Source organism: Bubalus bubalis, chromosome 11 (genome assembly GCF_019923935.1).
Source record: "Bubalus bubalis isolate 160015118507 breed Murrah chromosome 11, NDDB_SH_1, whole genome shotgun sequence".
Classification (NCBI taxonomy): domain Eukaryota; kingdom Metazoa; phylum Chordata; class Mammalia; order Artiodactyla; family Bovidae; genus Bubalus; species Bubalus bubalis.
Window position 1 is genome coordinate 60,454,476 of NC_059167.1, and position 288,358 is coordinate 60,742,833.

The 288,358-nt window shown below is 39.9% G+C and overlaps 9 protein-coding genes, 1 long non-coding RNA gene and 3 pseudogenes across 19 annotated transcripts; 7 read left to right on the forward strand and 6 right to left on the reverse strand.

Moving 5' to 3' along the window:
- The first annotated feature begins 8,246 nt into the window (after positions 1-8,246).
- On the forward strand, positions 8,247-8,347 carry LOC112577923 (annotated as a pseudogene).
- Positions 8,348-22,448: 14,101 nt separating this feature from the next.
- NEMF (nuclear export mediator factor) lies at positions 22,449-74,459 on the forward strand. 2 transcript variants are annotated; one of them, XM_006063145.4, is made up of 33 exons: positions 22,449-22,621; positions 23,469-23,537; positions 23,650-23,752; positions 26,905-27,030; positions 35,816-35,964; positions 37,211-37,278; positions 38,298-38,384; positions 39,597-39,670; positions 40,533-40,603; positions 40,684-40,759; positions 41,144-41,206; positions 43,097-43,174; positions 43,265-43,473; positions 43,712-43,903; positions 44,336-44,399; positions 47,828-47,916; positions 53,650-53,753; positions 55,113-55,175; positions 58,631-58,743; positions 60,099-60,156; positions 60,619-60,677; positions 60,768-60,888; positions 62,430-62,706; positions 63,434-63,476; positions 63,625-63,674; positions 65,748-65,901; positions 70,843-70,920; positions 71,066-71,263; positions 72,454-72,486; positions 73,319-73,419; positions 73,516-73,559; positions 73,642-73,721; positions 74,001-74,459. In XM_006063145.4, exons 1-33 carry the CDS (start codon positions 22,563-22,565, stop codon positions 74,076-74,078), a joined length of 3,231 nt encoding a protein of 1,076 aa, XP_006063207.2. In that variant the 5' UTR covers positions 22,449-22,562; the 3' UTR covers positions 74,079-74,459. The 2 variants fall into 2 exon arrangements, with proteins under 2 accessions (XP_006063207.2, XP_025151594.2); XM_025295809.3 differs by having other exon boundaries at positions 22,451-22,621; positions 62,427-62,706.
- Positions 66,451-67,012, reverse strand: LOC123328093. The gene is made up of 2 exons (XR_006542857.1): positions 66,692-67,012; positions 66,451-66,562 (listed from the first exon to the last, which is right to left on the reverse strand). It is a non-coding gene; the product is annotated as an uncharacterized LOC123328093 (long non-coding RNA).
- Positions 74,460-75,216: 757 nt separating the features above from the next.
- On the reverse strand, positions 75,217-90,668 carry KLHDC2 (kelch domain containing 2). Its single transcript, XM_006063144.4, has 13 exons — positions 90,153-90,668; positions 87,601-87,680; positions 85,825-85,942; positions 79,616-79,731; positions 79,240-79,321; positions 78,991-79,074; positions 78,373-78,453; positions 78,241-78,299; positions 77,755-77,864; positions 77,278-77,350; positions 75,891-75,978; positions 75,746-75,798; positions 75,217-75,526 (listed from the first exon to the last, which is right to left on the reverse strand). The coding sequence occupies exons 1-13, from the start codon at positions 90,303-90,305 to the stop codon at positions 75,403-75,405; spliced, it is 1,221 nt and encodes a 406-aa protein (XP_006063206.1). The 5' UTR covers positions 90,306-90,668; the 3' UTR covers positions 75,217-75,402.
- Positions 80,499-80,619, forward strand: LOC112577883 (annotated as a pseudogene).
- Positions 90,669-92,432: 1,764 nt separating the features above from the next.
- Positions 92,433-132,408, reverse strand: KLHDC1 (kelch domain containing 1). Of its 3 annotated transcripts, XM_006063142.4 has the most exons (14): positions 132,066-132,408; positions 121,974-122,044; positions 121,407-121,524; positions 120,851-120,969; positions 117,982-118,060; positions 117,600-117,647; positions 116,299-116,382; positions 111,866-111,949; positions 111,337-111,395; positions 105,021-105,133; positions 103,463-103,535; positions 99,386-99,470; positions 97,520-97,572; positions 92,433-95,124 (listed from the first exon to the last, which is right to left on the reverse strand). In XM_006063142.4, exons 1-14 carry the CDS (start codon positions 132,159-132,161, stop codon positions 94,938-94,940), a joined length of 1,269 nt encoding a protein of 422 aa, XP_006063204.1. In that variant the 5' UTR covers positions 132,162-132,408; the 3' UTR covers positions 92,433-94,937. The 3 variants fall into 3 exon arrangements, with proteins under 3 accessions (XP_006063204.1, XP_006063205.1, XP_025151601.2); XM_006063143.4 differs by lacking the exon at positions 117,600-117,647 and having other exon boundaries at positions 132,066-132,386; XM_025295816.3 differs by lacking the exons at positions 121,407-121,524; positions 121,974-122,044; positions 132,066-132,408 and adding an exon at positions 121,167-121,385.
- A 1,843-nt stretch (positions 132,409-134,251) lies between these two features.
- On the forward strand, positions 134,252-166,677 carry POLE2 (DNA polymerase epsilon 2, accessory subunit). Of its 3 annotated transcripts, XM_006063138.4 has the most exons (19): positions 134,252-134,406; positions 137,171-137,271; positions 141,054-141,129; positions 143,329-143,406; positions 143,540-143,633; positions 147,178-147,252; positions 149,708-149,791; positions 150,382-150,438; positions 151,154-151,202; positions 152,820-152,892; positions 155,703-155,875; positions 156,767-156,856; positions 157,030-157,084; positions 157,791-157,850; positions 157,937-158,014; positions 159,531-159,639; positions 160,452-160,628; positions 163,007-163,074; positions 166,476-166,590. In XM_006063138.4, exons 1-19 carry the CDS (start codon positions 134,339-134,341, stop codon positions 166,492-166,494), a joined length of 1,584 nt encoding a protein of 527 aa, XP_006063200.1. In that variant the 5' UTR covers positions 134,252-134,338; the 3' UTR covers positions 166,495-166,590. The 3 variants fall into 3 exon arrangements, with proteins under 3 accessions (XP_006063200.1, XP_025151597.1, XP_025151599.1); XM_025295812.3 differs by lacking the exon at positions 163,007-163,074 and having other exon boundaries at positions 166,476-166,677; XM_025295814.3 differs by lacking the exon at positions 163,007-163,074 and having other exon boundaries at positions 134,338-134,406; positions 137,158-137,271; positions 166,476-166,677.
- Positions 166,678-168,847: 2,170 nt separating this feature from the next.
- Positions 168,848-176,263, forward strand: DNAAF2 (dynein axonemal assembly factor 2). 2 transcript variants are annotated; one of them, XM_006063140.4, is made up of 3 exons: positions 168,848-170,979; positions 174,086-174,229; positions 175,422-176,263. In XM_006063140.4, the coding sequence occupies exons 1-3, from the start codon at positions 169,141-169,143 to the stop codon at positions 175,926-175,928; spliced, it is 2,490 nt and encodes an 829-aa protein (XP_006063202.2). In that variant the 5' UTR covers positions 168,848-169,140; the 3' UTR covers positions 175,929-176,263. The 2 variants fall into 2 exon arrangements, with proteins under 2 accessions (XP_006063202.2, XP_025151596.2); XM_025295811.3 differs by having other exon boundaries at positions 168,848-170,874.
- A 2,169-nt stretch (positions 176,264-178,432) lies between these two features.
- MGAT2 (alpha-1,6-mannosyl-glycoprotein 2-beta-N-acetylglucosaminyltransferase) lies at positions 178,433-181,020 on the reverse strand. Its single transcript, XM_006063137.4, has one exon. The coding sequence runs from the start codon at positions 180,498-180,500 to the stop codon at positions 179,160-179,162; it is 1,341 nt and encodes a 446-aa protein (XP_006063199.2). The 5' UTR covers positions 180,501-181,020; the 3' UTR covers positions 178,433-179,159.
- A 26-nt stretch (positions 181,021-181,046) lies between these two features.
- On the forward strand, positions 181,047-182,826 carry RPL36AL (ribosomal protein L36a like). Its single transcript, XM_006063136.4, has 2 exons — positions 181,047-181,195; positions 182,376-182,826. Exon 2 carries the CDS (start codon positions 182,407-182,409, stop codon positions 182,725-182,727), a length of 321 nt encoding a protein of 106 aa, XP_006063198.1. The 5' UTR covers positions 181,047-181,195; positions 182,376-182,406; the 3' UTR covers positions 182,728-182,826.
- A 2,541-nt stretch (positions 182,827-185,367) lies between these two features.
- LRR1 (leucine rich repeat protein 1) lies at positions 185,368-196,319 on the reverse strand. Of its 4 annotated transcripts, XM_006063134.4 has the most exons (4): positions 195,784-196,077; positions 192,543-192,641; positions 189,232-189,953; positions 185,368-185,805 (listed from the first exon to the last, which is right to left on the reverse strand). In XM_006063134.4, exons 1-4 carry the CDS (start codon positions 195,994-195,996, stop codon positions 185,565-185,567), a joined length of 1,275 nt encoding a protein of 424 aa, XP_006063196.2. In that variant the 5' UTR covers positions 195,997-196,077; the 3' UTR covers positions 185,368-185,564. The 4 variants fall into 4 exon arrangements, with proteins under 4 accessions (XP_006063196.2, XP_044781073.2, XP_006063197.2 ...); XM_044925138.2 differs by lacking the exon at positions 192,543-192,641 and having other exon boundaries at positions 195,784-196,079; XM_006063135.4 differs by lacking the exon at positions 189,232-189,953 and having other exon boundaries at positions 185,647-185,805; positions 195,784-196,290.
- Positions 196,320-210,368: 14,049 nt separating this feature from the next.
- On the forward strand, positions 210,369-212,289 carry RPS29 (ribosomal protein S29). The gene is made up of 3 exons (XM_006063132.3): positions 210,369-210,530; positions 210,759-210,858; positions 212,186-212,289. The coding sequence occupies exons 1-3, from the start codon at positions 210,469-210,471 to the stop codon at positions 212,192-212,194; spliced, it is 171 nt and encodes a 56-aa protein (XP_006063194.1). The 5' UTR covers positions 210,369-210,468; the 3' UTR covers positions 212,195-212,289.
- A 20,342-nt stretch (positions 212,290-232,631) lies between these two features.
- Positions 232,632-248,573, reverse strand: LOC102416139 (annotated as a pseudogene).
- Between the last annotated feature and the right edge of the window lie 39,785 nt (positions 248,574-288,358).

The window sequence follows — 288,358 nt, forward strand, 5'->3', positions numbered from 1 at the left end:
AAGACTTAGATAAAAGCTGGCAAGGATGTGGCGAAAAGGGACACCTTGTGCATCGTTGGTGGGGTTGCAAACGAGTTTAGCTGCTATGGAAAACAGTATGGCTGTGTCTCAAGAAAGAGTAGAACGACCACATGATCCAGCAATTCCACTTCTGGATGTACAATTGAAATTTGCTAAGAAAATAAAACTTAAATGTCGCCCCCACAAAAAAGTAAACACGTGAGGTGATGGATGTGTTAACTTGATGGCAGGAATCCTTTTACAAAGGACACAATTCATTACATTGTACACGACCTTAAATATCTTACAATTTTACTTGAAAATTGTTCCTCAATAAAGCTGGAAGAAAAGTGACTGATGCAAATTTGTGCATAATTAACTTTGTACTGGGTATTATGTATATCACTAATTCATAAAATAATACAGGTGAAACATATAGAATGATGAAATAGTGGTTAGTGTAACTGATAGTGGTTCAATTTAAATCATCATCAATTATACATCAAGTTGAGAGACATACTGCCACTAAAAGTATAGTGACAAATTTGAAAAGCAGAACATAAAAGTTTTACTTATGATCTTAAAAAATGGATATGAGTATAAAAGGGTGATTGTAGAAGGATACAGAACGCAAAATAGAAAATCAGACTCCTTACAGGAGGTCAAGGCTGACTCATCCTTTTGGGGTGCCCTGGAGATGCCTGGAGCTTTTTCACTTCCTGCCCTTTCTGAGTTTTGGTTAGCCAGAGTTTCCTCTGTGAGCTTCCCTAAATTAGAGGACAGAGTATGCTGCAATAATAGACACCCAAAAATATAGTGATTTAAATGAAACAGGCGTGTTACCAAATCAAACTTGAGTCCACTAAACTGTGTGAAGTAAAGTCAATCTAATGACACTTAAGTTGTGGTGAAAGAAAATGCAGCTTTTATTGCAGACACCAAGCAAAGAGTCTAGGCCGCTAATCCTCAAAAGGCCCAGACTCCTCAGTGGCCTTCAGGGAAAGGTTTTTAAAGATAGGATGAGCAAGAAGGTTACAGGGTGTGTGATCAGCTCATGTGCATTCTTCTGATTGATTGGTGGTGAGGTAATTAGAAGTCAACATCATCACCCTTCTGATCCCAGCTGGTCTGCAGCCTACATTCTTGTGGGCAGCATACTGTTAACTTCTTCCACCTAGTGGGAGTTTCAGTATCTGCAAAGCAGCTCAAAGGACATGGCTCAGAACATTATCTATAGCCCTTGATGAGGCCCTAGAAGTCCTTGACTTTACTTAATGGCTAAACTCATTTTTCTTGCTTGACTGTTTTCCTTTGTTTTTACATTTTCTCACTTCTCAGATTAAATTTATTCTTTGGAACTCAGGGAAGGCTGACGATGCTAAAGTTCTTCTACAAAATAAAGACAGGCAGAGGATATGAGTCGCTTGGGAGGGTATGTCTTGGGAAAGCCACATAGGGTTCTGCTTGGTTACAGGAACTTACTTCTCATGTAACAGTCTGGAGGTAGAAGTGGCCCAGGCAAACAGGGTTGTTCAAGTCCAGTAAGTTATCCATGGGCTCTGGTTTCTTTCCTCTTAATGCTGCACCTCACCTCACCAGAGGTGAGGTCCAACTCTGCAACCCTGGGGACTGCAGCACCCCAGACTTCTCTGTCCTTCACCATCTCCCAGAGTTTGCTCAAACTCATGTCCATTGTGTTGATGATACCATCCAACCATCTCATCCTCTGTCGCCCCCTCCTCCTCCTGCCTTCAATCTTCCCCAGTATTATGATCTTTTCCAATGAGCCAGCTCTATATATCAAGTGGCCAAAGTATTGGAGCTTCAGCTTCAGCATCAGTCCTTCCAATGAATATTCAGGGTTGATTTCCTTTAGGATTGACTGGTTTGATCTCCTTGCTGTCCAAGGGACTTTCAAGAATCTTCTCCAGCACTACAATTCAAAAGCATCAGTTAATTCTTTGGCACTCAGCTTTTTTTGTGGTCCAACTCTCACATCCATACATGACTACTGGGAAAAAACCATAGCTTTGACTATATGGACCTTTGTTGGCAAAGATGTCTCTGCTTTTTAATATGCTGTCTAGGTTTTTCATAGCTTTTCTTTCAAGGAGCAAGCATCTTTTAATTTCACAGCTTCAGTCACTGTCTGCAGTGATTTAGAAGCCCAAGAAAATTAAGTCCATCACTGTTTCCACTTTTTCCCCATCTATTTGCCATGAAGTGATGGGACCAGATGCCATGATCTTGGTTTTCTGAATGTTGAGTTTTAAGCCAGCTTTTTCACTCTCCTATTTTATCCTCATAATGGCAACCCACTCCAGTATTCTTGCCTGGAGAATCCCAGGGACCGGGGAGCCTGGTGGGCTGCCAGTCTATGGGGTCGCACAGAGTCGGACACGACTGAAGTGACTTAGCAGCAGCAGCAGCAAGAAGCTTTTCAATTGCTCTTCGTTTTCTGCCATTACAGTGGTATCTTTTTCCTTATTTGCATGATTAAAGCTGGGGCACTGCCAGAGGCTTGCATTGGCGCCATCTAGTGCTGGGGGAGAATTCCCTGGTGGCTCAGCCGGTAAAAGCAGCTGCCTATGATGCGGGAGATCCCGGTTTGATCCCTGGGTTGGGAAGATCCCCCGAAGAAGGAAATGGCAACCCACTCCAGTTTTCTTGCCTGGAAAATCCATGGACAGAGGAGCCTGGCAGGGTACAGTCCATGGGGTCGCAAAGAGTCGGACATGACTGAGCGACTTCACTTAAGTGCTGGGGTAAGGGCAAAAGAGCAGAATTGATTTATTTTTCAGCAAGTGATGCAGAAGTGGCACATATCACTTTTACTCATATTCTGTTGCTGAGAACTTGACCACACTTGGCCTTAAGAGAAACTAGGAAATGTGGTCTCTAGCTGGGGCTTCATGTGCTCAACTGAAAATTTATTAGTTTAGTAAAAGGAAAGAACAGACTTGGGGGGACAGCTATCATTCTGCCACATTTCTTCTGTTGACAAAAAAAATTAGTCAATCTAAGAATTGGAAAATTTTATTCCAGCCAAAGTTGAGGATTATAACTCAGGAAGCTCTGAGAATTATTGTAGAAGTATAGGCACAGTTATAAGTTTTTTTTAAGACATCAAATGACATATATTGACAGATTACATAATCCAGATCTAAACGCCATTGTGGTAGGTCATGTGACCCCTTTCTTACAAGATCAAGAAGAAATGTTATCTTTGAAGGAGTTGCCTTGTTGGTGCTAGGAGAATGTTGCTGTTTAAGGTTGGGGAGATGTTCCTGCTGATGGGGACGGTTTGGTTAATCCATGATGCAGATACACTATGCATGGTGGCAGGAGAGAGGAGGCCAAAAGGCAGAATTTTTTATATTTAAATTTTTCTTATCTTGCAATAAAACATACATTTTTATTTTTTTAATTTTTTTCATAAAATATAAATTTTATTTCACACTCCTCTTTCCTTCCAATTAATCCCTTCTTAAGTGGAGTTTGTTACTTCAGTTTACAGACAGTCCTTACTGCTTGCAATTGAGGTACCCTAACTGATGCCTCATTCTTCAGGTCTCAATTTAAATGACACCTCCTCAAGGAGGCTTATCTAGCTGTTACCCAAATACTCTGTTCTCTTGGTGGGTGTTGATCCAAGCCAAAGATTGAAAGAAGGAAGGATTTATTTCTTGCAGCAGAAAAGGAGAATACCAGGAATCTTTCCCAAGCAGTGAGCTCAGAACTACAAAACTTTAAGCTAAGGGTAGATGCAGAATCATGAAGGGGCTTGGGCAGAGGAGAAGCCAGCACAGAATCGCCACAAAGATAAGCAGAGTCTAAGCTTGGCAAAATGATAGGATACTGAAAGAGAAACTCCCCAGGTCAGTAGGTGCCCAATATGCTGCTGGAGATCAGTGGAGAAATAACTCCAGAAAGAATGAAGGGATGGAGCCAAAGCAAAAAGAATACTCAGCTGTGGATGTGACTGGTGATAGAAGCAAGGTCCGATGTTGTAAAGAGCAATATTGCATAGGAACCTGGAATGTCAGGTCCATGAATCAAGGCAAATTGGAAGCGGTCAAACAAGAGATGGCAAGAGTGAATGTCGACATTCTAAGAATCAGCTAACTCAAATGGACTGGAATGGGTGAATTTAACTCAGATGATCATTATATCTACTACTGCGGACAGGTATCCCTCAGAAGAAATGGAGTAGCCATCATGGTCAACAAAAGAGTCTGTAATGCAGTACTTGGATGCAATCTCAAAAACGACAGAATGATCTCTGTTCATTTCCAAGGAAAACCATTCAATATCACAGTAATCCAAGTCTATGCCCCAACCAGTAATGCTGAAGAAGCTGAAGGTGACCGGTTCTATGAAGACCTACAAGACCTTTTAGAACTAACACCCAAAAAAGATGTCCTTTTCATTATAGGGGACTGGAATGCAAAAGTAGGAAGTCAAGAAACACCTGGAGTAACAGGCAAATTTGGCCTTGGAATATGGAATGAAGCAGGGCAAAGACTAATAAGAGTTTTGCCAAGAAAATCCACTGGTCATAGCAAACACCCTCTTCCAACAACACAAGAGAAGACTCTACACGTGGACATCACCAGATGGTCAACACCAAAATCAGATTGATTATATTCTTAACAGCCAAAGATGGAGAAGCTCTATACAGTCAACAAAAACAAGACCAGGAGCTGACTGTGGCTCAGACCATGAACTCCTTATTGCCAAATTCAGACTGAAATTGAAGAAAGTAGGGAAAATCACTAGACCATTCAGGTATGACCTAAATCAAATCCCTTATGATTATACAGTGGAAGTGAGAAATAGATTTAAGGGCCTAGATCTGATAGATAGAGTGCCTGATGAACTATGGACGGAGGTTCGTGACATTGTACAGGAGACAGGGATCAAGACCATCCCCATGGAAAAAAAATGCAAAAAAGCAAAATGGCTGTCTGGGGAGGCCTTACAAATAGCTGTGAAAAGAAGAGGAGTGAAAAGCAAAGGAGAAAAGGAAAGATATAAACATCTGAAAGCAGAGTTCCAAAGAATAGCAAGAAGAGATGAGAAAGCCTTCCTCAGCAATCAATGCAAAGAAATAGAGGAAAACAACAGAATGGGAAAGACTAGGGATCTCTTCAAGAAAATCAGAGATACCAAAGGAACATTTCATGCAAAGATGGGCTCGATAAAGGACAGAAATGGTATGGACCTAACAGAAGCAGAAGATATTAAGAGGTGGCAAGAATACACAGAAGAACTGTACAAAAAAGATCTTCACGACCCAGAGAATCACGATGGTGTGATCACTGACCTAGAGCCAGACATCCTGGAATGTGAAGTCAAGTGGGCCTTAGAAATCATCACTACGAACAAAGCTAGTGGAGGTGATGGAATTCCAGTTGAGCTATTCCAAATCCTGAAAGATGATGCTGTGAAAGTGCTGCACTCCATATGCCAGCAAATTTGGAAAACTCAGCAGTGGCCACAGGACTGGAAAAGGGCAGTTTTCATTCCAATCCCAAAGAAAGGCAATGCCAAAGAATGCTCAAACTACTGCACAATTGCACTCATCTCACACGCTAGTAAAGTCATGCTCAAAATTCTCCAAGCCAGGTTTCAGCAATATGTGAACCGTGAACTTCCTAATGTTCAAGCTGGATTTAGAAAAGGCAGAAGAACCAGAGATCAAGTTGCCAACATCTGCTGGATCATGGAAAAAGCAAGAGAGTTCCAGAAAAACATGTATTTCTGCTTTATTGACTATGCCAAAGCCTTTGACTGTGTGGATCACCATAAACTGTGGAAAATTCTGAAAGAGATGGGAATACCAGACCACCTGACCTGCCTCTTGAGAAATTTGTATGCAGGTCAGGAAGCAACAGTTAGAACTGGACATGGAACAACAGACTGGTTCCAAATAGGAAAAGGAGTTCATCAAGGCTGTTTATTGTCACCCTGTTTATTTAACTTATATGCAGAGTACATAATGAGAAACGCTGGACTAGAAGAAACACAAGCTGGAATCAAGATTGCCGGGAGAAATATCAATAACCTCAGATATGCAGATGACACCACCCTTATGGCAGAAAGTGAAGAGGAACTAAAAAGCCTCTTGATGAAAGTGCAAGTGGAGAGTGAAAAAGTTGGCTTAGAGCTCAACATTTAGAAAACAAAGATCATGGCATCTGGTCCCATCACTTCATGGGAAATAGGTGGGGAAACAGTGGAAACAGTGTCAGACTTTATTTTTCTGGGCTCCAAAATCACTACAGATGGTGACTGCAGCCATGAAATTAAAAGATGCTTACTCCTTGGAAGGAAAGTTATGACCAACCTAGATAGCATATTCAAAAGCAGAGACATTACTTTGCCAACAAAGGTCCGTCTAGTCAAGGCTATGGTTTTTCCAGTGGTCATGTATGGATGTGAGAGTTGGACTGTGAAGAAGGCTGAGCGCCGAAGAATTGATGCTTTTGAACTGTGGTGTTGGAGAAGACTCTTGAGAGTCCCTTGGACTGCAAGGAGATCCAACCAGTCCATTCTGAATGAGATCAGCCCTGGGATTTCTTTGGAAGGAATGCTGCTAAAGCTGAAACTCCAGTACTTTGGCCACCTCATGCGAAGAGTTGACTCATTGGAAAAGACTCTGATGCTGGGAGGGATTGGGGGCAGGAGGAGAAGACAACAGAGGATGAGATGGCTGGATGGCATCACTGACTCGATGGTCGTGAGTCTGAGTGAACTCCGGGAGTTGGTGATGGACAGGGAGGCCTGGCGTGCTGCAATTGATGGGGTCGAAAAGAGTCGACACGACTGAGCGACTGATCTGATCTGATTTGAATCTTTAGTTGATTAAAGTCATCAGGGTCTGACCAATGGTCAACATCATCATCCCTTAGGTTCCAGTTGATCTGGGAGTTAAGCACTTCAGGCTAATCTTTACTCCTGAAACAGAACTGAAAGTCTTTATAAATGATTTATAATCTTTGCTTTTGTTACTTCTCTTGCCTCATAACAGTCACTTGTTGCTGCATTCTTTTTTTCCCTTAAGATCATTCATTAGAGACTTGTTCAAGGATAAGCATTGTGACGAAGGTTGGATCACAGAATGACTTAGGCTAAAATGCCTTCTCTTATGTCAGGAAAGTTATGCATGGTTCTCTCTTTCCAGAGATATCCTACAGCCCCCCTCCCCCACATCTGCTTACATGATTACTTTCTCTAACCTAGGTCCTCTCCCCTTTTCCTGTCATTATTGTTTTTATCTCAGCACTTTGTTTACTTTATGGCACTTAACACAACTTGTAACTTTTTTTTTGTGCTATGTTCTGTCTCCCCACCGTGTCCCTTTTCTTCACCACTATATTTCCATTACCTAGCACACTGCTCATTATTAGATATACAAAAAATAAATTTTACCTGGTGTTAAATGAATCAAACAGTGGTCAAGAATGACTCAGAGAGTTCTGAAGTGACCAACTAGATATATTGGTAGAAAGTGAGAATATAGGAAGTTAGAAACCGTTTGGAGGAAGGGACCAGAAAGAAGATGATCAGTTTTGTTTGCACATGTTGAATTTGAAGTTTTGAATAATTTCAATATAACACCTAGTAGGCAGCTTGAAATACAGATTTAGAGCTCTGGAAAGACCATCACATTGGAGCTACAGATTTAAGAACCTTGAGAACTGGTGAGATCATGAAGAGCTACAGAGAAGGTTTAGGAGGATCTACAAAGAATAACATTTATACAGTGGGCAGAAAGAGCAGCAAAACTTTAGAGGACCCAGCAGGGGCTGTCAGCAAGAACCAGGGAGAAACCTTCAGGGAGCAGGTAGTGGTCACAAGTAGTTCAGATGGTTGAGCAGGGCGTAAATTATGTCACATAGTCTGAAAGAGTCCCTTAGAACTGCCAATTAGGAGGCTTAGATACGGGAACCTTATAATAATTTCAGTGGGTAGTGGGCTGTGGTCTGAAGACAGAATGTTAGGAAGTGAATGTAGTAACTGTAGAACATGCTTTCAGGAAGGGCAACCATGAAAACAGATTTTATTTGGAAAGAGAGGCAAGGTCAAAGGAGACTTGAAAGAAAGCTTAGAGTCTCTATATAAGAGGGGAGGGGAGAGAGGGAGCGAAGATGGGTGTGGAAATAACTGATGGAAGAATTTGATAGGAGTAATTGACAGGAAGAGACAACAAAGAGTTGCCCTTCTTTGAAAATGTGAAGATAGTGCTCTCTTTAGCAGCACATATACTAAAATTGGATCAATACAAATAGCATGGCCCTTCCACAAGGATGACACGAAAATTCGTGAAGTGTTCCATATTTTTTAATTAAAACTACAATGAGGTATCACCTCACACCAATCAGAATGGCTATCACCAAAAATCTATCAACAGTAAATGCTGGAAAGGGTGTGGAGAAAAGAGAACCCTCTTGCACTGTTAGTGGGAATGTAAATTGATAGAATCACTATGGAGAGCAGTATGGAGATTCCTTTAAAAACTAGGAATAAAACTACCATATGACCCAGCAATCCCACTACTGGGCATATAACCTGAGAAAACAATAATTGAAAGAGATGCATGTACCCCAGTGTTCTTTGCAGCACTGTTTACAATAGCTAGGACATGAAAGCAACCTAGATGCCCATGGACAGATGAAAGAATAAAGAAGCTGTGGTACATATATAAAATCGAATATTATTCATCCATAAAAAAGAACACATCTGAGTCAGTCTTAATGAGGTGGATGAACCTAAAGCCTGTTATAGGAGTGAAGTAAGTCAGAAAGAGAGAAACAAATATCATATATTAATGCATATATATGGAATCTAGAAAGATGGTACTGATGAACCTATCTGCAGGGCAGCAATTGAGATGAAGATGTAGAGAACAGATTTGTGGACACAGAAAGGGAAGAAGAGGGTGGGATGAAAGGAGAGAGTAGCATGGAAACATATACATTACCATCTGTAAAATAGATAGCCAGTGGAAATTTGCTGTATGAAGTAGGGAGCTCAAATCAGGTGCTCTGTGACAACCTAGATGGCTGGGATGGAAAGGGAGGTGGGAGGGAGATTCAAGAGGGAGAGGATGGATATATGTATGTGCTATGCAGTGCTCAGTCACTCAGCCGTGTCCAGCTCTTTGGACACATGCAGACCCCATGGACTGCAGCCCACCAGGCTCCTCTGTCTGTGGGGATTCTCCAGGCAAGAATATTGGAGTGGGTTGCCATGCCCTCCTCCAGGGCTATATGTATATCTATGGCTGATTCATGTTGATATATGGCAGAGACGAATACAATACTGTAAAGCAATTATCCTCCAATTAAAAATAAATTTTAAAAACGCAAAAATAGATAAATTTAAATATGTATATAAAAGAAAATGTAAAGATAAATTTTAGAGGAGAGCGGAGTAACAAGGAGTTGAGATGTTTCTGACGGCCTTTAAATTATCTATGAAGAGGGAGCAAAATAATGTGTTGCAAGGGAGGAAATGGAGGGGGGATTTGGACTAGTTTTTAAGAGAAAAAGATGGTAAAGATTGTATAAAACAGAAAAGGTCTGCTGATTGCAGATCTACCATGGCTGGAAATTCTTTTTTCCTCCTTCCTCTTTATGCTTTCCTGCCTGGAAAATCCCATGGACGGAGGAGCCTGGTAGGCTGCAGTCCATGGGGTCGCTAAGAGTCGGACACGACTGAGCGACTTCACTTTCATTTTCACTTTCATGCATTGGAGAAGGAAATGGCAACCCACTCCGGTGTTCTTGCCTGGAGAATCCCAGGGACTGCGGAGCCTGGTTGGCTGCCGTCTATGGGGTCGCACGGAGTCGGACACGACTGAAGCGACTTAGCAGCAGCAGCAGCAACCTAGTCTTGCTCCTAAAAGACTTCAGGTCGCCAAATACTAATTCTTGCACAGTCTACTCCAATACTAGATTTTTTTCCCCCAACAATAACGGGCAATGAACGGACGGCTCCCCCACCTCCCTTCAACAGTGAACGTTGAGCTGGCCTCCAGCACTTCTGCGGACCCCAACCCCCGCTACTATGGATCATATTCTTTGGTACAGCGAAGGCACCTCCTAAATGCTTGCTGTGGACAATGGTAGATTTAGGGACAGAAGTTCCGGTTCCTTGGTAAATAACTTCTTCACAGAGCGCAGCACATGTTTCAGATCTGCTGAAGAAAGGGAAAGCTGAGGGACAGAGCACTGCATTTCCTTTTGTGCTACCTGCGTGTCCGAACACAACACCTATGAGCATTAAGAGCCAACCGACCAACTTTTCTTAAATGAAAATACAGTTGCTGCTGCTGCTGCTAAGTCGCTTCAGTCGTGTCCGACTCTGTGCGACCCCATAGACGGCAACCCACCAGGCTCCGCCGTCCCTGGGATTCTCCAGGCAAGAACACTGGAATGGGCTGCCATTTCCTTCTCCAGAAAATACAGTAGTCCAAGCAAAACACCAGGAGCCGAAGCTGGAACTGGAAAAGGTGCGAGTTCCAAGCTCGCAAACTGACCGGGGCGAGACGGTATCTCCGCCCCATGACGTCACATGGCCTCAGCCTCCCGGCCCACCCTGCGCCGGGCGTGTCTTATGCCTGGCACCGCCTCTGCTTCGCCCCACCCCCAGATGACGTCACCACACCGCAACCTCTAGTATCTCTCTGCCGAGGTGTTTCGTCGCCGGGCGCGGTGGCGCGCGCCTGTAGTCCCAGCTACTCGGGAGGCTGAGGCTGGAGGATCGCTTGAGCTCAGGAGTTCTGGGCTGCAGTGCGCTATGCCGATCGGGTGTCCGCACTAAGTTCGGCATCAATATGGTGACCTCCCGGGAGCGGGGGACCACCAGGTTGCCTAAGGAGGGGTGAACCGGCCCAGGTCGGAAACGGAGCAGGTCAAAACTCCCGTGCTGATCAGTAGTGGGATCGCGCCTGTGAATAGCCACTGTACTCCAGCCTGGGCAACATAGCGAGACCCCGTCTCTTTTGTTTATTTACATCACCCTGATTTTAAGGGAACCTAAATTTTCTGTACAACTAACGGATTCAAATTTTGTGTAAACAAACAACAAACGTTTACCTTTTTCCAGATACTTTTTACGTGTTCAGTAGTTCACTAATGTGTGCATTAAAAACAGACGAGATATAACTGGACTTTATTACTGGCTCACTCTTTAACACTTGTCTCCTATTTTATGTCTCCTTTACAGTTAAAACGCACTGGGTAACTAGGATATTCGAGGGATTGCATCTACCTCATCACTGACCCCTACTGGAGAATCAGCAGAACGTCTTTCCGAAAAGCTGTTAATCACCCTCGAAACCAACAGGGGTTGCTCGTTTCCTCACAACCTATTGGAGAAAAGGGTTGCTCCGCATTAGTGGAAAAATGCACCTCCGAGGCCAGATTTCCTATATTCTTCCCGTGACGGTTAGGTTTGCTAATTTTTATCGCCGTTTCCCTTACTTAACCGACCTCTCCTCCCCACCCTCCTGCCACTGGATGTCAACTCATTCACCACTAGACTATCAAGGTTTTTGCTTTTAAAGGTTTCTGGCGGAGTATCTATCCCTTTGGCCAAGCCTTACTTAGTGTGGGTTTACAGGTAGGGCTGACCTTCCAAATACTCCCTCCTATTAGGGGAACAAGCAACCTATAAAAGGAACCCAGACGTTCCTGTCATAACCAAGGTAACCGGAACAATGTGGCAAAATGCTGTCAGCCTGTCTCACCTTCTCGGATTGCCCATAGCTAACCTTAGATGGCTTAAAATTCAACATTTAAAAAACGAAGATCATGGCATCCGGTCCCATCGTTTCATGGCAAATAGATGGGGGGGAAATGGAAACAGTGGCAGATTTTATTTTCTTGGGCTCCAAAATCACTGCAGATGGTGACTGCAGCCATGAAATTAAAAGACTCTTGCTCCTTGGAAGAAAAGCTGTGACGAACCTAGACAGCATATTAAAAAGCAGAGACTGTATATAGTCAAAGCAATGGTTTTTCCAAGTAGTCATGTATGGATGTGAGGGTTGAACCATAAAGATGGCTGAGCACTGAAGAACTGAAGCTTTCAAAATGTGCTGCTGGAGAAGACTCTTGAGAGTCCCTTGGACTGCAAGGAGATCAAACCAGTCAATCCTGAAGGAAATCAACCCCGAATATTCATTGGAAGGACTGATGCTGAAACTGAAGCTCCAGTACTTTGGCCACTTGATGTGAAGAGCCTTCTCATTGAAAAAGACCCTGATGCTGGGAAAGATTTGAGGGCAGGAGGAGAAGGGGGCGACAGAGGATGAGTTGATTGGATGGCATCACCAACTCAGTGGACATGAGTTTGAGGAAACTCCTGGAGATAGTGAAGGACAGGGAAGCCTGTGTGCTGCAGTCCATGGGGTCACAAAGAGTCAGACATGACTTAGCAACTGAACAACCACCTTAGAGATAGAATTGAAGTGCAGGGAACTTCGAGCACTATATGGGGATGGATCTGGAACTCAATTGGTTAGAGCAATGCCTCAGAGCCCTCCACTGAGCTATGTAGAACAAGTGTTGTATCTTTGTCTCGTTTTTAAAAGAAGTAAGTGAGTAAGGTATGAAAGAAGAGACTCTTTAAAACTGTCAGAAGTTTTTGGTGGTCTGTAATAGTAATTTTATCTTTATGAAAGAGCTGTCTCAGAGCTTCCCCCTTTAAATTTAGGCATTTTAGGGACAGAACTTCTTAGTTTTGTGGAACTGAGGTGTGGTAGGTAGGATAATGCCCCACAAAAAAGTGAACTTCCTGATGTTATGTTATGAGTTCATAGAGTGAATTTCCTCTATGTTATTTTATGAGGTAAGAGATATTTCACACATGTGAGTAACTTAAAAATTTTGAGATGGAGAGATTATTCTGGATTATACCTTTGGGCCCAATGTAATTACAAGGATTATTACAATTATATAAGGGAGGAAGGAAGATCAGAGTCAGAGAGATGTGAACTGGAAGCAGAGATTGGAGTCATGCAGGGTCACCAACCAAGGAATGTGAACAGCCTCTGGAAACTGCAGCCCTGCTAACCTGTTTGGGACTTCTGACTTTCAGAACTGTCAGATAAAAAAGTTGTGTTGGTTAAGCCACTCAATTTGTGGTAATTTGTTACAGCAGCAATAGAAACCAAATAGAAGGTCAGTTTGTACCTGAAAAAACTTGTGAGGTCAGAAAGGAATCATTCCAGTATCTGTCTTCTTTAAAAGGCTTGTACTTTTTGTTTAAAAAACTTTTCATGTTCAATAAGTTTTCAGGGTTAATCTTTTTCTAAGGTGTGTGTGTGTGTATCTTTCTTTAAAGCATAATATTTTAACAGTCCATCCATTTATTCATCTATCCATTCATCTATCCATCTATCCATTTTTTAAAAGTTTACATGCCAAATATTTACCAGACGCTAGGTAATCAGGTACTAGATACTGATACTAGATAATCAGAAAGAGGAGAGACAAGCCATTGCCTTTGTAGAGCTTCAGGTCTAATGAAAGGTGGGGCAGGGGTCAATGTGCTCAGTCACTCAGTTGTGTACAACTCTTTACAACCTCATGAAATATAGTCCACCATGGTCCTCTGTCCATGGGCTTTTACAAGCGGGGTGGGGAGGGGGGAGGGGCAACAGTCATTTAAAAATAGGCCCTTTTTAAAGTGATTTGGGTTATCATGATCCCTGCCAAAATATCTAATTTATTCAGTTCAGTTCAGATCAGTTGCTCAGTCGTGTCCGACTCTTTTCGACCCCATGAATCGCAGCATGCCAGGCCTCCCTGTCCATCACCAACTCCCGGAGTTCACTCAGACTCACGTCCATCGAGTCAGTGATGCCATCCAGCCATCTCATCCTCTGTCGTCCCCTTCTCCTCCTGCCCCCAATCTCTCCCAGCATCAGAGTCTTTTCCAATGAGTCAGCTCTTCGCATGAGGTGGCCAAAGTACTGGAGTTTCAGCTTTAGCAGCATTCCTTCCAAAGAAATCCCAGGGCTGATCTCCTTCAGAATGGACTGGTTGGATCTCCTTGCAGTCCAAGGGACTCTCAAGAGTCTTCTCCAACACCACAGTTCAAAAGCATCAATTCTTCGGCACTCAGCCTTCTTCACAGTCCAACTCTCACATCCATACATGACCACTGGAAAAACCATAGCCTTGACTAGACAGACCTTTGTTGGCAAAGTAATGTCTCTGCTTTTGAATATGCTATCTAGGTTGGTCATAACTTTCCTTCTAAGGAGTAAGTGTCTTTTAATTTCATGGCTGCAGTCACCATCTGCAGTGATTTTGGAGCCCCCCAAAATAAAGTCTGACACTGTTTCCACTGTTTCCCCATCTATTTCCCATGAAGTGATGGGACCAGATGCCATGATCTTCCTTTTCTGAATGTTGAGTTTTAAGCCAACTTTTTCACTCTCCATTTTCATTTTCATCAAGAGGCTTTTTAGTTCCTCTTCACGTTCTGCCATAAGGGTGGTGTCATCTGCATATCTGAGGTTATTGATATTTCTCCCGGCAATCTTGATTCCAGCTTGTGCTTCTTCCAGCCCAGCCTTTCTCATGATGTGCTCTTCATAAAAGTTAAATAAGCAGGGTGACAATATACAGCCTTGACGTACTCCTTTTCCTATTTGGAACCAGTCTGTTGTTCCATGTCCAGTTCTAACTGTTGCTTCCTGACCTGCATACAGGTTTCTCAAGAGGCAGGTCAGGTGGTCTGGTATTCCCATCTCTTTCAGAATTTTCCACAGTTTATGGTGATCCACACAGTCAAAGGCTTTGGCATAGTCAATAAAGCAGAAATAGATGCTTTTCTGGAACTCTCTTGCTTTTTCCATGATCCAGTGGATGTTGGCAATTTGGTCTCTGGTTCCTCTGCCTTTTCTAAATCCAGCTTGAACATTAGGAAGTTCACGGTTCACATATTGCTGAAGCCTGGCTTGGAGAATTTTGAGCATGACTTTACTCGCGTGTGAGATGAGTGCAATTGTGCGGTAGTTTGAGCATTCTTTGGCATTGCCTTTCTTTGGGATTGGAATTAAAACTGACCTTTTCCAGTCCTGTGGCCACTGCTGAGTTTTCCAAATTTGCTGGCATATGGAGTGCAGCACTTTCACAGCATCATCTTTCAGGATTTGGAATAGCTCAACTGGAATTCCATCACCTCCACTAGCTTTGTTTGTAGTGATGCTTTCTAAGGCCCACTTGACTTCACATTCCAGGATGTCTGGCTCTAGGTCAGTGATCACACCATCGTGATTCTCTGGGTCGTGAAGATCTTTTTTGTACAGTTCTTCTGTGTAATCTTGCTACCTCTTAATATCTTCTGCTTCTGTTAGGTCCATACCATTTCTGTCCTTATCGAGCCCATCTTTGCATGAAATGTTCCCTTGGTATCTCTAATTTTCTTGAAGAGATCTCTAGTCTTTCCCATTCTGTTGTTTTCCTCTATTTCTTTGCATTGATCGCTGAGGAAGGCTTTCTTATCTCTTCTTGCTATTCTTTGGAACTCTGCTTTCAGATGTTTATATCTTTCCTTTTCTCCTTTGCTTTTCACTTCTCTTCTTTTCACAGCTATTTGTAAGGCCTCCCCAGACAGCCATTTTGCTTTTTTGCATCTCTTTTCCATGGGGATGGTCTTGATCCCTGTCTCCTGTACAATGTCACGAACCTCCGTCCATAGTTCATCAGGCACTCTATCTATCAGATCTAGGCCCTTAAATCTATTTCTCACTTCCACTGTATAATCATAAGGGATCTGATTTAGGTCATACCTGAATGGTTTTCCCTACTTTCTTCAATTTCAGTCTGAATTTGGCAATAAGGAGTTCATGGTCTGAGCCACAGTCAGCTCCTGGTCTTGTTTTTGTTGACTGTATAGAGCTTCTCCATCTTTGGCTGTTAAGAATATAATCAATCTGATTTTGGTGTTGACCATCTGGTGATGTCCACGTGTAGAGTCTTCTCTTGTGTTGTTGGAAGAGGGTGTTTGCTATGACCAGTGGATTTTCTTGGCAAAACTCTATTAGTCTTTGCCCTGCTTCATTCCATATTCCAAGGCCAAATTTGCCTGTTACTCCAGGTGTTTCTTGACTTCCTACTTTTGCATTCCAGTCCCCTATAATGAAAAGGACATCTTTTTTTGGGTGTTAGTTCTAAAAGGTCTTGTAGGTCTTCATAGAACCGTTCACCTTCAGCTTCTTCAGCGTTACTGGTTGGGGCATAGACTTGGATTACTGTGATACTAAATGGTTTTCCTTGGAAAGAACAGAGATCATTCTGTCGTTTTTGAGATTGCATCCAAGTACTGCATTTCGAACTTTTTTGTTGACCACGATGGCTACTCCATTTCTTCTGAGGGATTCCTGTCTGCAATAGTAGATATAATGATCATCTGAGTTAAATTCACCCATTCCAGCCCATTTTAGTTCGCTGATTCCTAGAATGTCGACGTTCACTCTTGCCATCTCTTGTTTGACCATTTCCAATTTGCTTTGATTCATGGACCTGACATTCCAGGTTCCTATGCAATATTGCTCTTTACAACATCAGACCTTGCTTCTATCACCAGTCACATCCACATCTGGGTATTCTTTTTGCTTTGGCTCCATCCCTTCATTCTTTCTGGAGTTATTTCTCCACTGATCTCCAGTAGCATATTGGGCACCTATGAACCTGGGGAGTTCCTCTTTCAGTATCCTATCATTTTGCCTTTTCATACTGTTCATGGGGTTGTCAAGGCAAGAATACTGAAGTGGTTTGCCATTCCCTTCTCCAGTGGACCACATTCTGTCAGAACTCTCCACCATGACCGCCAGTTTTGGGTGGCCTCACGGGCGTGGCTTAGTTTCATTGAGTTAGACAAGGCTGTGGTCCTAGTGTGATTAGATTGACTAGTTTTCTGTGAGTATGGTTTCAATGTGTCTGCCCTCTGATGCCCTCTTGCAACACCTACCGTCTTACTTGGGTTTCTCTTACCTTGGACGTGGGGTGTCTCTTCACGGCTGCTCCAGCAAAGCGCAGCCGCTGCTCCTCACCTTGGACGAGTCTGAATGCCTAAAATATCCAATACCAAAAAAACTTTCTGGGTTAAAAATGGTTTTCAGAAGGTCATTGTCACAAATGCACTTTGTTTGGCATTTACTCAACACCATTACTAAATATGTAATTTAACTCTCTATCCAATACTTAGTAATACTCTACAATATCCATCAAAGAAGTTCAGTATATCATGCAGTTTACCATACTTTTTTCTAAGCCTTTAATTTTGTTAACAGAGGAATATTTTAGATATTCAGCAACTTTAAGGTTTTATGTTTTCAAACCTACTAAGCCTTATCCTTTATGGTTTCTGTTTTTGGTGTTTGCTTTGAAGGGTCTCACCATTGCAAGAACATATACATAATGACGTTAATGTTTTAGGACTGTCTTATCTTCAGAGCACACACATACCTGATTAAAAAATAATGTTTTGTCCCTCCAAAACAATGCATTTTGTTCTTAAGCCTGCTTTGCTTTACTATTAATATTAGAACACTTATTTTCTTAAAACATTTTTTGCTTATTTGCCTTGTGTGTGTTATCTATAGGGTATACTGTAGATCGAATGTTTGTGCCCCCTCAAAATTCCATATGTTGAAACCAACCCACAAGGTCATAGTATTTGGACGTGGTGTCTTTGGGAGGTGATTAGGTTATGGAGGTGAAGTCCTCATGAATGGGATTAAGTGCCCTTGTGAAAGAAACCCTAGAGAGCTCCTTTGCTGCTTCCACCACATGAGGGCACAACAAGAAGATGCCTATCTATGAACCAGGAAGCAGTTCTTCACCAGATCTTCTACTTCCCAGTCTTCAGAACTGTGAGAAAAAAAGTAACGGATCCATGTGATATCTGGTGGAAGGGAAAGGTGATCAAGGTCCTGGCAAATTAAATTATGATGTAGGACTGGAGAGCTGATACTCCTGAAGTAGCACAGTAAAGGTGTATTTCTGGCCTTGCCAGCTGAAAGTAAACTGCTTCTTGTGGTCTTTCTAATAGAGACAAAGACATAAGTAGATCTAATAGCTGCATACAAGGTGCTGGGGCTGTGTTAATTTGCTCAAGCAATGAAACCTCATCTGGTATAGCAACTCCAACAGGAGTCCCCACCAGGTTAATCTTACAACATGCACTGTTATTCTGCAGGGTCCATCCATCTTCTGCACAGGCTGGTTAGGTGAGTTAAATGGGATGTCATGGGAATGGCCATCCCAGCATCTTTAGGTCCTGATAGTGGTAGTAATCTCTGCAATCCCTCCAGGAAAGCAGTATTGCTTTTGGTTTACTATTTTCCTACATAGAGACAGTTTTAGTGGCTTCCACTTGGCCTTCTCCCCATAATTGCCCTCACAGGTCAGGAAACCTGTGTGGGGATTCTGCTAGTTGTTGAGAATGTGTATTCCCATCATACTTTCCAGCACTGGAGAAATACCCGCATGGGGCATTTGAGGACACACTGGGCCCACTGTGAGACAGACCTGAGCTGAAACTTCACTGACTACCTGACCTCCATAAACCCCTACTCTGAGTGGACCACAGCCATGTTTTGAGTCTCCTGGAATTACTGTGAGTTCAGAGCTAGTGTCCAGGAATCCCCCACAAAGCCTGACCATTTCCTTTTCCCCAATGCACAGTTACCATGGTAAAAAGATGTAGATCTCTTTGGGGAAGTCTGGGAGAAAGATGAGCAGTATGCATTTTTGGCAGTGTCCTTCCTCAAGGGCACCCAGATTTCCTCTCAAACAAGAGGTTCTGGGTCTGTGAACTGGCTGGAGTCTGAGAATTGACTGAAAGACTATGACTCGGTTTTTATCATTTTTGTTCACTTAAGTTACAACTCTTTTGCTTACAGAGACCAAGTAAGAATTTAGTAAGCTTCCTATACATTTCAGTTCTAGGAATACCATGCTCAAATAGCCAACACCATCAGTCTCCCTAGTCAGACTATTCTGATTGCTGCTTTGACTCTGCTGTTCACTATGATCATCACACCCACCTGGCCTCTGCACATGATTGCTGCCATTGCTCTCTGCCACTCAGGCTGCAGTTACTCCCCTTGCATTCAGGTTTCCTGAATCAGTGGCACCTGCTCCCACTTTAAGTTCTGGCCTACAGAGAAACGTGATCACTGATACCTTCAAGGGTGCGCAGGACCTCCTCAAAAATTTATTTCTCACTGTTGTGGGGCAAGAAGTGTCCTCTGGTCCAGTGTAGGCCACCCCAAATTGTGCCTGAATGGCACATTGACTACTTTGAATTAAAGTTACTTAAGAAATGGCCAACATGAGAGAGACACTCTCATCCTCCTTTCTCTTATTCTGAAAGCAGGAAATAATCTCTCATATGAAAGGTACACTCCTGCCTCCAGAGGTAGGACACCCTTAACCCCAGAGTCAGGGAACTCAGGCTGAGAAGCCTGTATAAATGAACCTCATTACTTCATTACCCAAGTCTATATTCAGTTTAGATTCTTCAGTACTTGAGTGCCTGAAAACCTGTTTTTTTTTGTTCTGTCTGTTCCTTACAAATTTATTAATTTATTTAAAAAGTATAAAGGCTGCCTGCTTTGGCCACTTCGTAGGTCCCATTTCTATGAAACCTCCATGTGCATTAATTAAAATTTATTTTTCTTTCTCCTCTTATGTTGTCTTGCATCACTTTTATTATTAATCTAGCCAGAAGAACTGAAGAGGGATAAAAGTGGAGATTTTTCCCTTGCTGACACTACACATTGACTATTTCTATGAGTTGAATGGAAAGTAAAATTAATAAATTATATAAATATAATTATATGGTAAAAATAAGACAAGATTAAAATAGTTTTGATAATTATATAATAAAATTGGCTTTAATAATTATATGATAAAAGTAAGAAACATTAAAATAAATAGACTTTCTTCCCACATATATATCTCAATAAGAAGTACCATGTTTATATTATTGCAAGACTGATTTCCTGCTGTATCGTGAATCCTCTTTGGTGAGGCAATCTTGTCTTATAAGACTATAAATTATTCTGAAGTGAAACTCTGTTGGTTCTCAATGATTACCACTTCATCTTTCTGAGATCAGTAAACTTCCAAGTACGGGCTACAGGCCCTATTCATCTTGGCAGTTACAAATGCAGATACCTTGAGCCAAAGTTAATTCAAAATCTCTGGTGTCATGTTCAGGAATTTGCTTCGATTATCACCACAGTGATGAGTGAATCACACCAAAGCTTGAGAATCACAGCTCTAGATGATCCTACTGCTGCTGCTAAGTTGCTTCAGTCATCCATAAATAACTACCTCTAAATTTTCAGTTGGGACAAATGCCAATAAAATCTGTTAGTGATTTCAGATATTCACCTTTATCTTCTCTTTGAAAATGGGAAGATTTATCCATTTACTCTTACCTCTAGTTTTTCTCACAAGTCTCTACGTATCCCTGATTCAGAAGTTTTTCAAAATCAAGAAATTATTCCAAAACCCAGAAATGATAGAATTCCATAGTAAATGATAGTTTCTTTATAATTATAACTTATCTTTATCTTCTTTTTCCCCTTATGTGTTTTCTTGTATTTTCCTTCTGTCGCTCATTTTCCTTGATAGACAAAGCATAAGCTATGTATAAGTTAGTAGAGTGGTTGTCTTATGTATAACTTAAATGAGTATCCTGTTCCTATCTCATGAGTCTAGGTCTAAGGGCCCTAAAGTGGGTGTTTTGCCATAACGTATTTCAGTTTTTGTTTGTAAAGAAGATCTGAGTGTTGTCCCTTTCTATGTGGATTGCTTTTATGTAAAATATTTAGGCATTATTCGGGAAATGCCTGAAAGAGCCAACATAAGAACCTTAGTATTATTTATGTCCAGTTAGACCTCTCACTTTTACTGTTTGTACTACAGTTAATGGGGTTCCCCGTCTTTCCTAAAACCTTTAAGTGGCTTATTCCATATTTTGATCTATTTTGCATGATTTACTGTGCCATCTGATGCAGTAATGCTGCGCTGTACGTGCTAAAGCTACCCACTGGGGCATCAATTCCCGGTTTCTTCTGAAATTATCCACCGAGCCGTTTTTTACTTGGAGTCGCCTTCTACTGGTGGGAATTCGGCTTGCCACGACTTGGAGCCGGTAAGCCCTAGAATTCTGGTAGGCCTGGATTCCTCGCCGGGCGCTGTGGCGCGCGCCTGTAATCCTAGCTACTCGGGAGGCTGAGGCAGGAGGATCGCTTGAGCTCAGGAGTTCTGGGCTGCAGTGCGCTATGCCGATCGGGTGTCCGCACTAAGTTCGGCATCAATATGGTGACCTCCCGGGAGCGGGGGACCACCAGGTTGCCTAAGGAGGGGTGAACCGGCCCAGGTCGGAAACGGAGCAGGTCAAAACTCCCGTGCTGATCAGTAGTGGGATCGCGCCTGTGAATAGCCACTGTACTCCAGCCTGGGCAACATAGCGAGACCCCGTCTCTTTTGAGTTCTTACCTTAAAAAAGGCTTTCTTATTTTTTTAATATCTTTTCATTTTTAATCTTACTTCACCATTATCTAGCGAAACAACTGAATATTAAGGTTGCCAAGTATTTATGGAGCCCCTATTGTATATCACGGAGAAGGCGATGGCACCCCACTCCAGTACTCTTGCCTGGAAAATCCCATGGACGGAGGAGCCTGGTAGGCTGCAGTCCATGGGGTCGCGAAGAGTCGGACACGACTGAGCGACTTCACTTTCACTTTTCACTTTCCTGCATTGGAGAAGGAAATGGCAACCCACTCCAGTGTTCTTGCCTGGAGAATCCCGGGGACGGGGGAGCCTGGTTGGCTGCCGTCTATGGGGTCGCACAGAGTCGGACACGACTGAAGCGACTTAGCAGCAGCAGCAGCAGCAGCATTGTGTATCAGGTACTATGCTGAGCCCAGGTTCTCCCAATACCTAGAATGGATAAGAATCTCACAGTAAAACGCAAAATGCTCTTCGGAGAGCAAGACTTATCAGAATAGGAAATTTTTTTTTTTTTTAAGAGTTGGTTTGCCTTGATCATTGAGGGTAATTGTAGGGCGAATGAAATAGTCCACTGCGTTAAATTTCAACAGTGTACGCCCCAGGGAAAGTGGTAGTTCCTCAGGTACACAAAGCGGTACCTGGGTCCTAGTACGTTGCTCATAAATTGTTATGACCAGTAGGGGTCACTATGGGGGCTGGCTTGAATCCCGAGAGGCAAGGGAGCAAAGTAACCGGACAAGTTTGTAAGCTTTCCAGGAAGGAATGCAGTTTCAAGAGAATAATTTGTATCTATTTCGAATTGTTTTGGTACGACGAAAAGCTAATCGACGACGACTTGACTGCCGAACGCTTCACAAAATGTGACGCAAAGACGTTCGCTTCGAGGAGTATTGGATCTTCTGCGCGGCCGTAGATCCGCCTAGTGCGCCTGCGCATAAGAGGAGCGGCGTTGAGTCAGGCCGGCAGTGGAGGAAACTGCGGTAGCGACCCTCGAGGCTCGCCATGAAGACCCGCTTTAGCACCGTTGACCTCCGTGCGGTACTTGCGGAGCTGAATGCCAGGTACCGTATGTCGGGTGACCAAGCTTGTGCGGGGGGTGCAGGAGGCAGAGACCATGGCCCTACCGTAGAAATAAGCAGGGCCTTGTGTTCCCCCCCCCCCCCCACCCCCGGGTGCTGTTCTCCTATAGACCTGGCTAGGCCTGAGTGGGCGAGCGCGTGACATCTTTCCGTGGCCCTGAGGATACCGGGGGACCCTGGCGGCCGCGTGCGCCACCCCCCGGCTCTCGTGGGCTGCTGGTCTCGCCAGGTCTTGCGTCCCACTTTGGCAGGGCTCTCGGCTTGCCGGCCTGAGTCGCCCCGGTCTGGCAGGAAACGTTTACTAAAAGAAGTCAGGTGGACGCCAGGACACCAGTTAAGTCATTAGTTCCAGAGGTTTCCAGACCAGAGGCTTGGTTTGGTAGACTCTCTTCCTCACCCCAAAGAGTTTTAGCTGGAGGTAATAGATTCGGCCGGAGATCTGCATTCTAGTTCGGTTTTTATTAATATTTTATTAATATTATTTAGCTGTGTGAGCTTTGTCATATTTCTCAGGGCTTCGTTTACATTTTTTCTTCTGTAATTAGTTGAGTTAGATTTTAGCTGTATTTCCTAATGTATGTATTGGATCACTTTAAAAAACTCTTTAAAGCATTGTATCATCCTGGAGCTGGTCTATCACTTTTTTTAAAGTTACATTCGAGGTTTAGGCAGAAGGTTGCTGGCCTTCAGCCTCTGCACTCTGGTTGACCCCCTATCTTTAAAGATTCCCTCTTTGGCAGGCTGTGTTTGCGCCTACGCTTTAAATTGTGGGAAGTTTTATGTTTCAAATGGTAGTATGATTTATTATTTGTTTCTTTTCTCTTTGCAGCTTGCTAGGAATGAGAGTAAACAATGTTTACGATGTGGATAATAAAACGTATCTTATTCGTCTTCAAAAGTAAGAGCATTTTATAGGCTTGTTTTATCTTATGTAATTAATTTTTTTTTAAAGCAACCTACTGTTAGTGCTGGTAGGACCCTAAAGACATTTTGACTTTTTTCTTCTACAGACCAGACTTTAAAGCTACACTTTTACTCGAATCTGGCATACGAATTCACACAACAGAATTTGAGTGGCCTAAGAATATGATGCCGTCTAGTTTTGCCATGAAGGTAAACCTTATTATACTTGAAGCTTAATGTTAAGGCCCTGAGAGTGGTTACTAACAATTGAAGTTATAAACTGGTTTTTCTTTGTTGGTATAAATAAAAGAGATAAATACAGAGTAGTTGAGACATACCGGATGAATAAAGGAGATGTTTATTAACTTCTCCCTTTTACCCATCACACCACTTTGTGTTCCAGATCTTTCCTTCCCAAAGTTACCATTCTGATTGAAGCTTTTATAGAGCTGGACATTATAGCCTTCTAACTCTGTGCTTCTCACTATCAAAAAAATTTTGTTTCAGACCAACAGTGATCTTACTACAGCATCATTTTGATTAGTTACCCCACCTTTTACAATTGTCTGATATCTGAGTCTGTATCCTGCACCCCAGCACTCTTGGCTTTCTGTGTTCTGCCCTCCTTCCCTAGCCTTGTCTTCCACGGTTCACTTTTCAGCTGCCAGTATGTATTTTGTTGGAATACTCAATGACATTAGTATGCTACCAGCCATATCTTTTTACTTTTCACTTCTCTCTGTTTTACTGTTAAAACTGAGATCCTGCATCTGTGAATGTATTACCCATTTGCTTATTGACATAACAGGTATACTGAGAGCTCATGGTACAGAGGAAAGACGTTAGACTGAGATATACATAACTTCGAATTAATGGTTTTGCTGCTGAATACTTTTATAACTTGGAAATTTTACTTAACCTCTTGGGACTTGTTTCTTTAAATGTAAAATATAGATAATGCCTCTGTTATGGGGTTATTGGTGAGGATTGATTGAAGTTAAATGTAAAGCACCTAACACAATGCCTGACACATAGTAGGGCTCCATATGTATTAATTTCCTTCTTCCTCTCCTCCTCACTTTCCTTCAGAAATTTATTTGTTTTGGCATTGTGTTATTTCATTAGAGGCTTTACAGAGAAGATCCTTATCCCCAGCAACTTAGAATCTGTTTTGGATTACACGTTAGGTAAGTGTTTCCCAAATCGCAAGGCCTGTCACAAAATTATCAAATTCTTAAAAGTTTCATTTACTTAATAGTAAGCCAAAATGTTTCTTTTGGAAATTGTCCTTAATAATAATGACACTTTATATTTGTATAGCACTCTTCAAGGAATAATACTTCATTTGAGTTGTTTAGCAACTCAGTGGATATGAAGAACAAATATCATTTCAGTTTTACAGATGATATAACAGATAATAAGCTATATGCTTTTGGGATTGTGTAAACATCCCCAAATAAGGCTATATCAATAGGAGATCAGACACTCAAAAAAAAACAAACAAAAAAAAAAACCTTTTATGAGTTAGGTATACATGTCAATCTAAATATGTATACAAATTCCCTCCAGTGGCATAGACAACATTAAGCACTTTATGAAAACCTACAGCTGTTACTGTTGTATGTCAGGCAGGATCATGTTTAGTATGTGGTAAATCAGTGACTTTTCCTGATTCTCACATTTGGGAATGCCAGATACAGCTTTGTGGCACTGACAGAAGCTTGTTTTCACCAAGATGCTAGTAGAAAAAGAGAAAACAGGTTTTACATATGTATTATATGTCTGCCTATACTCATGATAATTTTCCCTTTTTTACCATTCCATGGTGTGGACTTCTATTCCATTCAAAGATGCCTTTTATTTTCATTTTAACTTTATTTTTCTCATAAAAATATTACTGATTTTCACCTGGGGATTTAAAGATAGCCCTGAATGTAGGTCACTGTTTAAATCAAAATTAATGTAGGCCACTTCTAAATGAAAACTGTTAAATTTAGGAGGGGGAGATTATTTATTCTGTGAAGGTTGAAAAGTCTCATATCTGCCTGAATATAATGTGAGTATAAATTTCTGCCTGAATACATAAAATGAGAATTTTAGTCAGTTTAAACTGTAGCTCTGGAGAACTCTTCTTAGTTATGAAAGAATTGGCATTGATTTGAAGAATGACCCTGGATATTTCTTCTTTTTTTCTTTTTTTTAAGATGGTTTTAGATGAACTTACCTGTAAAATTTGTCTTGGAGTTGAGTCTTGAGGAAAAGAAAGCATCCTTTCTTTCTGGTCTTGACTAAGAGGTCTTTCAAATTCAAAAATGAGAAACAATTGTTAAAAATTTTTTAAGGAGCCACAGCGTAGTTTTGTTTTTGGTTGATGTCATACGTAAGATATTTATACTAAAGAGTAGTATGGGTTTCCCTCATAGTTCAGTTGGTAAAGAATCTGCCTGCAATGCAGGAGACTCAGGTTCAATTCCTGGGTTGGGAATATCCCCTGGAGAAGGAAATGGCAACCCACTCCAGTATTCTTGCCTGGAGAATCCCATGGACAGAGGAGCCGGGGGGCTATAGTCCATGGGATTGCAAGAGTCGGACGCGACTGAGTGACTTTCACTTCGAAGGGTAGTACATGTAATATAAAACAGTAGGTATTTACCAAGTAAGTTGCCTTTGGGTTTAATATGTTCATTTTATTTTAATTGCTGATAAGAACAAGAACCTTACGACTAGGGATAGAAATGGGATTTGATAAAAGATAGGAGTTGCTGTATTTGGAGTTGAGCTAAGTTGTTCAAAAACTTGGAGATAGTACCAGAAAAATTCTACCTGGGCTTTATTAATAAAGTTTGTGAGAATAGGTTATTAGTTGTAAGTTGGAGGACTGATTTACAGTATTTCAGTAAGCTCATGGTTCAGAATTTGTATTTGAACTGAAAGATTAGTGGAAGTCATTAATCTTGGACACAAACACACTAAAGGGAATTTGGGATATTTAAAAAAGTGGAGTAGAAAGAGGCTTTAAAAAAAGGTTACAGTTTTGTGTGTGGTCTTCAGGACAAGAACAGGAATTTATTTAGCAGTGTGTAAAGCAAAAAAGTAAATTTCATTATCTGTTATTGTCTACTTAAAAATTGAATATGAAATACTGTTTCAGAGTTAGCAGTCAGAGTGGTCTGAAATAAAATGTATTTCTTCTGATTATCATTCTGTAAGTTTTGATTTTAAGACTATACTGTTTTATCTACTAGTCTTAAGATATTATTCCTAATGAAAATTAGAAGAAGAAACTTACTTATAAACCAATACTGAATGATTAGAAATTCACTTTTACTATTTAAATGCCTTTTTCTTCTCTTTCTTGCTAGTGCCGAAAACATTTGAAGAGTCGGAGATTAGTCAGCGCAAAGCAGCTTGGTGTGGATAGAATTGTAGATTTTCAGTTTGGAAGTGATGAAGCTGCTTATCACTTAATCATTGAGCTCTATGACAGGGTAAGTTAAATTTGGGGGTGGGGTAAGGAGAATTCACTGTATTGTCGATTATTCATGTAATAGTGCCATCAGACATGAGCAGGGAACATTTTTTCTTGTGAAAGGCCATTGATACACTAGGATAATGTAGTGCAATGCAAGTAAAATGTAATCTTCCATTAATCTTCATTTTATCTGGAGGCCAGAATTTAGGCAGACCATAGCCATTTAAAATAGTATTTGAGGGACTTCCTTGGTGGTTTGTGGTTAAGACTGTGCTTCCACTGGGAACTAAGATCCCATATGCCATGTGTGCAGCCAGAAAAACAAAAAATAATAACATTTAAATGTGGTAGATGAAGATCTGAGAATTGAAGATATTATCTGGTACTTTAAATTTCAGGACTAATGTGATAGAGCCAGCAAATTGTCAAATAGTTTTGTCATAAACAGCATTTGAGACCTAGGGACATTGCCACATTTTCAATGTCATCAGTTATAAGAGGAAGACTGCTGATGGCCTCACCATTCTTCTTGCCTCTTAATCCTTCTCTTAGTTACCTGTTCTATCTTGGAAATGTTTTTTCATTAACTGTCAACAGCAAAATAAATTCCATTTGCATGAAAAATTTAAGTATAAGAAGTGAGACCATAGAAATGCTAGGTGAAAATATGGATTAAGATGGATGAATTTGGGATGAAAAAGACTTTTAAGCTTAACAGTGAAAATAATAAGTATTACTACTTAACCTACCAGTAAGACAGTTTAAAAACTGAGTAAAGCAGAAAACACCATGAACTACATATGAAGTGAAAAACTAGGGAGAAGTATTTTTAACTCACAGGATAAATAAAGTGTTCATAACCCTCAATATGTAGTTTTCACAAACCATTCAAGTGGAAAAATGGGTAAAGTACTTGATTACACAATTCAGAAAAGAATAATACAAATGGCTTATGAAAGCATGAAAACGTATAAATTCACAAATTACTGAAAGATAAAAATGAGATATTTTTCTTTCTCCTCTTATTCTTTTTTTTTTCATCAGCATATAAATGATTGGAATGTTTGAGGACAACCAATATTATCAAGAATGTACAGGGAGTTCCCTGGTGGCCTAGTGGTTAGGACTCTGAGCTTTCAGTGCCATGGCCCAGGTTTAATCCATGGCCAGAAAAAAGACGAATTAAAAAGTTGTGCAGGAACAAGGGCAGATTAGAACATTATTTTCGAGGATTATTTGACAGATTATAACATGATTTTTAAAGTTTATGTGCCTAAACCTTTGACCCAGGAATTCCACTTCTAGGAATTTATTAAAAGCGTTTGAGGCAAGTGCTCAGAATGGACCATGTCAGGGATATTCTTATAGTGTTTATAATAGTTAAACTTGGAAAGAACCTGAATGTCTTTGTTTTTTGCTTTTTCTCCTTTTCTCTGTGATTATCATCTCCTGAATGGTGCCATTTATTTCTTGCATGAGTCATTTGGCCTGGACTTAACTACAGCTCTTCGGTGGAAATTGGTCCCTATTTGTTCCTTATATGTGAGATAGAAGAGAATTTTTGTCTTCTTTCTAGACTCCAAGCAACTCCAGTATTCAAAGCTAAATTTCTTCGAATAAGAAATTAGTTAAATAATTAAGGGAGACCCAAATAATAGAATACTGTGTAATTTTTAAAAATAATATTGAGACTTTTTTTCTTATGTTTTCACAAGATACTTTTAAGAATTTTCAAATTTTTGTTAGATAAATGTGCACTTAGTGAATCATCACAAGTGAACTTACCTGTGTTAGTTATTGACCTGAATGTGGGACAGGGATAGCAAGACCAGCTGCTGATCCCTGCACTTTCTCTAACTGTCTGTGCACTTCCCTTTGCCAGTGATCCTTTCCCCTTCTGCCCCCTCCTCCCCTGCAGGCAAGAGCAGCTACAGCTGTAGCCCTCCTGGAATTGATTTTTGTATGTGGTCTCAGGTAGTGGTCCGTTTTTAAAAATTTGTATGATAACTTTTTAAAAACTTTTGTTTTGAAATAATCATAGATTCAGAGGAAGTTGCAAAGATAGAGAGGTCTGGTGTAACTTTCACCCAGTTTCCCTTAGTTGTACATCTTATATAATCGTATTACAGTGTCAACCAGGAAATCAATATTGGTACATAGAGCCCTGTGCATTTTACCATGTTTGTAGATTAATGTAACCACCACTGCAATCAAGATACAGAAGTCTTCCATTACCACAGAGATCTTCCTTGGGATAACCCTTTGTAGTAACACCCACCTCACTCCCTCCCATCCCAGCACCCTGGCAACAATTAATTTGTTTCATCTTCATAATTTTGTCATTATAAATTGAATCTTTAACAAAGAAAGCGGCCTCAAAACCTTGGTTAAAAGGACGTACCGGATACTCTTAAATAGGAGTTGATAAACTATATAACCTATAGCCTCTTTTTGTAAAGGCTGTGTTTAAGAATGGCTTTTACATTTTGAAAGAGCCCTTTAAAATGAAAGAAGAATATGCAACAGAAACCATATGTGGCCCACAAACCCTAAAATATTTATCATCTTGCCTTTTATGGGAAAAGTTTGTTTACCCCTGCTCTTAAATAATAGACTCATATGTCAGCTAATATTGGACAGATACCAGTCTGTATCAAGGATGCCAAGTTAGAATTTTTAAGACTCTTTTTAGTCTAGAAGCAGATGTTTTCATGAAAATAGAGTGTTAACCTATGATCTGGGACAACTAGAATTGATTATATAGGACTGAGTAAATTGGAGAGTAATTGGAGACTGAGTAAATCTGATTGTGGTTATTTTTTTCAGAATATTGTTGATTTTATTTTTGTGATAGTTACATGATAAAGCTCTTTACCTTTCTCTGACCTGTAATTTGGTAGACTATACTAGTGCAAATCTGAGTGATATATTCTTTAAATGGTAGTTTGCTCTCTTTGATCCCTTAGAATTTAGGTGCAGTTGCCTTTTACTGAGATTGTTTTACTGCCCATTGACAATGTGTATATTTACATAGGTTCAGTAAGAATTTTTCCTTTTTACCAGGTTACAATTAGGCAGATTTGAAGATAAATCTCATTTAATTAGATGTGAAAAGCTCACCATTAAGGAATAAACGTAACACTTCGTGAGTGGAGCCTGTGTCCACAAAGTCCTCCTGAGAACCTAACCTTGGACCTCTTGTGTGGCATATAGGATCCTAGCCTGCAGTAAGTGAGGAAGGTCACTTCTTGTAGATCTGCATGACTTCAGGTAGAGAAGAATTTACTTATATTTGTAGGTGTACCACAGATGAAGCCAGTGGTGTTTTGTTTTTTTTTCTTTTTTGGCTTCTGTGGCTTTGAGTTAGAAGCAAATAGTAATTTTTAAGTCTCTGGAGTAATAGAGGCTATTGAAAATAAAATTCCAAATTTCTTGTGAATTCTTCAGGCAGCAGTGATTATTATGGCTTTGTAACTCTTGATACCATGTGGCTCTAGATTTGCTTTCTATAGTACAAGGAGGTTTATGTAGTATATGTTAGTATTAACATTTCTTACTTTACCTGTGTAAATCAGTCCAAGAAGCAGAGTAGCTTGTATATGTGTAATCAAGAATACTTTTAAATGTTGTGATTGTAAGAGGAGACTTAAAAATTATCCAAAATTTGAAGAGACAAAAAAGCATAAAATGTTGTTTGAATATCCTGCCAGGTGTTGTCTGGCCAGTACTCCTGGGGATTCTAGGGATGTATATCTTTGATTTGCTACCCCTTCTGAAAATTTTTATTAGTGTATTTTTTTCGCTATCCTGGGTCTTCGTTGCTGCACTTAGGCTTTCTCTGATTGGCAGCGAGTGGAGGCTACTCTCTAGCTGTGGTGCGTGGCTTCCCGTTGTAGTGGCTTCATTGGTTGTGGAGCATGGGCTCCAGATGTGCAGGCTTCAGTAGCTGTGGTTTGTGGGTCCTAGAGCTCAGGCACAGTAGTTGTGGCACTCGGGCTTAGTTGCCTGGCAGCATGTGGAATCTTCCTGGACAAGGGATCAAACCTGCATTGGCAGGCAGATTCTCAACCTCTGGCCCACCAGAGAAGTCCCTGCTACTTTTGATTAGGCTTTTTTACAGTTTGTTAAACGTGGGCTTTAACTTGTAGAAAACTGACAGTGCAAACAATTCTTGTCTGATGGCAATGAAAATTAATTTCATGTAATAAGATATTCAGATTATTCCTGTCAGGAGAAAAGATATCCCCGGAGGTTGCAGTTTTATTGCCCTCAGTTGGCAGTCTTACACAGCCACTCTTTTCTCAGCCATGCTAAGTACTTTACTAACTTCATTTCTTTTAGTGCCAGTTTTGTCATCTAGTTGTCTCATTAATTAGTTAAATAACTTTTGGCAGTTACTAAAATTGTATTTTGTCTTATGGTGACCACTGTTTCTGTTGTTTTCTGTTTTTGTCTTTGGTTTTCAGTGGTTTTGCTATGATGTGCATAGTTGATTTTCCTTTGTACCTTCTGGGGTTCATAGTGCTTTTTTAGAACCTGTGATTTGGTGTTTTTCATCAGTTTGGAAAGTTCAGTCATATTTTCTTTTGACCTGTCTTCCAATTTACTAATATTATTGCTCTCAGACAAGAATCATTTGGAATTGTTGTGTTACCTGATTCCTCTGATGTCTGTTTTTATAGTCTGTTGTTTTGATTTTAATACTTTGTCTTTTCTCCTTACATGCCTGATTATTTTATTGTGTTCATGCATTGAATAGGAAAAGTAATAGATACGCTATGATACCTGAATGATGTTACCCTCCTTTAGAAAGGGTACTTGCTTTTGACAGGTAGCTAAGGACACAGATAATCCAATCAAGAATTGAATTGATTAGGAGTTGGGCCTGGGAAAGCTGGATAATTTCCAATTCACTCCTTCTTCTGGGATGCAGCCTTTCAGGGTCACTATTCATATCTGAACTTATAAGGGATAACCCCTGCTAGCTCCCACACCTTTTACTTGAACCCTGAACTCAAATTTTTATTCTCCTTAGTTGTCCTGTGACTCTAAATTCATGCTCAGCTTGCCAGCCTGTCAGCTGCTTCTTAACTATTAAATACATGATCCTAAAGTAGCTCCAAGTATGGTGCTCACCTTTCTGAGCTTTCCTCTCCTAGACTTTTATCCTGTAAATGTTTACTACCTACCTTGTTTGCATTTTTTGTTTCTGAAAAGACTTGCTTTGTGTATTTTGTCCAGTTTTTCTCAATAGTTAGAATTATCTAGACTACCATAATAGAATTATCTAATCTACCATTTAAATTTAAAATATTTATACAATTAGTACATGAATACATACTCAGTATATAGAGAAGTTCATAGAATTAAAATTGAAGGTCTTTCTTATCACTCTTGGCCCAACCAGTTCCTCATCCCAGAGTAACCACTATGTTTGATGTCCTATTTATGATCACTTCCCTTCCTCCCCTTCCAATTAAAAAGGAGAAGGGTTTTGTTTTTTTTTTTTTTTTTCATTGAGAGGAAAAATCTCTAGAATTTAAATAACTACAGAGTGCCTTAGGTTTAACTCAATATGAAGTTTAAGCTTATATATCAGACACGGCCTTTTTCTTTTTTTTCCTTTTTTCAGTTTAACTTAGCACTTGACAATGCAAAACTTTTTTCCATAGAATAAATCTTTTTTATCATTTAAAGATCTAAAGAATTTTTCAATTTTATAATAATTTTAGATTTGTAGAAAATTTGCAAAGATAATAAAGAAAATTCCTGTATACCCCTCACTTAGTTTCTCTTAATGTTAACATCTTACATAACCGTGGTACATTTGTCAAAACTTAGAAATTCACATTGGTATATTACTGCTAATTAAACTATAGGTTTTATTTAGGTTTCACCAGTTTTTCTACTCATGTTCTTTTTTTTGTTCCAGGATTCAATCCAAGATACCCCCTTGCATTTAGGGCCTTTTCTGTTTTGAAGTCTCTGTACAATTGACATGTATGCTGTCTAGATTCCAGAGACCCAGTTAGTGATAAGTTTAGAATAGGTAGTCAAGATTTATATATGAGAGTAAGTGCTTAGGAATTTTCACTGTGTTATCTAAGAGAAATATGTTGGTTGATTCTTAGAGTAGATTTTGAAGATTGCTCTCTTGTCTCTTTATAGCAGGATCTGAACGTCTAGTCTTCATGTCTGGAATTTCGATGTATGGTTTATTTAAAATTGATCAGTGTAAAGAGACTATTGCCACTCAAACTGTCAAAGTCAGTTTATTAATTTGTGATATGAAGGTTCCAGTAGGAAAGACTCTGGAGAAAATAAGATTAGGAAGTAGATTTTTTAAGTACATTAGAATCTAGTGCAATGTTTACCCAAATAAGTTCCTTGACACCACTTCTGTAAGATAATAGCTAAGAAAAATGGGTCCCCAATAAGGTAAAGAAAAATTTTTTAACTCTAGGACTTACCACTGCCTTTAATATGATAGTATGATGTGTATGTGCCCTAGGGAAGGGTATGTTACACAGAATTTCCAAAACTTACTACATCACATAATTTTTTTTTTTTTTTTTAATGGGAAGTAGTGGGAGCCATCTTAACAGAAAACTTTTGGGAAACCTTGGTTTAAAGAAGGCCCTTTTGGGGAAGTAACTACCTTACTTGAATCTTCCAGATGCTCTTGATAACTGAACAGTTTGATTCAGCAAACATTTATTGAGGACTTTCTACATGCCAGGCCCTATGGCTAAGTCTGTTTTTCAGGTCACATCTTTATGAACTAATTAGACACTATATGGACTTCTGTCCAAGTCTCCTACTTTCCTTCTGCAGTTAACATTTCTGTTCTTTGAGTTAAATAAATATTTAAATTTCTAAATGCATGGTTTCTTTGAAGTTAGAACCTTTAGCAGTAGGTCCTACTCTTTCAACACCAGAAACTTCAGATTATCTATAGGCATACATCATTTTACTGAGCTTTATTTTATTGTGCTTCTCATATGCTGCATTTTTTTCTTTTCTTTTCTTTCTTTCTTTTTTTTTTTTTTTTACAAATTGAAGGTTTGTGGCAGCCCTGCATCAAGTAACTTTTTGCTTGATGTGCCATTTTTCAACAGCCTTTGCTCACTTTGTATCTCTTTCATTTTGTTAATTCTCACAATATTTCAGACTTTTTCATTACTATTTTTATAGTAATCTGTGGTCAGTGATCTTTAATGTTACTACAGAACAGCTTGGTGAAAGCTCAGATGATGGTTAGGAGTTCCTAGCAATAAAGTATTTTTAAGTTAAGATATGTACATTGTTTTTACAGTATACTATTTATACACTGTTATATGTTTTGTTATATATTATATATCACATATTATTACACAGTATAGTGTAAACATTACTTTTATATGCACCGAGAAATCAAAAAATTAATGTGACTTGCTTTATTGCGATATTTGCTTAATTTCAGTGGTCTGAAACCAAACCTATAATACCTTCAAGGTACACCTGTGTATCTGTGATCAAGGTGAATCATGGCCCCATCTAGTGAAATTGATGTTATTCCTCATCAGGTTGAAGACTATTCCCACCATCTTTGATGACACCTTCTGAGTACTTGCTAAGGCATTTGTGACTGCTTCATGAATGCTTTTTTGTATTTTAATTACACAACAACCTGTAGCTTCACTATCTATAATAAATTTGGAAGGTTGTGTTCTTTGGGCAGTTTATTTTCATTAGGCTTCTCCCCCTCTTTTTTATTAAAAAGATTATGTTAAATTCTAAAAAGATTTTTTAAATCCTCACTTTTTAATGGGAAAAAAAAAAAAAGTTGAAGTGTTAGTCACTCAGTCATGTCCAATTCTTTGCAACCCCATTGACTGTAGCCCACCAGGCTCCTCTGTCCATGGGATTTCCCAGGCAAGAATACTGGAGTGAGTTGCTGTTCCCTTTTCCAGTGGATCTTCCCAACCCAGGGATCGAACCTGGGCTTCCCCATTGCAGGCAGATTCTTTACTTGTCTGAGCAAATAAGTATTTTAATTTTTCCCTGTATTTGCCTTCTGCATGCCGGGATACAGGATTTTTTGTCTTCCAATTTTTTTTTTATTATAAAACATTTTTCTACTTTTTAAACATAGTCTTAACAGGTTTTAAATATCTTGTCATATTGATATAATTTATTTAACACTTTCCCCAATTTTTACATTTAGGCTGTTTGCATTTTTTTTCTGTTTTAAATAAGCTGCAATTTAAGCATGTAGCTTTTGGTTTTATTGAGTTACTACATTAGGCCACATAAATAACCAATTGTGGAATTCCTTGGTCAGAGGGTATTATGACCTTTATTGATTTTGCCACATAACTGCTATTAAAAGACAAATTGCAAGTGAAAATATAAATAAATAGCTTTGTGTTTGGCTTCTGAAATATATGTGGTTTTTCTTAATAAGTCACAGTGTGTGTAGATTTGCCTCAACCAGGTGCAAATTAAGTTCAACCGGTGGTCATCAGGGTGTTAATTGATTACTTTAATAATGCCCTCTGCAGAACCATCAGACAGAGTTTAAAGTTGTTCCAGATCCCTTCATTGTGTTTCAGACTTGGAGTGTTTAGATTTATTTATTTCATAGTCTATGCTGGGTCAGTGTAAGGAGCATTGTTGAGATGTGACTCAAATGCTTTTTGTTTGTAACTTCCTTTCTGTAGCCTTCATTGGGGTTTTAAGAGACATTTCCTTTCTCAATTTTTAAGAAAATTTAAGAATGACTTCGGAAAAACATTAAATTATATTTTATTCTATTACAGGGGAACATTGTTCTTACAGATTATGAGTACCTAATTTTAAATATCCTAAGATTTCGAACTGATGAGTCTGATGATGTTAAATTTGCTGTTCGTGAACGCTATCCAGTTGATCATGCTAGAGCTGCTGAACCGTTGCTTACCTTGGAAAGGTAACATGTTTTGTTTATTAACTCATTTCATACTGTATTAGATAGTAAAATAGATTATACGTCAGGATATGAAAGAACTGTCACATAAGGAAATAATGTGTTTACTTGCATAAAATAAATTTGGACAGCTTGAATTATACAAATGTGCACTTGAATGTAAGCAGTTAAGCCTTATTTGGGAGTAGCAAGTGTATATTTTTTTAATCTTAAGTTTGTTGTTACGTCAGATGTTTATAATTTCTTGGTGAAGTGAGGGGACTTATTAGCTATTCTTTAAGAAGACAGTGGCTATCTTGGCAGAGTGCGAAAGGAGATAGAAATTCTGGTTTAGTTAAAAGAAATAGGAATATGGTGAGATAAGGTTCTGACTGGAAGACTTTGCTGACTAAGAGGCTACAACAGTGGTTTTCAAAGTTTAGCGTGCATCAGGATCAACTAGAGGGCTTGGTAAAATACAGACTCCATGCACCACTCCCCCTCTAGTTTTTGATTAAGTAGTTCTGGTGTAGGTCCTTGGAATTTACATTTCTAAGACGTTTGTAGATGAAGTTGATGCTGATTAGGGGGTTGTAATGGCCCACAGCATCCTTGAGTTCTTTCTAAATGCTTAATTAGGTAAAGCCATTTCAGGTGTTAAGGTATATTACCAGGGAGGGATAAATTGGGAGATTGGAATTGACATGTACACACTACTGTGTACAAAATAGATAACTAGTAACATGCAAAAAGCACAGGGCATTCTACTCTACTGTGTAGTGACCTATATGGGAAAAGAATCTAAGAGAAAGAGTATCCACTGTGTAGGTATAACTGATTCACTTTACACCTGAAACTAACATTATAAATCAACTATACTTCAATACAATTTTTTTAAGAAAGATGGTAACACCAATCTCCACAAACTACGTTTAACAGTTGCATAAAAATGTGTCTTTTCATGTCATATGAGCACACTGATGACAAGCAGTATGACTTAGTTGAAAAAGTATTGGGTTTCTTTGGAAAACTTGGTTTCGAGTCCCAGCCTGCTGATCAGGAACCTAGTAACCTTAGATAAATTACTTTTATGACTCCACCCCTCCCCCCCCAACCTTTTTGTTTTTAACCTATAGAGTAAACTAACTCTTCTTATGTTTTAGGATATTTTGAAGATCAGGTAAATAGATGCATGTCAAAGTATTGTGAAGATTTCTGTAAGATCTGTTAAATATAAGATAGTAAGGGGTGTGTTAATTTTGTTTCACAGATTGACTGAAATACTAGGCGGTGCACCCAAGGGTGAACTATTGAAGAGAGTTCTTAACCCATTACTTCGTGAGTAATCCTACATAGAGCAACAAAGTATTTGTAAAATAATAATGGTTTTCAGGAATATATTTAACACATTCAGATCTAGTTCTAGTAGAAATTTAAATCTAGTAGAAAATTAGAACAACTTGATAAGTGTAGAAAGGAGTTTAAAATGATCTTTAGAATAAATAGAGGTTTATTTTCAAAGAAAGAGAAATTTATAGTACTGTATGAACTTTGACCATTACCTTTTAGATCTTATTTAATAGCAATACAGTTATATAAACTAATAGTATGTTATCTAGTACTTGATTGCTAGCTGTAGTTTTCTAAGAAATCAGTTGGTATTTTTCAGTGTCATAAGCTTTTTGGTTTAATAACCCACTTAGCTTGGTTGGGTTTTCTTTGTTTTTGCTTTTTGATTTTTATTGGTGAGTCTCAGAGGATTCCAGGATCTGCCTGGTACTGTTGATAACCAACATAAAGATTTTCCAATAAACTTTTATACTTGAGAAAAGTCATCACTTATCCCTGTATTAAGGAATCTGAAAAGGACATATGAGAAGACAGGTACCATTGATTACTAAAGGAGTTACTCTTCCTCTCCTGTGAAATTAGAATGCATTAAGAAGTTATCTTTAAAACTTTCCATTAGTTAGTATAACATGTGAAATTTGTAAGTTTGGATTTTTCAATAGAAAAATGTTTATTCTGTTTTTATTCTGTTAATGTGGTATATTACATTAACCAGTTTTTGGACGCTAAACCAACCTTGCATCCCTGGTTTATAATCCTTTTATATATGGCTAAATTACATTAAATTCTTGTAACTTCGCACCGACTTCCACAGGTTTATTGTCTCAAATTTTTATAAGTAATTTCTAGTAACTCATTTCTGATAACAGTTCAAAATAAGTAAACTAATTGTTATTTTTACTGGTTACTGCTATTGAGTAGATGACTTATATTGGGATATACGTATTATATTTTGAATGTGAAATTTTATAGGAAAATACTACAAATAATATCCTTTGCTTTTATAGCGTATGGGCCAGCTCTCATTGAGCACTGTCTCATAGAAAATGGATTCCCTGCCAATGTCAAAGTGGATGAAAAATTTGAAAGTAAAGGTATATGTGCATGTTACAAGTTTTGCACATTTTTATTTATTTCATTTTTTTAAACCTATGAAAATTATTTCTGGGAAAAGTAATCAGTGAATGCATAGTTTCAGACTTAAAAAGAATTTGACCTATGAATATTCTGTCCATATGATATTCCTGACTTTGTACTCTAATGTGACATTTTATCCCTAGTAACATGCAGTTTAATTTTTTGATCTACCCTATTACCTTTCAATTATGAAATATTCTCCCTCCCTCCCCCTAAATTTTGGAAGGGGTTACTGCACTTGAGACAATCTCTGGAGGCTTGAAGGAGTAGAATTATTCACCTTCAGACTCAGCACCTGAGGTGTTTCTAGAAGTAGCATTATTTATGCATTTTAACTCTGTAAGTGTTGTGCTGTGACTACATAATGAATTAGGCTTTTGTAACTACTTAAATTCACTTTCTAGATTAATTAAACCTAAATTAACTTCCAGATTAGGATAATAAAAAATTATAGGAAATATAAGGAAAATGGAAGATTTGGTCTTTGACAAATTTTTATCTGCAGATTATCATGTAAAATGTAAAAAAAATCATTTTTGCTATTTATGTTTTGGGATTATATATTATTTCTTAAGGTTTAGGGATCATTTTTATGCTGTCAAATTTTTTTGTGAGTTTAAAAATACAAACAATGTTTGAAATGAATGATTTAGTTTCTGAAATATATGAACTCAGTGCAGTCCAGTTCAAAATGCTAACAGGTGGTATTGCTAATTTTGGTATTACACTTCCTTTTTAAAATCTATATGTGCAATAAAAAGCATATAAAAATGTTCAGGAAAACTCTGGAAAATAATAGTTATTATGATAGAGAATAATCTTTTCATAGATTAAAATGCATTATGAAACTGTAATAATTAAGTTTTGGGAGAAGGAATACACAGCATAAAGAATTCAGAAACAAGCCCAAATATATGTGAGACTTTAGCATATGAACAGAAGTACCTTTCAGATCATGTGGGGAAAGATGGATTCAATAAAAGCTGTTGGGACAACAAGTGACCAAGATATTTTCTTATTTAATACATTGATTATAAGCATGAAATAACTAATTTTCTTAAATAACTTTATTATTTCATAAGCACTTTCTATTTTTTGCATAGATGTTTAGTAATAGCTAATGGACAGTTGATTGGTACTCATTCTTTCCTTTCTTATTTCCCTATTAGATATTGAAAAAGTACTTGTTTGTCTACAGAAAGCAGAAGAGTACATGAAAACAACATCCAGCTTCAATGGAAAGGTAGTACCACGTAATACTTGCTATATATTGTTGTGGCTTAGATATTAGAATTTTCATTGAAGGATCAGCATATGTAAATTTTTTGTTGTAATTTGGAAATTTAACACCTATAATATGCTTATTCTAGGGTAGTTTTTTTTTTTTTTTTTTAATTGCTGTTGGTTTCTGATTTTTGTTCTGTTTCTTAAATCTTCTACAAAGTACTGGGTCAGTATCAGCACTCCCAGAAATTTGAGGAATTTGAAGATATTTCATCTTAGGTTGATTTTTAGATAGAAAAGCACATTTTAATTTGCCATCGCTTTCTAAAAATTTACTAACATCTTTTTAATTATTAAATATCTGCTGAATTACCTCATATCTTGTTTTTCTTTCCTATTCCACGTATAACTTCACTTTCAAAAAGGTTTAGGAAAAGTTCTGATTAATTATAGCTAAATCAGTCCAAATGTACCCTTCACCCAGTTATTAAAATGAACTAAAATTTCCTACCAGCAGTGTGAACCAAAGACTTTTTCTGCTGGAAGTAAAGTGCTTTTGGCTCTTTAAAATTGCAGAACATCTGAAAAATGGAAGAAAAAAGCAAAATGCACATGTATAATCCTACTACTTTATCAAATCATTAATATTCATTTTCTTTATTCCCTGATTTTCTCTTGTCCATGTGAATTAGTAGGTTCTAATGATTCTTACTGATCTTTAAAAACATCATTTTGAGAAGTGATACAATCAATATAGACAAATCCTACTGATTATTTTTAACTAGAATAATTTTATAAGCTAATAAAGTCAGTATCATTCAAGGAAAGTAAATCTTTGTTAATTATAAAGAGAAATTAGTTTTAATGTTGGATTTTTGTAGGGGTATATCATTCAGAAAAGAGAAATAAAACCAAGCCTGGAAGTAGACAAGCCAACTGAAGACATACTCACGTAAGTATGTAGGCATGGGTCTGTTTGCTTTGGGTGTTCATTAATGTTCTTGAATGTGATATAGTAAATATGTTTTACAGGTATGAGGAATTTCATCCTTTCTTGTTTTCTCAACATTCACAATGTCCATATATAGAATTTGAATCATTTGACAAGGTGGGTTTTCTGATTCTGTTTTTTGACCAGTTAGCATGATATGAATTAGATTAATCCAGCTTCTTTTGAGAAATTGAAAATATTTTTGCTCTACAATCACTATTAATCTGGACATTAAAAATCAGTGAGGTCACAGATACAGACTGTTGGAAAAGTTTGTTGCCACTTTATTTTAAGATGAAGGACCAAAGATCTGAACTTAATTTGATTCTTCACTGTTTAACTGTATAATAACATTTACTGGAAATCTGCTCAAGTTCATCAAGTGGTTTTATGAAACAAAATGGACTCTAAAATTCTGTGTGTGAAAGTTGATGCAGAGACTATATTTTTCGGGGTTTTTTTTCAGCTGGTTGATTGTCTTTTTCTTTTTTTCTTGATAAGGCCGTAGATGAATTTTATTCCAAGATAGAAGGTCAGAAAATAGATTTAAAAGCTTTACAGCAGGTATGGTATTATTAAAAACATTTATATTAAACCTTAAGTGTGGTTTATATAAAACCACACTTTAAATAACATTATATTTAATATAATTTATTATATTAAATTTATTTAATATAAATTGGACTTAAGTGTGGTTTGCTGGGTAGGTGATGCTCTCATACAGGAATGGGTACTTTTTAGAAGTAGTATGAGAATGCCCTGATCTCTTGGGATACTGATAAAGGTCCAGGGGAACCGGTGTTAAACAGACAAAAACCCCACTCATTTGCTCTATCAGAGTATAAGATAACTCTTTAAACCAGAAAATACAGTGACAAGGAGGCTTGTTATTTATTCCCTAGTATGATTTGCTTTATTACAACTACCCAGAGCTTCTCAAACTTTGCTGTAAAAGGAATAGTGTTTCAAGGAGGAGATTTTTAAATGGGCCAAAGGAGTGAAAATGAAGTGAAAGTTGCTCAGTGATGACCAACTCTTTGCGACTCCATGGACTGTAGCCTGCCAGGCTCCTCTGTCCATGGAATTCTCTAGGCAGGAATACTGGAATGGGTTGCCATGCCCTTCTCCAGGGCATCTTCCCAACCCAAAGATCAAACCCAGGTCTCCTGCATTGCAGGCATATTCTTTACCATCTGAACTACCAGGGAAGCCCTGGACCAAAGCAGAGGGAAGTTTTTTCAATACATATGTTAAAGTGGGCTTTTTTTACTAGACCTTTAATATGCTTTGTGTGCATCATGACTCCGCAAGGAAGGTTTAATATGCTGTGTTTTCCCAGCACATCTGACCATGTTTAAGGGGCTTTCACTGCAGAGAAGTTTTAGAAAATGACCACAGTCACTCGAGTTCAAGGAGATTTGATTTTTAAAAATATTCATAAGATCTTAAAATACGTGTGCAAAAACTTTACGTGAATGCCTGTGTCCTCCCCACCCTCAGTTGTTTTTTTAAAAAAATTAGTAAAAATCAGAATTTCAAAGCAGGTGGGTTACCAGTTACATAGTATGATTGCCATATGGTGGCAGCACTTTAGCAAGTAAACATGTTTAAGGGTAACATTGAACCCGTATTTTTATGTGTATCAGAATACACATGGATTATTTTAGCATTTGTTGTGCAAATTCTTTTAATAGTCACCATTCTTACAATTTAAGTATTTTTAATATTATATCCAGCATGCAAATATTCATTAATTGGTGATGCTGTGACTATTGTGTAAAATAAGCTCCCATATCAGTAAGTTGTGTGGAACTTAAAATGTAAGTTCCAGGTGATAAAATGGTACACAGTCATCCCTTACTGCCTGCAGTGGATTGTTCCAGGAGCCTCTGTGGGTACCAAAATCCAAGGATTTTACAAAATGGTATAGTACAATGAATACAGTCGGCCTCCCATATCTGTAGGTTTTATATCTGCAGAAACTGAGTACTGACTATATTAAAGGTCAGATAACTACCATCAACCTTTGTGTAGTAAATTTAGGAAAAAGAATAGATACAAATAAGAGAAATTAAAAACAGCAATAAAATAAAAAGAAGCTATTTTAGGAATTCATGCTAAGGATGCATTCCCCCAAATTTTACATTTATGTCATAGGGAAAAATATCTTGAATTCTGCCTTGAATAACGCAAGGACATTAGGGACATATCTTAAATATACATTCCTATATAGCGAATGGGAGGTAGATGGTCAGGAGAGGTAATTTTGGAGCATGAAACACTTTGCAGTAGGATAGACCTGGGGAGGTGGACTACAGGGAGCTCCAGTTGGCTGGTAACAACATTGAGGAGGCAGAAGTAGGGGTGGGAGAGTGAGTCTCAGGAGGTAAGAGAGAGAAGGTACAGATGGCAGAAGAAATCTGATTTTTAAAAATTCTGTTTTGTCAACAAAAGGAAAAACAAGCATTGAAGAAATTAGATAATGTGCGAAAGGATCACGAAAACAGATTAGAAGCTCTTCAGCAGGCACAGGTACCTTGTTTAGCTTTCTTTCAGATACTTTTTAAAAAATGGGAACCTTAACTGGCATTGAAACAAATTTTTTTTGGCTTATTTCTTAAGGAAATAGACAAACTTAAAGGAGAACTTATAGAAATGAACTTACAAATAGTTGACAGAGCCATTCAGGTTGTTCGAAGTGCTTTAGCCAACCAGATAGATTGGACGGAAATCGGGTTAATTGTGAAAGAAGCCCAGGCTCAAGGAGACCCTGTTGCAAATGCAATCAAAGAATTAAAACTACAAACCAACCATGTAACAATGCTGCTAAGGTGAGTTTGATTCTTAGTTAAGCAGTTAATGTTTATTTTGCTATTTAATTTTTCACTGTATTCATTAAAAATTTATTTGAAAAATTTCCTTTGAAAATACTGGGAAACATTAATTTACATTAAAATAATGCAACTTTTTAAGTACTGTAGACCATTTATAATTTCATTGAGAAAAAAACTGAAAATAAGAAAGTGATGTCATTGACGTTAGTGAAATACTATTGAATATTTTTAATAGAAATCCATACTTGTTATCAGAGGAGGAAGATGACGATGTTGATGGTGACATCAGTACTGAGAAAAATGAAACTGAACCACCAAAAGGAAAAAAGAAAAAGCAAAAGAATAAGCAACTGCAGAAGCCTCAGAAAAACAGGCCATTGCTTGTTGATGTTGATCTCAGCTTGTCAGCATATGCCAATGCCAAAAAGTAAGTCACAAATTTAAGTATAAATTAAATTTATTTTTTGGCTGTGTTGTAAGGCATGTGAAAGTCTAGTTCCCTGACCATCAGGGATCAAACCTGTGTCCCCTGCAGTGAAAACATGGATTCCTAACCACTGGACTGCCAGGGAATTCCCATAAGTTTTAGGTACAATATTATCTGCAATAAATCTATTAGGATATTAAGGATAAGAAGTATTATTTTGACTATATATACTCTGGGGAGAAATACTTTTCAGAAAATATTGTAAAACCTTGTGCATTATTTAACTTTTTCATATACAGCATACAAAACAAAGTTAACATAATGTGCAAAACGTGTTCTTAATTGTTTGAGAGTCTGTAAAATTAAGAATAATGTAAATGGAAAACTAAAGTGTAAAGATTTTATCTAAAATTAAGAGATCTATTTTTCTAGGTATTATGATCACAAGAGATATGCTGCTAAGAAAACGCAGAAGACTGTTGAAGCTGCTGAGAAGGTACTTAATATGTCTTAGAGTAAACGTTCATTGTTTTTCTCTGCCTTATTAATTTAATGGACTTAATTATTTTTTGGCAATCTCAAAAATGACAGAATGATCTCTGTCAAATCCCTTATGACTATACAGTGGAAGTAAGAAATAGATTTAAGGGACTAGATCTGATAGAGTGCCTGATGAACTGTGGATGGAGGTTCGTGACATTGTACAGGAGATAGGGAGCAAGACCATCCCCAAGAAAAAGAAATGCAAAAAAGGAAAGTGGCTGTCTGAGGAGGACTTACAAATAACTGTGAAAAGAAGAGAGGCAAAAGATATGCCCATCTGAATGCAGAGTTCCAAAGAATAGCAAGGAGAGAGAAAAAAAAGCCTGCCTCAGCGATCAATGCAAAGAAATAGAGGAAAACAATAGAATGGGAAAGACTAGAGATCTCTTCAAGAAAATTAAGAGATACCAAGGGAGCATTTCCTGCAAAGATGGGCATATTAAAGGACAGAAATGGTATGGACCTAACAGAAGCAGAAGATATTAAGAAGAGGTGGCAAGAATACACAGAAGAACTATACAAAAAAGATCTTCAGGACCCAGATAATCACGAGAGCTGGACATCCTGGAATGTGAAGTCAGGTGGGCCTTAGGAAGCATCACTATGAACAAAGCTAGTGGAGGTGATGGAATTCCAGTTGAGCTATTTCAAATCCTAACAGATGATGCTGTGAAAGTACTGCACTCAATGTGTCAGCAAATCTGGAAAACTCAGCAGTGGCCACAGGGCTGGAAAAAGTCAGTTTTCATTCCAATCCCAAAGAAAGGCAATGCCAAAGAATGCTCAAACTACTGCACAATTGCACTCATCTCACACGCTAGTAAAGTCATGCTCAAAATTCTCCAAGCCAGGCTTTAACAGTACGTGAACCGTGAACTTCCAGATGTTCAAGCTGGTTTTAGAAAAGGCAGAGGAACCAGAGATCAAATTGCCAACATCTTCTGGATCATGGAAAAAGCAAGAGAGTTCCAGAAAAACATGTATTTCTGCTTTATTGACTATGCCAAAGCCTTTGACTGTGTGGATCACAACAAACTGTGGAAAATTCTGAAAGAGATGGGAATACCAGACCACCTGACCTGCCTCTTGAGAAACCTGTATGCAGATCAGGAAGCAACAGTTAGAACTGGACATGGAACAACAGACTGGTTCCAAATAGGAAAAGGAGTACATCAAGGCTGTAAATTGTCACCCTGCTTATTTAACTTCTATGCAGAGTACATCATGAGAAATGCTGGGTGGAAGAAGCAGAAGCTGGAATCAAGATTGCCGGGAGAAATATCAATAACTTCAGATATGCAGATGACAGACACCACCCTTATGGCAGAAAGTGAAGAACTAAAGAGCCTCTTGATGAAAGTGAAAGTGGAGAGTGAAAAAGTTGGCTTAAATTAAGCTCAACATTTCAGAAAAACTAAGATCATGGCATCCAGTCCCATCACTTCATGGGAAATAGATGGGGAAACTGTGGAAACAGTGGCTGACTATTTTTCTGGGCTCCAAAATCACTACAGATGGAGATTGAAGCCATGAAATTAAAAGACGCTTGCTCCTTGGAATGAAAGTTATGGCCAACCTAGACAGCATATTAAAAAGCAGAGACATTACTTTGCCAACAAAGATCCGTCTGGTCAAGGCTATGGTTTTTCCTGTGGTCATGTATGGATGTGAGAGTTGGACCATGAAGAAAGCTGAGTGCCGAAGAATTGATGCTTTTGAACTGTGGTGTTGGAGAAGACTCTTGAGAGTCCCTTGGACTGCAAGGAGATCCAACCAGTCCATTCTGAAGGAGATCAGCCCTGGGATTTCTTTGGAAGGAATGTTGCTAAAGCTGAAACTCGAGTATACTTTGGCCACCTCATGGGAAGAGTTGACTCATTGGAAAAGACTCTGATGCTGGGAGGGATTAGGGGCAGGAGGAAAAGGGGACGACAGAGGATGAGACGGCTGGATGGCATCACTGACTTGATAGATGTGAGTCTGAGTGAACTCTGGGAGTTGGTGATGGACAGGGATGCCTGGCCTGCTGTGATTCATGGGGTTGCGAAGAGTCGGACACGACTGAGTGAGTGAACTGAACTGAACTGAAAGCCCTTCTGGCCCATCAGGTCCTACACGATCTACTTCCCTTTGATCACATCACCTATCCTGTTACAATGGGGCTTCCCTGGTGGCTCAGTCAGTGAAGACTCCACCTGCAGTGCTCGAGACTGGAGTTTGATCCCTGGTTGGAAAGATCCCCTGGAGAAAGAAATGGCAGCACACTTCAGTATTCTCGCCTGAAGAATCGCATAGACAAAAGAGCCTCGTGGTCTGTAGTCCATGGGGTCTATAAGAGTTGGACATGATTTGGTAACTACAGCACACAGTTACATACTCTTTCCAACTACAGTGGGATCTTAAGGTGTTCCTACAACAGTGGCCCATACTACTTTCTCAGGGCCTTTGCACTTGATACTCTTTGTGCCAAGAACGTTCTTCCCTCAGATTTTTCGTGGTTGGATCCCCCTCTTCATTCATATGTACTTAAATAAGCCTTTATCAGAAAGGCCTTTTTGGACCACTCTCAGTAAAAATACGACTGCCCTCAATTTCTCTTTGCTCTTTGTTTTTCTTGTTTAAAAACATACACCCCAACATATGATTATCTATCTTCCCTCTAGAATAGAGATTGCATGAACGTGGAATCTTGATCTGTTTTCCTCATTGCTGTGTCCCAGTCCCTAGAATATTGCCTGGAACCTAGTCACACTAAAATCTGTTAAACGAATGGCCTTCATGACTTAGTTCTATCTTCCTCTCCAAGCTCATTTTTTGACATTTTCCCCTGTGATCATACTTTTCTGATCAAGCTGCCCTTTTCCTTATCTTTTTATTCTTTGCGTTGGTAATTCCATTAATCCTTCAGGCTTTAGCCTAAGTGCCATTTCCTCAGAAATACCTTTGACCATAATCAATTATAAATCGAGATTCCCTTGTTACACTCTTGTAGCATCCTTTGTAGCATTTACCATGTTTATTTGAATAATTATGTATTTATATATCTCTTCTCCTAGACACCAGTGACTTATTAATTGTTGTGTCTCTGACATCTAGCCCCAAACCTCCTGTATGGTTGCACTGATTATCTGGCAAACAAATGAACTGATTGAACCCCGCCCCCCTCCTTTTTTTTGTAGGTCTTGAGCAGATATTTGTTGAAAATCATTTTAATATTTAAGGCAGAGTTTTTTTCATTACTTTTATGTGCTTGTTGTGTGTGTTAATATATAGATTGTGTCATTTTGTGACGTTTAAACTACTACTTGCCCTATCATTTACTTGGTATTATTTAAATAAAATTTTCAGCAAACTACTTAACAACTCTTTTCTTATAAATAGGCATTCAAATCAGCAGAAAAGAAAACAAAGCAAACCTTAAAAGAAGTCCAAACAGTTACCTCTATTCAGAAAGCAAGAAAAGTATATTGGTAAGTGTTCGTTTTTAAAATATATTTTGTTTTTATCAAACTTCTACATGGACATTGTTTAGAAAATCAAGCAGTTCTACAAAGCTTGTTAAAAACCACTAACCCTGCAAACTTTTGTAGCTAGCAGTCTGAGTTGTGGCATGTGGGCTCCCGAGAGGGCAGGCTCTAATAGTGTGGCATATGGCCTCTCGAGTCGTCACCCGTGGACTTAGTTGCTCTGTGGCTTGTGGGATCTTAGTTCCCTGACCAGTGATTAAAACCATGTCACCGACATTGCAAGGTGGATTCTTTATTGCTGGACCACCAGGGACTTCTCTGCCTGCTCCTGTTGCCTCCTCTCCCAAGGAAACTTTTAGTTCTTTTAGCTGATTCTTTTGCTATGTACTTCCATTTCTCTTAGTAATATATTGCTGCCTAATTTTTCTGCTTTACACTCTATTAATAACTTCCCATTATGGAAAGATGAAGATTTTATTCTTTTCATTTGTGTTCCATTACATACACACACATCACCTAGCTTCTCAATATAGTTACAGCATAATTTTGTCAAGATTGATATTTTGCATTAAGAGTATTATGGGTATTTAAATTGTAGTCACAGCTGGATCATACAGTATTCTGCTTTCTTTTCCTTTCCTGCTCAGCATTTTATCTTCCCTGAAGTTAATAATTGTCTTGTTTCATTTACTTTCTTTTTCTTTTGTTCTTATTAGTAATCATGTTCAAATTCTCTTCCAAGTATGTTCAAACAATTGGAATCTTATCAGTATCATCTCCTTGCAGAAGTCTTCACTGGAGCTTTTTGATCTACTTTGTTATAGATGGTTTCTCTAAGCATTTTAAATTCTCCTTTTATTATTATTCTGCAAGTTCTCTTTAACCTCTCTCTCCTGAATCTCAAACTTCCATTTTCTTTTTTGATGGATTGTGTGGTCTGGAAACTTCATGAAAACGGGTATGTAAGAGGTAAAGTTTTGAGGTCTCTAATGTATAAAAAAATTATTTTACTCTTAACAGTGTCTGTGGGTAAAATTCTGATTTGAAAATGTTTTCCTCAGAGTTTTGAAAAGGCATTTTCCATTGTATTAACTTCCAGATTTGATCTTGAAGTTTGATGTCATTTGACAGTTGAATTTTAATAGGAAACTTGTTTTTGCCTCTCTGTAAGCTTCTGGATCTTTTTTTTTTTTTTCCTCTTAATTTTCCAAAATTTCACAAGAATATAGGTTGGTAAGGATGTTTTTATCCTTATGATGGATAATTTGTGAGCCTTTTTCGTTTGGAAACTGAGAATTCTTGAACTGTTTCTTAGAAAATCGCCTGCCCTCTGTTTGTTTTTTGTTTTGTGTTCTTTTCCTTTCTAAAAGTCTTATTTTGTACATATGGGACCCCCTCAACAGTTCTCCAGTTTCATTGCATTTTTTTTTTTTCATTCTCTCTCTTTTTGTTCTGTATTCTGAGATTTTTTTTCAACTTTATCTTCAATCCTTCCATTGAATTTTTTGATCTTCTATTTCTTCCTATCATGTTTAAATTTTGAGCTATTTTTGGTTATTTCAATGTTACTTAAAAAACTTACTGTTTTTTAACAGTATATTTCTTTATAACTGAGAATAGTTTTGCTGTATTACATTTTATGTAGTACTCTTTTCTTAATAGGTCTGTCTTCTCCAAGTTTCTTTTTTCTATTTTTTGGTTTTGTCTCCAGTGTTCACTTGTGTTAATGTCTGGTGATCCTTGACTGTCTGCTCATGTTTTCTAGTAGAACTGTAAAATGCTGATTGGAAGTTCTTTGTGGTTTGTTGGACTTGTAAAATAATATGTGTGGTCTGTTTTCTGTGCAACTCAATGTCTTTTTGCCACTTCTTTTTGCCTCTTCAGCTGGTCTCATTTCCTAGAAAAGCTTCTTTTGCTTATGCTTGTAAAGTGAAGACTTGGCTGTCTCTGTTTTAGGAGCCCCGTAGAAATAATAAGCCAAAGAGTCTTAGTATTCAGTATTTCATACATTTACTTAATTGCCCTATTTTTACGTATTCATGTATGTAATCTGTGATTTATTTCCCCTAGTCCAGTGATCCTCTTTGTACCCTTTTTATAGATTTAATTTCTGGCTTTTCTGTTAGAATGTTGAAGGGGTAGTTACCACCATGTTCAAAGCTGGAAAGATCTAGGGAAGTTGTTACTTCTTAATCAGATTTTTAGCCAGCCTTTCTGTTTTAAACTTCATCTTAAACCTATTTCTAGCAGTACCTTGTGCTTTTTATGGGTCACACAAGTATAAGTTGATTTGTTTCTTGACTTTTTTGCACCATCATCTTAGGATCCAGCTTCTTGAGTTAGCTCACTTGTCCATTTATTTTCCACATTTCAAAATTTTTTTTCTTTTTACTTTTCTAATATCTCTTGAATATCATTGACCTGTAATTTTCATTTCTCATAATGCTTTTATTAGCTATTGATACAAGATTATATTATCTCATAAAATAACTGAGAAGTGTTCCTTTGTCAACTGTCCTTGATGGAAGTCATCTGAGATTTTCTTTATGGGAAAGTTTTTTATTACAGATTCAAATTCTTTAGTAAATAATAGGACCACTCTGATTTTCTAGTTTTGGTTAGCAGTGCTTTTCTAAGATGTTGTCTGTTTTGTCCAAAGTTTGAAATTTATTCGCAAAAAGTTTATAATATCCAACTTAACTTTCTTTTCTTTTTTTGGCTGTACCATGTGGCATGTGGGATCTTAGTTCTCTGGCCAGGGATCAAACCTGTGCCCCCTCTAGTGGAAGCGTGGAGTTTTAACCACTAGTTCATCAGGGGAGTCCCTCCACTTAACTTTTTAACATCCCTAGAATCTTTAATTACTTCTCTGCTTTCATTCAAGAATTATTTGTGCCTTCTCTTTTTCTTAATTAATCTGACCAGAGGATTTTCGGTAGTATTAGGATCCTTAAAAAACTAGTTTTTAACTATTGATCTCCATATTGTGTATGTGCTATTTTAATAATTATTTTCATCTTTGTGCTTTTCTTTGGGTTTTGTTTTTGCATTTCCCTTTCTGATTTCTGGAAACAGAAGCTTAGTTCATTGATTTTTTTTCCCCCCTTCCTCAGCTTCTTTTCTAATAAATTTAAGCAATAAATTTATATCAGCGTGGCTTTATCTGCATCTAAAGCATTTTGTTGTTTAGTATTTTCATTATCTTTCATGTCAAGATATATTCTCATTTCCAGTGTGATTTCTCCACCCGTGCATTATTTAGAAGTATATGTCTTACTTTCTGAACATATTGAGAGGGGGATTGGTTATATTTTTGTTACTGATTTTTAGCTTAATTTGTATAATAGAGATGATATTCTGTATCTCAGATATTTGATGTTCATTGAAACGTTCTTTCTGGTCCAGTCTATTTATAGACAGCTTTATTTATAAATGTTTCATGTATAATTGAAAAGAATGTCTTTTTTATTGAGTACCTTTCTTTAAATACCAAGTCAGGTTTATTAATCATGTTCAAATTTTTGGCACCTTTGATTCTTTTTAATGATTGTTTTTCTAATTACTGAGAGAGATGTGTTGAATATCATATGATTATGGATTGTCGCTCCTTTTGCATTTTTGCTTCATATATGTTAAGGCTAAAATACCAATATAGAACTGTTTTTATCTTTTCAGTGAATTGAGCCTTTTATTAATTTTAATGAAATGTCCTTTTAACTTACATCTATTTTATATGCGAGATGTTCAGACTGTTTCAACTGGTTTTGGTTAGTGTTTGCATGGTATTATCTTTTGCCATCATTGTATTTCAACATTTTTATATCCTTATGTTTTAAAGGATATATATATATCGTTTTTTTCCCAGTCTGACAGTCTTTGCATTTTACCTGGAAAAATGACTGTGTGTGTGTGTGTTAGTCACTCAGTCGTGTCCAACTCTTTGTGACCACATGGACTGTAGCCCACCAGGCTCTTCTGTCCATGAATTCTACAGGCAAGAATACTGGAGTGGATTGCCATTCCTTTCTCCAGGGGATCTTCCCAACCTGGGGATCGAACCCAGGTCTCTCTCATTGAAGGCAGATTCTTGACCATCTGAGCCACCAGGGAAGCTCCAAGAGAATTGACTATGTTTATATTTAATACAGTTTCTGATATATTTTGGTTTAAATCTACTGTCTTACTGTTTGCTTTCTATGTGTCCCATTCTATGTTCTTTTTTGTCTTCCTTGTTGCTTTCTTTTGATTAGTTGACTTTTTTTTTGGGCCTGTTAGTTATGTATTCCTTTGTTAGGATGATTACAAAATACATCCTTAATTTACCTTTCTCATTCTTTTTGTCCTTATTGGGTATATGTCATTTTTATTGTCAGTAGGGAAGTGGTTAAATCCATAGTACATCCATTCAGCAATGAGGAAAATATATTTTTAAGTAAAAAGAGAAAAAAAGATGCAGAACAGTGTGTTGTGTCTAAAAAAAGAAAAGGATATAGTCTTAAATTTGAACCATGTATATGTATTACTTAATAAAAAATCATTTTAGAAAATAAGAATAGAATCCTTCTGCTGTTATATTTGATATAAGAGAGTTTCATTTAATGCCTGTGCTCAACCTGTCATTTTTTTTTTTTTTTTTTTTAATATTTATTTGGCTATGCCAAGTCCCTTAGTTGCAGCATGAGGGGTCTAGTTCCTTGACCAGGGATCGAACCCGGTCCCCCTGCATTGGGAGTACAAAGTCTTAGCCACTGGACCACCAGGGAAGTCTCCAATCTATCATATTTAGCCAGAAATTTTAAAATTGTAGATTAAATCATAAAAAGATTATCTTACTAGTCATAGGTAGCATAGAAATATTTATGTTCATCTAAAATTCTAAATATCATACAAATATACACTCTTCACTTTAAAAAAAATAAACAAACCTTGTTTTGTATAGGGGTGTATAGCCGGTTGACAGTGTTGTGGGAGTTTCAGGTGAATAGGGAAAGGGCTCAGCCATACATATGCATGTATCCGTTCTCCCCCAATCCCGCCTCCCATCCAGACTGGCATGTAACATTGAGCTGAGTTCCATGTGCTACACAATAGATCTTTGTTGGTTATCCATTTTAAATATAACAGTTACACTCTTTTTATCAGTGGTGGTGTGTATTAACCATGAAAACCCAAGTTAATTTGCTTCTTCAGAAAAGTAATTTTATACTTCTGATGACAGTTTTTGCTTTTACGTATTTTAAGTGTAAAGAATGTCGTGTATGTAAACATTAAGTTGATTGATTGAGGACAAAGAATGTCATATATGTAAACATTGAGTTGATTGAGGACAGAATGGGAAAACAATTTTTCTTTCTTACCTGCAGTCCCAAAGAATATCCAGTGCCCCACTGAAAGAGAGCTAAACCTAGGGACCAGGTGACATTTTATGTTTTTTGTAATTCATTATTACAACTTCAATCTAAGACTGTCTATATGGGAAGGAGATAAAGAGAGAACATTTTTTTAAACATAATATTAAATTGCTTTCTATTAAGACTGTCTTAAGAATATCCTAAGGCAATTTATTACAAGTTTTCAGTAAAATTCAGCTTGATATCTTAAAAGAAATTAAGCCATCAAGTTGTCTTAACCTACACGTAGGAGAGCCTTCTGGTTCATTTTGTTGATTAAAAGGATCTGAATTCAGGCAACTATGAAGGGGAAAAAATGTTAACTTTTTTCTTTAAAATTTGGTAGGTTTGAGAAATTCCTCTGGTTCATTAGCTCAGAGAACTATCTAATTATTGGTGGACGAGATCAGCAACAGAATGAAATAATTGTGAAAAGATACTTGACACCAGGTAAGTAAGATTAAAATTCTGAAGAATTTTCTCTTAAGTAATTGGATTGGTTATCTCAATATTAAGTGTAGATTTTCATCTTGTACTCCTTTGTTTGACAGATTTAATTGGTAGAGTTTCATGTTTTATGGTTGAATATGTGCTTTGATACTTCTCATTTTAAGTGAATATTCCTAAAGGATTAATGCTGAGCTAATCTGTAGTATTAGATGTCTGATTTTCTGCTACATTAACAAAATAGCTTTTAATTCTCCAAAGTGGCTGGACATCAAATTTTTTAAAGCTTAATTTTTAAATGCTGAAGTTTGTAAACATTTTACGCATTTAGAAACAGGGCTTCACCCCTGTGTTGTAAGGCCTCCCATTTGTTTTTGTTTGCTGATAACCATCACTTCACTGTGGCTGAACCCTCAGTATGGGTATCAGAAATCAATAATCAATATCAGAGCTAATCTTATGTCCTTTGAGGATCCAGAGGCAGGAAAGAAAACAGGGTTCAGGTTACATGGTGCCCAGGGCTTGCTCTCTGTCTTCTCTAACTTTCTTCATTGTGAGCTGAGCCTTTCATGGAACTGTATGGGCTTTGCTCTTCTTTGAGTTTCAAATCTCAGATGAACTATCCATGGCAAACAGTGGCTGCTCATTTTTTCTGTTAGAAACCAGGCACTTTACTTTTCCCTAGTTGACCATCATCCATGCATTCATCTATTTTCTCATTTATTTATTTGTCATCACACATTTCAGAATAAAACCAGAAGTCCTTATTGTGGCTTACAAGGTTCCTGGCTTCTTCTCTAGTCTCATTTCTTACTTATCTTCAGTCTGGCTTCATGATTGTTTGTCACATTTGTCAACCATCTGTGGTCCTCAGGACCTTTGTTTGCATTTGCTAGGATGACTCATTCATCACCAGGTGTCTCTCACCAATCAGCAGGCTAGCCTGGGCTCGCTTATATGGTAACTCAGCAAATTTCTGAGAGGAAAAAGAGGAAGCATACAAGGCCTGTCTAGGCCTAGACTGGGAACTGGCATTTGGTCATGTCTGCCACATTCTCTTCGTCAAGGGGTAGACCCATATTTGAGTGACAGGGAAGTGGACTCCACCTCTTGATGCAGCTTCAGGCTCATAGAGCAGAGAGGTGTGGATAGAGGGAGGGAGAAGAACTATGACCATTTTATCTGTCTTATTAGCATGGCTTTCCTCTGAGGAGGCCTATGAGAAATCCTCCCACGGTGGGAGACGGTCTTTTCTTTATTTATTTTCTTATACTTTTTGGGTTTTGAACCCTTTAAACAATAAATAAACAATTTCAACTTAAACAGAAATAAGACTTACAGTAGTATTTATTTGTTTTAAAGGGGACATTTATGTCCATGCTGACCTTCATGGAGCAACTAGCTGTGTAATTAAGAATCCAACAGGTAATGTAATTCATTCTGTTATTCAGAACTTTAATTCTTTTGTTTAAACTACTTTTAATATAAGAGAAAAAACACTAATAGAGATAAGGGACACTTTATAATGATGTTTTAGTCCATCAATAAGATATAGAGTAGAAATAAAACAGAAAGACTGTAGAGAAAATCAATAAAACCAAAGTTCTTTGAAAAGATCAATAAAATTGATAAACCTTTAACTATACTAACTAAAAAAATAAGATTCAAATTCCTAAAATCTATAGGACTTTTAAAGAAGACTGAACATCAATCCTTCATAAACTCTTCCAAAAGACAGAAGAGGCAGGAACTTTCTAACTCATTCTATGGGACTAGTATTACCCTAAAAAACCAGACAAAGACGTCACAGTGAAGGAAACCACTGACCAATATCATTTATGAATAGAGACACAAAAATCCTCAACAGACTATTAGGAAATTGAATCTAGCAGTATATTATAAGGATTATACATATGATAAAGTGGGATTTATTCCCAGGAATGCAAGGTTAATTTAACATATGAAAATTAATCAGTGTAATACAGTATATTAGTAGAATAGATGACAAAAACCACATGATAATCTCAACTAATGCAAAAAAGCCTTAAAGCCTTTGGTGGTAATCTAGTACTCATTTGTGATAAAAATACTCAACAAACTAAGAATAGATGGACATGTCCTCAAGTTGGTAAATAACATCTATAAAAAATCCACAGCTAAAAATCATGCTTAATTGGGAAAGACTGAGAGCTTTTCCCCCAAGATCAGGAGTAAGATGAGCACATCTGTTCTTGCCACACTTCTACTCAACATCGTATGGAGGCTCTGAGTAGGCCATTAGGCAGTGAAAAGTTTAAAATATCCAAATTGGTAAGGAATAGATAAAAGAGTCTGTTTGCAAATGGCATAATCTTATATATTTAAAACCTTAAGGAATCCACCAAAAGTTATTAGTTAACAAGTTCAGCAGTATCTAGGATATAAGGTCAATATATAAAATGTCAGTTATGTTTTTATATACTAGTAATGAGCAATATTAAGAGGAAATTAATAAAACATCCACTTATAACAGCATTGAAGAAGAATAAAATATTTAGTAACAAACTTACCAAAAAGTAAGATATACGCCAAACTACAAAACATCATTGAAAGAAATTAAGGAAGATCTAAATAAATGGGAAGATTTCCAATGTTTATAAATTGGAAGTCTTAATATTGTTCTCATGGCAGTATTTCCCACACTAATCAACAAATGTGGTGCCGTCTCTCTCACCACTGCCTGTTTGTGCAGAGATAGACAAAATTCATCCTAAAATTCATGTGGAAATGCAGAGAAACCAGATTAGCCAAATCATTCTTGAAAATGGAGAACAAAATTGGAGTCCTCACAATTCCTCAAAACCTCCTACAAAACAGCTATCAGTGTGGTATCAAGACAGTGTGGTATTGGTATGAGAATGAACTGATAGATTAATAAAGAGAATGGAGATTCCTTGTTTACGGTCAGTTGATTTTTAGCAAGGGTGCCAAGGCCATTCAGTAAGGATAGAATAATCTTTTCAGCAAATAGGGCTGGGGCAATGTGCCAAAGAATGAAGTTAGAAATAGGAACTTCCTACCACTTATAAAAATGAACTCAAATACATCATAGACCTAAATTTAAGAGCTAAAACTCTAAGACTGTTAGAAGAAAATGAGGTGTAAATCTTCATAATGTTGGCTCTGTAAGTCATTGGCTTTGGTGTCATTTTAGACACCAAAAGCATAAGCACCCAAAGAAAAAAACGTAAATTAGAGTTATGCAAAAACAAACTTAAATTCAAAGGACTCGATCAAGAAAATTAAAAGACACTCCACAGAAATGGGAGAAAATATTTGCAAATCATTTATCTGATAAAGGACCAATATCCAAAAAACTCGAGAACTGTTTTGACTCAACAGTAGAAAGGCAATTTTAAAATGAACAGTTTTTAAAATGTCAAATAGATGTTTCTCTAAAGATATACAAGTAGCCCACAAGCACATGATAAGATGCTCAGCATCATTCATCCATTAAGGAAATGCAAATCAAAACCACGGTGAAATGCCACTTAACACCCACAAGAAGAGTTGAAAAACACAGTGGAAATTCCTAGCGGTCCAGTTATTAGAACTCCAAGCTGTCGTGCTGAGGGCTTGGGTTCGGTCACTGGTTAGGGAAGAAAATTCCACAAGCCACATAGGGTGGGGAAAAATCCAAATAAAAAAGCCAAAAACAGTAATGAGTTGGTGAGGTTGTGGAGAGACTGGACTCTTTATACACTGCTGGTGGGAATGGACAATGATCTAGCTGCAATAGGAAATAGTTTGATAGTTTCTGAAAAAGTTAAACATAGAATTTACCACGTGACCCACTCCTAGATATATACCCAAGATAATTAAAAATGTGTCCAAACTTGTTTGCAAATATTTATGATAGCCAAGAAATGGAAATACCCTGTATCTCTGTTGTTATTGTTGTTTAGTCACTAAGTTGTGTCCCATTCATTGTGACCCCATAGCCCACCAGGTTCCTCTGTCCGTGGGATTTCCCAAGCAAGAATATTGGAGTGGGTTGCCATTTCCTTCTCCAGGAGATTTTCCAATACAGGGATCAGATCTGAGTCTTCTGCATTGGCAAGTGGTTTCTTGACCACTGAGCAACCAGGGAATCTCCAACCTGTATCTCTGTCAATTGATTAATAGATACAATGTGGTATATCCATAAAATACAATATTAGTCTTAAAAGGAAATGAAGTATTGACAAATGCTCTAACATGAACGAACCTTGAAAACAAGTGAAAGAAGCCAGGTATATATGATTCCATTTATATGAAATTCCAAAATAGGAAAATCCATAGAGACAGAAAGTAGATTAGTGATTGCCAGTGGCTGGTAAAAATGAAAAGTGACTGTTAATAGATACAGAATTTCTTTTGCAGATGATGAAAATGTTCTGGAATTAATGATTGTATAGCTTTATGAATATATCAAAACTCAGAATTGTATACTTTAAAAGTGAATTTTATAGTATGTGAATATATCCCAGTTTTAAAATATTTGAATTCCTAGGGATCTGTTAATATGCTCTTGATTTTTACTTTTTAGGCAATATAGTAATTCTGGCAGTCTTTAACCTTTAAATAGGTTTTTCTAAATTATCCTTTCTAGAATGAGGTTAGAATTACTGATAAAAGTGAAAGGATATTTTCTGAACTTATTTACTTAGACCATTTAAAAACCTGCTGTATAAATACATTTTTAAAATAAAAATAGTAGCTTCATACACTACTGAAGTTAAAGTGTGATATTGTTATTTAAATACAAGAGAAATTAACCTGTCATCCTGTATATGGTTTTCATGTCTTGCTCTAGAGAGTCCATACTTTGGTACTGATACATTGTAGTGTCATTATTACAGGAGAACCGATTCCCCCTCGGACCTTGACTGAAGCTGGCACAATGGCTCTTTGCTACAGTGCTGCTTGGGACGCTCGAGTTATCACTAGTGCTTGGTGGGTGTACCATCATCAGGTAATAAGGGCTGTGGTCCTGTTTCTTAATTTAGTGAGAAGGGTAACTGTTCCAAATTTTGAGGGTATGGAATTGAACAAGGCAGACAAAGTACCTTGTGAAAGAGTTGACATTTTGATATTGAAGAATAATATATAGTGGCAGGTAACAAAGTGTTTTTAAAGCATAGTAAGGGGATAGAGAGTGATACAGGGTACCATTTTGAATATAGTGTCAGGGAAAGCCTTTCTGGAAGGGTAAGATTTGAGCAAAGACTTAGAGTGATCCATGCAGTTATATGGGATAGACTGTTCCAGTTATGACTGGCACACTGACCTAAAAGGTCTTTCACCTGTTCACCTTTGTTGAAATTTTCTGAATTCTCTTTGGCTTTTCCGGTAAAGTGGATTATCAGTGGTGGTGGTGGTGGGTTTTTTTTTTTATTATACCCTTGGTTTTAGTAATTGCCATTTTTTTGTGGTTAATGCTATTTTCTTGATGGTACTTCATTCCATATATGATTTCACATTGCTTTTCAAAGTCTTAAAGTTATACAGCAAGATTAAAAAAGTTCAATACTATTATCCTCCTTTAGATTTAGTTTCATTTTATATTTGTTTATATTTGTTTTCTGTTGTGCTGTAATACTGTGTTCTTAGGAAATTAATATCACTTCTGGGGTTATTTTTTATGCCTTGTTGCAGTGTAATAAAAATGGTTTTGATTCTTTTATGAATAGGTTTTTTTAGTGTGCTTAAATTTACTCCCTTGCATACCTATTACTAGTAAAGATACTCTCAGATTTGGGTGTTTCACAGATGTGTAAAATTTTTTTAAATTGTGGAATTATATTGCTCACTTCCTATTTTGCCAAGTTAGAATATATTTTTAAAAATAAGCTATTATCCTTATTTACTAAAATGAAAGGTTATTTCATTAACCACCCCACCCCCCCAAATAAATAAGATGAAAGATTATTTCTTCCTCCCCCACCCAGGCCAGGAAAAATATCTCAGAAAAGGATTTAATGTAATAAATAGCGTTAATATAGTTTTATACCTTTATGTTAAGCTTTTTAAACCATCCTTATTTTTCTTGTTTTATCTCACATGAGAGGCAATGTGGGTCAGTTGTGGCTCTGGTCCACGGCATTTGAAAATGATTGATGTAGTATATCCTTGGTTATTTCTTCTGTTACTGACAAAGTTACACCTATCTTTGAAGAGATATTTATCCTTTCAGTGTTAAGAATTTTTGCTAAATTATAAACTTTTCAGGACATACTGCTGTTTACTTTAATATGGCTTTACTTTCTCAGGTGAAAATCTTAGAAATGTGTTTAAGACAAGAGTATAATGTATCATTGTGTTTCTCAGGTATCTAAAACAGCACCAACTGGGGAGTATTTGACCACAGGAAGCTTCATGATAAGAGGTAATGACTTGTCAGTGGATTGTGGAGACAGGTTTGAAGACCATCTGCTAACATTCTCAGAACAGAAACTATTCTGATTTCATATATGAAGTATGTTATTAAATAAGATTTTACTGTGGTTTGGCAAATTTAGCATTTGACATGCTCATGCCATATATATTTTTTATTAATGACAGTGTTCTTTCACATAGTTTACGTTTATAAGGGTAAGAAAGTAAATAGCGTGACCTTTTTCTAAAAATAGATTATTCAGGATCTGACTAACCCAGAAGATGAGAGCAAGCATTCATAATTTTTCTTTCTTAATTCTTATTCCTATACATAATGCCAAAGTCTGTTAATGGAAAATGTTGCTTGATGACAGCAAAAAAAAAAAAAAAACAGATTTGACTACTATGTCAGATATCTTAAAATCATAAAATGCAGAAAATGGAATTTTAAAAATGTACACTATCTTTGCAGGAAAAAAGAATTTCCTTCCTCCTTCACATCTAATGATGGGGTTTAGCTTCCTATTTAAGGTATTCTTCAGCTTCTTCTTTTTTTTTTTTCCCCCTGATTTTCACTAGTCTTACCTAAAGTTCCACCAATGAAAAGAACTGTTTCTGTAGGTAGATGAGTCTTGTGTTTGGAGACATCGGGGTGAACGAAAAGTCAGAGTGCAGGATGAAGACATGGAGACACTGGCAAGTTGTACAAGTGAACTCATATCAGAAGAAATGGAACAGCTAGGTAGTATACAGATTTTAATAAAGTAGCTTATAATGTTTTCCATTGTCTAGTTTTGCTTGTGAATTTTTAGAAGATCGTTTCTTTGGGGATAATTAAAATTTCAAAAATACCCAACTTGTTATCAACTTTATTGAATTTTCATTTTTTGAAATGTTCAGTATACCTACTCCAGTGAATTATAAGTGTTTAATTGAATCCATAACCAATACTTGAATGTATGTTTATATTATAAAACTTCAATATTTAATGCATGCATGTATGGTAGGTCGCTTCAGTTGTGTCCAACTCTTTGCAGCCCTGTAAACTGTAGCCTGCCATGATCTCCTGTCCATGGGATTCTCCAGGCAGGAATACTGGAGTGGGTTGCTGTGCTCCCAGAGGATCTTCCCAACCCAGGGTTTGAACCCGGGTCTCTTAGGTCTCCTGCATTGACAGGAGAGTTCTTCACCACTAGTGCCACCTGGGAAACCCAGTATTAATGAGTAATACAAAAATGTGTTCATTAGAGATAGACTCAGGTGTATATAAATTAGTATTTACTTTTGGATTTAGGATTTGGAAGCAATACAAAGATGAGTTATTATACATGCAGTTTCTTATGAGAATTTACCTTGATTTAATAATATATTTGCTTCAAGTAGAGAGCAGCTATGGTTGCTGGAATAAATTAACCTGCCTACCTAAAGGAACTAGGGAATATATGCCCTCGAAGTTATTTTTACATATTCTGCAGTCATTGCTTCTTAAGAATAAAATCTCATTGTTTCACTTAACAACTACTGTTGTACATGATTCTGTTTTATTGAATTTTCACCATGTTCCTGACATGAATACTTTATTTACATTATTTTTTATTGAATTCTCACAACCATCCTTGGTTGGTGGCATCTCATTTTTATAGGTGAGGTAACTGGAGAAGATGCGGGAAACACGAGTTTGATCCTTGGTTCAGGAAGATCCCCTGGAGGAGGGCATGGCAACCCACTCCAGTATTCTTGTCTGGAGAATCCATGGACAGAGGAGCCTGGTGGGCCTCAGTCCATAGGGTTGCAGAGAATTGGACGTGACTGAAGCAACTGAGCACGCACACACGCACAACTGAACCATATTATTACCACTAGATGGTGTTCCTTTTGCAAAAGTGTGAACACTTTCTGTGTGCCAGTTACATAACTTGTTTTATTTCATTTCAGTTCTCATGTGCAAATTATGATAAAATTGGCAGAATTTCTATACCTGCTTCTATTTTTCTTGTTTCGGAAATAACAAAGACAAGATACAGTTTTCATTGCAGAAATGATTGTAATGTCTACGAAATTTATTGTGGTATAGGATCTTGGAGATCATTTATTCCAGTCAGTTCCTGATACCGAGTTTCCTTTTATCTAAGTCAGAGTAACCTTTGGGGATGATCCAGTATTTTTCTGGTGATGTTTTGGAGAACGAGGGAGTGAATAGAATATTTTTATGAAGTTTTCAAGGAAATCATCTAACTTGGTTGTGATGATAGCATTCTGACTTTCCTCATTGTAATTTAGCAGATGGGGGTGAAAGTAGCAGTGAAGAAGATAAAGACGAATTACATGAAACTCCTGTGGAAGTGGAGCTCGTGACTCAGGTTGACCAAGAGGATGTTACTATTCAGAGTGGTGGCAATGAACTAAATGAACTAATTCAGGAAGAAAGCTCTGAAGATGAAGGGGAATCTGAGGGGGTGGTAAAAGATCAGGAACCTGTTGGTGAAATGAAGGATGAAGGAGAAGAGACATTAAATTATCCTGATACTTCCATTGACTTGTCCCACCTTCAGTCCCAAAGGTAATTTCAAAGCCATAATTTTCAGTCTTATTTTGTAAGCTGGGAGTGATGACCTTATAAAAATAATGCTAAGATTGACTTCAGTGCTTTTATCCTCCATTGTCCTACAATCTTACTGTCCACCATTTGATAAGGGGGTAGAACTCTCTCAAAATCTCAGGACCCAGGGTAGAAAAATACAGTAAATATGAAAGTTGCCAAACTAGATGAAAATAGAAACAAGTTAATGTTTATAAATTCTAATAATAAAAAGGCAATTACACTTTTTTTTAAAAGGGTGTCTTAGTCTTTAATGTCTCACAGATCACTAGGTAAACACCATAGCTATAAAAAGTTTATTATTTGAGTAGTTAGGAAAGGCTTAGAAGTCAGACCAGTATTGAGTCTTAAAGTGGGTCCTTGGGCAAGTGACTGAGTCTAAGCTTCAGTTTCGTTCTTCGTGAAAAGAGAATGGTACCACCTTTCATAGGGTTTTTGTGAAGGTTATATGCATGTAAAGCATCTCGCAGTGTCCAATACATGTCAGCTATTTAAGAATATAAAGTGAGACTAAGCAGGTTTTTTTTTAGGATTAGCAATTTGATTATACTTTTTCTAATTTTACCAAATTTGAAAATGTATAGCATTGCCAATAATTAATTAGGAGAGTGATATGGGAATGTTTGGGGACTTTGTAACTGAATGCCTGTAAAGACTTGTGGACTCCTCTTTCTGTTTGTTTCCATAGGTCCCTTCAGAAATTGTCTACAAAAGAGGAATCTTCTAATATGGTAACATTTTTCTTCAAAGTGTTTTGAAGAACATCATGTCATTCTCAATAAATAATAATTTTCTACTTTTTAATTTTGGCTTTTGAAAAATTAACATTAGTGATGTTATTGTTTGTATTTGCTTGTGTTTTTCTTTTAATTTTAATAGAGTGACAGTAAATTGCAGAGCCGAAGGCATTTGTCAGCCAAGGAAAGAAGGTAAATATACTTGTGTTATTTAACTGAAAAGCATCTATTTTTTATAATTGACAGTTCGGTTATGACAGATCACTTGGCTGTTATAAAGATCTCATTAAAATTACCAAGATTTAGCATAAATTTTGTTTTGTTTTTTACATTCAGCTCTAACAGGTTTTTGTTTTTTAAGGGCCCAGTCTGCCACTGTAATCAGATAGGTCAAGTAACACAAAACAGACCTTTTATTACATAAATGTGTACGGTAATAATTGCAGTATATTAAATAGGCTGATTCTATGATACTATGGACAAAAGTGAAGAGGAATACAGGCATACCACATTTTATTGTGCTTTGCAGATTTTTAATTTTAACAAATTGAAGGTTTATGGTAACCCTGTATGGAGCAAATCTATTGCCATCATTTTCCAACATCATTTTTTTACTTCATGTCTCTGGATCATATTTTGAAAATTCTTGCAATGTTTAAGCTTTTTATTATTAATTGTTCAGGTGATCTGTGATCAGTGAACTTTGTTTCTATTGTAAAGCGATTATGAGCCACTGAAAGCTTAGGTGGTGGTATTTTTTTTTAGCAATAAAGTATTGATTAAGGTATATACAATTGCTTTTTAAAGACATAATGCTTTGCACACTTGATAGACTACAGGGTAGTATAAGCATAAATTTATATGCACTGGGAAACCAAAAAAGTCATGACTTGCTTTACTGCAATATTCACTTTATTGCAATGGTCTGGAACAGAAATTGTAATATTTCTGAGGCATGCCTGTACTGAAATTAGGCAATTTTTATGTAAGAGGAAGACTTGGGGGTTTTTTCCCCTTTTTTTTTTTCCCTTTAACATAATAGGGCTTAGAAGGCAAACAGAAAAAGATAAAGAGTGAAAGGGATAACTGGGACAACTACTGGAGGGTGAAAAGACTACAACCGGTAAAGCACTCCAGAAAGAGGCCCTAGATTGGAATGGATAATAAACCCTTTTGTTTGATCATCTTTATAAATTACAGAAAACTGAGTGCTGGTATTTATGAGTATGGTATTATGCTAGATACTATGGTAGTATACAAAGAGGGAAAATATAAAGTTTGTGCCTTCAAGAAGCTTTTGAGTCCTGGATCCAATAAATAGCCATAAGTCTGTAAATAGTGTTATCTGAAAGTGATACAGCATTTCAGGAATAAGAATTTTTTGTGCACTGAAGTGTTTTGGGAAATACCATCAGAAGTTTTTACCTTGAAGATAATAGTTGCATCTTAGATAATGCAAGTTAAGGTCAGAAACTTCAAGGAGAATAAGTATGATCAAAGACAGGGAGGTGATAGGTATTTGGAAGTAATGTTGAGAGTGCTTTGGGGAAATGGACAAGTAGATTGAGGCGGAAGGAACAAAATGTTCATGTTTGTGAATTGATGATAAAATTGGCAACGTGAAATTGAATCAAAAGTGGAGAACCTAGAATAACAAGCTAAGTGTTCTAGACTTACCTTAAAAGTGATGTGAGGAGGACTTTTGGAAGATTTTGAAGGGGAATGTGACATAGGTAAACAATAATGGAAAATTAATGTGAAAGTTCATGTAGAACAGATTATGGGGGAAATATGGAGGAAGTCTGGGTGGTAAGTGATAAGGACTTGGACTAGAGCAGAGGCATTGGGAATGTGATTGCACAGTAATAGGATTTTCCTTTCCTCTTTATTTTCTAAGATCCATTTATTCCACTGACAGACCCACAAATGTTTTACTGAATATTTAACATCTGCCAAGGACAAAGACTACAAATCCCTTTGCCTGGCCATCAAGGTGTTGAGGGACTGAATGTGGCTACTGAATCAGGATAAGTCAAGGATGACTGTGTTGAGTCTGGATTCCAGGAAGAATCATAAATGCATGAGAGGAAATTTTTTAGCTTTTCTAGTGTGATGACTTGCATTCCTTTTATACTGTAGCCTGGTGATGACAAGTTAAGCAGAAGGCACGATCTCATACACGTTCCCTTCCACGTGTCATTTTTTTAGGGTATTAAGAATTTGAAATTCTAAGATTAAGATATTTTCCATTTCATTTATATTTAGGGAAATGAAGAAAAAGAAGCTTCCAAATGACTCAGGGGATTTAGAAGTGACAGAAGCAAAGGACAAAGAAAAAGAAAATGCTCTACACATTGAAACTCATCAGAATACAAGCAAAAATGTCCCGGTTGTTCAGCCAATGAAACGAGGACAAAAGGTAATATTTAGCACTATATGATTCACAAGTGAAGTTGTGAGGTTCCTTTTTTAAGGTTTAAGTGAAACAGAAGAATAATCTTGTGTGACTTCTTTTGAAAATTAGTTGAAAAGATAGTGTTAGGGAGCATAGAGATCACTTTCTGTTCTTTTAAGATCATCTATACAGAAACTCTCAAGTTATGTAGAAGAGGAGTAGGAGATTGATTTATTTGCCAGAGACGCTCAGCTAAAAACTGGCAGTGCTGATCTGATAATTTAACTTAGTCGTTTCTTTTTCAATTATTAATGCAATTTTGGTTACAGTTCTTACATATTTTATAAAGGTAGGAGATGAAGAAAGAGGAGGTAGTGGATATTGACTATACTTTAAAAAATGTAGCTGTGTAGAGATTGTGAACTGATGTATAGGTGTATCTTTAAGAAAATTAAAGTCCTTTGAAAAAAAATTTTTTTTAATTTAGTTTTCTTCAGCTATGGAGTTTTTTATTTTTGGTTGTGCTGGGACTTCACTGCTGCTTGGGCTTTTCTCTAGTTGAGGAAGCAGGGGCTGCTCTCTAGTTGCAGTGCACAGACTTCTCATTTCAGTGGCTTCTCTTGTAGAGTGCAGGCTCCAGGCATGCAGGCTTCACAGGTTGTGGTGCATGGACTCAGTTCAATTCCTGGACCAGGGATGAAAGGGGGGAAAATCAATTCTCCCTGTATTACTATGCAAATTCAACATGAAATCATTCAAAAAAGAATTGAGATTTTTAATTAACATTTGAAAGTTCATTTGAGAGAATACATACCAGAGAATAGTTAAGGCAGTCTTGAAAAAGAAGATGAAGGATGGATCTCCCTACTAGGTAGTAAAACATTTACTGTTAAGACTTTCTAAAACAGAATGGTATTAATGAACAGCCAGGTAGAAAAGTGAAGCAGAATAAAATCTAGACACAGAATGATAAATTGTGTTTTAAAGGGTATGAAGCATTCAAAATTAGTGGCTAGTAATGTTTTAAAAAATACTAAAGTAAATATCTGGGGAAACAGTGTCAGACTTTATTTTTTTGGGCTCCAAAATCACTGCAGATCGTGACTGCAGCCATGAAATTAAAAGATGCCTACTCCTTGGAAGGAAAGTTATTTCCAACCTAGATAGCATATTCAAAAGCAGAGACATTACTTTGCCAACTAAGGTCCGTCTAGTCAAGGCTATGGTTTTTCCTGTGGTCATGTATGGATGTGAGAGTTGGACTGTGAAGAAGGCTGAGCACAGAAGAATTGATGCTTTTGACCTGTGGTGTTGGAGAAGACTCTTGAGAGTCCCTTGGACTGCAAGGAGATCCAACCAGTCCATTCTGAAGGAGATCAGCCCTGGGATTTCTTTGGAAGGAATGATGCTGAAGCTGAAACTCCAGTACTTTGGCCACCTCATGCGAAGAGTTGACTCATTGGAAAAGACTCTGATGCTGGGAGGGATTGGGGGCAGAAGGAGAAAGGGACAACAGAGGATGAGATGGCTGGATGGCATCACTGACTCGATGGACATGAGTCTGGGTGAACTCCGGGAGTTGGTGATGCACAGGGAGGCCTGGCGTGCTGCGATTCATGGGGTCGCAAAGAGTCGGACACGACTGACCGACTGAACGGAACTGAAAGTAAATATCTGGTGGAGAAAAGAACCGTCAATATAATTCAATATAATTGATAGGGCAAATTGCAGGGTAGGGGGTAGATCAGAGAAATGTTTATGTAAACAAGGGGAATTTTTTCACCCATCAAATTAATAGATAATGTGTATTCAGTCATTCAGTACAAGTTTGAATATATACCATGGGAATTCTAATCAAGAGTCCTAACAGTGCATTTACCCTCTGACTCAGCAATTCTTATTTTTAGTCATTATCTTAAAAAAAGTCATATGTATGCGCTAAGGGTATTTGTCCAGTTGATAGTATTAAGCAGTCTTACTGAGTATTTAACATTTCATCTACAGATGAAGGAGAAGGCAATGGCAACCCACTCCAGTACTCTTGCCTGAAAAATCCCATGGACGGAGGAGCCTGGTGGGCTGCAGTCCATGGGGTCGCAAAGAGTCGGACACGACTGAGCGACTTCACTTTCACTTTTCACCTTCATTCATTGGAGAAGGAAATGGCAGTCCACTCCAGTGTTCTTGTGTGGAGAATCCCAAGCACGGTGGAGCCTGGTGGGCTGCTATGGGGTCACACAGAGTCGGACACGACTGAAGTGACTTAGCAGCAGCAGCAGCAGCAGCAGCTACAGATGAAATTTAGGCAGTCTGCAAATGATGGCTTTGCTTTTCTTTCTCATGTTTCTTGTACTGACTCAAACATCAGTACAGTGTGGCATAAAAGTAAGAATAGCATGCCTCTTTGTTATAGTAATACATTAAAGGGACTAATTCTAAGATTATTAACATTGTAGTATGTTTCTTGTGGGTTGTTGGTAGATATCCTTTACAAAGGGCTAGTTTTAATAATCATGAGTTAAATTTTATTGAATGCTTTTTCTGCATCTATTTTTCTTCCTCAATGAGTTCATGTGGTATAAATTACATAATAAAACCCCCTAATATTGTCCTTGCCTTGTTTGGGTATCTAGGTGATACCAGCTTCATAAAGTGAATTTGGTACTTTTCCTTTTTTATGCTCTCTAGTACTTTGTATTGGAGAAGGCGATGGCACCCCACTCCAGTACTCTCGCCTGGAAAATCCCATGGACGGGGGAGCCTGGTGGGCTGTGGTCTATGGGGTGACTGAAGTGACTTAGCAGCAGCAGTACTTTGTATAAAATGGAGATCATTTGTTCCTTGAAATTTTTTTTTAGCAATTGGGCCTGATGTTTAGGGATATCTGGCTTCCCTGGTGGCTTAGGTGGTAAAGAATCTGCGTATAATGCAGGAGACCCAGGTTCCATCCCTGGGTTGGGAAGATCCCCTGGAGAAGGAAATGGCAATCCACTCCAGTATTCTTGCCTGGAGAACTCCATGGACAAAAGAGCCTGGCTGGCTACAGTCCATGGGGTCACAAAAAGTTGGACACAATTGAGCAAGTAACACTTTCAGGGTAGGTTTTTAAGTACTTAATTTCTTTAGCAATCATAATTCCATTCAGGTTTTTTTTTTTTTTTTCCCAAAGTTGGTTTTCCTAAGTTATATTTTGCTAAGAAACTATTCTTTTTGTTGAGTTTTCCATTTCTTGGTTCAGTTTATTGGTAATACTGTTCATTTTATTCTCAAGGTTTTTTGTTTTTTTTGTGGTGTAATGTACATATAGTGGGCTTCCCAGGTGGCACAGTGGTAAAGAATCTGCCTGCCTGTGCAGGAGACGCGGTGGACCCAGGTTTGATCCCTGGGTTGGGAAGAGTCCCTGGAGGAAATGGCAACCTACTCCAGTATTCTTGCCTGGAAAAATTCCATGGACAGAGAAGTCTGGCAGGCTGCAGTCCATGGGGTCTCCAAGAGTCAGACATGATTCAGTACACATGCTACATATGTATAGTAATATGCAGATATTTTGCTTTTAGCTTAGTTTTTATATCCACATATATCTGTGAAACCAACACCCAGAACAAGACCCTTGAATGTTTATATTACTCCAGAAAGCTCACTCTTGCCCCTTTCTAAATAGTATTCCCACCAGAGAAAAACATGTCTTAATCACAGTAGATTATTTTGCCTGTTTTTGAGCTTTATGTAAAAAAGCAATCATCCTTTATATATTCCTGTCTTACATCTTTCACTCAACCTTGTGAATCATCCATGTTGTTCTAACAGTTCATTTGCATTGCTCAATAGCATCTGCCACTTTCTGTCTACTATATTGTTCATTATTGAAGACCTGTATCTTTTAGATTCACAAATATGCATTTCTGTCCTGTATAGCTATGAGTGGAAATGCTGGGTTATAGTGCACATGTTGTGTTTGGCTTAGTAGGTATTATCAGTTTTTCGGAGTACTTGTACCAATTTCCCACCAAGCTGTGTATCTGAGTTCCAGTTGCTTTACATTGTCACTTTCATTTGGTATTGTTGGGATTTTTCAAGTCATTCAAATGTGTACATACTGAAATCTTAATTTAGCTTTTAAAAGTTGGGTTGTCCAACTTTCTCACTGATTTATAGGAGTTCTTTGAAATCCTAAATACATGTCTTTTCTTGGTTATCTGTACTAAAATTTTTTTCAAGTTTTGAGACTTGCTTTTTCACTTCTGTAGTATTTTGATGAGCAGCATTTGTCAGTTTTAATTAAGTCTGATTTGTCAATCTTGTATAGTGTTTTTTGTGTGTCTTATTAAATCTTTACGATTTTATAAATTTGTTATTTGGGTCCTAGCTAAGACTAGTCAAGATGAAAGCCTTTGGAGGTGAAGCTTGTATGTCTGTGGTTTTAAAAACTGGTTGAGTGATTTGGATGTGTACCCAGAATAAAGAATCAGTAGTTTAATTGATGAAATACAAGGTATTAAGAGTCTCTGCAATAAATACCCAGCTAAACTTTGCTGCCCCGTTTCCTGTTCTTATGTGTATCCTGATGGCAACCATGTGTGATGACTTAGCTGTTACTACTCTGTTCTGTCTTTACGTTATAATCTTGCCTTTCCTGTATTCCCAGATGCAATGAATCTTTCAGTTCTTGCTCAAGCTAAAAAAAAGTCTCCTTTCTCTAAATTATCTTAGATATAAACTTGTTTGCATTTAGAATATTTTGCATTAATTTACTCTTATTCTGTGTATCTTTTTTCCACAAGATGATCAGTTGTTTGAGGGTGAGGACTATGGTTTTATCCATCTTCAAAGACTCCATATTGTTTGTTAAAGTGGTGCCTTACTGAATAAGCATTTTGACAGAATTAAAGAAGTGGCTTTTCTTTATATATATGTCTTAACATTTTCTTACTGCTAAATTTTTCCAAAATGTTTTTTATTTTGTAGAGTAAAATGAAAAAAATGAAGGAAAAATACAAGGACCAAGATGAAGAAGAACGTGAGCTCATCATGAAATTGCTGGGAGTAAGTAACATTTAATAATATTTTCATTTGTTTTTCAAGGGGCATCCAGACCACTGCCTATCATACGCTGTGCATTTAGTACTTTGTTAAAGAACTGACAACACTGAAAATACTGTCAACATTAACTGTTTTTCCCTCTATGAAGTCTGCAGGTTCGAACAAAGAAGAAAAAGGGAAAAAGGGAAAGAAAGGCAAAATAAAGGATGAACCAGTGAAGAAACAGCCCCAGAAACCTAGAGGTGGACCAAGAGTTTCAGACAGCATAAAGAAAGAAACTCCATCCCTTGAAGTTACCACTCATGAGTTACAAGACTTGGCTGTAGATGAACCACATGATGACAAGGTAAGGCTGCCACACACATGGGCTTTTGCTCCTTAATTAGGGTGACCAATGATCTCAAGGTTCCCCGGACATGGGATTTACAGTGCTAAAATAAAACCAGGGTGAGTGGTAACCCTCTTCTTAATGGGGAAGTTACCTTAGAAATATAGCCTAAAAGACCTAAATTTTAATTGCTGTATATAAAAATGGCAGTGTTGGTTAGCTCCTAAAAAGTTTATCATAAGCCATTAGAAAATTTTATGGAGAAACTAGATTCTGGTGGAAACTTAGTTAAAACAGATAATTAGGATTATGTTGACCATGAATGAGAAATGAATGTGCAGTCTTCTAGTTTTTTCTATAAGAATATATACTGTGTTACATGATGTCAAATGTGACTACAGTGTGAAATGTTGACATTTTTCCAGTTAAGATAGTTGCCTAGTTGTTCCATCAGCTGAGTACGAAAGTCTGGCCTTAATGTATATCTTCTTGCATGAATATATCTTTTTGAAATTCTGAACAAAGGATTTATTGTTTTATAAATTGGTAAAAAAAATTTTTGTTTCACCTTTGTATTTTTATTCATAGCAGTTAAACTTTGGTTGTATTGTATGCTCCATTCAGTGCAGGTAGTGCTTACAGGGATCCTAAATGTATTACTGTTTTCTTGGTTCCCCGAACAGTGTTATTTAGTAATATTAAAACTCACTTTGTCTTCAGATTTTTATATTACTTACTCTGTAAACCTTACACTCAAATATTCATAACTGTTAGAATATTCATAATTATTATTGGGCTTCCCTGGCAGCTGAGATGGTAAAGAATCTGCCTGCAGTGCAAGGAGACCTGGGTTCAACCCCTGTGTGGGGAAGATCCCCTGGAGAAGGAATGGCAAGCCCTCTCCAGTATTCTTGACTGGAGAATCCCATGGACAGAGGAGCCTGGTGAGCTGTACAGTCCATGGGGTTGCAAAGAGTTGGACCCAACTGAGTGACTAACACTTTCATTAGCATATATTCTGTGGAAGTCTTTTTTTTAACTTTAGGGCACATCCTTTTTCTCTTTGGATGGCATTGCTTTCTCATGTATTAGACACATGTATTAACTTAGTCTATCTATTTATCAGTTTTTCTCTTCATAGATTTCAATGGTATAGAGTTTCAATGTAAGTTACAACTGACTTTTAAAATTTTATATATTTGAAACAGGAAGAACAAGATCTAGACCAGCAGGGAAATGAGGTATGATTTTCTGATGGGGTTCATACTACAACATTGACTGCAATCCAGGTCCCACAATATCTGGCACACAACTTCTAGTTAGAACTTAAAAGGGTTAAAAAAAAAAGACTACAAGCTCTGGAGTAACACATTCTTGGGTTTGAATCCTAACTCTATTACATATAACTACAACCTTGGAAACATTTTTCTTTGTGCCTCAGTTTCCTCATCTGAAAAACAGGGATATAATTGCCTCTACCGGGAGAGTTGTGTGAGAACTAAGATAGTATACATAAAGCATTTAGAAAAGTTCATGGCATATAGTAAGCACTACGTGTACCAAGTGTTTTGTCCTAAATCTGAATTTACTCAAGTTGTTAGATAAATACAGGCAATCTTCTAGGCAGCCGACAAAATGGCAATCTTCTAGGCAGCCGACAAAATGGGAACTCTAAGCAGCCCTAGAATTTCTCCTTAAGAACAGGCACGAGAGATGACTGTTCTAATCCAGTTTCCCGACTTTGACATCTTTAACATTTGGGGATGGATAACTCTTTTTTTGTGGGGAGTTGTCCCATCCCTGGCATCTACCCACTAATAGATGTCAATAATATTGTTTCTGCTCCCAATACTGCTTCAGTTATGACAACCAAAAATGCCTCCCTTTTTCTTAAATATATCTAAGTGTCATTTTGAAAATTGTCATTAAGCTCTGCTTTATATATAGCCCCAAAGGGTAAAAGATTATATATCTATCAGAAAATGATAAAATGTATTGATTGTTTTATTAGAATTTTCCTAGTTTAGGGCTGGTATAAATAGCTTTTTAATTGTTTTTGTTTTCCCTTTTTAGGAAAATCTGTTTGACTCTTTGACAGGGCAGCCACATTCTGAAGATGTACTGCTGTTTGCCATTCCAATATGTGCCCCATATACCACCATGACAAACTATAAGTAAGTCATTATGAGTTTACTCAAACAGCTGCCACAGTATTGACTTAGGAATCATTTTGTAATCTGTTTAGTAACACATGCAATTCCTTTTTAAAGATACAAAGTGAAACTTACTCCTGGAGTTCAGAAAAAGGGAAAAGGTATTTAAAATCTTTTTGTGAATTATGATTTTAAATATTTCTTGGCTGAACAGAAGTAGATTCTTCTATTTTCTGCTTACAGCTGCGAAAACAGCCTTGAATAGTTTCATGCATTCCAAAGAAGCAACAGCAAGAGAAAAAGACTTATTCCGCAGTGTAAAGGTAAAGTATTCCTGTAGAAAATCTCTAGAGATTGGTGGTACAATTAAATGTGAGCAGTTATAATTCTTTTATTTTTGTTTTTGCATTGTTAGCAGATGGAAGCTGCAGCTATCATTTTGGTAGAAACTGCTGTCTTGCTAGAAGCAATATAAAATAAGTAAAATAATTTCAGATGAAAATTTTAGAAATGCCATTCTTTTGGCAGCAGAGGACATAATAAAGATCATAAAAATATGATTGTGAAAATATTCAGCCCCCCCCCCCCCCTTTTTTTTTTAGGACACGGATTTATCAAGAAACATTCCTGGCAAAGTTAAAGTGTCTGCACCCAATCTTCTGAATGTAAAAAGAAAATAGCTGAAATGAAATCCTAAAATATTTGAGAAGAGTCTGTTTTATAGTCTTTTGGAAGTTCAGAGATGAAAACATCATGTAACAAGACTTCCGCATTTAAAAAGTGAACTAAGATTGCCTTGCTGTATTCCCCAAAACGACTTGGTTTTTTTCCAGTTTTATAGAGAGGAAACACTATGATAGGATTTCCTAAAATATTTGTGAACAGCAAATGCTAATTGTAAACAACTGCAATTATTCTACATTTTCTTGAAATTTGGAAGGTTAATAGTAAGTATTCATTTCATGTTGTAAAGAAATGGAATAGTGAAGTGGCTCAACTGGTTAGACTATTGACTTGGTAGTCTACTGTACATAACATCTAATATATCTATTACAGGCCAATCACAAGTTTTGTTTTTCCTGGTGGGGGTTGGGGTGGTTATACATTTAAGTCTTGAGGAAGTAGACTTCTTCTGCCTTTACTCATATTAGACCAGATTTTAAATACAAATCAATCCCATGACTTGGCTTAAGATAACACCTAGAAGAAATTGGTGTTGATAATTTCCATGCATTTATATAATACCTTTACTTTTCATCTTAATTTCTTTCTTGCAATCTCATTCAGCTCTGTGCCATTTTATTTTCCACCTCTAGTAATTATCAGTAGCATGTTACAGAGTATATTAACCTATAATATTATAAGTGCACTTTGAGGTTTACCACTAAAGACTCCTGACCCAGCTTTTTTCTGTCTCCTAACAATGGAGAATAAAGTCATACATTATTTCCATTCTTTTATGAGCTGTAAAAGCTGTTAACTTTAAAACAAGTGAACAGGCTGCCTAGAGTCAACATGAGCAACTCCACTTGCCCCGACCCTTACACCAAAGCACTGGGGTCGAGGACTGGACGGCCGTTGGTCCTTCCAAGGTTTCTTTTACCAGCTTAGTCCTATCAACAACCACTTTATGTAGCCTAATGTTTTAAATTCAACATAACAGACTACTCAAGAAACAGCTAAAATATTAATGTCTTTAAAAAGTAACTTCACCATTTTGATACTGGTAGGAATAATACAGTGTTTCTACAGATATAGACCCTGTTGTTACCAAATAGGAAATAATCATTCCTTTGGGTAAAAAGCCCAAGTATTAACTTCTGCTGTTAAATACATTTATTGTAAACTTTAGACACAAAAATAGGTTCTCTAGGCCATTCACATGCACATTAAAACTAAAAAGCTGCAAACTACAACAGTGTATATAATTATACAAATGATTTCACTCTGATGTTTACAGAATTGATGTCCATGCAAGTGATCAGAGGCATTATCTATGAAGCCTTAAGATCCAGAAGTGTTGTTACTACCAAACCTCTGATTAACACTGTGAAGTAAGTGTTTTGGAAGGCAGTTCCATGAGTTGGCTAACATTTCTTTAAAGCAGATGACAGCTTCTAAACTTAGCCTGAAAGTGGACAAAGAAAAATAATTTCACTTTAGAAGTATATTAAAACTACCAAAAAAGAAAAAGCACTTTAAAGATTTTCATAGGAACTGGATAGTTTTATCAGTGAAAGCTTATTATTGCCCTTAAATTATCCACAAACCTATTTTTTTTTTCAAGAACACTAATTCAAAGTGTTTAAGAAACAATTTAAAATAAGTACCAAGTAAAGTTACTTACCTTACAAGAGATTTTGGTTGAACTGAAAATATAAGTATTTCATTACTGTGTGCCTGAAAAATAGACAAGAATACATTAAAAGTACTTCACAAGAAAGTTTTAGCAATAATATGAAGTGTCCTTTAATAAAGGGTGGTGTACTTACAGCTCTGTGATGGACAAGAAGGTTATTGGCACACCCTCCAAACACAATAACTTCTCCTTCATCACTGGCACAAGCTGTATGCCATAATCTACATTTAAAACAAGAACTTGTTTGAAGTCAACCCAAACACCAAATTGGTAATTTATACTAGAGAATAGAGATGATGAAATAAAGACTAAAGGTCTTTAGCACAGACCAAAACATAAAGTTGAGACACAGTTATCTCAAGGAAAAGAACAAAAAGCTAGAAAAATCAGTGTCTTTTATCTAGATATCATCCATTCCTAATTTATGCAATGAGGAGTCTGAAATGAACGATCTGTTCTCTAGGTTTTTATGAGTTTTTATAAGTCTTTGGGAGATGAGTGGTATATGCCCTCTCCTTTTCATAGGCAGGGTCAGCTATCCTTACACAAAACATCTGAGGAATGTTTTACTCTGCCTGAGTGAAACAGAGCATCTTCAGGCCTGACTCTCTGGAAAGAGTATTTGTGCTGAAAGGCATCTTAATGGCATGACTGTACTACTAAGGTTAGAGGCGTGGATAAAAATGCAAGCTGCTGCTGCTGCTAAGTCACTTCAATCATGTCTGACTCTCTGCGACCCCATAGATAGCAGCCCAACAGGCTCCCCCGTCCCTGGGATTCTCCAGGCAAGAACACTGGAGTGGGTTGCCATTTCCTTCTCCAGTGCATGAAAGTGAAAAGTGAAAGTGAAGTCGCTCAGTTGTGTCCGACCCTCAGCGACCCCATGGACTGCAGCCTTCCAGGCTCCTCCATCCATGGGATTTTCCAGGCAAGAGTACTGGAGTGGGGTGCCATTGCCTTCTCCAAAATGCAAGCTAACATTAAACAAATGTGCTTTGAACAACAATTCTGACTACATCATTTCCTTTTAGCAGTCTCTGTAACAATTCTGAGATAAGAAAAGTAGCAGTGTTCTAACAGGCTCTTTTTGGACAATTCAACTTCCTAGTGTTTGTTATATAGCATAACTGTAAATTTGATTGAAAGTTCTTGATTCCCTCACCCTCAAACATTGTTTAGGGTTTTGAATTCTCTCCTAGAAGAGAACTAGAATTTCCTTTTTCAGATGACAAATCTAGAAGCAGTTCTACTCTGGTAAAGAGCTTTAGTATAAATTTTAACGATGTCATTATTCTAATGAAGCAAAAAGCAAAATCCAGCCCTGTTTTTCATGCACAGATGATGAAAAAGAAAGCACTAATACTAAGAACCTTGGTTTTCTTTCAAATTAAACCTTAGTGAATGCTAGGGTTTTTATGAGGAAGTGAATGCAGCCAACTGAATTTTCTCATTCATTACCAGTCTTATACATCTCTAAGGACCTCACTCAACATAAGAACTACCTTTTAAATAGTTCATACCTTGGTTTTTCAGTATGGGGATGATTAAACTTTATCCATTCATTTTTACTGATGCAGTATGTCCAGGCATCACCTGATTAAAGCAAAGAAAAAAGCATTAAGTATGTTATTCTGTCAATGTGACACTGATACTTAAAGAGTGCAGCTTTAGTAAAAGCAGTAATAAATCAGATTTTGAGTAGATACAGAAAGTGTATTTCCTTTTTTTCCCTGCAGTTAGGCATGTAAGCCCTTTTCATGTTACAGCCATTTATTCAGCAGGGCAAAGAGCTCTAGGTAATTTTCTTTTTTTACTGGACAGATTGATGTGTCATATGAAAACAATTGTATGTATATTATAGGATCAAAATTAATACCAAACCTTCTAACCATCCCTATAGCCCTCTGATACACCTAAAATACTGATTTTTTTCCAGCTATTTATATTACTTACGAATGATGTATAATAACTTATAAAAATATTTTAAAAGTACTTACTTAGTGGCTGTTTATCAGTGGTAAATCCTCCAAAGAGAAAGAGATGATCTGAAGAAACTGGTGTTAGTGAGTGCCAAGATCGGCCAACTGGGCATATGCCTTGTGGAATTCTGAAAATGATAGCTAAGTTAAAATATCTGCATTTAAAAGCTGCTACTGTATTTAAAGCAGAGAAATACTAAAATTTTATATGGAATTTTGAAGAGATTTTAAAAAAGGCTTCTAGATATTAACAACTACATGCTTTTCAGTGAACTGTTTCCTTGGAAGGAAGGTCAACTTTAGATCTTTTCAACAAACACTGAGCACATGCTATGTGCTAGACATAGTTATGGGCACTGAAAATTTAAAGATTCCTTAAGGATTTAGTGATCATGTTTACTTAAGATTCACTGTTACAGAAAAGGAAAGAATAGAGAGTAAGGGGAAAATCCATTGGAATTTTTTTGAAAAACTTTCCTAAATAATCATCTAGATGATACCTACAGTTCATTCCACTCCCATGTATCCAGATTAAGATAGTGAAGGTCATTCATTCTAGCATCCTAAAAAAGGATAAATTAGTTATCATTCTGAGTAACTGAAAAGCACATCTTTGAAACTATTTTATATACTCACGCGGTATCTGCCTCCAAACACAAAGCCTTTGTTTCCAACAGTCGCACAGGCATGGGCAGCACGAGGTGAAGGTGGTTTACCCTAGTTAAGTCGTAAAAACAATTTAATGAATAAGTGCACGTTTTATAAATACCAGAAAGAAGTCTTTTCTGGAAGTGGGATAGAATGTGCAGAACACTTGAGCTCTTAAGCTTAAGTGCAAACTTGTAGTAAACAGCAGTACTGAAGGCTGACTACCAAAACTGGGAGCTTTTGAGAAACATTACTGAATGGGCTAGTTAATAGAATGCTTACTTGCTTTACTTTTCTTTAAAAATAAAAGCTAGAACATTATATGACACTGTGTCAGAGGAAAAAGACATCTAACATTTGAGTAATTTAAATCCCAATCCAGCACTAGGTCATTTATTTAATTACAAACTATACCACTTTTAACAGCTATTAGATGATAGATACTGGGCTAGCCTATACATTCATTAACTTTTTAGTTTTAGACTCCTTGGAGAATAATGAACTGTCAATTTTACACCACTTGCCAACTGCCCTTCTCGTTGAAGGGCAACTAGTTGGCAACTGCCCTTGCTTTAATAATTCATTCATTATTCTTCAGTAACTCACAGTAGTTATAGGCTGGCTCCAGATAAACGTTTCAGTGTCTAAAATATGTACATGATCGTTCCATCCTCTTGGATGACTTGAATTCTACAGAAAATAAGTAAGAATCTGAGTTAGTTTTTACAAATAATGTTTGTAAAACAACCTTTGGTTTATTAACAGGGCAAAATGAACAAAGCTAATAGCAAACGAAGTATATATTGTATCAATAGACTAAGTAGGCCACATAGGCAAATATGAAACTTCATTTACCCAGAAAGATGTTTCATCAAATTCAAAAGTTCCCAATACTTTGTCTTCAGGTAAATATCCATACCCTCCAAAAAATATTAACCTGTTTGATAAAAAACCAAGAAATGAATAATTCAAACATCCACAGGATACAAGAGATTTTTTTTTTTGTTTTGTAATATTTCATGAGCTGAGAAGGCACACTGGAGTATATAAAAATACTTAAATAATAATGGCTAATATGGCTAACAATGATGTCTTAGGTGCTTTGCCACTAATTAATCTTTATGGGCCTTCATAGGCATGTTACATGATTACAATGGTTATTAGCAAAGGATACGTGAATGGTAAAGTACTTTCCACATAAAAACCCAAACCTACAGTGCAGCTCACTCACTTGTTTTTATATACCCAGACACCGAGTTTGTCCTTTGATGATGGAGGAACTCCTTGGCAGTCAATTCTTTCCCAGTGTAATACTCGGTCCGTAGACCTTGAATCCAGCATGTAGAACTGCCAGAAGCAATGTTAGATTTTGTTACATGAAGGAAATTCAACCTTGGTGTTTAATGTTATTGCATTTATGCCGATAAGAATGTCATCTAATTCAGTACTACTAAAAGTATAATTGCAAACTGGTTGCCATTCTGTAAAATGTTACCTAGTCTGAGTCTAGGGAAGAAATTTCTGCCAGAATGTAAATTACCTAAGTCACTGTGCACCTTGTTTGTGTTCAGCCTATTTTTTTTCCCCCATACCACTTTTTGGCTGAAGGACTAGAAAGCGTGTTAATTTACTACGTTCTTTGCCTGAGATAGGCACTTTAAATTGTACCGATCTAATTTATGTATTGTGGGATGGTATTACAAAAAAAAACAAACTTAGCAATTCATCTTCAATTTAACAAACATGTCTTAAGTGCCCACTTAACTCTAGGAGCTAAGGATAAATCTTAAAAGATTAAATATTCATTTGTCTTTCAGAGGGTTCACATCCAGGTACTTACATTTAAATAGTCAATAAGTTAACTTCTTTTTTTTAGGCTCCTAAGGCTTCTTTTCCTCAACCGTACTGATTTAACTATTAACCATTTCTCTGACCACTCCCCTTTACTAAAGCCACAACTAGTCTTTTCCCCAAGTTTCCTCATGTTGTGTCAAAGTTAGTTTTCTCCCCCTTGACCCTGAAAAATAGATGGCTCAACAACAGCCTACAGCAGTACCTCACAAAACCTTTTAGGCACAAAACCCTTTCTTCCAACAAAATCTTAAGCAAACGCCTAAATATAAAAATAAGCCGAAGAAATGGCTTCTCTGTTTACAACATACCCAACAGAAATCTGGGTTCACTGTGACAAGGGGCAAGACTTGTGGCCTTCCTATGAAGAAACAGAAAACACAGACTCCCCTGCACCTCCACATGCTGCTGGGCAGGACCAGTGTGACAGGGCTCAACACGGAAAGAAAAGGTACAGCATTTAGTGGGGAAGTTTGCCACTGACAGCATGTCAGGTCCATGCATGGGTGAGCCATGAGTGATGTTATAAAGGCTTTTCTTTGGATGGCAAAGAAAAGAAAAATAGATTCCAACTATATGCCATCTGGAAAAGGCAAAACTATGGAGACAATAAAAAGACTGATAGTTAGCAGGAGTTTAGGGGGAGAGAGGAGATGTATACACAAGTTCAGAAGTTTTTAAGAACAATGAAATACTGTGTGTGACATTATAATAATGGATATATGTCATTATCAGATCAGTCGCTCAGTCGTGTCCGACTCTCTGCGACCCCATGAATCGCAGCACGCCAGGCTTCCCTGTCCATCACCAACTCCCAGAGTTCACTCAGACTCACGTCCATCGAGTCAGTGATGCCATCCAGCCATCTCATCCTCTGTCGTCCTCTTCTCCTTCTGCCCCCAATCCCTCCCAGCATCAGAGTCTTTTCCAATGAGTCAACTCTTTGCATGAGGTGGCCAAAGGACTGGCGTTTCAGCCTTAGCATCATTCCCTCCAAAGAAATCCCAGGGCTGATCTCCTTCAGAATGGACTGGTTGGATCTCCTTGCAGTCCAAGGGACTCTCAAGAGTCTTCTCCAACACCACAGTTCAAAAGCATCAATTCTTCGGCGCTCAGCCTTCTTCACAGTCCAACTCTCACAACCATACATGACCACAGGAAAAATCATAGCCTTGACTAGATGAACCTTTGTTGGCAAAGTAATGTCTCTGCTTTTGAATATGCTATCTAGGTTGGTCATAACTTTCCTTCCAAGGAGTAAGCATCTTTTAATTTCATGGCTGCAGTCACCATCTGTAGTGATTTTGGAGCCCAGAAAAATAAAGTCTGACACTGTTTCCACTGTTTCCCCATCTATTTCCTATGAAGTGGTGGGACCAGATGCCATGATCTTCCTTTTCTGAATGTTGAGCTTCAAGCCAACTTTTTCACTCTCCACTTTCACTTTCATCAAGAGGCTTTTGAGTTCCTCTTCACTTTCTGCCATAAGGGTGGTGTCATCTGCATATCTGAGGTTATTGATATTTCTCCCGGCAATCTTGATTCCAACTTGTGTATCTCCCAGTCCAGCAGCGTTTCTCATGATGTACTCTGCATATAAATTAAATAAACAGGGTGACAATATACAGCCTTGACGAACTCCTTTTCCTATTTGGAACCAGTCTGTTGTTCCAGGTCCAGTTCTAACTGTTGCTTCCTGACCTGCATACAAATTTCTCAAGAGGCAGATTAGGTGGTCTGGTATTCCCATCTCTTTCAGAATTTTCCACAATTTATTGTGATCCACACAGTCAAAGGCTTTGGCATAGTCAATAAAGCAGAAATAGATGTTTTTCTGGAACTCTCTTGCTTTTTCCATGATCCAGCGGATGTTGGCAATTTGATCTCTGGTTCCTCTGCCTTTTCTAAAACCAGCTTGAACATCAGGAAGTTCACGGTTCACATATTGCTGAAGCCTGGCTTGGAGAATTTTGAGCATGACTTGACTAGCGTGTGAGATGAGTGCAACTGTGCGGTAGTTTGAGCATTCTTTGGCATTGCCTTTCTTTAGGATTGGAATGAAAACTGACCTTTTCCAGTCCTGTGGCCAGTGCTGAGTTTTCCAAATTTGCTGGCATATTGAGTGCAGCACTTTCACAGCATCATCTTTCAGGATTTGGAATAGCTCTTTTGTCCAAACCCAAAGAGCATGCAACACTATTCACTTAATTAAAGTGAACTGTGATTTACCTTAGGGTGAACTGTGAATAAATAAATAGGTGGAGCTACAATTGTTAAAAGGAAGGAAGAAAAGGGTGGTGTGGAGCCTGTCTAACCCCATATACTTCTCTCACAGGTGTCCCAAAGCATCCCCCCCCCAAATCCCTAGAGTTCCTAGGAGCACAGTTTGAAATCTGAAACCAGTTCAACCCACATGCTTCGTCTTCACCAAGTCACTTGGCATTTCCATAAACCAGACATATCTGCGTGTAACTCTGCATCTTGGTACCTATATATCTTGCATAATACTCCTTCCAACTATACTATGTGATTCCACTCAAGCATCACCTCTTGGGTTAACAGTTTTTGTTTTCTGTTCCTCTGTCCTGCCAAACACAATGGTAAGGAAGTCAAGAAACACCTGGAGTACCAGGCAAATTTGGCCTTGGAGTACAGAAAGAAGCAAGGCAAAGGCTAACAGAGTTTTGCCAAGAGAACGCATTGGTCATAGCAAATACCCTTTGCCAACAATACAAGAGACGACTACACATAGACAGCACCAGATGGTCAACACCGAAATCAGACTGATTATATTCTTTGCAACCAAAGATGGAGAAACTCTATACAATCAGCAAAAACAAGACTGTGGCTCAGATAATGAACTCCTTATTGCCAAATTCAGACTTAAATTGAAGAAAGTAGGGAAAACCACAAGACCGTTCAGGTATAACCAAAATCAAATCCTTTACGATTATACAGTGGAAGTGACAAATAGATTCAAGGGATTAGATCTGATACGAGTGCCTGAAGAACTATGGACGGAGGTTCATGGCACTGTACGGGAGTCAGTGATCAAGACAATCCCCAAGAAAAAGAAATGTAAAAAGGCAAACTGGTTGTCTAAGGAGGCCTTACAAATAGCTGTAAAAAGAAGAGATGTGAAAGACAAAGGAGAAAAGGAAAGATATATCCATTTGAATGCAGAGTTCCAAAGATTAGCAAGGAGATCTAAGAAAGCCTTCCTCAGTGATCAATGCAAAGAAATAGAGGAAAACAATAGAATGGGACAGTAGAACAACAGAGATCTATACAAGAAAATTAGAGATACCAAGGGAACAGTTCATGCCAAGGATGGGCTTGATAAAGGACAGAAACGGTATGGACCTAACAGAACCAGAAGATACTAAGAAGAGGTGGCAAGAATACACAGAAAAACTGTACAAAAAAGGTCTTCACGACCCAGATAATCACAATGGTGTGATATCCTGGAAATGTGAAGTCAGGTGGGCCTTAGGAAGCATCACTTCGAACAAAGCTAGTGGAGGTGATGGAATTCCAGTTGAGCTATTCCAAATCCTGGAAGATGATGCTGTGAAAGTGCTGCACTCCATATGCCAGCAAATTTGGAAAACTCAACAGTGGCCACAGGACTGGAAAAGGTCAGTTTTCATTCCAATCCTAAAGAAAGGCAATGCCAAAGAATGCTCAAACTACTGCACAATTGCACTCATCTCACATGCTAGAAAAGTAATGTTCAAAATTCTCCAAGCCAGGCTTCAACAGTACGTGAACGGTGAACGTCCAGATGTTCAAGCTGGATTTAGAAAAGGCAGAGGAACCAGAGATCAAATTGCCTACATCTGCCGGATCATGGAAAAAGCAAGAGAGTTCCAGAAAAACATGTATTTCTGCTTTATTGACTATGCCAAAGCCTTTGACTGTGTGGATCACAACAAACTGTGGAAAATTCTGATAGAGATGGGAATACCAGACCACCTGACTTGCCTATTGAGAAACCTGTATGCAGGTCAGGAAGCAACAGTTAGAACTGGACATGGAACAACAGACTGGTTCTACATCAGGAAAGGAGTACATCAAGGCTGTATATTGCCACCCTGCTTATTTAACTTATATGCAGAGTACCTCATGAGAAACACTGGGCTGGAGGAAGCACAAGCTGGAATCAAGATTGCTGGGAGAAATATCAATAACCTCAGATATGCAGATGACACCACCCTTATGGAAGAAAGCGAAGAACAAAAGAGCCTCTTGAAAGAGGAGAGTGAAAAAGTTGGCTTAAAACTCAACATTCAGAAAACTAAGATCATGGCATCTGGTCCCATCACTTCATGGGAAATAGATGGGGAAACAGTGGAAACAGTGACAGACTTTATTTTTTTGGGCTCCAAAATCACTGCAGATGGTGATTGCAGCCATGAAATTAAAAGACGCTTACTCCTTGGAAGGAAAGTTATGACCAGCCTAGACAGCATATTAAAAAGCAGAGACATTACTTTGCCAACAAAGGTCCGTCTAGTCAAAGCTAGTAGTATGGTTTTTCCAGTGGTCATGTATGGATGTGAAAGTTGGACTATAAAGAAAGCTGAGCTCCAAAGACTTGATGCTTTTGACCTGTGGTGTTGGAGAAGACTCTTGAGAGTCCCTTGGACTGCAAGGAGATCCAACCAGTCCATCCTAAAGGAGACCAGTCCTCAATATTCATTGGAAGGACTGATGCTGAAGCTGAAACTCCAATCCTTTGGCCACCTGATGTGAAGAACCGACTCATTGGAAAAGACCCTGATGCTGGAAAGATTGAAGGCAGGAGGAGAAGGGGACAACAGAGGATGAGATGGCTGGATGGCATCACCAATGTAATGGACATAGGTTTGGGTAAACTTTGGGAGTTGGTGATGGACAGGGAGGGCTGGCGTGCTGCAGTCCATGGGGTCTCAAAGAGCTGGACATGACTGCAACTGAACTGAACGTACATTACATGCACCTTTTGACTGCATCTGTCTCGTACGGGCCTGAGAAAAACATGCCTTTTCCCTATTTGGGCAAAACATAGACAAAGTCTGAACAACAATATCTTATAGTGGCATGTTATAGGAATATTAGTATATGAAATTTTGTCAGTGTTAATTTCTCCTTACAGCTTTTTGAGTTGTAGCCTGTTAAATTTTACTGTGTGTATTAGTTGCTCAGTTGTGTGCAACTCACTGTAATTCCATGGACTGTAGCCCGCCAGGCTCCTGTCCATGGAATTCTCCAGGCAAGAATACTGCAGTGAATAGCCATTCCTTTCTCCAGGGGATCTTCCCAACCCAGGGACTGAACCCAAGTCTCGTGCATTGCAGGCAGATTCTTTACTATCTGAGCCACCAATACCCCACCCCGCCCCCCAAACTGCATCTTTTTTTTAGTTTACTAATATTCATCTAATATACAGCATTTTATTAATAAGAGAATAAGTAGCTGCAAAGAACATACCACAATCAAGTACACATGTTTTTGAACTTGAACAGGAATAAACTGGGCTAACCTTAGAACTCTAAAGTGGTCTGAAAAAGGACAAAGTTACCTTAAACCATCCTTACACACACTAACCTTATTTGTATTGCCTCTTGAATGGTGTCCTCCAAACAAGTACAGCACCCTGTCCACACACACGGCACAGCTTCCTGACATAGAAGGAGGAACATCACCCTCAGTGTTAATTTTTTTCCTGAGAGGGAAAAAACTGAATGTAAATAAATTTCCCCAAGAAGAAATGCAACAATGTATCCAGTCTTCTAATTCTATCCCCACAATAAAAGGAAAAAATAAGGGGTGAGTAGCTATACTGAGATCTCTTCTAACTCTAAAATTAATTAGAAGAATGACCTTGTCCCTTTCACCCACTCCACAGGCTGCACCAGCAGGCACTAACGTGACAGCATGGGAAGTTCTGAACGCCTACATGTCATATATCACTCTAGGAGCAAACCATCTCAACATTTCTCTAACTAAATTGTTTGCTTTTTCTAGTTACTTGACCATAAATGATGGTTTTGTTTTTTTGAGTGGGCCAAGAACCCAAAGGAAGAAAACTTCAATATCTCAGTCCTGACGGATTAATAAGTTTTTTAATTCAGTCACCTTTAGCCATTCGAATTAGTCTGATTCTGACCTTATGTAATACTACAGACACTCAGGTAGTGTCTACTATAGGCCAACCATTCCTCTGAGTGCTCTTTACCTGTTTTAACTCATTCTAAATCTAAAAGTGAATCTGAATCAAAAAGTTAATTCTAAGATTCAGAATATTAATATCACATTCAAGGGCTTCTACTCCTAATATCGCTTCATCTATGTTAAGCATTATGTTTGTTTGTTTGTTTCTGGCTGTGCTGTGGGACATGTAGGAGCTTAGTTCCTCGACCTGGAACTGAATCTGTGCTCCCTGCAGTGGAAGTGTGGAGTCTTAACCACTGGACCACTAGGGAATTCCCAATTTTTAAGTTTTGATAGGCTTATTTTGTAAAAATTCTTCATGGGATTGAATTTCTTTTTTAAGTTTCCCCATTAAAGGAATACAATTATAAATGTCCAGTTCTCTAGAAAAAGAGTGTTAAACAGCTAGATTAACACTAGCTATATGCAAAAATAATCCTGGTTTATTTTTAGTTGAACTCTTAAGTGCAACTAGTATTCTCCTAGTTCTGAGATCTCAAATATGCTAAAATATATAACAGACCAAGTTTTCACAAAGCAACCCATGGGGAAAACTACTTTCTAATTCCTCAAACACAGCCAACCCAGCATTTTGAGAATTTATTAATTCTGCTAAGAACGTATGAGTATTACTGGTATGAAACTAGCAAAAAGTCCTTTCAGAATAACTCATTTGCATGGATGGCAAATTTAATTTTGTTTTTAAGGCAAAACATGCTAAATCAAAGAAATCTGCATAGAAATTTTAATATTAGAGCTCATTAAAATATAATACTACCTTTATTTCTAGCAAATATAGTCTACAAATTCTTCTCTCATTCAAAATACATAACAGAAGACATAACATATTGAATATATATATGGAACTTTTATGTATTTCCATTCCAGGATCTGAAGCTTCTACCTCTTTAATATTGCTATAATACTTGACACACTTCTGAATAGAAATTTCTTCAAAGGTCATAAAAGCATCTAGTAACTACTGAAGAAATACAAAAGTATTTAAGCTCAGGAGCTAAGCTAAACTAGTAGAACAGTTTTCAAAATATACAGCTAGGTTAGTATCTTTAATTAAAGTGTTTTTATTCAGTAGTATGGGTTTTACAGAGTATGTTTTTGTTTGCAACCACATTTGGATGTTCTAGTCCCCCTCTTAATATCCACAGTTACCATCTTCCAGTCTCCATGTTGTAGATCCAGAGTTCTTCTCTAGGCAGATAAAAGTCATATAATCCTCTGACTTGATTACTCTAAAACAACAACAAAAAGTTGCAAATACAAAAAATAACTTGTATTCTAAAGAGGCACTATTGTATATTTTTTCACATCTATCTCATTTGAGATACTGAGAGTTACAAGAAGTTAAACAGGTTTTAACAATTCTATTACATGTACAGTTCTCCCTACCCCATACCTCATACTTAAAGTAATGATTAATATAGAGAGGCCTCAATTCAAATTCTTGATACAGCAGTTGCAATGATGCATGAAGTAAGATCTCCAGCTAATCTCTAAGGCCACTTTATCCATAACACTCCACGCACCAAATCTGAGTTACATGACCTCATGGAAGATTATGTGTGTCATGTTGGCAGGCTAAAGAAAGTTCTACCTTGAAAGCACCTGATCCACACTAACAGGTCAGACGTTCTTCCCTTTTAGCCATTCATTCTCTGCCAAGAAGCAGGGAGGGCAGAACTGCAAATATTAAGTCCTTGTACAAAATCTTAAGTTCCTTGTTCTGCTCCATTTCCCTTCAGATAGAGCTTACTATATGCCAGAACTAATGAAGTGCTATCCATGGAGTGCTATATTGAATCTTCACAACAACCATAAGAAATAGCTGGTATAGATTTCTCCAAGAAGTTGCCCAAGGCTACTCAGCAAGGAATGGTGGAAGCAGGATTCCAGCCTCCTTTCCCTGAATTTGCAACTTCAACCACTTTGCCTGACCTCTCCAGACTTTGAACCACCCTGGCCACTTTCCGAACAATATTGACATACAGCAAACAGTTGCAGTTCACTAAGAATGGGTGTCAGAGTCATAAGCTTGAAAAACAGAACAGAACATCTGGGCATGTAAACATTTCTCTTTCCACTCCACCACTTATGAAACAAAAAGGCTGGCAGCAAGATAGCAGGTTGACCCAGAGTACGTCAGTTTGGCAGGAGGAGGAAAACTGACTTCTGTGTATGAAGCTAAGGTTTATTGAAATCAAAACAATCTTCCAAGGGCCTCCGGTGTGTGGTACTCTTAGGGTTGTAGCCAGAATGTGGAGGAAGGCCTGTTTGAGAACTACAAACTTACTTCACTAGTCACGCTTCTCCACCCTGCCTCAGCCCTGGGCGTCCAGGCCCTCCACAACTCACCTTCAGAATCTGCCACCCGCACAACCCTTCTCCCCTCCCCCCTCACCTTCCCTCTTCCTACTGAAGATTAACAGTTTTACCTTTCTCCAAGGCAATTATTTACATTTTAATAAAAGTCACCCGGTACCAGCCACCTTGCTCCTACCAAATACCCTCTTTTCTGAACACCTATTCATTGGAGGCTGGGGAAAACATTTCAGATTAATTAGGATTAGGAGAAAGGAACCAAAGGAAGTAATCAAGACAGCTTTTTCCCAGCTATCATTTCAGAGTCAGCTCAAAAAAATGGTCACATCAACTGTAGCATAAGCTAAAATCTATTACCAGAATCACCTAGTGCTTCCAAGTCAGGGAAGGCATTGGTGTACAGGACTCGATTTCTAGCAAATTGGAGCGGGGGCAGATCATTTTTTTTTAAAAGGGACAAAAATATTTTTGGTAAGAACAGATCCGAACCACTCCAGCAAATGAAATAAGACGATTCTAGAATGCAGAGTGTTATTAAGAAGCTCTAAAAGCAAAAGGGCAAGAGAACTAGTGAGAAGGTTTAAATAGGAGGCACTTGGGCAGGATTTCCAGACAGAGGAAAAGAAAAGAAACTCAACTACATGCTCTCAACTGGTAACTAATCATACTGGTTCATGACTAAGGGTCAAAGGGCTGCATTCTGTAGGTAAAAGCTGTTACTCTTAATCTTTTTTTTTCGGTTATTGATATAAATTTTCCATTAATTTTCTTTATAGGAGTTTGATGTGAAAAATCTCAACCCTTTCTCAGCTGAAACCAAAAGGAAAATAGCCCCGAAACATTGGAATAACACTAGGATGGCAGGTGCACAGGTGTAGCTGGGACTCCTGAACCGGCGGGAAGGTTCAACAAGCCAATTCTTGCGGCCTTGGGGAATTCCGATGCATTTTCCCTAGGAGGCCGTCTCCCCGTAAGTGGGCCACGGCATCAGCGGGCACCGGACCCCGGCTCGATGCCCAATAACAAGAGTGACCTCACACACCGTCACTTCTTACACACCAACCCTGTAAATAAAAACGTTCCGCGGTCTCGCACCACCCGCCGCGCCCTCCGCAGGTAAAGCTCGGACATGGGCAAGCGCTGGCAGGGAGAGGGGAGCAGGGAGCAGGCTTTGTAAGCAGAAGGCGGGCGTGACAACAGCCCAGGAGCCCTGGGACGGGTGGGGAGACCCGTGGGAAGATTCCCACACTCGCAAGAGAATGAACCAACCGGCGGAGTCGCGGCGCGGGGGCGCTGAAGGTGCCCGGGGCGGCCACCCTGGCCCTCCCGCCGCCCCCGACCGGTAACTGCCGGCCGACGCCCGCGCGACTCAGCCGCCCACTGACCTTGTAACCGCCCCAGACGAACATGTGGCGCCCGTCGCTGACGGCTACGTGGCCGCTGCGCTCGGCGGGGCAGGCGAGCTCCGCGGATTCGTAGCCTTCGTAGGCTGGCCCTGGGAGCTCGTCCTCCCGCAGGTCCTCGTAGCCATCGGCCATCTTGAGGCTGCACTTCGGTTCACCAGGAATCCCCGCACCCGCGGAGGAGAAAAAGACAAAGGAAAAGAACGAGACGTGCGGCGGCGGCGAAAGGTTTGGTGTTACGGCCGCGCCCCGCCGCCCGGGATTCTGTCCTCCCGGCCCGTCTCTGCGAGGACGGCCTCTGGCCGCTTGAGTAGGGGTTGCGGGCTAGAGGCAGCGAGGGCGCAGGGACGCGAGCAGGGCGGGCAAGGGTCCGCCTCGGGCTGATACCAGCTTCCAGCCCGTCAGCCCCGCCTCCAGCTCGCTTCTCGCCGCGGAGGGCCCTTGTTTACGACGCGCTGGGAGCCGCCCGTTCCGCTGACGCCGCTCGCCGGGATCCGGAAGCGCGGCTGGCGCTGAGCGCCCCCAGCGCCGGGTCCTCCCGCAGCCTGCGCCTGCCGGACCGGGGCCCAGAAGCTAAGGGCATTTCCAAGCACCTCCGAGCTTCCGTTCAGGAGGTTGCTGAATTCAGGAGATGCTGCATTAGCCAGACTCTGTCAAAAAAGGTCTTGTTTGACTGAAGGATGTTCACAGCCCAGAAAGGGCTAGCAAATTGCTCAGCTAGTAAGTTTCAGGTTTCAGGGTCTCCAGAGTCGGTGCCCTGTCTTTCCCAGGACAATGGATGGGGGTGGCATCACTACCCTCACGCATGGTCCCAGGTGGCCCCAGCCGCAATTGCTGGGCGGCTTCCGGGCGGAGGCGCCGCTGTGTGTGCGAGCCAGCTCCGGGACTGCGTGGCACCCCGATGTGCCTGCCGAGCGGTTCATGACGTCTCTTCTCGATAAGCTCTTTTGGTCCAGCATAAATTTTAATTCAGTGGTGCATCCTCCACCCAGTTTGGAAAACTGTGCTTAAAAAGTGTTTCAGAAATCTTCACCTCCCAGGCCTTCAGGGAGGAAAGTGAATCCTGTTCACAGACACTATTTTAGCTTACATTTTATGTGACACTTTTCAATTAGATCAAGAGAAAATTAAGAATTATCGTGATCTAAATTTGATTCCTCACTTGTAAAACACTGAGACAATGGAATATTATTCAGTACTGGAAAATGAGCCATTTTTTTTCAAGCCGTGAGAAGACATGGAGGAAACTTAAGTGCATATTGTCCTGTCTGACGCTTTGCAACCCCGTGGACCGTAGCCTGCCAGGCTCCTCTGTCCATGGGATTTTCCAGGCAAGAATACTGGAGTGGGTTGCCATTTCCTTCTCCAGGGGATCTTCCCGACTCAGATTGAACACGGATCTCCCACATTGCAGGCAGATTCTTTACCATTTGAGCTACCAGGGAAGCCCAAATGCATATTACTAATGAAATAAGTCAATCTAAAAAGGGTACATACTGTATAATTCTAACTGTATAACATGAAAAAGGCAAAAATATGAAAACAGTTAAGGTATCTATGGCTGCCAGGGCTTAGTGGGGAGGGAGGAATAAATGGGCAGAACACAGAGGATTTTTAGAGCAGTGTTTAGTTTCTATGTTACTATAAAGGCAGATACATGTTACTACACATTTGTCTAAGCCTATAAAACATACACCACCAAGAATGAACCCTGAGGTAAACTGTGGACTTCAGGTTTGTCTTAGCTCAGGCAACCATAACAAAATACCACAGACTGGATGGCTTAAACAACATTTATTTCTCACAGTTCTAGAAGCTAGGAAGTCTAAGATCAAGGTACAGACAGACTTGGTACTTAGTGAGGGCCCTCTTCCTGCCTTGCAGTGGGCTGCCTTCTCATAGGGAAGGGACATAGAAGGAGAGCTCTGGTCTCTTCCACTAATCCATCACCAGTCCCCACCCTTATGACCTCATCTTAACCTAATTACCTCCCAAATACCCCACCTCCAAAAACCATCACACTGGGGTTTAGGGTTTCAATATATGAATTTTGTGGGGATATAAACATTCAGTCCATTACGTGGGTGATTTAGAAAATGTTCTTGCTGTACCCACATGATGGACCACATGGTAACTTCATCAAGCTGGAAATTCCAATAGAATCACAATATTAATACAATGGAAAAACAGGCACCAAAAAATGGGAATTCTTAAAATTGTTTCAAGTGTTCTGAAATCAAAATTTTACTTTTTCAAACAATATGTACTTCCATGAAAATCATTCTACTTTATTGAGTTTATATTATTTCTCTCACACACATACATACATATAAATAATGTATTTGTGAAAACATCACTTTGTTTCTGGGTTGGCAGTATGAAGTTCTAAAGAATATTTTTAAGCTATCAAGAGGCTAATAATTTTTAAAGGTGTTTTTGCAAAGATACTACTTGGAAAAGATACTAATTTTGATATGCCATTTACTGTATCATTCTAAAAATGATAATACCTCAAAAGAATCCTTCCTGACAACTGGAAGAATATTCTGATATACATAATAAAGATGGCCAGAAATTCTTTTTCCTTGAAAATCAGACTGGAAACCTATTTTGTGAACCACCTGGAAAAAGAAAAAGTCAACCTTCTAGACCCATCTTTCAAACAGAGAATCCATAAGGGAGGGTTTAAAGTTATGAGGCTGATGTTGCCTTGGGCTCCTATACAGGTCAACAACACAAGAGTTGACTGTAAACCGTAAGAGGTAAGAATGAGGAATGAATACTGCTTGACTAGGGATTTTCAAAACTGGTTTTGCCAGCTCTCAGAATTTCTATATCTCTTAGTAGCAGGGAAGCCCTGCTTTAAGGCAAGTTTTGGAAACTGAAGATCAGATTAGAATTCCCTACCACTCGTACAATGGGGCTACCTCAGAACATAACTTTTTGAAGTAGTACAGCATAATCAGTCAAGTAAGAAGAGCACCAGTTTTGTGTGCCAAAGATAATATATAGATTTTCATCCTCTTAACACAAGTGTGTGTGTTTTGAGGGGCTAATCTAACAACACAAGTGTGTGTGTTTTTGTGTGTGTTTTGCGGGGCTAATCTAACTTTTAATGTTTAGGTAAACCATTTATAAACAGAAGTGCTTTTCTAAGAGGCTAGAGAAGGTATTGAAATAATTCAGAAACCATTTAAGAGGTCATCCCACTCAGTGTCATTTATCACTATCTAATAGATTTAGATAGTTTTTCCTTATAGACTGCTGATATTAAAGTTCATAGTAATAAAATAATTACTTCTAAGACCTGTATTACCTGTGAGACTCACTTTCTAAATCTGTTATTCAGCCTAAAAATAGTAAGCAGAAATGAAAACTTATGCTGAAGTATTGTTTGCACAATTAATTCTAATGACTGGTTCACACTAACAAAACTAGGGAAATAGTAATTCTGTATAGTTTGTATAATAAATAAAATGCAAACACAAAATATTTCAATACATAAATAGAAGTTTTACACATCCAAAATACAGTACATATATATATAAAATATATCTCTAAAATTTAAGATCTACAAACTACTGTAATTTTCATTATAAATTACACATATACTTCAATATAGAAATACATTTAACATTTTAAATTGCAGAGCCAACTTGCATGGTAGTACGGTAGAGAGTAATTTTATACACTGAGTTTTCAGTAATTCCTTGTTATTAGTAATGCAATGGATGGATATGACTGTGATATATGAAGAACTTCTTAATTATGGCAAAAGTACTATTTTAAGGACTACAAAGATAAATATTCATGTTCCATTTCTTTATAGGGAGTTAATACTGAAAAGAAATGGGAAGACAAGGTATTTTGAATATCCTGGGTCTTGAGCACCAACTCTGTAGAATGGTGTGGGCCAAAATGAGTTTCTAGAAAGATAAACTACTAGATTATCATCCCCTTTCATAATTTACTGAAGGTTACTTTTTATAAGTATGTCCCCAAGACAAAATGTATTTTAAGGTGTATCAAAAGTTAATAACTATACTGCCTCTCAATATGTCAAACCCTGTATGATAAATCTCTACTGTAACGCTTTCAAACATTGTCTTTATATGTACAGAAAAAATGGGACCATCAAACAACTTAGAGGTGGCAAAAAGACAATTGAAGACGTTCATTTCCCTACTCAAATAAAGACGACCAAGAATACTTTACTAGATAAATGCTCAAAGGAGTTCAGTATTTAATCCCATACCAGTGCCTGCCTATTTTCTTCTTTTGGCCAGTTACATTAGTTATTTAAGGAGAAGTTCTTTAAATAACTGAATTACTTAATGGGAAACTTTAGGTGACTTTAAAGTGACTTGAGAAAAATCTATTCTTTCTGAAAGCTGACATGAGGTGTTTTTATATATCTATTTGTCTTTATATTGGAGAATCCCTAAGTCCTTGGGGGTAATTTCTTATTCTTCTCAAATTTGTATAATCTTTCCTGTAAAGAGGACACAGTGAGTTAAAGTCTCTGACAATTGTACTTATTTTTAGAAAGTAGATTTTTTTCCTGCAACTTACAATTAAATTAATTTACAAATATAAATTAATCTGCCATTAACATCTTCTTCCCATATATCTCATGCCATACAATCACTTTAACATAGAATTTCTGTTTCAGATTTTATCTTCTAAATAAAGCCTCCAATTTGGGGGGTAAATATACAGTCTGATTAAAATGTTTAAACATATTAAACATAAAGCATATATAACAACTTAATTGCTACTGATCCACTGATATTTATTTTCTGTTTCTTCTTTTTGGGCTCTTTGTTCTTCCCGGTGATTAGCTGCAGTCCAAAATGTTATTTTTTTGAGTACTTGTTGGAGAAGTTTAGGAGGTAATAAAGATATCTGACTTTCTAAAATTATAGCATTTTTACCAATGCAGTCAAGGCATGACCTGTAAGCCAAACATAACAGAATTATTACTTTTTGAACCTGAACTTATAAAATATTTATAGGCAAGTATTATAAAAATAAAATTATAAAAATCTCACAGGATTATGTACTCCCTTTGTACTGTTTGGAACGTGACAGGATCTATGTTCTTTCCAGAGCACCACATTACTTGTGTATTTTTATAGCACAGTGCCTGTCTCTGACCAAAATCCAGTTACAACTTACCGTGCATACTGTTCTTTAAGTAAAAAAGATTCAGACTTAATTTCGAAGCAAGTTAGTCTGAAGCAGACCCCGTTTCATGTATTCTTCCAGCCAATAACCATTTACTCTTCTCTGAGAACTGTCTTCTCCATCACCCTGAGATGCAACACTTTGCATCCATTTCATTCACTGTAATCCGATCCTCCCTGCAGCCTGCACCCACCTCCAGAAATGACTTCACTGGCCTGACTAACAGCCAAGCTGAGTCTCAGCCTCAAAGGCAGGCACATCCAGTGTCCGATACTGCTTCATCTTCCCCATCACTGCTTATCTCCCCTTACAAAGCTTTCCTTTGTGCTTTTTGGAACACCGGTTGTGTCCACAAACACTCCTGCTTCCTCTGACTTTTTGTCCTTGTTTTAAGTGAAATCTAAGAAAACTGCCTTCTGCGCAGCCTTCTTGAGAAAAGGGGAACAAATGTCCCCTCATCTCCATTTTTATAGCGGATACAAGTATGCATTCTCCGTGCTCCTCCCTCCTGCTTCCAGGCTGCAATCATTTCACCCTCTGGTGCTGCCATCTGTTAACCTCCTGCTCATTTCCCCCCACTGCTGAGGACTTTGGCCCTGGGCTCATCACAGTCTTGTCCCTAGACTGATTTTAACATCTCTGTGGAAAACCCTTTTTACTCTTATGACTTCACTCTGGACAGTTCACCTCTGAAATCTTAAACTTCTCTCCTCCTCTTGGACCACAACCTTATATTCTTTTAACTTTTATACACCTTTCCTCCTTTGACTCTTTCCAGATCTCCAAATAATAACACCCGTCCGGTTGTAACTTTCTTCCCTAACAAGCCTGTCCATATTCATTTCACAGTTTATCCATATGCATTTTCCCGTCCAGATGCACTTCATTCTTCATTCTCTTGCCAACAATCTCTTTCTTTCTCCACTGTCCCTCTGTTTATACCATCCTGGCTAAACTCAGCCAGCCATCTCCTTTCTGCACTTACAACCTGGCTGCTTCATGCTGGAGAAAACCACGTTTCTGTGGATGTGGCATACAGATTCTGCTCCATCTCAGCTGAGCCCCCTGAGTGCTCAGCAGGACAATGTTGTGTTAATACATCCCTCGTCAGCATCTGCTCACCGTCTCCTCAGCAGCTGTGGCACACCTTCACCACTCTTAAGTTCATAGCCTTGCCTCTCCTCCTCCTCCTCAGACAACCTCGCTGTCAGCCAAAACCTCCTCCGTGCCCTGCCCCAACCAACAAAGCCACCTATTTTTATAGCTATATTTCCTCCTTTCCCCATTATTTTAAAAGTACTCTTCCTCCAGTCAAGGGATAATTCTATTACCTCTTGCTAAAATCTCCTCAAGATCCTGCTCCATTCATTTGCCCTTCATTTATTGTGTTTCCAATAGCTGACTCTCTGATGGCTTCTCCCATAAGCATGGAAACAAATACTCTCACTCCTCTGGTCGTGGTGCTCACCCCCAGAAGTTATCCTGGCTTCCCCCTACGGTACCAACGACGTCTTAGTACCGCCACACTCCACGGCACTTGCCGACCCAGATGCTCCGTGACCTCCTCACAGTGGGCAGATGCTCCATCTGCAGTGATCCCCCCCTCAGTTCTGCGCTCCGTTACCTCCGGCTTCATCTTTAACTCTGCTCACTCTCTTGTGCCTCGTCCTCTGCCTCAAATGTTATGAGTTCTTAATGCTCCGTTGTTGGCCCCCTGCTTACTCTCTCTCTTCCTGGGCAGAGCTGACCCACAAAGTCACACCAATAACTAAACAACAACTTTGGGGTTAAAAGAGAAATTCTATATACTAACCGAGACGCACATATATGTGTCTAGTATTAGACACACTCTGATTTCAGAAAAGTTAAAATATGAAAAAGTTGGGCCTAGAATCAAGGAAATACACTATGTTTAACACTCCTACATGAACTAAATTCAATTTTAGAAACAAAAATGTGACTACACTGTATATTTTAATTTTTAGAAATTACACTGGCGTATGGTTCATCATTACAAATTTGGTTATACTCTTAGGCAGCTGTAAACTTAAATTCAAGCAATAAACTACTTGAAAAATATTGTAACACTTCCCAAAAAGGAAGAAGAAAGAAATGATCATATATTAATAATATATATATTTTAAAGTAATGAATTTTCTTACCTGAGTAATGAATAAGGCTGTGTTTGAAAGATCAATAAATCATTACAATGACCCTAATCAACATAAAAAAGGAGTTATCAAGACTTTTAATAAAAACAATAACATTAATAACTGAGTATTTTTATTTTATAAATGTAGAAGAAACTATGTAAAGCAGCAAATAAATCTCTAGTCACACACACACAAATATATACATACCTGCCTAGCTATACAAACTCTGGGTGTATGGTTACAATTTTTTCAGTGACCCAACTTTTAACTAAGCACAGCCTATATTAACTGCAAATGTTTTTTTCTTAGAACAGTGGTTTCAAAATGAGAATGGTAGTGGTCTTCAAGTTTTTTGTCTTTTAAGCAGAACTTTTTCTTCCACATGACTCATCTTAAAATCTCTGTATTCTGTCTCCCTTTTCCAGGTGATAGATTCCCTGGGAATTCCTAATTTGAAAATCACAGATTTGGATGATTTTTTGGATAATGACTCTCTCATCTAAAAGTTAATGGGGAGGAGTCAGCAAACATTTTTCTTATCCTTTCAAATAGGTCTTTAGAATTTCACAATTTATGATCATGATTTTAATCAGAATTCATATGTTAATGATAAAGTTTGTATCCTAAATAGAGATTTCTAGTGCCAAGAAAACAAAGACAAACCAAAAAATTTGCTTTTTAAATAAAGGTAAAGTTGTGGTTTTAATCTTTTATTAAAGCACTGAGTTCTTAGCCAAAGAAAGTTCTAAAACTTTCACTATACCTAACATTTGATTTGGAGGCCTCAGAACCTTACAGTAAACCAAATTCCCAGGAGAAAAGCCATCTTATTTCAGGGCTTGCCACTCTGTGGGAGCAACTCTGGAGAAAACAATGCCTGAAGAGGTGAGAGGGCACTGGGGCTCTTGGGGGTGGGCTCTGGCTCAAGAGTAGCCCACCCCTGCCAGCTCCCAGCGTCAGCCATTCCCCAGCGCCTGATGCAAACCAGAGCAAGCAATCCTGAGCTCCTGGTCCATTATGTACAGACTGTGCCCATCTCTCTGAATTTCCCAGGGTGCTAGGAGGGAAAGAAAAATACTTTCCAAAGTGAAAAGTGAAAGTCATGTCCAACTCTTTCCGACCCCATGGACTACACAGTCCATGGAATTCTCCAGGCCAGAATACTTGGGTGGGTAGCCTTTCCCTTCTCCAGGGGATCCTCCCAACCCAGGGATCGAACCCAAGTCTCGCACATTGCAGGCAGATTCTTTAACAGCTGAGCCACACAAACTACAAAATCTACTCATTTATTCCTTTGACTTTAGTTTTATCAGATTTTAAAATAAGAATGCTTTAACTAAACTCAATTGTAAAACAGGGGTGGATAAAGCAGTGGCAAAGGGAACATAAAATAGAAATAAAATATACTTTAAACATTTCAAAGTAGTTTCCTCATGAAGGGAAAAGCTAGCGTTGATAATGTTCCAGTTATTAAGTTAGGTAGCAAATTTCAAGAGTACTTATACTTAGTAGTTTACATATACATTATATGTATTCTTTTCATGTTTACAAATATTTTTAAAATATTTTAATTTGATAAAATTATAAATACCCAGACTATGGGAAGGGTCAAAGAGAAAAAGGAAGAGTCATCTTTTTAAAGCTCTTCTTAATAACTTGACTAATGTTAATAGACCTATTTTGATTTATCAACTCCAAATATCCTGAAATGCTTCACAAAAGTCACTCATTCTGGAGATTAATCATACAACAGTATAACATTTTGTGCCCTTGCATGTTTTTCAATGTGAGAATATCAATAATCTTTTTGAACAGCCATTTAGCTTCAATAAAAAAATTACTCAGAGAAAATATTTAGATATGAAAATTTCTTACTGTATCCAAGGAAAGTAAATCATCTTTGCTCCCGCCAAATACCATTATTTCATTTTCTTTTCCCAAACAGGCTGTGTGCCATAACCTGTGATTGAAAATTATAAACAGTGACATACTATCAAGGAAGAAGCTGTACATCACATATAAATCAATTTTAAAGTGAACGCTCTAAAACTGAATCTATTTCAAAAGAGGCATGATTGAATGTAGGCCTGTGCCATATCCTCAAAGAGGTTAGATTTTAAAGATTCCTCTAGAATCATTAGAGACTTAAGTTCTAGGGTTCATTAAATCACATTACTTCAATGAAAGAGATGACTCCCAATAACTCTTTCATATTATATCCTTCAACTTTTTTCTAACCTCTTTATCTCATAAATAGTATCACAAAATAAAACAATTTTAAAAAGAACTGACCAGCCTATTCCATACACAGTTTTCTTATTGCTATCTGCCATGGCGCTGTTCTCATCATTCTCTTTACGTTGTCACATTAATCACTTTGGGTACAGAATACCATAACATGCTCCTCATTTGTCTGGCTCTAATCTCTTCCAGCTACATAGAGCTGATAAATAATATATTTCAAATATTTATTGTTTTTAAACATGGATATTTCCTGATCAGGAAGCATCTGTGCCATTGTTCTTAGCCTAAAATTTATGATCAACAGCTATTTCTTTTTCTGATAAATTGTAATTCCTTTCTTTTCACAAATGACCCCTCCCTCCAACTTCAGCCAAGTTCATTCATTTGTGTCCCCTAAGAGAAAAGCTTATATCTCTTTCTAGGCTTTGGTTCACCCTGTATCTTAGGTTTAGAATGAGAAGTCATTCTCTCAGAGCCTAAAAACAGGCTCAAAATCCCCAGGAAGCATTCCAAAGACCACCCAAATCGGGTCTGTTACCCTCTCTGCTCAGCACCTTTCAACATTTATGTGCTTATTTTATAATATCTTAACTTACATTTGAAGACAAACTGCTCTATCTACTACTTCAATTGTTTGATGTAATTTGTTTTCTAACTCCCAACAAAAACTCTATAAAGTCTTTAAGGTCAAAAATGGCCCCAGTAGTGTGCTGGAACCATGGGTAAATCCAGTAGTGCCTGTCAACTCCGTGTTCAATGATATGTTGGCCACAGTGGAAATCAGCAAATTAGGATTTTTTTTGGTTTTGTTTTTCTTAGAGAGCAGTTGTTAACTATGTACCAGCACACCACTGGAATTTGGGTAATCTAATTTTATGTTCTCCTTAAAAATGCTTAATAAGGTTTTCTGCATCCAGTAGGTGCTCAAAAACTTCTGACTAACAAAAGCAAACACAAAATATGAGCATAATTAACTCAATACACAAATTATTTCAGAAAGAGCTAGAGCATCTAATGTTGTTTTGGAAATGGCTTGATAGCTCATATTCATGTATGATTTCATATTATTTACCAAAAGCAATGTTACGGTTTTATAAAATTCAATGTTTCTGGGGGTCTAACTCTCAGAAAACAGTACACATAATTTCCCACTTTTAGAAAATAAATGAAAAGTTTCACAAAGTCATTGCTTTGTTTCTGAGAGTAATTGATTGCTTTCCTTAACAGACCAAATTGCTGAAGCAACAGATGCCTCCCAAATTCCGTATTACCATGTCTTTTATTACCACACAACTATTTTTAGTACATTAATTCTTTTTATTTAATTTCCACAAGTGCAAACAGTGGGATTGTGCACAATTTGTTAAAATAGTTTTCTCAAACAATCATGACACATTTAAGGACTAATGCACTTGGAACTCAGAATAGAACTGAGTCATTAGAAATTTTGTTTGGGAAATACTCAGCCCAATTCTCCAACTTGTATGTTAGAATATAAATTGTATAGATCTTCAGCAACACGCAGATTATGTTGTAGGATTGGGGACAGGGTTTTGAGGAGGGACTGAGCAAAGGAGACAGCCGTCACAGGAAGGAACAGCTTAATTTTGAGAAGAGAAAGCCATGTGTAACCTTGGCAATACTCATGGGATCCAACAGTGCCCAAGGCTCTACATATCAACACTTTATTGGACATCTTTTACAGAAACAGAAAAGGGACCTTGCTGATAGCCACCTATATAGATGATCTGATATGATTATATAGATGGCTATTAAGCATAGTTTATCTAAAGTGAGACCTAGTGAAGAGAGTGCTAGACTGTAGGACAGTGGTTCTCAACCAGGGTCAATTTTGCCCCCAAGGGGACATCTGACAATATCTGGAGATATTTGATTGTTATAAATACCAGGTGTGTGTGGCAAGAGGGAGTGGGCGCAACACCACTGGCATCTATTACATAAAGGCCAGAGATGCTTCTAAATATCCTAAAATGCACAGGACACCCCTAACAACAAAGAATAATTTGGTCCGAAACGTCAGTAATACCAAAGTTAAGAAACCTTTCTGTAGCATTACAAGAGGAGGATTAGGCAGCTTACCTTTCAAATTATAACTTGGAAAAGTTTGCACAAAATACATTTTGATGTTAAGTACATTCTTACTTTCATAAAAACAATTAGTATATATACACTTATGTATGTTCTCCTTACAATAAACTGTATCCCACCTGTTCTCCTCCTCACCTTGTAACCTGAAGATAGATCTGCCTCTGTCTTATCTGCCTGAGGGGAACTCTGGCCTGGACTTCATCATCTCGGAATACTGGAAAGCCTTTCCTGCCTTGATTTTGGTGACATCTAGCTTGCAACCTGATGTTTTTTCCATAGACTGATAGTTTCTGTCCTCTCACAGCTGCTCTAAACTTATCACCTAAACATTCTAATAAAGCATATGATTTACATGACACATCAGTTGAGTTCAAAGAAATCTCTTTACATAGCTCAGTTCTAACTAGTATTTTATTGATAACAGTTGTATGGCTCTAATTTTTCATTAAGGATTTAAATATTAAACAGGAGCAATAAAAACTTAAACATATTCTTACTACCACCTTGGTCTGTAAGTAATGCAGTCACACAGACAACTGGAAGAGAACTAAGAGCTCATCTAGTCCAACTCACTCATTTCATAGATGAAGAAACTGATGCTCAGCTTCTTCAAAGTGACTTTCCCAAGCCAACAAACTAAGTGTTAGCTGAGCAAGGACTAGAACACTGGGTTCCTGGATTTTAATATAAAACTCTTCAAATTAAACAATATATTTCAAAAGACCCAGAACTGCTAATACATTCCACTGAATTTTTATACATAAGAATATAATAATCACATATGAAGTTATGATAAGCTCTAAATGTAGTGTGCATATTAATATATACACAATGTATATATATTTTCTCAGGCCTTTTTCTCAAGTATGTTACTTGTTATTTCTTAAATTTCTGAAATACATAACATTAGGTTATGCATTAATATATCATTAATTAGCTTCACATTAATATAAATAATCTATAGTAAAAAATTCTGGAATACATGACATGAAAAGGAATAAAACTACTTGAATCTCCTATGAATATATCTTCATTACATTCAATCAAATTAGAAAAAATAAGAATTACAATATGAATGTGATTTTCTTTGCAGTCTAATAATGGTATATTTTTCTACAATTTTTTACTCTATAATATACCACAAGTAACTAATACATTTTCAAGAAATTTACATTAATGAGTACATCAGTTAATAAACAAAATAATAATCTGTCATCTACTTGATAAACATGAAAGCAACTTCCTCATTAAATTTCTATAAACCACTTCAAAACCCAACTACTAATAAAGCCAACCTCATTTTCATCTACTTATTAAAAATATTAACATTATATGAGACTTTCAATTTCTTAGCCTTTTCATATTTATCAGGCAAGATTATGCAGTTAGCTAAAAGAGTAATACTTTCAAATATACAAATATGGATAGAAACTGAATATATCCTTTCTACTATCTATTATTTGGGTAATATGAAGTTTATTTGAAATATATCCTTCCAAATGGTTTCTTGCTTTAATGACAAACACTATAAATTTACTGCTATATTTTAATACTTTAAAATTCTTAACTATTTCAATATTTGCCAACTTTTGGACTTACCTGGGTTTTGTTTTAGGTAAATGTGTAAGCTGTTTCCAACAATTTGTTACGACATTATGAATCCAACCATCACCTGCAATATTATGACAGTTTAGAAATTAAGATCAGGTCTTTGGGATAAAATTTTAATTTTTTGCCCCAAATTTATCATGCTACATTTATATGACTATCTTTTGTGTGTGTGCATATTTTATCATAAAAATTCTCAAACAGGGACAAAAGTCAGGTGAACATGACAATGAACTTTCACATAACCCAGATTCAACAACTATTGAGATTTCGCCACATGTGCTCCATTTATCTCTTTTTGTTATTCTTGCTGCTGAATTATTCTAAAGCAAATCCTAGCTCTCTTATTACTTTCCCCATACATAGTTCAGTGAGCATCACTAAAAAAAAAAACAACAAAAAACTGGACATTTTGTAAATAGCCACAATGCTGTTATCATTTAACCACAATGCTACAGTCACAGCCAGGAAAGCTACAAGTGGTTTTTTGGGATCATCTGATACCCACGTGACTGTATCTTAAGCTGAATCTCTAAGGGAAGAAACTGACTGGACTAGGAGTTAGGACATTTAGTTCTCCATAGTTCAATGACAAAAACCAGCATATAGGGATCTGAAGCACTAGAGCTCATGAAGATATATTAAATAAACCCTAGTGTAATGGGTAAATGTTAATTTTTTTCTTCCAGTTTTATTATTGACATATAAGTGACACACAATACTGTATCTAAGATGTAGCGATATTAGTTTTTAAATTAGATTCCCTCTTTTAATTAAAAACCCCACAAATTAGACAAGTATAAAAATCTACAAAAACTGGCTGCTCCTCCAACCAGCATCTGGAGTTTCCTGGCCAGCAGACTGCCAGGTACACAGCTGATGCTCAAGAGAAATTTTTGTTGGAAAACAAGTAATTGTTTTTACAGCCTATATAAAAGGTCTTAATGGTATATAAAGTATCTTAAGGAAACTGTCTCTAGCTATAGAAAACTCTGAAGTAAATAACAAAACGCTTAATATGTCAAACTAAGTGAATAATTCTTGGCCATTTGTCTATCTTGATGCCACAATTTTTACTGCTGAAGAAAAACTGGGATACAAACTCACAGCCGTTGGAATCAGTCGTGTCAGGGTTAAAAACACTCTAGCTAAGCACTTTCTTTATACTTCTGGAACAAAAAGAGAAGCAACTGGCATTCCCATCTTGCTTTTCAGAGCCTTCTGGGAAAGGCTCTTCTTCTAATCCCTATTCTAGACTACAGCATAAGCATCTGGGTCAAAAATTAGGAGGACACAAAATCACAGAATACTATAGTTGAAAGGGGCTTTAATTCCCCTAGGTTCAATTACTTCCTTTCCCTACACCCAGGAAACAGGAGACCCTAAAGAGAGGTAAGGGTACAAAAGCAAAGGGGCCTTCTAATTCTTGATGTGACCACATAGTTGGGGATAAAGGTAAACTATAAAATCAGAAAAAAAGATACCATAGTATCAAATACAATCAGGTAAAAAGAATAAGATATTAATTGTAGGCTAAACTTCAGCTTACTTAATGGAATATTGTCTGCACTTAGTCCACCAAACAGGAAAAGCGTATCATCAGCTATTGGTGTTAAAGTATGCCATGACCGATGTTTAGGGTTTTCTCCATTAATAGGAATCCTGTGGTGAGGGAAAAAGAAGAAAAGTCTAGTCAAAATAAAAGGTTTTTGATCATCTCAGATCTCAAAAGAAAAAACAGCCCTTTCCAGTTTAAAAAAATTTGATTCTACTAATCCCACCAACAAGAATATTTTAAAACATTCTTAAATTCTTAGACAAATTTACGCAATTTCTTCCTTGTAACATCCATCCCTCTTGGCCACAGAATACAGACTGAAAATTTAAAAAGTTAATTCCTAGTTATTCACAATGCATACTGAGCATCATTCCTACAGCAACCGAGCTGGATCCTGTGGGCCTCCTAGGCACAAAAGCCTTTCTGTGTCCCCTTCTCTGAGTTCCAAAAGGCAGGTTCAGTTCGGCTCAGTCGTGTCCCACTCTTTGCGATCCCATGAATCGCAGCACGCCAGGCTTCCCTGTCCATCACCAACTCCCAGAGCTCACTCAGACTCACGTCCATCGAGTCAGTGATGCCATCCAGCCATCTCATCCTCTGTCATCCCCTTCTCCTCCTGCCCCCAATCCCTCCCAGCATCAGGGTCTTTTCCAATGAGTCAACTCTTCGCATGAGGTGGGCAAAGTATTGGACTTTCAGCCTCAGAATCAGTCCTTCCAATGAACACCCAGGACTGATCTCCTTTAGAATGGACTGGTTGGATCTCCTTTAAGTCCAAGGGACTCTCAAGAGTCTTCTCCAACACCACAGGTCAAAAGCATCAATTCTTCGGTACTCAGCTTTCTTCACAATCCAACTCTCACATCCATACATGACCACTGGAAAAACAATAGCCTTGACTAGACGGACCTTTGTTGGCAAAGTAATGTCTCTGCTTTTGAATATGCTATCTAGGTTGGTCATAACTTTCCTTCCAAGGAGTAAGCATCTTTTAATTTCATGGCTGCAGTCACCATCTGTAGTGATTTTGGAGCCCAGAAAAATAGTCTGACACTGTTTCCACTGTTTCCCCATCTATTTCCCATGAAGTGGTGGGACCAGATGCCATGATCTTCATTTTCTGAATGTTGAGCTTCAAGCCAACTTTTTCACTCTCCACTTCCACTTTCATCAAGAGGCTTTTGAGTTCCTCTTCACTTTCTGCCATAAGGGTGGTGTCATCTGCATAGCTGAGGTTATTGATATTTCTCCCGGCAATCTTGATTCCAACTTGTGTTTCTCCCAGTCCAGCAGCGTTTCTCATGATGTACTCTGCATATAAGTTAAATAAACAGGGTGACAATATACAGCCTTGACGAACTCCTTTTCCTATTTGGAACCAGTCTGTTGTTCCATGTCCAGTTCTAACTGTTGCTTCCTGACCTGCATACAAATTTCTCAAGAGGCAGGTCAGGTGGTCTGGTATTCCCATCTCTTTCAGAATTTTCCACAGTTTATTGTGATCCACACAGTCAAAACCTTTGGCATTGTCAATAAAGCAGAAATAGATGTTTTTCTGGAACTCTCTTGCTTTTTCCATGATCCAGCAGATGTTGGCAACTTGATCTCTGGTTCCTCTGCCTTTTCTAAAACCAGCTTGAACATTAGGAAGTTCACGGTTCACATATTGCTGAAGCCTGGCTTGGAGAATTTTGAGCATTACTTTACTAGCATGTGAGATGAGTGCAATTGTGCAGTAGTTTGAGCATTCTTTGGCATTGCCTTTCTTTGGGATTGGAATGAAAACTGACCTTTTCCAGTCCTGTGGCCACTGCTGAGTTTTCCAAATTTGCTGGCATATGGAGTGCAGCACTTTCACAGCATCATCTTCCAGGATTTGGAATAGCTCAACTGGAATTCCATCACCTCCACTAGCTTTGTTCGTAGTGATGCTTTCTAAGGCCCACTTGACTTCACATTCCAGGATGTCTGGCTCTAGGCCAGGGATCACACCATCGTGATTATCTAGGTCATTAAGATCTTTTTTGTACAGTTCTTCTGTGTATTCTTGCCATCTCTTCTTAATATCTTCTGCTTCTGTTAGGTCCATACCATTTCTGTCCTTTATCGAGCCCATCTTTGCATGAAATGTTCCTTTGGTATCTCTGATTTTCTTGAAGAGATCCCTAGTCTTTCCCATTCTGTTGTTTTCCTCCATTTCTTTGCATTGATCACTGAAGAAGGCTTATCTCTTCTTGCTATTCTTTGGAACTCTGCATTCAGATGTTTATATCTTTCCTTTTCTCCTTTGCTTTTCGCTTCTCTTCTTTTCACAGCTATTTGTAAGGCCTCCCCAGACAGCCATTTTGCTTTTTTGCATTTCTTTTCTATGGGAATGGTCTTGATCCCTGTCGCCTATAGAATGTCATGAACCTCATTCCATAGTTCATCAGGTCCTCTATCTATCAGATCTAGGCCCTTAAATCTATTTCTCACTTCCACTGTATAAAGATAAGGGATTTGATTTAGGTCATACCTGAACGGTCTAGTGGTTTTCCCTATTCAATTTAAGTCTGAATTTGGCAATAAGGAGTTCACGGTCTGAGCCACAGTCAGCTCCTGGTCTTGTTTTTGCTGACTGTATAGAGCTTCTCCATCATTGGCTGCTGGAGCCCCCCAAAATAAAGTTTGACACTGTTTCCACTGTTTCCCCATCCATTTCCCATGAAGTGGTGGGACCAGATGCCGTGATCTTCGTTTTCTGAATTTTGAGCTTCAAGCCAACTTTTTCACTCTCCACTTTCATCAAGAGGCTTTTGAGTTCCTCTTCACTTTCTGCCATAAGGGTGGTATCATCTGCATATCTGAGGTTATTGATATTTCTCCCATCTTGATTCCAGCTTGTGCTTCATCCAGCCCAGCATTTCTCATGATGTACTCTGCATAGAAGTTAAATAAACAGGGTGACAATATACAGCCTTGACGAACTCCTTTTCCTATTTGGAACCAGTCTGTTGTTCCATGTCCAGTTCTAACTGTTGCTTCCTGATCTGCATACAGGTTTCTCAAGAGGCAGGTCAGGTGGTCTGGTATTCCCATCTCTTTCAGAATTTTCCACAGTTTGTTGTGATCCACACAATCAAAGGCTTTGGCATTGTCAATAAAGCAGAAATAGATGTTTTTCTGGAACTCTCTTGCTTTTTCCATGATCCAGTGGATGTAGGCAATTTGATCTCTGGTTCCTCTGCCTTTTCTAAAACCAGGGCAGGTTGAAATAGTTGCTAATCAGGGAAAGGAGTGGGTGTCGAAACAAGGGAAGAGTAGTGAAGAATCAAAAGTGCATTCTTGGGGCAGGGTCCTGGTTCCCGCCTCAAGGGATGTAGCACTGAAACCCTCACCAAATGGAAGATGTTAACTACTGGATGAAGCATTCATCATGGCAGAGAAGGTCACAGTTTGCCCGTCATCATCTGACGTCTCTGGACTGAAGGAATGTGGACCCTGCCCAAACCCTGATCCTTATCAGCAGCCCTGTTCCTGGACTGTGAGACTCCTCACAAGCTGCCTTGGGTGGGGACACACAGTTTTGAGGGCATCAGCCCACTGTGGCCCCATTTGCCTGACACAGCAATAGAGCTATTCTTTTTTACTTCACCCAAAACTCTATCTTTGGGATTTAATTCGGTGTCAGTGTACAGAGGCCAGATTCAGCTTCCCTGTTGGTAAATGAGTAAAAACTTCTTCAGGTTTTCAATGTAATTATTTTCATGTCTATCATTTTTGACTGTTGTTTCATGTTTAATTTTGTATTTTCAGCTGACTACGGGATTTTGTTGTTTTTTACTTTGGTCTTTTTATTATGGAATTTCCTGAAAATACTAGCTACTCTTAACTGCAAAATAAAAGCATGCAAGCCATTCCAGATCCAGGATAAACCTCTCAAGACTTCAAACAAATATTGTCATATTCTTAAAATAAAAACATAAGCACAAGGACTTCCTGGTGCATAGGACACAGGTTCAAACCTTGGTCAGGGAACTAAGATCCATTGAGGCCCCAAAAAAACCACACAAAAAGACCATAAGTGCAAAAGTTTAAGTAATTTAGGAAGTGAGAATAACATGGGCCCGTGGTAGAAGATGTAATTTGTTTTTTCCAAAATGGAAATGTTTTTACTGCTTTTATAACTATTACAAAATATTTGGGTTACAAAATGTTCAACCACAAAATTATTTTTTATAAAGGAGAGTTCTGTAATCCTGTTCTCCAGCAATAAGAAATCATAATTTGGTATATATCTTTCCTGACTTTTAAGCACATTTAAACATATTTATTAAAAATATACAAATAGGATCACATATTCTGTTCTGTAAATTTTTTCACTCAATTAATATGTTGCAGAATATTTCCATGAAGCATAGTTTCCTTTGGTAATGGAAGCATGGCAGTTCACTGGGCAAATGTACCATGATTTAACAGACCCCACTTATGGACATGAGGGTTGATGTCATGTTTTTGCTTTTATAAATAATGTTGCCATAAACATTTTTGTTGTGTATGCACACACATATACACATATGTGCACACATATAAACACTTGTCCAATTTTTGTCTTAGGAGGAATTTTGGATCAAAGTAGAAATTCCATATTTTAAACACATTGCCAGATCACCTTCCAGAAAACTGTACCAATTTAAACACCCACTAATTGTGTTGTTACAACCTAGCATACACTGGTCATTTGTACTTATTCTTCCTGGTAAGTGAAAATTATGATTTTTATTTCAATTTCTTTAATAATTTATGAAGTTGAACATTTAAAAAATAATTTATAAATATTTGTATTTCTTCTATGAGTTGCTCATTCATGTTCCTTGTTCAGTTTTACTGTATTGTCTTTTTCTTTTTACTGATTTTCTGAGTTCTTGTGAATCACAGCCCTTTCTGTTAGAATTACAGTAAATATTACTTCTAGTTTGCTTTTTGCTTGCATTTTCCAACTTGCCTCTTAACTTTTTATGGTATATATTTCTACACAGAAACATTTAGTTCTTAAGTGGTCTTATCAGTCTTTTCATTTATGAATTTTGGGTTTATATCATCTTTAGAAAAGCTTTTTCCACGCCAAGATTTTAAAGATAAATTGTTATATTTCCTTCTAGTACTTCTGTGGTTTCATTTTTTAATAGTATTTGTACTTTGGCATAATGTGTTGGCTTGAAGCTCAACATTCAGAAACTAAGATCATGGCATCTGGTCCCATCACTTCATGGGAAATAGATGGGGAAACAGTGGCTGACTTTGAGGGGCTCCAAAATCACTGCAGATGGTGATTGCAGCCATGACATTAAAAGATGCTTACTCCTTGGAAGGAAATTTATGACCAACCTAGACAGCATATTAAAAAGCAGAGACATTACTTTGCCAACAAAGGTCAATTTAGTCAAGGCTATGGTTTTTCCAGTGGTCATGTATGGATGTGAGAGTTGGACTGTGAAGAAAGCTGAGCGCCGAAGAATTGATGCTTTTGACTTGTGGTGTTGAAGAAGACTCTTGAGAGTCCCTTGGACTTCAAGGAGATCCAACCAGTCCATCCTAAAGGAGATCAGTCCTGGGTGTTCATTGGAAGGATGATGCTAAGGCTGAAATTCCAATACTTTGGCCACCTCACGCGAAGAGTTGACTCATTGGAAAAGACTCTGATGCTGGGAGGGATTGGGGGCAGGAGGAGAAGGGGATGACAGAGGATGAGATGGCTAGATGGTATCATCGACTTGATGGACATGAGTTTGGGTAAACTCCCGGAGCTGGTGATGGACAGGGAGGCCTGGCGTGCTGCGATTCACGGGGTGGCAAAGAGTTGGACACGACTGAACTGAACTGAACTGATGGCTCTGATTCTATCTCATTATGTGAACAGCTGAATTGATAGCTAAATATATTATTCTATTTCTAAATATATATTAGGAGCAATAAAATCTGATTTTGACTCGCTTGATTATTTGTTTGTTATGTGACTCCATAAAACTTCATTATTTCTTAAAGACCCTTAAGAATTTGTAATATAAAACCAGTAACTTCAAAAAAAACCAAGTACTTTCACATAATCAATTTTTAACTGTTAGTGTTCTCATGTTTTAGGTAGCCTGATTAAAGAACAAATTCTATATTTATATCTATATATTCCTTGCTTAGGCAAACAATCAGAAGGGGAAGAAAACATCTGTTCAGTTTTCCAGACCCAAATTTGGATTATAGCATGCATGTGCAGACACACACACATAGAAATGCCTATCGGTTAAAACAATACTTAGGATTTCGAACTTACCTTCCAGACCAGGTCCAGGTATCTAAGTTTAGATAGTGCAAATCATTCATCCTAGTTTGCTAAAATAAAAATGTATGAAATTGGTGTTTTACATATTTAATGGACTTAAATTTTGGCTTTAAAATAGTCATATTAAAAATAGATCAACTCTATTTTACTTAATATCAGAAGTTTACATATTGGGAAACAATGCTAAGCATTAATAAAATTAGCATAGAGCTACCAAATTAATGTGTCAAGGGAGAAAGGAAAAAATGAGTATAAACTAATAAGATTTAGATAATAAGAAGTAAAGTTTTTCTGATAAATCACTTAAGTGAAGGATTCTCCCCATTAAAATATGATTTATAATCATCTGTGATTACTCAGATACGGTCTGTTCAGGTAATAAGAGATTTTTAGAAATTATTATTGAATGGTATTTTAATCTCCAGACTATCTGAATGTTCAGCTATTCCACAAAATCAAAGGATAAATTTTTATAGGAAACATCAAACAAAAAAAGACCATTTCCATAAAAAACACTAACCAAAACACGTCCGCCAAAGATATAGCCCTTATTTCCAAGAACTGCACACGTATGCGCGGCTCGTGGCTGTGGTGGAATGCCACCCTGCAAGCAGAGATCAGAAAACACAGCACAAAGGCTTAAAACATCTGTAAGTTACATTCCTATGCTCAGTATGCAAAATACTTGCTGCTAAGTTACAATTATGTATGTAACTTAATTAAAAACCCTAATGCAAAAGTTTGTTCAAGGTAGTAAGCAATTATAGACAAATACTACTCTTAAGGAATTAATTCACTCAGATCTTTACTTTTTTTTTAATGTTTTCCTTAAATACCTGACACTATTTGGCAGCATGAGATTTCACATTAATTTTAGCTCAAAATGTAAAGATATAAAAATTAAATTTAAAGACATTCTCTTTGTGTCTCTGACACACCCCACCCCTTCTTTCCTCTCTTTTCTCTCTCTCTCTCTCTCACACACACACACACACACAGAGTTAATAATATGAATGAGCAGTACACAGAGTGGTAATCTCAGAGACTCTAATAAAAAAATTAAATCTGTCCCTGAAGACTCTTGGTGCTTCAAATTCCACAATAAGAACTTTACTCTTGGCTTAAGCCAGTGTTTTATTTCTTACTAAAACTCTTGACATTACTGATAATACACCTTTATCCTTTACTTTGAATAAATATAGCAGATCTGTTCTTCAGAGAAGTTTTAGATTGGTGGGAAAAAAGTATAATGAGTAGATGAATGAATAAAATATAAATAATATTCTGCATAATTTCCACGTGTTCATGATGAGTACTTTTCTGTTTGTATTTTTTATTCCAAATTCTGAAGGAATCCAGTATTTTCAGCTCGTTGGCTACCAAATGTGGGCATACAAAATTTAATTTCTGCATCAAAGATCATAACTTTCTACACTTTTCAGGTTTACTTGAATAACTATAAGGTCAACACGGTAAGAAGTAATTCTGATATTGCCTATAAGTGTGTGTTAGTTGCTCAGTTATGTCTGACTCTGCAACCATATCGACTATACCTCACCAGGCTCCAAAGTCCATGGGATTCTCCAAGGCAAGAATACTGGAGTGGGTGGCCATGTCCTTCTCCAGGGGATCTTCCTGACCGAGAGATCGAACCTGGGTCTCCTGCATTGCAGGCAGATTCTTTACCATCTGAGCCACCAGGGAAGCCCCATTACCTATATAAGACTTTTAAATAAATGAGAGGGAACCATTTGTGTTGCGGTTCCCAATACTTTAAGCAAAACAAGTTTTAGTAGGCAGTCTCTGATGTGAAATTTTAGAAAAATTCTTCTACTACATACATGTTCATTATGAAATAAATGTTGACTTTCTCCTTTTTTATTTATGAAATACATTTAATAGCCAATCAAAGCTTCTGAATAAACTGGGTTCATATCAGTCCAAACAAAAACAAAGTAATGGCATATGCATTACTATGTGAATGTGTAAACTGTGCAAACGATGCACGGTGCTTATTAAGTTGTTTGAAATACTCAAAATAACACAGTTCTGTTCTCATAGGGTGAAGAATCCTGTGTAGGAAAACTCTTTCAACCTTCCACTTTATGGATGACACACTATGTGTGTGTGCTAAGTCGCTTCAGTCATGTCTGACTCTGACTCTCTGTGATCCTACGGGCTGTAGCCCACCAGGCTCCTCTGTCCATGGAATTCTCCAGGCAAGAATACTGGAGTGGGTTGCCATGCCATCCTCCAGGGGATCTTCCTGACCTAGGGATCGAACCTGGGTCTCTGGCATTGCAGGCAGATTCTTTAAGTATTAATAACCAATGCATCTCCTCCATTGGCAGGTGGGTTCTTTACCACTAGGGTCACCTGGGAAGCCTATGTCACACTCTATGGCTTATCTAAAAGTACACAGCTCTTTCATGACACAATTAGAATGCAAATCCAATTTCTTCAACTTCAAAACAAGTAACTGTTACACTGTACCAAGTTACCTTGCACTTTGATGCAGGTATTTAGGAACAATGAATTAATTTAAGCAAGTCTCTAGAAAATAAAACAGATTCTAGCTGCAACCATATCAGAAAAACTTTCAGATAGAATATAAACAATGTAAGAGTTCTTTGTTGGAGTACATTTGTTGGAGAAGACTCTTGAGAGTCCCTTGGACTGCAAGGAGATCCAACCAGTCCATCCTAAAGGAAATTAGTCCTGAATATTCATTGGAAGGACTGATGCTGAAGCTGAAACTCCAATACTTTGGCCACCTGATGCGAAGAGCTGACTCATTGGAAAAGACTCTGATGCTGAGAAAGATTGAAGGCGGGAGGAGGAGGGGACAACAGAGGATGAGATGATTGTATGGCATCACCAAGCTCTGGGAGTTGGTGATGGACAGGGAAGTCTGGCATGGTACAGTCCATGGGGTCAAAAAGAGTCAGACATAACTGAGCGACTGAACTGAACCGAAGAACATATCTGAAGAAATGATCAGAGAGGTCACAGTGAAAATATTGTCAAACATTAACTAAAAGTGTCCCGTGCCTGTTAGGCTGTTGGCACAGAAGGGTGGGAGAGATACGAACTACGGTAAGGAGAGACAGTCACAGAAAGACCTGAAGTCCCAAATAACTCCTTATAAGCTACCTCAGCTCACTGATCCCAAGGACACATTCTAAAACTGTGTGTGCAGTAGCTCCAGATTCTTGCTTATTCTCTAAGGAAGCAAAGGGTTAAGAAGCCTGAAAGAGATCTAGGATGAGTTTTAGTAGATCCAGTGGCAATAAAATTTCTTTCCACTTGCTTACTGATATGAAATTATTTTAAGAGAGACAAGATGCTTTTATTTCATTAACACATAAATCTTACTTATTTTATTTTTTAACTTTACAATATTGTATTGGTTTTGCCATATATCAACATGAATCCGCCACAGGTATACACGTGTTCCCCATCCTGAACCCTCCTTGCTCCCTGTTAACATTCAAATACTGACTGCAGGAAACTTCCATCAACAAATATGATTGACAGATAGTTGATCAGTTCCAAAATTAGAATAGAACAGAAGAACACTGGAAATGTGAAAGCCACTGTTAGGAAAAAGAGGATGCTGAGATGTGTCAAGCCTTGTAACACTTTTTATTTTGCATAGAACTTCCCTCACTTCCATTTACAGAAGCTGAACTGCAAGAAATTTTATGCATATATGCGTGTTGTGCTTTATTCATTAAGTTGTGTCCAACTCTTTTGCAACCCCAGGGACTAGAGCCCACCAGGCTCCTTTGTCCATGGGATTTTCCAGGCAAGACTACTGCAGTGGGTTGCCATTTCCTTCTCCAGGGGATCTTTCCAAACCAGAGATCAAACTCGTATCTCCTGCTTTGTCAGTGGATTCTTTACTGCTGAGCCAACAGGGAAGCCCACATGCATGTTAGTGGACAAAAATTTGGTCTTTCCCTAGGCTATAGCAGCATCACCTAGCAACTGTTTTCTTCATAGCATTGCTTGCATGACTCATAACTGTACTTGCTGACAATCCTCCAATTCTCTCAAGTCCTCTCTCCTCTCTTTTAAAATTGCAGAGAATAGAATTTGAACAAAATTTTTGGTTTTGTTCAAAAATTTGAACAAAAATTTTGTTCAGTATTTTATTCTGCACAGTTCCAATGATCTGACCAATCACAATACCTTGCTCCCCTAGGGACAGGTCTCAGACTCAGGCCTGGCCAATCATACCCTTGGCAACGGGGATTGATATAGAGGAGGAACACACCTAAGTAGAACCAGAGTCCTTTTTCTAGGGTGAAGATACAGACATTGAGAAAATACAGCACCAACAGAAAGAACTGCTGGTAGATGCAGGGCCATATTCCCTCATAAATGAGCTGGCCAGTCTGCAGCAGACAGAATAAGCTAGCACACAGAGAAGCAGGGAGAAGACAATAGAAAGATGGAAATATTGTGATGAGGTTGGGTAACTTGCTCCAGTTCCTAAGGCCCTGGTCCCTGCAGCTTTTCCACTGTGTGAGCCACTTCAAAATATACCTCCCAGCTATGCAAGAATTCTTTATGGCTTAAACTAATGTGAATTTGTGTTTGCTCACTAGCACGTGAAAGAGTATTAGGATTTCATGAGTTTATGAAACATGGGCTTTTCAAAATCATGAACTTTGTTACAAAAGGACTTTTAAAAAGAGCCTTCATTAAATCAGGGCATTATACTTGTGGGTAAAGAATGATGATGGCACCTCTCTAGATTTTTCTAGAAAACCTTAACCTGAAGAAAAATATATGATAAAAAAACAGTAAAAGTGACTGCACTCAAGAGAACCCCTTTGTATATGATTACAAACTCAATTACTAACAGCCAATAACTTAGTAAAAGAAATTCACTTTAAAAGTGTTCATGAATATAAAAACATAAAGGTAACTTTTCACAATACTTACTTTAATTTCGGGTTGAAGCCAACTGTGTGTCTTTGTGTCAAATATGTGAACATCATTATGCCATCCCCAGAATATTTGCTCTTCCTAAAACATAAATTTTTTAAATATTTTAAAAGTTTTTAATGACTTTTAGATTTGTATGATAGTTTCACTGCATACTTACTGGTGAAATAATAGACATTTTTACAGAAATAGAGTCAAGTGTGATGACGGTTATAAACGTAACGCGTCTCACCAGGGGCACAAAGTGCGATCCCTAGGCTACGGCAGCATCACCTAGCAACTGTTCTTCTCATGGCATTGCTTGCGTGGTTCATCACTGTACTTGTTGACAATCCTCCAATCCTCTCAAAGGATTATCTCTTTGAAAATTGCAGAGGATAGAATGATATTTAGATTTGAAAATCTGTTTTCCTAAAGTACATGTGCCAAATTTCTAATCTTTGCTGTTAGAAACTTCAGGGAACAGTGGTTCTGTTTGTAAAAGAATTCTAATCACTTAATTAAGCAGCTTATTCTTCTACATTAAATGTATGCTTACTCTCCTTTGTCTTCTAGGAAGACTTGGCAAGGCACAGATTTAGCAGTTAGACTGTATTTAGTGTCTTCCGCATTGTTGAAATCTTCTACCGCGACTCAAGCTTACCTCTGCAGCAGTTTTGTGTCATACATCAGGACTATATCATTCATTTTCATCAGGACTTGTCAAACAAGTCAAATAAACTGAATAATTTACCTAGTTCAGAATCTAAGAGAAAAAAAATCTACCTGTACACCATAAACTTCAGGACATGATCATTAGCCTAACTATACTAGTTGAGAAAAAAAAATGAGAGCTTTCACTGATGAGTAAAAATAATTAGACATAATTAGTAGGAAGTTATATTACTAAAAATTATCAGTAATACTGTAAGTAGCAAAACTTAAAAGATACTTCATTTTAAAAACTCAAAAACCATGTAAACCACTTTTATCACTTAAAACCATTCAATTTTATTAACATATATTAATTTCACACATAGTCTAAGTAAAGCCTATGGAGAAAATTTAAATACCCATATACAAAGAGATATGCATGAAATATACATATATCTTTACATTAATAATGTACAATAATAAAATACGCTAGAAGGTAAAAGTGAGGTTACTGTGTATCTTGGTGGGAAGATCAATGGCTTTTAAAGTTATCTTTTAAAAGATTTCATTTTTGTAAGTCATGATTTCTTTCATTAATATAATAGTTTATTCTCTAGCCAATAAGAATAAGTAGAAAAAAGCAGTATCACTACCAACTTACTCACTGTCATACAGAAGCCAGTCTGAGCTATGAATAGTTCTGGCGGACGTACCTAAAAGGAGGTGTATGTCAGCAACAGCCACTGTGGTTACCTATGAACAAAGTTTTTCAAGTTGTGCTAAAGCCACTACTTGTCTACTAGAAGCATCTTTAAGTGATTTATGACATCAGAAAAGAAATTACTCTGCCAGTAGCAATGAAGGCTGATACCATTAGGGGAGAGAATCTCTTGCAACTGAACCCAAATTCAAAAGAGAGAAAAGACACTTTTTTTTTATAGCATCAATTACAGCAAATTAAAATGAGAAGGACTGGGCTCATTATTTCTAAAAACTTTAAGGAGACACTAAATTAGAGGAAAATGTAAACAGTGATTACTCTCTTACCCAAGATGCATCATGAACATCAAAACAATCTTGGAGTTCATTATGTCTCCTACACCCATAGCCACCAAAATATATTAATCTGAAAAACAAAACAAAAGACACACTTTGGGGTTCTGCTTTCAGCTTGTTCACAGAAAGGGGAAAGACATCATTTCTCTCACAACCTCAACAAGCCATATAAACTACAAAACCATAATTAAAAAAAAAAAATCAAACCACTATGGGAACGAAGAGACCTAAGTGAACTAATTCCAGAAAGTGATGAGCCTGCAGTAGGAGAGAGAAACCCATTGTTGCTTTCATCCTTGATGCAACAGCAGGAGGAGGAAGAACCTGGCACACACAGGGTTTGGAAAAGAAGACAGCCAAAATTTTAATAGTCACATGTAGGCTAGCACAGCAAATTAGAACCTTAAGAGACTCAGTCACCTAGGGGGTTTGAATCTATTCAGAAAGTATTCACATAATCTTCAGAGAGGACTTAGGGTTAGTCACCAAGAGTATGAAGCAGCAGAGAGCAGAGCAACTCTTCTTGAGGCAATCTAAGCTATCAACTCTAAAGTTTGGGATCAGGACAGGAAATCAGAAGGAAACACCTCAGAGTGCTGCCCGCAAAAGGTCAGGGAGGACATCCAATGCTTAAAGAGATCACTCAAGGTCCAGAAAGTATAAAGTGGGATTGGGGAGCAAAGAGAACTCCCTAGCAACCTAAATACCTACCAATTAGGCTATAAAACAAGGAGGGATCTCTCACAGTTCTGAGAAGTAGGAATATGGCTGTGAAGCCCAGCTCAAAATCTCTACATAATCCCTAGTGCTCAAAATGTGGGGCAAAGAAAAGTCTTGATCTTGCATCAGAATATTTGAAGCCAGTGCTAAAACTGAAAGAAACTAAAGCTGCAACAAAGCCTAAGCACAGGCCAACTGCAGGTTAGACTGACTTAAAGTCCACTCCAGCAGCCTGAAAAAGAAAGAAAGGGCATGTCCATTTCTGGAGAGATGCATTGTTTACTACAACCCTTACTGTTCTTTCAAACAGAATGTCTGTCATATGATGTAAAATTAGAAGGTATATGAAAAGGCAAAAAAAAAAAGTGACCCATGATCAAGAGAGGAAAGAGTCAATATAAGCTGACTTCAAGGTGGCCCAGATATTGGAATTAGTAGACCTGGCCTGGAGAAGGAAATGGCAACCCACTCCAGTGTTCTTGCCTGGAGAATCCCAGGGATGGGGGAGCCTGGTGGGCTGCCGTCTATGGGGTCGCACAGAGTCGGACACGACTGAAGCGGCTTAGCAGCAGCAACAGCAGACCTGGCCTTTAAAGTAATTCTAACAGAAATAGTAACAGACCAATTTGTAAAAGGCGGACAAAGTTCAGGAAGAACAAGGTAATTTTGGCAGAGACATGAGGACCCCTATTATAGAGGCAATCAAGATGAAATGATTAGGGTAGGCACTAATTCAATATAACTGGTATTCTTACAAAAGGGGGAAATTTGGAGGAAGACAAGCAAGTACGGAGAGAATGCTACGTGACTATGAAGGCAGAGATCTGAGTGATGCTTCTACACACCAAAGATTACCAACAAGTCACTAGAAGCTAGGGAGAGGCATGAAGTAGCGTCTTCCTGAAAATCCAGAGAATGAACCAACCTTGCTGACAGTTTGATCTCAGACTTCTCGTCTCCAAAACTATGTGACAATACATTTTTTGACACACCCCATGGCATGCAGGATCCTAGTTCCCTGACCAGGCTGCACACCTGTGCCCCTTGCAGTGGAAGTGCAGAGTCTTAACCACTGACAACCAGGGAAATACATTTCTGTTGTTTAAATCATTCAATTTATAGAACTCTGTTACATCAGCCAGAGCAAAATAAACATTTACCACAATTATAAATGTATTATTGTTTGATCCAGAAATCAAATTGTGAAATTTTATCCAACAAATAGATCTGCAATTATATGTATATAAACACAAAGATATTCATTAAAGCATAGTTTGTAATGGCATTGGAATTGAAATAATCTAAGTGTTGCTTCATCTATCGGGAAAAAGTTAAATAATCCTCATGGGAGATTACTATGCAGCTGTAAAAACAAAACAAAAACAAAAAAACAAGCTTTCCAACTAGAGATACAGAAAAATGAAAGTTCTCCATGGTGCAGTGTAGACTAAAGAAGCAGTAGGGCGCAGAATAGTAGAGTATACAGATGTTTGTGTAAAGAGGAGGCAGAAGAGATACAGATAAATATACAGAGAGATATATACATACATACATATATACATACATATGTATTTGCTTCTATTTGCTTAAAGTAACAGAGGACAATTGTTCCCAAACGTGTCTGCACCTTGGAATTACTTGAGGAGCTTAAAAAAAATCATACTCCCATTGATTATAATTTAGTTAGTCTAGGCTATCACCTGGGCTTCACAGCATTAAAAAACAATATCCATGTATTATTCCTATGGCAGACAAGTTTAAGAACCACTGCTATAAAAATACAAAATATGTTGATAAAAGTAGCTATTTGTGCATCTGGAGGGGTCAGAACAGGATGGATGGGAGCAACAATGGGAGCCAGACTTTTGAATATGGTTTTGATTTTTAAACTGCGTGACTATATTAACTATCCAGAAAACTAATAAAATAATTAATTTTAAAAAACAAATAGTTGCTTCCACCATATTTATTCTTATGACCTGGCTCTTATCTAGGATTCAAAACTGCCTTTACCATCGGTGTCAAAACAGTTTGTAATTATATCTTGAAAGAAATTCAGAGTTTCAAGTTTTCTCTGTTTTGGACACAAGCTATAAATCCTTACTTGAATGCAGTTAATGAGGTGGTTTTGCTGCATTACCTGTCTTTATATACCCAGCAGGAAAGTTTATCACGTGGTGTGGGTGGTTGCCCTTCAAAGTTGGTGATTTTTTCCCAAACGTAGGTTCCATCTCTTGTTCGCAAATTAACAAAATAAAGCTTTTAAAAGAGGAGAATACTATTAACAGACAGGGCATCGGAAAATTAAATATATGTCACAGGGATAGGTGATCCAAAATTAATAATATTACTTTTTATTTTTAAAATGTAAAAATTTTAATTGTAGAGTTCATGAAAATGGTACTATGTTTTAGAAGCAAAAATGGTATATGAAACACATGGAAATGAATCTTTACCCTTCTTGTTCCTGCCCTATGGATATCAACCAAGTAAGCAGTTAATTCTGAAGCAGAAGGATCTGGGACCAGAGAGGAGCAGGTATGCTGCATTTTCACTCTATCTTTTAAAATCTTATCAGTTAGCTCAAGCTTTTCTACATGTCTTCTTTGCAAAATACTTGTAAACTTGTGAGATGAAGTGACACATTAAACATTACATTTTTCTGCACTCCTGAATTGAATAAAAAAAAAAATTACTCGATTGCTGTATCCTTTGTCATCATATCCTCCAAAAACGTACAGCTTTCCATTAATGCAAGCACCGCAACTTCCTGACATGGAGGTAGGGAGTTCTCCTTCCATGAGGTGCATTGTCCTGCAGCAAGAATAACGTGGAATTCCGTAACTTTCCAGAAAGGCAAATTAAATTCCCTTTGAACTCCATCAGTACTTTTTCAATGAAAATTGTCACTAACAATTACAATTAAGATATCACGGTAGCCAATACTCTAAAAACTGTTAAGAAGATCCATGGTAAAGATTTTTCAACCTACTGAAGAAAAAAGTTACAAAATCTTCTCATGTCACCAGAATTGGGAAAGAGTAGAACAAAACAGTCTTCAGAATGGTAAAGGACAATGAATGAAGAGGGGAAGGGATTTGGGGAGAGAAACATCCAGAGGGAATAAAGCACTGAAAGAAAAGGAAAGGGAGACAACAGAATATTGCAGTGTGTTCTGAGTATGGTCTCAAATCTCCTGTTGTCTACGACAACAGTTATAACAGATACTAGGATGGGACATTACGCAATGTAAAATTACTTACCACAACCCACTATCAATATCATAGGTCCAAATCTCATCATTAGGCAAATATACTTCATTGTCTTCAATAGACTAAAAACACAGAATACATAAAATTATGTTTATTATTTACAAAGTAACAACTAAATAGTTGCTCAGGATGGGAAAACCACAATGAAAATAGTGAAAAAGACAAAAGCAATAAACAGCCTCAAAGATGGTTTTTTCAATAGAAACTAAGATAGATCAAAAGAGAAGGGGAAGAGAGACATTTTCTAAGAGAAAGTAGGCAAATACAAAATAGCAAGTACATGAGTCTCAGAAAAAGACTGAGGGCCATTAAACTTTCCAAGGAAGTTCAAGAAAGAGAAAACAGCAAAACAGTAACATTAGAGCAGAATACTGAAGACTATGAATCCAGAAAGAAAAGGAATATCGAAAAAGAGCTATAGGGAGGAGTTAAGAAAGGAAACTTTTATGAAGTATAATTAAGAGCTGCTGCTAAGTCGCTTCAGTCGTGTCCAACTCTGTGCGACCCCATGGACTGCAGCCCACCAGGCTTCTCCGCCCATGGGATTCTCCAGGCAAGAACACTGGAGTGGGTTGCCATTGCCTTCTCCAATGCATGAAAGTGGAAAGTGAAAGTGAAGTTGCTTAGTCGTGTCTGACTCTTAGCGACCCCATGGACTGCAGCCTACCAGGCTCCTCCATCCATGGGATTTTCTGGGCAACAGTACTGAAGTGGGGTGCCATTGCCTTCTCCCATAATTAAGAGCACGATATTATATACCTTGATTCACTGGACATGTTTTTTGAGTGCCTACTATGTGCAAGGCATAGTGTTAGATGTTGATTAAATATAGAATCTAAGGATCAAGATAAATTTAGCTAGTCAAAATGCCAACTCCGAATATGAATAATCTCTACAGAAGCTGATAACATATACAGTACATTCTGATATTTATAATGAAAAGAGAAATAAGAATAAAATAACAATTTTCTTTATGTTAAGGTTAAAAACCTAGGGATTAAAACAAATCCTTACATAAATCTGTCAGGATTACTTAAAAGTTATAAAATAACTCAAAAATAGCTAGTTGCAAAAGATGTTTAAGAATATCTAAGAATTAAATGTATAACAATTTAAGAATTTCTGTATGATGTATAAATTATTAACATGCTAAGTAGAATTAGTTAATATCCTCCTTGCTCTATTAGTTAAATTTTTAAAATAGTATCCTGACTACTAGGTCTACGTCTCTAACTCCATCTCTGTTTCTGTCCGTCTGTATCTCTCCCCCGCCCCCACTCTCATACACATACACTCAGAGCAGAAAAACATCATAATATTTCCAAGGAAACTTCCACTCTGACTGAGGAAACCATGTCTGACTGATGGACAGGTAAATAATTATTAAGAAAGGGAGTTAACTGTATGACTCTAAGGTTTAATGGCATCCAGCTCTAGTAGCCACATGAGCGCACCTTTGCAAGAGAAAAAGGATGAAAATGGCTTCTGTCACTTTTCTGCTGAAGTCCCTTCAGTGCTTCCCTGTTGGTCTCAGGATGGTCTAAAATTCTTATGATTCTGTGCAGTATGGCACCTGCTATCCCTCCAAAGTTCTTGCCTTTAGTCATTAAGTTCCAGTCTTCCTTCCATTCCTAAACCCATGCAAGTTTCTAACTGGACCTTCACCTATGCTCTTCTCTCTTTTTGCAATCTCTCCCAGAATTTGTTTGGCTAATTACTCTTTCTTTGGGAATCATTTTGTTGCTTCTTTAATCTTCTAGAATAAGGTTAAGAGATTAAGGTCCCTGTTAAATGCTCTCATAATTCCTGTACTTTCCCTTCCAAGTCCTTTGTCTGTATCATATCCACACAGCACTGCCACTGCCATGATACAAGCTTCATGAGTACATAGATCATGTTTATTTTGTTGTTCCCAGAGTCTCACAGTGACTTGGACATACAGGACAAATAGAATATTTGTGGCTTAAGAGAATGGCTACATGAATGATACTTATTAAACTGACTGTATGCTCATCTCATGAATAAAAAGAGAAGTCCGTTTAATCTTTAAACGCGGTGTTGCAAAAAACCAAATGGAGCACAGAATTGAACAATTTGGCCCTAGTTCCTTATTTTCTCAGTGATTTCACTCCTAAATTATCCCTTTTCTTTTACATCATCAAATTTTGCTTCTGTGGTAGATCACCCCTATTGATACTCAAACATGCCTTAGTATTGCTCATCTTAAAACTCTTCCACAACTCCTCTTATTTCTTGGCTACCTTCATAACAAAGGTTCCATACTGAGTTATAGTGCAACTCTCCATTGCTTCACTGCTCATTACAGCATCAACCCAGATTAATCAATTCAGACTTACTCCACTAAAACTGCTTTTGTCAAGGTTACCCTAAAAAAAAAGAATTAGTGCACTTATTAATCCAGAAACATAGCCCAGAGAGATGGAATATATAAAAAAGAAGTTAAGAGACATGGAGGAAGATAGAGAATGAGAATGAGGAAACTTGACTCAAGAAAAAATGGAAAATATGAATAATCTCATAGTTTTGATTGAATCAGAGATTTACAATCTCCCCCCACAAAGTACCAAACCCAGATGGCTTTACAGATGAGTTCTTCCAAACACTCACAGAACAAATAATTAAATCTTCCAAAAAATCTACTCCAGGATATAAAAGAAGGAATACTACCCAAACCACTTTTGAACATAGATGTAAAACTGCTTTAAAAAGTAATGAGTAAATAGGATCCAGTTGATGTATATAAAAGGTAACATATGATACTAACTTGTACTTAATCCAAGGAATGGAACATTGATTTAATATTACAAATATTACTACTATTTTTTATAAGTCATCACATTTGGCGAGTAAAGAAGAAAAAACATAATTATCTCAGTATAATGCAAAAATCACTCTTGGAAACTGAACATTAATAAATTGAAAATTGGGTAGAAGGGCACCTGATTCATTTGAAAAGGGCCATTAATTTGAAAAATGACATCTACAAACAAACAAACAAAACCCTAAGCAATCATCAAACTTAATGGTTAATAGTTTAAAACAATCCCTCTGAGATTAGGAGCAAGGAAAAAAAGCTTTCGTTTTACACCGTACTTTAGGTCCACCAGTGTAGTAAAAAAATAAATAGGAATAAAGATTAGGATCAGATCAGATCAGTCGCTCAGTTGTGTCCGACTCTTTGCGACCCCACGAATCGCAGCACGCCAGGCCTCCCTGTCCATCACCAACTCCCGGAATTTACTCAAACTCATGTCCATTGAGTCAGTGATGCCATCCAGCCATCTGATCCTCTGTCGTCCCCTTCTCCTCCTGCCCCCAATCCCTCCCAGCATCAGAGTCTTTTCCAATGAGTCAACTCTTCGCATGAGATTAGGATAGAAGAAACAAAACTGTCATCAGGTGTAGATTCCACATAGAAAATAAAGACAATTAACAGACGGATTCTGAGAATGAATGTATGTTTAGAAAGTTTGCCAGAGTAAAAAATATTAAAGTTAGTTGTTATTTCAAAATACCAGTGATAATCAAGAAATTTACTTTTAAAGAAACTAACAACAAAAAATACAAAGAAGCCAAGAGTAAACCCAACAAAAGATATATAAGATATTGAAGATACTACAAAACTTTATTGAAAGACATCAAAAAGTCTTGAATAGAGATATACTACATACTTGGACCTGAAGTCTCAATTTCATAACATGTCTATCACTCTCAAATGATCTAAAGATTGAGTACAGTAACATAAAATCTTAATAGAGTACTTTGACAACCTGATTCTAAAGTTTATACAAATGAGGAAGTATGGTGGAAAGCAAGTTGGCAGTTCTTCTAAAAGTTAAATGTAGAATAACCACATGACCCACGAATTCCACTCCTATGTATCCAAAAGAATTGAAAATAGGGGCTCAGATACTTGTAATGCCAATCTTCATATCAGAACTATTTACAATACACAAAAGATGGCAACAACCCAAGTGTCCCAAAAACAGATGAATGGATAAACAAAATGTGGCATATGCATACAATATAATCCTATTCTCCATAAAAGGAATGAAGTTCTGATACATACAGCAACATAGGTGAACCATGAATGTAATATGCTAAATAAAAGAAACCAGACTCACAAATATAAACAGTGTTAAAGATCTCATTTACATGAAATATCTAGAAAAAGGCAAATGTATAAAGATAGAGTGATTAGAAGTTAGCAGGGACTGGGGTAAAAAGGGAGGGAGGCAGAACTTCTGTTTGGAATAAGAGTTTTGGAACTAGACAGTGGTGCATGCTAAGTCGCTTCAGTCAGGCCCAACTCTGTGAGACCCTATGGACTGTAGCCAGCCAGGCTCCTCTGTCCATGGGATTTTCCAGGCAAGAATATTAGCGTCCGTTGCCATGCCCTTCTCCAGGGAATCTTCCCAACCTAGAGACTGAACCCGTTTCTCTTACATCTCAAGCACTGGCGGGCAATTTCGTTACCCCTAGCACCATCTGGGAAGCAGATAGTGGCAACACTGTAAACCCTGAATATAATGCCACCAACTGTACACTAACTTGGTGAAGATGACTAATTAAATGTTTTATATATTTTACTATAATAAAAGTAGTAAAGAAAATGTATATGAAACAACAAACGTCCCTAAATAACCAAAATATTCCTCAAGAACAAGATGGAGTGAGAGTGGGGCTTTTACCATCCAACATTCAGACTTCTAGTAAAGCTGTTATAATTTAGATACTGAGGGAGGTTCTGTCACAAGAATAAACAGCAAACTTCACAGAATAAAGAACCTAGAAACAGATGACACAAACATGGCACGTGACAGAGTTTGCATGTTAGTAGGGAAAGAAGGGACTATTTAATATATGACACAAGAATAACTGATTATCCATATTGAATATATAATAAAATTGGATCCCTACCTTAAACCAACCAACCAAACAAAAAATTCAGATTAAAAAAAATTAAATGTGACTGCTTCAAAAAGTTGTAACAAATATAGATGAATTAAAAGAAAAAAAAAAATTAAATGTGGAAGGCAAAGCCAAAAATTGTTTAGAAGACAAAATAGGAGACTTTATGATCTCCACGGTGGGAAAGATTTAAGATGCAGAAAGTACAAAGCATTAATGTCATTAATTAAAAGCCTCTGTTGAACAAAATATAATCATCAAGAAAATACAAAGATAAGCTGCAAACTGAGAAAAGTGAAAGTTGCTCAGTCGTGTCCAACTCTGCAATCCTAAGGACTACAGTCCATGGTATTCTTCAGGCCAGACTACTGGAGTGGGTAGGCTTTCCCTTCTCTAGGGGATCTTCCCAACCCAGGGATCGAACCCTGGTCTCCCGCATTGCGGGCGGATTCTTTACCAACTGAGCTACCAGGGAAGCCTCAAACTGAAAAGACATAATAAACTCATACAACTATATAATTAAAGAATTCCTATAAATCAGTAAAAGAGAACTCAATAGACAAGTGAGCAAAAGACATGAACCAGTGTTTTTACAGAAAACACAAATAGTTCATAAAGCTATGAAAAGACACTCCACTGTATTGTAATCATGGAAAGCAAATAAAAACCACAATGAAATATGTCGTCACACTCACTGGATTGGCAAATTTGAAGGCCAGATGGTACCAAATGTTGTCAAGGATGTGGAACAAGGAGGAAGTTGGTGAGGGTGGTGTAAATTGATACAAATATTTTGGTAACACTGATGTTTCCAATTTAATTTGGAAGTGTGTGACCAGGCAACCCAGCATTCCATCCCTTGGTGTATGCCCCAGAGAATGTATATGCCCCCCTGCATGTATAATAGGAGACATGTTACAAAGAATGCTCAACATAGCACTGCTTACAATTCCAAAAAGAAAAAAAAACCTGAAACATTCAAATATACATCAATAGTGGAAGAGATAAGGAAATTGCTGTGAATTCACACAATAGAATATTATATAGTACATACATCAAAAGAATAAATCTAGGGGAGATTTTCAAAATATTTAACAATTGCACAGCATAGAAACTGACCAAACAAAATAAACACTAAGCAAACACAGTCACAGCCACGCAAGTGCATGCGAGCTGAATACAAATAAGGTATGAGTCTAAAACACACAATGTTAACTAAAAGAATTAAGTCATGAAAGAAAACCCATGCTCTGATTAAAAAACCAAATAATATATTGTTTAGGGACAGACGCATAAGTGATAAGACTATAAACAAAATGGTGATTAATAAGAACTCAGGATAGTGGTACCCTATGAGCGTGGGAGGAACAATATAATCATGGAAGGATAAACAGGAAACTTCTAAGGTACTGATTTTAGCTGATTTCTTAATTTGGAAGTACAACATGAAGAGTTATTTTACATATCCTTTTGTATAAACATTTCAAAGTTTTAAATTAAAGAATAAAATTCTAATAAATGAATATTAGGTAGCTCATGGAATCATCAGGGAAGCTGGAGAACCAGCTTATGTTAAGCAAGACCTAAAAACCCAGAGAACCAGTCTGAAGTGCAAACTGCCCCAGTCGCTGGTGAGCAGCTTGTAGAACTGCCTTTTATGCCAGGGACCTTATCTTCCTACAAATTCTATGGGTAGCTAAGAATCCTCTTTAAGTCCTGATTTTTACATCTTTATTCTTAAGTCCAAATCTGCCACACATACATCTAACCAATAGCATCCAGGCTACTTGCCCAGAACCTAGCTGCAAGCGAAGCTGGAAAAAACCTGGTACTCTGGTTTTTATTGGGCACCTACTATGAGCTATGTCTGACTCAGGACACCAAGGACATAATAGGGAACAAAATTCCTATCTTTACAGAATATATTTTCTATGAAGGTACGTAGGAGGTACTCAGACAACTAAAATAAATACTCAGACAACTAAAACAAGACTCACTTAGTGGGGGATACTACAAGAGGAAGGGGATTCAAATTCTGGCCATCTAAAAAGAATTAACATCTCCACATAATATGGATGGTCTGTGTGACCATCTATGAATAAATAAGTTAAAGAAATACTCACTTAAGGCTTTTAATACACATTGCTAACTTTCTCTCCAAAAAAGTTTACTAGTGCATGAGTAATTCATTTCCCTACGCTCTTCTCAAAAAATTTTTAATATTTGCAAATTGGAAAAGAAAATTTTCATTTGTGTTTCTTTGATTCACAATCTATTTCCTTCCTTTTAAATTTCTGTGCATGTCCATTGCTCATTTTTCAGAGAAATATCAACCTTTATTTTTACAGAACTTTAGTCTATGACATATGTTGCAAGTAACTTTGCCAGTTTGTCATTCACCTTCTCACTTTATGGTGTTTAAAAAGCACAGATTTTAATTTTTAAAACTTTGATCTTAACTGCTCTAAGATGATTAAACAATTTTCCTTTTATATTAAAAAACAACTTTGGTCTAGCAAACATTTTCCCTTATAGTTTTTTCCCAATTCAGTTTTTCTTTTCCCAACTCAGAATTTTACAAGTCACATATTTTCTTCTGGTATCAAATAGCTTAATTTCTCTATATTTATCAATCCTAAACTCTACTATCATTTTCCTCCAGTAGTCCCAGGAACATATTGAATAAGCAACTGTTTTTCCAGAATTGAAATGCTGCCTTTTATATACAAAATACTCTTATATGCTTGTTTATGTAATTCCTTCTCCATTCCATCATGCTATCTTAACTTGCATCACTGATTTGTTTCAGTATTGTGTTATGTTTTAAAATCTGGTACTGTAAACCTCCAACTTTCATTCTTTTCAAACATTTTCTAAATTGATTCTTCTTTAAGTCCTTTTCCAAAACAGAAACATATAGTTAAACAGATTCATGCAGCTAGTTTGTATAAGGAAAGGTTTAGGGCAAAATGTATTAACATCAATTGTATTATGCAAATAAAACTCTTCATATGATTAAACCTTAAGAGGAAAGTACATCATCTGTAAACATGCTAAAACATTGTGCTTCTCAAAAATTTAGAAAAAACTACTCACAACTTTTAAATGTTCCTAGTTGTAATACTAAAGTTTGTATGAATTTCAGTAGTGTGGAAAATATATGAAAATACTAGGAACAAGAGAATATTCTGGCATCAATTAGAATTTACTTTTTTCAGCATTGCTGCTCTTACCTCTAGAGGTAGGGCTATTTTCAGATACACTGGATTTTACAAGATGTTCAATAAAAGGGTAATAATAATTTAGACAGATAAATGTGGGCCATTCAAGTTTTAGGATATACTTCTGTCAGTTTTAACACAGTGTTCATGAGGAGGAAAGCTGGGTTTGGAACAAACTATCTGGAATCAACTGAATACTATTCTTAACGACTGACTACTGGATTATCTCTAGATTCCAGGGCCTTTTAGCTGTTCAGAAGGATGTGAATAAAATAATTGTTGGAATGATTCTACTTTTTCATCATGATATGCCATGTCTTCTTTTCTGCCTCCCACTCTCTCTTTCCTTCTGCTAATGCCTTAGACATATTTTAAGTGCTGACAATCCCTGGATTTAAAAGTAGGCTTGATCCAAATCTGTGTGGTACTTTCCAGGGTGGTTCTTATAGCATTTACTCATTGGATCAGTAGCAGGAAGTATTTCTATTCACTGATTGTCACCTGAAAACCTGGAATATTACCAATTACACAATTTTCAAGAATAAAATGAAATGTAAAAACTCCAGACATTTCAGTTATGGGCCCAACAGAAATCTATATTGTCACCAGATATGAGATATTACAGATTACTATCTTGAGATTTTTTTCATCTGTCACAACACTAAGAATTAATATAGCCCTGAAGTCTGACAACTGTACATCTTCAAGTGGTATAGCTCAAAACAATAAAAATATTTCTTCTGCAAAAACCATCATTATATCTAGACTATTTTTTCACCAATAACACGAGGTGGAACTATTAGACCTTAAGAAAGCCTAATTTATGTTTATCATAGAAAAAAAATAGGCTTTGGAAATCCAATATATCTAAGTTGGAATCTGCTGCCCGTGCAGCCAAACGGTCATTCAAATTATTTACTCTTACTGACTCACAGATCTTATTTTTTAAATAGTATATTTAACAAGGATTATATAAGATTAGGAATATGAGATTTCCTAACACACGCCACGTATAGTAGGCACTCAAATGTGAGTTCTGATTTTCCCATCCTGACACTGAATCAGATTAAAAATAAACACACAAACAAAAACCAACTTGGATTTGAGAATCATTTAACATACACAGTATGTTCTTTATTTCTTTGAGCGATTCAGTCATGTTACATCTGTCACATAACAGTATCGAATCAGTCAGAAAAATATCTGTTCTACCTCCAGTAGAACTCCAGATGGCTCTTTCCCCCCCTCCTTAAATCTTAAACTAAAGGGGTCGGCATATATTCCTGAACTGCTTTCCATCTTTAGAATCCTTGATTCTATAATCCTACGATTATAGAAACAAAGCACATTTTCAAACCTCCACTGTAATAAGAATTTTAAAGCCTAACATTCATACTGTTAATATGAGCCTGTTTTCAGATTCTGGGGGAAAAAAAAAAGTCATTACCCACTGGTAAAGGAATGCCACTAAAAACTACTTAAGAATACTTAAATGCTTCAGTGATTCCGAATCGCGCCGCGGGAATAAGGAAATATTTATGGAATAATATAGCACGGCATCCTCGGTGGGCTTTTGCGTCTGCGTAAGCATTTAAAAATGATCATCAATCGCGCAGTAACCGCCTGAGCGCTGGGCAAGCCGAGCTATCCGCCAGCTGCGAGGACCCGGCGGACTGGAGAATGGGAAGAGCCCCGGAGCGGGCTTTGAAAGCTTTCCTAGTGCAAGCAACGGCGGCTCGGCGTCCAGCCTGAAGCGGCGGGAGAGCGGCCGACAGGAGAGGGCCGGGCGGGGCGCCGACGGCGCCGGCCCGGGCCTCGGACTGGCCCCCGCCTCTGGGCCGGGTGTGGGCGGGGGCTAGTCAGCCGGTCGGGCCGAGACGCCGGGCGGGCTCCCGGCGCGAGTCCGCCCCGTCCCGCCTCTTCCCCTTACCACGTAGCCCCCCCATACGTAGAGGAAGTTTCCGTCCACCACGGCACAGTGGCCGCTGCGCTCCTCGGCCACGCAGAACAGCTGCGAGTCCGCCATCCGCGCGGTCGCTGGGCCCAGCCGCTCGGCGCGCCGCAGCCCCTGCCCACGGAGCGGCCTCTTCTCCCGCCTGGCTCCTCCACGCACGAACGGAACGCGTCGAGGGTCGAGATTGGTGGGAAGGCGGCACCAGTGCGGCTGCGCCGTCCCGAAGCCCGCCCGGGAAGCCGAGCCCGGGGTGGCCTCGCCAGTTAGGGATGCTTGAGGTCTGAGTGGGCAGGGTGGTGCCTTCGCTTCTCCGCAGCCCTGCTACTCGCTGATTTCGTGTCACTTGCGATTGTGTTGTGTGGGCGGAACAGCCTACCTCTGTACCTTATGCAGTGACTCGATGGACTTCTTGTACACGGACTTGATGTTGCTGTGGCTTAAATCAATGTATTAGTACACAAATGCTTTATGAGGGTTTGCCTTTTCCATTCAACTTCCGGCAGAGATAGTTATCCAGAGAGAGGGAGAGAATAGGAGAGAATGAGAATTTATATAGATAGATAGATAGATAGATAGGTAATATATGTATTTAATTGAAATTTTTCTAAAACGTACGCCAGCAAGCTACAGCCTGCAGGCCAAATCTTTTCACTACGTGCTTCTGTGGCGCCCACAAGTTAAAAATAATTATACATTTTTTAATAGTTGAAAAGAATTTAAAATTATATTACTCATAAAAAAATACGAATCCAAATTTCAGCATCTGTACATAGTTTATTGGCACACATTCACTCTAATTCGTTTAAGGATTGTCTGTGGCTGCTGATGTAAGCCATAGAGTTGAGTAGGCCCAGCTGAGTACTTGCAACAAAGACCAGATAGGTCTCACTGTGGAAAATGTTTACTGTCTGGCCCCTTCCAAAGAAAGCTGCCTAACCCTTGTTATAAAATAATGTTACTGAAGTAAAACTAGTGCCAAGAGGGAAGACAATAATCATGCCAGTGTCTATAAATGCCCCTGTCCTTTAAGAGAATGTGGCCGCTCACCCCTCAGAAGGTTAATTTATTCATTTATTCAGCACTTAATAAAAGTGCCTGCTTGCTGTAGCTAGTTGGTACTGAGGCCCCGTTAGACACAAACGCTGAAATAATCAAGTATTATTGACTCCTCAGAGTCTTGTAGTAATAGATAGTAAATAAATTCTAAATATGTAGATACTGGCCTTCCCTGGTGGCTCAGCAGTAAAGAATCTGCCTGCCAGTGCAGGAGACCTGGGTTCAATCCCTGGGTCGGGAAGATTCCCAGGAGAAGTAAATGGCAACCCACTCTAATATTCTTGCCTGGGAAATCCGCTGGGCAGTGGAACCTGTCGGGCTCCAGTCCAACGGGTCGCAGAGTCGTACGTAAGCCATCAAGTCGAATACACTGGAAGTCACTGTATAGCAGTTCTTAGGAATCATCCTCACATTTCGTAAGACTGCACGTTCACTTATAAGCACTCCAAGGTTTTAACTCATTGGAGCAAGCGTTTTGACGCGTGGCAAATTAACAGCTCACTTGCTGGAATAAGACTGAGTAATCCTGGCTCCATCCATCACTCACTGAATGTTTCATCTTGAGTGAGCCATCTACCTACCATATCTGTGTCTCACTTTTCTCATCAGTAAAAGGAAGATGTTGACGAAACAGCACACAACTCATTTGGCTTTACAAGCAATATATTAATACATTTAAAGCGCTTAAAGGCAGCCCGCAACTTAAATATAAAGTGGAGTGGCTGAGAATTATGGTGACGTATAACAGCTGCGAATGAATGTCAGGGAAAACCCTGTGGTGACACAGAGCATTTCCAGGGCTTGTGTGAAGCAGAAAACATAAGTACTGAAGGGCCCCAAGGTCCGGATGAGCCCGACGGGAGTCATGGGAAGGTGGAGGGGAGCGATGAGAGCGCAAAGTGGGTTCCATGAAAGCACTTGAGATAGGGAAGCGCGTTCCCAACCAGACAGCAGGGTACTCGCTGGTCAGTATCGCAATAACAGAGCAGTGTAGGCTCGTTTTCTCCTGCAACTTAGAGGGTGCTGGGAGGCAGCCTGCCTGGCCCGCGGAACCGCAGATCTTTCCACGCATTGAAAGGAGTAGTGGCCTCTGGCGCTATTTAATTATAGAGAACTGGCGTTTCTGGGGCGGGGCCAGGACGGGGCTCTCCTGGGAAGGGGCGGAGCCGGGGCCGTGGCGCCAAAACGCAAACATGGCGCCTGAGCGGTTAAGAAGCCGGGCGCTCTCCGCCTTCAAGTTTCGCGGATTCATGCTCCGGGGGTGAGTCGGCCGTGTAGCTGGAGGGGTGGGAGGGGAGAGCCAGGGCCAGAGACTGCCGTGCGGGGCAGCGGGATGAGCCGCACACCGAGACGGAACCTGGTCTTTGGCCTTAAAATGACAGAGACCCTGAGAGAGTTCTAAGAAGCGAAGAGGATCTGGCGATGCCTTCCTAGATTCCCCGACGCGGACTCGTCAAGTTTCTCCCGGAAGGGATGAGGCTCTCCTGCACTTGCCAAACAGCCGGAGAAGCGGCGATAGGTTCCGCAGCATCCGTATATTAGCACGGTGCTTGGGCGCTCTCTGCCCGCTTAGTCTTTTCCTCTGCGGCAGGGGAATCCCAGCGTCGCTGCTCACGTGGTTACGGAGACAGCGAATGAGAGACCTGGGAAAGCCCATTGCTTGCCAGTAGCTGTCAGATTAGTACAAATTGTGGGCCCTGCCAGCCCTCCCAATTTTAGGTCAGGTCCTATTCTTGAGAGAGAATTCCTGAAGGGTTAAAAAGTGGGTAGGTTTGAAGCATGTCTTTTTTTTTTTTTTTTTTTAACGATTTCCTTTAGAACTTCTCTTGCCATATCTGTGTTTTCTACTATTTGTAGAATGATCCTATACAAGATTTTTCTCATTAAATCTGCCTTAAAAAAAAAAATAAAGAACACGGTATTTACATATGTAAACACCTGCCGGACGGGACACACGTCTCTACCAGGTTTTGATTGGTCTTGTGTGTGTAGAGGTTTTTGGTTTGTTTTTATGAAGATGAGTTTTATGGGACTTTTACCATGTTTTGGGGTTAGTGAACAGGGGCAAGAGTGGATATTCTGTAGGAGAAAATAATAAATTCTGATTATTTGATTATCTGTTGATCCCCGACATTTAAAAAATACAAGCAATAAATCTGTTGGTATTTTTCTTTTCACTTAGGATTTGACTTAACACCGAGCTGTCATTCGTTAATTCAGTCAGAAATACACTGAAATATATTAGCTGCAAAATACTTATGGAGCAAGGGAGTAGGAGAGTACAACACTGCGGAGGTTGGGGGTCAGATAGTGTATTAATTATTTATTGCTGCATAACTCATTACCCCCAATTCAGACGTTTAAAACAGCAGGCACTTAGATTCTCACATTTTCCATGGGTCAGGAATTCAGGTAGGCTTAGTTGGGTCCTTAGCTTCACCGTCTCTCAAAAGGTTGCAGTCAAGATGCAGTCATCTCACAGTCAGTTGGGCAGCGTTTGCTTCCGAGTTCATTCAGTGATTGGCAGGATTCAGTTCATCCAGGATTGTCCGACTGAGGGCTTCAGTCCTTGCTGGCTCTTGAGGCTCCCCAACATGGCAGCTTACTTTATCAAAATTAGCAAGAGAGTCTGCTAGTAAATGAAAGCCAGTTTTTTGTAACTTAAGGCAAGAAAGTGACATCTTGTCACTTAAAAATGTTTATTTTTAAAAGTACAATACCAAAAAAAAGTACAGTACAGTAAAATATTTGATCACTTGTGCCATATTCTATTATTAGAAGCAAGTCATTAGGTCCAACCCACACTCAAGGGGAGGTTATTAAACAAAGATGTGATTACCAGGAGGTGTGGATTATTAGGCATCATCTTAGAAGTCTGTCTAGCATGGATATTAAATAATTCACAATTATTTACTTTCAATTGTGAAAAGGATCCGAGGAAAGAAGTGCTGTGATAGTGTATAACCAGGTGTATAAAGAGTTCTAGAGTCAAGAAAGGCTTCATTAAAGAATGATTTGGGGGAAAAAAAAAAAAAGAATGGTTTGAACTGAGTATAAGTAGGACTTGAGTAGGTAAAGAGTAGGGGAGAAGTGACCATATCAAGATCTTGAAGAGGGAGAGCATCAGGAAGTCCAGAGACACTGGATAAGACCAGTGAGATTTGACAGGGACCAGATCCTGTATGACTTTGGTCTATCCTAGTAGCTTTCCCAAGATTCACCCAATACATGTGTGATTTTAGGGAATCAATCATGTTCTATAATAAACTAAAGGGATGTGACACCCACACATGAAACAATAAGCAACCTAAGATATATAACAATTAATATTGATATAAAGTGTAAAGTTGTGGTCCACAAATACAGAATGGCATGGAATTAGCTAATTGTTTAAGGAGACAGTGTTCACTCTGAGAATTATTGTTATTTAAATCAAGAATTCATGTGATTTATTCAAAATTTCAGTTTTATTGATTATGGGGGGGCCAGGAGAGATTCATGTGATTTTAGTGAATGTTATTACCTCTACGACGATATTCAAATGTCAAAGTTTTTTCTAGCCCATTTTTTTTTCTTATTTTACAGTTGAAAACGATGATGAAATTACTGAAACTTAAGCAAATGCATTACAAGTTAATAAATATTTATTTAATTGTCTGTTATATTCAGAACATTGAAGCAGACTGAGTTTATTAATGTCAAGTAATACATAGTACAAGGCTACTTGATATAGCAGATGTAAGGTACCTATAAGTGAGATTAACAATTTCAGAAGGAAAGGGAGATTGTAGCTGGTAGAGCTGGTTTAGGAAGTCTTCCTAGAAGAAGGATGTGATTTGGGATTTTAAGAATGGTTCTATTAGCAGTGGGTAAGAGAAAGACTTTGTTCAGAAAGCACAGGAAAGGGGAGTATTGCTTGCAGGGAGGAGTGAGTGAGTAGGTCATAATTTCAATGCTGGATTGACAAATCTTTGCCAGATTTTGGCATAAAACGTGTAGCCTTAATTACCAGTCTCTCTTATCAGCGAAGCTGTTAAGTACCTCACAGAAGCCCTTCAGTCTATCAATGAAATAGAGCTTGAAGATGCACTGGAAAAGATCATCGATGCAGTTGAAAAGCAACCCTGTAAGTAACATTCTCTGTAACGTATATTGTTCATATCGTTCTACTTCCTCAGTTATCTTAAAAAGTTTAAGGAGAAGTTGAGGACTCAGTATTGAATGTCCCGGTGGCATGAGACATACCCCTGGTAGCACTACCCCTGGTAGCACTTATTGCTAAGGGGGAGCCTCTAATTCTGTTGGAACCTTGGGACATTCCCAGAGACTCTTTTAGAGTTCTTCCCTTTTATGAATTTCCCTCTGGTTCCTTTATGGTTACTTTCTTTTCTCTGTATGCCTATTTCTTTGTGTTGCTTCAGTTCAGTTCAGTTCAGTTGCTCAGTCGTGTCTGACTGCCGGGGTCCAGCCCCAGTGGATCCAGGGAATTCGAAGGGGAGACGGCTTCGGCGATCAGGATACGATAGAATTAAAGATATAGAGTGGTTAAGTAAGGATAGCTCAGTAGGAAAATTCAATGGAGAAAAGAGGCTGAATAACTTGGTTTACGTGGAAAACCAATAAAACTCCAAGACAAGGAGTTTGCGTCACCTACATAGGCCGCAGGCGTCCTTCCATTCTCCCAAAGGAGAGGAGACACTAAGGCCTCCCCGGTCAGATCTTAGAAGCCCAGGCAAAATTAGTAGGCTTGATGAGCCTCCACGCTCCAGATGGGAATTCAGCCACAAAGTGAGAGAAAGAACGACATGAGGAGACCAGTCTTTCTAGGAACTGATCCCATTCTTTATTTTCCAGGGTCCGCTTTTATACACAGAGATGTAATACAAAAGTCACGTGGGGTCAGCAGTCCTGACTCTTACTGAAACCATGCTTTTTTTCTGCATTCCTTCCGATATACAAAGTTCTCAGGTGATTTACATCATCTTCTGGCCAAGAGGCCTGCTAACATTTTATGACCCTTTCTGATGATGATTAGTCAACCAGAAAACTTATTTTCTCCAAAGGTGACTTTTCTTAAGTCAGGCACCACCCTCCGAAGGCACCAGATAAATTTGCATTCCTACAGGGCAAAGGTGCAGTGGGCTATAATCAAGAAAAGAATTTACTTAGCCTAAGGTCCAATGTGATTAATATCAAGGTTAATACTTATTTCTCTCATATGTTAGTTATATTCATTAATATGTATAAGGGGCAAGGGATATGGAGATGTAGCAGCAAATATTGGCTCAACAATGAAACCCTCCACCGGTATAATTCCTAACTAGCCCACTAATACTATACTAATAATTTTCTAACTTCTCAAAAGAATCTGTTTTTAGAAAGTTTAGAGCATCTCATGCGTCTCACGGGTGGGAGGCTGTGAACAATCACATGTGGCCGGACAAACCTGTCAGGCAGGCTAGAGAACCTTCAGAGGAGTTTATAGGTTGAAACACTCCTGTCACGCCCAGAAATTATTATTAACTGGAGCTCTAAGTTAACTCCTTCTCCAAAAGAGGTGGTGGGGGACAGCCCCCCGTAAAGTCAGAGGTGTAGGTGAGAGCACAAAGCAATAAAGTAGGCAGACTCTGGTTTTGGGGGTAGATGCTCGAGAATTTCCAGGGGGACTCTGAGGCTCGATCCCACCTTTGCGTATGCCAAGCCTCCTTCCTCATGACCTTTGCCACAGGCGGAGTTCCTCACACTGGCTCTCTGCATCCGACTCTTCGAGACGCCATGGACCACAGCACTCCAGGCCTCCCTGTCCCTCCCTCTCATCTGCATTGAGTCAGTGATGCCATCCAACCATCTCATCCTCTGTTGTCCCCTTCTCCTTCTGCCTTCAATCTTTCCTAGCATCAGGGTCTTTTCAAATGTGTAGCTCTTTGCATCAGGTGGCCAAAGTATTGGAGTTTCAGCTTCAACATCAGTCCTTCCAATGAACACTTAGGACTGATCTCCTTTAGGATGGATTGGTTCGATCTCCTTGCAGTCCAAGGGACTCTTAAGAATCTTCTCCAGCACCATAGTTCAAAAGCATCAATTCTTTGGCGCTCAGATTTCTTTATAGTCCAGCTCTCACATCCATACATGACTACTGGAAAAACCATAGCCTTGACTAGATGGACCTTTGTTGGCAAAGTAATGTCTCTGCTTTTTAATATGCTGTCTAGATTGGTCATAACTTTCCTTCCAAGGAGTAAGCGTCTTTTAATTTCATGGCTGCAGTCACCATCTGCAGTGATTTTGGAGCCCCAAAAAATAAAGTCAGCTAGTTTCTACTGTTTCCCTATCTATTTGCCATGAAGTGATGGGGCCAGATGCCATGATCTTAGTCTTCTGAATGTTGACCTTTAAGCCAACTTTTTCACACCTCTTTCACTTTCATCAAGAGGCTCTTTAGTTGTTCTTCACTTCCTTCCATAAGAGTGGTGTCATCTGCACATCTGAGGTTATTGATATTTTTCCTGGCAATCTTGATTCCAGCTTGTGCTTCTTCCAGCCCAGTGTTTCTCATGATGTACTCTACATATAAGTTAAATAAGCAGGGTGAAAATATACAGCCTTGATGTACTCCTTTTCCTATTTGGAACCAGTCTGTTGTTCCATGTCCAGTTCTAACTGTTGCTTCCTGAGCTGCATACAGGTTTCTCAAGTTAGTTATTTTTAAATGTTTGAGGGAAAAAAAGAGTGAGCGAGAATAACTTTCCCTTCCTGCCTCAGCCTTTCTTGAGGGATCTTTTTGTTAAATATTCAATCTTTTGCCATAAGCATGGACCTACAAAAGAGAAATGCTCTTCTCCTAGAAAAAATGTCCAGTTTCTAGAGCACTGAAGAAGGGAGGTGGTTGTGGCTTGCTCTCATAGGTTGTACAGATGCCAGTTTCTTCAGTTAAATGGGTGGAAACTCTCTGTGATAGAGGAGAAATTGCTATTATATCTCATTTTTACTTCTAAGGGCAGAATTTTATTTTATTTATTTAGTTTTCTAAGGGCAGAATTTTAAATATATCTTTGTTTTAAAATTTTCCTTACAGTTGAAAATTTAGAAATGATTAATTTTATAAAATTAGTATACATTAATGGCACATGATGGCATTTTGCCTGAGAACATACCACAGTGGTTAAGGGCACCCGATCTGGAAAGAGGCTCTGGTTTGTGTTGCTTTCTACTCCTTCCAGTTATGTTCATCAGCAGGTTATTTGACCTCTTGGAGTTGCGCTTTCCTCACCTGTAAGACATGGCTTGAACATCAGTCTTATAAGACATCTATCCAGTAATGCTTGTGAAGTACTGAGCATAGTGTCACTTGTTTACAAGGGCTTAATAAATGGTGGCAGTTATTGTTATTACTGTTACTCTCATGCCTGTTGAAACATAGCAGTTGTGGGGACTTCTCTGGTGGTCCAGTGATTAAGAATCTGCCTTCTAGGGCAGGGGATGTAGGTTCTATCCCTGATGGGGAACTAGGATCCTGCATACCGTGGGAGCACAGCCACACACACACACAAAGGAAGAAACATAGCAGTTGTGATGAAAAGCTATACTAATGTAACCATATTAACCTAGGAGCTTACAGAAGCATTTGTATACCTGAATGTATATTGCTAAACAATATTTAGAAAGCTGAGGCATTTGACTGTGTATCAAGGTATTATAAGTGTATTTGAGAGAAGAAAATTAAGATATTTGAGATAAGACTTTTGTTAGTTACTGTTCTAACCTAACATGCTTTTTCCTCCTAAAACCTATGTAATGAGAATCTTGGGTTTAGTGTTTACAGATTATTTTAAGGAAAAACAGCCATGTGTGGAGAGAACTAAATTGTATGCCTGTTTTTAAAATTTGACTTTGAACTTCTCTTTTCAGTGTCATCAAACATGATTGAACGATCAGTAGTGGAAGCAGCAGTCCAGGAATGCAGTCAGTCAGTAGATGAAACTATGTATGTGGACAAATTTCACTTTTTCCCTGTACAGAAGTGTTATTGAGTGCTTATTTTAAATTATTTTCTTGGGAAAATAACCAGTGGTCACCATTTCTACAGTGGTTCTTTGTGTTTCTTTTTGTTGATAGCTTACATTATAAGCTATCATTGGGCTTCCCTGGTGGCTCAGATGGTAAAGAATCCGCCTGCAACGCGGGAGACCTGGGTTTGATCCCTGGGTTGGAAAGATTGCCTGGAGAAGGGAATAGCTACCCACTCTAGTAGTCTGGCCTGGAGAATTCCATGGACAGAGGAGCCTAGCAGGCTATAGTCCGTGGGGTCACAGAGTCAAATGACTGAGTGACTTTCACTTCACTACATTATAAACCTCAATATTACATGACTCATCTTTACTATTTTTATCTCAGGATTTGAGATTTTGATGTGTTTGTACCATGACAGACTTTTTCCACTTACCCAACTGATTTAATATTTTATATGCTACAGGTGAATTGAATTGATTATTCAGAGGTATAATTTACTTTTTATCTTAGGAAAGGGCTGAGTCCCGAAAGTACAGGGACTTAACTTGGGTAACATGCTGAATGGCCAAGGAGGGTAGAACCTCAGCTTTATGACTTGTTACCCTGTCTTATACTGTTAGAGCTTAGGAATTTATATGGCAGTAATTTTTCTGGGTTTTATTCCCAAGTGTACCACTTTCCTTTCCTCCTCCGAATGTAATAATTCTTTCCAAATTCACAGGGTTTAACTGAAACAAAAACATCTGGGAAAAATGAAAAGAAACAGTTTTAACATTTTTTTTTCCTACTGGGGCAATGGAGATGATTGAAAGGAGTCATTACTCCTTTTGGTTAGTAGTTTTAATCTTTTTTTTTTTTTTTTTGCTATACGATAGGTTTTTGTTGGTTATCTATTTAAAATATAGCAGTGTGTACATGTCTATCCCAAAGTTTTAATCTTTTTCCTATTAGAACTTATTAGAGCTGCAAAAATAGAGAAATTAAGGTATTTAAATTTTATCCTTGCCAACTCATTGTTTAAGATACTAGAGTACTTGCTCCTAAATCCCTCATTAGAAATTCAAAACAATTGTATCAAAGTATAAGGATTATCATCCTAAAGTAGGCATTAAAGTTACCCATTGTTTCTGTCAAGCTGTTCATATGCTGCTGTGCTGTGTTCAGTCGCTCAGTTGTGTCTGACTCTTTGCAACTCCATAGACTGCAGCCCTCCAGGCTCCTCTGTCCATGGGGATTCTCCAAACAAGAATACTGGAGTGGGCTGCCATGTTACTGTCAGCCAATATAGAGTTTGAGTGGGGACTGAATTATAAATAATCTTTGCAACTCCAATTGTCAGAAAGTCATTACATTATAGCAGAAGGGAGAGGCTCTCATTATTATAGATGCATAAGGAGCATGGGTAAGTTAAATAACTTGCTGAGACTGATCCACTAGAAAACCGTGGTGCTGTGCCTAGAATCAAGGCTTGCTTCAAGTTCACTGGTTTTCTGCTTCTCTATACTAGGTGCTACCAACAGGTGAGCATGAAGTTTTTTTGACCATTTTCATTTTGGGAAATAGATATAATTTTTAGGGAAGTTTTTTTTTAGATTGGAATATTTATGCAGTAGTGCTGAGAATAGTGCTATTTAACCTCATTGAAACATGGTTATATTAGAAGTGTCTGAAGGTAAATTATTTTGTGAATTGCCCTTCTCTGACACTATATGTGTCAATATTCTGATATAGTCAGAATTTGGGGGGCAATTCTTTTTTCTGTTTACATCTTTTCCTGGGTCACTTTTGCATGATATTTTGGATTAAAAAATAGTTGGAAATGACTTACACCCTTAAATAATATTGTAGCTTATAAAAGTAGTATATATTAGGAGAGATTTCTTTAAGATGTCACTATTTTATTATAAATGTTCTTTTCCAACAGATGACATTATTAATTAGAAGTTGATTAAATTTTTTGTTTGTTTGAGAGTATTGGCAGTACTTTCTTTTCTCTGAGAGGAAAATATACAGGCTACAAATGCTGTATTATTTTTGACACTACAAAAAATTGTGTACATGATCTGTGGAAAGTATATGTGTATGACATAAGATTATAATGCAAGTTTTCATGTTCACTTGGAATACTTATTTTTTTAGTAAATCAGGTTTGTTCTTATGGGTTGTTTTTCAGAGATCATATCTTCAATATCATAGGAGCATTTGATATCCCACGCTTTGTGTACAATTCAGAAAGAAAAAAATTTCTTCCGTAAGTATGCCATCCATTGAGCTTAAGCTAATTTCAGATGTATATTTTTTTTCAGAAGGTATATAGTCTTTCATTTTTGATCTATCTTTGTGTATTATGATAGTCATAAATGGACATATTCTTTTTTTTCTAGTTTATTAATGACCAACCACCCTGCACCAAATTTATTTGGGACAGCAAGAGATAAAGCAGAGCTGTTTCGTGAACGATACACAATTTTGCACCAGGTAAGTTGGAGGGGGAGAAAGAGGCTGTTTCAACTTAGGTGAGACTCAGGAATAACTAAAGGATGGGCTTTTGTACTCTAAAGTTTGTCATTCAGTAGACTGTTGTTGGGCTCTCTGTGTTTGAGACCATCTAGAGGATACAGATATAAAAAAAACACTTTAACAATCATGATGGTAAAAATAGTAGCTAACATTTTTCACATGCTTTTGATATGCCAGGCATTGTTTATTACTTTACAGACATTGCTTATCATTTGATCACCATAATATCAACATTCAGTATGTATAAATGCTATTATTCCCATTTTACAGATGGGGAAACTGAGACATAGAGAAGTTTAGTCACTAGCCCAGAGGCTATATCTAGTAAGTAGAATGAGGATTTGAATCTAGTCAGTCTGACTTGAGCCCAACATTTGCCTCCTACACTGTAGTCTATGAAGTTGAAGACATGTGCACAAATAAAATATAGAGTAGAATTTTATACATGCTTTAGAAGAAATACAAAGAGAATGCATTCCATAGAAAAATCAGACGGTTTCAGGGAAACGATGGCATTTGACAGGGACCTTGATTGCTTTGATCTTGTGGAAATGGGGGAAAGGTGGTAAACAGTGTGAACAAAGAGCAAAAGGTAAAGTGGACTCTGCAGGAAATGATGAGCACTCAGTCCTTCGTGTGGAGAGGAAGGCTCGTGAAGAGGAGTAGCATGGGATAAGGCTGTAAAGTCAAGTGGCAGCTAAATCATGGATGTGCCTTTGGATGCCATTCTTGGGAGTTGGACTCTGTTCTCTTGGTACAAGGAGCTTTAAAATACCACAGCGATTCATTACATCAGGTTCCTTGAACACTTCCTCTCTCAGTAGATTTTAGAATGAATTAGAGTATGAGAGAAGACTTACAGGTGTCTGTGATATTAGTCCTGGCATAAATGATAGCCTGAATGAAGGCAGGCAAGGGGAGCAGAAAGAGGGGGCAGTCCAGGAACATGGAAGCCACAGTTTCATGGTGACTGGGCAAGAACGGGGAGAGTGAAAACTCAAAGATGATTAAGGTTTTGAGCCTGAGAGAGTACATGGGTAGCGTAATGATAAAAGTTAACAACTAGGAATAGGAGAAGGGGGAAGGTGATGGCAGGTTCTATTTCAAACAGTTGAGTTCAGGTCACCAGCAGGATATCAGGTGAGATGCATGTCTGCAGGGAAAGAAAGAGATCTGGGTAGGGAGAGATTGAGGGGGCATCTGCCTCGAGTCACAGGTGAGGCTGAGCTCCTGAGAAATGATGGAAAAGGGAAGAGGATAAGTTTGGGGGCTAGGTTAGGGTGGTGTTATATGGCAGAAGCACAGGGAAGTTTCAAGGAGGAGAGAGTGGTCGGCAGGAGTAAGCACTGAACAGAGCTTGAAGAGAGTGAGCCCTGAAGACATTATTCTCTCCTGCCTCCATCCTCTACACAGTGCTACCAGATTGCTGTTCCCAAAGTTCAGCACCGATCCTGTAATGATTCTGCTCACAAGTCTTTCAAGGAAGTTTACTGCTTGTTGAATTAAGTACAAATCTTCCAGTCACACATTTTTGGCCTAATCTCTACTTTTCCCTCAGAAAAGTAGAGGAGCCAAAACTGAAACGTGGAATTTTTCTGTTTCTTCACTTCTTCTGTGACTTTGTGTAAACTATTCACTCTCTCGCTGCTCTTCTGTCTTATCTCTACTGTTGAAACCCTCCTCATTCTGGAAGGGCCTGCTCAGATTCCTCCTGTTTTCCGAAGCCCTCTGTGATCTCCAGTTGGATGCAGTCTCTTTCTGCTTTCAACCCGCTGACGACTCAGTGTGTCTCCTGTGTCAGTTACTAGAGTTGATCCTGCTGGGCATTCGGGGTGCGTAGCCCTGTTGTCAGACTGCACACTCCTTGTTTATTTCCTCCACATTTGGCATAGTGCTTTTCACAGAGAAGATGCTCAGTAAATACCCCTTTCTTTTTTCTTTCTTTTTAAAAATTATGTGTTAGAGCCTATGATATTATTTGGGGGTGTCACTAAACCCTCCCGAGCCTCATTAAAAGGGTTGAATCTGGTGGTCCAGTGGCTAAGACTCCACACTCCCAATGCTGGGGGGCGGGTTCAATCTCTGATCAGGGAACTAGATCCTACATGCTGCAATAAGTTTGCATGCTGCAGCTGAAGATCCTGCATGCCTCAGTGAAGATCCAAGGTCCCCTGTGCAACAGCTAAGATGCAGCACAGCCAAATAAATAAATACATACATTTTTTAAAAGGGTTGAATTTTAGTCCATGCATATTTTTATTGCAGTTATCTTCCTGAACACATATCTGCTTTTACCATTCTACTTCAAAATTGTTGTTTGCAATTGTGTATAAGACTAACTTCTTGGTTTGGCATGCAGAGTCTGTATTGTTAGGGCTTTTCTATTAGAGGTAATGGAAACTCATATTGGCAAAAACAGACAAAGGAATTTCTTGGCTTGTGGAGAAGGTCCAGCTGTGTCAAGCACAACTGGAGCCAGGTGCTCACACGATGTCCTGAGGCATCTAGCTCTTTCCATCTCCTAGCAACTTAAAAAAATTCATCTTACTTTCAAACAAATTCTCCCTATGAGGTGATAGAGGTGGCCACTAGTGGCCTTAGTAACTCTTAGAGAGTTGTTCTTTTTCAAAAGTTCTAGTAACTGTCACTTATAGTGCCGCTTTAGGCACTTATTCAACCCTGAACCAATCAATGGCCAAGGGGATGCAGTACTTTGATTTGCTAGGTCTTGGTGCTATGTCAGTGGAGGGGGAAGGGCATCTGCCCTACCTAAACTTTGTGTACCACAGTGCGAATGGGGGGCATAGTTTCCCAAATAGAGACTCCAGCCAATCTCTCGCATTGTCTGACTTGTGCACCTTGTGATCCAACTGTACTGAACTTCATATCACATCCCTAACACTCCTTGACTCTTAACTCCTTCTGTGACACATCCCTTCCTCTGCCTAAAATATCTTGTCTCAGTCTCCTGTTGTTTCTTACTAGCAGCATCTTTTTTTATCATTTAGGAGCTCATTGAATGGCCCCTTCTTCTCAGGGTCCTTGGTTGTCTTATGACCTGTTAACACTTCTTTCTCACTGGCCCCTGCCTCTGAGGATGACAGCTTTAGTTTGTCATTTCATATCAGCCCAGAGTGCATTACTGCCAGGTACACAATAGACCTTTTTTAAAAAGCCTTAATATTTTTAAAATTGCATTTCTAGATATTTGTACATTAAAGTATGTGGGGTTTCAAATTTGTTGAGAATAAATAATAGTAATGTTAATTTAAGAACAATGGTTTGTCAGGGTGCTATTTTAATGAATAGCACTCTGTTTTAAAGGTTTGCCTCAGTAATTCATGGAGAAGGCAATGGCACCCCACTCCAGTACTCTTGCCTGGAAAATCCCATGGACGGAGGAGCCTGGAAGGCTGCAGTCCATGGGATTGCTGAGGGTCGGACACGACTGAGCGACTTCACTTTCACTTCAGTAATTCATGTGAATTTTTCTTTTTTCTAGAGAACCCACAGACATGAATTATTTACTCCTCCAGTGATCGGTTCTCACCCTGATGAAAGTGGAAGCAAATTCCAGGTTAGAACATTATCGTTATTATTCAAGGGGTGTAAGTATACAAGTTTAATATTTGTTGCTTATTTCTAATTTATTGAATTTTAAATGCAAATAAACCACTGATAACTGTCTAGCTAACTGACCTGCGTGTACCCCCTCTTGGGAAAGTCCGTGCCTTGTGTCCTGGGTGCTACAAATCTCTAACAGAATCATCTACTTCCTTCTTTGGGGCAGGCCCTGAGACGCTGGTAGCCCCCAGAGAGTTTCTCACCACCAGGACAGAACCCTAGTCCTCCTGGTCCATTTACTGACTTTCTGACCAACCCTCACTCAACATTACCCATCTCATCCTCACTCCCACTCTGAAATCCTGCTCTTTGCCCAGTCCAGCCATCTAGTGACCACCACACACTTGTTCAGCCAAGACATGTTATATCAGTTGGAGTGAAAACTTTACTGAAGGCACTAAGGAAACCACATTTATAGAATGTATGAGAGAGCGCAGACAGGCCACAGTGTCGTCCAGGGAGAGGGGGAATGTTTCCTGCCACGTGTGCTCCTTCTGCCATTTCATTTCAGGAAGCAGTTACCAAACAGCACCGTCACTTTTGTTCCAGCCACATACCTGGTTACTGTCAGTCTATCAGTGGCTTTGTTCCCTGCTTCAGCACATGGAACCCTGCTGGGGGACAGTCCTTAGCTCCTTCTGGCTAGGCCCCACCGTTTCTATGAGTTTCCACATAACTTCTGAAGAGCCCAGGCTCTGCTCAGGTTCATTCAGTTCTCTACCATGTTAGATCAGAATTCATAATGATGAGCAGTCTGATAGATACTAAAACAATAATACTAGATAATACTTAAATTAAGCATTTGATGGCAGCACCATGAGAAAACATTTATAGTGTTTGATAGTTTCTGCTATCAGAAAAAAATATTAAGTTTTGGAAATTGACATTATTTATATTTCTCTACCAATGATTATCTATGTGTTTTCTCATATATATTAGATTTCCTATAGCAACTCAGATACCTACAGCCCAGAAGCATTATTTCACCTTTCCTCTTTGCCAAAGTAATGTTAAAGTGAAGTGAAGTGAAGTCGCTCAGTCGTATCCGACTCTTTGCAACCCCATGGACTGTAGCCTACCAGGCTCCTCTGTCCATGGAACTTTCCAGGCAAGAATACTGGAGTGGGTTGCCATTTCCTTCAAAGGCTTAGCTAAATAATTTATTGTTCTTGTTATCTTTCCAGGCTGTTTAGTTTTGTATCCCTGTTGGTATATTATTAAAATCCCCATTTATAGTCCCTGTATGGCATTTTACCTTTGCAAATTACAAATATTGTATCCTCACTTTGTTATAGTTTTGTACTCCTGTGTTGCTTTATTTACTGATTGTGAATTGCAATATTTTTCCCATTCTGTAAGCTGTCTTTTTATTCTCTCAACGGTCTTTTTGAAATACTTAAGTTCTTAATTATGTTGAAGTCTAGCTTATACGTTTTTTTTTATGGCTCATATTTTTAGTATTGTTTCTAAGAAATCTTTACCTAATCCAGTTTTTAGGATACATGTCTTTTCTTCAGATTTATCCCCAAGTATTTCATTTAAAAAAAATTGTTTAAAATGAACATTGTATTCTTGTGTCGCTTGAGGTTCATGTTTTTAAAGAGAACTTTAATGTCATATGTTAACATTATTATGTGATATTGTGATTATGTCCTTTAAGTTGTTTGGTAAATTGTTGTATATATACAATAGATATTTCTATCCATTAAGAAGAATGAAGTATATCTAAATATAGTTAAATGCAATAATGTCTAAGATGTATTAAACTTAAAAAGTTAAGTTGAAGAATAATACAAATAATATGATTTCATCTTTGCAAATAAAACAAACTATATGTATGTGTTTATAAATTATGTATGTGTGTATTAATATATTGTTAGGATTATATGTATAGAAAAGGGTCAGAAAAGATCTCTTTAAAATAGTGCCCCAATTATTACTACCTTTAACTTTCTGATAAAAATATAATGATCAAATTGAGAATATAAGTAATAATGACATACTTTCAAAATACTAAATAAAGTTACAGTAGAATATAACCTTTTAAATAACCCGCTAATTTGCAGGTGCTGAAGAGACTGACAAATAAAATTCATATTCTTCTATACTTTAAAGATAAATATACCTATCATTATTCAAAATAATATGGTATGAAACTTCAGTCATTGGTAAGGGCCTATGTTGACATGGTGTTTCTTTAGGCATAATTCTTCCAAGACATCATCAGTTGCTATTTTAGCTTTTTGTAGGATAAAATTATATTTTCTAAGTTTTATTTTATTTTCTACTGTAAAATAGGTGTAAATACTGCAATGTGCACTCAAAATTTAGTTACTTTTATAAAAAAAAGATTAGTTTCTTAAAGGAACATATTTTCAGTCCTTAAGAGTTTATTTTGTTTATTTTAGCTTAAGACAATAGAAACCCTATTGGGCAGTACAAGCAAAATTGGAGATGTGATTGTTCTTGGGATGATTACCCAGTTAAAAGAGGTAAGTGAAACTTGATAAGTATCCATCCTTTATTTTCAGCCTTCAGACTGATGAAATGTCAGTTAAATACAGCATTTTTACAGAGGGCACCGGAATGTATTCTTCATTGAAAGCATCTACTTCAGTTACCAAATAACTTTTTCATTTGCATTTGGTTTCCTGAGTAGACATCAGAAAGGAGTGTCTTAGACAAGCCACCAGTTTGCATAGCCTAAAATTAGTTCCCGAGTAATCTCTGGTTGACTTCTCAGTTTCTAAGCATTCAAAGCTGCAGACCACATCCTGCTCCCTGGGAGATGCTGTTGGCTCTCTTAGGTGAAGGCACCTGGTGAGGTCCCTCTTGTGGCAGCCAGCAAATGTCCCTGCTGCTGTCTCTTGATCGGCAGTAGTCATTGTTTGATACCTCTGAGGACTCTGAGTCTCAATTAAGTGATGGAAAAGCCTAGACTTGGAATTACTGATTTTTAAAAAAATCCATGGTATGGTACTCTCTACTATATTCTGTTGTCAAAATTGTCAGTATCTTAATTGTTTTGCCATAGTATTCATTTTTACATAAATGTGGACATATTTCTTTTAATTTTTTTTAGGGAAAATTTTTTCTGGAAGACCCTACAGGAACAATACAACTGGATCTTAGTAAAGCTATATCCTTCACTTTTATTTTTATTAATCTGTGTTAAATGAATTGGGGAAATTGATTATATATCATTTTCAAATTTACCTAATTGGGTACTTAGTGTAACTTCCATATGGTGATGTAGGAATCTAGAGACATAATCCTAACTAGAGACAAAAATGTTTAATTCCCCCTTATTTGCTGTATCCAGACAAATCACTGAAAAAGTTTATAACATGCTAAAAATGATCTATATCTTCAGTATTACATCTTAGAATCAGATATGAGGATATTTAAACCTAACATTTTTTAAGCTATAATCTATTCAGAGTTTTAAATGTGTAGTCTTTGAATGTCGGAGAAAGCAATGGCAACCCACTCCAGTACTCTTGCCTGGAAAATCCCACGGATGGAGGAGCCTGGTGGGCTGCAGTCCATGGAGTCGTTATGAGTCAGACACGACTGAGGGACTTCACTTTCACTTTTCACTTTCATGCTTTGGAGAAGGAAATGGCAACCCACTCCAGTGTTCTTGCCTGGAGAATCCCAGGGATGGGGGAGCCTGGTAGGCTGCCATCTATGGGGTTGCAGAGTCAGACATGACTGGAGCGACTTAGCAGCAGCAGGAGCAGCAGCACTCTTTGAATGTACTATTTGAAAGTCCTGTTGAACCCAAAATGTATATCGACTTTATCACCACCTCAAGCATAGAAATAGAATTATTTTCCTTAATTACTGTATACCAGTTTCATAGTGGTTTATACACAGAATCATGCTTTGTCTTAGCAGAGGGTAAGTTAGTATTTTTTTTCCCTGTCCTCCTTATCATTCTACAGTAAAACCCTTTCTACACTGGTAAAAATACATTAACAGTGTAACTCAGGGGAATATTGATTATCAGAGCATACTTTTGAGATTATTTAACTCTCAGACTTCTAATGGGCACAGGGTTTCTTTCTGGGATGATGAAAATATTCTGAAATTAGTACTGATGGTTGTACAACTTGTGAATAGACTAAAAACTACTGAGGTATGCACTTTTAATTTATCTTTATTGATTTACTTATTTTTGGCTGCGCTGGGTCTTTGTTGCTCTGCGTGGGCTTTCTCTAGTTGTGGCAAGTGGGGGATACTCTTTAGTTGTGAATCATGGGCTTCTCATTGCGGTGGCTTCTCCTGTTGCAGAGCATGGGCTCTAGGGTGTGCGGGTTTCAGTAGGTGCGGCTTCCAGGCTCTAGAGAGCAGGCTCAGTAGTTACGGCAAAGGAGCTTAGTTGTCCTGCAGCATGTGGGAATCTTGCCAGACCAGGAATCAAACCTGTGTTCCCTGCATTGCAAGGTGGCTTTGTAACCACTGGGCCACCAGGGAAGTTCTGAGGTATACACTTTTAAAGGGTTGTATTACGTGTGAATTATATCTCAGTGAGGTTAAAAGAAACAAAGATTGCACATAGAGTCATAAAATGAGACATTTTTATGCAGATGTAGAGAATGGACTTGTGGCTACAGGGGGAAAGGGGAGGGTGGGACCGATTGGGAGAGCAGGATTGAAATAGATCCCTGGTGGCTCAGAGGGTAAAGCGTCCACCTGGAATGCAGGAGACTTGGGTTCGATCCCTGGGTTGGGAAGATTCCCTGGAGAAGGAAATGGCACCCCACTCCAGTACCTTTGCCTGGCGATTCCCATGGAAGGGGGAGCCTGGTTGGCTATAGTCCATGGGGTCGCAAAGAGTCGGACACGACTGAGCGACTTCACTTCACTTCACTTCACCATGTGTAAAATAGATAGCTGTGAGAAGCTCCTGTACAGCACAGGGAGTTCAGCTTGAAGCTCTGTGATGACCTAGAAAGGTGGGATGGAGGGGGAGGGAGGCTTAAGAGAGAGTGGATATATGCATACATTTAGCTGATTTACTCTGTTGTACACTTTGTTATATAATTATACTCCAATAAAAAATAAATGTTAAAAAAACACATTTTTATCTGTGTACCTTATCTGTCTGTATTCTAACATGTACTGTGAAATAAGAAAGGGAAAAGTTTTACTTCTAAATCTATTACAATTTCATGACTTTTTTTTAAATAGATCTGGGACTATCAGGAATTCTCTGGTGGTCCAGTGGTTAGCATTCGGCATGTTCACTTCTATGGTCCCAGGTTCCATCCCTGGTCAGGGAACTAAGATCTTGCAAGTCACATGGTGTGGCCAAAAATAAAAAACAAAAAAAGAACTGAGACTGTCTCTGAACCTGAAACTGTTTTGTAGCTCAGTGGGACTGGTGAATTCTGTAGTTAGTTGACCGGGGATTAAATGATGGCCTAGCATTACTGCTTTGTGTTCCACAGTTTTGTCCTTTCAAACAAGAAAATTGGACAAATGAAAGTGATTTGTTACTTATCTGTTTTTCAGGTTGGTTTGAAGATCAGGTGTTTCATGTCAATGCCTTTGGATTTCCACCCACTGAACCCTCTAGTACTACTAGGTATAAAAATGTTTGACTTAAACTCTATAGAAATTTTAGAATACTGGCAGTAATAAATCTAAGATAGTATATCACATGTCAATTATTACAAGTCCTCAGACTTTGTGTTAGAAGGTAAAGAGCAATGGAAAATGAAAGTTAAAAGACTGGACTTTATATAAAACTGAAAACTAGTGGGTTGACTCCAGACTGGTTGCAATTGCATCTTTGTATTTGACTTTCACTGGGAAAGATTTCCAATCCATTGGTCTTCTTTATCTACAGGACTGAGACAAGAGATAGGAAAACAGAAGAATATAATTCCCATGTTAATATAAAGTTCTTATTTTTGTATTTTACTGAGTGAAAGCTATAAGAGGCAAATTATATAGTTACTTAATATATGCAAAATCATTATAATATTAGAGGGGTTCCAAAAGGACTTTGTCTGAGAGGAGTGAATTCCCTGTCACTTAAGGAATTTGACAGAGGCTGAATAATGGTGTGAAAGTTGTAGCCGGTGGCCTGTGGGTTGAATGTAGTCTATAGACATTTCTTGTTTCCCCTTGGAGGTATTTAAGCATATTTTGAATTAGTGTCCAATATTTGAAAATTAGGAGATTTCTGAGTTATCTTGAATAATCAGCTCTGGCAGTACTTCGCACCTAAATTCTCACCTGGAACATCTTCAGTGATGGCTCACTTTGGGCAGGATAAATGTATGTACCCTTATTCACACCTAGTCAGCCTCAGCTGGTTGCTGCTTTGATATTTAGCATTAGCTTCCTGGAGCCTGTAGGCATCTGGGGTAATTAAAGTAGTTGCATTCTAATCCTGAGATTCCATGATGATGGTGATGATTTCAAGAAGTCTGATGATTAAGATTTTAGATCCAGTCTGCTGTTATAAATCAGGCGCCAAGGCCACGTTTGCTGGCGGGGAGTCACTGGCAGGCAGCTTTTGCTGTGCATCTGCTTCCTGGTGAAGTAAATCCAGGGTAAAGTGCTGGTCATGCTACAGAGAATACAAGCCCGCATCAAGCCAGTTTACTTTTATGTGAGTGCTTTTAGTGCTAGTTTGTGGCTAGGTTTACATCATGGTAGGGTTTCTTGGGGCTATATTGAAAGCATAATTGCTGTTGTCTTGGTGTTATAGTTTCATACAAGCCTCAGAATTACTCTTCCAAATGAGAGGTATAATCAAGGAAGCTGGCCTTGAGTGTTACCATTCGTTTCAGTTTAGCCAAGCATTCATCTTTGTAATGTCGCAAATAATCTTCTATTTAAATTGTCCCACTTTCTCTAAATTAAAGTACAGATTTGCTAGGATTCCATTGCCATGTTGCTCTCTTTCACTGGTACAAGACACGTGACTTATGTTTTCTGGGCCTGATGTATTTGTTAAAGTTCCTAGAATTCCTAGATCATTTCTTGGGAAAACAGCTTTCCTCTTGCTCTTGTCTTTGTACCTTATATTCCATGAATCAAGGATGGAAGATGTTACTGAGGCCTTTTAAAAGCTTTAATTTCTCAAGAATCAGCTTAATAGGTATTTCCCTTTGTAATATTCTGGTTTATGTTTGGGTATATAACTGAAATCATCTGTATCATCTTATTTCATTCCTCTGATAACTGCAAGATTGTAACCTAACACTGTCACCTGTTATTGGGATGGCCTCAGGCACGTCACTTAACATTTCTAAACCTGAACCTTGCTTTCTCTTTTGTAAGATAAAGAAAATAGAATCTACCAAGATGAGGTGTTTTTTTTTATAATTTAATATTACAATCTGTCTGATAGCAATACACATTTTCCTTAAGAGCAAGGTTCAGTATTCCCTAATGCAGTGTTTGCAGTGACTTTATAGGATATAATTACAGTGACTTAATAAGAATATACAGGTTCTATATCTATTCACTTTTTTGGATGTTGAAAATGAATACATACTATACAATGCTTTGTAACCTGCTTCATCATTTAATAATATTCAGTCAACATTTTCCATTACCATGAAATTTTTTATTACATGATTTGTGACATTCAGCAATGTACTTTGAGCACATACTATATTGCCAGACTTTGGTAGGTGTTGGATTAGGGAGATAGACATTGAACATCACCCAAATAATTTACTGATCACAAATCTGATAAGTTCTATGAAAGAGAAGTACAGGGTCCTCCAAGTGTGTGTAATGGGGAAATCTGACTTCTGTTGGGATCCTCAAGGGACAGTTCTGTGGGACAGTATTCAACATTTAAACGGAGGACGGTAGGATGGCAGCCGGTGAAGGGTAGGTGGCAAGAGCAGTAGAGGCTGGGAGTGTAGAAGATCACTCCAGTTTCCATTTTGGGCAAGCTTTAGTGTTTCTTCCAGATTTTCACAATTCTGGGATGTAGATAAGTCTTTGTAGACATCCTTAAATTCTTAGAACAGATATCTAGAAGTGAAATTGCTTGGTCAAATGGCTAGCACTTTTTGGGGGATACTTTTATTAGTTATTATTCAAATTGAGTACCTATTTCTCCTACTTTCAACTATATAAGGAAATTATGATTTAATAATTGCTTTAGTAAGTTTTAAAAGGTCCAGATATAGTTTACTTATCTTACTTTGTTTACTGCCTCAGTGTTGCTTCCTTTCTCATTTTAGAATGTTTAAATAAACTTGTTTGCTTTCTAAGTGGTACAAATAATACATTTTCATGGTACAATTTACATTGATGGGAAAATAACCTCATTAGATAGACAGAAGCTTAATTTGTAGAATTAGCAGAAAAATATCTTCAACAGAATATAGGATAGAAGGTAATAATTGTGTTATAATTACCTAGGGCATACTATGGAAATATTAATTTTTTCGGAGGGCCTTCTAATACATCTGTGAAGACTTCTGCAAAACTAAAACAACTAGAGGATGAGAATAAAGATGCCATGTTTGTCTTTATATCTGATGTTTGGTTGGACCAAGTAGAAGTATTGGAAAAACTTCACATCATGTTTTCTGGTAGGTGTCATTTGTTTCTATTCTTTTTTATGAGAGCTCATGTCTTAAAACTAAATTCTTTTAAAAAAATGTATCTTTTTGACACTGATGTATAGAACAGTCTTATGGACTCTGTGGGAGAGGGAGAGGGCGGGAAGATTTGGGAGAATAGCATTGAAACATGTAAAATATCATGTATGAAACGAGTTGCCAGTCCAGGTTTGATGCACGATACTGGATGCTTGGGGCTGGTGCACTGGGACGACCCAGAGGGATGGAATGGGGAGGGAGGAGGGAGGAGGGTTCAGGATGGGGAACACATGTATACCTGTGGTGGATTCATTTTGATATTTGGCAAAACTAATACAGTTATGTAAAGTTTAAAAATAAAATAAAATTAAAAAAAAAAAAGAAGAAAAAATGTATCTTTTTGAGTAGTCTGTTTTTGTTAAAAAAGTTGATTCAGCGGTGAAATATTTTAAATGAGTTCATCTTAAAGAGTTACATTTTTACATTTGAAAAATAACTGTATGTGTGTGTTCATGATAAATAAGAATTAGTCCTAAAACAGTACAAGAGTGGATAACAGCTTAGGCTTTGGAGTTTGACAGAACTGGGTTTAAACTGCAGCCTAATAATTTAGGCAGGTTAATCTCTCTCTTAGTTTAGAGGGATGTTGTGAGGATTAATCAAGCCATTGCAGGGCCTGCCACGAAATAAGTGCTCAATAAATGGGCACTATTATTACTATTTTTTATAATAAGTTGTTATTAAAATAAGGTATTGCTTTTAGACAGTAAGGTTTTATTATTAAAAACTCATGGCTAAAAAAAGAAAAAAGCTCATGGCTAAAAGATTTTAATGTGATTTCTAGACCAGAAAAGTGATGTTCATTTATTCTTTTCTTTTTAGGTTACTCACCAGCACCTCCAACCTGCTTTATTCTGTGTGGTAATTTTTCATCTGCACCTTATGGAAAAAATCAAGTTCAAGCTTTGAAAGGTATTGAAGATCTATTTAATAAGTGTTCCTACATTTATATAAACTAAGTTGATGAGAAATAATCTATATTAATTTAAATTTATTAATAATATGTAGAGTTGTATCTGATCAAATAAAATTTTATTTATGTATATCATATGCAAATTAAATTCAATATCCCTTTAAAATTTTAGATTCCCTAAAAACTTTGGCAGATATAATATGTGAATACCCAAATATTCATCAAAGGTAATGATTTCTATTGCTGTATTTTTTCATTTAAAGGGTTATTTGAGAAACAAAAATAAATCCTAATTTAAGAAATGAGTGGAAGAAAAATTTGAGAAAATTAGTATAGCTGGGAGATAAAATTATCCTTCTATCACAATAATATATGTTATATTCTAGTAGAGATTTATATTGAAAAGTATTAATTGGAAGAGTGATAATTTCAACCATAATCCAAATTTCTTGATGACATTATTACTCTAAGGGTCTAGAACTATACTCTTCAAAAATGATAGTCACTGGCCACATGGATCTCTTTAAATTTAAAGCTATATCATTTAAAGGAATTCCCTGGTGGTCCAGTGGTTAGGACTCTGTGCTTTCACTGAGGAGGGGTCCAGGTTCCATCCTGGTCAGGGAACTCAAAGAACCCTATAAACCTGGCAGTGCAGCCTAAAATTAAAAAAACTAAAAAAAAAAAATTCAGTCACACTAGCCACAGTTCAAGTACTCAGTAATTAGGCAATACAGATCTAGAACACTTCCATCATTGCAAAAAAGATCTATTGGATGGTATCGGTCTAGAGACTTTTATTAGTTCATTTATTAAAATGTATAAAATTTAATTTAAAAATTTTATAATTTAATTAAAGGCAATAACTTGGTTTTAGACTATTGGGTAGCGGTATAATATTTTTGGAATGAATTATGTTGAATTTTGCTACAGTAGTCGTTTTGTGTTTGTACCTGGCCCAGAGGATCCTGGATTTGGTTCCATCTTACCAAGGTAAGTTTTATTCAGATATTTGCAACAATAAAGAAAACTTTGTAAACTAAAAAATATATACTGTATCATCTTAATTGTATTTATAGGCCACCATTTGCTGAAAGCATCACTAATGAATTCAGGCAAAGAGTACCATTTTCGGTTTTTACTACTAATCCTTGCAGGTAAATATTAGCATTTTGTATTGTGTTTTTTTTAACCTTTCATTTAAAAATTAACCTTTTTCTTAAAATTTGTCTCTGGATTTTGGTTGTCATGGGGTAAAAAGAAAATTTCTTTTTATTTTAGGTTTCTGAAAACTTTAACAATACTTTATTTAAATAATTCTCTAACATTGAATTTAGAAACTTAATAATGGATGGAGATTTTAAAATAGATATTCCGATTATACATCCTTTAAGAAAAGTTACAGTGGAAGAATGGAAGGATTACGCATTTACTCTATGTGCCACGGTGACCATAGGTTCTTATGGAGAGAATGCTTTCAGTCTTTGGTTCCCTCTCTTTTCTACCTACATTCACTCCTCCAGTGTCCAGTCCATGAACTTTAAGTATCCTCTATGTATTGACAACTCCCACGTTGATACCTCCACCTCAAACCTTCTCCCTGACTCCAGACGCACATATTCAGTTGCCTACACATCATCTCCCCGTGGATGTCTAATAAACAACTTCAAACCAAACTTCTAATCTTCTTCCCCCAGCAGCCCCACCCTGTCCTGTAGCTTTCTTCATTGTAGTTCTAAACACCTTTATCCTTCCATTCATTCAGGCCAATCTTCGGGGTTTCTCCTCACATGCAGGCTTTTAGGAAGTCCTTCAAAAATCTGAAGGAGGACTTCAAACATTTATATCCAGAATCTGGCCATTTCTCTATAGCTCCCCCTCTATTACCCTCTGCCATCTTCTCTAGCCTTGGCTACTGTAATAGCCTCCTCACTGGTCTCCAGCTTCTCCTGCTCCTCTGTAGTCTGCCCTCAGCCATGTCAGAGTGATCCTTTAAACCAGAAGGCGTATCGCACTGCCCTTACAGATTCAGAAAGATGGACCCATCGTTTTATTTGGTAACAGCCCGTATCCTCTGCAATGGTAGTCATGGCCCTGAGTGAGCTGGCCCCGTTTCCTCTGTGATTTCTTCTCTTTTATTCCAGCCCTCCAGCCTCCTTTTGTTCTTCAGATGTGCCATGCATGGTTTATCCTAGGGCCTCTGCTCTGCCTGTTCCCTCTGCCTGCCTCTGCATGTCTGCATGACTCTCTCACTTCCTTCAACTCTGTGCTTAGATCAAATTTCATTATGAGTCTTACCTGTTCCAGTCCTCCTATTAAATATTCCAGCCTTTGACCTTCCTTTCCTGCAAATGATCCCTGTTAGTCTTTTTCTTTTTGCTTTACACTTAATCATCTCTCAACATACTATTAATTTTCATGTCTGTTGTTTATCGTCCCTGAATGCCCACCCCCAGTGGGATGAACTGCATCAGGGCTGGGGTCTTTTTGTTTTGTTCACTCATCCCTAAAGTAATGCTAGACACATATAGAGGGCTCAATAAATTACTGTAAAATGCATGGATGAATAGATTATGGTTGAATTTGAAGTGGGAATGTATTATAAAACATCTTGCCTTTAAAATTATATTTTTTTTCTGAGGAAGTCACATTCAACTACCATTTTCATTTCAGAATTCAGTATTGTACACAAGAAATTATTGTCTTTCGTGAAGACTTAGTGAATAAAATGTGCAGAAACTGTGTCCGTTTTCCCAGTAGCAATTTGGATATTCCTAATCATGTAAGTTAAGCATTTTCTTTATTAAGGTATCTTACATGTGACTTTATATAAAATTTTAAGTCACTTAATCACTTGCCCTTTTGTTTTTTGTTTATAGTTCAAAATAATTTCAACACACTTTTGTCTGTAAGGTAATTTTTGTTCCCTAAATCAGTGTTTCTCAGTTTTCTTATTGAGGTATCCCCTAATGGACAGAAGAAAGCCCAGAACAAGCAGGAAATTTATTTGGAGCTTCCCATTTTGCCTTTAGAACTCACAAATCTTACATTGTACTTATATATACTTAAATAAAATGTTTTTAATCATGTTTATTAAATATTTCCTATGATATGCCCACATTAGGAAGATGTCGTGTTTATTAAGATTCCCTGACATACAGCTGTCAATCACTGGTTACATGTATCCTCAATTGGAAATATGGAAATAGATCATACACAGCATTTTTAGTATGTATTTTATAACCTTCAATGTGTATGTAGGTCAAGTATATATTCTTGCCATTACCCAAGCTGTGGAATTATTTTTAGATGAACAGAATTAGGAAATGAGTTTATTATACAGCTAAAAATATAACTGCTCCAAAATGACTATTTGGGGAAGTAGCTTTTATAGTATTAAATGAAAACTCATAAAGTTCTCCTAAAATACAGGATAATTTCATATCAGTGTTCCCAAACCTCTGTGATTCAGTTTTCCCAAATGTTTCTCAAATTTTTAAGTCTATTTGGTAATCAGTATTTAATTTAAATTCTCTGTTGCTCTTTTAGCTTTTACAAATGCACTGAAGTTTGTTTTGTGTCGTTCTTTTGTAGTTTGTAAAGACTGTCTTATCCCAAGGACACCTGACTCCTCTCCCTCTCTATGTCTGCCCAGTGTACTGGGCGTATGACTATGCTCTGAGAGTGTACCCTGTGCCTGACCTACTTGTCATCGCAGACAAATATGATCCTTTTACTTTGACCAATACCGAATGCCTCTGCATAAACCCTGTAAGAATGTAGTTAACATTATGTATCATAATTTGTCAAGATTAGAGTGTTACTTCTTTAAAGTATATGTTTAATCAGTTACTGTCGGAGTAAAAACATACTATCAATGAAATAACGGAATTAATTTGGTATAAATAGAAAGTTCTTAAACTTTCAGAAGAACATGTGACTATAAAGTAATGTGACTTAGTTTTTTTTTTTTTTTTTTAAAAAGGCACCATTATAAATCCAAATGCGTATTTTCCCCTTCAAAGTAATTTGCCTTGGGATTCCTTTCTGGAAATTACTTTCAGAGCACGTATCCTGTTCTCTGTGCACATATTAATGGTACTTGTCCATTAAGGGTGATTTTTTTTTTTTTTTTTTTAAGAAATTGTCCAGGTCTCCAAAATCTAAGCCTGATGAATGTTGAAATTCTTACTGGGACACACTTTAATATTTCATTTTTATGTGGAACCTTGAAATGCTTCAGAATCCTGAAGTTGCTTCTGAATTTTTGTACAAGTATAATTGACTTTTTGAACTTGGGGGTTAAATGCTGCATAAATGTTGCTATTTACATCAAGTATCTTCACTAGTGGTTTTTAATATGTATGTTTCCTTGATTCTTATGAATTTTAGACTTTAATTTTTTGGCTTTTTTTTTTTTTTTTTAAATCTAGGTCACTTTTGGAAACATCATCCCTTACTGCTTTTCTCACACATTTATTTTGTGTCCAGCTTCCTCAACCACAGAATTATTGACATTTTGAACCAGATAATTCTGTTTTGGGCACTGTCCTGTTCATTTCAGGGTGTTTAGCAGCATACCTGACTTCCACCCACTAGATGCCAGTAGCAGCCCCCAGTTTTAACAATCGAAAATGTCCTCAGGTATCTGCCAAATGTCTCTAGGGGACAGAACTGACCCTGGTTGGGAACTACTGCTATAAGGATGTGCACAATTGATTTGGTTTCATTGTTTTTGTAATTTGTGGCCTAATTTTTACAGAATCTTTATTTATATTTCAATATTCTTGTCATAATGAGGCTATTTCCTTATTTAAACTGAACTCTTTGTGTGTTCTCATAGTTAATGCTGCATTTGAAAACACTTTATTTCTGAATTTTTCTTTTCATCTTGTAAATGAGTAAACCACCATTTCCTACACCATCATTTTATCTTTTTTTTTTTTTTTTACATTATTTATACCTTTGTGGACAAGCTCAAAACTTTTTAAATAATTTTATTTATTTTTGGCTGCACTGGTTCTTTGGTGCTACATGTGGGCTTTCTCTAGTTGTGGCGAATGGGGGCTACTCTCTAGTTGCAGTGCGTGGGCTTCTCATTGCAGTGGCTTCTCTTGTTGCAGAGCACAGGCTCTAGGGTGAGTGGGCTTCAGCAGCTGTGGCTACCAGGCTCTAGAGCACAGGCTCAGTAGTTGTGGTGCATGGTTCCCCTGCAGCATGTGGGATCTTCCAGGGGCAAGGATCGAACCCACGTCTCCTGCATTAGCAGGCGGATTCTTAACCACTGGACCACCAGAGAAGTTCCTAAAACTTGGTTTTGACATCGTTTCATCCTTTCTTGCGGAGAAGGCAGTGGCACCCCACTCCAGTACTCTTGCCTGGCAAATCCCATGGACAGAAGAGCCTGGTAGGCTGCAGTCCATGGGGTCGCTAGGAGTTGGACACAACTGAGCGACTTCACTTTCACTGTTCACTTTCCTGCATTGGAGAAGGAAATGGCAACCCACTCCAGTGTTCTTGCCTGGAGAATCCCAGGGACAGGGGAGCCTGCTGGGCTGCCATCTATGGGGTCGCACAGAGTCAGACACGACTGAAGTGACTTAGCAGCATCCTTTCTTGATACTTATTCCTATTAATGAATGCCTGCAATAGGCCACGTATTGAGCTAGTGCCAGGGACACAAAGATTGAAAAGACAAGAGTCTGCTTTATTTAGAGTTTAGTAATGGACAGTTGTATATGTGACCCTGCTCTGTTGCTTTGAGGGGACCATGGTGGGGCATCAATCCCAGATTTTCACTGGGGAGAAGGGCAGGAAAGATTTCTTGAACATGATGTTTGAGTGTCTTATGTGCTTACTAAGCATCATTCAGTACTGCTTATTTCTTATACTTAAGTAGACCCACTCCTAAGCATTTCTGGCCACATTTTTTAGCATGACTGTTCTGGTCAACTTTACTTTTTCCTTCTATTGGAGATACTTTAATAATAATATTTTTTCTCTACAAAGAGCATGCAGAAATTTGTCTCATTACTTTATAGTCACATCTTGTACCTTCATCTTTAAGCCACGAGCAAGGAATTTGATTTTTAAAAACAGGGGTTCTTTTTTTAAAAGTTGAGTACTTATGGGCATTTTTCTCTCCAAAGGGCTCTTTTCCAAGAAGTGGATTTTCATTCAAAGTTTTTTATCCTTCCAATAAGGTAGTAGAAGATAGGTAAGTGTGCCTTCAGAAACAGCTGTCTCTTGGCATAATACTGCTAAAAATCAGATGTTCTGAAGGTGTGCTGAGTTTTTTAAAAATGACTACAGTAGCTCATTGGCAGTGTTCTAGGCTGAACTTATTGTGTTCATTTTGTGTGACACAGAATTGTATGTACTTGATGGCACATTTGTATGAGATACACCAAGAACTGTTTTCTGTGGGAAATCTCAGATTGGCTGTGGGGCTGGGCTAGTTCTTTTACAGGCTGACTCATGATGAGGTTATTATTCCGAAACGGCAGGCTTGCCTTCCACATGTGATAGTCCCTCAGTCATGTCTGACTCTTTGAGACCCCATGGACTATAGAGTCCATGGAATCCTCCAGGCCAGAATACTGGAGGGTGTGGTCTTTCCCTTCTCCAGGGGATCTTCCAAACCCAGGGATCAATCCCAGGTCTTCCATATTGCAGGCGGATTCTTTACCAGCTGAGCCACTCAAAACCCTGGTAATCGGCCTTAAATTGGCAGGAAAGAATTGGTGTGGGGAGGTCCTGAGGAAAAAAGAATAATTACCTGGTGGGTAGTAGTTTTCAGAGGGTGTCCTATAGACCACACGCATGAGAATCCTCTGAGGTCCATGTTACAAGTGTTAAATTACAAGATCCCATCCCAACCTTATTAAATGTCTCTCCAGTTGTAGCACCCAGAAATGTGCATTTTTAACAGTTCCCCTTAGATGCAGGCATCCTAACATGTGACTTCTCCATTAATCGTATTTTCTTTCCCACCAGTTAAGAACAGTAACCAAATACCCGCAGGTTCTCGTTAGAGAATATAATCTTGACACTCAACCTTTTTTTACTTTTTGTAATTAACACATTTATTTAAATAAAAGCACAAATACATGATAAAAATTTCAAACAATGCTTAAAAGTATAAAATAGAGAAATAAAACATACCTCTACTTCCTAACCCTGAAATCATGATTAATAGTTTCTTATATATAGTTCTTGAAAAAAATTTTTTGCATTATTTTTGCTGCTCAGTATTCACGGAGGAAAAAGTCTGTTCACTTTGGGACATACCAAATTTTATTATTGGATTCACTCATTTGACATGTATTTGATTCTTACTGTATTCCAGGCACAGCTTAGTTTTTGGACTATAACCAGGCAGATACTTATAAAAGTCACTGATATTCTAGCCTCTGTTCCATAAACTGAACGTAATACTTGACTTTAGTTAACAATGAATCCTTAAAGAAATTTTTTAAATTTGGAATGCTTTTAGGTAAGGGCAAACACTCTTACCCTCAACCACTCCCTGTTGTTGACAGCGATTTTGTGACCCCAGGATTAAGCTACTTCTGAAGCATATTTTGTCCATCTTTCAAAACAATCTTTGGCTGCACCATGCCAGCTTTCAGGATCTTAGTTCCCAAACCAGAGATCAAACCCATGACCTCGTCAGTGAACGTGCAGAGTCCTTACCACTGGACCACCAGGGAATTCCGTTTTGTCCACCTTTAGATTGACTTTTACTGAACTGAGTTTTGTTGTAAATTAACAGACATATGAAACTTATTCTGCTATGAAAACCAATAGTGAGCACTTTCAACAGGTCTCGGAACAAAAGAAATCTGTGCCTGTCCCAAGCAACTGTTCATTTTCATCTTGAGAAAACTATAAATCTGATAGACTCCCTTTGCTTTAGCTGCCAGGAGCACAGCCAAATGTGCAGTCCACCTCTACAGCAGCAGGAATTACTAGCATAAATGTTGGCTGTGGCTCTGGCCTCATCTTCTTTGATTTGTATTTTTCTCTTACCTGAATTTCCTTCTTTCCTTAACTTTTATCCTTTTATTATATCTATCTTAGCAAACCATTTAATATTCTAGAGATAGAAAAACCACAATAGGATTTAACTGATTTATTAATTATGATGGCACAGGACACTTCAGTTAAATTTCTTATAATGTTTCCTGAATGACATGCAGAATTGTTTAGTGTTTTAAGTACTGTATACAGACTTCTATGAGAGTTCTTAACATGCTGTATGAGAAGTCACTTATGTGCCTGTCCCTCTTAAAGTTTTTAGCACAGGCCTTGACTTGCAGTTGATACTGACTATTGTTGACATAGTTGGTCCATTTATCATCTGTGGAGTCAGATACTAAAACCCTTGATCTAATTTCCAAACTATAATCAAGTAGTGATAATTTGAGGAATTTCTTTAGTGCTAGATCAAACAGGTTGATGTATGCTTTTTTCCTTTGTTTTGAGAGGAAAAATTTTTATGATACAGTGAAATAATTTTGTGAAATAACTAATTTAGTGAAATAACTTATATTTATAAATAACATTTAGTTTATCCTAAAAAGAATTTTTTTCTTAGAATATTTGTGAAATCATATTTTAGAGTTAACACAGAAATGTAGCCAAAGTGGACTGAGGTTAACCCTGTTTCAACATGTGCTTTCAAATATAGTTGTTTTATTTAAAAACATAATGTTAGTAATGTACAGGAGAAACACCCATTCTCACACAATAGTTGGTCAGAATAAAAATGGTAAAAAAAAAAAACAAAAAAAACCTCTACAGAGGGCAATTGAACAAGATTTCTTAAGACCTCAACTGCATATACCATCTATTTTATTTCTAGGAATTTATCCTACAGGTATACTTGGGTTTATGCATAAAAGTAGGTACAGCTGTTTTTACTGTAGTTTTTATAACAGCAAAACAAATAGTTTAAATATATACCCATTTAAAAGTTATATTCTTGATTTGGGAAAATGGCATTGAAACATGTATAATATCATATATGAAAAGAGTTGCCAGTCCAGGTTCGTGGCACGATACTGGATGCTTGGGGCTGGTGCACTGGGACGACCCAGAGGGATGGCATGGGGAAGGAGGAGGGAGGAGGGTTCAGGATGGGGAACACGTGTATACCTGTGGCAGATTCATGTTGATATATGGCAAAACCAATACAATATTGTAAAGTTAAAAAAAAAAAGTTATATTCTGACTTTTCTAATTTACATTAATTTCAAGTCATAAAGGATTAGTTAAAATTATAAATATATCGTGTATTTATTACTAATTGAAAAAAAGGCATAGAATAGTGTTCATGTATTCTACTACTTGTGTTTGTGTTTTTAAAGCATTTACACATGTTTATAGGCGATTAGACAGTCCTTTATATATGATTAGACAGTCTTTGTAAGGATATAACTGTTGCTTCTAGAGAACAGAAATAGAGTGAGACAGACTTATTTTCCATTGTGTCTCCTTGGGAATTTGGAGCAATGTGCATGTATTGACTTATTTTTAAAATTAAAATTAGATATTAAGAAATGTATAACTTAGCTTTATAAGATGTTTAATTTTATGAATATTTTCTATTTTCAGCAAACTTCAAGGGTTTTGAGATTCTTAGACCATCTGAAGAAACAGAATTCATCAATCATCTGCTTATTTTATGTAATTTTGTTATTAAATTATAATAAAATTTTGGTAAACTTTAGAATGTCCTGTTTAAATTTCTATTTATAACATTTTTTTATAAATATGGTATACTTTACAAAGTTTCATAGGAAAAATACTTTCTGTATAATTGTAAGGAAAATATGAAAATGTGTAAAAATACATAATCTAAGTATATATTTGTATATAAAAATTTAAGTTTCATTATTTCTATACTAGTTATATGCTTGGATATGAATTTGAGCAAACTCCAGGAGATAGTGAAGGAGAGGGGAACCTGGCGTGGGAGCCACTTAACAATTCACATGCTAATTGTTCACCATAAGAGTCTTAATGGTGTATTTAATAATTTCAAATTGTTTACATTTCAAGTCATAGAATTTATTCTAATGATAGTGAAAACCATTGTTTCAGGATATCACTGTGATATTCATTACATTACCTTTTGGCACTGAAAATTTAAGAACATTGTCCCCACAGTTTTTACCTTTAAGAGGAGTAATACTCACTTCGAAGCAGCCCTGTTTTTCTATTTTGGGCATAACCACTCAACACCATCCCCTTATCTTTTAGTTTATGGCGGGAACTACAATGAGAGCCCAGAAATGAATGAGTGATACGACATTGTTAAAGGTACAAAGAGTGTTTCAAACGTAGGAATAATCTTAATATTATAGACAACTTGAAATGGAAGACCCTTCTTTCAAAGAAACTTAGCTTTTGGGGGAAGAGATACAAATAAAAAAACTAAAATGACATTGAAGGAAATTCCTCAAGAAATTTAATCTGAATATTGTGATAAGTGAATTGTGGTTAAGGATGAAGTGGCAATTTGAGATATGGTTTGAGGATATAAATTTTCAAAATATTAGAAAAGACCTGATGTTAAAACAGTAAGATTGAGCTTTAATCTCAAGAATAGCCTGGAAATTTTGATTAAAAGGGAAATCAAGGCATAATTCCAAAAGCTACTAGGTTACTTGGGAAAATTTACCATCTAGGCCTTGAAAGTGGTACTGAAACAGACACTGCCAGATTGTTGGTCTAGTTTCAAGAACCATAGAGCTAAACATGAAAGATTTCTTTAGGAACATATTTAATGCCTAGAAATACAGGGTGCATTTAGGGGTTAGCAAGGTGAAGAAAGATGAAGCAGAGCAATTAACTATGAGCAGGTAAATTACCAGAATTATAATTATTAGAATAAGACAAATTAGAACCAGTTAGTGGTGGACATTGACTGGAAATTAAAAGGAAGCATAGATCTGAAAAATGGGGTAGCAGATGAACAGTACTGCAGGAGCACCCAGAGCTAATACTGTGAGGACCAACAGAGAGGTGGTGCGCTCGCCTGCTCGGTGTTTAATCAGCATGGCTGACCTCACCTCAGAAATCTGAGTCTAAAGCACCATCATGTGACATTATGCCTTAAGAGGCCAGGTAGATCACACAAGAGGGGAGTGGGCTGAGATTTCTGTGCTATGGAAAAAGCCAACACTTGGTCTCAGTGTGGGGAAAGCACAGGAACTGGATCTGATGAGGTAGGAGGAAAACCTGGATAGTGTCTTGTCACTGAGGTAATGCCAACATTATGTTAAATGTTGCTGAGGCTGTCAACAAAATGAGGACAGAAAAATGATCACTGAATTTAACTACCAATTAATAACTACCTCAGTCAATAAATATTCTTCTATAATATCAATTTGAATGGCTGCTTAGAATCCCATTGTATGGCTCTACCCAAATCTGCTCAACCAACTGTTGAATTCTTAGATTCTTCCCAAACCTTTAGAATCATAATAGTGCCTTGAGCATGCTCTCAGAATTGGAATTTCTGCATTAAAAAAAGTATGCACATTCTAAAGGATTTTGACATAGGTACCAAACTACTTTCTAGAAAAATTTTAATATAAATTCTACCACCGCAAGGAAATAATTGTTTTTTTAAAGAAAGCCTTTTCCATTTTTATAGGTGATATGTGGTATATTTGCATTTTTATTAACAAAGTCATGTTTGCTGATGATTGGTTATTTATGAATAACCTGCGCATAACTCTCACACCAAATGAGAGTTGTAAATAGGATAAATTGGTGAAATATCTAGACGACTGAAATGTTGGTTTAGCGAAGTGAATAAAGCAGAAAAACTTACGATAGAATCACAGTTTATGACTGCTGGGTGGTGCATTAGCTGTGTGACTTTGGTGAGGTAACTTTTCAGGTCTCATCTTCTCTGTGAATTGAGGATCAGGTCTACCTTAACGTACATAATGCTGGAAATTACAATTATTAAGATGCTTATTCTGCACAGGTAACTGCACCATGGCACAGGAATCTAAACAACGTAGGATGTTGGTCTGAAGAAACTAAGGCTATTTCTGTCATTTCTATCATCCCTGTTCCTGCCCCTCCTCCTGGGTGTTGGTGGTGTCACTATGGCAACGAGCACGCGCCGCCCAGGCTCAATTCTGAAGCCGTTACGGACCTCCGCCGCCTCACTCTCCGGAGACTAGCGATTTCACCTCGCGTCCCACCCACTAGGTCTCAGATCCATCTCCCTTGGCCTCCGCGCAAGGAGCCGAAGGACAGCATGGCCAAAGCGGCAGCTTCTTCGCCGCTAGAAGACTTGGATCTTAGTGGAGAGGAGGTCCAGCGGCTCACCTCCGCCTTCCAGGACCCGGAGTTCCGGCGAATGTTCTCCGAGTACGCCGAGGAGCTCACGGACCCTGAGAACCGGCGGCGCTACGAGGAGGAGATCACGGCGCTGGAGCGTGAGCGCGGAGTGGAGGTGCGGTTCGTGCACCCGGAGCCGGGCCACGTATTGCGCACCAGCCTGGACGGGACCCGGCGCTGCTTCGTGAACGTGTGCAGCAACGCGCTGGTGGGCGCGCCCAGCAGCCAGCCCGGCTCTGGGAGCGCGGTGTCCGGCAGACAGTGGTCCCTGCCCTACAGCCTGGCCCCCGGCCGCGAGTACGCGTCGGGGCGCGGCACCCGCTACACTGTCTACGACGTGGTCTTCCACCCAGACGCGATCGCGCTGGCCCGGCGCCACGAGCGCTTCCGCCAGATGCTGGACGCCACGGCCCTGGAGGCCGTGGAGAAGCAGTTCGGCGTGAAGTTGGACCGGAGGAACGCCAAGACCCTGAAGATCAAGTACAAAGGGACCCCGGATGCCGCCGTGCTGCGCACGCCCCTGCCCGGAGGCGCGCCGGCCCGGCCCGAGGGGGAGCCGGAGAGCCCTTTCCCCGATTTCCCCTACCCCTACCGATATCCGGCGGCCGGCGCGAGCGCTGCAGTCCCTCGGCCCCAGGCGCCCTCCCCTCCAGAGGCCGTCCGGCAGCCCGCCCCCACCGAGCCTCGCTACAGCGTGGTGCAGCGCCACCACGTGGACCTCCAGGATTACCGCTGCTCCCGGGACTCGGCGCCCGGCACCGTGCCGCAAGAGCTGGTGGTTACCATCGAGCTGCCGTTGCTGCGATCGGCCGAGCAGGCGGCGCTGGAGGTGACGGGGAAGCTGCTGTGCCTTGATTCAAGGAAGCCCGACTACCGGCTGCGACTCTCGCTCCCGTACCCGGTGGATGACAGCCGCGGCAAAGCACAGTTCAACAAGGCCCGGCGGCAGCTGGTGGTGACACTTCCCGTGGCGCCTACCGCTTCGCGCCCGGAGCCCGCCGCGTCCCCGGAAGAGGCAGCCGACCCGCCAGGAACTGACGGCGCAGCCTGCGCTTCCGCTTGCCGCGGGGAGGAGGGCCCGGCGGGGGTTTATGCTGGGGACGCAAGCTCAGGTCCCAGCCGAACCCGGGCTGCAGACGCCGGGATCACAACTCCGGACGCTGCCGGGAAGGAGCGCGTCGTAGAATCCGAGGAACGGGATTTCGGCGGGCAAGAGATATCAACCACGGGGGCCGGGGAGGAGCCGCCTTCAGGAGCCGGAAACTCACCTGGGGACCGTGGCGGAGGCGCTCTTAGTACTTCCTGTGGGGACCTCGACGCGGGCCTTTCTGTAGGGAGCGCGAGCGTGCGCCCGACCCTCGGCGTGGAGGCGCGCGAGACCCGGGAAGGCCCCGGCAGGGAGCCGGCTTATCGAGCGATGGGTGGTCCAGGGACCGACCGCGGCGAAGCTTTGTGCCCGCCTTTGCAGTGTAGTCAGGATGAAGAATCCCTGACACTGCTCGTTCAAGTGCCTTGGATCCTGCCTCAAAGTCTTCAAGGGGAAGTGAACCCCATCTGGTACAAATTGTCTTTCTCTACCCAAGACTTAGTTTATTATTCCTTCTTTTTGCAATTTACTCCAGAGAATAAATTGAGTACCAAAGAACCAGAGGTTAGCATTTCTTCCAACAATGCAGTGATAAACCTGGCCAAGTCTCCAGAATGCCATGGATACTGGAGAGAGTGGTATTATGGTTTAAACAACTATTGTTTGGAGGTAACAGTTCTTTCTAGAGTCTTAATGTTTGACATATTCTATTCCACGTATCACAGTTATCCTCATAGTTTATCCTGAACAAAGGATTTTCCATTATAACTTCTCTCCTGACGACTTGAAGTTGATAACCCTTGATTGAAAGACGTCAGTACACGTTAAACGCATAATTGGAAAAAAAAAAAAAAAAAAAAAACCGAAAATTTAACGCATCCTCTTTGGTGGATGGATTTCAAGTCTTCAAAGTTGCCCTCAATGCATGAATGGATTCTCAGGGATCCATAGACCTCTAAAATTGTATACACAAAGTTGAGGGTTTTCTTCTGGGGAGAAGGATTATAACTTTAGTCATATTCTCAAAGGGGTTTGTGACACAAATAGGGAAGAGACATTCTATCATAGCGTTATTTTCAGTTTTAAATAGCTTTTCCCAACCTTAGAAAGTAAATAATAGTTTACTTCCAGAGAGCAAAAGTAACTCGGCCTGTGCCAGTTTTTTTGTGGGAAAACCAACTCAGACCCAGGGCTGAATCTAAATACCTTGCGTTCTCTGCCATACGGTGCAGCTTAATTTTACTCCCTGATTTTAGTGGGATTGACCTCTAGTGGTCTTTACATTACACTGAAATTACTTCTTTTGGCATCAGTTTTAATCTCTTCCCTACTAGTATTTGGCATAATGGCTGGCATTTAACAAAGTGTAATATAATCCTTTGTTAGCTCTGACATCAGCTCCATCTCTTTTAGTCAAAAACTGAGGGTGAATCTTGGGTTTACGTAGGATATAATTTTGTAGTTACTACTAGGGTCTTGAAGGGTCTTGAGATTCAATTCAGTACTCCAGTACTATTGGCAAGTACGGGGGTTGGGGGGTATGGAGAGACCTACTTAAAATTTGAAGTTCTATAGAAATTTTACACTCATAACTCAACAATTAATTGGTATTTTGGGGTTTGTATCAATGTTACATGTAATTTTTTTTGCTCTTATAAGATCTTCACGGGTTAAATTCCCTAATTCAGAACACTAGTTGCACAGATTGTATATTAAAATTTAAGCTTTGGGCCTTGGGCTTTACTTACCCTGCCAGAAAGTTTTACTTCTTCCTGTGTTTTTCTAGAAATTTATTAGTAAGTTAAATTTTTATATTTATGAGGTGTATCTTGTATGAGAAGTGGTTAATTGAAACCCTCCAAAAATGGTAAAATAAATAGGCAGGGCTAGGTAAGATACTTTGTGAGAAAATAAAATTATGAAATTGACTATCTGTTTATGTCATCAGAAGGGGGAAATTTAGGAAAGGGCAGTCGTTTTCCTGTAATTGTTTTAGTAAATGAGAAAATAACTCCCAAGGTGGGAAGAAAGCTTTAATGGACAGCATTTGAGAGAATACTAAAGTATATTTTAATCTGATTTTCTAGTATCTGAATGTTATTTTAGCAAAGAAACTAGACCAAAATGGGATTAGGGCAACAGTGTTTTTTATATTTGAAGCCTGAAATAGATTTATAATTACTTCATTAATCACCACATTAGCTGAGGCTGATGGAACCATAATGTTCAACTTTTTTCCTTTAAATTTTACTAACCAGGCTGTAAGTATTAAAGTAAAAAAGTTTTTTAAAAAATCACAACAGTATTTTGTGAGTAGACATATATAATGATTACGTTATTATATGCATTATATGAAAATATTATAAAGAGACTGATTTGTGGCTGTCAAGGTCAGAATTTGTTACTTTACATACAAGTACGAAATACATTTCTGTAAACCTTAAGTCTTCACTGGGAATTTTCCTAGAGCTTTAGGACCTCTGAATTTATTATCTTTTATAGTAAAATTAGTCATTAGACTGAGAAAGCAGGTTTATGCAAATCCTTTCTATTTTAATCATAACCATTTCCATTATAAATGTTACTCTTCCGAGGTAACTGAACTGTCTGGTGTAGTTTTTGCAGTTAATGTGTAAGTCTTTTGCAGAGACATGAACCTTAGAAATGCTTTGGGGGGGAGGGTTGTTTGTACCCTATAGTATTATTCTGTCGCCTAGATCTTCAGATAATACAAGGCAAATTATTTCAAATGTAAAGTTTTTCTTTCACGAAAGTTCACTTTTGTTTAGTACGTGTTCACAGGTTATGTTTAATAGAAGGGAATTCGAAACATTACTCTCTGATTCCCCTCCCCACCACGCCCCCAATTTGGACCAAATAATGCATTTGTGTGTATTTGTAATTAATTTGTTTATATTGTAGTACAGAGGAAAACTTTTTATTTGGGGCAATGGTGAACTGATTTGAAGAATTTAAAATATGGTTATTCCTTCAAAGACCTAACCATATACCTATATTCACTTGACATACTCGAATAGGAAGAAATTGCTTTGTCTTTGGGATTCCCTGCAAAAGTGACTTTTGTATATCCTATAGTTTGGTAATCTACTGCCTTCCTTTTTTTAATTTTTAAAAAGTTTATTTTAGTTGATTTACAATGTTGTTTCCTCTTTTTTTTTTAGATTAGTTGATTTATAGTGTTTCCTCATTCTTATATAGTTACATGCTAGTGTTGCAATGGATTATCACAGTGCTTAAAAATAGAATATAATTCTCTTAAGTAAAATATTATACTTGGCTCTTACCTAACTAAGAACTAAAAGGCAAATTGGTCACACAAAATTTGAATGCATACTGTCTTATCTTTAGCTGACTCATTAGGAAGTGTTCTAAAATTGAATTACATTTTATAGTTTGGACTGCATTTAAAACTAGAAGTGATGTTATTCTTACAAAATACTGAGAGGGGGAAAAAAAGGAAGATATGATTTGTAAATAGGATTATCTGGAGGGAAAGCATACCTCAGATTTATACAGACGTAGAAAAGGACCTAAGACTTTATTTTAGGATCTCCTATATATGTGTGTACTCTTGCTATTCTTTTTGCTCTGTACAATATTGTTTTCTTAGGCCAAAACAGCATAGGAATAACATGAAATAAACATTTTAAAAGTGAAGACCTGAACTATGTGAGAATTGTTATGAGCTGATTTTAGATACAATTCTGTCAAGTATGACCAATAAAGTAGAATATTTTTTCTCTTTTTATTTTAGGAAAGGTTATTTGTCAATGAAGACAATGTTAATGAGTTTCTTGAAGAGGTCCTGAGCCCTCCACTCAAACAGACATTACCCCTGACTCCACCATTAATTGAAGTTCTTCAGGTTACTGATAGTAAGATTGAAATACATGCAAAGGTAAGGATTTGGGCAGGCTTTATAGAGTAGTGATTTGGGGCAAGGTTGAAGCCTGACAAATCACTTAATTCTTGATTTTTTATATCATAACTATAAATGCACATAATGGCTGGGAAGAGTGATGTTAAGAAGAACACAGACCTTTTTTTGATGTGTATTTTACTATTAAACATCTGTGATTCATTTTCACTTATGTTATCTCATTTAATCCCAAAATAACTGTTCAGTGAGGAATAGAGAGAAACTAACATTTGGGAAATGTGAGTATTAGTCCAGGGACTAACAACTCTTTTTGACTCTCAAACCACAGGACCTATATATATTACATATGGTTTGTTCATTCTTTCTAGTTTAAGTTGGTTATCTCTATAGTCTTTGATATTAGACTTAAATAATTTAGTAACTAGCACAGTTGACTTATATGTGAACTGGGTGAGAAAGAGGTTCTGAAGAATCAAAGAAATACAGAAAAATTCAAGAATACCCTTTTTAAATTTTTTGGCTGCTTCTGGAGGCCTGAAGGATCTTAGTTTCCTGATCAGGGATTGACCCCAGGTCCTTGGAAGTGAGAGGGTGGAGTCCTAACCAGTGAACCAAGAATGCCCTTATAAGAATGACTGTTATTGGGCTTTATGCTGCTGCTGCTGCTAAGTCACTTCAGTCGTGTCCAATTCTGTGTGACTCCATAGACGGCAGCCCACCAGGCTCCCCAGTCCCTGGGATTCTACAGGCAAGAACACTGGAGTGAGTTGCCATTTCCTTCTCCAATGCATGAAAGTGAAAAGTGAAAGTGAAGTCGCTCAGTCATGTCTGACTCTTAGTGATCCCATGGACTGCAGCCTACCAGGCTTCTCCGTCCATGGGATTTTCCAGGCAAGAGTACTGGAGTGAGGTGCTATTGCCTTCTCCGACTGAGCTTTATAGGCCATGTTAAAAGATTTGTAGGCCAGGATTGTTTTATCCTGAAGGAGATGAAGAGTCAGTGAAAGGATTTAATTAGAGAATCAATGCCAGGTTTGGATTGTTAAAAAATGACTGTCAGCATTTGGAGATTGACTTTGAGGGGGAAGCCAGAAAGCAGATTTGCAAGTCTACCAGGTTATTCCTTCACAACTTAAAGAAAAGTTTCCAGAGGGTACAATTTACTTTTCTGTTTCAATGAATTCTTAATTTGCTGTTTCTCTTAACATAGTTGCAAGAATGCCGTAACTCTGAGCAGCTTCATGAAAAAGAAGAAAGAGGCCATGAAGGAAGTCCTTTAACAGAAAAAGAAAATACAGAACATGCTACCACTTCAACAACTGATTCTGCTTCATCTGTAGCAGTCACAGTCCTAGAAGCAGACCGTTGTGGTTCAGCCACATGCTTGCAACAAGGGGCTCTTGATGTTTCTCAGAAGCTGTTTGCAGAGTCTCAGCAACCTAAGTCAGAAAAGGAACGTGAATTTATAAAAGACAAAAGTGCTGTTTATGCAAATGAAAGAAAAGATAACTTAAAAGAACCAGTAATAACTGAAGAGAAAGAACCGGATGGAAACCACCCATCTTTGTTACTGAACAAAACTGCAGTTCACAATACACCTGGTTTTGACCACATAAAGGAAACCAATATGCAGGATGGTAGTGTGCAGATCATTAAAGATCATGTGACTCACTGCTCATTCAGTTTTCAGAATAATTTGCTTTATGACTTGGATTAATTCTGTATCATTTTTTAGAGGCTGAGTAAAAACTTTTGGGCATGAAACAGATTGTTTATTATCTTAAAACCAAAAGTATTCAAAAAAGTATAAAATGAAAATTTGTATTTTTATTACGGGGAAACTGAAGCTAGTATTTTGTGTGTGTGTGTACACAGAGAGTTTATGTCAATACAAAGCTTCCTGAATTATGGAAATAAGTTTTGTGATTCCTCTGTTGTATATTTTTTCTAATGGAGAGTAAAATGTTTAGTGTCAAAACAACCTGTTTATAGTCTTTTGGCTTTTGTTTGCCATTACTTTAATAAAGTTTCCAAAATACTGTGTCATAAAAAGTAATTCTCAAGAATGTAATGAACTAAAAGTACACACAATAGTGTGTGTGTGTTGGGGGAAGGAGAATCTCAAAACTATGTGTTTATAAGTCTCACTGCTGCTAAGTCACTTCAGTTGTGTCTGACTCTGTGTGATCCCACAGACGGCAGCCACCAGGCTCGCCCGTCCCTGGGATTCTCTAGGCAAGAACTCTGGAGTAGGTTGCCATTTCTTTCTCCAATGCATGAAAGTGAAAAGTGAAAGGGAAGTCGCTCAGTCGTGTCCGACTCTTAGCGACCCCACGGACTGCGGCCTACCAGGCTCCTCCACCCATGGGATTTTCCAGGCAAGAGTACTGGAGTGGGGTGCCATTGCCTTCTCCAATAAGTCTCACTAAATAGGATTTATTCAGTATTTATGCTTGTCATAGAGATTCTGAAAGAACTTTATTAACCAATATTAAATGATCCAAACAATACAAATACACTGAAATTTAGTGTATTTGCTTCAACTCTGTATCTTACTCTTCTCATATGTAAGTCACCATATATATGTGTGGGTGTATACATATATATAAATAAAGGTTATTAATGACTTTGAAAACTCAAAATTTAAAATAATTTTTTGGAAATTAGTAAAACATTCCTTGGTTTTATAAAATTAGTTTACAAGTTTTAGAACAAGACAATTTAAGAAAATCTGAGAATTTACCCCAATAGGAAAATTGTCTTCCTTATAGTAATACATGAAGACAACAACAAAAGCTGCTGCTACTGCTGCTGCTGCTAAGTTGCTTCAGTCGTGTCCAACTCTGTGGGACCCCATAGACGGCAGCCCACCAGGCTCCCCACTCCCTGGGATTCTCCAGGCAAGAACACTGGAGTGGGTTGCCATTTCCTTCTCCAAAGCATGAAAGTGAAAAGTGAAACTGAAGTCGCTCAGTCATGTCCGACTCCTACCGACTCCATGGACTGCAGCCTACCAGGCCCCTCTGTCCATAGGATTTTCCAGGCAAGAGTACTGGAGTGGGGTGCCATTGCCTTCTCCAACAACAAAAGCTAGTGTTTTCTAATCAGTTTCTTTTATAATACCTAAAAGAGGGCAGCAGATGTTTCTAATAGTTGTTAAATTATGAGTTTTGTGGAATATTTTACATAAGGCCAGGAGAAAATCCCAATAGTTTCTTTTTTCTCTCATAAAGTTTTAGGACAACACGAAAGACAATATAGAAAGGAAAATATTTGTTGATCTAATTGCTGACCCCAAGACCATGAGCTGATGATGTATTTCTGTTCCAAAGTCAGCTACTAACTCAAACCTCTGGCCTTACCGTCGTCCAGGAAACTACCTAATTTCTTCAGTCTTTTTGAACTAGGGAGGTCAGGTCAGAGCACCAAAAGCTGGAACAACGCCTGGCAGTTCATCCTGATACACCCTTTATCTCCAATAAAACCTGGACCCAACTGGGCTCCAGGCAGTATAAAGGAACTCATAAAACAGAACTATTTGCGCCATTATGCTATGCTAAGTCACTTCAGTCGTGTCCGACTCTGTGTGACCCCATAGACTGCAGCCCACCAGGCTCCTCCGTCCATGGGATTTTCCAGGCTAGTGTACTGGAGTGGGGCGCCATTGCCTTCTCCGTGCACCATTATAGATGACCATATATATTTTTCAACCATGATGGGAATTATTTGATTCAGTAATAATTTTGTGACTGTCCATTAGGTACACAGTCTTTAGGTTGAAATGACTATTTGCAGTATCAACACAGAAATTAGTCTATGAGTATACTTTTGGTTGAATGCAATTATATATGTTAAGGGAAACTTACGTTAAATATGGAATAAATTTTAAGCCTGTTTCTTATTTACTTTGTTGTTTTAAAAAGTGCGATTTCTGGTAAAATAAAGCTGGCTCTAGAACATGTTTCACTTTGGCAGGACTGAACTTTGTTTCATTTCTGGCTGTATTTCACTTACACAGCAGCTTTTTATTGCTCATTATCTCTGCGTGGCTAATTTGAAAGCCAGTTTCCTCCAAAGGGAATGCACTGTTAAGAGCTGGGTTTTCTTTATTTCAAACTTACTTATACACTGTACAAATAAGATGTAATGCTAATTTTAAACCTTCCAGAGTATCTTTAGTGGACTTTGATGTAAAATTATTCTGAAAAATGATTAGGAACCTTTTTATGCAAAAACAAGTATTTTATTTTGGCAGCACTAAAAGAAAAAAAAAAATCACTGTATTTCTACATTGAGGTGAAAAGTGTTTAAACTTTCTTATCAGTCAAATACATTCCAAAAGAAAGTGTGTTCTATGCAGGTTCCAGAGCACAGGCAATTCTTAACACAATAATACAGGAATCTTTAATACTGAAAATGACTCTGTTCTGACAGGGTGTTTAACAAACATAATTTTCGAATTATAAAACCACTGAAGCAACCTCTTCCTAGTTACTGTGTCAAGAGTGAAGCTGGGCTTGTTACATTAATACTCTTATTAGTTTCACTGTAATACTTTTTACTGATATGACAATTTTAAATAAATTTTGCTGTACTTAAAATAAGTCTTGAAAGTGGAAAAGTGTACAAAGTTCCAGATAAAAAGATTAATAGATGCAATTTAAATAGTTTCCCTTCTTCTATCAACAATGATTACCTCTAGCAGATACACACTGAACTTTAAAACGCAATTCTCAAAATGAAAACTTGCGTTTTAAATCTTAATCAGACATTAAAGGAAAAGATGACTATATTTGGACAACTTTTACAAGAATTTTGTTGTTGTATTAAAGCAGAAACCAGTTCCTAAACCTTTTTATTCAATTGTATATCCTATTTGGACAAATATCAAAAATAGAAGACTGTCACTACTTTTGCTTTTGTAATTGTGATTTTTTTTTTTTTTTTTTTACTGCAGCCTTCTATAACTTTTACAGAGTTCATGGTCCCTAATATCGCCCCACCCTCCATTTTTCCTAGGTGGGGAAAGGGCTGTCATAAACTTCTCACTAATAGTTAGAGTTTCTGGAAACAGGTACTGTTTGTTATTATTTAAGAGTGACTCAAGTTGGGCACTCTGGGTGGCTGGTCTACAAGTTTTTTGGTGATGCATACCACAGTCTCCAGCATGAAAAATCCTAGGAACTTGAGGAACCAGCACTTTCCAGAATTTTGGAAGACAAGATACAGTCAAATATTGAAGGGTCCAGTCCCAGTTATAATCATCGTAAGTACAGAAAGTGTCTGTGCACTCAATCAGCTTCTGATAGGCTTCCCGGGTCAGGGCCAGACCCATATTGTGCTCTGTGGATTTCCACGTTTTCACATCTACCTTGTCAGCCACGTCATAGAAATTTCGAATGGCAGTATAGGTCCCCAGGGAGAGAACATCACACTCGGGGCACTCTAGCTGCTTTAATTTCCACATCTTTTTGAAGACATGGTAAAAGTCTGGGGCTAAGTAGTGATCCTCCTCTAGGAAAAGTATGAGGCCAGCATAGTCTCGAAGGACTTTGACCCTCTCCCATACAAAATGCAGCTTCCACCACCAGTGGTGTTTGGTTTGGGAGAACTTGGCCTCTCTATAATGGCCGAAGGAGTCGGGATATTCAGCATTAATGCATCCCATTCGCAAAGCTGCATTCTTCTCCATGTCTCTGGGGCAATCTCTGGGGTCTGTGCCCGGGAACTCGTTAGGGTACAACTGAATGCTGAAAGGAAAGAACACCTGCAGAACTGGACAGAAATCCACCCCAGCAATCAGCTGATTGATTTCGGTCGACCAGAAGTCATGGCTAAAGATGACGAGGACGTCGTCGATTCCCTGGGCTTTTCGAAGTGAGTCCAGCAGCAGTTTGAGGTATTCGGGCCGGTTGTGCACCTGGACCACCAGCGCCAGCTCTCGGGGGGTCCAGGAGCCGGCCTTATCTACATTCCTCAGCGTCTGGTCAAAGTTCAGCTGGTACACTAGGGACCGGTACCGCAGCGTCAGATTGTCCACCTCGGGCTGCGGGGCCGCGGCGACCAGTGGAGCCGCCGACTCGTTGGAGCCCCGGCGGATGCCCACCGACACGGCGGGATGGTCCCCGGCCCGGGCGCCCGCACCCCGCACGGGATCGGCGTCCAGCAGCGGCGGGGCGAGGGCCTCATTCTTCCTTTGTCGCCCATTGCTGCTCCAGAGGACGAAGCCGCAGGCGGCCACCACGAGCATCAACATCAGCACCTTCCGCTTATAGATGCGGAACCTCATGGTCTCCGGGGCCGGGAGCGCGAGCAGGCGGGCGGGCGGGGAAAGGAGCTAGCGGCTCCGGCGGGGAAGGGGCGGGCGGGCGGCGACCGTGGCGGTGGCCTGCAGCAGTCGGAACTGGCCCCCGCAGCTGCCCTCGCTAACTCATCCCGGGCCCCGGGGGTCCGGGGACCCGCAGGTTTTCAGCTCCTCCGCGCCGCCCGGGCTCCACACATCTTCACCTGGCAACTGCAGCTCGGGCAGCGGCCCCGCCGCTAGGAGCAGCGGCACGGCGTCGCTTCGGTCCTCTCCATTCAGCACCGGTCCGGGAAGAAGCCCGACGCGGCCCCGCTGTACCTCGACTCCGTTACCTGCGCCTCCAGCGGCCCAGCGTCCTCGGCCCTCTCATCTCTATGCGGCCCCGGACATCCGGGAACGAGAAACACAGCCTCGCTTGGCCTCACTCCGGCGGCGACTGTCCTGACAAGCAGAGACTCGCCCGCCGAGCGCCACGGCCTGGGGACCCACACCCCTCCGGCCCGCCCCTGGCTGTCGGTTGGCGCTTCCCGGACACGTCCGGAGACGCCTGGCCGTCGCTGCGCGCCACCTATTGGTTCGCAGCACTGCCGCTCAGGCTCAGTTCCTACTTCCGCCACGTCCCTCCCTTTCCGGTGAGGCGCGAGACGAGCGAGGCAGGAACGTGGACGTCGGGTCTCTCGGTAAGCCGGGTGCTGGGTGGTGGCTGTTACGGCGGAGCCTCCAGTGCTCAGGATTCGAGGCTGGGCCGGGCTGGGCCTGGTGAGCCCTATTAGGAGAGGGAGGGTGAGGCCCACCGCCTTGGTTAGTGGATTTCCAGAATTTACTTTTCCCTTCCGGAAAGGGCACTCGCATGGCGGCTGCTGGGCTTGGCGGCACTCATTAAGGACACGTCAGCCTTTAGGGCTTTTACGGGTGACGGTGCTCTGAAGGCAAAAGTGAAACTAGGCAGATGCAGTCCTCGAAGGGACTGGGCGGGCCGTGGCAGTCCGTGGCGGTGGCTCTACACCGCGCTCCGAGCCAGGCATGCCCGGGAACTAGAACATGGAGGGAAAGGGTGCGCTGAGAGTCGAAAATAAACTCTAGCCTCGGTCCTCTCTCTGCCGGAGAAAAGCACACCACTACGCTTTAGTTGTTGGGCAACCACGATAAATTAAGCCCCAAAGGATCCCACTTTGTTGTACGCGGGACTGACCGTACTGGGTGTCCCTGTTCTGCTGCTCTTGCTGTTTTTCAGTGAGTCTCATTCTGTAAATCTGTCACGCGAGTGTATGTTCCTCGGTTCTTTGTCTCGTCACAACGAAGATTTGGAGCGACGGACATTAAAGCCCTCGGCGCGTCACAGCTCTGGGTCTTGGACATACCGTGCTACAGCTCTTAGGCAAATCAGTGTTACAGCTCCATTTTATTTAGAAGATAGCAGGAGAATCCATCCTCAAAGCGTGAGGGCATGCCAACCCAAAGACTCGGAGAGGAGAGTGGAGGAGCGCGGAGGCGGGGGGTGGGGGGTGGGGGGCGGCGGTGTGGAGAGGGAGAGAAAGAGCGCAGGCATGCGGAAGAGAAAGAGAGTCAGTGAGAAAACGCTTTGGCTCCTCTTTTTGTTTTTTCTTCCACCTGGGCCTGCCCTATGCAAATTGGGCTTGGCCAGGAGTGCTGTTTGTTCTGCCTGAAGTCTTCACTCTGGTCCTCGGACCTTGTTTTTTAGCCACGGCCATTTTGGACTCCTTTTCCCTATTCTACCTACCTAACAAATCTAAGCATTCCAAAAAGTTGTGCACTTACTCATACGGAAAATGAGTACTTGGTGGATTTATACGTTGCTGTTTCAAGTGTTCTAACGTTTGCTCCTGTGTTTTACAACAGTTTGCACCGCGAAGACACCTCTACTGCAAAGATGGTCAACGTACCTAAAACCCGCAGGACTTTCTGTAAGAAGTGTGGAAAGCATCAGCCTCACAAAGTGACCCAGTATAAGAAGGGCAAAGATTCCCTGTATGCCCAGGGAAAGAGGCGCTATGATCGGAAGCAGAGTGGCTACGGTGGGCAAACCAAGCCAATTTTCCGGAAGAAGGCTAAAACCACCAAGAAGATCGTGCTGAGACTTGAATGCGTTGAGCCCAACTGTAGATCCAAGAGGATGCTGGCCATTAAGAGGTGCAAGCATTTTGAACTTGGAGGAGATAAGAAGAGAAAGGGCCAAGTGATCCAGTTCTAAGCTTTGGGATTCTTTTGTTCTTATGTTTTGAGAGGAAAATGTTGAAGTTACAGAAAAATTGCCTGAATGAGAATAAACACAGTGATATTCCTACTAAAATCTTTTGTATGTTTTACATTAGTTGCATGCCTAATATGGTTCTAAATTAAAATAGTGGTAAATTATTTGTGGGTTAAAGTTCATCGTCTTAAATTATTTAGATTTCGTTCCACAAGAACTGCAATTTTGTATTTATATATAAAGAAGATAGTCCCACCTCAAGTTTTCTAACTAGGTTATGGAGCTAAATCATGAAGGGAAAAACTGATGGTTTACTTTTTCAGGTCAATTTCAAATATATATTTATGTTGGGTGAATTCATAATTATGATTGATGAGCTGCTGGGGAAGTTCTTAATCAGATTTTGAAAAAAAGTAAATAACAAGTGCTCAGCCATTAAAAAGAATGAAATAATCCTGTTTGCAATAACATGGGTGGACCTGGAGATTATCATACTATGTGAAGTAAGTCAGAGAAAGACATACCATGGCTAAAAATGATACAAATGAATTTAAAATTTTACAAAACAGACTCAGATTGAGAATAAATTTCTGTTGGGGGGAAGGGATAGACTAGGAATTGGGGATTGACATGTACACACTGATAAATTTAAAACAGACAACCAACAAGGACCTACTGTATAGCACAAGGAATTCTGTTCAATATTCTGTAATGACCTAAGAAAATAATTTGAAAAATCCATGTATAACTGAATCACTTTGCTGTACACCTGAAACTAACACAATATTATTTGTGTTATGCGCCAATGTGAAATTAACACAATATTATTTGTGCTATGCTCCAATATGAAATTTTAAAAGTGAAGGGGATAAGCTAGACCTGTGTATAGTGGACTGAGTGAAACAGAGGATCCAAGTTGAAAAAATTAAAAGCTGACTGGGAATTCCCTAGTGTTCCAGTGGTTCGGACTCGGTGCTTTCATTGCTAATAACATTGGTTTAATCCCTGGTTGGGGAATTAATATCCCACAATGGCTGCCAAAAAAAACCCCCTGACTTTTCTGCAAGGGTACACTCCAGCAGGGACTACTAGCCACATATAGCTACTTAAATTAATGCAATGCCTCACTTATTACATTTATTGTTCAATAGCCACATGTGGCTAATGACCACCCTATTGGACAAGAGACAACAAACAATTCCATCAGTTTTTTGGACAGTACCTTTTTAGACCTCAGTCTTGAATGTAAGGTAGGAGTTGATAATGGACTTCTAACTACAAAAAGTTCTGAAGCTTGTGAAAAAAGCATGAGTTCATGACAACATAAATTCTTGTTTGAACCCTTTTGCGCATACTCTGGGGGGTACTCAAATTTTATAAATTGACTATGGGGAGGGTTGAGGAGGTAAACAACTTTGAATAAAACGGAAAGTTAGAATGAAAGAAGTGAGTCTAATAAACACATAAAGGCAAGAAAGAAAAAGGAGTTTGAATATTGAGTGAAAGAAATTGGGAAGGGGTATGGGTTATAAGAACAAATTCTGCTTTCTGTACATGAATTTTAAGTAGGCTAAGATGCTTACATGGAGATGGCTTGAAGAGAGGAAGAATGCAAAGGGCTGAAGTATAGGAATAAAATGTTTAGCACTTACTCCCAACATAGGCTATTATACCTGCATTTATTGATGAAAAAATTCTCTACAGGAACATGTAAAAATCAGGTAAGCACTGAATTACTTTTAAATATGTCCCCCCCAATCACTTTTTAAAGAACCATGTTTTTAAAGAAAGTTACTAAAATTTTATAATATTTTTGGTCAGTATCTCAGTAATTTATGAGTTTAGGAAATCCTAAGATTCTTATAAAATTCTTAGTTTTAAGACCAAAAGTTGGTGTATAGCATAAGGAGCTCAACTTGGTGCTCTGTGATGACCTAGAGGCGGTGGGAGGCTCAAGAGTGAGGAGATATATGTGTACATAAAGACTCCTACGGACAGAGGAGCTTGGCGGGCTACATTGCAAAGAGTGACAAGACTGAGTAACTCACACAATATAACAACAGCTAATTCACTATGTTGTACAGCAGAAACTAACAACACTGTAAAGCAGTTATACTCCAATTTAAAAAAAACCTGACCAACAGAAAAAGAACCACCCTCATACAATACAGACTTAATCAGTAAAAAAGTGGCAATTTTCTCCTATTCCTATCCAACACCAAAACCTTATTCCAACCCTAAAAATGGAAAAACTTAAAAATCACAACAAAGATTATGTGATTAATATAAAACTTTTAAAGGCGGAAGTCTATTTGTCCAAAACAACTTCTACTTTATGTGTGGTGAATATAAAATTCTGTATATAGAAAAATATACCTGAAAATACAAGTGTTTAAAAACATATGTAGTTTCATATTGAACAAATTTTCACTACAATTTAGACTGTATTAGTCCAAAGTATATTTCTATATATAGAAACTCAATTTAACTTAAATGCAAGACAAAAATTGATTAAGAAAATTCTATGAACAGAGTGGTTGGGATCAATATCTGTCTAACATTAAAAGATAACCCCACAACTAGAAATACTAAGCCAAAATCAACACAAGTGTGATAAACTGATAAAAGTTAACACCACAATAAAATTAACCAGGTTTTAATGAAATTAAGGTTTTACAATCAAATGATTGAAAATGTTAGACACCACACATTCTTCCCCTCATTCAAGTATACAAAATCCGTGGAAAGCTGCCCTTTCTCCAATTTGACATTTAAACCATAATTGAATCCCAAATTAGTCGGAGACTAAATGGAATTTCTTTTTGTGGTATCACCTATTACTTGAACATATCACAAGAATTTACATAACAGGCTAGAGAACAGAAGTAAGAAATAATGGGTGCTTCAGTACCACCCATATTATCTACTAAGACCACAGTGTGAGCAACAGAGTGTAGATTCATGGTAGTAGTTCCTTGAATAAAACTGCTTATACTGTATCTTCCACAAACACAGGTTTTTGCAGTATCCAAATCTTGACAAAGATGGAAAGGAATGATATGAGAGCCGTATGGAATCCTATTGGAAAAAAAATTTTAAAGATATTTTTTAATGATTCAAAACTTCATGTATTAGGACATGAATTATTAGACACTGAATTATAACCATGAGACAATAAAATTACTCTATTAATTCAGTATATTGTTTTTATTTTCCAAACTGGTACAAATGGGAAAAATATACTAAATAACAGCGTATGACATAAGCCTAAGAGGATCTATACTACATAAAGTAGTTACCTTTTAGTATTGCCACTTAATAGTATAACCCACTGAATACAAGGAAAGAGTCATCGGTCCTTTATATAATTATACTGTATGACCAGTGTAACATAATTTAAATGTATGGCTCTCTCATACAATTCCTATAAATGGTAATGAGAGAATTTCTCAGTTCTATCTGTGAAGAAACATTTATTTAAATAAATACATATACACTCCTAGGCATCAAGTGTTCAAAAGAGAATCCTAAACTGTGTGAAACAAATTTTTTAAATGTGATATTAGTTTTACTTTACTAAAGCAAGCAAGGGTCCTAACTGTGCTTAAATTAAGTCATCCACCCTCTTACTTAAAACTTGAGTGGCCCCCAATACAATTGCTCTCACCCTGCATAACACTGAGACAATCTTGAGATTGCCTGCCCAGTGCCCAGATCTCTCCTGCACCTAAACACAATCATACCCCAAGCGCTTTGTGTCTCCCACATGCTTTTCTTTATTCTTTCTCTAGTACATGGGCTGGCACATTAACAGGTGTTCAGATCTTTTGCAACAAGTAAAACCTACTATTATAATTTAAACTGGTGCTGTTTTGTTTTGCCACACAGCATGTGGGATCTTAGTGCCCTGACCTGTGCCCCCTGCACTGGAAGTACAGTCTTAACCACTGGACCTCCGAGGAAGTTCCTAAACTGGTGTTTAAAACCCTAGTAGAAAAGTGCACATCAAATCAAAAATAGTGGCTTATTTACTTAAAGGATGGGATTGACTTTGTTTACAATTTTTCATTTTTTCCACATGTACTAATCTGTTAACTTGTGTAAGTAACTTTAAAAAAAAAAAACAAAACCACTTACTTATATTCCAGGCTTTTGGTTATAGACTAAGAAAAACAGGAAACAGTTAAAAACTGTATTTTCTACCCAATGTAAGTCCCCACATATTTTTCTAAGACTATAACTTCAACAGCTAAATAGCAGAGATTGTTCTCATGGCTTTGGATCTATATTCTTAAACCAAGGGAGCTGGAAATTTGAAAAATTATACTTCAGTAAAGATCAGAGTCATCCTAGCCAATTTATGATCCTTTCAAGTTATCAGTGACCATTTACAGTATTTCTCACTTGGACATAATTTTCAAATTTGAATAAATACGTTCTTTTTTTTCATATGTAAGTCTCAGAGAAAGCAAAGAACAAGACACTTGGGAGTGGTTTATTGCCAAAAGACACCATTTAGAGTTATCTCAAATCAGCGGTTTTAACCTGAATCATGAGTATTACTTCTGGAGATTTAAAAAAATCTATGACACACAGTAGGGGCCCATCTCTGGAGATTCTGAACTAGTTGATCTGAGGTAGAATCTAGGACCTATATGACCAGATCTAGGTATGTATTTCACATCTATATTATTTAGAAGTTCCTCTACAACTCATGTGGAGAAGGCAATGGCACCCCACTCCAGTACTCTTGCCTGGAAAATCCCATGGACGGAGGAGCCTGGTGCGCTGCAGTCCATGGGGTTGCTAAGAGTTGGACACGACTGAGCGACTTCACTTTCACTTTTCACTTTCATGCACAGGAGAAGGAAATGGCAACCCACTCTAGTGTTCTTGCCTTGATAATCCCAGGGACGGGGGAGCCTGGTGGGCTGCTGTCTATGGGATCACAGAGTTGGACACGACTGAAGAGACTTAGCAGCAGCAGCAGCTACAACTAATGATAACACAATTAATGATTTTTAATTTGCCAAATAAGCAAATTACATGTATTTATAAATCCAGTGAGTATTTATTGAGACCTATTATGAACCAGGCACTGTTCTTGGCACTTACGTGTACTGTCACTTGAGAGAGAATTTTAAACTCCTAGTTAAGAGTCAATACCTTAAACCAGCAGTCCTCAAGTGTGGTCCCCTGACCAGCATTATCAGCATCTCCTTGGAACTTGTTAGAGATGCAGTTTCTTCATCCCCACGACAAATTTACTGAATAAGAATCTCTGAGGGTTGGGACCAGCAATCTGCTTTAGTTAAGTACTGTGTTACAAGAAGCATGATTGGTGATGCATTCCTCAACTTTCAAGGATAACTGCCTTAAAACAATAATAAGCCCTTAGTTACTTTTGGTGGTGGTGGTGGTTTAGTAACTAAGTCGTGTCTGACTCTTGTGACCCCCATGGACGGTAGCCTACCAGGCTCCTCCGTCCATGGGATTCTCCAGGCAAGAATACTGGAGTGGGTTGCCATTTCCTTCTCCAGAGAATCTTCCCAATCCAGGAATCAAACCCAGGTCTTCTGCATTGCAGGCAGATTCTTTACCAACTAAGCTACAAGGGTAGCCCAAGTTACTTTTAGAGCCTTAGTATTCAAGTGTAAATCATGACCTAGCAGCCTCACCTTGAATGCAGTTTAAAAAGCAGATCTCCACTTCAGACCTCTAAAACAAAATCTGCTAAACAAGACTCCCAGGGATGTGATGAATATTAAAATTTGAGAAGTAAGCCAAGGCTCTTAATCCTAGCTAGCTGTACATTAGAAACACCTGGATAGTTAAAAGAAAAAAAATACTCAGTCCTACTCCCAAACATTCTGACTTAATAAGTCTTGGGTGGGGACTAACCACCAGAATTTTTTAAAGCTCCTTGCTGCTGCTGCTAAGTCGCGTCAGTCATGTCCGACTCTGTGCGACCCTATAGACAGCAGCCCACCAGGCTCCCCGGTCCCTGGGATTCTCAAGGCAAGAACACTGGAGTGGGTTGCCATTTCCTTCTCCAATGCAGGAAAGTGAAAAGTGAAAGTGAAGTCGCTCAGTCATGTCCAACTCTTAGCGACCCCATGGACTGCAGCCTACCAGGCTCCTCCGCCCATGGGATTTTCCAGGCAAGAGTACTGGAGTGGGGTGCCATTGCCTTCTCTTTTAAAGCTTCTTAGGTAATTCTAATGTGAAGTAAAATCTGAGAACCACTGCTTTAGGATAAGAGCACTTAAGCTAGGGATGATGAAGAAGGAAGACTGGCTTGGGTTTCAGTGGGTGTCTATGAGCATTACAAAGTTTACCTGTGTTTATTCATATGCCCATTCTTCTAGACCCATAACTTTTGTCATTTCTTTTTAAAAGAAGGCCACTGGAGCAAAGGGTCAGATTGTGCATAGTATAAACAGCTATGTTAAAGACTTAACTCTTGAGAATGATGAAAATACCATGATGTTATCAAAGGCTTACCTATTATATAATATGGTTTGTGCAGAAGATTCCAGTAAAGTTAATGGCATTTGCAGGTGTATAACTGGAAGGACTTTCGGTTGTTCAAAAGTATTTCCAAAAAGATCCAAGTACTCAAGGGATAAATTTTTAAATTCACTAGGCAAAAATGGAAGCTTATTTCGAGCTGCTGACAAAAACCGCAGGTTCCTCAGTTGTCCCATCTTGAAAGGAAGTCGAATCAATTCATTATCATCAAGTTTTAAATATGTAAGTTCTCGGAGCTGGCAAAACTGCACAGGGAGTGCCTTAATTTTGTTCTTGCTGATATCCAAACTCTGAAGTGACTTCTGGAGTGTAGACTGACACAAGGCTACACTAAATGATTCCAAGTGGTTATCATTCAGGTTAAGTTCTTGAAGGTGGATGAGGTCTCCAATTGTAGCTGGAAGCTTTTTTATATGGTTATGACTCAGGTCTAACTTCCTAAGGTTTTTTAAGCAAAGCATACGCATATCAACCCGAACAAGCCCACAATAAGAAGTCTGAAGATGTTCCAGAGAATAGGGGAAGTTCTTGCTTAGAGGATAGTCCTTTTTGGATGTGATAACCATTTTAGTTTTAAATTTTTCAAATTCTGAAGTCTTCACTGGTGTGAGGGTTGAAAGTGGTGCCTCAACATCACAGCCTCTATGAGCCAGTCGCACAGCTGAAAGGAAACCCTTTAGACTGCTGGAATTGGCCTGAAGATGTAAAAGTAGGTTGTACAATTATAAATTCCATTTTAGGTAATACATGCATGCTAATTCATCCTAAACAAACGTGGTGAAGTTGTATATGTAAATCATGCAATTATTTATTGAAAATTACTAAATTGTTTTCAGTATTCTATTTTCACTAAATTTAATTACATATACAAAAATTTTTAAAGGTTTTGAAAAAATTATGTTGACACACTCTAAATAAAACTGTTCACAGGGGGAACCATATAAGCATACAATAAAACAGGAAAACATGAAGATTCCACTGAAGACTTGGATTTAAGATGAACTGACCCATCAACTATAATCCAATAAAATTTTTTTAAAAAGTTACTTAACCTTAGTAACCAAAAGAAAATGAAAAGATGAACTGACTCAAATCTCTGGTGCCTCAGAGACAGACTGAAGTAGTGCTGTACAGTACAACATACCCAGGGGGGTTATTCACGAAGACTAGGAATTGCGAAAAGCAATAGCCCTGTCAAAAGCAAGGCCAAGGACTTCCCTAGTGGTGCAGTGGATAAGAATCTGCCTGCCAATGCTGGGGACATGGGTTCTATCCCTGGACCGGGAAGATTCCACATGCTGCAGAGCAACTAAGTCCAAGAGCTACTACTGAGCCCACAGGTCACAACTACTGAAACCCACTCGCCTAGAGTCTGTGCTCCACAAGAGAAGTCACTACAGGGAGATGCCCATGCACTGCAACTCTCAACACAGCCAAAAATAAAATAAGTAAAAATTATATATATATATATATATATATATATATATCAAGAAACTTTTAAAAATAAAAAAAAGGCAGGTGTAACTTAGCACTTATTGCCAAAAGCAAGTAACAACACATCAAAAGCAAGAGACCGCTTTCAGCTGGACAGAGAAATCACTATTAAAGTGATATGTGAATTAAGTCAGCAATAAAAATACTTCCTGGATACTTTAGAAGTTTCAAAACCTTTCTATCTGAAGGACTAGCGAACTTTCAGCAAGTTTGGGAAACTAAGTATTTGGTTGGGATGTGGGAGCTTTGCAGAGGAGTAGAAGAGTAGAAATACTGTATGGCTATAGAGTATAAATGAGTACCCTTGATGCCAGGGTAAGGAGGACAGAATGATCAAGCTGTGGGAGATCACTGAAGAATTTTGAGTTGAGAATTACGTAACAAGAGCTACATATTATTCTCGCAGCAATATACATGGTGAAGGGGAGTGAGGAAAGTCTGGTGACCTGGGTTAAGTAGGTCCAGCAGAAGGACCTACTTGGGAGTTACACACATTAAAGGGAGCTGTGGTAACAGAAAGCATGTATGGCAGAGAGCAGGCAGAGGATGGGAATAAAGTCTTCACTCCCAGGATAGAAAAAAGGTTGCCAAGAAACAGGAAACAAAGGAGCGGAGAAGAAAACTGAAGATAAACCAGCACAGTGCCCTATCACAGGTGGCAAGAAAGAAAAGTTATTATGAAGAGAGTGGTCATTAGTGTCAAATTCTACAGAGCTCAAAAAGGATGAGTAATCATGGCAATGTGATTAGCAGATAGGAAGAGATCACTGACCTTTGACAGTGTTTTATGAATAAACCAGTGAAGCAAAAGTGAAGTCAAGTCAAGTCGCTCAGTTGTGTCTGACTCTTTGCGATCCCATGGACTGTAGTCTACCAGGTTTCTCTGTCCATGGGATTTTCCAGGCAAGAGTACTGGAGTGGGTTGCCATTTCCTTCTCCAGGGGATCTTCCTGTCCCAGGGATCGAACCCAGATTCTCCTGCATTGCAGGCAGACACTTTACCCTCAGAGCCACCAGGGAAGCCCAAACCAGTGAAAGTAGAGGTCAAAAGAGATACTGAGAAAGTGGACAGCTTTAGCCTCAACTTTCTAGAAATTTGTCTCTTTTATTCTAATTGGTAGGACTCTCAGCTTGTTTGTAGGTAGAAGGAGTCAGTGGCAGGACAGGCTGATTAGCAAGAGAAAATGAAAAACCAGAACAGGAGGAGGTAGGACAAAAGCGCCTCCATTCAATAAAACAGCTTAAACAGTTATTAAACTTTAAATGTTTACAAAGCATCGACTTGGGGTCAAGGATAAAGGCAAATGCAAGGTCACAGCTCCTACCCTCTGGGAAGGGAAAAAAGGAAAAAGCGAGATAAGGCAAAGAAGAAAACAGTTTCTTATCTTAATGGTTTATGTATTTAAAAAAATGATTATAGTAAGTAAAATATCCCCTAAAGTGTTTCTAATTGTATTTTATCCATTTTTTTTAACACCAAATTTAGATTTGTTGCCTGTGATTCAGCTGGCAAGATGCAGACCTGTGCCACCTGCTTATAGAGTTCTAAGAACACCCTGAGGCTCCATCTTGGGCACAGAAGCAAAATCAGTTTTCCTTCTCATTCTGGGCAACTTCTCTAAGACTGACTCTGCTCTTTTCAAGGCCACACAAGCAAGCCAGGGAAGCTGTCATCATTTCCTCAAACATGCCTACAAGTGCCTGTCTCTGTTCAGCTCTGTGGGAGATCAGGCTCCTAACACAGCCTCTATTCTCTTTACAGTAAACGAACCTACGCATTAATACCATACCTTACTGAGACAGATATCCACAGGAGGCTCCTTTAAGCGAACAGTGGCTTTCCCCTCATCCACAAATTTGGTGAAGAACTGCTCAATATTCTCCTTTAGCTGCTTAAAACCAATGGGGGAGGGGGGGGAGGAGGGAAGAAAATTACAAAACCAGGTACTGTTATTCAGTATTTATTACACCTGCAATATGCCACTTTGCCAGGTTCAGTTTGGCTTTTAGACCTTACATTTGGGTGCTTTGTTGTTTTAAGATTTAAAGGTTTTTGTTTGATTGGTTTTGGGGGTATTTACACTCCTTATCCAGCTTTGGGTAAGATACAATTGTTCTACCTGTCCAGTAACTCTTCCTTCCTCAAGAACAGAATCCCCCTTTGTTTGTGAAGAATGCTTCTTCTCTCCCATTCTAACTCTGGGTGTAGTAAGAGTTGCCAATAGTAGTTACCTGCTTTCTTAACTTCAGTCTATTAGCCTGGGGTAGGCATGCCTCCCACAAGATATAAACTTGATGAAGCAGAAATCATGTCTCCTTTGTTCAGTATTATTTTCCCAGAGCCAGAAGAGTGACTAACATATAATAGCTGCTCAATAATTTTTAATAACTGATGTTGCTTCTACTGAAGGCTTTAACAACTATTTATTAAGAAGCCACTATGTACCAGGCACTGTGACAGGGTGCTGGGGACAACAGTGGTAAGTAAGACCAGCATGGTAATTACACTTATCAAGTTGCCAATTTCATGACAGAAAGTTTATTAAACAAGTAATTATAAGCATAACAAATATTAAGACAAGGAAATACAGGCTGCTATAAGACCTTATATAGGAAAGGAGTCTTACCTGGTCTGGGGGTATGAAAGAGAACCAAAATGAGCAAGAAATGGATTAAGATGTTAAGCAAGTGAAGATACTGAGGGGAGGAGAGGGAGGTAGTATATAAATAAAATGGAATAGTGTGCAAAGCCTTGAAGGTAAGAGAGTTTGGCAACTGTGAGGAGGTGAAAGACATTCAGTATGCCTGGAAGATCCAGTGAAAAGAGGCAGGTGAGTGTAGAGAGGTAAACGGAGATTAGATGAATATTCAGTGGATATTACTATTAGATCTACATTTTGAAAAGTTCCCTTTAACTACAAAGTTTAATAATGAACTTTGGGAGAGGGGAGAATGGGATGGAGGAAAGACAATGGTAGAGGTAAAAAGATCCTTTAAGAAACCAGCCAGGCAAGGGACAATGGTGGTTTAGGCTACACCTGGGATGGAAGGGGGTATGAAAATACGAAAGTTACCCAGGAAGCAGAATTGAAAGAATTCAATAATACATTGGATATGGGGAAGGAAAAGCCTTTAAGGTTCCTGGAGAGGGACAGAATACTACTTAAAGGAGTTGCAGAACACTATCAGAAAAGCTGGGATAGGGGTGGCAAGGAAAATTAATCTGGAGGTATTCTGAGTTTGAAATACTGTGACACAACCAAATGAAGCTTTCCAGTAGGCAGCTGGTTCAAGTTGGAAATTAAGGGAGAGGACTAGCAAAAGATACAGATTTGGAAATCAGTCAGATGGATGACAGCGTCATGGGACAGAAAAGTAGAAGGTTGTAAGAAAGAGCCCCAAGGTGCTTCCACACTCAGCACTAATTCCTACTCCTCAAGGCCAAGACCAAACCACCTTAACTAACAAATAAATGTTTACCTGACACCTACTATGTCCCAAGCCCTGTGGCACCACCTCTTCCACAAAACTTTCTCAAAGACTTGAATCAGAATTCATTTCATTTTTAATATTATACTATATAATACCACTCTGCTTCTACCTTTATTACAGCAATTATAGCCCACCTTTGTAAGTGGTGATTTCTGTTTTTCCCTCTCTAGTCTTGGAAAAACAGGTCCTATCATATCTATCCAGCATTGCACCCTGCACACACACTAAGTTTTCAACTAGTGGTTTACAATAAAATTTTTGTTAGGATTTTCAGCTACTGACCTTAGCACAGCGGAAGTTTTAAAGGAGAGATCATAACAGACTCTTAAAACAGTACCTAAGGTGGGCATGAAAAGATAGGTTTTAGGGAGGTCAACAGGGAAAAAAGGGAGACCCAATTCTGGTTATGAGTTTGCTTCTCTCACCTAACAGTTTTCTAATATTTAAAATTTGGTGACAGAAGTCCTTTCCATTTGAAAAATTACATGAGTTGATTCCACTGGAAGAGGGTAATTATTTAGACTTTCAACTACTTACACAAACATTTACATGGCTCTGAATGAAACAGCAATAACTCTTCCTCAACTAAGAGTATTTACTGAGGATACAACACTGTAAGGGAAACAATCCCAGAAATTGTATAAAACCCAGTCAAGAGTTAGATGCAAAGAGGGTGATGAATCACCCCTCAATTTTATGATAGTAGGTACAAGGGTATTCCAGTCATTTTCACAAAAGAACGTGCCTGGGAATCAAGGTAAAAGGATTTTATAAATCTTGTGCTTTAAAAATTCAATTCCCAACTTCTTCTAGAGGGTTTACTACTGGTATGTAGATACAAAAAAGCCTTGTACCTAACAAATCAAAACTTAGGAAATTAAACAGTTAAGAAAGAGCAAGAGATGCAGTAGCCAAGAATTTTAATAAAATTATCAAGTTGCAACCCAAGCATCACTGCTTTACTACTGTACTAATCGGGAAGATCCCCTGAAGTAGGAAATGGTAACCCACTCCAGTATTCTTGCCTGGAAAATCCCATGGACAGAGGGGCCTGGCGGGCTGCAGTCCCTGGGGTCGCAATGAGTCGGACACGACTGAAGCGACTGAGCACAGCACAATCTGGCCTAACGACCTTAGATGCATCCCACAAAGCCTTAAAAACAAACAAACAAATTTAGCGAAGAAACTGGGAGAAACAGAATCTACTGAACCAAAGTGTAGTCATTTTACGGTTCTCCCAAACTGGACTGATGCTACACGCAGGCCGAAATTTCAAAAGCATTAAAGGGGCAGAGTTGCTATCTACTACTAAGCAGCAAGGCTGTCAATAAAGTCGCAGAAATAGGTAAGAAAATTAAGAAGTGACTCTTAAAATTTTTCCGCCTTCGGGCCGGTAGGGAGACGCCAGGGTTCGGGTGATGGTGGGGTTCAGGGGCCGGACGCTCGGCAACCCCCAAGACGGAGTCCAGCTGGGGAAACAGTCGGGCGCTTAGGGCAAGAACGCCTGGCTGCCACCCCTGACCCGCCGGCTCCACGCACCTCATAGCGGGTCCCGCGCCTGTCCTTCAGGGTGGAAATGAACAAACAGGCGGGGTGACGGCCGCCCCGCTCGCCTCCCGCTCGGGGACCCGGCGGAGTCCTGGGCGCCTGCTGACAAAGGCTTAACACCGCCCGGACGCCCTTGCCCCGGTTCCTCAGCCCCAAGGCCGGCAAATGCCGGCTGACCACCTCCACCTCGCAATGCAGCTTCATTCCGCCGGGACGCCAGCCACCGGCTCCCACCACTCGGTTTAAAACTTCCCCCTTCCCGCCCCGCCGCGCCGCCGCCGGGGCCCTCGAGCGCGGGCTGTCCAAAGATCTGCCTGTCGGCACGCGGTGCGAGATCCCCGTTTCTTCGGGCAGCGGCTCCACGAGTCCTGCGGTGGCAGACGGGGTACCCTCTCCCGTGCAGGACCAAGTCTGCACTGTGGCTGCGGACCGCGGACACCGACCGCCGGAGGATCCGGCTCGCGCCTTCCGAACCCGGCGATCGGCGGGGGCGCCACGTCCTTTCCCGGGAGCGCGCGCTGACAATCCCAGTGTAATACTTTGGGGCCGAGTCCTAGTTTCCACTGCTGACAGTTCACACGTTGCCCGCACACGTGGGGTCTTTGAGTTTCCCAAGAAAGGCCGTAGTTCCTGTGTTTTGGGGGGAGTCTTTTTGCCTACCCAGCTTTGCGAGTTGCCTACTGCCAGCTGCGGCGCTGATAGGCTGGTGTTTTGTTTTGGGTGCCCTGGAGGTGACAATTGCCACATCAGAAGGGAACTTAATATGACAATATTTCTCTTGGATAAATGGTGGAGAGGGAACTGGCAACCCACTCCAGTATTCTTGTCTGAAAAATCTCATGGACAGAGAAGCCTGGCGGGCTAAAGTCCATGGGATCGCAAGAGTCCGACAGGACTTAGAGACTAAACAACAACTCCTATTATACAGATTCCCTGTTTACAACCTCTAGTGGATTGGATGGAGTGACTGATATGACTGCATCTGAGACTTTCATGCACTGGAGGAGGAAATGGCAACCCACTCCAGTGTTCTTGCCTGGAGAAACCCATGGACAGAGGAGCCTGGTGGGCTGCTGTCTATGGGGTCGCACAGAGTCGGACACGACTGAAGCGACTTAGCAGCAGCAGAGACTTGGAAAGACCTTCCGGACCTTTCGGACTCCTTGTCTGACTTTTTGGGACCGAAGCCCGTCAGGCCTCCCTGTCCATCACCAACTCCCAGAATTTACCCAAACTCATGTCCATTGAGTCGATGATGCTATCCAACCATCTCATCCTCTGTTGTCCCCTTCTCCTCCTGCCCTCAACCTTTCCCAGCATCAGGGTCTTTTCAAATGAGTCAGCTCTTTGCATGAGGTGGCCAAAGTATTGGAGTTTCAGCTTCAACCTCAGTCCTTCCAATGAACACCCAGGACTGATCTCCTTTAGGATGGACTGGTTGGATCTCCTTGCAGTCCAAGGGACTCTCAAGAGTCTTCTCCAACACCACTGTTCAAAACCATCAATTCTTCGGCACTCAGCCTTCTTCACAGTCCAACTCTCAGATCCATACATGACCACTGGAAAAACCATAGCCTTGACTAGATTGACCTTTGTTGACAAAGTAATGTCTCTGCTTTTGAATATGCTATCTAGGTTGGTCATAACTTTCCCTCCAAGGGGTAAGTGTCTTGTAATTTCATGGCTGCAATCACCATCTGCAGTGATTTTGGAGCCCCCCAAAATAAAGTCAGCCGCTGTTTCCACTGTTTCCACATCTATTTGCCATGAAGTGATGGGACTGGATGCCATGAAGTGATGGGACTGGATGCCCTGATCTTAGTTTTCTGAATGTTGAGTTTTAAGCCAACTTTTTCACTCTCCTCTTTCATCAAGAGGCTCTTTGGTTCTTCTTCACTTTCTGCCACAAGGGTGGTGTCATCTGCATATCTGAGGTTATTGATATTTCTCCTGGCAATCTTGATTCCAGCTTGTGCTTCTTCCAGCCCAGCGTTTCTCATGATGTACTCTGCATATAAGTTAAATAAGCAGAGTGACAATATGCAGCCTTGACGTACTCCTTTTCTTATTTGGACCAGTCTGTTGCTCCATGTCCAGTTCTAACTGTTGCTTCCTGACATGCATACAGATTTCTCAAGAGGCAGGTCAGGTGGTCTGGTATTCCCATCTCTTTCAGAGTTTTCCACAGTTTGTTGTGATCCACACAGTCAAAGTCTTTGGCATAGTCAATAAAGCAGAAATAGGTGCTTTTCTGGAACTCTCTTGCTTTTTCCATGATCCAGCGGATGTTGGCAATTTGATCTCTGGTTCCTCTGCCTTTTCTAAAACCAGCTTGAACATTTGGAAGTTCATGGTTCACGTATTGCTGAAGCCTGGCTTGAAGAATTTTGAGCACTGCTTTACTAGTGTGTGAGATGAGTGCAATCATGTGGTAGTTTGAGCATTCTTTGGCATTGCCTTTCTTTGGGATTGGAGTGGAAACTGACCTTTTCCAGTCCTGTGGCCACTGCTGAGTTTTCCAAATTTGCTGGCATATTGAGTGCAGCACTTTCACAGCATCATCTTTCAGGATTTGAAATAGCTCAACTGGAATTCCATCACCTCCACTAGCTTTGTTCGTAGTGATGCTTTCTAAGGCCCACTTGACTTCACATTCCAGGATGTCTGGCTCTAGGTGAGTGATCACACCATCGTGATTATCTGGGTTGTGAAAATCTTTTTTGTATAGTTCTTCTGTGTATTCTTGCCACCTCTTCTTAATAAATATCTTCTGCTTCTGTTAGGTCCATACCATTTCTGTTCTTTATCAAGCCCAACTTTGCATGAAATGTGCCCTAGGTATCTTAAATTTTCTTGAAGAGATCTCTAGTGTTTCCCATTCTATTGTTTTCCTTTATTTCTTTGCATTGATTGCTGAGAAAGGCTTTCTTATCTCTCCTTACTATTCTTTGAAACTCTGCATTCAAATGGGTATTTTTCCTTTTCTCCTTTGCTTTTCGCTTCTCTTTTCACATCTATTTGTAAGGCCTCCTCAGACAGCCATTTGCTTTATTGCATTTCTTTTTCTTGGGGATGGTCTTGATCCCTGTCTCCTGTACAATGTCACAAACCTCTGTCCATAGTTCGTCAGGCACTCTATCAGATCTAGTCCCTTAAATCTATTTCTCACTTCTACTGTATAATCATAAGGGATTTGATTTAGGTCATACCTTAATGGTCTTGTGCTTTTCCCCACTTTGTTCAATTTACATCTGAATTTGGCGATAAGGAGTTCATGATCTTAGCCACAGTCAGCTCCCGGTCTTGTTTTTGCTGACTGTATAGAGCTTCTCCATCTTTGGCTGCAAAGAATGTAATCAATCTGATTTTGGTGTTGGCCGTCTGGTGATGTCCATGTGTAGAGTCTTCTCTTGTGTTGTTGGAAGAGGGTGTATGCTATGACCAGTGCGTTCTCTTGGCAAAACTCTATTAGCCTTTGCCCTGCTTCATTCCATATTCCAAGGCCAAATTTGCCTGTTACTCCAGGTGTTTCTTGACTTCCTACTTTTGCATTCCAGTCCCCTATAATGAAAAGGACATCTTTTTTGGGTGTTAGTTCTAAAAGGTCTTGTAGGTCTTCATAGAACCGTTCACCTTCAGCATCTTCAGCATTACTGGTTGGGGCATAGACTTGGATTACTGTGATATTGAATGGTTTGCCTTGGAAAGGAACAGAGATGATTCTGTCGTTTTTGAGATTGCATCCAAGTACTGCATTTCGGACTCTTTTGTTGACCATGATGGCTACTCCATTTCTTCTGAGGGATTCCTGCCCATAGTAGTAGATATAATGGTCATCTGAGTTAAATTCACCCATTCCAGTCCATTTCAGTTCGCTGATTCCTAGAATGTTGACAATCATTCTTGCCATATCTTGTTTGACCACTTTCAGTTTGCCTTGATTCATGGACCTGACATTCCAGGTCCCTATGTAATATTGCTCTTTATAGCATCGGACCTTGCTTCTGTCACCAGTCCCATCCACAACTGGGTGTTGTTTTTGCTTTGGCTCCATCTCTTCATTCTTTTTGGAGTTATTTTCCCACTGATCTCCAGTAGCATTTTGGGCACCTACAGGCCTGGGGAGTTCATCTTTCAGTGTTCTATCTTTTTACCTTTTCATACTGTTCATGGGGTTCTCAAGGCAAGAATACTAAAGTGGTTTGCCATTCCCTTCTCCAGTGGACCACATTCTATCTGATCTCTCCACCATGACCTGCCTGTCTTAGGTGGCCCCACGGGCATGGCTTAGTTTCATTGAGTTAGACAAGGCTGTGGTCCTAGTGTGATTAGATTGACTAGTTTTCTGTGATTATGGTTTCAGTGTGTCTGCCCTTTGATGCCCTCTTGCAACACCTACCATCTTGCTTGGGTTTCTCTTACCTTGAAACACAGTTTATAGTATTCTAATCCAATTCTCTCACTTTACACAAGAGTAGTGGAGGCTGAAAAGAGTAAAGGAATTTGCCTGTGACCTCACAGATAGTCACTGGTAGAACAAATAGTACTAGAACTTAAGTCTCAAATGCTGTATTTAATTCTTCCAAGAAAGCTTCATGGATTTCCACTCTGCAGTTTAATTGAGTACAGTTACCCAATGCCTTGCCTCTTTTTCTCTTTGGAATCCAGGTCCTATAAACTAGCTGGACAAATCTCTCCAGAGCAGCCTTTGTGGTTTCCAGTTAGTTCTTAGCATGTGATCTTTGAGAGTCCATGGAGCTCAACTCTGCATTTTAAAGTGTACCATGTTTCTTCTAGCAAGTTTGGATGTTCACAGCAAGAGGAATCTTAGGGTATCTTGTCTAAAATAATCGCTATATGATTACTTATTTAATGCCTGTCTTCACCCAGAGACCACACGCTTCCTGGACACTACTGTCATATTAAGATCAAGCGTAATACTCACATATTGTAGGTACTCAATGCATATTTGCAGAATAAATGAATGAGGAAATGAATATCACTTAACAAATATGTATAAAGCCTGTATTGTGCTAGAATAGAGTAAGATTACTGATTAGTATGCATTTGGTTAATCCTTCTTCTGTTAGAATAAGTAGCTAGCCATTTGGTAGAGAAAGAAACTGGATTTCTCCCGTACTTGTGGGGGAGAGAGACATAACTTTTGGGTGGATTCAGGATTCAAGAAAACACTGGAAAAAATTTTAAACCTATCAATTATAAATTTTGATACAAAAACTTTAAAACTATTTGCAGCCAATATGATGATCAAAGGACTAATTTTCTTTCATGTAATCATTTACAAATACACAAACTACAGCCCAGTAAAACATTAAGAAAGTGGACTGTAGACTGGAAGGAGAAATTATCAGATAAAGATACATGGCTGGCTTATAAACACAGGAAAACATGCTCTGCATCATCAAAATTCAAATAGAAAGAACAGTTGTCATCTTTAGGCTATTAGAAGGCCAAATATAAAAAAAGTTTGTTAAAAAAAAAAAGTTCATTACTTCACACTGTTGGGGGAGTGTGGAAAAACAGATACATTCTATGGGTATGAGGCTGAATTGTTATAATATCCATAGAAGGCATACTGGTAATCTCTATCAAAAATTTAAAAGTTCATGTTCTTTGGTCTCTGAGTCCCATATCCAGAATTTTATTTTATAGACCTACTTTATAATATGGATATACTATATAGATATGACTACACTTTAAGTGTGCATAAGAATGTTCAAAGATGTTTCCATTTAATTTCATCTTCTACTTTTGCTACTTATTTCTTTATAGCTTTTATACTCTTCTAAGATGCTTTATCATCTATTTGTGAAAATACTGGGTATGGTATTCTGTTTGTGTAAATGAAAAGAGAAGTAGTAAACATATATAAAGATAAGTACAAATGTGTATATGGACACATTTATACATATACGTAGGTATAACACACATATACCTCTGAGTGGATGAATACATAGGTAGACAGATAACACTGTTTTTTAAAGATCCTCTCCAAAACTGGTAACAGGTGAGTTTGGACAGAGAGACTGGAGAAACAGGGATCTGGGTTGAATAAATACTTACTTTTAAAAATATACTTTATGTATCTGTGTTTTGCTTTACAGTATGTGCTGTGCTGTGCTTAGTCGCTCAGTCATGTCCAACTGTTTGCCACCCCATGGACTGTAGCCTGCCAGGCTCCTCTGTCCATGGGGAGTCTCCAGTCAAGAATACTGGAGTGGGTTGCCATGCCCTCCTTCAGAGGATCTTCCCAACCCAGGGATCAAACCTAGGTCTCCTGCAATGCAAGTGGATTCTTTATGGTCTGAGCCACCAGAAAGCCCACTTTACAGTATACAATTAATTAAAATATCAGTATCTGTTGAAATATTTTCTAAAAGAAAAACCTGTTAAATTTTTGATGGAGATTACCAATTTCCCTTCTATGGAAATTGTAACAATTCAACTCATACTCATAGAAAGTATCTGTTTTTCCACATTCCTTAACAGTAGCAAACATTTTTTTTTTGTACTTGTCCTTCTGTAAGCCTAAAAATGGCAACTCTTGTTTCTATTTGAATTTTGATGATGCAGAGCTTAATGCATCATAAACATAAACATATATATGTTTATATATATATATACCCATTTCAATATATATATTCAATATATATTCTGAAATTGAAGATAGCTCAGTAGAGATGTAAGTCTTTAATTATGGATGTAGAATCACAAATAATTGTGAGACTAAGTTAAGTAGGAAAATAGGTGATATCTTGAATAATGATGTCTTAATAACTGTACAAAAAAGATCTTCACGACCCAGATAATCACGATGGTGTGATCACTCATCTAGAGTCAGACATCCTGGAATGTGAAGTCAAGTGGGCCTTAGAAAGCATCACTATGAACAAAGCTAGTGGAGGTGATAGAATTCCAGTTGAGCTATTTCAAATCCTGAAAGATGATGCTGTGAAAGTGCTGCACTCAATATGCCAGCAAATTTGGAAAACTCAGCAGTGGCCACAGGACTGGAAAAGGTCAGTTTTCATTCCAATCCCAAAGAAAGGCAATGCCAAAGAATGCTCAAACTACCGCACAATTGCACTCATCTCACACGCTAGTAAAGTAATGCTCAAAATTCTTCAAGCCAGGCTTCAGCAATACGTGAACCATGAACTTCCAAATGTTCAAGCTGGTTTCAGAAAAAGCAGAGATCAAATTGCCAACATCTGCTGGATCATCGCAAAAGCAAGAGAGTTCCAGAAAAACATCTATTTCTGCTTTATTGACTATGCCAAAACCTTTGACTGTGTGGATCACAATAAACTGTGGAAAATTCTGAAAAAGATGGGAATACCAGACCACCTGACCTGCCTCTTGAGAAACCTGTATGCACCTCAAGAAGCAGCAGTTAGAACTGGACATGGAACAACAGACTGGTTCCAAATAGGAAAAGGAGTACGTCAAGGCTGTATATTGTCACTCTGCTTATTTAACTTCTATGCAGAGTACATCATGAGAAACACTGGACTGGAAGAAACACAAGTTGGAATCAAGATTGCCAGGAGAAATATCAATAACCTCAGATATGCAGATGACACCACCCTTATGGCAGAAAGTGAAGAGGACCTAAAAAGCCTCTTGATGAAAGTGCAAGTGGAGAGTGAAAAAGTTGGCTTAAAGCTTAACATTCAGAAAATGAAGAACATGGCATATGGTCCCATCACTTGTTGGGAACTAGATGGGGAAACAGTGGAAACAGTGTCAGACTTTATTTTTGGGGGCTCCAAAATCACTGCAGATGGTGACTGCAGCCATGCAATTAAAAGACGCTTACTCCTTGGAAGGAAAGTTATGACCAACCTAGGTAGCATATTCAAAAGCAGAGACATTACTGTGCCAACAAAGTTCCGTCTAGTCAAGGCTATGGTTTTTCCTGTGGTCATGTATAGTTGTGAGAGTTGGACTGTGAAGAAGGCTGAGCACCATAGAATTGATGCTTTTGACCTGTGGTGTTGGAGAAGACTCTTGAGAGTCCCTTGGACTGCAAGGAGATCCAACCAGTCCATTCTGAAGGAGATCAGCCCTGGGATTTCTCTGGAGGGAATGATGCTGAAGCTGAACTCCAGTACTTTGGCCACCTCATGCGAAGAGTTGACTCATTGGAAAAGACTCTGATGCTGGGAGGGATTGGGGGCAGGAGGAGAAGGGGATGACAGAGGATGAGATGGCTGGATGGCATCACTGACTTGATGGACGTGGGTCTGGGTGAACTCCGGGAGCTTGTGATGGACAGGGAGGCCTGGCGTGCTGCAATTCATGGGGTCACAAAGAGTCGGACACGACTGAACGACTGAACTGAACTGAACTGAACCGAACATGCAGGTCATTCCAATGTGCTTAAATTAAAAAATAATATCTATACTCAGGTGAAACAAAATATTAATAGGGGTTATCTGGGCTAGGAGATTAGTGGCACATTTTTTCTTTTTCTTTGAATTTCATTGTATTTAAGAAAGAAAGAAAGAGTCAGTCAGTTCAGTTCAGTCACTCAGTCGTGTCCGACTCTTTGCGACCCCATGAATCACAGCACACCAGGCCTCCCTGTCCATAACCAACTCCCGGAGTTCATTCACACTCATGTCCATCAAGTCAGTGATGCCATCCAGCCATCTCATCCTCTGTCGTCCCCTTTTCTTCCTGCTCCCAATCCCTCCCAGCATCAGGGTCTTTTCCAATGAGTCAACTCTTCGCATGAGGTGGCCAAAGTATTGGAGTTTCAGCTTCAACATCAGTCCTTCCAATGAACCCAGGACTGATCTCCTTTAGGATGGACTGGTTGGATCTCCTTGCAGTCCAAAGGACTCTCAAGAGTCTTCTCCAACACCACAGTTCAAAAGCATCAATTCTTCGTTGCTCAGCTTTTTTTATGGTCTAACTCTCACATCCATACCTGACCACTGGAAAAACCATAGCCTTGACTAGATGGACCTTTGTTGGCAAAGTAATGTCTCTGCTTTTGAATATGCTATTTAGGTTGGTCATAACTTAGAGTACTTGGTATGTATTATATTCAGGGAAAATGTAATCTAAAAGAAGTATTTAAAAGCCAAATACAAATGAGTAATAGGATTTTGTAAAAATAGTATAGAATTAAGCTAAGAGCTCTTTACAAATACTGGGTTAAAATGGACTTTTAAAACGGTATTCTCAGCTTTCTTATTGAAAAAGAAATTGATAATTCCATTGATGGAGGCAGATGGTGCTACATCATCTTAAGACTGAGTGGGAAGTACAACTTTTCAACTGCAGTTCTGTAATATCTCCATCAAGGAGAATAATTTTCAAGACCAGAATAAGCATTAAAAACTACTTGAATATCACCATAGTTCAAGATAGTTTAAGCTATAAGAGATTGTTATTGTTCAAGTATAATTTATTGTTTCTTGTTTATCTTTCCCCTGCTCCCTTGAGGATTTTACAGCAAAGTATTGAAAGTTTTTACGGAATTGATCTCAGTACCATTGTCATCTTTTAACAATGATGGAGAACAACTAGGAAAGGCCTGAGAGACTATAGGCGGGCAAATGTTTGATTAGCTTCTGAGAAGCATATGGATTTTGTAAACTACACGTCTATGACTGATACAAATTCCAGGCAAACTGTAGAAGCTTGACATTGGACCTTCTACAGTCAGGCTTTAAATTTTAATTAATCATCTGTCACTGGATCTTATGTGCACCCTCCTCTCTAGTTACACTAGGTTGTTATCCTCCCTAAGCTTTTCCCAACAACAGTTCTGGGCTCAAAGGCGTCCTCTCACTATGTTCCCTGCTGCCTGTGTAAACCTCACTCTTCACTTAAGGTCTACTTCAAAGGCCCCTCAAATGAAACTCACCCTGGAATTAATCTCTTTCTTCTTTGCTCTTCTTGTGCTCTATGAGCACATCTATCATTGAATATAATTGTCCTACCTACTTAGAGTCATGAAAGTTGAAACTGAAAACAAAACAAAGAAGCTGAAACTGGAAGGAAGGGCTCTGAGATAGTTCTATTTTTCTCAATACATTTGTTTTGAGAGCAGGATCAGGTCATATCAGTTTCTAAATCTCTGGCTTGACTACTTCCTTTCAGATCAGATCAGATCAGTCCCTCAGTCATGTCCGACTCTTTGCGACCCCGTGAATCGAAGCATGCCAGGCCTCCCTGTCCATCACAAACTCCCGGAGTTCACTGAGACTCACGTCCATCGAGTCAGTGATGCCATCCAGCCATCTCATCCTCTGTCATCCCCTTCTCCTCCTGCCCCCAATCGCTCCCAGCATCAGAGTCTTTTCCAATGAGTCAACTCTTCCCGTGAGGTGGCCAAAGTACTGGAGTTTCAGCTTTAGCAGCATTCCTTCCAAAGAAATCCCAGGGCTGATCTCATTCAGAATGGACTGGTTGGATCTCCTTGCAGTCCAAGGGACTCTCAAGAGTCTTCTCCAACACCACAGTTCAAAAGCATCAATTCTTCGGCGCTCAGCTTTCTTCACAGTCCAACTCTCACATCCATACATGACCACAGGAAAAACCATAGCCTTGACTAGATGAACCTTTTTTGGCACAGTAATGTCTCTGCTTTTGAATATGCTATCTAGGTTGGTCATAACTTTCCTTCCAAGGAGTAAGAATCTTTTAATTTCATGGCTGCAGTCACCATCTGCAGTGATTTTGGAGCCCCCAAAAATAAAGTCTGACACTGTTTCCACTGTTTCCCCATCTATTTCCCATGAAGTGATCGGACTGGATGCCATGATCTTCATTTTCTGAATGTTGAGCTTTAAGTCAACTTTTTCACTCTCCACTTGCACTTTCATCAAGAGGCTTTTTAGGTCCTCTTCACTTTCTGCCATAAGGGTGGTGTCATCTACATATCTGAGGTTATTGATATTTCTCCCGGCAATCTTGATTCCAGCTTGTGTTTCTTCCAGTCCAGTGTTTCTCATGATGTACTCTGCATATAAGTTAAATAAACAGGGTGACAATATACAGCCTTGACGTACTCCTTTTCCTATGTGGAACCAGTCTGTTGTTCCATGTCCAGTTCTAACTGTTGCTTCCTGACCTGCATACAAATTTCTCAAGAGGCAGATTAGGTGGTCTGGTATTCTCATCTCTTTCAGAATTTTCCGCAGTTTGTTGTGATCCACACAGTCAAAGGCTTTAGCATAGTCAATAAAGCAAAAATAGATGTTTTTCTGGAACTCTCTTGCTTTTTCCATGATCCAGCGGATGTTGGCAATTTGATCTCTGGTTCCTCTGCCTTTTCTAAAACCAGCTTGAACATCAGGAAGTTCACGGTTCACATATTGCTGAAGCCTGGCTTGGAGAATTTTAAGCATTACTTTACTAGTGTGTGAGAGATGAGTGCAACTGTGCGGTAGTTTGAGCATTCTTTGGCATTGCCTTTCTTTGGGATTGGAATGAAAACTGACCTTTTCCAGTCCTGTGGCCACTGCTGAGTTTTCCAAATTTGCTGGCATATTGAGTGCAGCACTTTCACAGCATCATCTTTCAGAATTTGGAATAGCTCAACTGGAATTCTATCACCTCCACTAGCTTTGTTCATAGTGATGCTTTCTAAGGCCCACTTGACTTCACATTCCAGGATGTCTGACTCTAGATGAGTGATCACACCATCGTGATTATCTGGGTCGTGAAGATCTTGTTTGTACAGTTCTTCTGTGTATTCTTGCCATCTCTTCTTAATATCTTCTGCTTCTGTTAGGTCCATACCATTTCTGTCCTTTATTGAGCTCATCTTTGCATGAAATGTTCCTTTGGTATCTCTGATTTTCTTGAAGAGATCTCTAGTCTTTCCCATTCTGTTGTTTTCCTCTATTTCTTTGCATTGATCACTGAAGAAGGCTTTCTTATCTCGTCTTGCTATTCTTTGGAACTCTGCATTCAGATGTTTATATCTTTCCTTTTCTCCTTTGCTTTTTGCTTTTCTTCTTTTCACAGCTATTTGTAAGGCCTCCCCAGACAGCCATTTTGCTTTTTTGCATTTCTTTTCCATGGGGATGGTCTTGATCCCTGTCTCCTGTACAATGTCATGAACCTCATTCCATAGCTCATCAGGCACTCTATCCATCAGATCTAGGCCCTTAAATCTATTTCTCACTTCCACTGTATAATCATAAGGGATTTGATTTAGGTCATATCTTAATGGTCTAGTGGTTTCCCCTACTTTTTTCAATTTCAGTCTGAATTTGGCAATAAGGAGTTCATGATCTTAGCCACAGTCAGCTCCTGGTCTTGTTTTTGCTGACTGTATAGAGCTTCTCCATCTTTGGCTGCAAAGAATATAATCAATCTGATTTCGGTGTTGACCATCTGGTGATGTCCATGTATAGAGTCTTCTCTTGTGTTGTTGAAAGAGGGTGTTTGTTATGACCATTGCATTTTCTTGGCAAAACTCTATTAGTCTTTGCCCTGCTTCATTGTGTATTCCAAGGCCAAATTTGCCTGTTACTCCAGGTGTTTCTTGACTTCCTACTTTTGCATTCCAGTCCCCTATAATGAAAAGAACATCTCTTTTGGATGTTAGTTCTAAAAGGTCTTGTAGGTCTTCATAGAACTGTTCAACTTCAGCGGTTACTGGTTGGGGCATAGACTTGGATTACTGTGATATTGAATGGTTTGCCTTGGAAAGGAACAGAGATGATTCTGTCGTTTTTGAGATTGCATCCAAGTACTGCATTTCGGACTCTTTTGTTGACCATGATGGCTACTCCATTTCTTCTGAGGGATTCCTGCCCGCAGTAGTAGATATAATGGGCATCTGAGTTAAATTCACCCATTCCAGTCCATTTCAGTTTGCTGATTCCTAGAATGTCGACATTCACTCTTGCCATCTCTTGTTTGACCACTTCCAATTTGCCTTGATTCATGGACCTGACATTCCAGGTTCCTATGCAATATTGCTCTTTACAGCATCAGACCTCGCTTCTATCACCAATCACATCCACAGCTGGGTATTGTTTTTGCTTTGGCTCCATCCCTTCATTCTTTCTGGAGTTATTTCTCCACTGATCTCCAGTAGCATATTGGGCCCCTACTGACCTGGGGAGTATCTCTTTCAGTATTCTATCATTTTGCCTTTTCATACTGTTCATGGGGTTCTCATGGCAAGAATATTGAAGTGGTTTGCCACTCCCTTCTCCAGCTGACCACATTCTGTAAATCTCTCCACCATGACCCTCCCATCTTGGGTTGCCCCAGGGGCATGGCTTAGTTTCACTGAGTTAGACAAGGCTGTGGTCCTAGTGTGATTAGATTGACAAGTTTTCTGTGAGTATGGTTTCAGTGTGTCTGCCCGCTGATGCCTTCTTGCAACACCTACCGTCTTACTTGGGTTTCTCTTACCTTGGGCGTGGGGTATCTCTTCATGGCTGCTCCAGCAAAGCACAGCCATTGCTCCTTACCTTTATCAGGTAACAAAGTGCCTAATTTAGGTTGGGAGGGGCACTAGACCTGAAACAATATATCTTCAAGAGGTATGGTATTTCAATTCTAGTATAAGAGTTCATGTGTAAAAGTTTTCTGCATTATTGTACCTTGTGGTACATTTTATAGATCTGGTTAAAGCTTTGATATAATGTATAATGTATAATTTTAGGTTTATTTAGAGACATTATAAATGACTACGTGGATTTTAGGGACAGTTTTCGCTAGTTTGTTGGATGGCATTTGGTTTTCACAAGTTGTTTTATTACCGAGTCATCTAGTCAAAGCAGCACACATTGGCTATTTGCTTTTTCTTATTTTAAACTCAACTAGCTACACTTAAATATTAAAAACATTGTCTCTTGTCATTCTTCTGGAATAGTGTAGGTTTCTCTAGAAGTTGTGTGCCAGTTAAAAAGAAGTTGTCTAACAAAACAGCATCTCCTACCGTCCACTCCTAATTATTACAGTTGAGTTTGTTATTTTGCAATTTTATTCCAGTAGGTGTCAGTGCTGAGTTCAGTAAAAAAAATCCTTTTTCCAAGTGCAAAATTTTAATTAGAAGACTGTATAAAGGTTCAGACGACGAGCAAGAAAACAGAATAGTTACATCGTTTATTTCTTAAAAGTTCAAAACTCTTTCCTGGAGGCTCAAAAGAGACAGGGTCTCGCTATATTGCCCAGGCTGGAGTACAGTGGCTATTCACAGGCGCGATCCCACTACTGATCAGCACGGGAGTTTTGACCTGCTCCGTTTCCGACCTGGGCCGGTTCACCCCTCCTTAGGCAACCTGGTGGCCCCCCGCTCCCGGGAGGTCACCATATTGATGCCGAACTTAGTGCGGACACCCGATCGGCATAGCGCACTGCAGCCCAGAACTCCTGAGCTCAAGCGATCCTCCAGCCTCAGCCTCCCGAGTAGCTGGGATTACAGGCGCGCGCCACCGCGCCCGGCGATCGCAAACCTGCGCAAGATAACACTTGAGGCTGAGGTTTGGTGACGTCATCAGTTGTGCCCGCCTAGAATATTTGCAAGCCTCTCTCCGGCCCTGAGACTCCGTGGACACATTGCGCATGCGTCATTTATCAGCACTGCCTTCTGGGTAAACTGTCCTAAAATTTTGAAGAGCGCATGCGTACGCTCCCTCGTTCCTTTTACCTCGTTGCAGCTGAGAAAGCAACATGGGTCACCAGCAGCTCTACTGGAGCCATCCGAGAAAATTCGGCCAGGGTTCTCGCTCTTGGTGAGAAACAGAATGTGGTTGTTTGGAAGGGTTGCTTTGGGGCGCGACACTGCTTGAAATATAGTGTAGAGGAGCCCACGGGCGGCGCGTGGGGGGAGACGGAGAGGTGGCTGCCGCCATTTGCAGGCCTCCGATGGGTCCGTGGAGACCTGCAGGGCGAGTGGTGGCCCCCCGGAGTGCCGATAATTCACTTTCTGTAACTAGCGATAACGCCGTTTCTTTTTGCAGCCGGGTCTGCTCAAACCGGCACGGTCTGATCCGGAAATACGGCCTCAATATGTGCCGCCAGTGTTTCCGCCAGTATGCGAAGGACATCGGCTTCATTAAGGTACGCTGGCGGACGCCATGGTCTCCTGTTTCAGGGAGGGGCGACAAGCTGGTAGTTCGGTGTCGGCGTTTGATCAATGCCGTTTTTCTCTTTCAGCTAGCAGGGCCCGCCCTTTGTAGCGGACAACACAGTTGAGAGGCTCGGCAGTCATCTTAATAGGATTGAGGGGGATGTAAAGGCGTGGGAAAGTAGTTTTTCTAATACCTTTTTACCCACTTCTGTTAGTTTTAGGTACTATATGTAATGTTGGATAAACATTACTTTTCAGAAGTCGCTAAAATGAAACATTAAATCACTAATCATATCTTGTTAATTTTCGGCAAAATACATGCCTTGACCGCTGCCCTGAAATAACTGAATAGGGTCATGTAGTGAGCTTGAGGTTTCGGGCCAGATAGACCTTTTTAGGATTCAGAGGTCTGTCATTTAATAGTCTTACGACTTTGGTCAAGTCGCTCAAAGTTGTTTTTTCCTGTGAAAAATGAATAGTAGGGTTGTTGAAAAAGTTATATGTGACGGTTTCTTGGCTCCTAAAAGTCACTTAAATGTTAGTGTTTTTTTTTTTAAGTTGAAGATTAATTTCTAACTGGCTCTTTGAGATATAAAATTCTGTCACTACCTTTTTATTAGTAATTAGAATGCAACAATGTTGAGTAGAACGTATTTGTTTAAATTAGAAGTTCCTATGTTGAAGTGTTACCGTGGGTACAATTTGTTAATGTAATAGCGGAGATGAATTGTTAATGTGCGATTTCTGTGACAAAGTATCTTAAGCTTAAACTTTTGATTTTGACCAAATAGTTAAGAAATACATGTTTAGTGTTAATTATGGAAGTTGAAATAACTCTGTATCACAGATGGGAGAATGGACTCCCATGCATTCTGCCAAAAGTCTGCCAGTTTTGTGTCCCATTTCTCAGAGATTAAGAATAAATGAATTGATTTATGAATGTCTCATAGAATAGTGTCTGGCACACAATGAGTAACAAAATGTTAGCTGTGTAATTAGTTACTACTTAATGATGTCCTGAGCTTTTGGTAAGGATCATTTTCTGAAGCATGTTTTTCTACTGGGAAATTTCTTTGATGGTAGAAGTGGGTTTCCCAATACTAAAATTTAGTTAACAAATCAAGCTGAGATTCATGGAGCAGCTTGTAATAGGTGTTCAGTAAATATTTAAGGTATTTAGACCTGGATTACTAGTTTGGGTGGGTCAGGTTTCCAGTTTAAACCTCATTCTACAATGAACCATTTCTTTCTGAGAATAAAATGGTGATATTTAAGGCATTTTGAATTAATTAATTTCCTTTTTCTTTTTTTTTCCAGTTGGACTAACCAAACTTCCTTAGATGGCTCATCCAGCACATCAACCTTAGGCGGAAATAATACTAGCTCTTTGTATATAAAATAAAAGTTTTCAAAACTTCAAATATGAGTGAAATCTTTAAAAAATTTACTTCTCTGGATTCAGCTTATAAGTTTTTTTTTTAGTTTTCCCTGACTTATGCTAAAGTATTAATGCTGAACTCTTGTAGTGTCAGTTTTAGCTTTATACTTCAAAAAAGTCATTTTTAAAGTTAAGGTACCCACTGCATATAGCAGCATCCAGCATATAACCGGAGACAAACTGGACTCGTGAGTGGTTGCAGTCATTAAGATCTGCTCTGGGGGAAAAAAAAGACCTGCTCTGAGCATTTACCTAGTGTTTAGTAGTCCTGGCTTTTGGGATAATTGACCAGTTTACAAGAAAGCTTGTGAATTTCTCAATGTGTTTGGGTGAGGTGATTAAAAGTGAAATGGGTCTTATGAACAAAAGTAGCTTTTAGTTGGGCAAGGTCTATCAGAACAGGCCGCATAAAAGTTGAGCTAGTCAACTAGCACACAAGTCAAAATGATTTCTGAAGAGGAAGACAGGATTTGTTGAAGGATTAGGTGTGGGAGAGAACCGAGAGATTCTATGGGTTTTGGCCGGAGCAACTGGAAAGGTTACTCTTGAGCTAGGACTGAAAAGTTAGCTTGGTTTAGGGAAGAAAAAGTGTTGAGTTTCAGGCATATTGAATTTAAAATGCTTATTAGACATTTGTGTTAAGCTCTGAAGTAGGCGTTCATCTGGAATTGACAGCCTATCCTGGGCTCCCTCTGGGGGTTGCTATTGTGTGGGGATCTTGCAGTGGGTGGTGTGGAATTGTCACTGAATAACCTGGAGAAAGAAATGGCAACCCACTCCAGTATTCTTGCCTGGAGAATTCCATAGACAGGAGCCTGGTGTGGGGTCACAAAGAGATAAGACTGAGTGACTAACCCTGAACTGAACTATGACAAGATAGGCTTGACTGGCTTTTCTCAGATTATGAATAGTATCTGCTGTTTGGGGATCTCATTCTCTGACTGGGTGAGATCTTGGCCCTAAAGTCTAGAGATTAAATGATAAACATGGAGAAGGCTGTTCTGGGTTATTCCCAAGAGCAGGTAAGATGATAGAGTAGAAGGGAAAGCAAAAAAGTGTTAGAAAACCAAACAGTTGAACACAGTGTAAGACTTGAAAGGAGCTCATGGAGGTTAGGGACCCTGAAGCTTAGATCTCAAGAGCTTCATGGTAAATTCAGCTCTTACTGGCCCTAAGTCACAGGAGTACATGGTAATTCTGTGGTGGACTTCTAGGGAACAGGTTTCAAACAGGATAAGGAAGTGGATAGAATTTTGGGAGAGGAGATGAAACAGGAAAGTTTTCTATGTTAACAGATCGAGTGGCTGGGTGAGAAGCATTACCAGCTGAGCAAGTGTAAAAAATTTTAGGTGAAAGAGGAGAGGCCTAAACAGTGATTTAAGTAAATGAAGTTGATATATTTGGGTATGAGAGCTGGGGGAAAGATGAACACTGGTCTAGTGGGATAGTCCTGTTTAAGTGCTCCTGTAAGAATTGTGTGTGTGTTGAGAATTGTGTGGAAGGGAACATTCTGTAGCCAGTCCTGGCCCTGTTGTGTGGTGGGTAGGAAGGCTGGTGTGGGCAGATGATCTTCTCTATTCAGAGTTGAATAACTTACTGCTAAAGATTGGAAGGAATGATCCTAAAGCTGAAACCAGTACTTTGGCCACCTCATGCGAAGAGTTGACTCATTGGAAAAGACTGATGCTGGGAGGGATTGGGGGCAGGAGGAAAAGGGGACGACAGAGGATGAGATGGCTGGATGGCATCACTGGCTCAGACGTGAGTTTGAGTGAATGGGAGTTGGTGATGGACAGGGAGGCCTGGCGTGCTGCAGTTCATGGGATCGCTCAGGACATGACTGACTGACTGAACTGAACTGAAAGATTATTTTAAAATGTATGTGCCCCAACATTGTATATCAACTGATAACAAAAAAATAAAAATGTATGTGTGAGACATTATGCTAAGTGCTTTTATGTGTACTATCTTTTTTGAGTCTCAATCCACTTTTGTGGATTGATATATCCACATTGTGGATATCTGCATCCACATTGTGGATATCGTTACAAAGCTAGAGATTAAGCAAAGTCTGCCTAAGTTAGAATGGCGTCAAGACTAAACTTGAGACTGACATCAGTGCTAATGTTCTTAATACCCACAGCACACTTATTTTAAGGTTGAAAGACTGTACCTCTGGTCCCCAAAGATGAATTTACATGACAGGAAGTACTATTTTAATTTTAAGGTTGAAAGACTACCTTGTCCCCAAAGGATGAATTTACATGATAATAAGTTATCTTCATATTTACCACAGCATGTAGCATTATACATTGTGTATTAATAGTAGATACTGAATTGTTGGAAGAGTTGAATTAAATTTGCTAGTAAAAGATTGATAATTTTTTTTGACCATACCTTGCAAGTGGGATGTTAATTCCCTAGCCAGGGATTGAGCCTGGGCCCTTGGCAGTGAGAGTTTGGAGTCCTAATGACTGGACCACCAGGTAAGTCCAAGCTCAATAATGTTTATGGCAAAGCACAATAGATTGTACAGGAGAGGTTTAAACTACCATTAAAGAGTATATAGTTTTAGGTTGCATTACTGAGTTTGGGCTGAATGGGACCTGTTAAAGGACCTGTTGAAGATTTTACATAACTCATTAATGAAACCAGTAAGGTTTTTCTACCGGTTCAAAGGAGAATTGAAAGCATCACAATAGGTGAATCAAGGATTTTTATAATGAATTTATAAATAAATGCAAAACTGGATTTTTTTTTTAAACAGAGAAGGGAAGTCAGTTATCCCCCAGATGAATGTGCGTGTTTATGGGTAAATGTGTGTGGACAATGTGTATGTCTGTATCACTTATGTATAACTTGGAAAGTTGTAAAATAGCTCTTAACACAAAAGCTTGGGGTTCTTTACCTGAAAAGTGTGTAGGCAAAGATTTAAGTTCCATGGAATACAGCTAGTAATCTTTTGGTCCATTTTGAAGTCTTTCACGGTAGTTCTCCATAGACTTAATGCTTTTACCTAAAATTGATAAAACTTTTTGAGTGAATGCTGTGTCAGGCACTGTTCTTAATGCTTTACTTAAATTAACTCCTTTAATAAAACAACTCTGTGAGGCATAATCCCCATTTACAGATGAGGCAAGTGAGGCACAAAGAAGACCTTTTCCAAGAAAGCACAATGAAATTCAAACCACAAGTAGGATGTCTTGAGAACTCTCGCTCTTACTGTTAAATTCTAAATGTCCAACAATCAGAGAAAACTTTGGTAAATATTGGTAGTCTACAAAATAGCACAGAAAATTTTCAATAAAAAGTGGGAAATTGTATATATGGTATAAATTCACTATGTTAAAATGCATAGAAAAAAACCTGCTAGTATGTTATCAGTGATTGCCTTTGGGTCAGAGTTAGAGGTGATTTGCTCTGAAGCATCAGATTAAGATTTGTTTTAGAGGTGGGGTATCCAGTGGTGCAGTTTAGAGTGTCCCAGGTAACAACTTTGCTAATTAGGCTTCTGCTCCTCCCCACACATCTGATTGTACCTTTAGATTGCTCTGAGAGCAAGTTCTTGTTACTTTCTTCCATGGATTTTCACCCATTGATATTGATTCTATGTGGTCCTATATAAAACAAATCTAATCTTTCTTCTGCAAGAAAACTGGTTAATTATTTAGTCATGAGGATTCTCATCTTCTGAAACCTTATTTCAGGCGAAACCATTCCTGTTATTTGAACTGTTCCTTCTAGGATCTGATTTAAGGGCCATCTTTGGTGTTCTCTGATTTCCACTCCAGCTAGATCCTAACAGTGCCCAGCATAGCATGTTTCATAGGGCAGGCATGCAGAAAAAAATACAATGAATGAATGAGCAGATTTGGTAATGACTTTAATTTGGTTGGCCATCATTATTTTTTCGCTTTTTATGGACCCTTTTTACCATTTCAGAAAGACGAGAGACCCTGGCCTTCAACAGTTATCTACATGGCTAATGCCCCTGATAATTTTAAATTAGCTTGCTCTGCAAAACCTCTGTCTGAGACATAGTTCTTGTTGAAAGCTGTCTTTAAAAATTGGTACCTTAGAGAATTGGGCTTTTGGGTAGGCAGAACAAAGCTGTTCTAGTGGAATGACTAAGGGTAAAACAAGGTGTTTGAATTTCCTCAATATCCACAAAAATTGAAAAAGGGAAAAAAGAGAAGGCTGAGCTACTAGATATTTCTCTAGGGTTAATCTAGAAATTAAAGGCTCAGTTTGTTGATATCACTGAGTATTTACATGGGTAGCAATCAAAGATGTATTGGGGCCAAAGGTTACATTATTGGCTGTGCTTGCTCCAGGTGTCCTCTGTCTATAAGAGCTTTAAAAGAATTGGGATTGAAATTGACAAATTTATCTAGATGGGCTAATTATCATATAATGTCTCAATTTAAAGTCATTTGGTTAATGAGAAAATAATTCAAAGAAAGCAGGGCTGGCTTTGTTTTTACTGAAAATCGTTTTAAATTCAGACTACTATGTTCATCAATGGTGACCATTCCCTTGAGCTAATTCCAGACTTGACCTTCTGAGGTTCTATAAACAAATGCTGGATTCCCCAACAGAAGAATTGAAAGCCTTTAGACCCAAAATGCCCCACCCCCTCCTTCTGTTCTCCCAACCCCTCACATTGTTCCTATTGGTCCCCTCATCCCCTAAACATCTTATCTGCTTGCAAAGAAATCCCTAACCTACCTAAATTGTTTCAGAACCACTGATCATGGGGCAAGGACTAAAATATCTCTGGTTCTGAGAGTGGCTGCTGGGGTCCTCAACTGGACCCCATCCTAAGAGTTCAAAGGATATATTTTAGGAAGCTCTCCTCCTGGCCAAAATGGCCAACATTCCCTTTACCTTGGAATGTCTGCTGTTGGTCACTTTCCTGGACTTGTTTTGTCAGCAGATCGGTAGGAGATCATCAGAGAAGGAGAACCAGTCATGGCTTTCTTGACAGAAGAGAAGCCATTTTTTGGCTAAGCCATTTTGTGATCTAAGCCTGGCCACAATGCTTGTCCTTGAACAGTCCTTGTCCTTAACAGTCTTAGTAATAATAATCTTAGGAGAACAAAAGGACAAACTTCCAGGCAAGAGATAACAAAGATAACAAGTCAGTTGTAAAGACTCGCAGTTCTATTTCAATGGTAAAGACTAACACACTGTCTGGAGCTACTTTGCAGAATTTAAATCCCCCCTTGGGTGCCAGCTACCAGATTCAGCTGGAATCTAAGGGATGCTGCTGCTGACCTTTTCTGGGTGACTCCTGACCAGTACTTTGATGTCCTTGGTCAGCTCACTTAGTTGCTCAGCAGACTGCCATTCAGCTGTTTCACTGTAATGTTATTGTTGTCATTTAGTCTCTCAGTCCTGTGCGACTAACCCCGTAGACTGTAGCCCTCAAGGTTTCTCTGTCTATGGGACTTTCCCAGGCAAGAATACTGGAGTGGGTTGCCATTTCCATCTCCAGGGGATCTTCCCGACCCAGGGATCAAACACATGTCTTCTGCACTGACAGGTGATTTTTTTTTTTTTTTTAAACCACTGAGCCACCAGTGAAGCCTGTAAAACCTTTATTAATTCTATTAGGGGAACCACTGACTGAAGCCACCCACCCTCACCCAGCAGAATAGTAACCTCTTGTATGTGTTAGCTTACAACAGTGTTGCAGGGAAAAGCCAGTTCTGACTCCCATTTGGAACTGTTTCTTTGACTTGCTTTCCATTGCTTTTTAAAATTATAATAATAACATACTGGCCTGCCTCAGAGAATCCTGCCCCTCAGCCCGACTGTAAAACTAAAGTGCCTTTGTTCAGAACCCTGTGCACCTGTAGATGGCAGGAAGGAAGAAATTAACACATCCTCTGCCCAAGGCTTGCCATTCTAGGAAATATTTGCAAGATTAATGACTTTTTTCCTTTGTTTCCTCACCTGCCTGCATCTTGATCTATAAAAGAACCTGGCATCCAAGACCCCAGTAAAATGGTTATTTTGAGACATTCATCTGCCATCTTCTTAGTCAGGAAGCTCAGGAACAACAGGAGTCCTGGTAAGGAATGTGGAACTAATAAGCTGCCACCACCTGGAAGTACTGGGGAAAGGTCAAAAGGAGAGAAGAAACACCAGCCCATATATTTTACCAACCTCCCAGAATCCTTTTCACTGGCATCCTTGGCTGAGCAATGTGTGTGCCACCGGGAAGGACCCTGAGATTAGAGTGATTGGCCAGAGAAAACCCAGAAACTAACCCCATTACTGTAAAACCCGAGATTGCCAGCCACACGACACTGCAGTCCTGGGTTCTCCCCTCCTGCTCTCCACCCAGGTGCCCCTTCCCAATAAAGCCTCTTGCTTTGTCAGTATATGTGTCTCCTTGGACAATTCATTTCTGAGTGTTAGACAAGAGCCCACTCTTGGGTCCTCCTTCCTGCAACAATTTAGATAACCTTAGAAGTTAACAGCTTTAACAAAAGGAAAGGGAGGAATGAATTTCTGTCAACAGGGACTGTGACTAGAGCTGCTGACGTCCCAGTGAAAGGGGGGTGACTGAAGAAGTACCTGGAGAGATGAGGAGAGAGCTTAGTGTTAAGAGAAACATCAGCCTTTTTTTCTGCTTATATGTAACAGTGATTCTGGGGCCAGTAATTCAGGATCTCATTGGCCTCTTCAAACACATTTTAAGACAGGTACATATTCAGTAGCTACTGTGTAACTTCTTACTGTGTATAATCCAGGTTTCAGAACAGGATCACTGTTGCGGAGCATAGGTATGTTTATGGTTTTAGATGTTGCAGCAATGAAAGGAAAAAACAGCCTTGCTTAATAAAGTTGTAAAGAGTGTTAAGTACCAGTAGCCTCATGCACATTATACAACCCAATAATAATTATGCTGATCGTGTAAACAGCTTCCCTGTGTAGACTAGCTGAGCCTCCACTGCCAAACATCAAGAATTAACAGCAGGAGCTAGAAAAATCAATAAGCCTTTACCCAGGGAACCAAAGATATGTAGGTTACTAAAACTGTTAATAGTTGCCCATAAAGAGTAATCTCCCATTATGTTAATGCTAAAGGAGGTTTTGTTTTATTTCCTAAATAATAAAAAGATTACATAATAAAGGACTAGTTGACAAAGTGATAAACATTCATTCATGGCAGCAACGGCCAATCAATAAAAGCATCAAATAAGAAAAAACGGAACCTGTTTCTTGGCAATCCAGTTAGTTGCATTTCATAGACTGAGTCTGGTTTATCTTGTGGTCTCTCTTCACATACCCACAAATCCCATTTTAAGATGACAGCGGTGCATCTGTTTGTCCTTTGATGCTAATTAACCCCTTCTTCCATTCCCTCAGATTAAGTGGGGATGGCTGGCACAGATGACGCTTTCAGTCCATCATGCAAAGAATACGTTTTCACAAACGTATTCATATTTGGAACTTTTGGGTAAGTAATCTTAAACACAATTTCCTTTAAAGTTTTCTCTGTGATCAGGAGTCTTCATCACCTGATTCTTGAGTATCCTAGCTTCTTTATTACCAAGGAAGCACCTCATGGAGATGACTGCTCCTCATTTGGAGCCTTCATTATAGGTTTTTTAAATAACCTTATCTCTTGTTAATGACTTTAATTTGTTCCTGAAAACACTACCACTAGGTTAAAAGCTGTTAAATAAAAATAATTTTTCATTAGTTTTATTAGAAAAAAAATACGGTGTGTTCCACTGCCCCACAAGATCCTCAAGTAATTTTCACAAATACAAAATTTACCAAAATACAAAATATACCAATTAAGTAGTGGGGAAATAAAAAAGTTTATAAAAGTAATAATAATTGGAAAGTGTTCTGATACCAACCAGTATACTAAAATTTAATTCTGGTATTAACTAAGATTGAAGGCAGGAGGAGAAGGGGATGATAGAGGATGAGATGGTTGAATGGCATCACCGACTCGATGGACATGAGTTTGAGCAAGCTCCAGGAGCTGGTGATGGACAGGGAAGCCTGGCGTGCTGCAGTCCACGGGGTCGCAAAGTGTTGGACACCGCTGAGCGACTGAACTGAACTAAACTAACTAGAGTTAGCACACACCTCACAAGTTAAAGGTCATAGGTCCACAGCCAGACTGCCCCCACTTCTGATGCTAGCCACACTGGGCAAGTCCCCAGGCTACCTGCAGGATATTTCTAGTGCAATGCTTTGTGGGAAAATGAGACAAAAGTCTGTCAAACTTCTTGATAGAAATTGGAGCTTAAGTGCATAGCCTCTGCATAGGGTACTAGATTCTGAGACCTAATGTGCCATGTGGATGCCTGAGTCAAGAGAAGTATCCTTGTGTCTGCCTGGAACTACTAGGTCATACAATTCCTCCACCGATGGGCAAGGCGAAAGCTAAGCCCTCCCAGGAAGTGAGGGAGAGAGAGGCAGAGATGGAGAGAAGTGGAGACGGAGGAGTTGGGAGGTACAATTTTCGAGGCTCATTTCTTGAGAGCCTGTAAAGTAGGATAGATCAGCATCTAATACAGCTGTGGCAACCTCCATCCAAGCGTATGCCTCAGAATCTCTCCTTGCAAGTTCAACTTCTCTTTCTTTGATTTTATATTTATGTGGAAAATAGCTGGTTTACAGTGTTGCCTAATCACCCAAAATAACCCTTACTGTCTGAGTGAAAATTCCCACTCATATTTTTTATTTTATTTTATTTTTGACTGTGCTGGGTCTCTGTTGCTGCATGGACTTTTCTCTAGTTGCCTTGAGCCCAGGCTACTCTCTAGTTGTGGTGCGCTGGCTTCTCATCGTGGTGGCTTCTCTCGTTGCGGAGCATAGGATTTAGAAAGCTTGAGCTTCAGTCATTGCAGTGTGTGGTCTCAGTAGTTGCTGCTCCCGTGCTCTAGAGCACAGGCTCAATAATTGTGGCACATGGGCTTAGTTGCTACACTGCATGTGGGATCTTCCAAACCAGGGATCAAATCGGAGTTTCCTGCATTGTCAGGTAGATTCTTTACCACTGAGCCATGAGGGAAACCCTCCATTCTTACATTTAAACACACTAATTGGTTAGTTATTTTCATAATAAAATGTCAATGAAATGTGGGTCCTTCTAGAGGACAGCAGCCTCATCTATAAAATAAGCATAATAACCAGATTTACCTTATGGAACTGTTGCAAGTATCTAGTGAGTTAATGTGTAAAAGTGCACAGACTGTTGACTGTGGATGGTTTTGGGTGGTACAGGGCCTTAAAGACTAGATACTTGATGCAAGACTTGAGGCATCTGAGGACCCTCGAGGAGATGACTGAATGCGCTAGGAGCACACATCTCACTTTCGTTGGCCCATTGAATAGTCACCAAGAGTTGGAATGGTCGTGGCTCCAAGGGTCTGAAGAGTGTATTGACTACTTGAGCTCTGCTGTTCCAGGGGTTAGAATATCAAAGCACTATGGAATGAGTGCCTTGTGTATCCAAACAGGTCACACTCTTTCTGGAGATCAGTACCCTGTTTTCATTGTTCTATGTATTTGAGAAGAATGAGTATTTTGCTGCTGTTGAATAGCATGTTCTATGTATATCTGTTAGGTTCATTTGGTCTGCAATATGGTTCAAGTCCAATGTTTCCTTATTGATTTTCTGTCTGGATTATCTATCTATCCATTATTTAAAGAGAGGTATTGAAGTCCCCCACTATTATTATGTTGTTGTCTATTTCTCCTTTCAGATCTGTTAGTATTGGCTTAATATATTTAGATGCTTCAATGTTAGGTGAGAATATATTTAACATTATTATATCTTCTTAATGAATTGACTCCTTGATCATATAATGACCTGTTGGGACTTCCCTGGCAGTACAGTGGTTAAGACATTGTGCTCCCAGTGCAGGGGGCATGGGCTGGGTCCCTGGTTGGGGAACTAAGATCTTGCATGCGGTGTGGCACAGCCTAAAATATAAAAAAAATTAAAATTTATATAATGACCTTTGTACTTCTTTCTCTCTCTTTTAACTTAAAAGTTAATTAATATATAAGGTCAGAGGGTCTGAAGCCACAGAGAAGAAAATGTCTTACATTACTATGGGGTAGGGAACTTCTTTAGTGAAAATATCTGTTACCACTAATGCTCAGAACTGGATGCCAGAAATTCCACTGCTGCTACCCCTCAAGGAACCCAGTGATGGTGGGGTGGAGATAGAGGTGATGATGAGTGTTAGGATTAGAAAGTCCTGGCTTCAAGTCTGTAACTCTAGTCAATCCAGTGAAGAAAGATATGCTCATGCATGCATTCATTCATTCATTTCACAAATATATGTGAACTGTCTCATTAGTGCAAGCAACTATGTTAAGTACCAGGGATAAGTGATGGCAAAAAAAAAAAAAAAAGAATGTTCACAGTTCTTGCTGTCATGATGCTTCGAGTCTACTGGATAAGATAGAGCTAGTAAGTCTATGTGGAGAATGACAGAGGCAGAGTTCTCCTGAGAAGTGTAGTGTTGAGAAGGGAGCAGAGGAGGAGGCTGTGTGTCCTGTCTTCTGTCTGCAGTAGTGTTCCTCCAGGACCCTTAGCTTTAGACTTGTAAGATTCCCTCTCCACTAAATCACTGATGTCTCTGTTGCTGCCTTTGGGCTCCTTCTTTGGTCTTGTGCCTGGGCAACTAGAAGGCTTGTGGGCCTGTGGGTTGCAGCCCAACACTCCTGCTCTACTGGGTATCTGGAGAGGGAGCTGTCCTTACCATTGGGGATTTTCCTTGCAAATGTAAATGTTTCTTACAAAAGAAACGTTTGGTTTTCAAAGAGTCTGCTGTCTCTTACAAAATACCCAGGGTGGCAAATTCTGTTCCCCATTGAAGGCAGGAGGAGAAGGGCATGACAGAGGATGAGATGGTTGGATGGCATCACCGACTCAATGGACCTGAGTTTGAGCAAGCTCCGGGAGTTGGTGATGGACCAACACCAAGCCTGGTGTGCTGTAGTCCATGGGGTTGCAAAGAGTCAGACACAACTGAGCAACTGAACTGAACTGAGCTGAGAGTAGCTGAGGTGTAGCAAGTTTAAAGAAACTGTTGTTGTAGAACATACCCAGGCTATTACAAAGCGGTTTCTCTTTTCAACTAAATTTAAAAGATTTAGTCAACATGTGGATGCTTGGTGTTTTGTATGGTGGCTTTTCATGTTAACTTCACTCACTTTAAGTCTTAAAATCTGCATTCCAGATTCTTGAAAAGAAGGGATGCTATTCCATTGTTCTTTTGTTTTTTTCCAAGCAGAAATCTCAACGGGCTCAGTTCTCTCTCACCACCTTGTAGACTGACCTTTCTGACAAGTGTCTTCCTGGTGAAGAGACAGCATGCTTCTTGCTCCTGCGGTGTGCATGTGTGTGTATGATCACTGAACGGTTGTTAAGTAATCTAAAACAACGCATTTTAAGCCAAAGCAGCACTTAGCCCTAATATGCCCCAGGATAGTCTCATGAACAGCCATATAGGCTTAGGAAGCTAGATGGCAGAGTAATCACACAGTTAAAGGCTTTATGTGGGGTTGGAGAGAAGATAAACCCTGTCTTCATTTAAAAAAAAAAAAATGAAATTCCTGTTTACCTGTCTGAATGATAGAAAAGAGGCAGTTGAATATGATGTTTAGGAGGTTTAGGAGGAACAATTTGTTCCAGGTTACTGAGATATAATTGACATATATAACACTGTGTATTTGTAAAGTTTGCAGTGTTTGATACAATATATTTACATATTGCAAAATGATTACCACTCACCACAGCATTAGCTAACACCTCCATCACAGAAACACCCTATCAGGTAATCACCCGCTTGTTTGGTGGTAAGATCGTTTAAGATTAGTCTCTTAGCAACATTCAGTGTATGATACAGTATTATTAGCTGTAGTCACCATTGCTGTACATTAGATTCCTAGAACTTGTTAATATTATGACAGAGTTTGTACCCTCTGGCCATGATCTCCCCATTTCTCCCACCCCCACTCCCTGGTAACCACCAGTCTACTTTGTTTTTAAGAGGAACAATTTTTTTTTCTTTTATTGAAGTAGAGTTGCTGTACAATATTGTATGTTACAAGTGTACATATAGTGATTCACTTTTTGAAGGTTATACTTCATTTATAGTTATTATAAAATATTGGTTATAGTCCCTGTGTTGTATAATATATCCTTGTCGCTTATTTTATACCTAATAGTTTGTAGTTCTTAATTCCCTACCCCTATTTTTGCCCTTGCCCCACTCTCTCCCCACTGATAACCCCTAGTTTGTCAGGCGAACATAATAACCACTACACTATGGAAACCTGCCTTAACCCCTAGTTTGTAAGAGGAACAATTTTCAAGGTTAAAAAAAATCAGGAAAATTGTCCCCTATGACAGGAATTTGATTATCATAACCAACTTCATGCAAAAGGGTTCTTTAACCCTTTTGTGGGGTTATCAGAGGGGTAGGGGGTGTATTAGAAGCATGGAGTTGGCATGAGCCTGGATGAAGAGTGTCTTCCAAGCCCTTTTAATGATTACCCTGTTATTTAGGCTTCTCCTCCTTATGTTCTCACCTGTAAAGTATACATCAACTGCTTTAAATTATAATTAAATAGGTTTAGTTGCTCAATCATGTTTGACTCTTTGTGACCCCATGGAATGTAGTCTGCCAGGTTCCTCTGTCCATGGAATTCTCCAGGCAAGAATACTGGAGTGGGTAGCCATTCCTTCTTCAGGGATCTTCCTGACCCAGATTGAACCAGGGTCTCTTACACTGCAGGCAGATTCTTTACCACCGGGGGAAGCCCTTAAATTATGATGTTAAGTAACAAATGCAAATAACTTAAATACTTAAGACAATTGATTAAAGGTTATGCAACCAAAGAAGAATATAAGAGGGTAATAGGTGCCTGGAACTGTGGAGTCACCAAGCTTCCAATCCTCAGGCTTATGACCTCAGCCCAGTTACAGCGTTTCATTGTCTCATTTTTCTTATTAGTAAAAATGGAGCTTACAATGGTACCCACATCACAGAGGTAAAAACATCTTAGAAGCAGACAAGATAGGAAAGTTGCCCAAGCCCAATCCATCCACAGAGTTGGAGACTATAGGACTTGAGGCTCAGAGGCACGTTCTGCATCCCCCTGCCGAGGTGGGCAGAGGGTGACCAGGAAGGAGCAGCCAGTTCCAGTGGCCTCAGAGCCAGTGACTGGTGAGTCTGCTCTAAGAGCCTTGAAAGCAGACATCTTCGTCTTTGTATCCCAGGTCCTAGTGTGTGTCATTGCAGGTGCATAGTAAGTGTGTGTTGACCTGCATGTATGAATGCCCCAGGAAGAGATATTCTTTCTATTTTAATGACTGTGTTGAGATGGGATAAAAAGTATTACTATGAGAGAATCTGTGGACTTTCCATCCTGCACCCTGGAGTCCATCAAGAGGATTCTGCAAGGGTCAACTTGGGTTCTTTATCTCCCTATGGGGAGATGTGTATGTGTGTGTTTGTGTGTGTGTGTTGGTTATAAACTAGGCATTTGTATTCATATGCTTGGATTGCCATAACAGAATACCTCAAACTGGGTGGCTTCAATCAGAAAAATTTGCTTTTTCACATTTCTGGAGGCTGGAGTCCCTAGATCAAGGAGCCAGCAGGGTTGGCTTCTAGTGAGGTTTCTCTTCCTGGCTTGCAGACCATGCCTCCTCATTGCATCCTCACATGTTCTTTCCTCTGCATTGCCTGCACTCCTGGTGTTCTCTTCTTGTTGGATTGGAGCCCCACCCTTACGACCTCTTTTAATCTTAAATACCTCCTTCAATGTCCTATCTCCAAATACAGTCCCATTGGTTGCCAGAGCTTCACCCGAGGAATTTTGTGCAGGTGGCATGCAATTTGATCCATGACAACCCTCTTCAACGCTCTTTGAGGAATTGGAGGAAATATCTTTAAAATTATTCTTACTACTAAACACTGTGCTTGTTTGATCATGGCACAGTTCCAGGCCTGGCCCAAGTGAATCCACAACTTTATGAGAGTCACAAAGTAACTTAACTAGCAGAGCTCCCTGCAAACATACCAGCAAACCTGGTGGAGGCGATCCTGGAACACAAATTCTCTTTATTTTGTTTGAAGTTCAAAGCTAGTTGATCACTTCTGGGGTCTCATTCCACACTGGTCTTTTTGATTCCTTTCTTCCCAATAAAGCGAGACCCGGGTTCAGGCCCTGGGTTGGGAAGATCCCCTGGAGAAGGGAATGGCAGTCCTCGCCAATATTCTTGCCTGGAGAATCCCATGGACAGAGGAGCCTGGAGGGCTACAGTCCATGGGGTTGCAAAGATTCGGACATGACTGAGCAGCTAACACTTTCACTTTTCCCAATAAAACCCAGAAAACATGGCTTAGCACTGTGTGCCTTTGTAGATTGTTCATCAGTGTGTGGAACTGTGTTCACATATTCAGCATCAGTTTCTACTTAGAGCAGAAAGAACTTTTCAGGAATCAGCAAGTAAGTGGGGAGAGATTTCCCTGGGTGACCCTTGAAATCACCCTTGGTCTCTTTTTAATACTGACTTTGAAAATACCCCTTATTTGTCTCGTTGGTCAGGGCCGGGAAGAGAGGCAAAGGGATGTGTCTCCACTCTAGAAGGCACCCCTAGTTTGTGAGGGCTGATAGAAATCCACTCCCAGGTCTTGGGCACAGATTACATGGTGGGACTTCTCTCTTTCTTGGTTACTCCTCCTTGATGTTTATAGCCAGCTCTCTTTTTCAACAACTTTACTAACTTTACCTCAATATTTTTCTGGTTTTAAAAATTGAGCCTCCCAGGTGTTTATTTTGTAATTTCCAGCCAGTTGACCTTACCTTACTTAGAATCTAATGACTTTTATCTAATTACATTTTTTTTTAACTGTAGAATCCTCTTGCCACCTTTTCAGAACACGTCTACATATTTTATGTTATTTCCATTTCTGATAATTTTACTGATAAATCTGTGTGGGAACTGAATCTTCTTTATTAATAAGAACAGCTCTAGAAGGTATAAACGGAGCCCTGAGGAAAACGAGACTCACTTTTGGACCCTAAATTTAGCCAACATTCCTCTTTGTAGTGTTATTCACTGGTATTTATTTACATTGTTTTAAAATTCAGCATCTTCATTACTGGGCCTGGGTGGAAGTCTGATAAAATATTGATAACAATCCACAGTGTCAGCAAATAAAGCCTGCTTGGGTTAAATAACAGCAAACAAAGAAAGATAATGAACAGCAGAAGGAAGAAGGGGACTACTTCCCCATGAGTGGCAGAGACAGAGCTGTGGGCATTCAGTGAGGGAGACAGTGTTGTAGGCTGGCGCAGTGGCACTCTGCAGAGGAGGGAGGCCCTGCTGGGGCCTTTTGGGATCTGTGGCAAGGAAGGAAGTGGTGGGGTCGGGGTGGCGGGGAGAAAGGGCTGCGGAGGGAAGAAGCTAGGGTAGCTTGAAGAGGAACTGAAACCCTGTGAACAGTAATTCTATTGTAACAGTGCATTCCTGGAGGCCATATCTGTGCCTGGCACAGCTGTAAACATACTGTATATTGTCTTTTAAAAATATATATACATGTATATAAATTTTATTTATTTCTTTTGGCTGGGCTGGGTCTTTGTTGCTCTGCGGGCTTTTCCTCAGTTGCGGTGAGGGGAGGCTACTTTTCTTTGTGGTGTGTGGGCTTCTCGGTGCAGTGGCTTCTTTTGTCTTAGAGCTCCGGCTCTAAGCATGTGGGCTCAGTAGCTACAGCTCCCAGGCTCTAGAGCACAGGCTCACTAGTTGCGGCGCAGGGGCTTAGCTGCTGTACAGCACGTGGGATCTTCCCGAATCCGGGCTTGAACCCACGTCTCCTGCATTGGCAGGTGGATTCTTTACCACTGAGCCACCAGGGAAGCCCCTATATACTGTCTTACTTCGTGCTGACCTGTGACCTTGGCAGACAGTTAACAAGATCCTCCTGAGAAATGAAGCACGGAAAGGTTCAGAAGTCCATGTTCTGAGCCACCAACAGTCCCTCCATGGAAAAGGGGGTGCAGGCCAGGTTGGTGGGAGATGAAGCATCCTGGATTTAGAATACTGGGGAATTCGGTGTCTTAGGAAAGTGAGAAGATGTTGTTCAGAATTTCAGTATCCCTGGTCCACAGTAGTTCCGGACTGCGCTGGCCAGACAATTCAGAGCCGATTTTTAGGGCGGCAGCACAGTGGAGAACGAGTTCTCACTCAGCAGGCAGCTATTCTCGGGAAAATGAAAACAGAACGACTCCACAGTGGTTTCCTCAAAATACTGCTGAAGCGGTTTCTGGGGGGAACTATCTCCCAGGTGAAAGGAGGCAGAGAGGGAGTAAAAGGAAACTCTGAGAGCAGCCGGAGGGAAGGCAGAAATAATAACACCAGCCACAGGCGAGTAAGGGAGGTGGGCCGGCGTGCTGAAAGCGCAGGGATATTGTTATGGTTCTAATCAAAGAGACAGCAAATGTCGGAGAGAAGCATTTCCTGCTGATAAAAGGTCTGCAATGACTGAGGAGTTGACAGTGGCTGAGAGACAGGGTTCTTTGGGAGACGTGGCAGCTGAAAGGAATCCCCATTTTCTCTTTGTGCCGCACTTTACAGTTGGCCAAGTGCTTTTTCTCTCTGTAATCTGTTTGACATCAGTGCTGTGAAGCATGGCATTGTCAACACTGTGACAAATAAGGAAAGAAGTTGCAAAAGAGAAAGGTCTTATCTGAGTTCCTGTGGCTGCTTAGACGGAGCTGAGAGCAGAACTTGGATCAGCCCTGTTAGCCTTCAACACCCTCTTCTGTCAGGAGGACGAGCAGGGTCATCCGAGAGTAAAGGAAACTTTGGGAAAGACGCTACCGAGACACCTTGGAAAAGTTGAGAGTCCTGGGGACTTTATTTGTGTCTAATGACTTTGGAAAGTTTCTTTGAAATCCTTCCAGTTAAGACTGAATATACAGGAACATCTTATTAATTTATATTCAGGTGACCAGAAAAAGCAACCTTCAATACAAAGAATTTGAATTATCTGATACCCTTGTTCTAGCAGGAGAAGAGTAAAGCATTCATTCTGGATTTTTTTTTTTTTTAAAGACTGATTATTTGCCTTTGCTCTCTTTCCCCAAGGAAAGGCTTTTCTGTTTTCGCTCTCTGCTTCATAATGACACTTTGCATTTGCTTTAAAGACACTGGGTTTCTACTGGCAGTGCTCCCTCTAATAGCAGAGCCACCTCACTGAGCTTAGGGATCCGGTTTCACCACTGAGTTTCCTGTAGATTATACTTATTTTGGCTTTTCCCATACCAACATGGTGAGATTTGTGTTCTCCAGTTTCATTTTCTGATGCTCTTCATACACATAGGTAACTCCATTTTCAGTCCATCTCATTCTGTCCATAGTCTTGATGTTTCTCCCTTATTCTTCTATCAAACCATTGCTATCTGGAATTTTACTATCTTTCCATGTGGTCAGCTATCGATTGCTGTGTAACAGATTGCCCTAGATTTGGCAGCTTAAAGCAACAAACATTTCTAGGGTCACAGTTTCTGTGGGTCAAGAATCCAGACACTGGCTCCTGATCTCTTGTGAGGTTGCAGTTAACTGGTCGGCCAGGGCTGCCAACATGTGAAGAGCCGGAGGGTCCATTTTCAAGATGTCTCATGGCGGTTGTTGGCAGCAGCTACAGCTCCTTGTCACGTGAACATTTTTGTAGGGCTTCCTCAATGGTACAGGATCTAGGACAAAGAAGGAGGCGGTGAGAGCACCCCAGATGGAAACTCCAGTCTTTCTATAACCTACTATTGGAAGAGACATCCTATCACTTCTGCTTTAATCTATTCAATAGATGTGATCCAGTAAGTCCAGTCCATACTCAATCAGAGAGAAATTAAACTCAACCTCCATTACAGTCCTTAATATATTGAGAGAGTTGTTTTTTGTGGGGGTGCGGTGGGGGTGGGGAGGGGTGCACCACCTTAGTTGCCCCATCAGGGATGGAACCCAGGCCCTGGCAGTGAAAGTGCCAAGACCTAACCACCAGACAGCCAGGGAATTCCCAATCATGGTTGTTTTAAATTCCCATTTGATCATTTCAACATCTTTGCCATATCTGAGTTTGGTTCCGATGCTTGCTTTCTCTCTTCAAACTGGTTTTTTTTTTTTGTTTTTTTTTTTGCATTTTATTATGTCTTGTGATTTTTTTGTTCAAAGTGGGATGTGATGTATTGTTTAAAAGGAACTCCAGGAAATAGTCCTTCAGGGATGTGGTGGTAAGTTTTTTTTGTGGGGGCAGAGGAAGTGTTCTACAGTCCTATGATTAAGTATCAGTCTCTTAGCGATCCTGTGCCCCAGGACTGTGAACTTCACAAGTGTCCCCACCATCTTAGGAGGGACAGGATGGCTAGAGGGGTTAGAGTTGGGCATTTCCCTTCTGCTGGGTTAAATAGGCTCTGATAAAACCCCAATAATTTAGGATCTGGTAAAATAATTTCTTTTGAGGGCAAGCTCTGTTAGAACAGGATACTCTGATTATTTCAAAATGGTTACTTTCCCCCTCCCCATGCGGGAAGCACCAGGGGATTTTTTTTTTTTTTTTTTCATTTCTTCACTGTAACAACCTGGAAGAGCTCCTGGAGGTAAAACTCATAGAATCCCCACCCCCACCCCCCCATTATTCCCCACCCCCGAATCCAATGATTGGGTCCACCTGGGATTTTCATCTCTCAGATTTATCCACCCTGCTGCTGCTACTGCTAAGTCGCTTCAGTCGTGTCTGACTCTGTGCGACCCCATAGACGGCAGCCCATCAGGCCCCTCTGTCCCTGGGATTCTCCAGGCAAGAACACTGGAGTGGGTTGCCATTTCCTTCTCCAATGTATGAAGGTGAAAAGTGAAAGTGAAGTTGCTCAGTCGTGCCTGACTCTTAGCGACCCCATGGACCGCAGCCTACCAGGCTCCTCTGTCCATGGGATTTTCCAGGCAAGAGTACTGGAGTGGGGCGCCATTGCCTTCTCCATATCCACCCTGAGCTTCCAGCAATTTGTCAATTACAGTTCAGGTTTTCTTACCCCAGCAACTGTTTCTGTGGAGCCTTCTGCCTGTGGATTTCTGCTCTAATATGTTGTAATTCTCAGTATCCCCCTGTCTGTCTCTCCAGTTTTAGGGGTGTTACCTTGTAACCTCAATTCTGCCAGATCTAAGTCGAGCTGCTGATTTTTCAGTCTGTTCAGCTTTTTACTTGTTAGGATAGAGGGATGTCTTTTTTTTTTTTAAATTATTGAAGTATAATTGTTTACAATGCTGTCTTAACTTCTGCTGTACAGCAGAGTGATTCAGTCATACACATATATATTATTTTTCACATAATTTCCAAACTCCCAATCCATCCTCCCCACTCCCTGCCTGCAACCACAGGCTGTTTGCTATGTCTATCATATGGGATTTGTCTTTGTCTTTCTGACTTACTTCACTTAGTTTGACACTCTCTAGGTCCATCCATGTTGCTGCAAATGGTATTACTTCAAGAGAGAGGACTTTTAATCTCCATACATGTTAACTGCAAGCCAGGTTTTTTCTTTAAACATTTTTTTAAAATTATTTTTTATTAGAGTATAATTGCTCCACAATGTTATGCCAGTCTCCACTGTATAACAATGTGAATCAGCTATGAGTACACACATATCCCACGCCTCCTGAGCCTCCCCGGTAAGCCAGGGGTTTTGTAACATCATTATTGTGATTACCATGTGACTGTGTTTTCTGGCCCATTTTCTGAGTGTTACTGAGAAATTACTACATGCCAGGCACTGTTTCAAGTGCTCTACTTGTATAATCAGCAACTCCGTGTGAATAGTACTGAACTTAGTTTGGGCTCTATAAAAACAGTCTGCAAAAGCAATTTGTGTGCAGGAGGTTTATTAAGAGACTGTTCTTAAGGAAAACTGGTAAGGGAGAGAGGGAAGCAGAGTAAGAAAAGAGAAAGTACTACACAAGGATGGGATTTCAGGTGAAGTATGGTCTCAGCGTGATGTCTGGGGGCTCTGGAGTGTAAATGGTACCTTGCCTCATTGCTAGGAATGGAGGAGGGCTTTTGTACCCTCACCTCAGCTAGTCATTAGTTAAAAGCCATGATGAGGGCCCCCCTACTCTTTCCACTTTACAGATGAGAAACTTTAGGCACAGAGAAGTTGAATAATTTACTCAAGTTCACATGGCCAAAAACTGGTGGGATTGTATTTGGACCCTAGGCATTTTGGCACTGTGGATATATTTTATACTGTGTTTAAAAAAATTATCTATTTTTAGAAGTCTCTGCCTCCGTTGGCCAGCAGGCTACTTGAGGGGAGGAATCGGGAGGAGTGTGTGGCCCCTTGTCTGGCCCGCCGTGCTTCATGGGCTTGGAAGTGATGGAGAACTCGCCTAGGTAGTGGCCAATCATCTTAGGCTTGATTTCCACCAGGTTGAAGCTGGTTTTAGAAAAGGCAGAGGAACCAGAGATCAAATTGCCAACATCCACTGGATCATCGAAAAAGCAAGAGAGTTCCAGAAAAACATCTATTTCTGCTTTATTGACTATGCCAAAGCCTTTGACTGTGTGGATCACAATAAACTGTGGAAAATTCTGAAAGGGATGGGAATACCAGACCACCTGACCTGCCTCTTGAGAAATTTGTATGCAGGTCAGGAAGCAACAGTTAGAACTGGACATGGAACAACAGACTGGTTCCAAATAGGAAAAGGAGTACATCAAGGCTGTATATTGTCACCCTGCTTATTTAACTTATATGCAGAGTACATCATGAGAAACGCTGGGCTGGAAGAAGCACAAGCTGGAATCAAGATTGCCAGGAGAAATATCAATAACCTCAGATATGCAGATGACACCACCCTTATGGCAGAAAGTGAAGAGGAACTAAAAAGCCTCTTGATGAAGGTGAAAGAGGAGAGTGTAAAAGTTGGCTTAAAACTCAACATTCAGAAAACGAAGATCATGGCATCTGGTCCCATCACTTCATGGGAAATAGATGGGGAAACAGTGGAAACAGTGTCAGACTTTATTTTTTTGAGCTCCAAAATCACTGCAGATGGTGACTGCAGCCATGAAATTAAAAGACGCTTACTCCTTGGAAGAAAAGTTATGACCAACCTAGATAGCATATTCGGAGAAGGCAATGGCACCCCACTCCAGTACTCTTGCCTGGAAAATCCCATGGATGGAGGAGCCCCATAGGCAGCAGTCCATGGGGTCACTAGGAGTCGGACACGACTGAGCGACTTCACTTTCACTTTTCACTTTCATGCATTGGAGAAGGAAATGGCAACCCACTCCAGTGTTCTTGCCTGGAGAATCCCAGGGACGGGGAGCCTGGTGGGCTGCTGTCTATGGGGTCACACAGAGTCTGATATGACTGAGGCGACTTAGCAGCAGCAGCAGATAGCATATTGAAAAGCAGAGACATTACTTTGTCAACAAAGGTCCGTCTAGTCAAGGCTATGGTTTTTCCAGTAGTCATATATGGATGTGAGACTTGGACTGTGAAGAAAGCTGAGCGCCGAAGAATTGATGCTTTTGAACTGTGGTGTTGGAGAAGACTCTTGAGAGTCCCTTGGACTGCAAGGAGATCCAACCAGTCCATTCTGAAGGATCAGCCCTGGGATTTCTTTGGAAGGAATGATGCTAAAGCTGAAACTCCAGTACTTTGGCCACCTCATGCGAAGAGCTGACTCATTGGAAAAGACTCTGATGCTGGGAGGGATTGGGGGCAAGAGGAGAAGGGGACGACAGAGGATGAGATGGCTGGATGGCATCACCGACTCGATGGATGTGAGTCTGAGTGAACTCCGGGAGTTGGTGATGGACAGGGAGGCCTGGCATGCTGCGATTCACGGGGTCGCAAAGAGTCGGACACGACTGAGCGACTGAACTGAACTGAACTGAAGTGAACTGAAGGTCTTGCGGTTGTAGACGCTCATCATGCTGTCCAGCATCTGTGGCAGGAAGATCAGTTTGCGCAGGTGCGTCTTCACCACCTCGGGCTTCTCCAGGGGCAGCGCATCCTTCCTGGCCTTGCGCAGCCGCTTCAGCAAGCAGTCTCGCTTCCGCCGGAGGCCGCGGTTCAGCCGCCACTGCCGCCGCTCGCCTTATGGCTGCATCGGCTGCTCGTAGGTAGGACATGTCCAGGTCGTAGAACACGGTGGAGATCCACGCCACTGGTAGGTGAACTTGCGGATGGTCCGCTTCTAATTCTGTTCCACTTCCGCCATCTTGTCGGCTCCTTGGAAAGGATCTGTGCTGCATTTCAAAAAGGCATACTCAGGCACTTGTCTCATTTGACCTTCCAAAAGCTCTGTGAGGTAGTTGGGGCATCGATCATTATTCTAAAATTTCAAATGAGAAAATTGAAAGTTAGAGCTAGGTTTTTAAAATACTCCAGGTCTTGGTCTTGTTCTGTCTCCGGGTAATGTCTTGCTCTCTTAAATCAACCCCCGTTTGTTGCACTGACTGTATGATTACAATAGTAATCACCTGATTTAGGAGCACATCACTTAATGGATATAGTATCCACTTAATGGTATCTATATTGTGTGCTGTTCGCTGTTCCTATTATTGAAATGGAAAACTTCATCTCTCCAATAGAGGAGGGGTCCTAGCTTCTACTTAGATGTTATTTTAAATCACAGGCTGACTAGCTCTCAAATGAATGGATTTACTGCTTTGTAATTGCAAAGTAATAACAAGAACAGCATCCCATTGCTGAATTCCTGATTGTAGAAGAGTTAAAAATTGTGTAAAAAGAACTTATTCATGGAAACAACTCAGGATGTTATTGGGGAGAATCATACAATTATTTATTATCTTCATTGAAGAAAAGGAATTATAAAGTAACAGAGAGGTAAATTTCAGCAGAAAATGAGGAAGGAGAAACTCGGGGAAAAGCTATTCCATTTAGGGAATAGTAACTTGAAATGGAGCTTCTAAAATCAGCGTTTAGGCATTAGCTTCCCCCCAATCAACATTCAGAAAACTAAGATCATGGCATCTGGTCCCATCACTTCATGGCAAATAGATGGGGAAACAGGGGAAACAGTGGGGCAGGAGGAGAAGGGGACAACAGAGGATGAGATGGTTGGATGGCATCACTGACTCGATGGACATGGGTTTGGGTGGACTCTGGAAGTTGGTGATGGACAGGGAGGCCTGGTGTGGTGTGGTTTATGGGGTTGCAAAGAGTCAGACACGACTGAGTGACTGAACTGAACTGAACTGAATCTCAGGAATATAAGAATGCAAACAGGACCAAGTTTGCACTGAAATAGCACAAAGGACAAATGTGTGGTTTGCATTTGCTGCTTCTGTTTCTTATTCCTCAATTCCTTGTGAATCCTCCAAAGTCTGATTTCTACCCAGTTATTTGCAGTTGCTCCCAGATTCATTCTCTACTCTTTCCCTGTTGTTTGTATCAAGCCTACAAAGCCTTTCTGTCGCACATGTATCTTGGTCTTTGTTTCGGCATGCTGGATTTTTAGTTATGGCATGCAAACTTTTTTTTTTTTTTTGATTGAAGAATAATTACTTTACAGAATTTTGTTGTTTTCTGTCAAATATCAATGTGAGTCAGCCATGGCCCATGAAAGGAGCTGGCAGAACACTAGGGTGGTTTCTCAGGCAGCACTTCAGTCTCTGTCATTTTCAGCTCAGTAGACTGCACCCTTTCTTCCCTGTAGCCCCAGCTCATGGTAGGCAGCCTCGGGTCCTGTCCTTTCCACCAAAAGTCCTGATTCTGGTTTCTGGCATCATCATCTCCTTCTTTTGTTCTGTTAGGCCCAGGGGTGGCAAAAACTTCGTGGTACTGCTAATCTCTGGATTGCCCCATTGTCCCTTTAGTGTCTCAGCTCTTCCATCACTTGGGTAACTAATTACTTTTATTGAGTCTCCTTTACTTGAATTGCCTCTCCTCAGTTTTTAATTATTTGTGCCACTTACAGGTCTCTTCTTGATCTCTACAGTTTCCTTTCCCCCCTGCTTTAACTCAGTGAACTTACCATTACCTCTGCCTCACTGGTATTTGCCTCTAGTACCATTTTTCTACCTGCCTAGAGGATGTCCCCACCTGGCAATGCTGCAGAACCTTTGAGATCCAGATGCCCCCAAGTTATTTAGAAGACAGAGGTGATGGTGGGGGCGGGGAGCTCTTTGGCTCAGAGATATTTGGAGATTGAGCAATAGTGGTAGGGGATAGCAATAAGTATAAAGAATATTGTGGGTAAGTGACATGAAACTTAGATGCTTTTTCTGCTTTCCACCTGTATGGCTCTAGTCCAGAACCTCAAGCTGCATTGCTTACAGGGTTCCAGGCAGGTAACATAATTGAGTGAAGTGGGCTGGGTGAAAGAAGAATGGTCTCTTGATTTATATCCTTTTGACACAGAAACACTTTGTGTGCATATTATAACACTGTGGGAATGCTCTTCCCTTCCATAAAGAAAATGTTCTCTTCCATTTTTCAGGAAAAATTCAGCCCTCTTTTGTTTTTCCACCTTGGTAGAGACTTACAGGTTTCCCCTGCTATTCAAAAGTAGAGCATTCCTAGGAAATCTTCTTTAAACTGAAAGATATAAGGCAAAGAAGCAATTGCCTTAAGACACATCTTGCTAATGGAGGCACAGGCTAAATTGAGAGAACACATAGATGCTCACAGAGACAGCTCAACGCTCCAGCGGCCTGATGCTGAGATGCTGCGTATCATTCCCGAGGAGGGAGCTTAGTGGGGCCACTCTGGCTTCTCAGGGTGCAAGCTGATTCTCTTAAGTGTTTAAGGGCTCACTGCAAAACGAATGTGGAACACTATTTTTGATTTTCATCTTTCTTTGGTAAAAGCAAAAATCCTTCTCTGATTTCTTTTGGTTGGTGAAAACAGGTACTAATGTACATCTTTTATAAAAGTAAAGTGATGAAAAGCGAACTTTTGAAAAGCAAGGGATACCTGTGGATCCAGAAAAGTACTTTTCTACTATAAGTAAACACCCCTGTTTACCTTGAACTTACACAGTGCTCTTTGTCAGTTATATCTCTTTTTAAGTTTTATTTTTTTTGTGTGTGTGTTATATGTCATAACATATATTTCACTAAAACTGGAAGAAAAAATATTGCAAATTTAAAAAGAAAGAGATTTCCCGCCAGCAGGCCCTGAGCGGTAGATGCCTTGCCTCTAGTGGCTCGCTACGACCGAGTGGTTGAGCCTCAGCAACGGTGGCTATGTCGTGACAGAACACACTGCGTAGCTTCTTCCCTAAGTTTCCAGGCGTGAATAATGCCAACAAAGCCCCTGTCAGGGCCTCAAGTGAAAGCAGAGCCATTGCCACTAGCACCGGGGCCTCCCTTCCCCCAGGCAGGGATGTGGCCTGGAGCGAGGCAGGGCCAGAGCCCCTAGCGGTTACCATGTCGGGGGCCGAGGCCAGGAACCTCAATGGAGGGCTGCGGAAGTCGGCATCCCCTGCGGTCCCCACCAGCAGTTCTTGTGACTTCTCACCAGGTGATTTGGTTTGGACCAAGATGGAGGGTAACCCTTGGTGGCCTTGCCTGGTTTATAACCACTCTTTTGATGGAACATTCATTTGTGAGAAAGGAAAGTCTGCCTGAGTTCATGTACAGTTTTTTGATAATAGCCCAACAAGGGGCTGGGTTAGCAGAAGGCTGTTAAAGCCGTATACAGGTTCACATTCAAAGGAAGCCCAGAAAGGAGGTCATTTTTACAGTGCAAAGCCTGAAATACTCAGAGCAATGCAACATGCAAATTAAGCCTTGAATAAAGACAAGATTAAGAGGCTTGAGTTGGCAGTATGTGATGAGCTCTCAGAGCCAGAGGAGGAAGAGATGGAGGCAGGTGCCACTTATACATCAGATAAGAGTGAAGAGGAAAATGAAATTGAGAGTGAAGAGGAAGTGAGGCCAAAGGTGGAAAGATCCAGGTGAAGTAGCTGCCAAATAAAAAAAACGAAGGGTCATATCAGACTCTGAGAATGACATTGGTGGCTCTGATGTGGAATTTAAGCCTCTCCATTGGCAGGCGGATTCTTATCCGCTGTACCACCAAAGAAGTCCCATACACCTCTCCTTCATTAGCCCTGTCCTGGGAACCTAACTTGTGTGTGTGTCTTGTATCCGTAGCCTTTCTACTTGGTTTCCTGCTGCTTTTGGCCAATAAGAGGCATGGGGGGAGAGGGGAGAAAGGGAGGGGATCAAGGTCTCAAAGTAGATTATATGCGCGGCTGGGCAGTGAAGGTCATCCCTCTTGGACTATGACTTTGGCTAAACTGAGGAAATTATGAGTTGAGTAATATTTCAACCTGCTACCCAAAAACACTAGATCTGCACCTCAGTAGCCATGGTCCTTGACAAGTCTTAACAGAGTTGCAACTTGTGTCAGAGGTCTTTTTTAAAAATATTTATTTATTTTTATTTATTTATTTGGCTGTGCCAAGTCTTAGTTCTGGCATGTGTATCTCAATCTTTGTTTCGGCATGCTGGGTTTTTAGTTATGGCATGCAAACTGTCTTTTTTTTTTTTAATTTATTTTTAAATTGAAGGATAATTGCTTTATAGGATTTTGTTGTTTTTTTGCCAAACATCAACATAAATCAGCCATAGGTATACATATGTCCCCTCCCTCTTGAACCATTCTCCCATCTCCCTCCCATTCCCTCCCCTCTAGGTTGATACAGAGCCCCTGTTTGAGTTCCCTGAGAGGTACAGCAAATTTGATTGGCTATCTATTTTACATATGGTAATGTCATTTTCCATGTTACTCTCTACATACATCTCATCCTCTCCTCCCTTCTCCCCATGTCTGTTCTCTGTGTCTATTTTTCCATTGCTGCCTTGCAAATAAATTCACCAGTATCATCTTTCTAGATTCCATATATATATGTTAGTATATGATATTTATCTTTCTCTTTCTGACTTACTTCTTACTCTGACTTACTTACTTCACTCTGTATAATAGGCTCTAGGTTCATCCACCTCATTAGAACTGACTCAAATGTGTTCCTTTTTATGGCTGATGAACTATGGACAGAGGTTCGTGACATTGTACAGGAGACAGGGATCAAGGCCATCTCCAAGAAAAAGAAATGCAATAAAGCAAAATGGCTGTCTGAAGAGGCCCTACAAATAGCTGTGAAAAGAAGAGAAGCGAAAAGCAAAGGAGAAAAGGAAAGATATACCCATTTGAATGCAGAGTTCCCAAGAATAGAAAGGAGAGATAAGAAAGCCTTCTTCAGTGATCAGTGCAAAGAGCTAGAGGAAAACAATAGAATGGGAAAGACAGAGAACTCTTCAAGAAAATTAGAGATACCAAGGGAACATTTCATGCAAAGATGGGCTCAATAAAGGACAGAAATGGCATGGACCTAACAGAAGCAGAAGATATTAAAGAGGTGGCAAGAATACACAGAAGAACTGTACAAAAAAGATCTTCACAACCTAGATAATCATGATGGTGTGATCACTCACCTAGAGCCAGACATCCTGGAATGTGAAGTCAAGTGGGCCTTAGGAAGCATCACTAGAACAAAGCTAGTAGAGGTGATGGAATTCCAGTTGAGCTATTTCAAATCCTAAAAAATGATGCTGTGAAAACGCTGCACTCAATATGTCAGCAATTTGGAAAACTCAGCAGTGGCCACATGACTGGAAAAGGTCAGTTTTCATTCCAATCCCAAAGAAAGGCAATGTCAAAGAATGCTCAAAGTACCACACAATTGCACTCATCTCACACACTAGTAAAGCAATGCTCAAAATTCTCCAAGCCAGGCTTCAGCAATATGTGAACTGTGAACTTCCAGATGTTCAAGCTGGTTTTAGAAAAGGCAGAGGAACCAGAGATCAAATTGCCAACATCTGCTGGATCAACGAAAAAGCAAGAGAGTTCCAGAAAAACATCTATTTCTGCTTTATTGACTATGCCAAAGCCTTTGACTGTGTGGATCACAATAAACTGTGGAAAATTCTGAAAAAGATGGGAATACCAGACCACCTGACCTGCCTCTTGAGAAACCTGTATGCACCTCAGGAAGCAGCAGTTAGAACTGGACATGGAACAACAGACTGGTCCAAATAGGAAAAGGAGTAAGTCAAGGCTGTATATTGTTACCCTGCTTATTTAACTTCTATGCAGAGTACATCATGAGAAACGCTGGGCTGGAAGAAGCACAAGCTGGAATCAAGATTGCCAGGAGAAATATCAATAACCTCAGATATGCAGATGACACCACCCTTATGGCAGAAAGTGAAGAAGAACTAAAAAGCCTCTTGATGAAAGTGAAAGAGGAGAGTGAAAAAGTTGGCTTAAAGCTCAACATTCAGAAAAGGAAGATCATGGCATCTGGTCCCATCACTTCATGGAAAATAGATGGGGAAACAGCGGAAACAGTGGCTAACTTTATTTTTTTGTGCTCCAAGATCACTGCAGATGGTGACTGCAGCCATGAAATTAAAAGATGCTTACTCCTTGGAAGGAAAGTTATGGCCAACCTAGACAGCATATTAAAAAGCAGAGACATTACTTTGTCAACAAAGGTCCGTCTAGTCAAGGCTATCGTTTTTCTAGTAGTCATGTGTGGATGTGAGAGTTGGACTATAAAGAAAGCTGAGCGCCGAAGAATTGATGCTTTTGAACTGTGGTGTTGGAGAAGACTCTTGGGAGTCCCTTGGACTGCAAGGAGATCCAACCAGTCCATCTTAAAGGAGATCAGTCCTGGGTGTTCCTGGGTGGAAGGACTGATGTTGAAGCTGAAACTCCAATACTTTGGCCACCTCATGCGAAAAGCTGACTCATTTGAAAAGATGCTGATGCTGGGAAAGATTGAGGGCAGAAGGAGAAGGGGACGACAGAGGATGAGATGGTTGGGTGGCATCACTGACTCAATGGACATGAGTTTGGGTGGACTGTGGGAGTTGGTGATGGAGAGGGAGGCGTGGCGTGGTGTGGTTCATGGAGTTGCAAAGAGTTGGATATGACTGAGCGACTGAACTGAAATGAACTGAATCATGGAACATGTGTTCTGGAGGAGAGCCCTCAGAGATTTAATGATGTGGTTTAATCAGTCAAGAAGATGGAAAAAGGGTAGTTGTTGGCTGATGTTTTGGACATATCTGCTCATGGAGGATGGCAGGAGTGCCCCAGTGTGGGCAGTGAGCATGGGGCCACTGAGGGCAAATGGGGAGAACACACAGGGTACTATTCGAGTTCAGTTTCAAGGAGCCCAGTGGAATGTAGCTGGTCAATCAACTATTAATTGAATAGCTACTTCATACCTGGGAGAACTCTATTCATCGGTCTGCATTTCAGCAGCTGGAGTTTAGCCACAAGAAGGTGACTAAAGATATGGTGTTGATGGTAGAGGAAATGGACTTTGGGTAGATTACCAAGGCAGGGATGCAATGACAGGGGCCCCAGGCAGGGGTCTCACTCCTCACAGAATATGGTAGGAGTGTCATTGGACTTCTTAACCTGAGACTATGAAAAGCATAGGACTAGCAGCCAGGCCAGAGTCCCTCCTTAACCCCAAGGAGTTAGTCTTTAGTAGTAGAATTTCAGGCATCGTGGAAGATAATAGATAACAGCTCACAATTATTGAGCACTTTCTATGTGCTAGGTACTGTTCAAAGCATTTCATGTGTATTATTTCATTCAAGCTTCACAACAACCTGTGCAGTAGGATGTGTTATCCTTCTTTTTTAAAGAAGGTAACAAATAACTTTCATTTATTTAAACAAAAAAATTATTTATCTATTTTTGTCTGTGTCAGGTCTCAGTAGCTGTACCTGGAGTCTTTGTTGAAGCGCGTGGGCTTCTCTCTAGTTGTGGTGTGTGAGCTCGGTAGTTGCAGTTCATGGGCTTAGTTGCTCCAATGCATGTGGTATCTTAGTTCCCCAAACAGGTATAAATCCTGTGTCCCCTGCATTAGAAGGCAGATTCTTAACCACTGGACCACCAGGGAAGTCCCTTATCACCCTTATTTAAAAAATTAAAAAAATTTTATATTGGAGTATAGTTGATTAACAATGTTGTGTTGGTTTCAGGTGTACAGCAAAGTGATTCAATTATACATATACATGGATCTATTTGAGTAATCCTAAATAAGATATGGTTTTTGACATAAGTGAACTTGATACACATGCATGCATTGGAGAAAGAAATGGCAACCCACTCCAGTGTTCTTGCCTGGAGACTCCCAGGGACAGATGAGCCTGGTGGGCTTCCGTCTATGGGGTCGCACAGAGTCGGACATGACTGATGCGACTTAGCAGCAGCTTAGCAGCATTCTGTTAGGCAGTTAGAATAAGAAAAAGGAATCCAGAATGGTGGTGACTAAAAGACAAGGAAGGGAAAAACTTGTGAAAATAGAGCAAAGGAAGGTCTGAGGACTGGAGTGAGGACCTCAGGTAAAACAAACAGCACTCCTGGCTAGCCCAATTTACATAGAGCAGGCCCAGGGGGAGGAGGAAAAACATATAAAAGGAGGAGCCAAAATTGGGCCAGGTGCCTCTCTTCTCTTCAAGTCTTTTGGGTCAGCATGCCCTCACACCTCAATTATGTATTTTCCTTTCCTTTTTAAATAAAACTGAGCTGTAACACTGGCCCATCTATCGCTTCAAATTTTTGTCTCGGCGAGACAGAACTGAGGAAATTACACACACCTCTGACACCCATGGTGCCGTTTCTTGGATTTAACCTGGGTGAAACAATCTCGGCATGGACACCCCTGACACCCATGGTGCCGTTTCTTGGACTTAACCTGGCTGAAACAATCTTGGCATGGACACCCCTGACACCCATGGTGCCGTTTCTTGGACTTAACCTGGCTGAAACAATCTCGGCATGGACACCCCTGACACCCATGGTGCCGTTTCTTGGATTTAACCTGGCTGAAACAATCTCGGCATGGACACCCCTGACACCCATGGTGCCGTTTCTTGGACTTAACCTGGCTGAAACAATCTTGGCATGGTCCCACAAGGAGGAGGCCAAGCACAGCAGGAGCCCAACTCAGTGAAAAGCTCCCACGGTGGAAGGTGAATGCGAAGAAAACCCAGAGCAGGGGAAGTGACAAGAAGCCCAAACAAGCTCAGCAGAAAGCTCACACGGCTCAGTCTCAAATTCCAGAAAACCTCCAGTTAAGGTAGGAGGTCCTTGCTCCTATGGCTGGAAGGACATATGCTTAACAGAGTCTTAATTCCTTTACAATCTCTCATTTCTTGTTTCCTCAAACCCCCAGCGAACAGGCGAGGGGCAGTGAGTGCAACTGAGGGACTCTGGAGAGACTACTCCTCAGTGTGTTGTGAAGCCTCCACTATCCTCTGCGCTCTAGTAGCTGTTACCCAGGCCGGTGGGGGTTCTTCTGTCCTTAATCTTCTTTGTGCCAAGAATCAGGTCAATGAAAACTGTGAGCACAGGTCAGGTATTTAGCAGATTTTCCAGCAGGTTATGAAGGGGATTCCTCAGCATGTTTTCCCCACTGCTTTTTCCTCATGTCCTTCAGCTCCTCTCTTCTGGGACTTGAGCCTGGCCAAAACTTATGGTGCTTGGCTTCAGGACCTAATGAATCCCAGGATCTGACATCTCATTGCAAAAATTCAGAGACACAGCAATAGTTAAGAGGTGGATTTGTTCTGATATAGAGAGAAGCACACTCCGCAGGGTGTGGGCCATTGCAGAGGGCAAGTGCCAAGGAATGTGGTGCGGCTAGTTTTAGCCAGCTAGTGAATTCATATGCTAATGAGTGGGAGGATCATCCCAATCACTGGGGAACCACCTACTCCTCTGTCTTTTGACAGTGTCTTGGAACTGTTCTGCCACCTCTGGGAGTGTCATTTAGCTTGCAGATTGGGGATCAAGGTTTAGTTGAATTTGGCTTGTCATCTTGGACCCCTTTAATTTTAATCAGTTATTGTTATGCCCTTGGGCTATGTCATTCTTTCAAAAGTTGTGTCCTGCCCCCTTCCCTCCTGTTTCATGCTCTTTTCCTGAACCCAGTCTGGGCCCACAGTGTTGCCTATACAATTTTCTGAAGGGACAACCAGAAAATAGCTGGCCCTTTGGAGGGAAATACTATGTAATATCCAATCCCTCTAAATATTCAGGCCTTCATCCTCCATGTTTCCTACAACATGTGCAACAACAGCATCTCTCAGTGAACCCACTAGGGTTGGTGACAGGCACTCAATGCCTACTAAAAGTTCATCTGTTGGCATCCCTTCAAGGGCAGTTGGGCTTCTGGGGATAATGTTTGCCACTTTGGGAGTTAGCCCTATAGGCCATTTGGGCCAGACCCTTACTGCTGCTGCTGCTAAGTTGCCTCAGTCGTGTCCGACTCCGTGCGACCCCAGAGACGGCAGCCCACCAGGCTCCCCCGTCCCTGGGATTCTCCCGGCAAGAACACTGGAGTGGGTTGCCATTTCCTTCTCCAATGCATGAAAGTACCCCTCTCCTAAAGTTACAAACATACCCCTGGATCAAATCTCCACTCCACTTTTATGGAACATCTGGTCTGTTGCCGCTTATAAATTTGTTCTTAAGCTTCTTACTAACTCCTGCAACCAGGACCCTGCCCCCTTGTGGACAACATTATTCCACCCTGTTTATTATTAAGATACTCTTAATGCCCCTAACAGGGCCAGATAACTCACTCCTTTGTCATTACTTCTGTTATTACCTAAAGTGGGTCTGTGACAATGAAATGTTTATCATGGGAGACACCCTAACCTGCTCTTATGGAGGACTAGGGGAGGAAATCAGTGACTTACATTCCCTTAGAACAGTAAGAGAATAAGGTTTATGGCCGCTTCATCAGGTTCCCAGTCTCAGGGCACAGGCTTGGATTGCTTTACATCATGGTATCTATTCCCATCTGTGGTGAACAAACTGGCAATGAGTTAAGATTACAACCTATCCAGGACTGGTCACACTGGAGACCTTGGGGACGCCCAACTCCAGTCTGTGGGTCCCATGAGGTCGACCTGCCTCGACTTGCCTAGGAATCTGGTCCTTGAAAGGTTGTCACACCTCACCCTGCTCAGGGACCCACCAGTCCAGGGGTCCCAGGAGATCGACTTGCCTTGACCTGCCCAGGGACCCAATTCTCAGGAGGCCAACATGCCTCAACCTGCCTGGGGATTCGATCTCCAGGAGGCTGTCATGCCTCAGCTTGCCTAGGGATTGGCACCCTGACCCAGGGACACCTGGCTCTCAGGTTGCAATAGTACTGGGTAGGATAAGCTTCAAAAAGACTCACCCCTAAGGAAGTCCACCCATGGAAACTGAAGGAGGCTTATTAGTTTTTTCTTTTTTCTTTTCCTCCCTGTCATCACTGTCTTTCAGATGGGAAATAACCAATCCACTTCCTGACAGACACCCCTGAGATGCATCCTTGATAATTGGAAGCTGTTCCATTCTCTAACTCTAAGAAGTCGCTAAAATTCTTTTGTGCCGCTGCGTGGCCATGGTATCCTCTGGGGGACAAGGAACACTGGCCTGAGGGTGGGAGTTTAAATAACAATACCATTCTTCAGCTAGACTTATTCTGCAAAAGACAAGGGAAATGGACAGAGATCCCCTATGTCCAAATTTTCTTCCAACTAAGAGACATGAAGGAACTCTGTCTTAAGTATGGGTTTGTTATATGCCCTAAAAGTGAGCCTACTAGGCACATAGTGTTAGGCACAGACAACCAAGAGAAGGAACCCACCCCCATGAAGGCTCACCTCCCACAGCCCCCGAGTTGCCTGGTGCTCCTTCCTGTATCCATATCTGGGACCACCCCCTCCACAAAAGCCAACTCCAGTATGTCTCTTAGTTGAAACTGGAGGAGAATTCGGACCAACCCAGGTCCATAAGCCCTTCTCCCTCATAGAACTAAGACAAATCAAACAAGACCTGGGAAGCTATACAGATGACTCAGGCAAATATATAGACACATTCCAACACATTACCTTGGCCTTTGACTTGACATGGAAGGACATCATGGTCATATTTAGTCAAACTTTATCTGACCCTGAGCATGCTAGGGTCTTAAAGGAAGCCTGAAGCTATGCTATGGGGCTTCATATGTCAAGCAATAAATACCCAATAGGGGAAACTGCAGTCCCCTCCTCAGATGCTAACTGAAATTAAACTGACCTTGAGCACATCTGGGAAAGGGATCATTTTCTGATTTGTGTGAAAGCAGAACTGAAAGCAGCCCAGCAAAGAGTAATCAGCTATGCCCGGGTCTTAGCAATAACTCAGGAGCCCAACGGGAACACCATTGCCTTTCTGGAAAGGCTAAAAGAGGCCCTCCAAAAGTTTACCAATTGGGACTTAGACTCTTACGAGGGACAGGTGATTTTAAAGGACAAATTCCTGTCCCAATGTGCATCAGACATCAGGATAAAGTTACAACAGCTACAGCAGCAGGACCCTGCTGCCTCTTTAGATGAGATGGTCCAGACAGCTACCAATACCTTTTATAACAGAGAACAGAAGAGGGAAGCCAAGGCCCAGGAAAGGGAGAAAAGAGATAAGGCATGCCCAGATGCTGGCCGCCTTCCAGGGAAGCCCTATGGCAAACCCCGAGTTGTTGAAGGACAAGGCACCAGGCAAATGCCTAATCTGTAGGCAGGCGGGGCATTGGGCCAAAGAGTGTCCAAACCGTGATAAGTCTCCTAAAATGGCTTGCTACAAATGCCATCAATTGGGACATTGGGCTGCACTCTGCTCTCGGGATCCAAGAACCTCAAGGTCAAGCGGTTCAACAGGACTGAAGTGGCCCACTCCAGCCAGCCTGCCTGTCACAGATAACCATCACGGGGCTGGAGCCAAGGGTGCAACTGGATGTGGCAGGTGGGTCTGAGAATTTCTTGGTTGACACAGGGGCTACTTATTCTGTCCTGACCTCCTACTCCAGAGCCTTCTCTTCCCAAACCTGTACCATTTTTGGGTGCTGCAAGAAAAACAATTACTAAAAGATTCACCCAAGCACTTCTTTGTTGCTGGGATGGACAAATATTTTCCCACCAGTTTCTGGTGGTCCCTAAGTATCCTACTCCCTTATTGGGAACAGATACATAACTAAACTGGGGACCACCCTTGTGATGGGAAACTTTTCAGCCCCTAGAGCCCTAAAGCTTCTGGTTACTACTGAGGAACCCATTACACCCTCTCCAATAGAGAGGGACCAAAATCTATGGGAGGACAAAATTAACCCCAGGACCAGGGGACTCCTGGACGAGCCCACCAAGCTGAACCAGTCATCATTGTCCTCTGAGATCCCACTCGGTTTCTTAACTAGAAACAATATTCCCTCAGAAGAGAAACTCAGGAAGGACTACAGCCTCTAATAAATAAATTCCTTGCCAGTGGGGCTATTGGTCCCTACCAATTTGCCATGTAACACCCCGATCCTCCCCTGTAAAGAAAAAGGATGGAATCTGGCTAATGGTTCAAGATCTCTGGATCGTAAATGAAGCAGTAGTCCCCCTCCATCTCAGTACCCAATCCCTATGTAATCTTGGGAGAAATCCCACCCAGTGCCAAGTGATTTACAGTCTTGGATCTCAAAGATACATTCTTTTGCATACCACTGGCTAAAGAATCCCAATATCTTTTTGCCTTTGAGTGGGAGGCTCCAGAAGAAAAACACCAACGGATGACTTGGACAGTATAACCTCAGGGATTCAGAGATAGCCCCAACCTGTTTGGGCAGGCTCTTAGCCCGAATCTCTTAGATCTGGACCTGGGGCCAAATGGGAAGATATTACAATACGTAGATGACCTACTAATCTGCTCTCCAGATGAGAAAAATGCCCAACAACACGCAATTCAGGTTCTAAACTTTTTGGCAGAGAGAGGATATAAAGTCTCCCATGCTAAGGCACAGATGGTCGAGACAAAGATCACTTACTTGGGAGTTCAGACTACACACGATCCAGGAGGCTGTCCTCTGATCGAGTACAAAGAATCCTCCAGTTGCCCTCCCCAACGACTGGAAAACAATTGTTTGCTTTCCTGGGGCTAACTAGGTATTGTACAGTCTGGATACCCAACTATGGTCTAATTGGCCTGTCCGTATATGAAAGCTTGAAGGGACGCGATGATTTAATCCCACTGATATGGGGAACTCCTCCAAAGAAGGCATAGGCTACACTAAAACAAGCCTTAACTCAAGCACCTGCCTTGAGGTTGCCAGACCCAAAAAAGCATTCCAACTTTCAGTTGAGTTCAGTTCAGTCGCTCAGTCGTGTCCAACTCTTTGCAACCCCATGAACCGCAGCACACCAGGCCTCCCTGTCCATCACCAACTCCCAGAGTCCACCCAAACCCATGTCCATTGAGTTGGTGATGCCGTCCAGCCATCTCATCCTCTGTCATCCCTTTCTCCTCCTGCCTTCAATCTTTCCCAGCATCAGGGTCTTTTCAAATGAGTCAGCTATTCGCATGAGGTGGCCAAAGTACTGGAGTTTCAGCTTCAACATCAGTCCCTCCAGTGAACACCCAGGACTGATCTCCTGTAGGATGGACTGGTTGGATCTTCTTGCAGTCCAAGGGACTCTCAAGAGTCTTCTCCAACACCACAGTTCAAAAGCATCAATTCTTCAGCACTCAGCTTTCTTTATAGTCCAACTCTCACATACATACATGACTACTGGAAAAATCATAGTGTTGACTAGATGAACCTTAGTTGGCAAAGTAATGTCTCTGCTTTTTAATATGCTATCTAGGTTGGCCTTAATTTTCCTTCCAAGGAGTAAGCGTCTTTTAATTTCATTGCTGCAATCACCATCCGCAGTGATTTTGGAGCCCAGAAAAATAAAGTCAGCCACTGTTTCCACTGTTTCCCCATCTATTTGCCATGTCCTCGAAAAAGAAGGAATAGCCTTGGGAGTGTTAACTCGAAGGTTGGGACCTGAGCCCCAGCCTGTAGTTTACTTATCCAAGAGGCTTGACCCAACTGCCTGAGGCTGGCCTCCCTGCCTTCGAAATCTTGCAGCTACTGCAATCCTGACAGAATAGAATCCTTTAAAATTCTATTTGGGGGGCAAACTAACTATTTTTACCAGCCACCAAGTGAAAGAACTCCTGAAAGGGAGGGTCATTTTTGAGATGTCTGATCAAAGAATCCTCAGATATCAAGTAGTGCTGATGGAAAATCCAGGCTTCAGTATATCCCCTTGTGAGGTTCTTAACCCAGCCACCCTCCTGCCTACCCTGGAGGGCTCTCTCCCCTTTCACTCTTGCCTGGAAACCTTGGACCACTGGACAAAACCCCAAGAGGGATTGTCAGAAGATCCTCTGACCAGTCCTGAGGAAATCTGGTACACTGATGAAAGCAGCTTTGTTTTGGATGGAAAAAGAAGAGCCAGATATGCAGGAGTCTCCAATTTTGAGACCATGGAGGCTAAACCTTTGCTACCAGGTACTTCAGTCCAATTTGCTGAGCTCATAGCCCTGACTTGAGATTTAGAGCTGGGAAAAGGAAAAAGAGTAGCCATTTACACTGACTCCAAGTATGCTTTTCTGGTGCTACATGCACATGCTGCTATTTGGAAAGAAAGGGGCCACTTATCCACCCAAGGGTCCCTAATCAAATATGGTGATCAAATCCTTAGGCTCTTGGAAGCAGTCCATCTGCCTGCTGAGGTTTCAGTCTCCCACTGTAAAGGACACCAAAAAGGGAGCACGGAAGTGGCATGAGGGAACCAAGCAGACAATCAGGCAGCTAAGAGAGCAGCATTACAGAGCAATGATCTAATATAGGGGTTGTCACCTTAGTTCCACAGACTAATTTGCCAGAAACTCCTTCTATACTGAAGGTGAGACTCTTAAAGCTAAGAGTGAGGGGCTTTCAAGAAAATCCTATGGGGTGGTTCCAAAAGGAGGGACTCCTTTTTCTGCCTGGGAACCTCCAATGGAAGTTGGTTAATTCCTTACATGCCACGACTCATTTAGGGGAAAAGGCCCTCCAAAGGTTACTAGAAAGATCCTTCAGAGGAAAAGGCCTCCAAACGACTATAAGGCAAGTGGTTTCCTCATGTCCCACTTGCCAATTAAACAACCCCCAAGGAGCTCGAAGATCCCAGCTGGCCCAGCCTGTGCAACGATGTGGGACCTACCCAGGAGAGGACTGGTGGATGGACTTCACCCAGAAGCCAGTTTCTCAAGGGTATAAATACCTATTAGTCATGATAGATACATTTACAGGATGGATTGAAGGCTTTTCCACTCGGACTGAGAAACCTGAGAAGGTGGTAAAAAAACTGCTCCATGAAATCATTCCAAGATTTGGTCTGCCCAGGTCATTGCAAAGTGACAATGGGACATCGTTTCCTTCTAAGGTCACCCAAGGGGGGGTCTCTAAAGCATTGGGCATTGCTTATTATCTCCATTGTGCCTGGAGGCCTCAGTCTTCAGGAAAAGTGGAAAGAACCAACCAATTCTTAAAATCAGCAATAAAAAGATAACCCAGGAGACCTCCTGGGATGAATGAGGCTTTACCAATAGCTCTCCTCTGCACCTGTATTGTCCCCAAGGAACAGGTTGGTCTTAGTCCTTATGAGATGCTATATGGGAGACCTTTTGTTTATGTCAATGACCTCTTCCTAGATCCAGAGGCTCAGACCCTCCAGTCTTATACTGTGGCCATTGGGCAATTCTAATAGGATAAACGCTTGTGGGGAGTCAACCAGGACCCAAAAGATTCTGAAGAGTCACCACTATATGCTCCAGGGACTCAAGTTCTAATTGAAGTCTGGAAAGATGGGTCCCCAAAGGCTCAACTCTGGCCTACATGGAAGGGCCCCTACCCTGTAATACTTTCTATCCCCACCACAGTCAAGGTATCAGGACATGACTCCTGGATTCACTACTCATGAGTCAAGCCATGAAAGAAAATAGAAGAGGACACTCAATACACCTGTGAGCCCCTGAGAGATCTCAGATACCAATTCAGGACTACAAATGAGTGCCATTCTAATGGACATCCCCAAAATTAAGTTTCTGGGGATAAAATTTCTCAGGAGAGCTCTAAAGAGCCTTGGTAGGGGTTGTACTCCAAAACAGATAGGAGATAGATCTCCTGATCCCTGAACAAGGAGGGACTTGAGCCATCTTGAGTGAGACATGTTGTTTCTGGGTAAATACATCCAGTTAAGTACAAAAAAGATCTTCACGACCAAGATAATCACGATGGTATGATCACTCACCTAGAGCCAGACATCCTGGAATGTGAAGTCAAGTGGGCCTTAGAAAGCATCACTATGAACAAAGCTAGTGGAGGTGATGGAATTCCAGTGGAGCTATTTCAAATCCTGAAAGATGATGCTGTGAAAGTGCTGCACTCAATATGCCAGCGAATTTGGAAAACTCAACAGTGGCCACAGGACTGGAAAAGGTCAGTTTTCATTCCAACCCCAAAGAAAGGCAATGCCAAAGAATCCTCAAACTACCGCACAATTGTACTCATCTCACACACTAGTAAAGTAACGCTCACAATTCTCCAAGCAAGACTTCAGCAATATGTGAACCGTGAACTTCCAGATAGTCAAGCTGGTTTTAGAAAAGGCAGAGGAACCAGAGATCAAATTGCCAACATCCACTGGATCATCGAAAAAGCAAGAGAGTTCCAGAAAAACATCTATTTCTGCTTTATTGACTATGCCAAAGCCTTTGACTGTGTGGATCACAATAAACTGTGGAAAATTCTGAAAGAGATGGGAATACCACCTGACCTGCCTCTTGAGAAACCTATATGCTGGTCAGGAAGCAGCAGTTAGAACTGGACATGGAACAACAGACTGGTTCCAAATAGGAAAAGGAGTACATCAAGGCTGTATATTGTCACCCTGCTTATTTAACTTCTATGCAGAGTACATCATGAGAAAAGCTGGGCTGGAAGAAGCACAAGCTGGAATCAAGATTGCCAGGAGAAATATCAGTAACCTCAGATATGCAGATGACACCACCCTTATGGCAGAAAGTGAAGAAGAACTAAAGAGCCTCTTGATGAAAGTGAAAGAAGAGAGTGAAAAAGTTGGCTTAAAGCTCAACATTCAGAAAACGAAGATCATGGCATCTGGTCCCATCACTTCATGGAAAATAGATGGGGAAACAGTGGAAACAGTGCTGACTTTATTTTTTGGGGCTCCAAATTCACTGCAGATGGTGACTGCAGCCATGAAATTAAAAGACGCTTACTCCTTGGAAGAAAAGTTATGACCAACCTAGATAGCATATTGAAAAGCAGAGACATTACTTTGCCAACAAAGGTCCATCTAGTCAAGGCTATGGTTTTTCCAGTGGTCACGTATGGATGTGAGAGTTGGACTGTGAAGAAAGCTGAGTGCCGAAGAATTGATGCTTTTGAACTGTGGTGTTGGAGAAGACCCTTGAGAGTCCCTTGGACTGCAAGGAGATCCAACCAGTCCATTCTAAAGGAGATCAGCCCTGGGTGTTCTTTGGAAGGACTGATGCTAAAGCTGAAACTCCAGTCCTTTGGCCACCTCATGCAAAGAGTTGACTCATTGGAAAAGACTCTGATGCTGGGAGGGAGTGGGGGCAGGAGAAAAGGGGACGACAGAGGATGAGATGGCTGGATGGCATCACTGACTCGATGGATGTGAGTCTGAGTGAACTCCAGGAGTTGGTGATGGACAGGGAGGCCTGGCATGCTGCAATTCATGGGGTCGCAGAGAGTGGGACATGACTGAGTGACTGAACTGAACTGAACTGAAGTTAAAGAAAGCCTCACAGTCCTCAAGAAAAACATTCAGACTCTATGGGATCTCAAAGAACAAGCTGGAGAGTTCTCCAGGTGGCTACAATCTCTCTTTGAGGGATCCTCCTGGTGATGGGAAATTTGGAGTTGGCTAATGCCCCTACTAGACCCTGTCATCACCATATTGATGCTGCTTATGATTGTCCCATGTATTATCAATTGTCTGACCTGTTTTATCTCTGCCCAGGTCAACAAGCTACAAAATGCAGTGCTGGTTCAACAAGGATATATAAAACTACAGCTGACCACAGAAAATATCACTCACCCTTGGATGGACACCACTATAAGAACTCTGAGGCTTGAGACTAGCAAGAGGGAAGGCCCAGTGCCCCTTGCCAACCCAGTTCAGCAGGAAGTAGCCAAAGAGTACCTCGATGTCCCTATTCCCAAAGAATTGGGCCTGCTATCTCTTGAGAGGGGAATGTTAGGTAGTTAGAATACAAAAAAGAAGTCCAGAATGGTGGTGGCTAAAAGACAAGGAAGGGAACAACCCGTGAAAATAGAACAAATGAAGGTTCTAGGACCAGAGTGAGGACCTCAGGTAAAACAGACAGCACTCCTGGCTAGCCCAGTTTACACAGGGCAGGCCCAGGGGGAGGAGAAAAAACGTAAAACGAGGAGCCAAAATTGGGCCGTGGACCTCTCTCCTCTTTGCGTCTTTTGGGTTGGCATGCCCGCACGCCTCCAGAATGTGTTTTCCTTTACTTTCTAAATAAAACTGAGCTGTAACACTGGTTCGTTCGAAGGCTGTAACACTGGTCCATCGTACCCTTCAAATTTTTGTCTCAATGACACAGAACTGAGGAAATTACACACTCCTCTGACAATTCTTTTAAGGATTCTTTTCCCATTTAGGTTATTACAGAATATTGAGCAGAGTTCCCTGTGCTATACAATAGGTCCTTGTTGGATATCTATTTTAAATATATCTGTGTGTACATGTCCATCCCAAACTCCCAATCTACCCCTCCCCATCATTCCCCTCCAACCATCAATTCATTCTCTCAGTCTGTGAGTTTGTTTGTTTTGTAAATAAGTTCATTGTAAATAAATTCTGTTTTGTGAATAAGTTCATCATCTTTTGAGGTTCTGCATATAAGCAATGTCATGTGACATTTTTCTCTGACCTACTTCTCTTAGGTCATCCTTATTTCTAAACAAGGAAACTGAGGAGTGGAACAGTCGTGCAAGGTCACACACACTTAGTGATGAAGCTGGGGTTTGAGCCACGGCTAGCCGTTTGTGAGTAGGAGACTGTACTTCAGGCCCTCAAATCCACATCATTGGCAGTGGCCGGCTCTGCACATCTGGCAGCCTTCAGATGGGTGTCCTGAGTGTCCTGCAGCCTTCAGGGCACAGCAGATGCTCAGGGAGTGTGGCTGCCTCACTGTTAAATTTGTCTATGTGGCTCCACCCCCTCTACTGGTTCTGTGGTCCCCCTACTCCTACCCTGTGAATGGCCCTGACATTAAATATTGGAAAGTCAGAGACAGAGTGGGGAAGATTCTGAGAAAAGCAACAAAAATGATTCAGGAAAGAAAGGGGTTGATGTATGTGGAAAGATAAAAAGAGATATATTTATCTGACTGGGCTGGGTGACAGCTAAGAAAGGATGTGAACACCCAAGAGGGCAAAAAATGGTCTAGGACTGTCTTTTTTTGAAGTACTTTACAGCTCCAGCATCAATACCTCTCTCTCTGGTCTCATGCTGAAATTCAACAAGGATTTATTGAGTGTGGGAGGCTTTACTTTTGTATTCAATGTGTTTCCAGAGGCTGTGTCTTAAGCGGCTCAGTTGTAAGGTAAGAACCCGAGGGCACTGTGTTAGTGCCTTCCTCTGAGCTGATGCATTTTCGCATCATTGTTGGAAGTCATCAAATGAGTGGGATAAGGCAGAGAGATACGATTTTTATACCTGAAAGAGACCTGAAAAATCATCTAATGGTCATTTTCTACGTATGAAGACTGAAGCTCCAGGTAGTTATGTGATCCATCCAGAGTCACATGGCAAAGTTGGTGACAGGCAAAGCAGAAAGGCATCCTGATTAGAAAGTACAGTGTGCATGAAGTCTGTGAAAAAGAGCCAGGCCGATCACATTGCAGACATATTGAGGGACATCTCTCTACCAGGTCCAATTCTAATCTCAGATGCAGCCATAAACCAGACAGGCCAGGTTCCTGCCCTCATAGCACTTACACTGTCACAGAAATTATAGAGGTTGGCAGAATCCATGTTTAAACCCAGCTGTACCCAGCCAGTGACAGGAAGGGCTATGACAGGTAGGCGTCCCTGGTAGGACACTGGTGGGATGGGGTGGGGGATCAGGAGAGAGCTCCTGTTCGTCCGCTGTGATAAAAAGGGGATGCTGAGCACAGCATGCCCAGTTACTCTTCTCAGACTTACCAGTCGCATGAGTTACTCTACCTCCTTGGGTTGAGTGCATCTTTGGACAGAGAGAGGTCAGCAGTGTATCACACACGGGGCTCTCTCCTATGGAAGGAAACTTTGTTTGGCTGCATCATACAGTGTCATACATATGGGATCTTTGTTCCCTGACCGGGGATCAAACCTGTGACCCTTGCAGTGAAAGTGCAGAGTCTTTAATGACTGGAGTGCCAGGGAAGTCCCTGGAAGGAAACTTCTTCTCTCCTCACTGGAAGAAATACAATACCAATACAGTAATCAAATGTACAAAGGTAAAATTTGCATTGTGGCAAGCCTCAGAAGTGGACATTCCTGATAACTTAATTATCTATTGGTGGACATTACAGTTGCTCCTTTGTTTTGTTCTTACAAAAATGCAGCAGTGAGCATCCTGGGACATCTGGTGATACATTTGCTAACTAATAATAAGTAAATTTCTAGGAGCAGAGTTAATGGCTCAAAGAAAATGTGCATTTCAAATTTTGATAGCTATTGCCAAATTGCTCTCCAAGAATGTTGTACCGATCTGCATTCTCAACAGCAGCATAGGAACGTAGTTGCAGGTTCAAATGCTGGGCACACAGTCTGTTTTAAATGATTCAGAGAGAACGTTCAATTTCTACAATACCGTATAAAGTGATAGCACATAAGTTTATAGAGTGTTTGTTGGACATTTTACTTAATATGATCTTATTTAACCCTCATTCCTATGAGGAGGGCATTATGGTTTCCATTTAAAATATGATGATACAGAGGGTAAGCAAGATTAAATTGCCCAGGGTCACAGAGTCATAAATGGCAGAGACAGTTTGTAGTCCAAGCAGTCTGGTTCCTGTGGTTGTGCCACATAACACTCCAGCTGTGTGACACGGCTGATGCTGGGAAAGATTGGGGGCAGGAGGAGAAGGGGACGACAGAGGATGAGATGGTTGGATGGCATCACCGACACAGTGGACATGGGTTTGGGTGGACTCTGGGAGTTGGTGATGGACAGGGAGGCCTGGCGTCCTGTGGTTCATGGGGTCGCAAAGAGTTGGACACGACTGAGCGACTGAACTGAACTGAACTGTGTGACACGGTGATTTTGCAAAGAGAAGAGCGTAAGAAAAGGATGGTGCTGTAAAAGATGAATTCTCTTGAAAGAAGGTGCTGCTTTCATGCAAATGTTCCTTATAATGAGGCATCTGAAAGAATCATTGACAATGTGTGGTGTATATAAGGAGAGCTGCTAAATAAAATGTTTTCTGAAGATTTGCATGAAACATCAGCTGGGTTTTGATGCTTGCTGGTTGTTTAAGATGTTTATTCATGTTGAACAATGTTTATTTATTGAAAGTATCATCTATTTAAATCAAATTATCTCCATAACTGAATATTTATATGGATGCTTTATTGAATATTCCTAAACATTTGCCCAAACCACAAACGATTTATTCACAGTTATAAATGTTTACTTCTTTAGAGTAAAAAATTGCTTAAAAGGAACTTAAAAGCAAATTGGCATTTCTGCCATTTGTGAACATCTGCAGTGCTTTCTGCACATTAGCTGCTAGATAGTTCTGCCTTAGAAAATAACTAAATATTCTAATTATTTATGTTCAATAAAATATTTAAAATTTACACAGCATCTCTTTTATTGTGTCATGTAGGAGCAGCAGCTCTTGGCTCTGGGACCCACTGGTAATAGATGGATTTTGAGATTTTTCAAACACCTCAGCTGCATTAGCATTTAATTAGCTGAAACCCCATTTATTTCACTGTACACTCCAGCGCCACGAACATTAGGCCTTAAATAATCCTGGGCTGAACAGATGCCAGTATGAGCTATGAAAAAAGCAATAAACAAAGTGATGCAGTGCCTCATGGTTTTATTCACTGTACTGAAGGTTCCCAGGGACTAGATTTGGAAACTTTATTGTTACCTGTAAAGGATCATTGACCCTTTGATGGATGGACGCAATTACGCGCTTCTTTGGCTTCGGTGAAGATGAACGCTTCAGGAGTCTGGAGGCCTCAGTGGGAAGCCTAACCTGTGCAGAGGGGGACGGGGAAGGGTAGGCACTGGATGGTGACCTCGAGGCCCTCTTTGGCTCTCTCATCTATGGTTCCATCATTCTGATCACAGTCCCAAGGCTGAGAGCGACTTGTGATGCTCCGTCTCTTTCTGGGTGTGCCAATTTGTTGTGGTGGTCTTAATGAGCACTATCTGTTTCTGAATCAGATGAGGGCCCAGGTTTTCCAGGGTTACACTCAACACCCTCTCTTCCCAAACGTGTGCACACATCTAGTGTAAAAAAATACTCTGTCCGGGTCCCACTATTGAAGCAATGAACTTGTTGGGAAGATAGTGAGTGAGCCCGTCCGGGGCAAGCAGGCACACACTTGCCAGGAAAGTGGCTTCGAAGGCAGATTCTAGATGTCCTCGCCAGCCCTCCTCGCCTTCCCATTGCATTCATGAGCCTCACATTGCGTGTAAGGGTATACTTACTCAAGGTAAAGTCTGTTGAAATAAGAAAAACCAGAAAATAGGAAAAGGCTAACCTCAACCCTGTAAATCTCATGACCCTGCTCATCACCATCCTTTCCTCAAAGTCGTCTTTTCTCCTCTTCAACGTTTCTCCTTCTTCTTCTTAAACCATTTAAAAATTGAAGTCATTACTTTACAATGTTGTGTTAGTTTTAGGTGAACAAAAAAGTGATTCAAATTAAAAAAAATTTTTTTTTCTGTTACAGGTTATTACAAGATAAGGGATATAGTTCCCTGTGCTATACAGTAGGTCTTGCTGTTTATTTTATATATAGTAGTATGTATGGTACTCCTAATTTATACCCTCCCTCCCCCCACTCTCCCCTTTGGCAACCATAAGTTCTTCAACACTTCTTCAAAGTGCAAGGACATTTATGGGAGAAAAATGAGGGGAACAAATCAGAAAAGTGTGGAATAGACGAAGAGTGAGAAGAAAGAAACTAGATGATTTAGGTTATGCCCAGCCAGAGATGCCACTGGGGTAGCAGCTGAGAATAGGTGTGGACAGGGGTGCCCATAACTCCCCAGCACTCACCTAGTAGTTGGGGCTAGAGATGAAACAGAGTGGGGAGAGCACCTGGATTCTATCAGATTTTTCCTGTTCCTTCCCAATTTGCTGTTAAACCATTATTCGTCTCATCTAGGGGGACAATGTGAGACCATTGCGAGGATGAAACAATATCGTACACCCCTTCATCCTCTGGTGATGCTGGTGGTGGTGGGAGTGAATGGAGGGCGGGACCTGCCCCTACTCTCCTGTCCCCTGCCTGGCTTTTCTCTGCTCCTTCCCACAGTCCATGATTGTTGTGGACAAGGGTCTGCACCTTAAGCCCTCCTCTGACCTGGTTGGCCGCATCAGGTTCAGGTGTCTGATGGTAGAGGTCAAACTTACTCCTCTGTACCTCACTCTGGGGGCCTGTTTATCTTTAACTCCATTTCTGGGACTGACTCTGTGATGTTCGGAAGACGGGTTGACTTAAAAGGACAGCTGTCTTAAAAGGAAACTTTAACCAATATTGTCTTAGTCATTTGTTTTTCTTAGCTATGAGCAAGTTGTTGACTGTAAGTCTAGAGAGAAAATGTTTTGACTTTGGGCTGAGGTTTAGGGATTTAGGTTAATTAGGAAAAGTCACATATATTTTCTTGATTTTAGCTCATTGTTACTTTGTTGTCATTTCATTTAATTCAATGCTCATAAAAATTAGGATATGCAAATATATGTCTAGTAAAAAATAGACATCACCTCCCCACAGTTTGATATCTTGTTCTGTTGTTTTGCTTTATTACCATATCAATAACTTAAAAAATAATTTTATGATAATGATGGTGTCTAATCCACTACTCACGCAGAGAGTGTGGATCTGATGGTAGCTCAAGAGTAATAAATGTCACTTGGGAGAGAACTAATAAATCATCACAAAGCTATCTTTGGGTAATCATTTTATGGCAATCAGAGACAAACTTAATTTTGTCTTGACACACATACTTGATGCTATGTCTTTTCTTATCAAAATTTCCATCTTTTTTCCGTCTATTTCCACTGGTGTTGATATCTTACCCTAGTGTGTAGAACAGTGGCATTCCCTTAAAGAAAAAAGACTTATTGAATGAATAAATGAATTCTGGAAAGTTTTAGGGTGTAATAATGACATCTTACATCTGTCTTTCTAGGGGATGTTCCATTTTTTTCAAAGAACTTATATATTCTTCATCTCATTTGTTTTTCAAAAAAAGTCCTATAAATCAATACACAATCTCTCCTATCTCTACAAATGAAAGAATTGCAGTTAAAACATTGTGACAGGGAATACCCTGGTGGTCCAGTGGTTAGGAGTCTGTGCTTTCACTGCTAAGCCCCCAAGTTCAATCTTTGGTCAGGGAACTGCTGCTGCTGCTACTGCTAAGTTGATTCAGTCGTGTCCGACTCTGTGCAATCCCATAGACGGCAGCCCATCAGGCTCCCCTGTCCCTGGGATTCTCCAGGCAAGAACACTGGAGTGGGTTGCCATTGCCTTCTCCAATGCATCAAAGTGAAAAGTGAGAGTGAAGTCGCTCAGTCGTGTTTGACTCTTAGCGACCCCATGGACTGCAGCCTACCAGGCTCCTCCATTCATGGGATTTTCCAGGCAAGAGTACTGGAGTGGGGTGCCATTGGGACCTAAGACCCCACAAGCCCAGTGGTCAAAAAAAAAATATTGTAACAAAAGTGGGACTAGATCTTCTTGTCCAGAGCACTGAAGTTTCATGTTGCACAAAACAGTATAATCTTTTCTGATTTTATTATTTTAGAGTTACACAAGTAATAGATAAATGCACTTTTATTTTTTAAGTATCAGGGAATACAGGTGTATAAAGAGCAAAATGTAAGTTCTCTTACATTTTGTCCTGCAAACACCATTCCTAGTTCTTCCCCCTGTTCACCGGGCCTCAACAATGGGTATGTATATTATATTCATTCTTTTATGCAATGACATCAATAGGTATGTGCACACACAAGTGTTCAGGTAAATGGACTCTGATTTGCTTTATCACTTCACAGTCAGTACTGGAACATTGTCCAAAACTGGAACATTGTCCATGTCAACATTTAATTCTACCTCATTTTTAAACAGCTGCTTAGATTTCTCAGCATATGGTCGTACCATAAATTAAAAAAATTCTATATTGATGGTTATATAAAGTTGCTTGAATTTTTGGGACTCCCCAGTGGTTAAGATTCTGCACTCCACTGCAGTGGACATAGGTTTGATCCCTGGTCATGGAACTGAGATCCTGCATGCTTCATGGCACAGCCAAAAAAAAAGTTGCTTGAACTTTGAAGCTTTGGACTTTTATAAACAGTGATGCTGAATTTAACATTCTTGTACATACATCCTAATTTTGTCAAATTCTTGCTTATTTCCAGCCTGGAACTGTTAAATTAAAAAAAAAAAAAAGCTGTTTAAAGCCATTTATATTGCAGGTTAGGTGGTTTTACCTTGCATCATAAGATTAAATGATACTATATACTAATTTAACTATATCTTAAAACTAGGAGAGATTTTATGATTTAAGAGAGAGATAGCATTTTGGGTTTTTCTTCCTCATACTTCATGGCGGATTCTGCTAAATTTCCCTCTCCTTAATATCATTCTTTGGGATTGGAATGGAAACTGACCTTTTCCAGTCCTGTGGCCACTGAGGAAATGGTGGAAACAGTGTCAGACTTTATTTTTGGGGGCTCCAAAATCACTGCAGATGGTGACTGCAGCCATGAAATTAAAAGACGCTTACTCCTTGGAAGGAAAGTTATGACCAACCTAGATAGCATATTGAAAAGCAGAGACATTACTTTGCCAACAAAGGTCCATCTAGTCAAGGCTATGGTTTTTCCTGTGGTCACGTATGGATGTGAGAGTTGGACTGTGAAGAAGGCTGAGCGCCAAAGAATTGATACTTTTGAACTGTGGTGTTGGAGAAGACTCTTGAGAGTCCCTTGGACTGCAAGGAAATCCAACCAGTCCATTCTGAAGATCAGCCCTGGGATTTCTTTGGAAGGAATGCTGCTAAAGCTGAAACTCCAGTCCTTTGGCCACCTCACGGGAAGAGTTGACTCATTGGAAAAGACTCTGATGCTGGGAGGGATTGGGGGCAGGAGAAGGGGACGGCAGAGGATGAGATGGCTGGATGGCATCACTGACTCAATGGACGTGAGTCTGAGTGATTTCCAGGAGTTGGTGATGGACAGTGAGGCCTGGCATGCTGCAATTCGTGGGGTCACAAAGAGTTGTACACGACTGAGTGACTGAACTGAACTGAACTGAATATCATTCTCCTTCATGTTCCCTACTAGCACTGATTTGGGGCAATAATGGAGCAGTGTAAAACTAGATTTTCCAGGCTTTTTTAGAAATAAGAGTGACTCTTCTGGGCAATTAGACACAAGTCCAGGAAAACTATTCTTTTCCTGACAAATGGACAGATTCAGTTGGTACACATCATTTACCTCTAGCCTTTCCTCTTTCCTTTCTATGGGGCCTTCCCAGGTGGCTTGGTCATAAAGAACCTGCCTGCCAATGCAGGAGACACAGGAGACTCGGATTCCATACCTGGGATGGGAAGATCCCCTAGAGGAGGAAATGGCAACCCACTCCAGTATTCTTGCCTGGAGAATCCCATGGACAGAACAGCCTGGCAGGCTACAGCCCATGGGGTAGCAAAGAGTTGGATACAACTGAGCACACACACGCTTCTCCTTTCTACTGCTGCCTAGAAGGAAGTCATCATGTGACCATGAGAAGGGCCACATGCTAAAGATGGAAGAGCAGGGGATTAGATGAAGCCTGAATCACTGGTGATTTCTTTGAGCATCTGGTTCCGCCATGGTTGGCCTGCTTCTGATTTCTGCCTCTATAAGAAAAATAAACCCTAATTTGTGAAGGCAATCAAGTCAGATTCCTGCTGCATACAGCTTAACACAATCTGAACAGAGCCTTATCTTAGTTACTGAACAAACATAACTCAGCCTAAGTGAGTGAGTTGTCTGAAGATTCCTGTCTCTGACCTTCAAAATTGTGTGTTCTGTGTCAGAGACTAAGGTTTATTTTTTTTTTTCCTAGTTAAGTATTCTTATTTATTGCTTTACATATAACTATATCTCTAGCTGTATATACCTAATGTAATTAATTTTTGAGCCATTATGCAAAAAATTAAAACTATCCTGAGGATCATGACAGATATTTGTGTATGTTTAGTTGCTATTTTTTTGTGTCCTTTGTCTTTGGCATTGGCTGTCTGTTTTATGAGAAACTGAAATTAAAACTTCTAATATATGAGGTGTCTTTTCCTGAGAGACTCAGGGGGAAGACAGTGTCATTTGTTGTCAGGTTGGTGTCTTTTTTGTTGTTGTCTTTAGAGCATATAGAGTCGATTATTTTCTCCCAGTGCCAGGTTTGAAAGGGGTGCTGTCAAACAGTAATAATGTAATATTGTTTTAGATAAATTTTGCATCAAAGTAAAAGCATGTGGGAGAAACATCTTTTTCACTTTGTTGATGGGTCGAGTTTGTTTTCATTAAAAAAATAAAAAGTAGTCTGAAAGCTCTTGATAGTGTGTGTTAAAGGGATTAACCCTCTGGAACCATGACCTTCCCGAGCCTCTGAGAGAGGCCTGTGAGTGTGTCTGAGTGGTGTGGGAATTGCTGGAGAATGGGGGTGGGAATTGAACATGTCTGAGAAATTTTGGCATATATCATACATTTGGAAAAGCAAGGCATATCAGGTTCCTAGGGCTGCTGTAACCAACAGATTGGGCAGCTTAAAACCATAGACATGAATTGTCTCATGACTCTAAAAACTAAAGACCAAAACCAAGGTGTCAGTAGGGCCACGTTCCCTGTAAAGCCTGTAGGGGCCTCTTCTCGCTTGTGGTGGTGGCCAGCGGTTTCTGGGATTTCTTTCTTACACATGTGTCATGCCACTCCTGTCTTCATGTAGCGTTCTCCTGTGTCTTTTCACGCTGTCTTTCCTCTGGGCATGTCAGTCTCTGTGTCCAGATCCTCCCTTTTATAAAAAACTCCAGTCCTATTGGATTGGAGCCCACCACAATGACCTCAGTTTGATTTGACTATCCCTGTAAAGACTTTATTCTAAAATGGTCTGGTGATGAGGTGCTTGGGGTGAGGACTTCAGTGTATCTCTTTTGGGGGGATACAGTTCAACCCATGACAAAAAGTTTTCCATGTCTAACTTGGAATAATCAGGAAAGCGTTTCTCACACATATCCACTATTAACCTGAATTTTGGAGCAGGGAAGCAGAGTCGTAAATTTGATGTCATTTGTTGTAAGCACTTTATCTCCTTGAGAGTTCCCCTCCTAGATGTCATGTTCCATTTTGCCTCCTGTGAAAACCACTGCCTGGTCCTAATCAAGCTCCATGTGGGCCTCTCTTTCTAGTGATGCCCCTAAGATCTTGGCCTTTCCAGAACCCTCTCCATCAAGAGTGCTAGGTTTCAAGGAGTCATTTTCATGGTTACCTCCCTGCACTTGGCTTGGAGTAGTTCCGTGAGGCTAAGTCCTTGCTAGTTATCCCTGAGATGTTTACTCATCTCATAATGAGACCTTGCCATCTCTGGGAAGTTCCTCATAAGTAAGGTGGTTGGTTTCTGTCCACAATGTCTGATTTCCTCTCCCCTTCCTAGGGTATTGATCCCTTTCCTTGTCCACTGCCTTCTTTTCCAGTTCAGCAAAATCCCTTTCCTGAAAATGATTTCTTTTGGAGTGGCTATTGGTTCATCAGGGGGCTCTGGAGTTTTCTTCCAGTTAGGCCTAGTCCCTGGGACCACAAAAAGCACATCCCTTTTCTCTGGAAGATGGCCTTAGCCTTAGAAATGCTGTAGCCAGAGAAAAAGGGAACACAGGTCTTGCAGCCCATCCTTGGAAAGATTGCCTTCCCCCTAGAATGGGCAGAATGACTTCTATATAAATATAGCAAAGAGGAAGATGAAGTGAGATTTCATGTTAAAACTAGATTTCATGTTGGATGTTTGCCTCCTGTGATAGGCGGATTCTCTGGGCCGGTTTTGTTTGAGCAGACCTATCAATATACTTCATGGGCCATGATAGTGACAAGCGGGTTTGGTCATGGAGGTAGTCTCTGATGCAGACACATGGTAATTACTCATTAATAAGTATTACTTTTCCAAGCCTAAAATAACCTTTAGTGGTTTTATGATGTGAAAATTCCTGTTAGATAACTTGGCTAATTGTTACATAGCTGCCACAATAACAAATCACCACAAATATCAGAAACTGATTCTCTGTCAGTTCTGGAGGCTGGAAGTCTGAAGTTGACATCAGTTGGCAGAAGTCTAGGTGTTGGCAGGGCCCCACTCCCTTCAGAACTCTCTCTTCCATCATCCGGGGTTGCTGGTCTTCCTTAACTTGTGGCTGCATCACTCCATTCTGGCCTCCATGTCTCATTGCCTTCCCCTCTTCTGTCTGTGCCAAATCTTCCTCTGCTTTGCTTTTTAAGGGTACATGTGTTTATATTTGGGGATTCTCCAGTGGCTCAGCAGTAAAGAATCCACCTGCCATGGAGGAGACTCAAGAGACATGGTTTCAATCCCTGGGTTGGAAAGATCCTAGGAGGAAGACATGGCAACCCACTCCAGTGTTCTTGCCTGGAGAATCCCATGGATAGAGGCGCCTGGCGGGATAGGGCTACAGTCCATGGGGTCGCAAGAGTCGGACATGACTGAAGCGACTGAGCATGGCATGGCACGTGATTGCATTTAGGTCCACCTGGATAATTCAGGATCATCTCTGCTTTTCAGAACCAGAACTCAGTCACATCAGCAAGGTCTTTGCCATATGGGGTCACATTTATAGGTTTCAGAGATTAGGATCTGATACTTTCTGATGCCATTATTCAACCCACCACAGGTATTATGTGTGACAGCCATGTGTCTGCCAGGGACTTCTCTACACTGGGCACCTGCCTTTTAGATGGGCCTTTGTCCCAGCTGGTGACTCCTCCCTTTGTTATTGTGAAGGCCTCAGCACGCTCCCTGGCCCCTGGTGTGTTAGCAGAGAGAACTGTGGAGATTAGTCTTTGTATGACCCAAGATCTCTGCCCACAGCCTTAGCAATAAATGGCAGACCAAGGAACTTGAGTTAATTGCCTTGGCACACAGAGGGGCACTGACATGTGCAGGCACATGTATGTGTGTTCACTGTGCTCCTGTTACAGAGCAGTGTATCCTTGCTTTGACTTTGGGACTTGGCTTTTGCTTTGGACTTGGGAATCATGGGGCCTTGACTATTTATTTGGGAAGAGGCTTATCAAAACCTAATCCTAACTGTGAGTTTCTTCCTGCCTTTCAATGACGAAGAGAATCCTTTCTCAAGGTTCTGGTATCGCTGGAGCTCTACTACCTAAAGGCCGCCGGAGGTAGGAGGGAGCCATAGACAGCTCAGGATTCTTCCTCTCAGTGGAGTAACTGGTAACTCAGGGCTGAGCTGTGGAGTCTTCCTTGAGGTTGTTATATCCTGTTGAAAGCCTCAGAGGATACATTTCCCCCCATGATTATCTCTGGGATTTGGCTATGCTGTTCGCTATTAATAAGATTTTGGAAAAATGATGTAAGAAGACTCTTGAGAGTCCTTTGGACAGCAGGGAGATCAAAGCAGTCAATTCAAAAGGAAATAAACTCTGAATATTCGTTGGAAGGACTGATGCTGAAGCTGAAGCTCTATTACTTTGGCCACCTGATGTGAAGATCCAACTCATTGGAAAAGACCCTGATGCTGGGAAAGATTGAAGGCAGGAGAAGGGGATATCAGAGGACGAGATGGTTGGATGGCATCACTGACTCAATGGACATGAGTTTGAGCAAACTCCAGAAGATAGTAGAGGACAGGGAAGCCTGGTGTGCTGCAGTCCATGGGGTTTCAGTGTCAGAGATGACTGAGCAACTGAACAACAACAAAACTAGTTTGATTCTCCTGATGATTCTTTATTTTTTAAATAACATATTTGCATCTTTATTGATTATAGGATACATTGTTTCATTTGGGAATGCAAACTAGTACAGCCACTATGGAGAACAGTCTGGTGATTCTTTAAATAGCTGCTGACACCAAGCAAGGCAAGGGTTTTGACATTCAAAATGAGAACTAGAGCTGAGTTAGATCCCAACTTTCAGTCACTAAGGACCCAGGAGGTAACATTCCTGTGCCCAGTTAGCATTTAAATTGGAATCCGTCAACTTGGCTCTTAGAAGAGTTTCCCCTTCATTTACCTTTTCTAAGCAGGAACCACTGGCATGGAAGATTATTGGTGTAGTGACAAAAATAGAACTAGTAATAAAATACATTCACCTTCTTGTCTCTTGTTAGTTCTTAATCTATCTGTCTGTCTATCTATCTATCTATTCTGGGCCAAGGTTCTCCATCTTGTCTCACTCCAGGAAAGTCACTTAATCCCTTGCCATAGGCTGTGATTACAGTGTGCTGATACCCTTTGATTCATTATGCTGAGGACAGATGTATTGTTTTCTCAGATGGTACATCTACCCAAGTGTAACCCTTTTGAGTTAATTATGGTCATTGTCTTACTGCTTTCTGGATGCTGCTTCCATTTGCAAAGTGTAACCCGTGAAGATGATGGGAATTTTGTGTATGAAAAGGAGCTGCCCCCAGGCTGTGGAATGCTGGTGCTTTAGTGGTACTCTAACAAAAGGCAACCTGAAGTACATAAGTACACTTTCCAAATGATTGAGAAGAATCAAGTTCTCTCCTATATAGTTCTTACATCACTGGCATCTACTATTGTGGGCAAACTTGAGCACACCAAAAATGACTGACTGAGGAGCAGGTGAGTGTTGGTGGGGAGAGTCTGAGACTGCTGATCTGGCTTAGGTGGAGTTATTTTTCCTGTGGACCCAGAGACTTATAGTTGTAATGTTGCTAAATCATAAATACCTGCTATCAATATGATATGACATGATCATTTTTTTCCCCCTGCTAATACAAATGTTCTCAGTTGTATGATGGAATAAGTACTTTCATGGTGTCAGAAGAAAAGGATTTAGTGACTCAAATAGAGCTGAAAGGCTTTCTTTAGCTGAGGTACATCAGAGAGCACCTGCCGACTGGGTGATCCCTCCATCAAGTAGGGAGTGGCAGGGTAGGGGGCTGAGTTCTGGCCGTGTGTTGTGGTGTGAGCTTGTGTGTGCTCAGTCATGTATGACTCCTTGTGACCCCATGGACTGTAGCCTGTCAGGCTCCTCTGTCCACAGAATTCTCCAGGCAAGAATACGGGAGTGGGTTGCCATTTCCTTTTCCAGGGGATCTTCCTGACCCAGAGGTCAAACCCGAGTCTCTTACATCTCCTGCATTCACAGGCAGATTCTTTACTGCTGCACCACCGGGGTAGCCCTGTGGTGCCAACTTAGGCAGTGGTTTTCTGTGTTAATTGAACCTGCAGCTGAGGTTTCTTCTTGTTTCCATGTCTGTTGTTTGGGGTCCAGATGACCATTCCAGCAGTATTTTCTGAGGACTGTTTTTGTAAGCCTTGTGGTTTATTGGCTAGTTGAAATAGGGGGCAGGGAAGGTGGTTGTCAAAAAAAGAAATAAAGACAAAGGTAGAAGACATGGCAGAAGCTGAGGACCCTTTATCATGTTTGTCTTTGTTAAGTTTTCAAAGAGTTCCTGGGCTTCTCGTTTCTTCCTTCTTTAGTGTTTTAAAAATTACTAGGAAAAATGATTGACTTCAAGTGAATTCCATTTGTAGAAAATTGTAAGTAATCTGTACATATAAATTATATAAGTATATATTTAAAATATTATATAGTACAAATATACAATATAACAGAAAAATAAATAACATATAAATATGTATATTTAAAATATAAACATATACAACATAAGCATATTATATAAAAATAAGTTGTAGCATGTATATTACATAAATATGTAATATGTATTACATTATATTATATAAAATAAGTGTTATTTGATAAAATACACATTAGACCAAGTTCTATATGAATATATACAATTTGTGAAACTCAGCCATGCTAACAATGTTAGGATTTAGTAATTTGGTAATCTTAGGCATGAATACCGTTGACTCTGGAACAACACTGGTTTGATCTGCTGTTGTTGTTCAGTCACTCTGTTGTGTCTGACTCTTTGCAAAACCCCATGGACTACAACATGCCAGGCTTCCCTATCTTTCACCAACTCCTGGAGCTTTCTCCGACTCATGTCCATTGAGGCAGTGATGCCATCCAACCATCTCATCCTCTGTCCACCCCTTCTCTTCCTGCCTTCAGTCTTTCCCAGCATCAGGGTCTTTTCCAATGAGTTGGGTCTTCACATCAGGTGGCCAAAGTATTGGAGCTTTAGCTTCAGTATCAGTTCTTCCAATGATATTCAGTACTGATTTCCTTTAGGATGGACTGGTTTGGTTTCCTTGCTGTCCAAGGGATTCTCAATAGTCTTCTCCAGAACCACAGTTCAAAAGCATCAGTTCTTCAGTGCTCAGCCTTCTTTATGGTCCAACTTTCACATCAATACATGAAAAACTGTACTACTGGAAAAACCATAGCTTTGACTATGGACCTTTTGACTATAAGGAGCTTTGTTGGCAAAGTAATGTCTCTGCTTTTTAATACGCTGTCTAGGTTTGCCACAGCTTTTCTTCCAAGGAGCAAGCATCTTTTAATTTCATGGCTGCAGCCACCATCTGCAGTGATTTTGGAGCCCAAGAAAATAAAGTCTGTCACTGTTTCCATTGTTTACCCTTGTATTTGCTGTGAGGTGTTGGGACTGGATGCCATGATCTTCATTTTTTGAATGCTGAGTTTTAAGCCAGCTTTTTCACTTTCCTCTCTTAGGTTTATCAAGAGGCTCTTTCGTTGCTCTTCACTTTCTGCCATAAGGATGGTGTCATCTGCATATCTGAGGTTATTGCTCTGCTGCGGGTCTGCTTATATGCAATATTTTTCAGTAGTAGATACAGAGCCACTATATTTATAGATCCATGGTTGGTTGAATCCATGGATAGGTGGTGCAGTGGTAAAGAATCCACTGGCCAATGCAGGAGACTCAGGAGACTTGGGTTCAATCCCTGGGTTAGGAATATCCCGTGGAGAAGGAAATGGCAACCTGCTCCAGTATTCTTGCCTGGAAAACTCCAAGGACAGAGGACCCTGGTGGGCTGCAGTCCATGGAGTCGAAAAAAGCTGGACACAACTGAGCACACACCCACACACACAAGTATATGGAGGGCTGACTATAAGTTGTACAAGGATTTTCTATTGTGCAGAAGGTTGGCACCCCTAATACCCACATTGTTCAAGGATCCACTGTAGTCTCTCTTCTAAGAACAGAGGTAGTAATTCCACCCAGCCCCTCATGGGTGATAGGAAGCATAATCATAATAGCTACCATTTATTGAACTCCTTCCTGAGCCCGGGCACTTTATATGTTTCCTAAAAATGACTTATATTTACATAGTAAAAAGCCTGATTAAAAAAAAAAATTGACTCAGAAATTTGGAGTGGTTGTGAATGGTAGTTTTCTATTCAAGATGGTGCTCAAGGTGCTCATGGGCTTTGTTTTAATTTTCTGTGTTGAATAAAATTTTATAGTAGTCTATAAATTATGCCACAACCTATGAAATTGTGTTCATGTAGTTCTGACAATTCTATCACAGGTCTCACAGTTCTAAAAGTTTTACCCCTTCTGGGCTCGCAGAGTATTAGCTTGTAGGTGGGCTGGGGGTGGAAGTTGAGAGCCCTGGGTCCCTTTTTATGCCCCTAATGTTATGCATTTGCTAGAAGTTATTTATCCAAGCAATTGTCTTCTTAAGAGATCTCCATGAGGTTGATAGTACATTTTTTCTACTGCTATTGTTGCCTGAAACATAATAGACATTCTTCTTAGTCTGCCTTCAGAACTAGTCTTGGGAGCATACATATTTAAAAATTCATTCTCAGTGCTTTATGGGCATTTTAGATGACAAAGTAATTTTAACACGCTCCATTGTCCACATTATTGACCAACTTTAGCTGTGAATTCTAGTTAGCTGTTCCCAGTCAACAAATCCTTTCCTTATAGGGAAAAAAGAATCCCACTAGTTAGGATAGATAAAAAAACAAATGCTACAAGCCTTGAAGGTAACGGTAAGAAAGAATTTCCAAAATGTTTCATAAACCAACATCTACTACTGTAGGAATAATTGTATAGCCACTTAAGGTGGGGGGGTACTTTGAAAATTTTGTGTTTGCTAAGAAAGCACAACTCTATTGTGAATGAGGAGCCCTGCATGGATGTCAGATCAAAAAGATGTGTTTGGTCACAACAGGAAGTGTCAAGGCCAGGAAGCAAATTCAGTGGGTGGAATTACTATCTTGGGTTATCGTTAACTAAGACTTTAGGGGAGGAGGGCACAGAGGGAGACAGGACAGAAAACAGTTACTTTTTAGGATTAAGAATATGTAGATCTAGTTATTGAGGTTTGCCAGTGTCTCTGTGGACTTCCATATATGCATATGTGTGCAGTGTCCTTATTTGAATTTAGTAAAATTGGCTGGAGAACTTGAATGAAATGGTTTATTTTGCCCCCACAGCAAAACTGATGGGAAGGATAATTTTCATAAATGCTGTTTTTATTTCCAGATCTCTAAAAGAAATGAATCTCAGGGAGGAAATGTGGATTGAAAACAAATAAATGTAGTTCAGGCCTTCTCAGGATACATCACTTCTTGGAACCCCCCTGACTATATAAATATGTAGTTAGTAAAGAATACTGACCACTTGGGGGTAGTGTGGAATCTCTGAACCCTAGAGGATGGATTTCACATTTGGGAAAAGTTTCTGATTAATGAACCAAAAGCATTTCTTTTTCCACTATTTTCAGATACTATTAGAAAATTATACAACAAACCAGTCTTGCAAAACTATAGCCATTTAAAAAATGGACATTTTTATGAGAAGTGTGGATTCACATGCAGGTGTAAGAAATAATACAGAGAACTCCTAGGGGGCCTTTTGTCCAGTTCTTCCCAGTGATAACATTTTGCAAAGCTATCTACAGTATTATAATCAGGATATTGACATTGCTGGGATCCACAGTCTTTATTTAAAATTTATTTGTTTATTTATTTGGGTGTGCCAGGTCTAAGTTGTGGCATGTGGGGATCTGGTTCCCTGACCAGGTATTGAACCCAGGCTCCCTGCACTGAGAGTGTGGAGTTTTAGCCACTGGCCCATCATGGAAGTCTCAGAATCCACAGTCTTATTTAGATTTTTTCTAGCTTTGCTTTTGTTCATTTTTTATCTATGTGTATATTTAATTCTTGCGTTTCCCAGATGGCGCTAATGGTAAAGAACCTGCCTGCCAGTGCAGAAGACACAAGAGATGGAGGTTCAGTCCCTGGGTTAGGAAGATCCCCTAGAGGAGGGCATGGCAACCCACCTCAGTATTTTTTCCTGGAGAATCCTGTGAACAAAGGAGCCTGGTGGGCTACAGTCCATGGGGTTGCAAAGAGTCAGACACAACTGAAGTGACTTAGTGTGTACACACATATTTAGTTCCTAACACTTTAATCACGGAATGTGTATGCTTCAGTGGTCTTCAGTGTATCACCATGTCATGCAGCCATCACCACCGTCTAACCCTAGTCTTGTTCCATCTTAGCACATAGATAGGTTTGTGTATCACTGCTGCAGTCAGGATTGGACTCAACACTTCAGTCTTGCTCAGTTCAGATGGAATGACCACATGGAAAGCCACGTGGTTGCCTTTTTATAAGTGCACCCACTGCTTGTCCCCTCCCTTCTAGTCCTAACCCGAGGCCACCACTGATCACTGCAGTATTTTTTATTGTTGTTGTTTTAATTCTTTAGATGTGAAATCTGAATGATTACAATTAGAAAGAAAACCCCTTTAAGCTCTGGCCTGGGGATTCTTAGCCACTCGTCTATTTGAGAATTCTAAACTCTGTGTCTAGGGAGGGCATTTTTTAAAAACCACTTAAAAAAAACTAAAGTGTAGTTAATTTATAACATTGTGCTAGTTTCAGGGTTACAGCAAAGTGATTCAGTTATGCACATATCTATATATCTGTTTTAGATTCTTTTCCATTTTAGGTTATTATAAGACACTGAATATGTTTCCTTGTACTACATGTTAATTCCAAACTCCCAATTTATCTCTTACCTGCTGATTTATCAAAGTGGGTCCAAGGCAATTACCAAGGTCCTTTAAGATGAAAGAGGAAAGCAGAGGCAACTGTATCAAGGTGATATTACTAGCGAAAAACTTGCTCAGCCATTCCTAGTTTTGAAGGTGGAAGAAGGCCATGAGGTCAAGAAATGTAGTTCTAGAAACTAGAAAATCAAAAAAAGAGATTTTGCCATAGAGCCTCTGGAATAACACAAGACTGCAACCAACAGCTTGATTTAAGCCCAGGGAGACCCAATTTGGACTTCTGATCTTATGAACCATAATATTTATATAATAAGTGTGTGCTGTTTTAAGCGGTCAAGTTCATGGTAATTTGTTAACAGCAACAGTAGAGAACTAATATACCAGAGGACATGGAAAACCACCCAGTGGCCGCTGCTACTCAGCATGAGGTGATGAGACTTAAGACCAAGATGATAGCTGTGAAAAAAATGGCCAAATTGATCCAGTGACTGTACCCACTGGCTCTGTAACAGAAAGCTAGAATTTAGAAGATTTGTCAGAGTTACTTTATAAGGAGTAGAGAATACCTTGATGGTTTGCCTCCTTCCATACCTTCTGAGCCAAGTGAGGGGGCAGAAAGGCTAAGCTTGAAGACCAGTGTCTCACGCGTGACTGGTTGCTTGTTGAACCAAGGACTCAGGGCCTGAAGGGACTGAAGCAAAATATGGGGAGAAAGTTCTTGGAAGAGTTTGACTCTGTGTCCCTGGAGACTGGGAGGCCTGAAAGCTATGCTTGACTCTTTTTTATTTTTAAAAATTTTAAATTATTTTAAATTGAGTTATATTTGATTTACATTGTGTTAGTTTCTGTTGTACAGCAAAGTGATTCAGTTATATATCTATATATTTTTTTTCTTTTTCAGATTCTTTATAGGTTATTGCAAGATGTTGAATATAGTTCCTTATGCTATACAGTAGGGTCTTGTTTATATATTTTATATAAAGTAGTGTGTATCTTTTAATCCCAAGCTCCTAATTTATCCCTCCCCTTCTTTCCTCTTTGGAACCATAAGTTTGTTTTCTGCCTGTCAGTCCGTTTCTGTTTTGTGAACAAGTTAATTAGTGTCATTGTTTTTCTATTTATATATTTTTAAACAATGGCTTTTCTAAGTGAAATATTTAGTTTTGGCTGCGCTGGCTCTTCATTGCTGTGCAAAGGCTCTCTCTAGTTGGGGCGAGCAGGGGCCACTCTCCAGTTGTGGTACTTGGGCTTCTCATGCTGGTGGCTTCTCTTGTGGAGCATCAGCTCTAGAGTGCGCGGGTTTCTCTGGTTGTGGCATCCAGGCTTAGTTGATCGGTGGCATGTGGAATCTTCCTGGACTAGGGATTGAACCGGTGTCCCATGCATTGGCAGGTAGATTCTTAACCACCGCGGAAGTCCCCTGCTGTATTTTAAATTGTGATCTTTATTATGTGTCAGGGGCCCTTTCGATGTGAAAGCATAGTTGAAATAGGCAGAAATCAATTAGAATATAATTTGATTCACAAAATCATGTCTGCCTATAAATTCTGTTGTTGTTTAATCTCTAAGTCATGCCTGACTCTTTTGTGACCCCATGGACTGTAGCATGCCAGGCTCCTCTGTCCTTGGGATTTGCCAGGCAAGAATGCTGGAGCGGCTTGCCATTTCCTTCTCCAGGGTATCTTCCCAACGAGGGATTGAGCCCGAGTTTTTCTGCATTGACAGGCGGATTCTTTACCCCTGAGCCACAAGGGAAGCCCCCTAGAAACTTTGTTGTTTGATAACTAAGTCGTGTCCTACTCTTTGTGATTGCGAAAAGCAAGGCTCTTCTGTCCCACAACACAAATAATCTCGGTCCTCAATGTGTTGACAAATTGTGTGCAGTTCCACATATAGACACTAGGCGGCACTCTTGTAAGGCAAACCCTGGCTCTTCTAAAAGTAAGTCTGGGTTTTGCTGGTAAAGTGTAGTCACTCTAAGTTGATTCCCTCATTTTGTAGTAATATTTTCAGCCTGCTAAGCATGAGAAATAGAGAAGAATTGATTTATCCTGATACTCTAAAAGAGACATTGCAAGGAGCAATCTTACAAATGCTATGTGTGTAGGACTTAATGGGACACCACGTTTTGTAGAGTTGACCTAGAACTCAAGAAATCATCAAGCCCTTTGGTGGAAGTGGGTAGTCACTCAATCCTATTTTGAACATTTTAAGCTCCACACTTATAGATAGATTTGTATTTTTTAATTTATTAAAAAAAAAACCTTTATTTTGTATTGGGGTATAGCTGATTAACAATGTTGGGATAGTTCCGGCTGGATAGTGAAGGGACTAAGCCATACATATACATGTATCCATTTTCCCCAGACTCCCCTCCTATCCAGGCTGCCTTGTAACATTGAGCAGAATTCCATGTGCCCTAAGCCCGAGGCCAAGGGTGGTGGCGGGGAGGAGCAACCGCACAACCGAGACCAGGGGCGGTGGCTGGGAGGACCAACCCCACGTCCAAGGAGCCGTGGCTGCACGGGTGCAGGAGGACCTAGAGGAGCTATCCCACAAGGGTGGCGGTGAGGAGATACCCCTCGTCCAAGGTAAGGAGAAATGGCTGCGCTTTGCTGGAGCAGCCATGAAGAGATACCCCATGCCCAAGGTAAGAGAAACCCAACTAAGATGGTAGGTGTTGCAAGAGGGCATCAGAGGGCAAACACACTGAAACCATACTCACAGAAAACTAGTCAATCTAATCACACTAGGACCACAGCCTTGTCTAACTCAATGAAACTAAGCCATGCCCGTGGGGCAACCCAAGACGGGCGGGTCATGATGGAGAGATTTGATAGAATGTGGTCCACTGGAGAAGGGAATGGCAAACCACTTCAGTATTCTTGCCTTGAGAACCCCATGAACAGTATGAAAAGGCAAAATGATAGGATACTGAAAGAGAAACTCCCCAGGTCAGTAGGGGCCCAATATGCTATTGGAGATCAGTGGAGAAATAACTCCAGAAAGAATGAAGGGATGGAGCCAAAGCAAAAACAATACCCAGCTGTGGATGTGACTGGTGATAGAAGCAAGGTCTGATGCTGTAAAGAGCAATATTGCATAGGAACCTGGAATGTCAGGTCCATGAAATCAAGGCAAATTGGAAGCGGTCAAACAAGAGATGGCAAGAGTGAATGTCGACATTCTAGGAATCAGCGAACTGAAATGGACTGGAATGGGTGAATTTAACTCAGATGCTTGAGAGTCCCTTGGACTGCAAGGAGATCCAAACAGTCCATTCTGAAGGAGATCAGCCCTGGGATTTCTTTGGAAGGAATGATAGTAAAGCTGAAACTCCAGTACTTTGGCCACCTCATGCGAAGAATTGACTCATTGGAAAAGACTCTGATGCTGGGAGGTATTGGGGGCAGGAGGAGAAGGGGACGACAGAGGATGAGATGGCTGGATGGCATCGCTGACTCGATGGACGTGAGTCTGAGTGAACTCCGGGAGTTGGTGATGGACAGGGGGGCCTGGCGTGCTGCGATTCATGGGGTCGCAAAGAGTTGGACACGACTGAGTGACTGATCTGATACAGTAGGACTTTGTTCGTTATTCATTTTGAATATAGCAGTGTGTGCATGTCCAGGGCTTCCCACATGGCTCAGTGGTAAAGTGCCTGCCTGTCAATGAAGAAGACACAGGAGACGTGGGTTTGATTCCTGGGTTGGGAAGAGCCACTGGAGGAGGAAATGGCATCCCACTCCAGTATTCTTGCCTGGACAATCCCATGCACGGAAGAACCTGGCAGAGTATAATCCATGGGGTCACAAAGAGTTGAACATGGCTGAGTGACTGAGCACTCATGTGTACATGTCCATCTCAAACTCCCTAACTATCCATTCCCCCCATTCTGCCCTCCTGGAAACCATAAGTTTGTTCTCTAAGTCTGTGAGAGTCTTTCTGTTTTATAAGTAAGTTCATTTGTATCATTTCTTTTTAGATTCCACATGTAAAGAATGTCATATGATATTTCTACTTCCAGGATAGATATATCTTTAAACTAATTTTATTTTCAGTTTGTGCTTCCACATTCATGTGATTAGATGAACTTGATGAAGAAATGGTGGGAGAGAGAATATAGGAATAGAATACAATTTGGGAAGCTTCATTTTCATCTACACACAATTCAGCAACAGTCCTTTTCAGAATCCACTATTGCTGTATGTTGAAGAATATCCATAGGTTCCTTGCCCCAGCTCTACACTGAGCTGTGTGTGTGTCTTAGGGATCTTGAATCTGCATAGAGAGATGTTCATTTTGACTCTTGATTCCTTCCACTGATCCTTCGCCCAGGGCTACTCTTATCTCTGACTCTCAGATGTGCCTTGGAGTCTGTCTTTTGCAGTCAAAAGGAATGACTTTTTGTCTGATCTTTATTAATGACCATGAAAAAAATTGTTACATATTCTAAAGAAAGGGGAGGAGAGAAATCATACTAATGTAAGCAACTAGTTTTCAGTCCTTTAACAGTGTTGTTGTGAGGAATATCACTTACTATGAGAGACCCTTTGGGGGATCCTTTAGTTATAGGTAATTTTGATATCTAAAAGAGAATTTGCCCTGATGGTAGGAAGGCATATTCTAATCTGTCTCTCATCTTCCCACATCCTTTGTAGTCTGCTGAGGATGCTGTGTCTGTGCTTACCCTCGTTGTTGATTGTCCAGCTATCCATCCATCCATCCATCCATCCTTCCATCTCCCTCACTCTGATACTTTTCCCTCACCCAGTAAACATGCCTCAGTGTATCCTCTACTCCAGGTGGGATCTTTCTGAATCAAAGATGGGTCTTCTGATTTTCTCTTTTTAGTTCTACACTCTAGCTTCTAAGTATTACGGGGAAATATACTTTCCTCACCAAGTTAACCATCAAGACACACAGAATGCTCATCTTTTCAGAAGCAAAATTTTTTAAAAAGGAAAAAATATAGATGTGTATGTATCATACATGCTTCCCAGCTGGTGCTAGTGGTAAAGAACCTGCTTGCCATTGCAGGAGATGCAAGAGGCTTGGATTCAACCCCTGGGTCGGAAAGATCCTTTGGTGTAGGAAATGGCAACCCACTCCAGTATTCCTGACTGAAAAATTCCATGGACAAATGAGCCTAGTGGGCTACAGCCCATGGGGCCACAAAGAGTTGGACATGACCGAGCACATTTATTATACAGGTACATGCTGTTCTTTAGCTGTAAAGTGGAGAAGGGACTCATTAACGTCCAGGAGACATAAAGATGTGACCCCCAGAAGCTTCATGCCTAATGTTGGTTTTTTTGTTTCAGTGGATGACTGTGTTAGCCCTTTCTCAGTCTGAGTAGGTATTTGCAATTCCGAGCATTTGAGTCACAGTTTTTAGTTAAAGAATTGATGCTGAAAGACCCTGTTAATATGCAAAACTCTTTACAGAAGAAACTTATCCTCATCATCACCTATTAACAGAGGTCAGTCAGTTAGTCGCTCAGTCATGTCCGACTCTGTGACCCCATGGACTGCAGCACGCCAGGCTTCCCTGTCCATCACCAACTCCCGGAGCTTGCTCAAACTCATGTCCATTGAGTCGGTGATGCCATCCAACCATCTCACCCTCTGTAATCCCCTTCTCCTCCTGCCTTCAATGTTTCCCAGCATCAGGGTCTTTTCCAATGAGTCAGTTCTTTGCATCAGGTGGCCAAATTATTGGAGCTGCAGCTTCAACATCAGTCCTTCCAATGAATATTCAGGACTGATTTCCTTAAGGATTGACCGGTTTGATCTCCTTGCAGTCCAAGGGACTCTCAAGAATCTTTTCCAGCACCACAGTTTCAAAAGCATCAATTCTTTGGTGCTCAGCTTTCTTTATAGTCCAATTCTCACATCCATACATGACTACTGGAAAAACCACAGCTTTGACTAGACAGACCTTTGTCAGCAAAGTAATGTCTAACAGAGGTCAGTTGATCAGAAAAACTTGCTGACAGAGGACCAGGTCCTAGGAGAAATACAGCTTCAGAGAATATGTTCTGACAGAGAAGGGGAATGTCCTCCAGACTTGGGTTCTTGATTAGGAAGAGGGCTGCCTCAGAGGGAAACTGCGTGTAGGCAGTCAGGGCCTGGGGCATGAGGAGGGTAGAGTGAAGGCTGATGGGGAGGCAGCCTGGAGTCACAGACGAATCTCCCTGCCCCACAGCCTGCCTGTTCTGGTTCCAGGGACGCTCGGGCAGGTTCTGGGCCAAGTGCTCACCCTGCAGCACATGCCTCGGGCTTCCCTTCCTGGTGCATTCTCCCTGTATGTCTCAGATGCATTTTGGCCCCTCCCTTGAATCCTGGCAATATCAGTGTTCATGAGCATGCTCACGTGTTTTTGTGTACACAGCCTTATGGTTTGGACGCTGAGGCAAAGCTGAGGCTGTGTGAGGCCACCAGCTGGGACTGCCAAGATGCCCATGGGCATGTATATCTCCCACTCGAGACCTCTTTTCCAACCGGAGGCATTTCACTGTGATGTCCTCCTTGGAGCTAGAGATCTCATTCATGTGGTTATTTTTCTTTTGCAGTTCTCTGTCTCAGCTCGCTTGGTCCTGGGGCTTTTGGCTTGGCAACACTTCTCCCAGGAGGTAAAGGAGAGTTTAATTAGAAAAAGATCCTCTTGCCTATGGTGGTGATTATCATCCTTTATCACGGTCACAGTCTTAACCCCGGTCTGCTCCCCAGTTTCAGTGCTTGGCTGGGAGGCCAGTAGCCTAATTCCATGCTGCTCTCCTGTGGCTTGGCAAGGGAAAGCACCTCTCTTCCCACCTCCATCGCTTTAGCAAAATCAAATGGTTCTTTAAAAAGGCTTGTGCAAAGCTTTAAAATCACAGTGCTTCAGGTGAGGTCAGACAGAGTTTTTAGTGAGGAGTTTATGAGCCCAAACTTTGAGGCTTTCATTGCCTTTGCCAGGAAATAAGGCCCTGCTCTCAGGAAATAAGCGCATGCTCTCTGGGTGCCTCCACGGTCACTGCTGTGAAGGGCATGGAGCCAGGGGCTTAGAATTCCTTCTACTGATTAAATGTGGTCGGCTGAAGGCTGAACATTTTTAAGAGATGCAGCTTGTATGTTTAAAGAGTAAGGTTGTGCTGACCAGGAAAGAGCACGGGGCTGTGAGTCTGGGACCTGGAGGTCACAGGTCTTGCCTTCATCTTCCTTTCCTGACTGAGAAGCCATGTATGTTTTTCGGTTCCGGCATTGTTTTTTGTTTTTTTTTTTTTTAAACTGGGACACTATTGTTGTAAAGGAATCTGCCTGGCTGCCTGTTGGCCCAAGCTGAACTCCACAAAGGGCAGTTTAAATTCCAGAGATGTGTTCTTCCTGTCCCGGAGATAAGAGAGCGCCCTTCATGGGCAGGGAGCCACTGAGGCAACATTGCTAACTCCACCCCCTGCCCCCACCCCTAAACTGCATAATCCCAGCTCCAGAAAAAGTCTCTACATTCATAGTGTAACCCCAAGCAACCCTTAATGTACAGTCCTGGAGAAGTGGTTGGGATGTGTATGCAGGATGCACCTTGTTCTAAACTTCTTGATGTTTTGGACATCTGGATATGAAGACAAGACCTTCAACTTAAAAAAATTTAAACTTTCTGCCATCATGAGCTGTAGTGGGGAGGGGTGTCTACTTTTTTAGGGAAATGATTGGCACTCATCAAGGTAGTGTGTTTAAAGGAGAGGGCTCCCTGACTGAAAATATCTGCTTATCCTCCTTCCTGTTTATAGAATAGTTCATTTGAGTAAAGGAATTGCTCATTCCAGATCCTCTTTTTAAAAACTCTGGACTTTCCTGGTGGTTCAGTGATTAAGACTCTGCACTTCCGATGCAGGGGGCACTGGTTTGATCCCTGGTCAGGGAATTAAGATTCCACATGCCTTGCAGCTTGGCCAAAAACAAAAAAAACAACAAAAAACAAACAAAAAACAAACAAAAAACCAACCCCAAACTCAAACCTCTGAGAGGTGTTAATAAAAGGAAAAAAGAAAGAAAGAAAGTGAAGTTGCTCAGTCGTGCCTGACTCTTTGCAACCCCATGGATAGTAGCCTGCACCAAGCTCCTCCGTCTGTGGGATTTTCAAGGCAAGAGTACTGGAGTGGGTTGCCATTTCCTTCTCCAGGGAATCTTCCCGACCCAGGGATCGAACCCAGGTCTCTCACATTGTAGACAGACGCTTTACCATCTGAGCCACCAGGGAAGTCCTTAATAAAACGCAGCCATTGTTATTCACAAACACTTTAGTGAATTAGTTTGGCTATTAACTTTTTTTTTTTTTTTGGAAACACTGCTTGTGGGATCCCCATCCAGGGATGAAAACCACGCCCTTGGCAATGAAAGTGCAAAGTCCTAACCACTGGACTGCCAGGGAGTTCCCAGGCTACTGACTTTTTAATGGCAGCAAGGTGAGGGCTCCTTGGGAAGGCACAGCGGCAGCTTAGTTGATACATGTGTATATGCGTGTGTTGGGGGAGTGGGAGTAAATGAGGAGGGTCCTGAGCACCTGGGGTAGGGGGTGGGATGCTCCAAAGACAGTTTCTTCCTCTGTTGTCGTTTTCTTCAGAGCACTATTTCTGTAGCATTTCCACCCACCAGAGGTCCACAAAGCCACCGTCCTTATCACTAATGCCATTAATTATGGGAGGAGCCTGATGGGAGGAAGCATTTCCCTGTACCTTCTCTAGTGTCCTGCTTTAAAATGACCTTGGAACTTACTAGTTGTGTTGTCTTATTATGGCTTTTACACTTTTTTTTTGCTTGTAAATGAATACAGCTATTTTTGTTTGGAGCTTTTTTTTGGGGGAGGATAGAATTACAGCACCCCACTCCAGTACTCTTGCCTGGAAAATCCCATGGGTGGAGGAGCCTGGTAGGCTGCAGTCCATGGAGTCGTGAACAGTCGGACATGACTGAGAGACTTCACTTTCACTTTCATGCATTGGAGAAGGAAATGGCAACCTGCTCCAGTGTTCTTGCCTGGAGAATCCCAGGGACGAGGGAGCCTGGTGGGCTGCCGTCTATGGGGTCGCACAGAGTCGGACACGACTGAAGCGACTTAGCAGCAGCAGCAGCAGAATTAACAAATTTCACATTTTTGTAAGTCTTTAATTTTTTTTCTTAATCTTTTTTTTGGATTAAATGTCTAAATCCATAGTGTCTTAATGCAGGAATCCAGACTGTACACAGGCTGTTAGCTGGTACCAGCAGCATGGCCCTAGCTGTTGTTAAAATATTAGTGAACTTTTTATACTGGTTGAGCTAGCTATTGTCCTGAAGCTCCTGACAACCCTTCCAGCCCCTCATCTGGAATTCCCTTCTCCTCACAATCCGATAATAAAAGGTTAATGCCTGGTCCCACAGGAGGCCTCTGCACTTGCAGCAGCTCCATTGCCAGTACATACTTCTTGGGGATGATATTTTGTGGTCCCCTTCTCCTTGCCAAGCACTGTTAAAGTTTTTTTTTTTTTTTTTCTTATACCATTTTAAAGGTTATACTCCATTTATAGTTATTACAAAATATTGGGTATATCCCCCATGTCATACAATACATCCTCATAGTCTATCTTACATCCAATAGTTTGTTCCTTTCACCCCCCACCCCTATATTTCACCCACCTCCACTGGTAACTGCTAGTTTCCTCTCTATATTGGTGAGTATGCTTGTTTTTGTTGTATTTCGTGTTGCTTCTATATCTTGGCCCTTGTAAACAATGCCGCTAAGAATGTTGGGCGAATGTATCTTTTTGAGTTAGTGATTTTTTGTTTTGATATAGGACTGGAATTGCTGGGTCATAGAGTAGTTCTATTTTTAGTTCTTTGAGACACCTCCATGCTGTTTCCCATAGTGATAGCACCAGTTTTCATTCCCATCAACAGTGTATGAGGGGTCCCTTTTCTCCACATCCTCACTAACCTTTGTTATTTGTTATTCTTTTTGGTGATGGCCATTCTGACAAGTGTGAGGTGATGACTCTTTGTAGTTTCTTGTTTAGCAATTTTCTTGGTTTATTATTACTGTTTGGCCATGCTGGGTCTTTGTTGCTGTGTGTGGGCTTTCTCTAGTTGTGAGGAGCAGGGGCTACTCTTTGTTGTGTTGTGTGGGCTTCCCATTGTGGTGGCTTTTCTTGTTTCAGAGCATGGGCTCTAGAGGGCACATGCTTCAGTAGTTCCAGCTCAGGGGCTCAGTAGTTGTGGCTTTTGCGCCCTAAGGCTCAGGTTCAGTAGTTGTGGTGTGTGGGCTTACTTGTTCTGAGGCATGTGGAATCTTCCCGGATCAGGGATTGAACCCATGTCCCCTCCACTGGCAGATGGATTCTTATCCACTGCACCACCAGGGAAGTCCTGACTCACTGTAGTTTTGATTTGCACTTTTCCCCTGATGATTAGCAATGCTGAGCATCTTTTTATGTGCCATCAAGCACTATTTTTAAAAAATGTGTCATGCAGTAATTCCGGGGTCTGGAAATCTGGCTTGGGGGGGCACATCTGGCCACCTCCTTTTGAAAAGAGTTTTATTTGACATGGCCTTGCCCATCCATTTGCATAGTGTTTTGGCTGCTCTCACCCTACAGAGTTGAGTAATTGCAGCTGAGACTCCATTGTCCACAAAGCCTAAAATATTTATTACCTGATCCTTTGCAGAAAAAGTTTGCTGACCTCTGCTTATCCATTCCTCAGACAAGCAGAATGGTCCAAGGAATTTGCCTGTGACCACGCTGCGTCCTTGGCATTGTCAGCTGATCAAGGAACTTCTTGTTTTCCTGATGTTGATTTCTTCCTCCCACTTCCTTGCTCCTGCATCCTACCTCACTCTACTTCTATTAATAAATGAAAAAAGTAATGAAGAGATGGGAGCTAGTAATTGTTTTTTTTTTTTAAACAAATGTCAAAAAATCCTAAGAGTATTCCTGACATTAAAAAAAAAAAATGTTGGTGGTTCTCTATTTACATAGAGTTTTATGTGATTCAGAAAGCCCATCTGTAATTCATTTGAGTTGAAGTCCCATTTGTCACTGCTGTCAGGATGGTAAAATATATTTGAAACCTTTTTGCTTTAAGGAAAATAGAAAGCTTCGCTGCACTTGACATTGAGCTGAACACTTTGCCACTTTCAGGGAAATGTCAATTCTGAGAAAGACTTGTGCAAAATGAGGATTGGACAAAATAATTATCCTTGAAACAGGGTTCTTTTTTTGCTTAAATAGGATCCATTTCCCCAAGAGCCCATAGGTTCCTAAAACAAGAGGCTGTGAGAGGGTTAGGGTGGGGGTCACCATCACAAGTAGCCTTCACTTCGCTTACCCCTCGATGGAGAGTCAGTAGCAACCCTCTGGGATGTGTTTTGTAGTCACTTCTAGAATAAAAATTTAATGTATTTAGGTAAAAATAGGTAAATCACTATAAAAGAAATTCATCAGTGTATATATATATATATATATATACACACACACACACACACACACACACATACATACATACATACTTCCCTGGTAACTCAGACAATAAAGAATCCATCTGCAATTCAATGTGGGAGACTTGGGTTTGATCCCTGGGTTGGGGAAGATAACTCTAGAGAAGGGAATGGCTACCCACTCCAGCATTCTTGCCTGGAGAATTCCATGAACAGAGAAGCCTGGTAAATCACTATAAAAGAATTCATCAGTATAGAAAAGTACAATTTGAAGAAACTTTAAAAAAAAGCATGAATTCTAAATCCCTCTTTTCACTTTAGAGACAGTGTGTCTGATGTTCTTGTACTCACTGTAGTTGGACCCCCTTTGAAGATCTGTGTTGGGAGGAGCAGGAGATCTGGCCACTTTAACATAAGGTTTCCTCAGCACGAGCCCTCTTTGGCTGCCTACTTTCATTCTGAGGGATGGCTGTCACAGAAGTAACCTTATCTGAAAAGGTGCATCCCATTATATTCTTGCTTTTTCTGGAGCAAAGAAATGGTTGCAAAAGTCATTTTTTAGCCTTTCTGGTTGATCAACTAAGGAAATATCCTGTTAGGGCCATCCATGGGTTTAGTTAGATCACAAGACAATGAGAAAGTGGCCAGAGACTTGTCAGATCCAATCCTGAGTGCGATAGCTTGACCAGAGAAGAGACGACAGGGTGGCGGCATTTCCTCCAGGACTCGCGGGAGTGGCCCCCAGGGTGTCCAGGCTCCAGTGACACGTTGAAAAGGCTTAGGGTGAGCTGCTTTCCTCTCACAGATAGAACTGTGCCCTGCGACTGAAGGCTCTTCTCAGGCAAGGTTCATGTTACTATATTATTGCTTCTCCACTCTTCCTTGTCATTTTCTCCTCTCACTTGCTTCCACCCACCCATTCTTTTTCACATGTGGTGGAGAGAGCCAAGAAGAAAGCAAATCAAGGAAAGAAGGGGAGAGGAAATGGGGGTTTGGAAGGGTAATGAAATGTCAGTGACCATACAGACCTTTGAGTCAAAAGGAAAGGAGGGGGAAAAAAAGAAAAGAAAGAAGATATAACCACTATGATTTCAAGGGGCGAAAGCAATCCTTGGAGCCCATATCCTATCCTAAGAGAGTTTCACAGGAGCCATCTCAGAGGGCATGACTCACGGCTGCAGAATCTTCAGAGAAATCCTAGGAAACAGGCAGTTTGTGCAGGACATTTAGATTCTCTTGAGTAATGAGTTTTTACATGGGAAAAAGTTGACTTTTTTAAGAGTTGAGTTTTTACTGGAAAAGGATTGACTAAAAGGGAATAAGGAAATAGATACATGTATAAGTGTGTGGGTGTGTGTCCTTTCCTGTTTCCATCTAGGGATCTTTCCTTCCTCCCTCCCTGCTTTCCCTTCCTTCCTTTCTCTCTTCATATGCTAGAGAGCAGACTGGCTCAGAGCTATCTGTAGGCCATATGAGACTTAAATGGAGACATGTAAAGCAAATGTTCCTTATTTAGAAGAGATACATAAAAAGGAATTGGCATTCTCCCTTTGATGAGAAGCCAGAAATAAACCCTGAGCACACAACCAGCAGCTGTGGAAAAAAATTCTTAGGTACCCAATGGTGAGAAGAAAGCAAAGTTTAGGTCAAAAGCTTGAGTTGAGCTTAGTTATGCTTTGAGTACTCCTCAGGGTCTAGTTCGGAGAAGGCAATGGCACCCCACTCCAGTACTCTTGCCTGGAAAATCCCAGGGAGGCGGAACCTGGTGGGCTGCTGTCTATGGGGTCGCACAGAGTTGGACAGGACTGAAGTGACTTAGCAGCAGCAGCAGCAGCAGGGTCTAGTTATTTTTGCTTGTCCACTCATATTCCCCTGGGGCTCTCCTCTCTGGTAATGTGGGGTGGCTGCTGCTGCTGCTGCTAAGTCGCTTCAGTTGTGTCCAACTCTGTGCTACCCCATAGACAGCAGCCCACCAGGCTCCCCCGTCCCTGGGATTCTCCAGGCAAGAACACTGGAGTGGGTTGCCATTTCCTTCTCCAATGCACAAAGTGAAAAGTCAAAGTGAAAGTGAAGTCGTGCCCGACTCTCAGCAACCCCATGGACTGCAGCCTGTGGAGGCGAGGTCTTAGTCCAGATCAGTCCTGGAGCGTGGGGCAGGGGGCTGGGAAGGGAGCCCAAGCACTGCATGGCCACTGTGATTCTCCAGCTTGCCTGTTTGGAGGGGGATGGGGAGTGAAGGCTGCAGGCAGCTTGTTGCTTGTTTCCATCACACATGGAGACACTATCAGTTTATTTTTATAAACTGTTGTAAAGCATTGCCAAGCCTGCTCCATGATCTCTGTTGGAAAGTGTGCACTTTTGTAGGGCTAGCTTTATTTAGGCTGAGTAGAACTTGCTTTTCTGTTAAAAATCTGGTACCTTGCAAAATCAGGAGCATAGATGAGGTTTAGGGATTGTAACAGTTACAGATGTGTTTGGGCTTCCCTGGTGGCTCAGTGGTAAAGAATCCTCCTGCCAGTGCAGGAGACGCAGATTCAATCCCTGGGTCAGGAAATCCCTTGGAGTAGAAAATGGCAACCCACTCCAATGTTTGTGCCTGGGAAATCCCATGAACAGAGGAGCCTGGTGGGCTACAGTCCGTGGGGTCGCAAAAGAGTTGGACATGACTTAGTGATTAAACAACGACCACAAATAATATGTTCGGTGGAAGGCAAGAAGAACGCTGACTTGCAATGGGTTGAGTTGAACAAATGGACGTTTCTTTCTTTTCAGATAAGAAATTTAGAGGTTGATGGCTGCTGCTCTTGTTTCATAGGCTCAGTGATGTCAAGCTGGTGTGTCTCAGAGTCTCTTACTCTTTCTTTTTGATCTTATTGCCTCTTGGGAGCAAGGCTGGCTGCCCCAACTCTAGAAATCAGGTTGGAAATCAAGGCAGAAAGGCGAGGAAAGAGCATAATGCCAGTGACGACTGTCTTCTTTATGAGAGGAACGAAAACTTTTCTAGAAACTCCAGTCACACTTCTATTTGTATCTCAATGACTGGAGTCATGTTGCATGGCTCTCCTTGGAAAAGCTTGGAGAGAAAGAAGGGGTGGATGTCAAAATATAGTTTTCAAAGAAATTAAAATGTGACTCTCGGGGACTTCTCTGATGGTCCAGTGGTTAAAACTTCACCTTCCAATGTAGGGGGGTGCCGGTCCATCCCCTAATCTTAGATCAGGGAAATAAGATTCCACATGACTTAGGGGCAAGAAACCAAAACATAGAACAGAAGCGATATTGTAAAAAATAGAACAAAGACTTAAAGAAATAAAATGTGCCTCATACAGATAAAGAATATATGTAAAGCATTAATTTATTAATAAGGCAAGAAGCAAGATAGGTAAAGGAAGTTCAAAGTAGAAAGGAGTAATTTGCTGAAGTAAGTTTCCTAGGTTAGAGACAAAACAGGTTAATTAATAGTGAATAAACTGTAGCCTTTGGTATTTGACTATACAGAATGATACAATACATTAAAAAAACCTATGTGATGTTAACATGTAAACATCACAGAACCTGGGCTTTGTTCTTCAAATATCCCAACCAAAAAGGGTTTTCCAGCAAGAGAAGAACAGAAGTATATTCATCTAATGTCTCCTGGACTTCTTTACATTGTCAAAATTCAGTCAGGATTTATAAGGTCTCCTCAGATCTAGAGGGAATAAAATAAATTGATTTATGATTTTTAACAGGCATGACTGAGTAAGGAATCATGCCTATACAATTTCAAAGTCATGAAAAGATATTAATCATAATTAAGTTTCCTCTAAGAAGACAGTTTAAACAGAGATCAGATGCCAGGCTAATTGATTATACAACTATAGGATGGTCACTCTGACGGTGGCGGGAATAGGATATTTTAGACTCAGTGTCTAAATATTTAATATTTAGACAATATTAAATATTGGGAAGCAGGGAATTTGGACAAAGGCTGTAATGAGGAATAATAGAAATCAGCTAGACGGGCAATGGACATGTCCCTATGATTATGTAGTATGTAAAGAGAAAAAGTAATTAATAGAAACGAGAATGAGAAGCAGGAATGATATACATATGAATGAAATACATATATAT

Excerpts from the sequence above, each read along its gene's own strand:
- KLHDC2 (XM_006063144.4), bottom strand. The coding sequence starts at position 90,305 with ATGGCCGATGGCTACGAGGACCTGCGGGAGGACGAGCTCCCAGGGCCA. Across the intron at positions 75,979-77,277 it reads CCCCATACTGAAAAACCAAG|ATTATGGCATACAGCTTGTG; the intron begins GTATGAACTATT and ends TTTTAAATGTAG. Across the intron at positions 75,527-75,745 it reads CAACCAAAATCTCTTGTAAG|GCTAAGTTTAGAAGCTGTCA; the intron begins GTAAGTAACTTT and ends GTCCACTTTCAG.
- MGAT2 (XM_006063137.4), bottom strand. The coding sequence starts at position 180,500 with ATGAGGTTCCGCATCTATAAGCGGAAGGTGCTGATGTTGATGCTCGTG.
- RPL36AL (XM_006063136.4), top strand. The coding sequence starts at position 182,407 with ATGGTCAACGTACCTAAAACCCGCAGGACTTTCTGTAAGAAGTGTGGA.
- POLE2 (XM_025295812.3), top strand. The coding sequence starts at position 134,339 with ATGGCGCCTGAGCGGTTAAGAAGCCGGGCGCTCTCCGCCTTCAAGTTT. Across the intron at positions 151,203-152,819 it reads ATGCTTTGTCTTAGCAGAGG|GTTGGTTTGAAGATCAGGTG; the intron begins GTAAGTTAGTAT and ends TCTGTTTTTCAG. Across the intron at positions 159,640-160,451 it reads ATTTGGATATTCCTAATCAT|TTTGTAAAGACTGTCTTATC; the intron begins GTAAGTTAAGCA and ends GTTCTTTTGTAG.
- RPS29 (XM_006063132.3), top strand. The coding sequence starts at position 210,469 with ATGGGTCACCAGCAGCTCTACTGGAGCCATCCGAGAAAATTCGGCCAG. Across the intron at positions 210,531-210,758 it reads GGCCAGGGTTCTCGCTCTTG|CCGGGTCTGCTCAAACCGGC; the intron begins GTGAGAAACAGA and ends TTCTTTTTGCAG.
- NEMF (XM_025295809.3), top strand. The coding sequence starts at position 22,563 with ATGAAGACCCGCTTTAGCACCGTTGACCTCCGTGCGGTACTTGCGGAG. Across the intron at positions 58,744-60,098 it reads GGTGGGTGTACCATCATCAG|GTATCTAAAACAGCACCAAC; the intron begins GTAATAAGGGCT and ends TGTGTTTCTCAG. Across the intron at positions 60,157-60,618 it reads AGGAAGCTTCATGATAAGAG|GAAAAAAGAATTTCCTTCCT; the intron begins GTAATGACTTGT and ends CTATCTTTGCAG.
- LRR1 (XM_006063134.4), bottom strand. The coding sequence starts at position 195,996 with ATGAAGCTGCATTGCGAGGTGGAGGTGGTCAGCCGGCATTTGCCGGCC. Across the intron at positions 192,642-195,783 it reads GGCGCGGGACCCGCTATGAG|CTAAAGGAGAATATTGAGCA; the intron begins GTGCGTGGAGCC and ends GGTTTTAAGCAG. Across the intron at positions 185,806-189,231 it reads CAAACCATATTATATAATAG|GATTCCATACGGCTCTCATA; the intron begins GTAAGCCTTTGA and ends TTTTTCCAATAG.
- DNAAF2 (XM_006063140.4), top strand. The coding sequence starts at position 169,141 with ATGGCCAAAGCGGCAGCTTCTTCGCCGCTAGAAGACTTGGATCTTAGT. Across the intron at positions 170,980-174,085 it reads TAAACAACTATTGTTTGGAG|GAAAGGTTATTTGTCAATGA; the intron begins GTAACAGTTCTT and ends TTTTTATTTTAG. Across the intron at positions 174,230-175,421 it reads AGATTGAAATACATGCAAAG|TTGCAAGAATGCCGTAACTC; the intron begins GTAAGGATTTGG and ends CTCTTAACATAG.
- KLHDC1 (XM_006063142.4), bottom strand. The coding sequence starts at position 132,161 with ATGGCGGACTCGCAGCTGTTCTGCGTGGCCGAGGAGCGCAGCGGCCAC. Across the intron at positions 122,045-132,065 it reads ACGTATGGGGGGGCTACGTG|TCTATTGAAGACAATGAAGT; the intron begins GTAAGGGGAAGA and ends CTGTGTTTTTAG. Across the intron at positions 105,134-111,336 it reads ACCTGGACCTGGTCTGGAAG|GATTCCTATTAATGGAGAAA; the intron begins GTAAGTTCGAAA and ends CCCTCACCACAG.